The 285,327-nt window shown below is 53.3% G+C and overlaps 3 protein-coding genes across 4 annotated transcripts in view; 1 reads left to right on the top strand and 2 right to left on the bottom strand.

The window, feature by feature from the left end:
- Positions 1-6,384: 6,384 nt before the first annotated feature.
- Positions 6,385-119,713, bottom strand: GLT1D1 (glycosyltransferase 1 domain containing 1). 2 transcript variants are annotated; one of them, XM_047827361.1, is made up of 16 exons: positions 119,703-119,713; positions 106,282-106,287; positions 104,682-104,686; positions 98,265-98,518; positions 97,648-97,841; positions 75,178-75,326; positions 65,717-65,822; positions 61,778-61,829; positions 50,791-50,827; positions 48,715-48,771; positions 40,746-40,841; positions 39,272-39,321; positions 25,997-26,040; positions 25,343-25,463; positions 15,186-15,284; positions 6,385-6,792 (listed from the first exon to the last, which is right to left on the bottom strand). In XM_047827361.1, the coding sequence occupies exons 5-16, from the start codon at positions 97,677-97,679 to the stop codon at positions 6,631-6,633; spliced, it is 1,005 nt and encodes a 334-aa protein (XP_047683317.1). In that variant the 5' UTR covers positions 97,680-97,841; positions 98,265-98,518; positions 104,682-104,686; positions 106,282-106,287; positions 119,703-119,713; the 3' UTR covers positions 6,385-6,630. The 2 variants fall into 2 exon arrangements, with proteins under 2 accessions (XP_047683317.1, XP_047683316.1); XM_047827360.1 differs by lacking the exons at positions 97,648-97,841; positions 98,265-98,518; positions 104,682-104,686; positions 106,282-106,287; positions 119,703-119,713 and adding an exon at positions 88,162-88,303.
- On the top strand, positions 98,673-126,065 carry SLC15A4 (solute carrier family 15 member 4). The gene is made up of 8 exons (XM_047827359.1): positions 98,673-99,268; positions 105,492-105,787; positions 109,736-109,904; positions 110,277-110,354; positions 110,761-110,929; positions 118,922-119,077; positions 120,157-120,315; positions 125,102-126,065. The coding sequence occupies exons 1-8, from the start codon at positions 98,744-98,746 to the stop codon at positions 125,248-125,250; spliced, it is 1,701 nt and encodes a 566-aa protein (XP_047683315.1). The 5' UTR covers positions 98,673-98,743; the 3' UTR covers positions 125,251-126,065.
- A 59,222-nt stretch (positions 126,066-185,287) lies between these two features.
- The window catches only part of TMEM132C (transmembrane protein 132C), a 306,611-nt gene continuing 206,571 nt past the window's right edge, over positions 185,288-285,327 (bottom strand). The window contains exons 4-9 of the mRNA XM_047828810.1: positions 254,179-254,362; positions 214,720-214,863; positions 194,650-194,855; positions 192,989-193,262; positions 191,804-191,995; positions 185,288-186,610 (exon numbers count right to left, since the gene is read on the bottom strand). Of these exons, the coding sequence (XP_047684766.1) occupies positions 185,423-186,610; positions 191,804-191,995; positions 192,989-193,262; positions 194,650-194,855; positions 214,720-214,863; positions 254,179-254,362 (2,188 nt within the window). The 3' untranslated portion in view covers positions 185,288-185,422. The remainder of the gene's footprint in view (positions 186,611-191,803; positions 191,996-192,988; positions 193,263-194,649; positions 194,856-214,719; positions 214,864-254,178; positions 254,363-285,327) is intronic.

The following is a 285,327-nucleotide window of genomic DNA, read 5'->3' on the forward strand; positions in this document are numbered from 1 at the left end:
GCTTCTGACACTTGCCTGGGCCTTGCATTTTGGACATGAAAACCTTCCTCTCTCAAACACTCCTGCTGTGCGACTCGAACAGCTTCGTTTTCCAAGACTTGTTTTCTCCGTCAGGAAATTCAAAAGCCCCCTCAGAAACCGAAGGCCAAGGATGTGACTGTTTCTTCTCGAATCTGGCATGGATGTGAGCCCATCTCCGTCCCCAAACGTAATAAGCTCAGAACGGTCTTATCTGCACGAAGAATTACGCACGTGTGTGTGCATGCACAGATATACACACGTATCCATTAATACGCTGGTATGTTATTCTTCCATCAAAAAAAAAAATAGAAAAAAATTTGCGTGAAGGCAGAATGTCAGCTTATGAGGCTCTTCAAAGAATACTTGTTCCCAAACTACTTAAGAAACACTCTAGAAACAATCAAGTCTTATTGTATTTAAGTCCTATGGATCAGAATTCCATTTCCATATCACCAAAAAAAAAAAAAAAACCACTTCTTGTAACTAGGTACCTCGTTCAAAACATACGTGCTGATGTGAAAGCTGAGGGGAGGAAACCCCCTTGTAGGTTCTGTACCCGGGGGCCTGCAAACCAAGTCCCATGAACTGGAGAAAAAAGTTTATTCCTTGTGCATGTGGGGAAGGGAGGCTCACAGAAATGAACCGAATCCCCCCAAAGTGGTGGCCAGACCCGCAGACTTGGACGAAACCCATTTTAACAAGGGGCAATACATTTGTGGAGAAGGGTTTTGAGCTCGTAGGGCAGCAAAGTGTGGGAAGGAAGGTAAATACAGAGGGCAACTCACGGGAGATAAGGGTGGTTTAGTAAAGTTCCTTCAAGTGCACCAACTTGGTCCTGCCTTTGACCTGGGCTGAACCCTTGTCTGACCGCCATGCAAATGAGATTCCTCGGTGTCCAGCTGATGATGGCTGCATGGGATATGGAGACGGTCCCACGTCCCATCAGAGAGTGACAGGGAGAGACAGGCAGGGGGAGGAGGAGAGAGAGCCAGAACGAGGTCCCGGGGCTGTCGTGAGCACAGACTTACTGCGGAGAAGAGACTACTGAATGGGAAGTAAACCCCGCTGAGCAAAGAGACATTTCATCGGAAAGGACGCCCGAGGAGGACTCTGCCCGTGAGAGCAGCGGGCGTCTCGTGGGTTTGGGCACGTGGGCTTCTCTCTTATGGGAGGAGGCCCCCGAGGCTGGGAAGGATGGGGCTCGGAAGTGGCTCCGGGGAGACCCAGGGAGGGAAAGAGCCTGAACACAGGTTGACGAGCGGGCGTGTCGTTCGACTGGTCGGCGGGGAAAAGCCACTGGGCTGACCCCTGGTGAGACCAGCTGGGCCTTGGCAGGACCTGTGTCTGCAGGTGGGGTGTCCGTGAGTCCAGACGAGTCGTGTGGGGACAGGGTCCTGTGCGGTAAGTCTTTTCCAGAAGGTGCAAGTCGGGGGGCACCTCCCAACCTGCACTGTGTTCCAGGAGCTCGGGGGACGGTCACCGTTGCCGGCACGTGGGCATTCACGTTCACCCTCAGTGAGTGACACAAACGGGGTCACAAGACTGTTGACGTCGCAAACGCAGGTCCTTTGCAGTCACAGGTGTTTCTGTGCCCGCCAAGCCTCTGAACGCGTCTAGAGATCCGGGAACACGGGCCAGAGGCTCAAAGAGGGGAGGAAGCCTTCGAGGACGGGAGTCAGCAGCTCTCGAGACCCCGTAAGCCGTTTCTCTGGGCGTTTCTGAAATGCGAGAACCGGGCACGGAAAACCCACGTCAGAAAGCTCACTGCGTAGAACGCCCGGGCCCCTTGGCCTCCGGCTTCTTGCAGACGTCGGCTTGCTGGCCTTTCTGATCTGGGAAAATGCTGAGCGTCTTTCTACATTAGCAGCCAAAGGAGAAAATCCGTTTTAAGCGGAGCACGAGCCTTCTGAGGGCGGAGGCTTCGGGACGTGCGCGGTGAGCTCAGGGCCTCTGCCGAGAAAGGCTTCACTGCCCTCATTCTCCTCCCCAGGAACAAAGCCTTTGCGATTTAGCTGAATTGTGTACATTTTTGGAGAGACGTTTCTCCCAGCCTGGCTTTTTAAGGCCTATTTACGAGTCTGAAAGAAGTGGATTGTAAGATAATCTCTTCCGAATAGATCGTGGCCACAAAGATGAAGGCGTTCCTTTTATCTAACGCCCCCCTCCCCCCGCCCCCCGCCCCCCTGCACCTTATTTGTAATCGTTTCTACCAGAAGTCGCCTTGGAGTCTGAGATTCTCCGAGAAACTGCTCGGCCCCGCCGTCTCCATTCTGACAGACGGTTGGGGCCTCACTGGTCTGCAGGGTGTGTCCTCTCTGACTCTGACCCCAAGTCCTGCCTGTGGCTTGACCCCGCGACATCCCCACATCCGCGCCGGGGCCCCAGCACGGGGCCTGGCTCGCTGTTCCCGTAAATACTTCTCCACACGGCCAACAGGAAAACGGAGGGGCGCCGGGGTGGCACGTCGGTTGAGTGTCCAACTCCTGATTTTGGCTCAAGTCACCATCTCAACGACGTGAGTTGGAGCCCCGCGTTGGGCTCTGTGCTCACAGTGCAGAACCTGCTTGGGATTCGCTCTCTCCCCGCTCTCTCTCTCTGCCCCTCCCCTGCTCATACTCTCTCTCTCAAAATAAATAAACAAAAGAAACAGGATGAAATCACCCCCAGCGGCAAATGGGGAGGCTTCCCCACTTCCTGGGAGGGATTCAGTTCTCCATCTAAGATCTGGAACCCTCTGATGACCGGACATGCAGAGGTCGGCTTTCCCTAACCTCACACCGTGGGTTCTACAACTTGCCCGGACCAGGACTGAACGCACAGGGCGCTGCACTCCGGGGCTGTTCGTGCTGGTAACGTGACCACACAAGACTTTTCCTCTAAATGCTGCTTGTAGAGCCTAAACCCTAGGCAAGAAGGTCATTCGCTGTATCTTCTTTGTGACGTAAACTCTTCCTTTGGGCCAGACTGTGACTCACGGATCCCTTCAGGAAAGATTGCAATTTCCCAAGACCTTCTAACGTGAACGGTGACCTGCCTACGCGTCCAGGGCGATCACGAGAACGTTTAGAGTGGCTGGAATTACATATTCCCATTTAACCGTTTTATTGTGTCTTCCAGGGTGGTGTTTCACCCAAGACGGGTGAACCTCTTAGGAGATCCGGGTGAAAACCCGTGTGCTTTGACTCAGAGCCTTTAATTTAGGAGCTGCGGGGTGTGAGGCACTGATCGATACTCTGCACTAGCTGAGAGCTTGTATGCAAATGAGATCCTGGGGAGAAAAGGTGAGCTGTGTCTGGGTGGGTACATTAAAACCTCGTGGGAAAGAAACACTTCTCTTGGCATTAAAAAGTACCCCGCGAGTAGTACAAAGTGGGATGCCCGAGCGGCGCCTGGGTGGCTCAGTCGGTTAAGCGTCCGACTTCGGCTCAGGTCATGATCTCGTGGTTTGTGAGTTCGAGCCCCGCGTCGGGCTCTGTGCTGACAGCTGGGAGCCTGGAGCCTGCTTCCGATTCTGTGTCTCCCTCTCTCTCTCTCTGACCCTCCCCCGTTCATCCTCTGTCTCTCTCTGTCTCAAAAGCAAATAAATGTTAAAAATAAATTAAAAAAAAAAACAAAACAAAGTGGGATGCCCGAAGCAACGGCAGAGTCTGCCGCCAGGTTATCTCGTGGCCGCTGCACCTCAGACAGAACAGTCAGAGGAAGGAGAGGCACTGGGGACACGGGCCAGGTCCTGGGCCTTTTGTCGTGCTTGCCTTTTATTCTGGGGGAAGTACATCTCGGCCCTGCCCTTGGAGTTTCAATTCTACGTGTGTAAACAAATCATCTTAAACATGAGGCAAATGTAACCCATGTGCTTAATTCTGGATTCACTTCACAATACAAGGTCACGATCCAACCCCTTCCTAGAAGTTCGTTTTCAGCGAACTTCTGGTCCCTATTCAGATGGAGCATCGAAGACGGCAGGGGTCCCTGTCGGCGGCAGCCCGGATGGTTGAGAAGCTGCGGGCCTGGGAGCCTACACGCCCGAGAGCCGACGGCACTGGTCTGCCATGCGGCCCGGGCACCAGGAGTTTAAAAGCCAAGGCGCCGAACCACTGCTTCGACAAGTGGCCTGTCCCTGGGGCGCCTGGGTGGCTCAGTCAGTGAGGCGTCTGACTTCTGCTCCCGTCAGGATCTCACGGTTCAGCACTGTCAGTGTGGAGCCTGCTTGGGATTCTGTCTCCCTCTCCCTGTGTCCCTCCCCAATTTGTGCTCTCTCTCTCTCCCTCTCTCAAATAAGCAAACTTTAAAAAAAAAAAAAAGTGGCCTCTCCCATGAGGGCGGCTTGCCTGGGGGGCCCCCTGACCCTCCCAGGACTTTGGGTCAGGAAGGAGAAGTGAGGGTGGGGCGTGGGGAGAGGCAAGAAAAGAGGAACTCGGGGGTGGGAGCAAGACACGGACTGCGTCCTTCATCGGGGAAACGCGTAAGAGCTGCCCTCCCCACATGGCGGAAAGGTCGGGATCAACGCCAGGCAAGTCCCGCTACCAAGAGCCGCCCCCAGAGAGCCCACGTGGTCTGCGTCTGTAAGCCTTGAACGCCTGTGAGGAAGCTTTCAGATCAGAAGGGCCCCGAGGCCGGGAGCTCTTCCAGAACAGGGTGGAAGGGCAAAGGGGGTGTTCAACGGGAAGCCAGCAGCGCCAGCTGTCGCGGGACCAGAGGCCGCGAGGAGGCAGCGCCCCTCGGCTCCCTCACACGATGCCTCCTTAAAATGCAGTCCCCCCCCCGCCGCCGTATGTGAAGGCTGTCGTGTCTCAGCTCTACCTGGAGATTCAGTCCTGGCGTCACTCAAGCCTGTGCGTCAGCAGATTTGAAAACGATACACAAAACGTTTAAGCGTAAAGTTAACTGAGTATGAAACTAGAATCATCTGCCATGTTTGTGGAAAAGCACCGTTTTTCGTCTGCGCTTCGGCATTAAAACAGCGATGGTGTTTGAAACCCCTCTTGATGAGTGAGGTTCTGGAGCGTTGGCACCTCTTGGGTGGGGGCTGGAGGCGGCGGGGGGGGTGGGCGGGCGGCGCTTTCTCGCAGAGCGCCGCACACAACGTGAACACACGGCAGCCGTCTCCCTGAGCTGATGGTGGCGCACTTTATTCGTTCAGAAACACGCCCCTCCCCAAAGTGCGTCCAGCTTGGGAGCATGTTTATCTAGGGACGCAAACCGATGGCGTTCAGGTACGGCGTGATCAAGCATCTACTGCAGCATTCCAACAGGGAATGGGTTCAAGCTTCCGAACAACCAGAGTTTTGTAACCAGCAGCACCGCTGGGTGGCCCCTGAGCCATCGCGTGGCTCTCTCTAAGGGGCACTGCCACTTCCAGATTCAGGGCGAGCCGCCTCGGGCTCGGCAGGGTCACGAGAGCAAACCCCAGCCGTGAGGAGCGGCTGCCTTCCTGGCTCGGCTCTGAGCAAGGCGGACGGGGAGCGTGCAGACCCCGAACGTGTCCGTGCGTCCCGGATGGAGCCCCAGTCGAGGTGACTGCTTGCCCCCAGGTCTGCCGGCGTCCAGACCGACCAACGAAGCGCCACGTGCCGTGGGCTCCCGAGGCTGCTCTACCTTCTCAAGTCCCCACTGCTTTCTACCTCCCACCATGCGGGGGATCTCTCCACTCCCTTTGCTGCCACGGCACGTCCCCGGGAACGCGGTGACTCAAGACCCACCAGGGGCCGGTGTGGCCTCCAAAGGCGAGCAGGCACCGGTTCTGGGGACGCCGTGCTGCTGCGGCAGGGACATCACAGCAGTGACGGCTCCACTTGGCTAAACTCGCCACACTGGGTCTCCGAGGTGGGGTGTGGGGTAACGTCACCAGACGGCCGGTCCTGCCACGGGCTGGAAGCTTGTGACCCGCTGGGCCCCCACCCCTGGGTCCCTGACGCTGACCGCAACGACCCAGGCTCCATCTGGGGTTGCTGGAGTGTCTTCCAGGCTGTGAGCACCGTGTACCCCATCCCCTTGCTTCCGCTTTCCCAGGAGGAGCCTGCAGTGTGGACTGCCCGCTTTCCCAGGGCGCATGCCCTGCCTCTCAGCTATGGAACTGCTGAGCGAGCCGTGCTGCTGGGAGACTCACCCACAGCCCTGTGTCCTGGTGTCCCAAGGAGCAAACCTCCCCGAGCCGGGGGCCCCGTGCACGTACCTGCCAGGGCCCCTCTGTGCGGACGTGCGATTTTGCTTTTGCTTTTTGAACAACGACGGGTCCTAAGTCATCAGAAGACCCACAGGGAAGCGTCTGCACTGGGTGGTTTGCAAATGAGGCCCCGTGGTACCTGGGGTCCCACGGCAGCTAACGTGGTCTCCCCCATCCCCCACCCCCCACCCCCATGAGCCCAGGAGCTGCCGCGTCTCCATCAGGACCGATCTGTAAACACATCCGGGATATTATCTGGAAGCACAGACATCCGGATGCGGTTCTCCCTTATAACTGATGTTGTTTATCTAGGATTCCGATAAAACTGGTGTGACTTGTCCTGGGATGGACCCGGTGGCCCAGAGCTCTGTCTCTGGGTATCTGCCCGGGGCCGCGCATCTGGCGGCGGCCACAGGCGGGCGCGTGAGGGCACCAGGCGAGCGCCCTTAGTCCTGGATGCTTCCCTCGAGGGTCCTGATGAGGTTCTGATAGGTGCATCTCTCTGCCTGCCACGAGTGACGCGCTCTCACGTACTCCCTTCCGTTGGCCACGATTTCTCTCTCTAGTGTGGGGTCGCTGACCAGTCTCTTTGCCAGCTGCACAAACTCCTGCCGAGAGACGGGTGGGAGAGAGACAGGTGTAAGCAAACACACACACGTGCTGGGTGACCGTCCGGGGAAAGCTCGCGGAGCCACCAACCATGCCTCCCCCCCTCTCTTCCCTGGATTGCCGAGAGCTGCTGTTTCCTTCCTCTGCAATGACTCTTAGGTCCACTCTCTGGTCCCTCGCTCATGAGTGTCGGCTGAGAGGTGACCTGGGTCCTGCTCCAGGATCTGAGCCCCACACGCTGTCCGATGCTACCCCTGCCCCATCGGTTTCCCACTGTGCTGGGCCTTCTTTCCTCTCTCCCGGGCACAGAGCCTGTCTTCGGATGCTCTGCCGTGGGGGGCGAGTGCCAGGCTGCAGAGTCAGAGCTGGGCTCAAACCCTTCTGCAGGACCTAAGTGAGCTGTGTGCCTTTGGCCAAGCCAGTTAACTCTCTGAGTCTCACATTTACCCTCTCTTCAGGGTCAGTGGCACCAGATGGGTCAGCCCAACCCTGCCCCAGACTCCCCGGGTGAAGGAGGGAGAGGAGACCGAATGTCCTTGGTTTTCTGGCCTTTTCCTCCGTTAACTAACTGTACTATCTATTGACGTTATCTATTGGCACCCTCAGACAATCGTCACTAACGCAAGTGCGGTCCTGCTGACGGGTTTCGAATATCAAAGCCCTTCAAAACTGGAAAGAATTAGAATGATTAGTTTTCGGTTGTTCAACAGTATTCAGAGAGAGGAGGGTCACACGCATACGTGCTAATACTGCGTTTCAGCCAAGAGCCAAGTTCGGTGAGTCAGGAGGCCTGCGTGTACCCTCACACCCCACCTCCAGATGGGGACGCTTCCTAACCTCTCTGTGCCTGTGTTTCCTCATCTGTAACTGAGGGACAATGACAGCATCTGCTTCGTGACATGCTTATGGGATTGAACGAGTCAGTACAGAGGGCCCTGGGCACATGCTTGGCCATCACTGTCTCCAGGACTCCGGGGAGCCTGTGTAAACGCCAAGAAGACAGCCAGGACTCGGATTAACATACGATGCTTTGCTGTTTGAAAGGAATGTCCACATACTCTCAAAATTATTGTTAATTAAACGTTGAATGCTCTTTATAGCTAGCAATATAAACAGCGATATTTATGATAGAGTGGAATTATATTTTTATGTGTTATGTACATAGTTTTTAGTAAATGGGTGTTCTTTTATAATAAACACGTAACATATTTATTCTCACCTTATAGTAGAACAACATTCTTATAAAAATTATTCGAGAGGCTCGTGGCTTTGGCATATTATTTTACGACTCTGGTCATACCTTGGATTTATCTAACGCACGGACTTTATGATTTCTACAGAATGTGTGGCCGTTTGGCAGCAAAATCCTGAATGATGGGGCTTGGACGGATGGAATGTGACAAAGTGCACCGTCTCCTCTCAGCGCAGAAGACCAAACGGAACGCAGACTTAAATAAATTAGCACGAGAGACTCAGGTGGGGAGTCAGAAACACCGTGGCCATCACATAACAAAACCCTGGGTGAGTGGCCGGAGGTAAAGGGAGAGAAGTATCAGGGAGAAGCAAAGGGGAACCTGATGGTGGGTGGTCGGACTCCCTCCCGGGGGCTCTGGGACTATTTTCCTCTGGACTAAACCAGCTTCTGCATGACCGCCAAGGCCACACGCGGAGGGCACACCCACGGACCCTGAAGAACGCCGGTGGACAGAGGGCGGGGCACCTGCCGGGGCCGACTGCACACAAGGGCGTGGCCGCAACCCCCGTCCCCACGTACACCCTGCTCTATAGTACGACTCAGCCACCCCTCCCGCACACCAGGTGGGGGTGGGTCTCCAGCTCTTGAATCCCTGCTTGACCGGCGGGATGTGTCACGGGTGATGTGTCTGACCTCCACTCAAAGCCCCCGGGCATCTCCTGCTCGCATTCGGGCCCTGAGGTCGCCGCTTGGAGAAACCCGAGCTGGCCTGCCTGAGGACGACAGCACGTGGACAGAGATGCCCGCCAGGACCGGGGCGGAGGCATGCCTCACCAAACACGCCGGGCAGCGAGGCGGTGAGAGTTTCAGCAGAGCTCCTCGGAAACCAGCACAGGTCCCGAGGCATCGGCGGGCCGGCCAGAACGCCCTGGATTCTGCAGAGCTGTTGGCCGTAGAACTTGCCAGAAAACTGATCAGCTAGCTGACTCTCCCCCCATGGGGCAAATACTGGGGGCGGGGACGTTCATCAGGGGCTTCATGCAGAGTAACGGTCTACTCTTGCCGGCCGTTCAGAATGGTAAGTTAAAAGGTGTGAGAGGGACATCCGCTGAGACAGTTAAGAGGAAACAGAAATGTGGGGGCCCGGGGGGCTCAGTCGGTTAAGCGCCCGGCTCTTGGTTTCAGCTTAGGTCATGATCTCGCGGCTCGTGAGGTCAAGCCCCGCATCGGGCTCTGCGTTGTCAGCGGATTCTCTCTTTGCTGATTGGGATTTTCTCTCTCCCTCTCTCTCTGCACTACCCCTCTCCCCACTCTCTCTCTCAAAAATAAATGAGCTTTAAGAAAAGAAAAGAAAAGAAAAGAAAAGAAAAGAGAAAAAAGAAACAGAAGCCAGGTATGGGCATCCCACATCCCACCTTAGAGAGCTCAAAGACAGATCCAGATCCAGACAGGGTTCTAGGCCAGCGCTGGAAACTCGAGCGCCCACCCGAGCCACAGAAAATACAGGCCTGGACTGGAGGTCACATTCTCCATGCTCCTCAAGAGAGGCCCGGATTCCGGATGTTTACATAAAAGTTCTTCGCGATAAATACCAACAAGTAATGCAAAACGTGAAGCACGTGGCAAAGTAAGTGAGACGCAGGTGTGGCCCCGAGCCACCCCAGGGCCACAGGTGTGCAAACCAGGGCTCAGGTCACACGTTTCTAAAGTTAAGCACAAAAGTCAACGCGAAAGAGCGTGGTTTCGTTTTCCCAACGATTCAGCGAGCAGTTTGCCATTTTCTGATCCCCTTCCTCCCCGAGGAGTCTTCCGTGGCTGGTGGGAAACTCGCCACGGAGTCCGTCTGACCCGCCTTCTCTCCCGGTGGCACCCGCCAAGGTCCAGGGCATGGCGAGCCGGGGCAGTTTCACAGAACTGACGTTTAAAGCCCTGTTGGGACCCTTGTCACAACAACGTCCCCCTAACGCCACAGGGCAGGGGGGAAGCCTCCCTGGAAAGCAACGCCCTTGCAGCCGGAAAGCCGCACTGGTGCTTAACTAGATGGTCCTCAGGACTTCTACCCTCCAACCACCTTCTCTGAGCCATTTATCCTTATTCCTCCAAGAGAAGCTAGACCCGACCAGATAAAAGCCGAGCTTCGGGCTATTCAGCAACCCCCTCGCTCAGGCCACTTTGTAGGACGGCACCTGGCTCGTGCCCAACCGGTCACCCCACAGACGAGGCCCCCGAAGCCGGCCACGCCCCGGGACGAGGGACAGCGTGCCGGAGGCCTGGGCGCGTGTTCTGACCCCCCCGGGCTGCGTGGGACAGGCGGGGAAAGGGCAGCCCATGTGATCCACGTGGTGGGAAAGCTAACCCCCTCCTCGTTCTCTCCGGCTCCCGAGCAAGTCAAGGAGAGAGCCTCGGGGAGGTGCAAGCCTGTTCCCACTCTCGTCTCCGCGAGGATGGCTGGAGTCTGGCCCAGAGCCTCCAGCGGGGCTGGGACCGGCCGCAGATCAGCAGCAAACGGCAGCCGGCACCTGTCACGTGCCCTCTGCCGGGCAGCGGCTCATGATCAGAATCCGGGATTTGGGGGATTTAACGGTGGCGTTTGTGCCCTTTTCCATTTCCGCGCGCCCTGCGGTGGCTTCAGACGGCGCCCCGTACGCGACAAACCACAATTTCCGAATCAGAACGTCCAAACGGTCACCCTAAGCAGGATAAACAAAGCCACAAATAACTTCGCGTCGGCTCAGATACGACTTCGCTGCCAAGTCGGTTTTGGCACGAAGCTCACGGAAAATTAGATTGTTTTCCAAGCGCTTCTCTGGATTTCGGAATTGCAGAAAGGGACGGGGACCCTGCGCTGTTCTCACGGCTCCTTGCACAGACAGGGAGGCAGGAGCACAGAGAGGTCCAGGAACTGTGCTCAGGGTCACACAGTAAGAGGCAAAGTGGCCGAAGCCGGAATTACACTCAGACCCTTCAGCCTCCAGTCTCGGGAAGCAAAGAACCAGAATGGGAGAGAAGGCGTTGGGAGGAGAGGTGGCCGGGGGACGGTTCTGGGGGATGCACGGTGACCACAGCAGGGTCAGGAGCCTCACAGAGTGAGCCAGAAAGAGCAAAGCCCTCAAGAAATGCGTAAGGAGAGCGGCCATGAAGGTAGCCCGGCCGCACTTCGGGGACACGAGATACGAGGCTGGCTGCGGCGGGCTGTGGGAGGCAGGCCCGGGGGTCAGGGCAGAGCCCGGCCGAGGCCGCCTCCGGCCCCTGCAAAGCCTCCTGACCAGCGCTGTCCTGCTGAGTCCGTGCGTGGCCACCTCGGCCCACAAACCCATAGGGGAGGGTGACAGCCACTGCCCTCGTCCACACGGATGTCCACACACAGCCTCATTCATGGCAGTCATGCTCTCCTTCCCTCGGACCTCAGCCACCAGCCGTGCCTCCCGGGGGCGGTAGCTGAAGGCCACGCTTTCCGGGACCACCAGCTCCTGGAACGGCCCCAACAAAGCAGGAGCAAGTACTTGGCAAGGAACCCAGGCATCGGGTCGGCGTGCCCCGCCCCCCACCTGCTCTGCTGGACACACACCCGACCTTTGCTGTGCGGCGCCCCAGGGAGAAAAGGCGCCCTGTCTTTACATCCATGGGAGCGAGACTCCGTCCCGTGGCCGTGGACACAACAGCAGCTCACGACGTGTCACCAAACCAAGATGCGACAGAGTGGCCCGTCCACACGGGAAGGGGTGGGCCATGTGCGCACGTGTCCTGAGAAAGAGGAGGCTGTCTCCAAATGGCCAGTTGTGGCCACTTGTTAATTTTTATGCTGTCAACTTTCCTATAACAAATGTACCATGTAAACAATCACAGCCTAGCACCAGGACACGCAGACCGCGGGGACCCCACCAGATCTGTGCCCCCCACGTTCCTGAGTCCCAGGCACCCTACTCGTGAGTTCTCGTTCGTTCATGCTGTTCCCTGCGGCGCACTGCACTGCCTCCAGCTCTCCCGCGACGCACGCCCTCACGCACCCCAGATTCCGCGCTCGGGGCCCTGCCGACCCCCAGTGCCCTTCCCTGCAGGGAACCTCCCTCTTTCCAGACCGGCCTTGTCCACCGCAGGCAGGACCTGTGAGCGTGACAGGAGTCCATCCCTGTGAAGCACGGGGCCAGCCTCCCATCAGGGGTGGTGCCCCTCGTGCTGAGGGCCGTGAAAAGGACACACTGCCCTATCCTGCCACCACCTGCCTAGACCGTGAGCCCCAGGGGGCCTGGACCCTTTCTCTCCCAGCATTTGTCCCCAGGACTGAGCTCAGCGCCTGCCACACAGGAGGCTCAGTAAAAGTCCTCTGCCTCACACGCCTCATGCGTGAACCAGTTCACACGCCTTGTCGCACGGACACGGGGAGAACCCCCCACTCTTGTTCCTTCCCGCCCAAACCCCTCTTTCTGGCTCATGAGACCCTGCGGCCTGGAGGGCAAGACGCAGCCTCGGGCCTAGGAATGCGCCACCTGGGACACGACCTCGCTGGGAATGTCCATCTCTCCTTCCTGCAGAGACGGGGCCACCCTCGTCCGGAGCAGACATCAAGCCGGCGGCCTGCACGGCCAGTCTTCCCCTGCATGCTGGGACAGGCCCGTGCTGTGTTTAATGACTTAATGACTTTAAAAACCGAAATACCGAGATTTACAAATGGGCAAAAGCCAAGTACAATCTGGGATTTCCAGCCTGTCTTCAAACAGGACAACAACCGTGAGTCCAGCCGGGGGCCCGGGGTGGCTGGCACTCACTCCCCCCAGGGGGTGTGGTCTCCACTGCGTGCCCAGACATGAGGGCATCAGCCACCTGGCCCCGAGAGAGCCCCATTCACACCCGCTTCTGTTCTCTTCCCTCTCCCTGCTCCCGGCCACGCGCGTACGTCACGCGCCTCCTCCCCCGACCTCACTTCTGCTGTCCGGGCTGACCAGGTATGACCATGGCCCCTGCGCCGCCCTGATTGTTTACCTTCTGGGGCCAGACACGGGCACCACCAGGGGCTCCGGGAGAAGGCCTGCACACAGAGCTGGCTTGGCTCCGAACCCGATGGCGGGAAGACGTGAGCCCTCAGGGCTCAGCACGCGGTTGGCCCCCCTGGCCACGGGCAGGCTGGCTGTCACGGAGCGTGAAGACGGGGCCACGGGTGCACAGGGAAGGGGTCAGGGAGTGAGGGCCCTGATGGGGACCGTTGCCGAGTATGGGCTACGCTCTTGGGGGAAAGGTCACGTCTCTGCCCCTGCTGTTGTGTTAGTTTTAATAAAAGGTTCACAAAATGAGCCAGAGGATAGATACGGATGCCCCCCGAGAACCACTGAGGCCCTTCAGGCAAAACCTATGCGAAGCATGTCTTCTGCTTCGAAGGGTGGAAGGGTGGGCCAGCGGGGTATGGAGCCCATGAGCCAGGGGCCTCGTCAGGTTTCTGCATCCCATCCCCGGGGACCGAGGGCTAGTGCTGAACTAGCCAGGCAGCGGCCGGTCCCACTGGAGGCCCTCGGTTGATGTGACTATAACCAGAGGTGCTGGTTTATTTAAAACGCATGTTGCTTTGGAAGGAAGCTCCCACTCTGGGCTTGGGCGAGTCTGGTCCCAACCACAAAGAAGACAAACAACGCCGTGCGTGACAGCCGCGTCTAGCGCGGTTTTTAAAGTCTGTTAAAAAACACAGCCACCACCCCCCCCCCACCATGTGCAATCCAAATCATTTTTTAAAAACATCCTTTGTGAAAACCAACGTAGAGGTGTTGGAATCAAAGTAAGTCCTTGACTTAACTCTGTGAGTGCTGCGGTTCTGTGTCTGAGAGTCGGAACGCCAGTCACCGGCAGAAGTGACCTGACCTATGGCGGGGGGGGGGGGGCAGGGGGGCGGTTACTTGCTGATGTTAGAAGGTGTCCCCCACCGGAGGGACTCTCACTGGCAAAGTTACAGCGCTCTGAAATTGAGCTATAAAATAAGTAGACGTGGCCTTTGGGGACCTGGAAGTGAAAGCAGCTGCCAGGGTGCAGACGATGCCATCGGGCCGAAAAGCTTGGCTGCTGCTGATTTTGACAGATCCAGAAACCGTTGCTTGGAGAATCAGCGAGTGCCCACTCTAAAGGCTTCACAGGCTCGTACGGCTGTGGCTTGTGTTGCTGCCGAAAGGGAAGGCCCTGGTGCCGAGGGTAAGCCCCCGGCCCCCTTGGCTGGTGCACCTGCCCCCCGGGCGAGCCAACGCGCCAGTCAGCCGTGACGAGAGGTGACCCATCGTCATAGCCAGGGAAAGGGAGGGCCGCCTCGGATTAAACACCTGCCGCAGGGAAGTCTGAAGAACTGCATTCTCAAACAGGTGAATCGACTGTAATTTTTAAGCACACATCCGTGCATTTCTGAATAGAATATGTGCTTTAATAAAGACGCGGGGAAGTAGGACCTGATTTTTAAAGACCTGAAGAACAGAACTCGGGCCCGAGACTTCCTTTACGACCGCCTGACACAAGGCGCTGTCAGTGGTAGTGCCTCTCCTTCCGTGATGACAGGTCCAGGGCTCTGCCGCGGGCGTGAACACGCTCAGCCCTGCGTGTCCCCCCTCACACCTCCAGGCGGCAGGAGGTACAGTGAGCTGCACGTGTCCAGAGGACAAAACCGGGCTTGGAGACCCGGCCACATGCCTCGCACGCGGTCCCCGGGGCTTCGGGTGCAGGCAGACACTAGTACCCTGGAAACCTCAGCAGCTTGCGAACGGGAAACCCCTTCACACGCTTCCCGGACGTCCAGGCACACACATACGCGTGCCCCAGCCGTGCCCGCTCTCAGAGGCGCCGTCCACTTCCAAAATACTTCCAAAATACACGTGTGTGCGCGTGCATAGACGCAAGTCCCCGGCTTATCCTGTACATTGTTGTGAGGCATTACAGGTGATCGGATATACGGCGACCTCCTAGAAACCAGCAGGTATTCTAGAAATCGAAGGCCGTGCCCGCTTTGGAAGCGAGACAGCCAAGCATCTCATAGGTGACCTGACTTGCTCGAGGCCACGCCACCTGTTGGAGGCAGAATCAGACTGTTCTGGGCGGGGACACGCGCTGCACACAGGGCTCCCGCCGAGGGGGGGCAGGCGGGAGGGGGGCGCTGGGCGCTGGAGAAAAGATGGGAACCGCAGAACGACAGTCATTCTGATGAGCCGATCCCGGGGACCCCACCTCCCTTACCTGAGGGTCTGAGAACAACAGCCCTGTGACTTCATGCTTCACCACTGCCGCGTTCCCGGGGATGTTCCTGGCCAGCACGGGAACTTCCAGATCCATCGCCTGAGGACGTAAGAGAGAGAGGAGACAGGTGGGCAGTCGCGATCGGGAGCTTCTCCGGCGGCCTGAGCCAGTTTGTGGGGGGAGTAACTTCTATGGCCACCGGACCTCTGGCAGCTCATAGAAACACCGCTTGCCAGAGCGATGAGCCCATCGAAGCACGCCATTGTCAAAGTACGTGCTGAATTTTAGTTCTGGAAAGCTACGTACCGTGAGGCTCTGTCTGACACGGTTGCCACCGTGTCACAGAGAAACGCACTCTCTCCAACGCTCCCTGGACACCTGGGCAGTGCCAGCCTGCGGTACACATCTTTAATTACCCTCATCACTCCCCCGGCGGGTAATCTGCCCGCAGCACAAGCAGTGAGAACAGGAGGACTGCGCACGTCTCCTCGGCACGCACACAAGAGAAAGAAGGGGCGTGATTCATCATCCTGATTATTCACCAAGCAGCTTCTCCACCCCCCAGGGAATGGGGCCCGCACATGGCATCTGCAGCCCAGCAGGAGCTGGCATGGAGACCTCGGGCGGTGCCCGCGAGCACAGCAGGAAGACTTGGCCTCGCCCGCCCGGCAAGGAAGCACCTCTCTGGTTCTCTTCCTGCAGTTTTGGGGAGCTCGGCCTGCAAGGGTATCGGGAGAGGCCAGTTCTTCCGGGTCCATTCTGGCCTCCGACAGTGAGTATCCGCTGGCTACTGTCACCTGGGACTTTCGTGTGGGGGGTGCCGTCCGGCGGGTAAGAGGGACGCCCTTTGCGGCCTGGTGCCCACGGGCAGGACTGGCTTGCACCAACAGCAGACCGATAATCTGGCTCTCACTCCACAAAAGCACGTCGTGGGCACGCTGCCTCTGCCCGCGGCGTCTACTTCTGTGGAATCAAAGTTTGCTCACGAAGCGGTGATACTCCATTCTCAGAAACGTAAGTCTACCCAACCACAGCCGCTTCGTGCACCGCGGTGGGAAGGTCTGTGACACCAGAGCCTTCATAAGGCAGGGACGCCAGCAACACCCACCGAACACCAGAGCCCGGCGTCACACATAGTAAACGCTCAATAAATATTGTGGGGCCAATGCCCCAGGAGCATCCGCAGAGTGAATTCTCAGTTGCGTTGTTCACTGTGGCCATCTTAACCACCCGCTGTTGTCTCTGTGGGCATGCCTTGTTTGCTGGCTCTTCATCACCTACCCCTTCCAGGTCTACTTTGAGCTCAGGATCCAGGCCCTAGAGAATGCAGGAGCTGGAGACACCCTTCCTGTCGGCACTCCTCTGGGGCTACTTTGCTTCCACCATCGGGGAAAGCGGTAGAGGTTGACTTGTGGACGAGAGCCCCTGCTGAACTGCTCCTCCCCAGCCGCCCGGCTGCGTCCCCAACACAGTGATGGGTCCGTCTTTGTCAGTCTCTCTTGTTGGCGTTTCAAGCACACAGAAGGTCTCCAAGTCAGATTTTCCATTTTCCTTTTGTAGGGCCAAGACCAGGATCTTCAATGGTCATCACACTCGGGAACGAGGCACCTCGATGGCACCAGGGAAAAGTAACCTGAAATGGTCACGTCCCAACGCTAGGTCTCAAGTGCTTATGGATTCCTGGTTGGGCCCCTTGGGTTCTGACACATTGCAGGCATGGTCTGGCATCCTGGATGACGGCACGGGCTGGGGATCAAGAGGCCTTGGTCTTGAATTAACATCCCGGTCTTATTATCTTTGTTCCAGGAGAACACAGTGGGTGTCCCCATTGGAGTACAGCCCAGTTGCCTGGAGGGCTGGAGGAAAACTGACCGGGCTCCTGCCCCATACCACCCACCCCACAATGAGGCATTTGTGAAAGTTCCTATTGTTCAATCCAAGAACCGCCAAGGGAGCAAGTATACTGTCGAGGTCCTGGGAGTCTCCCTGGGTCTTGGCTGCATCGTTTGGGAAGAAGGGACTAAACTCTCCTCTCCACAGTGCATGAAAAATTCAGATGTCGTTTTGCGCAAACACCATTATGTGGTTTGTGGCATAAGCTGACTGGCACATCAACTACATCAGTTACGAGGTCGTAACATAATTATGGTGACTGAAGCTATGAGTCATATGGCTTGTCTCTCTGCTTGTCACACAGTGCAGGTCGCTAGCTCGTTAAACTCACGCAACACACTGTGATTTCGTTTCTAGACATTTGTCAACTAACTGCCGAATCCTCCGCACGGATGAGACCTTTGAGATTGTCTTGTTTCACCCACTGCCTCGTGTCAGGGCAGAGTTCAGAAAGAAGGTGAGCCACACGTCAGGGTGCATGGCGAGCCCCGTAGCGTGTTCCTCTGTCCCAGGCAGCCCCCACAGCACTTGCATACTCGAGCGGTACGTTCATCCCCCGACTTGGGTTGAGCACCGGAGTATTTGTGAGGAATCTGTGGCAGATACAGAGATTGAGAGGAGATATCTACAGAGGTAGATGTAGCACTAAAGAGACAAGGGTAGATGTGTAAAACCGGTGATCAGAGAGTCACAGGACCCCCCGATCCTGAGGGATGACAGAGTTCATATCCCTGTTTCACGCAAAAATGATCTTATGATCACCCCTCCTGTTGTGTAGACTCATTCGCATATCAACCCAGCCAGCGCTCATCGAGTGCCCACCCTACATGTAAGGCTGCACACCGCTGAGAGTTGTCCACTCATTTGATAAACATTTGTTATCAACCTGCAAATGGCAGGATGTGGGAGGCTTAGGTGACGGGACCAGCTGATGGAGGGGAGGTAACGAGGCGGTATTACACAGTAGAGGAGACTTACTGGACTCAAAAGGCCTGAAAAGACAACAACAACAACAACAACAAAGGAAGTAGGAGAAAGTCAATAATAGAAGTGTAATTAATGAAGTAGAAAGCAAAAACAAAGGAACTGATGTGGAGATTCATTGGGGGGAGAAAAGCCAATGAAACAAAGAAGTCACCAGCACCCTGATCGCCAGAAGAAAGGAGAAAGCAAATAAGACAGACCGAGGGGGGAAGTAACCATTGAAACAAAGAAGTTTAAAGTTCTAGGAGGATATTTATAGAAATCTTTGCAAATAAGTTTGAAAATCTAACTGAAATGGGTAGTTTCCAAGAAAAATGCATCTTACTGAATTAAACGTGGTAGAAGTAGAAAAGCTAAAACAGATCAATTTCTATAAAAGAAACAGAGAAGTCATCAAGGAAACCGTCTACAACAAAAGGATCATCTCAGACGGTGTCACAAGGGAATTGGACAAAATCATCAAGCTGCATAATCCTAGGGCTCCAGGAACTGTTCCAGATCACAGAGAGGAAAGAAACGTTCCAAATAGTTGTTATGAACCAAGCTCAACAATAATACCGAAGCATGAGACAGATGGCACAGGAAAGAAAGCCACAGGCCAATCTCACATATAAATCTCTCCATGGCGCAGTCGGTTAAGCGTCCGACTTCAGCTCAGGTCACGATCTCACGGTCTGTGAGTTCGAGCCCCGCGTCAGGATCTGGGCTGATGGCTCGGAGCCTGGAGCCTGTTTCCGATTCTGTGTCTCCCTCTCTCTCTGCCCCTCCCCCGTTCATGCTCTGTCTCTCTCTGTCCCAAAAATAAATAAACATTGAAAAAAAAATTTAAAAAAAAATCTCTCCATAAAATTCCTAAAGAGAAGAGTAGCAAACAGAATCCCGAAGCACATAAAAAAATGATGGAAACCAACCATTTCAGTCACTACATTAAATGTGAATGGACTAAACACTGCACTAAAAAGGAAGAAATTGTGAGGCTCCGTTAAAAACAGCAAGACTCAACTATATTTATTCACTGCCTACAAGAGATACGCTTTGGATTCAAAGACATAAAAGTGTGAAAGTAACAGGATGAGAAAATATACCCAGAAAACAGTAACCGTAAGAACTGCCCTGGCTGTATTAACACCAGATGAAATGGACTTTAGGGCAAGACCTGTTACTGGAGACAAAGAGGGACATTTCATAACGACAAAAGGATCGATACATCAGGACGACATAAAAATTACAGACGTGCACACACCTAAAGACAAGGCCCCACAACATGTGAAGCAAAAACTGACAGGATTGAAAGGAGAAATAGGCAATTTAATAATAATAATGGGATATCTCAATACCCCACTCTCAATAACCGATAGAGTAACCAGACAGACAACCATCAAGGAGACAGACGACCTGAACAGGACTAACCAAATTAACCTGACATTCTCAGTACAAGCCTCCAATGACTACAGAAGACACATTCTTCCCAAGCGCACATGGTTTTTTCCCTCCGGAACATACCATATGTTAAGTCAAAAGGAGTAAGACTCCATACATTCAAAATGACTGAAATCATAAAAAGTATGTTCTCTGATCACATTTTTGGGAACCAGAGTGTGGCTGTGGGAGAAGGGAATGTAAATATGGAGTGGAGGGGGGTAAGAAAGACCCTGCGTAACAGGATTTTAAACTTGAGGCTTAAACTTTTAAAGATAAAAAAAAATAATAATAATTTTCTTAAAGTAAAAGCTCTGAAGCTATTCTGACCGGGTCTGAATCCTGGTCCTTTTACGTATAGCTGACCCTTCAACAACAGGGTCCCACTTACATGTGGGCCCACTTACATGTGGATTTTTTTTTATAAATATGCTACGGGACTATAAACATATTTTCTCTTCCTTATGATTCTTAATTACATTTTCTTTCCTCTGGCTAACGTTATGGTAAGAATACAGCATACGAAATGTGTGTTCATTGGCTGTTTATGTTATTGGTAAGGCTTCCGGTCAACAGTAGGCTGTCAGTAGTTAAGTTCAGGGTCAGTCAGTAGGTATACGTGGATTTGTGATGTGTGGGGGTCAGCGCTGCCCCCCAACATGTTGCTCAAGGGTCAACTGTACTAATTGTCTGATCTTGAGCCAATGTCACGCTCTCTCACCTGTTCGCCTATTTCCTCTGATGTAAAATCAGGATGATAATAAAATCTCCTTCGTTAAGGGTGATGGGAGGTTTCAGTGATGGTACTGAAGAGCTTAGACTCATTTCTGGGCATAGTTATCATTGCAAGTAAGATTAAGGTTGCTGATGGTTTCTCTACCTGAATCAGTAAGATTCACACAGCAAAACTACATGTCCCAGAGCTCAAGACTGCATTCCAAACCCCCAAATCCCAAATAAATAACAGGTGCCCTTAGGAACCAGGGAGCTGGCAAGAAAGTAAATTATATTAAAGTTTGGAATAAAAATTATAGTATACACAAGCAAAAGAATAAACTTGGTCCCTTTTCTTAGACCATACATGAAAATTAACAAAATGAATCATCAACCCGATGGAAGAGCTAAACTCATAAAACTCCTAGGAGAAAATACAAGAGTAAATCTTTGAGACCTTGGATTAGGCAAGCAATCTTAGATATGACACCAAAAACACAAGCAACAGTAATAACAACAAACATAGATACATTGGACTTGATAAAAATTTTAAGTTTTTGAACTTCAAAGGAAACCATTAAGAAAATGAAAAGACAACCCATAGAATGGGAGAAAACATTTGTAAAGCATCTATCTGGTAAGGGACTTGTATCTATAATATATAAAGAACTCTTACAACTCAATAATGAGCGAAACAACCCGATTTAAAAATGGGCAAGAGAGGGGCGCCTGAGTGGCTCAGTTGGTTAAGTGTCCAACTTAGGTTCAGCTCATGATCTCGAGGTTCATGAGTTCAAGCCCGACATCAGGCTCTGTGCTGACAGTTCAGAGCCTGGAGCCTGCTTCTGATTCTGTGCCTCCCTCTCTCCCTCTGCCCCTCCCCCACTCATGCTCTCTCTCTCTCTCTCTCTCTCTCTCTCAAAAATGAACAAATGTTAAAAAAATTGTTTTAAAACATGGGCAAGAGTTTTGAGAAGGGATTTCTTCAAAGAAGATATAAATAGGACAACAAATGCCCGAAAAGATGCTCAATATCCTTCATCTATAGAGAATCACGGGTCAAGTGCACAACGTGCGACCACGTCACACAGCATAGGGCGGCTGTCGCCAACAAGACAGTAACACGTTGACGAGGGTGTGGAGGACCTGGATCTTCCCCAGGGCCTGATGGTGGGATATGAGATGACGCAGCCACTTTGGAAGACAGACTGGCTCCTCCTCGAAGGGACAGCAGCTCCACTCCTGGATGTAAACCCAAGAGAAGTGGAACCACGTGGTCAAGCAGATACTTCTGTACACAGGTGTCCACAGCGGCAGCATTCATAACGGCCAAAAAGTGCAAACCACCCAGACGTCCATCAGCCGGTACGTGGATCTGTACACGCGGTGTGTTCCTACCATGGTGCGTTTAGCAGTGAAAAGGAAGGAGCTACCCACACATCCTAGAACATGACATCGTGTCGGTGATGGAAGCAGGTCTCAAAAGCCCACGTGTTGTCGGATCCCTTTATAAGAAATGTCCGGAAGAGGCAAATCTGTGACACCAGAGAGCAGACCAGTGGTTGTCTCAGGCTGGGCTTGGTGTGGGGGCAGGGGATGCTGGGGAAACGGCGAGTGACTGATGATGTGTGCAATGTTTGGGGGGGAGGGGGGAGGCGATGAAAATTTCCTAAAGCTGCTAATGGCTCACAACTTGCGAATAGACTAAGAGCTACTGAATCTGCACACTTGGAATGAACTGATGCTTTAAATGAGTGAACTAATGTACACGCTCATTATGTGGATTATAGCTCAATAAAATTGTTGTATTAAAGAAGCATTTAAAAAAGACACAGTGTGAAATACCTCTCACTATATTCAAAGTGGGCCCCACAGTCCAGAACAAAAGCCCAGGATAACAATCTGTAAAACGCATGCCCAAATATCGTTTGTCAATAAATTTATTTGCACAGTAAGCGACTACTTTGTTGCTAACTTTTTACTGTTACTGTACTAAATCCGATAAAATGCTGTGTGTACGGCTGGTGATGTCACTGAACACAAATTAATGAGTTTTTCTTTATCTCGGAAACTTCTTCGTTTTCAGTCCGGTGATAAATGTTGTGGCTTTATCTTTCTTTAATGCCTTGTCCTGGCCGTACAAAAACAGCGCTTACTGGAGATTGCCTTGGTCGGGAACAGGTGAGGTCACAGGACAGGCATGTTCCCCAGTGTCGAGGAGCACACAGGATCGAGGTAGGATGCAGCTACACAGCCTGGTGGGGACACCTGTTTTCTGTAAAAGCCCCACCATCCCTCCCGGAAGGAAAGCAGCTTAGAATCAGGCAGAAGCAGGAATGCGTTTGGTTCTCGGTGCCCCACCAGTCGTCCTGCTGTGTCCCTCTTCCCCTGGATCCCGACGGGAGCAGCTCCCCACAATGCCTAGCGTCGAGGTCGGGCACCCCTCCCACCGCAGTGGTGGGCGAGGGCTAACACAGCACGGCAGCAGGGCGGCTTAAGCCATGCGGGATGTGCGGTCGCAATTCCGGAGGTGGGGAGTCTGAGATCAAGGTTCAGGGTCGGTTCCTTCCGAGGGCGTGGGAAGGATCTATCTGGTCCAGGCCTCCCTCCTTGGCTCTGAGATGCCATCTTCTCCCTGTCTCCGTGTGCACCTGTCTGTCCAGACGGCCTCTTCTCACGAGGACACCCGGCGTGGTGGCTTGGGCTCCACCCTAACCACTCATCTTCGTGTGACCACCTCTGTAGAGGCCCCATCTCCAGAAGAGACTGCATTCTGGGGGCTAGGACTCCGACACCCGAGCTCCTGCAGGGACACAGCTCAGCCACTAATCCTCACCACTGACCACCACTCGCTCCCTGACCACTGACCGCTGCCTCTCCTCCCACCCTGTCCCAATCATGCAGCCGCCTTTCTTGCCAAGCAGTGATTACTTTCCAAAAACCCTACCTTCATTTATGGGTTTCCTCCTTCCTATTTCCAGCTCCTTCTTTCTGCCCCAAACAAGGACATAAATTCTCTGTGCCAAGCATGGAGCTTGCTTGATATTCTCTCTCTCTCTCTCTCTCTCTCTCTCTCTCTCTCTCTCTCTCTGTCCCTCTCCCCCCTCATACTCTATCTCTCTCTTAAAAAAAAAAACCATTAGAATACAGCCTTCCTTCCCCCACCGGCATCAGAAACTTTGACCCACAGAGTGGTGTGTGTGTGTGTGTGTGTGTGTGTGTGTGTGTGTGTTCTGGGTTGGGGAGGAGGCCCTAAGTAGGAAGACTGGAGTAAGAGCATACTTTCTTATATTACTTCAGTTTGATTCCAGGGGACTTCAACTCCATAATGAGTCCAAACTTGAAACCACAAATTTGCCGTAGGAATATTCACCCTACTGCCCACACACCCAGCTAGGGCTTGATTTTTGGAGTTTCTTGGGAAGAGATGTGTTTTAGCAAATGAGATTTTTATTTGCTTCCATGGAAAACAAAACAAAACAGAACAAAGCTAATTCTGAGAGGTCGGAAGATCGCTTCCTTCAAAAGTGATAGGCATCCATTCTGTGATTCACCACTTTGCTTCTCTGAATGGCCACTAATGATGAGGACCCAGACCACTCCCCTAAAATCAGTTTCATTCGAAACCCTCAATCCAACAGTCACTTGGGGTTCTCAGGAGGCGCACAACAGCTACACAGGGGGCGGTCGGGTCCGCTCCCAGCTGCCTCGTGGAGACAGACGCTCATCATCCAGCTCGGATGGAGGTCCCGGCTGTGCCTGACGACAAGCGGGTTTCGGTCCGCGCTGGGCGCTCTGGGGGCGCCTGGGGCTGGCATCCAGGCACCCGTGTTCAGCTTCTACCCCTGTTCCTGATGCTGTTTGGGTTTAGCTTCTTTAAACAATCCCACGAGAAAATATTAGGCACCCACATCAGTTGTTCCTTAGTTTAGGGAGGATTATTCCTTTTCCTGCTTTAGTTACGAACCGTGTTCTGTGAGACACCGAATGGTACCTGTTGCCCGCAAGTTCGGTAAATTCGACTGGTGTCCGAGGGAAGAAATGGATCTTACGGACCACAAAAGACGGCAATGCTCCAGGTAGCCGTCGGAAGGAGAAAGCCACGTAGCGAGAAAGAAAACGAGAAACCCGGTCCACGGTCCTGGAGGCCCGATGGCCACCGTTTCCTTCTCCAAGCAGGGCTTATCCTGCCCTAGACCCTGGCCATGCCTACCGCGTGCAAGGCGCGTGCTCGGGGCCGTGAGAGCCAGGTATGTGCTGCAACTCGTGACGTGCTGTCAGGGCCACAGGCCAACGCAGGCCGCCCCCCGCTCAGCCCCCTCTGGAAAAGGGCTCCAGAGTGAGATGAAGTGGCAGCAAGGGGAAGGGAGGTCCTCTGGGCTGGACGCATGCTGGCCCCCCAAGAAACCGCCGAGATACCCTGGTGAGCCAGCCGGCCATTGCAGAGGCTCAAGCCGGAAGGTTCAAGGGCTTGGATGGAGCCCGTTCTCAGAAGCCACAGCCTGCCGCCCACCCCCCACAACATGTTGGGGCGGGGGGACACAGCATGTGCCCACTCCTGTTTCAGGACCCCCAAGTAGACAGGCTCCATTCCCACCCCCGCAGAACAGGTGAGTCTCTGTGCCTAGGACGCCGGATGCTGGGTGAGGGGATCCGCTCGGCCCGGCCCCTCCCCCTGCACCTGTAACCCCCCCTCCACGTCCCCGCCCCCACCCTGCCACAGGCCAAAGTCCGACCCGTCCTCATCCCGGGAATTCTGGGATTAGAGAGCGTACTGAAAAGGGGGAGAAGAAATCAAGAAACAGAAGGCTTCGTGCCACAATAACCACCCCCCCCAATCCCAGTTCCCGGCCCAGCCTCTTACAAGTCAGCGCCTTCCCATCACAGAGATTTAGCGGCTCAGAGAGGCCACTGAGTTTTGTCTTGTTTTGTAGCTGGCAAGGACAAACGGCCAAGAGACAGGAAATGGTGTTAAGTCCCGCGTAGAACTTAAAACCGGCTTCTGAAAATCCCAGGGAATGCTGTTTTGCTCCCTGCAGCTGTGAGAAGTGGGGACCTCGACTGACCAGGACGCCCCCTCCGCCCAGGAGAGCGGGAAGGAGGGGCCCTCTGCCGGCTCCTGTGCCGGGACTGGGGCTCGTGCCTACCTCCAGGATGGCCGCAGACATGCCCTCGGAGACTGAGCTGTTCACCACCGCGAAGCAGTTCTTGAGCGCTGCGTGTAGGTCCCCCTGGGGCATCTCTCGGATCAGCCGCACGCCCGCAGCCCTGAAACACGAGTGGAGACGTGCTTCTGTCCCTGCGAATCGTGTGGGGAGGGGGCGGGAAGGGGGACGGGCGACAGTTTCCACCTGCCACCCTCAGGTCGAGGACAGTGGGACAGAGACAGGACCCAAGTCACTGGACTCCTACTTAGTCCGGGTTGTTTCTTATGTGAGCAATTGTTGAAGTCTGTGTTTCTGTTTCCCCCAGGTCAACCGCGCTCTGGACAGTTCAGGTCTTTTCAGCTCTGGCCAGTGTGACCAGTGACGATTCTAAGTGTTCTTCATCCGCGTCTCCCTGAGCGAGCGAGGCTGGGCATCGCCACTACCGCGGGGATTTATTACGCTACCTGCACGGTGTCCTTCCTGTCGAGTGGGGGAGGGAGAGCACCTCGGACCTCCCGGGATCATCGGGACATTACAGGGGGTGATGCTCGGAAGGGCCGGGAACAGAGCCTGGGCACCGTGAGTCGGGGGCGGGGATGTACCAGCCTCCAGGTTTCCTGTCCTGCGAAATGCTTGTTCACGTCCCACACTTACCTCTTTACTCTGGCTCCCACTTCCCTTGTAAACACTGGGTCCACCTGAAAAGACACCAGGATACATTTTAGGAAGAGCCTCGGTCTCAAGAGAATTTCATGTCACGGCAACAGAGTCGGACTCAACAACTCAGGAAAGAGAAAACCAAGTCAAACGGGTTCTGCTCCTAGGTAATAGCGACGAGGGACAGAGTCGCACTGGGGACGAAGTTCAGAGAAACACACATGACCTCGTGTCTGCTGTTCAGCCTGTCACACAAAGCCTGGGGGAGCCCCGGGGACAGCCACCGACGGTGTCGAGCACAAGTCATCCACAGCCAGTGTGGTCTGCCGGCCACACAGCTGTCCCGTGAAGGTCTGGGGGAGTCACTGAGTGGTGGCTCTTGTCCTAAACCTTTCGGGCAGAATGAGTCGGAATCCTTAGCAGAACTAAGACAAAGGATCCAACAGAATTAACATTGTATTTTATTTCTAAAAAATAGTTTTTAATTTTATTTACTTATTTGAGAGAGAGAGGGAGGGAGAGAGAGGATCCCAAGCAGGCCCCACACTGTCAGCACAGAGCTGGATGTGGGGCTCAATCTCATGCCAGGAGATCACGACCTGAGCCGAAATCAAGAGTCAGACGCTTAACGGACTGAGCCACCCAGATGCCCCAAAGTTTTATTTTTGACAGGGCGTCTTCATGGAAACGCAAGTTTAAAGCCAAGGGCATGTCCATCGGCGGATGTGTGGATACACAAATAGGTCCACCCCCACAATGGAATATAACTCAGTCACACGAAGGGAAGAATCACGGACGCCTGTCACACCATGCGTGACCCTTAAAACAAGACATTCGGTGAAATCAGTGGTCACAAAGGGTCTCATACCATGTGACCCCATTTACATGGAACGTCTGGAATGCAGCGAATCCAAAGGGAGAGAAACCAGGTAAGCAGCTGCCAGGGACTGGTGGTGGGGGTGGAGACAATGCGGGGGGAGGGGTGGAGACACCGGGGAGTGGCCGCTAATAAGCATGGGGTTTCCAGCGCGGTGAGGAAAATGTTCCAGAATTAGGGAAGGGTGATGGTTGCATAACTATGTGAAGATACTAACAACCACTGCATCACATACTTTAAGATGGTGATTTTGATGGCCTATGAATTATATCTCAAGAAAAGGTGGGGCGGCAAGTGAAACTTTAGTCACAACCTCATGTCCTCGAGCCTGGAGTTTGCTCCCACTCCACATCTGGAGGCGTTCTGTCCCCAGGGAAAGGGCCCGGGCTTTGTCTGTTGTAGCCCTGCTGAGGGACGTGCTGAACTGACGTAGCCGTACTGTGTCGTCCCGGAAGAGAGGCTGCGTGGTTTTCAGCAAATGCATTCCCAGACGGGGAAGGGGCCAGGAAAAGAGGGGGTGCAGGCCAGCGGGGCTCAGATCCCCCCAGGCCCCTCAGAGCCCCCGGCCGCACCTGCATTCGTGCGCCTCTCCCGGCCTCAGTTTCCTCAGCCGTCGAGTGAGCATCGGAGCAGCACCTCAGGGTTGCAGGGAGGTCCAAAGGCGTCAGTGCAGGGCCATGACCATTAGGAACAGCAGAAGAAAGGGCTGAATGTCCTAGAAAGAGCTGCGGACGGCACCACGGCACCGGCAAGGCCTGTAAACATCGCCTCACAAGCACAGTGCCCGCGACGCTGCCTCACTTCTCAACGCGCAGGACTGACAGGTGCAGAGCCAGGTGCCAGGTGCCCGGTGCCCACAGGTTCGCACCCTCCCTGGCCCTCGGAGCCGAGGCCGTGACACCGTGGGTGCACGTGACCTCTTATCCATCGAGCTTACTCTCTAAGGGACCAGGAGAACATGAGGGGACACCCTGGGCGGGGGGCACGGCGTGTGTTCACCCAAGTGCAGACACAACCAGCAGACCACGGTTTGCCCTTGGCCCTTCCTCCCCTGGTGTCATCAACAACGAATACGCTTTTAAAATAGTTTGGGGAGCCTGGATGGCTCAGTCGGTTAAACGTCCGACTTCGGCTCAGGTCATGCTCTCACAGTTCGGTGGGTTCGAGCCCTGCGTCGGGCTCTGTGCTGACAGCTCGGAGCCTGGAGCCTGCTTCGGATTCTGAGTCTCCCTCTCTCTCTGTCCCTCCCCACCGCTCAGAAAATAAACAAACATGAAGAATAACAAATATGAAGTTTCTGCCAGTGTGACATGAAATTCTGAGCACGTCACCAAAGATACAGACAATGAGGGCATAAACACATTTTACTGATATGGTGCCTACTGGCTTGGCCCGTTACTCCCCGTGAGCTAGCAGCGAGGGCAGATTCAATTTCGAGTCTCATCCACGCTTTGCCAGCAGGTGTTAGGAATTACAAAACAAGCCAGTTTAATGAATATGACAATATCCCTGTACTTTATTATGCAAACGGAAGGGAAAAAAAAGTGTTGCTTTCCTTAAACTTTTTCTTTTCATTTCTTTTGGCCAGGAAGCACTGTGTGTGTGTGCGTGTGTGTGTGCGCGCGTGTGCATGTGTGTTGGACCCCAAATTCTTCAAACAACCGGCATGACTTGAGATGTATCCCACAAAGCTAACACAGCAAACGTGGATGCATAAGGAACACTGAGATTATTCCTAGAAAAAAAAAAAGTATTTTTAGGGTTTAACGTATTTGCATAGCGAACTTACAGGAACAGCACAGAGGACAGATGTACTTGGGTGTAGACACCTCAGTGAGGAGAGGGTATAAACGGGCGGAATCCACCGTGTGAGTACAATTCGGCAACACCTTTTGGTTGCCATCGACAAACAGTTTGCTGAGAAACCCCAAACGCTTGCATGATCCAGGAAAACTTAACAGGCTTGTGTATAATTGTTGTATAATCCGTTTGCTGAACTTTCTCGCTGGGGCACTTCGACCTGCCTTCATGCTTTAAATCTCCACTTTTAGATGAAAAATTCGCACACAAATGAAAAAGGAGAAGTTGCCAATGCCTGATTTCTGCCCCTGTTTTTCCACTCATGATCACATAGGTGGGTGCCTTTTGCCCCCCTGGGGGGGGAAATCTCTAATATTCGGGACCACTGATAACAAGAGGAGAGCTGTTGTTTTCAGAACGAGCAGTTTCCCGTTTTAGAGGATTCTTAAGCATGTCCTCCGTGTGTGCCGCGTGCTGGCCGTGTGTCCCTTGGCAAAGTCCCTACAGACTTTGCGGGGGTGTCACACAGGCCGGTGTCTTCCCCAAGGACAACGAGACAGGCCTCGGTCACCTCTTGATAACCAGCAACAGCCTCGCCCTGGACGCTCAGATGTGTTCAGGAGTCCCAAGCAATTTGTGCACAGGATGTTGGGAAGCGAAGTCCCTGCGTCACTTCCGGGAAGGACAGTTCTCCCTGAGCACCCCGTGCGGGCGGGCCCGGAAGGGTGAAGCTTCTTCAGCCCCCAGCAGAGGGCACACGCTTGCAGGTGCCACTCATTGGCAGGGCCCTCACCACCGGTCGGCTGGTCAACCCGCCGGCAGTAGGTTCTGCAGGAACCGTGGTCTAGGGGCCTCCTCACCTCCCCGCTTCCTCCCGCGGTGGAGCTCGGCCAGCCATCCGCTGGGCTGGGGGGTTAGAGACAGACGTGCGGAGGCTGCGAACACACCCCTGTTCCTAGATGGATCTTTGAAGAGCAAAAACTCATACTTACGGACGATTTGTTGTTTGCTATTGTCAGGAGTCAATATTTATTCGCCACGTACTCCGGGCCCAGCGTGGCTAAGTTCTAGGCCAAGTTCTACTAAGCTGCTCTTGCCGACAATGCTCTTGGTACCCCATTTTACACAAGAGGACAGCGACGCTCACAAGCTCCTGTGATTTAACCAGGACCACTGAGCTGCACAGGTGCTGGGCCAGGAGACTGAATTCTCAAAACTGTCCTCCACTGCCTCTCTGGTGTCTACTCATGGATTTGATCAAATAGTTCATAAAAAGCCAACGTGGATTACCTATTTATTTCCCCATGATTTACCACCTGTAGCTTTCTATTTCTAACCCCCCCATCCCCACCCCGGGATTATTGCCATTCTCACTACCAGGAATGCCACCCCTCCATCCCTAACACCTATTCAGCCCCAAGGCAAAGGCACAAGCCACTTCCCTGGGAGAACTTCCCCGATCATCTACACCGGAAGCAGTATCTCCTCCCCAACCTTCCTTCCAGCTGCTACCAAATGCAGGCCTGCCTGGTCTGGTACATGTCCGTCTTGTCCCCATATGCACATCCATTTCCCTCCGAGGCCAGGCCCGGGTTCTTTCGTACAGCTCTCTGCTTCATGATATTTGCTAAAAGCACGGCTTCCCTACCCTTTCCGTCTCTCTTTTCTGATGCTCTCTGTTGAAGTGATTTTAAATAATTGAATTGCATCACAACCCTAACATCTTTTCATGAAAAAGGAAACAGCCTAATGAAAACCTTCTTTTGGCTTTACATGTTGATTTTCAAATTCGTATTTTACGATAAGTTTTAGTTAGAGATCCCCCGTTGTTGTTTTTTTTTTTTAATTTTTTTTTTTCAACGTTTATTTATTTTTGGGACAGAGAGAGACAGAGCATGAACGGGTAGGGTCAGAGAGAGGGGGAGACACAGAATCGGAAGCAGGCTCCAGGCTCTGAGTGGTCAGCACAGAGCCCGACGCGGGGCTCGAACTCATGGACCGCGAGATCGTGACCTGGCTGAAGCCGGACGCTTAACCGACTGCGCCACCCAGGCGCCCCGAGATCCCCCGTTTTTAATTTTATTAGCATGCTCTGCCCTCATGATTAGCTATTAGGGAAAAGTAATTCATCGGGGAAAATTTTGGAAATCTGCTGAAATACCTAGCGTGTTAACTAAAATGTAGCTGAAGGTATGAACAATAACTTTCAAGTTGGAAATACAAACTGGATGAAAGTTTTCTGGATTTATCTTCCACATCAGTTCATTTTCAAATCTCCTAGTGAAGCCAAGTGGAACAAAACGCAAGATAAAGAAACAAAGAAGGGTAGATTTTTTTTCCAGGTAATGAAAGCACATGTTATGAAATTTTAAAAAGCAAAAGCATTTCAGGCATCAAAGAAAATTCTCATTTTCTCCTTCTCCGCTTATTTATTTCTGAGCAAAATATATTGTTTCAACTCCCAGGCTTAAGGAAAATAATCTTTGATATAAGAAGTAACCGTGGGAAGTCATTAAACTGCTGTGCTCAAACCCAGCATTCATACCACACTCCTTATCAAAGAGCCCAGGAAACGTACCCACTCAAGAGCTTGCCACACGCTTTGCAAAAATGGTTGAACTGAGAGATCAAGGAAGCTTTACTAGAAAACCAAGGCCAGACTCAAACCATCCTGCTGCTAAGGCAGGACCCTAGTGTGTCCACGCCGAAAGGAGACACTGGCATGGGGCAGTCTTTTTTCCCTCAACGTCGAACGATGCTGCCTGTGAACCAGGCACCGTACTAGAGCTCGACCGTCTGGTCCCCACAGCGGACGGTGAGGCAGGCAGCACTTTCTGGGTCGTACCCACCTCACAGATGGGGAATCTGAGGCCCCGAGCGCACCGATCATGAGCTGACTCCGGAGTCTGTGAATGTAGCCGCCGTACAGAACTTCCCGGTCCGCGACACAGACGATGCCCTTTGGTCCAAGGGCGTTAACTCACCCGCCAATGGTTAGCAGCAAATGTGTGATTCTGTAGATTCCGTATGGCACTGAGAGCCAGCTTTCTAGAATGTGCTTGCTAACAACTGCCACAAACATTAACATATGCGTGGCATCTACAGGATAAAACGTACACAACATCATTGATTTTTTTTCCAGCAACCTAAGAACACGCACGCCATTTTCTAAACAGATGCTAGAGTTGATAAATGCTCATCGAAAGGCAGAGCCATGATATTCCGAAGAGTGGTGTGGCACCTGCCCTCTGGGCTGGGCCGCGGGAAGAGGCAGGAGCCCACGTGAATGCCTGGCAGCCCCTGGCTCTCCTTTGCTGACACGCCCCCAGCCCCTAATTATCTGTGGGCTTCTGTCTGCATTGAACTACGTGCTCCATGAGGGCGGGGGGCACGTCTGCGCTATTCACTGGGACACGTCCACGTGCCCACAACACGGTGGCCCTCAGTAAGTATTTCTTGAAGGATTGCCTAGGGGAGTTAGGTTTTATACGTGTAAACATACGTGCACACACACACATACATACACACACATAAACACACACACACATATTGTCCATGAAAATGAGCGATGAAATAAATAAAAATAACCAAGTCTCCTCTTGACGCTTTGCCCATGAGCTCTGTCATACAGTGACACGTCTGTAAAGAATGACACAGCAAGGGACACACTGTAGCTTCACCAATAAGCACAATTGTCACTGCTCAGGGGCATTCTTTCCATTTCCCTAAAGGAAAAGCCCTGAATAAATGCTAGGGACCAAAGAGAGTGGCTGTATTATTCCCATCAATTGACCTATAAAAGTATTCATTTTTGGGGCGCCAGGGCGGCTCAGTCACTTAAGTGTCCGACTTTTTTTTTTTTAATTTTTTTTTCAACGTTTATTTATTTTTGGGACAGAGAGAGACAGAGCATGAACGGGGGAGGGGCAGAGAGAGAGGGAGACACAGAATCGGAAACAGGCTCCAGGCTCTGAGCCGTCAGCCCAGAGCCCGACGCGGGGCTCGAACTCCCGGACCGCGAGATCGTGACCTGGCTGAAGTCGGACGCGTAACCGACTGCGCCACCCAGGCGCCCCAAGTGTCCGACTTTGACTCAGGTCACAATCTCACGGTTCGTGAGTTCGAGCCCCGCATCGGGCTCTGTGCTGACAGCTCGGAGCCTGGAGCTGCTTTGGATTCTGTGTCTCCCTCTCTCTCTGCCCTTTCCCCTCTCACACTCTGTCTCTGTCTCTCCCTCTCTCTAAGATAAACATTAAAAAAATTTTCAAAATGGGGCACCTGGGTGTCTCAGTTAGGCACTCGACTTTGTCTCAGGTCATGATCTCACGGTCCGTGAGTTCGAGCCCCACGTTGGGCTCTGTACTGACAGCTCAGAGCCTGAATGAACCCTGCTTTGGACTCTGTGTCCCCCTCTCTCTCTGCCCCTCCCCTGCTCATGCTCTCTCTCTCTCTGTCTCTCAAAAATAAATAAATATTAAAAAATTTTTTTTAAGTATCCACTTGTGTCCAATCGTTAAAACAAACAGGGAAACCACACATGCCGCGAGCATCTGTTTTTTCTGTGACTCTTCAGCGTCCCCTCTTCTGCCAGAGTCTACCTTCCTTTGGGCTTTTCCTCGTCTCCTCCCCCTGGACATGGTTGCTCAAAGTAGAATCAACTGGGTGCCTGGTCCTCTTCTTACAAAAGGGTGGGACATAACCCAAGCTGGAACTCAGACCTTGAATAGAAGGATCCAGAGACTAAGAAGTGGATAGAGCTCATTTTTGTCCCCCTCTCCCGTGGGGCGCCTTGCATGGAATGTCCCTGGCTAAGACTCCCCTGGCCTCTGGAGCTTCCGGGCTCTTGCAGAAACCCAAGCCCGGTCTCCAGCCTCCCAACACTTCTCTTGGTGATTCTTACCATCTTCCAGTAAGTTGCATTTGCTGGAGTTGGTCTGACGCTTGCAGCCGAGGGGCACTGGCTGGGCAGCACTTTCTTCTGCCCTGGGGTCTCCCTGTGGCCGAGCTCCGTGCAGACAGGACGAGAGGGGCCACTGCTGCCCACACCTCACTAATTCCCTAATACCAGATGGCACACTGTTCGAGACACCTCGGCTAACCAAGTCAATGCACTTTTATGCTGAGAGGCCCTGCATAGGACCTGGAAAAGCCACAGCCCTCCCAAAGTGTGTACTTCGTACCTAAAGAATTTATTCAGCCTCTGAGCTTGGCGGTTAACAAAGGAGGGGACGGAGTGAGGAGGACCGGACTCACATCAGACGCCAAAAATAATGGTAATGTTCGGGGTGGTCGATCTCGCACGTGACACAGCCGTTGAAGCGTGGGTTTCGGTGTGTCCCGAGGTTTGACTCTGACCCACTTCTCGACTCCATTAACCCATTGATGTCGCAGCAAGGACTCAAATTCAAGTGCAAAGTTGGAGTGCCCTCCTCGTGCTCCCAAGTGATGTTGGGCTGAATCCTTGGCAGTGAAAGCTGACAGACGTTTGGAAATCTTGTAACGACGAAGGGAGAGCTGGTTTCCACGGAGCCATCAGGTCCCCGCAGAGCCAGGCCTGCATCTGGGGCCTTGGAGGGCGCATACGTTTAGCGGGACTCTCACTCACCCACGCCGGCCAACGTGGCCAAGTCGGTGATGTTCACACTTCAGATTGGGAAGCAAATCATGAAATCGATTTTGGGGTAAAAACAAGCTTTTTAAAAGTGACATGGAAGAGAGCAGCGAAGAGTGGGGTAGAGCAGTCTTTTAGAAAGGACCGGAGAACAGAACTGAATGAAGCCGTAGAAGCCTTTGTCTAGTAAAGCTGGTTTCCGGTGCATGTGCCCACGTGCGTGTGTGTGTTCCTACGTGTGTGTGCGTTTGCACACACGTGAGCAGGGCACCACGTTACCATGTGCTGGGTTGGTTCCTGCCCACGCCAGCCACATATGCACACACACATCTCAACTCTCTTTAGAATCATCTCCCCTGATAACTTGAAACTGACCATGCTAGAAGCTTCTATACCATGGAAATAGGCCAGTCGGGCTTCCAGGCAATAGGGCTCCCCTGTCCTGCTCCCCAGGAGAACTAGCTGTTGAGCACTTATCAGCATCCCCACCCCCCGTTTTGGTCACGAAGCAAACAAACAAGACGCTAGCCGCGTGAGTCACTGGAGGATCTGAGATGTGTGTCTCGATAGATCAGTTTTGTATTTTTTGTGGGACACAGGGAATCAAGAAGACAGGTTGTCTGCGCGAATCTGTGACTCATTGGTTCAACGCGGCCTTATTTAGAAGCTCAAGTTATTCTGTCTCCTCGGTGACACATCAAGGTTTTGTTGGTGACTTTCGTTGTCCCTTAGATTTGATAACGACATTTTATGAACAGGGATATGTTGCTGTGGCCTCAGTGTTGTGTCCCCACCCCCCAAATTCATACATCGAAATCCTGGCTCTCAAAGACAATGGTGTCAGGAGGTGAGGTCTTTGGGAGGTGAGTGGGTCGAGGCGGTGGAGCCCTCGGGAATAGGATCCGTCTTACCCAGAGGGATCAGGTCTCGCAAATGACCCCGGAAATCGTCCTTTTCCCCTTCCCTGACGTGAGGACACAGGGAGAAAGTGGCCGCACCTGAACCCGACCGTGCTGGCACCTTCCTCTCAGGCTTCCAGCCTCCACGACCGTGAGAAATACTTTTCTGTGGCTGGTTCGCCATCGCACCAGTGGGATTCTGTTGCAGCCGCCCAAAGGGACCAAGACACATACAACTGGCGAGACCCCATGCCTTCGCTTCTGCACGCAGGCCCTCTCCAGGGCGCGGCGCTGCGTTACCCCAAACGGACTCGGGCCTGGAAGATGTGGTCTCCCTCGGCGGTGCAGGAGGCGGGCGAACCCTAGCGGAGCTCCAGGTTGCCGTGCTGGCTCCTGCTTTTGCTGAGCAGCAAACGTGCACCCAGTGGATGTGCTTCCCCATTTCCTGGGGGGAAGGGCCTTGTGGAAACGGTGCTTTGGAATCCTGAGTCACTTATGGCCAGTGACTCTCAGGTCATATCCCTTCACCGAGGGTCCTGGGACCCCTCCTGAAGCGCCCCTTCCCGGGCTCCCCTCTCCCGTCGCCACTTTGGGTTCCGAGCTGCACGCAAGCAGAGGAGTGTGTGGGCTATCGGCGCACCAGACGGTCCTCAGGGCCCCGGTAGGTGGTCCAGTCGGTGGGGCCTCGTCTTGGGTCTGCATTCGTTAAGCAAGCCCCTGTCCTCAGGTGTCAGGGGCTTATCAGGCTAGCTTGGAAAGAGCGAGGAGGGGCCCCTGGAGCTTATGGAATCAAGAAGGCTTCTGGCGACATGCTCTCCAGCGTCACCGCGGCCCAGCTTCGCCTCACCGGGCTCCGCACCACCGCCGGGCCCCTCATCCTGGAACATCGGGTCCAATCAGCTCATCACGAGGCGGAGTCGTCACAGCCTTTGGCAAAGCCACTTGTCACCTCCTTCCAGGAGTTAAAGAAATAAAAAGAAACTACAAGGGGGCGAGTTGTAGGGCCTCTGTGCGTGTATGTGTGTGGACACATGGGTGTGTTTAGTTACTTCTCAGCACCCGCTTAAAAATAGACACTTCGCATGCCCATTTCCAGGCGGCCGTGTGGACCCGTGGCTCCTCTGGGGAGTCCAGAGAGGGCCTGCAGGTCTGGGCACAAAAACGTGCAGCTGAACCACTGTCCCCTCGGTGCCCCCCCTCTGCTGTCCGACCTCCTGCCCGAGCCCACAAGTTTCCCTGCACTGAAATTAGGGGGGAAGAGACACATTTCTGGACATGCACTGTTCTTTCAGAAGTAGGCAGGCAAAAGTTAGAGGAAAGGGATGTGTTCTGAAGGCAAATGGTAGAAAAGACATCTTTCCTCTGGGAAGTGAGAAATAGCGGTTGACTGTTCAGTACACACAACAAAATAATGGCCGTGTCTCTCCTGAAAGGCTTTGGATTGAGAAGCCTCAAGAACGTAGGGGCACTGCGTCCCTCACCTGGAGGAGACGGGGCTCGAGGGGAGGATCCCGGGGCGGGGGGGGGGGGTGCAGGAAAGGACCATGCCCCCCCTCCCCCCGCCACACACACACCAGCTCCTGTGTCTCCTGGTCACTACTTTCCTGGGAAGGGGTCTCTGTCATGCACTTGGTGCTTCACATGTGATTCCAAGAGGGCCACCTCCCGACAGGTTTCCTTCCAGGAAACACGGCACAGGAAGGGTCTGCTAGAGGAGTCGGGTCGTCTTCTGTTCAGGGCTGGCAAACGTTTCTGCTCACCAAGCCTTCTTCCCCATGTTTCTTCCACCCCGAACGTGAGCACTTTATAACAACTGTTCCCCCAACTTCGGCCACTTACGTGCATTTTCATAATTTGTCCTATCTGCATACCATCTGTACTGCTGCTGATTTAATACTTTTTTTGAAGCCAATTCCATTTATTTTTAAAGAAAGTGTTCATAGTTGGAAAGTCAGGATCATGCGCCATAAATAGAATGTAGCCATGAAAATGGAAACAGTGGAAAACAAAAGCCACATCGTTAAATTCTGTCTGAGCCTGAGGCCTTCTCTCTTGGTTAGCAAGGATTTTAGCATCAAACTAAAACTTTCTCTTCCAAATACACTCTTCAAACAGAAGGGTGGAAAGAGAATTAAAATAATCATCATAATAGGGGTGCCTGGGTGGCTCAGTTCCTTAAGCATCTGATTTGGGCTCAGGTCATGATCTTGTGGTTCATGAGTTCGAGCCCTGCATCAGGCTCTGTGCTGACAGCTCAGAGCCTGGAGCTGCTTCAGATTCTGTGTCTCCCTCTCTCTCTGCCCTTTCCCCACTCCCACTCTGTCTCTCTCTCTCTTTCAAAAATAAACATTAAAAAAATTTTTTTAGGGGCGCCTGGGTGGCTCAGTCAGTTGAGCGTCCGACTTCAGCTCAGGTCATGATCTCACAGTCCGTGAGTTCAAGCCCCGCGTCGGGCTCTGTGCCGACAGCTCGCAGCCTGGAGCCTGCTTCAGATTCTGTGTCTCCCTCTCTCTCTGCCCCTTCCCCACTCCCACTCTGTATCTCTCTCTCTTTCAAAAATAAACAAACATTAAAAAAAATTAACTTCAGGGGCACCTGGGTGGCTCAGTCGGTTGAGCATCCGACTTCAGCTCAGGTCATGATCTCGCAGCTTGTGGGTTCAGGCCCTGTGTCGGGCTCTGTGCTGACAGCTCGGAGCCTGAGGCCTGCTTTGGATTCTGTGTCTCCCTTTCTCTCTGCCCCTAACCCACTCGCGTTCTGTCTCTGCCTCTCTCAAAAATAAATAAACATGAAAAAAATTTAAAAAACATTTTTTTAAACCATAATAAACAACTCTGCCACTATGGGACTTACCATTAATTAGTCACTGGGTATAATCTTGTTGCCACTGACGGGCTGGCACTGAGCAGCCATATACGCACGTGTAACGTGCATATGCAGGTGCACCTATGAGTGTGAGTACATGTTCCACCAAACACGTGGAGGGATTACGGGGCCATTCATTTTCCATGTTGCAGATTCTAGCCCTTGATACATTTATTAGGTTAAGTAGCCTTTTTCCAGGTAGAGGGGTTGTTTTCCCAAAGTCCTCGAGACAAGTGTGTGTCCCTCACCACGTGCCTTGTGGGTCCCCAGGGAGCCAGAAAACCTACAGCGGGGACACCGCAAGACATATAGGACTCGGAGTTGTGTGGGAATCCACACTCAATCGGGTTCTCGGGGGCGCCCCCGTCGTATAAAGTGGGGGAACACGGCGAGGTCACAAGCTCAGCTAAACCCAGGATGGCAGACAGGACAAACGAAGTGGGTGATGCTGTTCCCAAGGCAGGTGCCGTCTGCTGCCCCCCGGAGGACAGGAGCTGCTCCTACAGTGTCACACCCCTGCCTGCTAGAAACACCAAGTGTGCTTCATTTTCCAAGCTGCTTGGAGGAAATCAAGGTTCGTTCTCAAGAGATGTGTCCCCCCAGAGTCTCCGAATTCTGAGCACTCAGACCTGCGTGTGGAACAGAGCAGCACCTGCTTGACCTGCGTCCCCGTCCAGGGGACAAGCGGATACCCCAGAGGCCCATGGAACGAGAGGCAGGGTCCCCCGGGGCCTTCCACCCGCCTGCACTCCCCGGACAACGGCTACGAGCATCTGCCCGGGCCGAGTGGCTTTCTCGTGCTTACAGACAGCCGTTTTCCAAGCCACTTGGCTCCTACATGTGAGTCGGCCAATTAATCTGCTGCTCGGCTGAAGAAATAGCTCTGTGTTGGTTTGTCGTGCAGTTTCGGGGGCTTTCGGGACCATGCGGGCCACACATAAGGCGTGCCTATGCACCGGCTTAGACTTTCTCTTCACGGGACTTTCTCCTTACGTGACTCCTCCGTGTTTCTGTACAGACCTAGCCTTTGTAGCAATAAACTAGCCGTAAAGATTTACAAAGCCTCATAATCTTGGTGTGGTTGTCATTTTTAAAAAGGCAGACTCTAGTTATTTAAAAAGGAAGAAATTTGGCTAGAAAAGGAACGTCGGCTACTTTTGGGAAATCCGTAGAAAGAAGAAAGCAGGGATGAGGGCCACGTGTATGGCGCATCAACTTACTTCAGGACCCACGATCACCATGTAAACATTAGGCTCTTCTCGATGCCATTCTTGGGAAGAAAAAGAGGAAAAAAATAACGTTAATGGTTTTATGTCACAGCTGAAAACATTATTAAGTTTAACATTAAGTTCGTGATAATATGAGTTATTTCATACTATTTGGCTCTCGTTCATACAGTCAACTTATATGTAAAATAAAACCCTGGATTGTGAGTAACTTGTTCTGCACGTGTTCCACAAAACGAGCAAACATTTCTAATAAATTTTAACTTGATAAGTGAGAGATGCCTTGCAATACGAGTCATACGTGATGTGCAATGTCACATGATCACAGCTGAGCCAATGGTTCTCTCTCTCTTTCTCTGCAGGATTGTGGGTGATTATCTCCCACACTCGGTCTCAGGCTGTGGTGTCTGGCAGAAATCAGTGATTTTTCAGAACTTTGGAAGGTGCCCGAAACTGGCACTGGTGTATTTTCTGTCACTTCAAAGCACCTGTGGACAGTCCTTTGTTTTTCCAGACAAGACTGAGCTTAGGAATGCTTTGCTTCATTCCAGGTCAGGCTGCCTGCGGATATAGACCCGTTCCTCTGCCACCTCATTGCCAGTTACATTAAATACAGAATATGACAAGAGTTTATTAATAAAGTCAACATCCGTGTGAGCATATATAATGGCCCCCATGCAGAAAAAGATTCCATGGAGCCAGTAGATAGCAGTGATTCCGTTAGTGATTGTGAAAGTCGTCCTACAAAATAACCCTCCACTCTCGTCTCCCTCACACCAGCCACAAAGGTTTTCAAAAGTAAGTTCAGGTTAATTTGTTTATTTTTCTCTATGCTTTGTATTTTCTTTATTATTTTGTGTTATATTACAGTATTGTAATCATTTTTATATGAATATGTTTGGGTTGTGTAACAAATCATCTGAGTGTCCATTATTTCTTATGGGGAAATTTGCTTTGATAGACAAGTGCTTCGGATTACAAGCATGTTTCTGGAACAAATTATGCTCACAAACCAAGGCTTTCCTGTATTTGAAATGTAAATGTTGAATACCTTATGCTTTTACGTAAAATGCTCCCTTTTGGAACGTTACGCACTGTCCAGATCTCCCACTGACTGGACCACCAGGAGTGATCACTGAGCAAACCAGCATGGAATTTGGGATGCACCAAAGCATTTAACTCAAGCTATGCAACAAAAGTCCAAATGCATCGTACAAACTGACGTGCGTAAAATATTTTTGGATTCATTTACATTATTCTTGCAATTATTCACTATTTTTGTTATTTCCTCAGACACCAAGGGCACCGGAGGTCACTATGCAGCATGGTTCCTTTTCTGGTTGTTTCAGAGTAACCATCGAGAAGCCGTTCTGCTCGTGTGGAAACACAGAGACAGCAAAACTCAAAACCCTAAAGACGGAAACGCAAAGGCCAGACCCCCAAACAGAGCTCCATAAACCAGATGTACCTGAGAACGCATCCACCAGATAGAGAGGGTCCTTCACTTGTCTCAGCCCACACACCAGGAGGAAGATGTGTAAATTATCAGCACTTTGGTTAATCCCTGCAACAGAGGAGTTGAGATGTTTTCAGAGAAGAGAGGGCAGCTTGATACCATGAGGGTAGAGCTCAGAAGCCACGGGGCCCTGACCTCTAACCTTCACACAACACGGCGGGGAATATTTTGTCCTGGTGGGAAAGCTGAGTGGAGCTCAGCCCAGTAAACACAACTCCTCTGTGCAGTGAGAAGGGGTAATTATTACAGAAATGTGGCCCTGGAAAATATCTGGAGACAATGCCAGTAAGATGCGGTTTTGTATAGTCATATGCTCTCGGGTCCGCATATGTACACATAGGTTCCCACACTGAACGCGGATGTGCCCACAAATCCATAATATAAAGGGGTTAGGTCTCAGCGTGGACCCTCTCCTGGAGAGCCGAAACCCGCTTCTTCACCCCTCTGCTCTGGGCTGGCTTGGTGACAGCATCGACCAGCAGAGCCCAGGGGAAGGACAGGGAGTGACTTCCGAGTCACAGCCGTGGGAGGCGCGTGCATCAGTCTCGTTTGCCCACTGGAGCATCACTACCTTCCGATCTGGCCTCCTCAATAACGAGGCTCTGCGGCCAGATGCCCCACCACCGCCGCTCGGGGAGGCCACACGCAGGACTGGTGGGCCTCAGCCCACTGAAAAGGGAAGATGAGCCCAGCCACAGGCAGGTGAAGCCGGCAGGTGCTGCTCCCCGGGCCTGGGCCGAGCTGCCAGCCGCTCGGTCATGAGAGACCAGCTGGTGTCTGAAGCCCCTTAATGTTGAGGTGCATTGATGTGGGGCTGCAGGTAAGTGACTCAGTAGAAATTACCCATATAATTAGTGCAAGCTGACCTATGACTTCATCATTTCCACACATATGACTGGACGTCAAATCACGAGGTGGGGGGGTTCTCATTCATGCATTTCATTTCCCCCATGACTTAATACAAAAAGTTTCAGTTACTCTGTGCTTTTGCGGACCTTGGACTGTAATATAATCGGGGTGACTGTGAGAAGACACAGTGATGCCACCTTCACACAATCACAAACGCTGGAGAATCACAACACTCGTGTGTGACCAAGTCTCAGGAAACTCTCTACCGAGAGGCTAAGGTTGGGATGTACCTCTGAGAAAACCCTTCAAAATACATCACAGTCTTTAAAGTAACTGTTGACAATTGCATTGACGTATGTTGCATTTGTAAAATATTTCCCCAATATCCTGAATACCCTGAGACTAAGCTTAGAAATACAAAGCTTAGGGGCACCTGGGTGGCTCAGTAGGTTAAGCGTCTGACTTTGGCTCAGATCATGTTCTCATGGTCTGTGAGTTCAAGCCCCACGTTGGCCTCTGCGTTGACAGCTCAGAGCCCGGAGCCTGCTTTGAATTCTCTGTCTCCCTCTCTCTCTGCCCCACCCCAACTCATGCTCTGTCTCTGACAAATGAATAAACCTTAAAAAATTAAAAAAAAAAATACAAAGTTTAGTATTTGTTTGACCAAAAGTTGAAGCTAGAAGCTATGTGCAGAATCTGAATTCAAGAGTGGAGGGGTTTGAGGCCAGGACACAAGCTCTTCCCTTTAATAAATAATGAAGTTGACAAATACCTTTAAGGATAGGAAGGTCAGGTGTGAGAAAGATAAATCACATCACTAGGCCAGAACCTCAATGAACACTGAAGCCAGAGAGTGAACGTGTGGTGAGGACAAAAATGACAAGTACCTTCATGGAAATTATTTATTAATTACAACAGAAAGGTAACAGCTGTACAAGGAGAAACTCAGGGGACACCCACTTAACTAGGGGAGGAAGCCTTAGCCCAGGGCACAAGGTATGTGCACTCACACACACACACACACACACACACACACACACATAAACATGCACTCAGTTTATATTTTTAAAAAATCCCCAGTGAGGGAGAAACTGATGTGATGTATCTCCACATGTGGCCCACTGGGCAGGGCGCGACATCACGGGCATCATCATCATGATGTACATGGAATATCTATTCAATTATAGGATAAGAAGAAGGAGAAGGAGAAGAAAAGGAGGGGGGAGGAGGGGGGGAGAGAAGGAGGAGGAGGAGGCGGGAGGAGGGGGAGGAAGAGGAGGAAGAGGAGGAGGAGGAGGAGAGAAGACAGAAGGAGCATGGAGTGCCCACCTGGGGGAAATCAGAGAACCTGTGTTACTGAACCGAGGAAAAGAACAATGGCCGAAGCAAACACGGCAAGATGGCGTCCAGAGACAGCAGCCAAAGCGGCAGTATTCTAAGGACTTATGTGACGTCTTGGTAGAAAGACTCCACTCTCTTCTGTATTTTTGCGGTGCGGCAAGCACAGATGTGGAAACCTGCTGTGTTCCTGTTTGGATGTGACCCACGTTAGCTACCCGGAACAGCAGGCTCGGGAGATGTGCTGGCCTTCTGCTCAGAGGTCCCACCTGCCCCCAACCCCAGATGCCTGGGGAGCCAGCCTTGAGAGAGAGCAACGCACGGTTTACAACGTTGATCTTCAAAATATTCCACGACTTATGGTAAGATATACGTACCGTACTGAGACCTCATACACTTGATACAGCTTGTATACGCACACAGTTCCAAACAATATTAGCCTTATTACATACAAGGAACTCTGACGGAAGTATTCCTTTCATCCCATTTCAAGTTTTAAATGTGCTGGCCCCCAACTCGCTCACTGATTTTGAGGGCCCCGACCCACCAGACCCTGGAGGGACACAGTGCTAACCTAATATTCTCTCGCCTCTCTCATCTCCTTCCCGGGTTGAGATTAAATGTCATGAGACTTTAGGAAACGAAGTTAGCCAACGGCAGGACAAAGGACTAAATGCTCTGCTTTATTCTAGGACTTCCAAGATTTTTAAAAATAAAATGCAGACGCAGCTTTTGGGTTTGAACAGCTTCTGTGCGCTTCTCACACACAACGGTAGCATTGTCAAAGACATAACGATAACAGCTGGAAAATCATGATCAAACAAGCATGTGCCGAAGCAGCACACAGAAGCACAGACTCCCCTCGTGTCCCTGGCCGGGGCTACGGGCACGTACGGTGGCCATTCTTAGATTTCAAAACAGAACTAAAAGAAATTGGCCCGTGGACATCTGGAGGTGATGCAGACGCCTCGGCAACGTTTTAGTGGATTTCATTTCTTCCTTTTAACTCCACACTTGGTTTTCTTCCCTTTGTTTTTCTATGAGCAACCACGTTTACCGTGACTCAAGGTCTGAACTCATCCCTCACAAATGCATGATTTACACGTCCGTCCTTCCGATGTTACCGTTTCCTGGAGAGTGGTATTTTTGTCTCCAAAACAGAGTGAGTCACTCTCGCGGTCTGGCACCGTATGGGCCCCGGCAGGCTAGGTGCCAGTCCCACTGCCCAGCCCCCCAGTGATTCGTCAGATGACTCCATGACACAAACCCAGTCCGCAGTGAGCCACGTTCTCTGCTGTCTTCTGTGTATTTTTCTCATGGGTTATTATAAGGAGAAAAGAATCCAACAACTTCAGTTGAGTGCATTAGACATGGTGAATGTTAGCCGAAAAATCTGATTTGGAGGCTGTGGATATATCGCGGGATCTGGTAACGTGAATTCTCCATATGAAACACAGGAAAATATTAGTATAGTTTACAAAAGGAGAGAGGCAGAAAATGAAATAAACAAATTAACAATAGAAATTGAGTAAAACGGGAAACAGAACACTGGGAAGGTACGGTCAAATTTAAGGTTTCATAGTTTTGGGGTTTGATGACCAACAAAGAATCACTAACTTTCGATGTGTCGGTCATTGCCATCGAGAAGCAAGAATCATCCATCACTGAACCATAACAATGTTTAAGATGTACCTGCAAATGCACAAACTCCAAGGTAACCAACCTGAGGTCTGTGCCTTTATTTCCTGATCAGGATAACTATTGTAAATATCATGTGAAAAAATTCTACTTTAGTCTTTTTTTTTTTACATTTATTTATTTTTAATAGAGAGAGACAGAGCACAAGTGGGGGAGGGGCAGAGAGAGAAGGAGACACAGAATCCGAAGCAGGCTCCAGGCTCTGAGCCATCAGCACAGAGCCCGACGCGGGGTTCAAACTCACAAACTAGGAGATCATGACCTGAGCCGAAGTCGGACGCTTAACCGACTGAGCTACCCAGGTGCCCTTCTGCTTTAGTCTTTATTTTTTCCTAGTTGATTTGTTGGAAAATGGAATCTGGTTAGCATAAAAGCAATGTTTTGCACTCAAAAGATTCAGTAATTTGAAACTTAGGACTTGGAGAGAGAACTGAGTATTTTTGGCAAAACCTGTGTCATACCGTGAGGAAGGATGCATCATCAAATCGACATCAGATACTGAGGAAACAGACCCTACACTTTGGTGACTAATCAAGTACCCCCTGTGGGTCTGGGCTGCTAACCAAGGCCCTTCTCCACCCCCTCCCCTCGATCGCAAGGTTACACAGTTCACAAGGATTCTGAGGGTGAGTATTTGATCACTAACAGTCTGTGTCCAATTCACCGTCTCTTCTGTCTTTGCTGTCTGAAGCTCAAAGCAGAAGTGACAAATCACCATCACGGGCTGTGGAGGCCAGGGTACGATCGAGGATGGGTGGGGAAGGCAGTCTCTCTCCAGAGTCACCTGCGACAAAGATAAACGGCTCCACAAATGAGATTGGACGCCTGGTCACCAAACCCGGAGACGCCGATGAATTCCGCATCCACCCTTGCGCCAAGATCCGACAGAGCCGGCTACCACGACCCCAGCGAGCTCGCCTCTGCCGTGTATCCTGGACACAGTTACAGCGTGTAGTTGTCCACGTTGAGACAGAGCCGCCAAGCGGGTCTCTGCGGGAAGGGCCGTCTTGAGGCGTCTTGAATGTCTCCCGGCTGTTCCGGTAATCACTCGGTAGGAAGACCGGTGAAACGATGAGCCATGAGACTCTGGGCTTGATGAGAAATCTCTCCCCCGTTGGGAATTATGACTCTTAGGCACACCACAACGGGCGTCCTGTGAGATATGGACGATGAAGTCACTGCACAAGAGGCGATTTCAAATGGGCGCACCGGTTCTGAATAATGGCCCACACCTGCTGGCGTGACAGAGCAGAGGGACAGCAAGGGTTCACTTGCGAGGCAGAGGACGGCCCTGCTGCTGGCCCTGAGGTTGATGGATGCACTTCAAAAACCGTTTCTGGGGCGCCTGGGTGGCTCAGTCGGTTGGGCGGCCGACTTCGGCTCAGGTCATGATCTCACAGTTTGTGGGTTCGAGCCCCACGTCGGGCTCTGTGCTGACAGCTCAGAGCCTGGAGCCTGTTTCAGATTCTGTGTCTCCCTCTCTCTGACCCTCCCCCGTTCATGCTCTGTCTCTCTCTGTCTCAAAAATAAGTAAACGTTAAAAAAAAAATTTTTAAAAACAAAAAAACACACACACACAAAAACCCGTTTCTAATAAAATGCTTGGAAATGTTCTTCTTCCAAGGGAACCTGACTCTGACGTTCGGTGTGGGGGGGGGTGTGGGCTTTTGTCTGCTGTGCTTGGAGCGAAAACCAGCTACGCAGATGCTGGCGGATGGGGCCTGGAGTCTTGTCTTTCCAGCCTCTTCTCCGAAGTTACCAGCGGGCTTGCAATGTCAGCTCCCCACCTACAGTCCCCTCGCACCGTTGACTCTCGGGAGAAGCAGTTCAGGTTAAAACAGAGGTGTTCCGAAACTTGACATTGCATTTGGTGACTCCATTCAGCTGTTCCCACATCTTGAGCAGAGCTACCGCGTTGGTCAGACTATAGGGGAGTGATGGTCCCCAATAGTATACACTTAGGGGCCTCATCTGTGGACAGAAAACTCTCTACATTTAAAGATGTTGTGCGACAAAGTTTTGTTTCAACATTGTGACTGCACTTGGATCGCACCATATACGGAAAATACAAAGTCTAGACTGTTACTTCCACCGCGTGTAGGGAAAATGGCGCCAAATGGCGCCCTCGCAGCATGGCTGACAGACATGCACATTTATGCTACCTTTCCAGGAGACGTTGCGCACAGGTATGAACGCTCTGATTAAGGGCATAACCTAACCCACAGCTTCTGTTTTTAGGTGTTCCAAAGACAACAACTTGGCAAATATACGAAGACTGAAATCCTAGCATCTCCGCCACTACATATCCAAAAGTTTAAGAAGGGACGGATCAAATAAGTTTACAGAATTCAAAATAACACTATAAAGGAATTGAAATTCATGATGTAATTAGAATTAATAAGTCAGTGCATAAGATTTCAGAATATAACGTCGAAACTCAATTGTGTTTTTACATATTAGCAACAAACAATTCAAAAGTAAAACTTAAAAAGCCTTTATAATAGCAACAAAGATAATAAAATCCCTAAGAATAATTTTTTTTTTTAAAAAAGGCATAAAGGCCTGTACAAATCATTATGAAGATAAATGAGACTTAGATAAGAGGACAGATATATCATGTTCATAGATTTTAAGACAAATTATTTTTAAGATGTCCATTCTCCCTAACTTGATCTATAGATTTTATAGAGACTGACAAGGTGTATTAAGTGTATATGGAAATGCAAAAAACCTAGGTTAGCCGACACAGAGCTGTCGACTCACACTACCTGATTTCTCGACATGCTATATAAACCAACAGCAGGAGACAACGTGATATCAGCATAAGGACAGACGTACATAGATCAACGGACACTGGTAGATGGAAAGCTGATTTTTAGCAAAGCATTTCGACGGAGAAAGAAAAATACTTTCAACGAATGAGACTACAACCACTTTCAGAAAGAAATGAATTTCCTCCCTATCTCACACCACACATGAAAATGAACTCCAGGGGCACCTGGGTGGCTCCGTCGGTTGAGTGTCCGACTTCGGCTCAGGTCATGATCTCACAGCTCATGAGTTCAAGCCCCACGTCGGGCTCTGTGCTGACAGCTCGGAGCCTGGAGCCTGCTTCGGATTCTGTGTCTCCCTCTCTCTCTACCCCTAACCCACTCACAATGTGTCTCTGTCTCTCTCAAAAATAAATAAACATTTAAAAAATTTTAAAACAACAACAACAACAACAAAAATTAACTTCAGATGGAAGGGCCTGGGTGGCTCAGTTCATTAAAAATTAATTTCAGATGAATTATGATCCTAATGAAAGAGCCAAAACACTAAAACACTTCCTCCTCTGGAGGAAAAGAAATAGGGGAAATATCTCTGTGAACTGTGAACAGGCAAAGGTTTCTTAGGGCTCAAACTGTGCTAATTAACCATTAAATAAAAATGGGTGAGCTAGGAGTAAATGAAAAGGTAAACCAGAGGAAATAGGAGAAAATATTCACATATATACATGTACCTTCTTTTTTTTTTTAGTTTACTTATTTTGAAAGAGAGCACGTGAGCAGAGGAGGGACAGAGAGAGAGAGAGAGAGAGAATCCCAAGCAGGCTTTGTGCTGTTGGCATAGTGTTGGATGTGGGACTTGATCTCATGAACGGTGAGATCATGACCTGAGCCAAAATCAAGAGTCGGACACTTAACCCACTGAGCCACCCAGGTGCCCCCGTATATACATGTATCTAATAGAAGATTTGAACCCAGAACAGATTTAAAAAATCCTCCTACAAACCCGTGCTTCCTCCTGCTCTCCCAAGGATGAGACCACTAATGACGTCTCCGGAAACGGAGAGAAGCCACGTTTGTCCTAATCCTGTCTGGCTCCCATTCCTGCTACCTCCTTCCCTTGTTCACCTAAAACTGTAGACTTCTTTGACCTGAGGAAGCCCCTTTCTTCGGGCCTCTTTTCCAAAGCCACGTGAGCATACCATGTACCCGACGCCAGTGACAAGATACACTCCAGTCAAACTCATGTAACAAGATTCATCTCTCACCTGACTGGCGAAGAAAGGTGTTCCAGTTAAAGGCAGAGTTTGGTCCTGTCACGATTCCTGGGAAGAGAAAGAAAGTTCATGATGATGAGAAGTAACCAGCTATTTTGTGCTGATGTTTACATAATGGTCTCACGCGTGGTTCTTACAAAGAACTCAACGTTCTGAGTGCTTCGTGAACACCTGTTCACCCCTCCAGCATGGGAGCCCACGGGTCCCCAACTAGAAAAGGTGCACCCCCTCAACCTCACCATCTGTTACTGGGCGGGACAGTCGCCAGGTCATGGAAAACGCGAGTCCCTAAAAAATGCATGCAGGTTACGGGCCTCTAAAACACAGCCCCCCTGTAGCAATTACCTCTTAATCTAAAATTCCTAATCTCAACCCTCTCCAAATCACACATCCTGTTATCTGTGTCATCACCTCGGATGGATTTAAGTTTAACATTCTCTGAGTTGCACATCTAAAGATGTAGAAAATTCAGAGGCAACGCTTAACAGCTTGTCTTGGTAATGGGGAAAATCTGACATTTTATGAAATGTAAGTTAAGTCATGTAACCCTGTCTGCGATGTACCTGTGAGACTGTCATCTGCCCTGAGCTATGCAGATTTACTCAGTTTTGTCCTACTTAATGAGCATGCACGCATGCCTGCCCTGGGCACAGGCGCCCACACACTCCTGGAAACCCTTAAAGCCTCGCCAGGCAGACTGACCCCTCCGGTTTATCCGGCTGGAAACTAAGGTTCACGGAGGTTCAAACGGTGTTCACAGCGACTCGGGGCGTAGGGGGTAGAGGCTGCGTCCAAACCCATGTGTGCTTCAAAGCCGTGTTTTCGTGGTGCACCCATGTGCTCCCCGGCTATAAATCAGACCACGACGGAGGAACAGGGAGGTGTTAGCCCCGCACCTGCCCTGACACTCACACGCCTTCTGTACATACTGAGTCACGGCATCTCCTTTTAAAGTGGGGGTTCCAAGAAAGGGTTTATTTGATAAGTCACTCTTCTGCTACAGATATCACCGAACCCCCTGGAGGATTTATACCGTGCGGCTGAGGTGGGATCTGGGGGCCCCGGGCCCCTCTGGGGCTCAGCACCTTGGAAAACTCCTCACGAAACTAGAACCCATGGCCTTGGCCGCAACACCTGTGCTGACCTAAGCTTGCAGCTACACGTTCTTTGGAACCGCTTCTTTCTGTGATTTCTGTTGTGTAAACAATAATACGGCGCTTTCAGGCGCCTGGGTGGCTCTGTGGGTTGAGCTTCTGACTCTTGATTTCGGCTCGCGTCACGATCCCACGGTATATGAGTTCGAGCCCCGTTGTCGGGCTCTGTGCTGACAGTGCGGAGCCTGCTTGGGATCCTCTCCCTCTGCCCCTCCCCTGCTCTCTCTCCCTCTCTCTCTCTTAAAATAAATAAATAAACATTAGAAAAAAATAAGACAGTGGTTTCCTCACTGTGTTTAGGAGATGCTGAGAGCTTCCTGAAAGGCTGGGATTGGGTGAGGGCAGGAAGCGGGGGGTGCACTTCCCCTCATCCCAACTAAAAGAGACACACTTGGGTCTCCTGTTGTAAACATGCCATCGAGAGCGCGCACCGTGCTTCTGCTGGTGGAAAGTGTTAACTGAACTGCATTTTAAATGACCCTTTTATAATGCTCTCATGTCTGTCCTTCATCTTCGTGTAAGGAAATACCAAGCATACCCATTCTGCTAATCATTATTAGGTAAGTGTTTGTATCCACAAACACTTCAGGACAGGTCTCTGAATGGACTCATGTTTTAAAAATACGTACATTTGGGGCGCCTGGGTGGCGCAGTCGGTTAAGCGTCCGACTTCCGCCAGGTCACGATCTCGCGGTCCGGGAGTTCACGATCTCGCGAGATCTCGCGTGATCTCGCGTGAGTTCGAGCCCCGCGTCGGGCTCTGGGCTGATGGCTCGGAGCCTGGAGCCTGTTTCCGATTCTGTGTCTCCCTCTCTCTCTGCCCCTCCCCCGTTCATGCTCTGTCTCTCTCTGTCCCAAAAATAAATAAACGTTGAAAAAAAAATTAAAAATACGTACATTTTAAAATTCTTACCTTGACTCTGGACATAGATCTTACCCCTAGCATGCGGCTTTTGAAAAGAGAGGAGAGAGAAAACAGAGTAAATCGGATAGCCCGTTACAAGTGTCTTTTAGAAGTAAAAGGAAGGGCAGTAAAAAAATCGCCTTGGACACATCACAAGGGATCATCCACACAGATGCTCACAGACTAGTTACTTTCTAAAAGCAGACTACCTTCTGCCTTTAATGGGGTTAGCCCATTAAAACACAGCATCTTCAAGGTCCGAAGCACAAAGAAAGAGGTCCCTTAAATGAGGCGCAGCGCGTTATCACAATTTTCCAGTTACGACGTTAGTAGAAAAGTTACTGAAGGTCAGACACAGAACAAGCCAGCGGCAGAGCCCGTGTGGTGTCTACCTTGTGCCCTAGTGGTTTGGGGACACATATCCTTGAATGGAAACAATACACTCCCCAACAGCCACCTGTGGAGAAGATCAGAGAAGGGGAGGAAAGGGAGAGAAGGGGGGAAGGGAGGGTCGTGAGGGGAGGGGAGAAGCACATCCAGTATGTTGAGAAACAGGAAAACAGGCATGGTGGGGGGGTGGGGGCAGATTCTTCAAGGCGTGGGAAGGACTGGTCTCCAGGACCCCGTAAGGACCCTCCCCGAGTGCCTCTCTGACTTGGACCAGGCGGCACTTTGCGTGACGGAGCACGTTTGTACCAAGATATAAACTTACTACTCCTGGCGGTGTTTTCTGGTGGACCTTCAGAAAACTACTAGAGGGGCGCCTGGGTGGCGCAGTCGGTTAAGCGTCCGACTTCAGCCAGGTCACGATCTCCGTGAGTTCGAGCCCCGCATCGGGCTCTGGGCTGATGGCTCAGAGCCTGGAGCCTGTTTCAGATTCTGTGTCTCCCTCTCTCTCTCTGCCCCTCCCCCGTTCATGCTCTGTGTCTCTCTGTCCCAAAAATAAATAAAAAAACGTTGAAAAAAAATTAAAAAAAAAAAAAAAAAAAAAAAAAAAAAAAAGAAAACTACTAGAGAGAAAAAGAATCCATTTCTTAAACTCATTTTGCATCGGTGGCTTAAATACTTTTAAAATCGAGTTTCGACACAAAGCGTGGAAGACTGTGGGGTCACATAGGCGCCAATGGCTGTTTAGAACGTGATGGGAAGGTAAGGTCTTTACCGGTTTGTCATGAGACCTACGCATCCCACCGGTGCATGAGGGGACCAGCCCAGCTCAGGAATGGTGTTCCCCCCACCTGAACGTGTGTGGATGGGTGCCGTCACCCCCAAGGTGACGTGGAGCCCATGCTGGTGCACATGGGTGCAGACCCACTTCCACCCACACCCTCAATCAGTTCTAGGTTTGGAAAACTAGCCGACGCCGAAGCGGTCCCACCAAGGAGGCCAGTGGACAGGGAGAAGGGGGTGACCCTGCCTTCCACCCGGTGGATGGGAAGGGGGTGGGAGGCACAGCATCCCGCCGTCTCCAGGGAGCTGAATGCAACTCGGTACACACACAGGAGACTTGGTGCTCTTTGCTTTGGTCCTGAGTGTTACGTTTTCTATCGAATCCTTAGAAGCACCCAAGACCTCAAAAGCCGGGACCATCCTCAATTCTCCATAAAGCAGGGAGGAACCCCCCTTTTAAAAAGCCCCTAAGCAGCGCCTGGGCGGCTCAGTCAGTTGAGTGTCCGGCTTCAGCTCAGGTCTTGATCTCACGGTTCGTGAGTTCGAGCCCCGCATCGGGCTCTGTGCTGACAGCTTGGAGCCTGGAGCCTGCTTCGGATTCTGTGTCTCCCTCTCTCTCTTTCTCCCCCTGCCCCCGACTCACACTCTATCTCTCTCTGCCCCCCTCAAAAAATAAACATTAAAAAATTTTTTAAATAAAATAAAATGCCCTTAAAATAATAAACCATTAAAAAAAGTTTAAAAAATTCTCCTCCCTACCAGTTAAAAAAAAAAAAAGTTAACTTTAATGGAAAAAAATGGCTACTAGCAACAATTTGAAATTAGAAATAGAAGTTCCGAGCCCTAAAATACTCCTTTTGTGTAATTATAATTTCACTGGAAGGCTGGAGAGACTTTTACTGGAGTATGGAGTTGCCTATGGGTGCCTTCGGCCAGCCCCAAGTCTAAAACCTTGGCTCGGAAAGCGAGGCTAACACACTGGCAAACACAGACCAGCCTGGCATTTGAACATTAACGTGAACACCAGCGTTTGACAGAAACAGATTCAATATAATTCTACATAGATTTGATTAATTGAGGGAAGGCAAAATAGGGTTTTTGCCTTGCCACTGTTTTCATTGGAAATACGCTCCATCTACTGTAGAAATGCATAGGCCCAAAATGCTGCCTTCAAGAAAATTCCATCTGACACAAACAAAAATTAATTAAACTGGTATCCAAACTCCCTAAGCAGAATGAATGGACTCTGTGTGGAAACTTCTGGATCTATCTGCTGGTCTTGGCATATATCTGAGCATTATTTCCCCTAAATCTACTAGACCATGAGAAAATAAGTATCAAGTCCTATATAGATGTTTAAAACATGTTATGAATGGTATTTTAAGATCTCATCCTAGCAAGTCGAGAAAATGCAGTTACTATATATATATATATATATATATATATATATATATACATGTGTGTGTGTAAAATCTGGACCTGGGTTATTTTTAATCTCTGTAATAAAAGAAATCTGGCAAAAGCCAACTGGCTTATATTGATTTTGAAAAACATTATATATATTAAAATGCTCTAAGTACAAATTAGCTTTCTTTTCTCAATATTTATTATTGTTTCTCTTGCTTTGAAGAGTCAAAATCCTTGTATATCACTTCCCTTGCAAGATTAGCTCATTGATGCAGGAAATGAAAAAGAAGACTGTGTGTGAGCGTGTGTGCGTGTAGGGGGTGGGGAAGTGTCTACGAGAAACCATTACTTAATTTGGCCCATTACTAGGTATAGAAAGCCAGTGTCCCGTCGGATAGGTACTTACAAATACACCTGACTTTCTAGCAGGTCCAAACGGTAACTGATGCCTTTTTATAATGGAATAACAGGCAGCGACAACAAACCCCCTGTTTTTTGATTTACATAACCTTCTGAAATCAAGCTCTCTGCAAGTAGAAACCACAGCAAGTATTATTTTTGAAATATACGCACAGGCTCTGTGACGAAATACTGATTTTTACTTTGAAATTACAACGTGACTTTTGACGATGGCTTCGTTAAAAGTGCTTTGCAGGGGCGCCTGGGTGGCGCAGTCGGTTAAGCGTCCGGCTTCAGCCAGGTCATGATCTTGCGGTCCGTGAGTTTGAGCCCCGCGTCGGGCTCTGGGCTGATGGCTCAGAGCCTGGAGCCTGTTCCCAATTCTGTGTCTCCCTCTCTCTCTGCCCCTCCCCCATTCATGCTCTGTCTCTCTCTGTCCCAAAAATAAATAAACGTTAAAAAAAAAAAAAAGTGCTTTGCAGAGAGTTACAAAACTCATGGCTCATAAGTGGAAAGCTTCAAAGTATACCTATGTTAAAAAAAATAAAAACAAAAACGCATAGGACTTGGGCTCTTTTCAGGGAACGTGGTTCTCTTCCTTTCTCCCTACGCTTTCCCTTGGAAATCAGTTTTTAAGCAAGGAAAGAAGATAGATGGGGCACAGCCTTTTCACTGAGCTCTTGCAACTGAACCAGACAAAGAGATTTTTCAAGAAAAGAAAGGATTCATGAATGGGGTGAGGAATATCTCTGAATGAAGACTGGATCGGGACCCAGTCCCATGGGATCCAAAGCTAACTGGCAGCACAGGAAACGCCAACAGGAAAACCTGAAGGAAGATGTCTTAAACAACAACAACAACAACAACAACAGCAGTTAAATCTATGGAGTAAACAGATTTACTGGGAATCGTTGATGTGATTCAAAAGCTTCCCCGGCCTTTCTGTTCCTTGGTGATTTGAGGAATTCTCAGCACTTCTGATCATTCCAGATGTCTGAGCCCCAGGTCATGATCGTGTAAAAGGTGCCGGTCGGGGCGGTCTACGCTCTGGAACTGATGAGTTTTCCATTCTTTGAGTTACATTAAAACTTTCCAATTCCCAGGGATCTCATTTGGGGAAGAAAAATGCAAAGAACATTTGCATTTCTATCGAGAAATCTCTGAGGAAAGCCAATCTTAATGGAAGTTATTAAAAACGATTAGCTTCCTAGGGTGTGATCAGTCCCTGGAGTTTCTGTTACAGGGTATTTGCAGGGAGGGCCACATACAAGTAGGGAGGGCGTCTAAGGATGAAACTGACGAGGGGAATGATTTTGAGTTTCCATGACAGTAGGAACCCTAACTGCATGGAGTCTGCATGGAGTCTGCATGGCTCCTGCGGCTGCCGGTGTGATTTTCAGAGATAATCAGGTACAGAGCAGTGGACCATGCGGGAAGAAGGGGAGAAAGCGTTCACAGGACAACATGCATTCAGTACATAGGTCAGCAATTAGTTCACACGCGGCTCATTCAGACGGGCGGGCACAAGGGAGCACCTCCATTGGCTTAGTGAGCTCACCTGTCCTGCCAGCTGCACAGGTGACAGCCCACGAAATCTGTCTTGCTTTCTGCATTGCAATTTCCAAAAGAATTTTGATGAGTATACGCACACACTAAAAGTAAAAGTACACTCTACGTATTGCCTATACCTAAACTGCTTCGAGAAAGTTATTTTTCTTTAATGAGTGCCGAGGCGAGCCACAGAAGGTAAGCCCCAGCAGGCAGTGACACACAGTCTCCAAACTAAAAAAAACCAAAAAACTCCAAAATGTCAAGACACCAGAAGGCTTAGCTCAGTGCTAACCTCGGCAGAGAGTCACATGGGCCATTTTGGTTATCATTGTGCTTTTTCGAATTCAATAACCACTTCAAGCAATATTTATTCAAACTCAAGATGTTTACAAAACAGCTTATAAATATTTGAATTTGGAGAAAGTCCTTTCAGCAGAGAACTTCTTAGAGAAAGTGGGTCAAGAGTGCAGTTGGAATTTTCTGTAAGCCTGTGGGGTTTTGGACCCAACGGAGACATATTAAACCCATGATCACTGCTTCCGTGGTGAGAAAAAACTTCCATTAAGATGTATAGCTAATTTTCCTTCCTTCCTTCCTTCTTTCTTTCTTTCTTTCTTTCTTTCTTTCTTTCTTTCTTTCTTTCTTCCTGTGAAACAGTCACACTTTCTGGTGAAAGTCTGGTGAATTTAGAGAAAGCATCCTTCACTTTTAAACCAAATTTGCATGCTGAAATGTATATCACATACAGTAATAAGAAACCAACATTCTGTATAGATTAGCTTTACGTTTCCATAAGGCACACATCAAAGTTAGAGATGGGTAGTGAATCAAATTCCTAAAAATGCCACATCAAGGTTATAATTTCACAAACCAACAGAGCAGCGTTTTCCCAAAACACAACCGGCGTTGAACCCGTGTGATAAATATTAACGACACAGCGTGCAGACCCGGTAAAGAGCCCGCTGGGAGTGTGCCCTTCACAAAGTAGGCACGTTGTCACGTTAAGGGTGATTTAAACAACACTAAAAAATAATAACGATGAGCCCAAACAAAGGCATTTCCAATTAAAAGAGATAAAATAAAATCATCTTTATTGAAATCCAATCCAACTAATCTGTGTAGTCAGCCAGAGATAGCTAGGGGACCATAAACAGCCTCCAAAGTAGTACCCTGGCTTTCCCAGAGGGCGGGAAGGGACCCGGGGCTAGCAAAATACACCCATTCTGGATACATTTCCGTTAAGATATCTCCCACTCCCCAATGCTGTGCGAGAGTGTGTCTTCGCAATCTTGAAAAAGCTCATCCCCCACTTGTATGTACAGGGCTGGGCTGACCAACCAGCCACCAGACACAGGAGACGAGGGCACCCTTGAACAAGGGCTGCTCTGAACGGAGATGTGCCCTAAGCGCATAAGGCGCGATGAGGTTTGAAGACAGTACAAAAACAAACCAGGAAAAAAGTGAACTATCTCATTCGTCATTTTAATATTGATGACATGCTGAAATAATAAGATTTTGGAGCTAGACGATGTACAATAAAGAACTTGGCCTTTGCATGTGACCTCTGGGAGATAATCTACATGATACATGATAGGAGTGTCTTTGTTTAGGGCAGGGCCAGTCACAACCAATGGGCTTAGGGTGGGGGCCGGCCATGCCACAAAGACCAACCGGGTCATTTAGGGTGGGAACTTGGAGTCAAGTGGCATCTGTCCCCTTTGAACACTGGATTCCTGCACATGAGCTGTCAACCACCCAAACCTACAGAATGAAGCTCCAATAAAAATGTTGGACCCTCAACTTGGGTAGCTCCCTGGGTGGCTAATGCTCCATGCACATTGTCTCAGGTCAATGACCAGGGGGTGGAATGATTGGACTCCACGGGGAAGAAGGCAATGGCACCTTGGCCCTACACGGCTCTTTGTTTGGGCCGATTTGAGCCTGATAAAGAGCAGCCACAAGAATAAACCACAACCACGAGCAGAAAGACGGTCAGTGAGTTCTGTGCAATCAGACGCAAACGCCACACATCTTTCTAATCTGAGACTATCGGAATTTGATTCTGGTTTCATAATAATTAGGTAGGATGCAGTAAACAACAACCCGAGTCGAGCCTGCTCCCGAAACGAAGGGACACAAAATTAAAAACAAAAGCTGGCAATTCAATAATGAAGAGTCGGACGTAATTACTCAAAAACCGTATCTCTGTTCAGAAGACCTAAGTAAAAAATCATCTGTCTACAAAAATCCATCTAAAATAATTATACAAACGCAGCTGAATAATGAAGCTTTACATTATTTATAGGTCTTTTTTTTTATCTGTAAAAACTGATCAGGTGAAGTATTGAGCGGAACTTTACTGAAAAATCATCCACCAAAAATAGCACAAAACACTGTATTAAAAACACAGGTTCATGTTCGAATTTAATAACTAACCCCCACCACTTTAAACTCTAAAACGAGATGCCTCCTTTCTTTAGTATCAGCTTTTATTACACGGTCTCTTACATCATCACCCCAGACTGAACATTTGCTTCCTGTTTGGTTTAAAAAACAAAACAAAACAAAACAAAACAAAACAAAACAAAACAAAACAAGCTTTGTTATGCTACTTGCAAGAGCCTCTTCTGAAAACAAAGACCACTGACCTGGGATTACAGTCCCTCTGGTGTGGCCACCTCCGTTTGAGAACGCGAGTGGTCTCAGGTGAGCTCCCAGACATAAGCTGGCCCTTCTACGGGCACCTCTGGGGCATCGTCACCCCTACTGCCACACCCACCCAGACCGTGGCGGCTCTGTGCATTCGGTGCGGTCCTTACCACGTAGGAAATCGGACCCACGTAAGAATAACTGTCCCACGCGTCAGTTATCACTGTGACACCAGTGACTCCCGGCTCTGTATCTCCAGCTGCGCCCTCTTCCCCGGGACAGCCTCACGCCGCGGCGACGCTCCGGATATTTACGACTGAGTCCCATATCTGTCTCAGATTCAGCGTGCCTGGGGCTCCCGTTTCGTTCTCCTTCCTTTCCGCATCCAAACTCCTTCAGTCGAGCTCGTCCAGAATTTGTTGATAAAAATCTTAAATCACGTTAATATTCTCGGGTCCCGCTTTATTCCTTCCTTACATGCTTCCCACGGTCTTCCCACACAAAAATTTGTCCAGAACGTGGTACGTAGGCTTAAAAAAAAATTATTATCAAAGTGCACTTGTAGATAAAATGGCATATATTTGCGGGTGAAATGGCGTGATTTTTTTTAATATTCCAGAAAATAAGTGTGTGCGTGTGTGTGCATGCATGTGTGTGAGAGTGCATGCGTGTGAGTGTGTGTGACTTTGTGCATGTGCGCGCGTGTGTATGTATGTGTGCGGGCACACGCATGTGTGTGTGAGTGTGTGTGCAAGCGGGAAGAATGACGGTAGATTAAGCAAGCACTGAAGGGTGTAAGCAGGTGGCAGGTAATGGGAGTTCACTCTTCTATTCCTGCTGCTTTTGCTTGTGTGTGGAAATTTCTACATTAAGAAGTTCTCAAGCAGGGTCCTTCCTTGGTAAATCCAATTCAACAAGCGTGTACTGCACAAGAGGAGGTGTGACCCCTCTGGGGACGCACTAGCGATCCATACTTTGTCCCCGTCCTCAGGGAGCTCACAACCACATAGGGTGAAGGAGAGGACCGGCGCTAAGTGCATCCTTCCTTGTGTCCATGTCCTTGAAGCCCCTCCCATTATGAGGCAGACTCTATCTCCACTCCTTGACTTGCTTTGGCCAAACATGAGGCAAGCATCAGGTTGAAAGGTTTCACACCGGTGCCTGCTCTCTCCTGCTGCGGAGCCTCGTGGGGGACAGCAGACCAGGGGGCGAGAGGCCTCAGTTGTCCCCACCATCCTAGCGAAGAACCCAGCCGTGTTAGCAAGGTGGCCACCCCAGACTACCCAGCCTGGCTGAGCTGACCCAGGCAACGCAAAGAATAAATAACAAGTGTTTGATCTAAGGCGCTATGTTTGGTGTGGCTTGTTACGTAACAAAAATTAATACGTACAGTAAGTGAACACATCTATACTTAGGGTCAACGGACAGAGGTGACATTGGAGATGGAGAAGCTTGGGGGGGTGGGGGGGGGAGGGCTACAGATTCACAGACCAGGAACATAGGCTTCAACAGGTAGAAGCTTCCTTTCCTGTCTGGCTTAACAGAAGACAGGCAGGGTCCGAGATCTGCTGCTCCGTTGGACCTGTTTGAAGATGCTGTTTGGACTCAGGTATGTGAAGAAATGTGAAGAAATTCAGCATCTCCCTGAGAGGTGGCTGGAAAGGGGGGGGCTTTCAGATCACTGCAAGCATTATTCTCAGATGCTTGCACCAAAACTCAACCAATGGGAATGTCCTAAAGGAACCCGAAATCGTATCATGCTCTGTTCCAGTAAAGTCCGTGGGTCCACCTTGCACTCTGGACGGCTACTTCACCTGTGCACGACTATGTCACACGCCACACCTCCGTCATCTGAAAAAGACCGGGTTCCCTGAGCAGTGTAGATCTTCCGAATGTTGAGGCATTTCGTGACACAACATCGAAACAAAAATCTCATGTGTTAACATGACCAGGAGAGTCTTGTGTTAACATGACCAGGGAAGCTGTCGACCGCGTGGTGGCTTTCCGAAATTCTGATTTTTTTTTTGCCCGACAGGGCAAATGTTATTGTGGGCAACAGATAATGCCAGCCGTCTTGCTTACCGTGACTGGCTCGAGCCACTCGTTTGGAAGAAAAATGTCTGACAAACGCCCAAGCCTGTCTGCCAATCATTCAAGTATCTGTTCCATTTGCGACTCAACCACACAAGCGCCTTTATCTCCAGATAAACACCATGCTTCACTCAGAAGGCAGCAGACAGCCTTAGGTAGACTCCCTGTGTCATTACACGGGACGTTAAAAAAACTTACATTCAAAGGTTGAGAGTTGATAAAATTAAACAATATTATTGGCTCAGCAAGGAAATCTTAAAGGGATTTCTTTTTTAAACTACAAGTGGGTGGTGTGAAAAATCAACTATTACTGGCTCCCACTGGTGGCCTTCACCGGGACTAAAGCGGTCAGCGGTGTTTCTCAACAATGATTTCGCAATGGTGAGAAGGGTACGCAGCGGCTTCCTGTTCTTACGCAAATAGGCTCCACTTTGTGGAGACCCTGAAAGAGTCCCGGGATCCCCCAGGGGGACGAGCATCACTTCAGAGGACCGGCGCGCCACGAGGACGCAGGTGGGCAAACTGGTGCAACATGGAACTCAGGGCCAGGAAGCTTGTCGATCTTCCTTCTGAGATGCTCAATGTATTAAATTGTGCCAGAAAAGGCCACCTCCAGTTCCTGCCCGGGAAGCGTTTGATGTGAAGAAAGAAGGTGTGCGCGCCCCGGCCGTGGGGGTGAGCGCACCCACGTGCCCACAGAGTCCAGAGCTTTTGGTGAGGGACCGGTCCTAGGAAAGACTGCCTCTGCCCTTGTCCCGACGCGGCAGCATACGAGCACCAAATCTTACAGAAATCCCATAAAGAAAGTGCCTAGCCTGTAAAATACTCCCAACAGGAATGATGCGGACAAATGCTAAGGGCTTAAGTGCTGGGCACAGCGGGTGAGCTGGTGACCGAGGCTCCCTGCAGGTCCCCCCGCCCCGAGAGCAGAGCCTTGTGCTTGTGGCTCGGGAGGCAAAGTGGCCTCTGGGTTGGCTCCTTCCATTGCCAGCCTGCTCTGCCAGGCCTTCCCGTGACTCCCCGCTGAGAACTCAGACTGCCACCAGCTCCTTCCCCTGCCGCCCCTCCCCCCAGCCATCGTGAATAAAGAAGTCAATAAGGGAATTAACTTGCAGAGCTACGAAAAGTCCTCTACGCTTTAAAGCTCTTTGGATAAATGGTCCAACCTTGGAAATTACATCTACCGCCTAAAAGACTGTTGCTCTGCGTGCACCTGAGTTGGCTGCAACATTTGCAGCACAGCCTGTAAATCACCCAGTCTGAGCGCACAAAAGGAAAACAGAAATGTAAAAAAAAAACAAAAAACAAAAAACCAGTGACGTCTTAAGAGTATCTATCTACACAGGGGCGTCTGGGTGGCTCAGTGGGTTGAGCGTCCGACTTCGGCTCAGGTCATGATCTCAGAGCTCGTGAGTTCAAGTCCTGCGTCGGGCTCTGTGCTGACAGCTCGGAGCCTGGAGCCTGCCTCGGATTCTGTGTCTCCCTCTCTCTCTGCCCCTAACCCACTCACATTCTATCTCTGTCTCTCTCAAAAATAAATAAACAAACAAAAAAAAGAGCATCTACACAAATAAAAAACACTGATATACGGGAAACATAATACACTGTTGTGGCCACAGTAAACATTGTCCATGGGAACATCGTCAGTTCGAATCAAAGTGCCTTCAGCGCCCGCCCCCCCCCAACCTCACCGGCACGGCCCAAATAACATCACAAAATAAATACATACCCACTGTGTTTGTGCCATTTCCTTCATTGACTCTGTGAAGGCGACGGCAAATCTAGTAAAAGTGAACAAAAATGAGGAAAACAATTAGGGCAGAATTCAATTAGCATGACCATGGAACAGCTCTTTGGGACCACTTGTCAGAGACAGCAAGGCGCTGAGTTTCAGGTGCTATCAATTTCTATCACGTGTGGTCAGAGGACATCAGGTTTCATCTCCACGCACATCGAAACAAGTTGGGTGTGCAAGGAATAAACAAATGAAGCTCAGAATTTCAATTTGTTGTTGTTGTTGTTGTTCCTGCCATGCAAGGTCAGGGAAGCTGGGAAAAAGCCGGAAAGCCAGAAGCGGGAGACCAGCAAAAGATCCAAGGACAGGCCGTCTAGCCCTGATAGCAGCACAGGAGGACGGTGCTAACGTCTTCAAAGTTTACTGAAGGCACGTGGTCACGGAATGTCCATGTCCACATTCACTGAGCAATGGTGTTTCCAGAAGTAGGGCTGGGTACACCCGGGATGAGCCAGGGGCATCTCAGGGGAGCCCCCTGCGTGAGAAATGGCTCAGGACTGGTGGGGCGTGTTGAAAGCATCCTCCGGGTGCTTTGCACAAAGTGAATCCCCTCATTTGGCAAGCAGGAACACCCCCGCCCCCCACGCCCCGTGAGAGTATCGCTCCGCGCTGGACGCCCCCAGCCCTGCACTCGGGCCCGGCACCCGCACACCGGCAAAAACACCCGCGGACTGAACAAACCAACCAGCCAACGGAGGTGAGTCCCGCCGTCCATCCCAACAGGAAGAGCAGGTGCGTGGGCCCGAGCGCAGAAGAGGGGGGTCGGGCACCCTCGCCCAGGGACTGTCCCCGCCCACCCCGCCCCATGCCCCCTTCTGCCGGGGCACCCCATTCGCTCAGGACCTAGGCGTCAAGGGGGTCAAGGCGTCAAGGGGGCAACGACAGCCTTGGGAAGGTTTGCATCAGACAGAGGACACGTGCTGGGGCGCCCGGGTGGCTCAGCCGGTTAAACATCCGACTTCGGCTCAGGTCATGGTCTCACGGTTCATGGGTTCGAGCCCCGTGTCGGGCCCTGTGCTGACAGCTGGGAGCCTGGAGCCTGCTTCGGATTCTGTGTCTCCCTCTCTCTCTGCCCCTCCCCTGCTCATGCCCTTTCTCTCTGTCTAAAATAAACAAACACGAAAAAAGAAAGAAAGAAAGAAAGAAAGAAAGAAAGAAAGAAAGAGAGAAAGAAAGCGGGCACGTGTAAACGTCTCCGGAGCCAGCAGGACCACCGACTGAGCTCCATCATTTCTGCGTCTTCTGGAGAGGCAGGTGACCCTTTCCTTCTCGGGGCTCCTCACTCACCACACAGACCCCTGCCCTGGGTTCACACCCAGCCACCCAGCAGATAACCACTAAGAGAGCTTCTGACCCCACGATCCTAAGAAAATAAATTTAAAATAACATTAATAAATACATATTTATTTATTTTATTCATTTATTTATTTTGAGGGGGGCAGACAGAGGGGGCAGAACGAGAGGAGAGAGAGAGAGAGAGAGAGAGAGAGAGAGAGAGAGAGAGAGAGAGTCCCAAACAGGCTCTATGCTCAGCATTGGAGCCTGACGTGGGGCTTGATCCCATGACCCTGGGATCATGACCTGAGCCAAAATCAAGAGTCAGATGCTCAACCGACTGAGCCACCAGGTGACCCGAAAATAATGCATTTCTTATGAAAACGAGAAAACTACTGCTTTCATCGCCATTTCAAAACATACTCACGTTGACCTGTGATTTTGCTCGTGGAAAACATCTTTAGTAACACTGTAGCTCAAAGACCCTTCGAAATTATTGATGCTGAACCCTCTGACCCACCATCCCATGGGCTTTAACCCATCACGTGCTACGTATTTCCTAGCGGCGAAACCATCTCTGAGGCAGTGTATCTCACATAAGCTCTTTTGCTCATTTGCTTGGCAACGTTAGGTTTCTCTACGGTGAGCCTGCACAATCCTTCACAAAACAATTTCCACAGGCCTCAAACCCCTTACTTAATTTAGTATTTACAAGTCCCAGATACTTACCACATTATAATACGACCCAAATAGCTGGTGCTGAAGTAATTTCAATATTATACCAGAGAGGAAAAAGGTTCCAAACATTGGAAAAGTTCAAAAGTAGACTTTGTAAGAAAAATACAACTACTTTAAAAGTATTTGATTAAAAACAAAACTCATTATAAAGCTACACAAGTTCAATATTTTACAGAGAAGTACGCCGTGTGCTGTCCGACGGGGAATCTAGGGTTCATCCGACTTCCCACGCACGGGCTTCAATCAATATCCCTCCCAGATGAAAATCAATGTGTTTTAATAACAACACAATGAATAATGCTAATGATAACACCACAAGATGAATTCATTCAATAATGTTTCTACCAAGCAGAATTATTTTCCTTCTGTAAGACCGTGCATGGCAAACTGCATGAATCAAAAGGTAATAGATTTTTAGGGCGTAAGAACAACATCAAGAAAACCTATAATGATAGATCACCTTTCAAGATAAACCCAAACTCTGTATACCTTTGTTTACTGTAACCCTCCTCTCTCTCTCCCTCCCTCTCTCCCCCTCTCTCCCTTTCCCTCACACACACAGGTGCACACACACACACACACACACACACACACACGCAGACAGTAAACTGTCTATTTGGACTTGGTTGTGTCCCCACATTCACGTCCAGGACGTTGTCAGGAGGAAGTGGGTCTGAAATGGACGAATACACCGCTGTAACCCCAGCTTTCAGGGGCAAGACTGACTCCCACCTTATAAAAAGGGGAGGGGGCTGCCTTAGGCTGCACCGTGGACCCTGGAGCGCTGTCTTTAAAGGGATCGGGAATGCTCCGGTGACATAAAGCTTCAAAGAGTTCTGGATTCCCTGACCGCGACTTCCCAGCTGGGAGAGGGGTAGAGACGGACCAGACATTTTGTGGTTGGCCATTTATTGGGGGCATGGGAGCAAACTAAATGTCCGTCGACACACAAGTGGACAAAGAAACTGTAGGGGCGCCTGGGTGACTCAGTCGGTTGGGCCTCTGACTCTTGGTTTGGCTCAGGTCATGATCTCACGGTTCATGAGTTTGAGCCTCACGTCGGACTCTGTGCTGGCAGTGCAGATCCTGCTTGGGATTGTCTCTCTCTCTCTCTCTCTGCCCTCCCTGCCTCTCTCTCTCTCAAAATAAACAAATAAACTGAAAAATTTTAAGTAGTATATGTTTCACCAAAAAAAAAAAAAAAATGTAGAGAGCACATACAGTGACCTATTATTCAGCCTTGAAAAAAGAGGAAATCCTGCCATCTTGTAAAAACACGGGTGAAGGCCATTGTGCTCTGCGAAGCAAGCCAGGCACGAAGGACACACACTGCATGGTCCCACTGACACGAGAGTCTAAAGGAGTCAGATGCAGACAAGCAGAGAGCAGGACAGTGGATGCCAGGGGCCGGGGGAGGGGGACACAGGAAGGTGTTCGTCAAAGGGCACCCCGCTGAGCAATCCCGCCGGTGACCCCTGTCCCGGACGGCTTCACATAGCTCAGAAACCCACGCGGCTCAGAGCCCTGCTCAGAACACTCCAGATCTGGGACCTGTGTGTGTTGTGCTACAGGACAGCAGGGCCCTGCCTTCCAGCCTGTTCTATGAAGCTTGGCCCAATATTAACCGTAGCGTATCCTCATGCCATGACTTGTTTACAGTGACTCTTTCTGGCAGAATTCAAACGTGCCAAAGTGAAAGAAAGAAAAGAAAGAAACGAAACGCAGACACTGGCTTTATTATGTGAAGATGGAAACTTCCCAAACTACTGCCTCCTGAGTCTTTGGGTTTCGATGCACCAGGCCCCAAAGGGTTAACCCCCCCTCCCCCCTCCCCGGCCGTGAAGTTCTCATAGGCATTACCTGGCTTCTTCCAGGACTTTCCCCATCACTTTCTTCTTCTCTCCATGGTTAACATCTTCATTTAAATCGGTTCCACCGAAGATGATTCCAAAGGGAATCCCGTGACCTGCAAAATTATGACGGTTAGTGAGGCAGAGCGTGGCTTTGCCAACAGCCCTCGCCAGCCCACCCCCAAGCAATGGACACCCGGGGACCACGTTTTGTTGTTTGTTTCATTTTATCCAGCTCGCCTGAGGAACAGAATAGGTATCCCTGTTATAAACATGACACGGGGATTGGTCATGTCAGACCACAGGTGCCAGGACTATTTTAAATCAATTAGCGTTAAATTTTAACAGGTGAAAACCAGTGCTGTGGCCCCCATCCATCAGAGCCGAGCTCATTGGAGACGGGCTCATCCGGCGTCTGTGACGGAGAAGGAGCAGTCCACGTGCAGCCAGGCTGGGGATCAGAGTAGCAGGTGCCGTGCTAGCGAGGGCCCAGGGAGACGTAGGGCGCCCCGGGGCCACCATGGCTCCAGGGAGCATGATGCGGGGCTGTTGTAGGAACCCGAGCCATCCGAGACCCTGCACATGTAAAGGAAGAGGGGGCCCGCCAGGGAGCAAGTCTGTTCGGAGTGAAGCACTCTGGGCTGCTGACAGGCTGAGTCAGGGGACGTTGGATGAGCTCAGACGTGTGAGGCATCGGGTGTGCACAGATCAAGCCACGTGACGTGCTTAGCAGAAGCGACTCCCCAGAGGGACTTGCAGAGTCGGCCAAAAATTGCAGGAGACACTGGCCGGCAAACCACCAAACAGACCAGCTCTAACCGGAGTGTTCCTACTGGGATTTCTCAAACCAGCCATCCCGCCCGAGATTCAGTGTGTCGGTCACGGGGGACTCGCCTTCCCTCTTCTTCGCCTGAGAGTTCTTTCTGTCAGTGCAAATTAGCACATTCCGTCTTTTTTCCTCTCTGGCAAGGTGGCCCTTTCCCTGCAATCTGACGGCTAAGGATTCAGCCTCTAGATACTCAGCCCAAGAATCGCACCCACGGGCACCACGAGGTGGCTGGGGAAAGCAAAGAAGGGAAGCAACTCAGACACATCAGTGAAGACCAGCCTTTAGCAAAAAAGAAAAAGAAGAAGAAGAAAAAAAGAAAAAAAGAGGGACGCCTGGGTGGCTCAGTCGGTGGGGCGTCCGACTTTGGCTCAGGTCATGATCTCGCGGTCCATGAGTTCGAGCCCCGCGTCGGGCTCTGTGCTGACAGCTCGCAGCCTGGAGTCCACTTAGGATTCCGTGTCTCCCTCTCTCTCTGCCCCTCCCCCACTCTCTGTTTCTCTCTCAAAAGTAAATAAACATTAAAAAAATTAAAAAGAAAAAGAAACAAGAGACGCATATGTTTTGTGTGTGTGTGTTTACACTGACACAAAAAGACTCAAAACAATCTACTGTCACATGAGAAAAATCAAGTGCAGACTGGCATATATATATATGTATATGTATCTACATATATACATACACATATACATATACATATATAAATACACATTTGTATATATGGATAAGTTCTGTGAAAGAATACACAAAATACTGGTTGTCATTGCCTCTGGACAAGGGACCCACAAGGCCACAGATCTGGGATGGGAGGGAAACTTACTTTTCACTCTAACATTTTATGTTGTCGGTGCTGTTTACCATGGACAGGTATGCCCTTTTCCAAAACCACAGATAGTTGTAGGAAACCACTCCCATTAGAGATAAGTCACTGCGTGCCATGGGTGTGGACGTGTGGGGATGCCGAGAAAGGGGGAATGGGTTTAGCATGTGGGACAGACACCAATCTTTGGGGATGGGAGGGAGGTATGAGGTGGGAAGAATAATGGGCCCCAAAGATGTCCATTCCTAATTCCTGGATCCTAAGAATGTTTCAGGGGAGAGGCAGGTTAAGCTATTTAGAAGTGAGGGGGCCAGTCAGCTAACCCTAAAATGCGAGACATTATCCTGGATTACCGAGGCAGGCCAGTGTAATCACGGGGGCCTTACAGGTGGAAGAGGCGGGCCAATGAGCTCCCAGGGCCGCCATGTGAGGAGGACCAGACTGGCCCTCACCGGCTCTTGGGATGGGAGTGCGTGTCCCTCCAGAAGGTGGAAAATAAGGAAACAGATTTGCCACCAAAGCCTCCAGAGAGAAACACAGCCCCCACCAACATCTTGCTTTTAGCCCCATGAGATCCCTTTCAGCTCTGTGACCTGGCGAGCTGGAGAACCATATATGTGTGTTGTATTGTGCCCCTGGGCTTGTGGCGAATTGTGACAGTGCCGACAGGGGGCGAATATGGATGGCATCCCCCTGACAAAAACTGCCACTTTGGGAGGGGAAAGAAAATCGCAGAGGAAGTCTCGTTCCTTGAAATCTCCAAAGACAGAACAGTGGACACCTGAAAGATATTACACCGAGTAATCACAGAAGCTGCTCGAAAGTTATGAGAACGTTCCGGAATGAAAATGATCAGCCCCGCTAGTTAATTAAGCCAACTGGCAAGCGCTCACATATATCAAACCTAATCTAGTAGGAAAAACATCAGACTTTAACACCAGACCACCCTGGCTCAGAATCCAGGTTCTCCACTTAGAAAACGCGTAACTGAGTGAGTCACTGAGTTTCTCTGAACCTCGGCCATCTCGTCTGTGAAATGGAGGTCACAATTGGCTGACGTACTCGGGAGATTAAATGGCTCCCTGCATAAGCCGTACGGGTACAGCATGGACTCCATGTGACACAGTATCAGTGTGCTTTACGCTGAAGAAGTTTCGAAATACATAAATCCGGAAGCTGTCTGAATTAAGTCAGCACCTGGGAGAATGGAATGTGGGATATTTCATTTACTTTTCTATCTTTTTCTCAACACTTGTTCTACGGTTAAGAAAACAAAGCAATGCACCCAAAATTCTAGAAGTCCTCTGCTATAGCATGATGTGTATAAATGTCTGCAAACTCCTACTGACCCTTCAAAACCTCCCTCAGCCATGCCCTTCTCACTAAAGTCTTCTCCAAGTTCCTCAGAAGTCACCCACCCCACTTGGATGCCAGGTGGGATTTGGGATTGATTTGTAGGTTGGAAATCAACCTACAACGTAAGGCTTTGGGATTGATTTGTAGGTTGGAAAATCCTGGAGAACAGGAATTGTGGCTTATTAGTTTTGTACCCCTTGCTCCTAATAGATACCTGCTAAAAGTTCAATCTTCCAACAGCACTTGTGGAAATGAGCTGAGCCTGAGAACTGGGATACAAACTATTTCCAAGTGCATTTACTCAGAGCCACCCAAGTGGTGGTCATATTTCACAGATCAGTGGCTCTGCTAGAAATGTCTCATTCCCAATAGTCTGCTGGGAAGAAACACCACAGGTTCCTGAACCCGGCTCCTTTATCAGCCACACAGCACCACCTGCTTCCTCACAAGGTTCAAGCCTGAGCAGATTCTCAACGAGAAATAGAGAAAGGGCGTCATCAAAACGCTTCTCATGCAGCTTCCTGCCAATGTCAGGTCGCCTGGGAAACTTGCTTGGTGCGCCATTTAGGGCATATGAAGGAGACCCCAGGGGGCGTCCTGCACAAGAGCAGGTTTCTATTATATTTTAGACAAGGGTAGCTGTGAAGTTCTGTTCCCATATACTTGAACGACTGGTGGGTATACACGTCAAAAGTCTTTCACAGACGTGTCCAGGAGGGAAGAACAAATACAATGTGTTACTTTGAAAGCTAATCTGGTCATCGGTCCGTCGCTTAAATAAAGCATTGAAATTCATATGTTTTTTTTTAATAACTGCATTGCACCCGGAATATAGCTGCAGTAAATATTCATACTGTTAATGTGCTTTTTCTCGTCCCTTGACTATTGGTCTTAGCAACCGTGATTACCTAATTATCCGCTCAGCAAATACTGGTTTTAAAGCGAAAAGTGAACTTCCATTTGTCCATGCCGTGAAGGTTTTATTTAGATATATTGACTGCGCCCAGACATACACAAGTGATGAGTGACGAGAGACTGTTGGGCAGTATGCATCGGCGGCAGCTGTAAAAATGCACATGCCTGGGAGGCTGCTGTGCCACTCTGAGAAAATCCTAGAGACGGGTCCCCAAGGTTCCTGCAGAGACCGGCTCATCACAACATCGTTCACAGTTGAGGGGAAAAACGGAAGTAAGACGTGGCCGCTCATAATCACACCGTTGAAGACCATTCAGTGACGGGGAAATGTCCCTGTTGTGTTGGTAGGTAAACCAGACTGTGGAACTGTCATAGGATCAGCTTTTATTATTTATTTGTTTATTTTATTTAAATTCAAGTTCGTTAACATACGATTTAGTCTTGGCTTCAGGAGCAGAACCCACTGATTCATCTGTTACCTACAACACCCAGTGCCCATCCCAAAAGTGCCCTCCTAATGCCCATCCCCCATCTAGCCCATCCCCCCCCCACCTCCCCTCCATAAACCCTCAGTTTGTTCTCTGTATTTGTCTCTTAGGGTTTGTCTCCCTCTCTGTTTTCATCTTATTTTTCCTTCCCTTCCCGTATGTTCATCTGTTGAGTTTCTCAAATTCCACGGATGAGTGAAGTCATATGATATCTTTCTCTGACTAATTTCGCTTCGCATAATACCCTCTAGTTCCATCCACGTTGTTGCAAATGGCAAGATTGCATTCTTTTTCATTGCCGAGTAGTATTCCATCGTGTATAAACCACATCTTCTTTATCCATTCATCAGTCAATGGACATTTCGGCTCTTTCCATGATTTGACTATTGTCGAAAGCGCTGCTATAAACATTGATCGTGGTTTTTAAAATACACAAATTGCAGAGAGAGGGAGACTGGACATTACCAGACATTTATAGCAATTTCCACAGTTCTTGGCACAGGCAACAATTCATGTTTTTTTTTTTAAAGAAGTTGCAAGTTTATGTTGCAAGAGTGTCTCTTGTTTTATAAACTTAATTTTGAAAAAAAATACAAAATAAATAAAAACAAACACATAGAACAGTGGTTATGTCTGGGTAGTGAAACTTGAAGTGCTGTATTTCCTTCTTTGTGTTTTTATGAAGTTTCCAAACCCTGCTTATATGTAATTTTAAAAAAGCAATAATTGCCATATATTTTATTTTTTTATTCAAAAATTTTTATGTTTTATTTATTTTTGGGAGAGAGAGAGAGAGAGAGATAGAGAGAGAGAGAGAGAGAGAGAGACATCGTGAGCAGGGGAGGGACAGAGAGAGAGGGAGACACAGAATCGGAAGCAGGCTCCAGGCTCTGAGCTGTCGGCATAGAGCCCGACGCGGGGCTCGAACTCACGAACTGAGTGAAGTCGGACACTTAACCGAGTGAGCCACCCTGGGGCCCCTAAATGCTATATATTTTAAAAGATAGTTTAATCTAACGAAGACTGTTTCAGAAACATAGCACGGAATGGAATCCTATGCAGCCAGGTACCAGCACGGGGCGGCGTCCGTGGCCCAGGGCACAGAGACAGCACAGGGTGGCCACGCGGTCCCGTGCAAGGAAACCCCCAGACACGGTAAGTGAAAGTCACCAGGTGCGTGGCGCCATCTCGACTTGCCGACAGCGGTTCTAATGCTTTCTGTGGTTTGCTGCTCAGAGGAGGGGCTGACTTTCAAAGAGATGACCCTCGGGAATAAATGAATAAATGGCGTGTAGCTACCATAAACACGGCAGCTGGGAATAAACACACGAAAGTCTAACTAAATCTACCAAGGGGGGCGCTGTTTCACTTCTCCACATTTGGGACCGCCAGCAGTAAGATCCCTTTCCCTTGTGCAAAGGGCTTCGGGAGGGTTTCATTCCTCCTACCAATCGTGAGAGTAAAGCACAGCCTTGGGCAACATTGTGCATTTCCTCCATTTATCTGAAGGAAAGGCCAAGCACGGTAAAATTGAGAACAACTGAAGTTTGCAGGGAAAAACCCAGGGCCGTGACCAGAGTGAGGGCGAATCGGTCCTCCCATCTGCTGGTTAAGCACGGACGGGAGTAGCCTTTCTAGAGGGCGACTTGTTGGTGTCCATCCAAGCGAAGAATACACAGTCCTCTGGCCGCTGGTTTATTCAGAGAATTCACACCACCAGTGTCCCCACAGAGTGAAGTGAAAAATGTGGTCAGAGCTGCTGTGGCGTGACTTGTGAGAGCGAGACCTGGAGAGACTTTTAATAAACACGATGCATCCTTCCAGAGGTATACCACACAGCCAGGAAAAAGAGCGAGGCAGAAGTAGCCCTACTGATCTGGAAAGGTCTCTGAGATGTGTCGTGCAGATGCTGAGTCACCCACTTGTGGACACAAAACACGCTCCATGCGTGTGTGTGCAGGACATTTAAAAAACAGACATAATTTTATAGACAATAATACAGCTGAAGGCCAACAGAATCACCTGCCTCAGGGCCTGAAGCCTTGTGAGTGCACAGCACCTACAACAGTCAGTGACAACCTCGTAAAGGTTCCCCAGGAGCTTGAAGAGCCGTGAACTTTATCTTGGCCTCCACGACGCAAGTCACACTGTTCCTTTTCCTATTTTGAGATCAACCACAGACTCTGTGTCCCGGGACACTTGCAACAGAATCCACCGTCGTAATACTTGTTCAGCAGAAAAGAGCCGTCTGGGAGAAATGCCCTCGGGAACATCTTCTCTGCTGGCAGAAAACAATTCATGCTGACGGTTCCAGGCAGGGTGGCAAAAATGCGGAAGCACAGGTGTATTCTCATAGGGTTAGAAGCTGAGACGTCCGTGTAGACATATTTGCTGCAATGACGGTAGGAGAAAATAACTGGCGACAACTCGCGTGCCCGCTGATTGAAGCCTGGTTACAATGTGGCTCGTGCCGCTGTGGAAAAACCTCCCAGAGGCGCTGTTAGATGGTGAAAAGCAAGATGCTCAGTATTTGTAGCACGCTCCCATTCATGCTTTTGTGGAGGAGATCATACAAATATGGGCACGGGCTTACGTGGCAGCCAGCCTCCAAGACAGCCTGGCGGTCACGCTCGGCGGGGCCCCTGCCCACCTTGAAGACCCGTGTAGCCAGCAGAGGCTATAGACCTCACACCATATGGCTTCGAAGACTGGCTCATAACAGAGAAACCAGCTTTCCCATGTGCCCTCTCTTGGAGAAGCTGACCGTCTTGAGGACACCCCAGAAACCTCGGCAGAGGCCCGCGTGGCGAGGGACTGAGGGCTCTTGTCAACAGCCGTGCGACGGTGCCACCTTGCAAATGAAATGGCTCACGCGGGACTGGTCAGGCCTCCAGATGACGCGGCCCCGGCCTTGGCATGTGGTAAGGAGTCTCGACTGCAGCCTTGCCAGAGCCCCTGAGACAGAATCCCCCGACGCAGCTGATTCTGGATTCCAGACCCACAGAAGCGATTCCGATAATACGTGTATCGCTGCATGCTGCTCACCTTTGGGGGTAGTTTGTTAGGTACTAACAGAGAACTGGTACAGGACTTCTAACACAGTTCCCGGAAAGCACACAAGAAAATGATAAGTAGTTGCCTCGGGGGATAAGAAATTCGACAGGTGGAATAAGAATTGGGAGAAAGGTTTGCTTTTTGTGCTGTATCATTCCGTGACGTTCGCACTACACCGAAGGGAGGTTTTAACACGTGCATGTAGCAGCTTCAATTTTATAGAGTATACTGGGTTTTTTTTTTAAATGTTTATTTATTTATTATGAGAGAGAGAGAGAGAGAGAGAGAGGGAGGGAGAGAATCCCAAGCAGGCTCTGCACCATCAGGGCAGAGCCCGACGGGGGGCCCGATCTTGCGAACCGTGAGATCAGGACCTGAGCCGAAATCAAGAGTTGGACACTTAACTGAGCCACCAGGAGCCCCTACAAAGAGTACATGGTAGAATGCGCCCAGGTAGGACATGAGCATCCAGACAGGACCCAGCTCCCTGCGGTGGGCACGGGAGGCAGGGGGGGAGAGCCCGAGAACAGGAAGTGACTTTGGACGCTGTGTTCAGAAGCAGGTCGTCACCGTTGGCCATGACACTTCCGAAACTCTCAGAAGCTTGGCGCGTTTTTCCGACTAAAGCTGCACTCCCGTGGATAATTGGGGCCCTCAAGTGACACACAAGCTCCCGAAATGTGTCACCGGTGCCATGTCAGTTAATTCACGTTTGGAAAAAGGCATGCGTTGTGTGGCTACGACGAAATGATCTGTTCTGCCTTCACTTGGCGGTCTCTGTGCTCTCGCTGACGTCAAGCTGGCCTCGTGAGTGTTAACAAGAAATATCCCAAACTGTAGCTACACCCAAAAGAGGGACTGTGTGCACGTGCTTTCAATGACCCCGGGAAGCAGCGTCTGAAGGTCCCGCGTGGAATGATCTCAGAGAGGGTACTGTTGTTCACCTTCACTATTTACCAATTAAGAGCTCGTACTCTGTGAAGCTACACTAAATACTATGCGGCTTTGGGCCAAGGAGAGAGAAATACATCATTTCTGTGCAGCGGTGAAGGTTTGTGCCCTGTCGGTGCCCGGACAGCTGGTAAGCTTTATTTCTGGGTATGTCTGTGAGGGAGTTTCTGGGTGGGATCAATCAGCATTCCAGTCTGATGCAAGCAGGTCCTACCCAATCTGCCGGAAGCCCAGATAGAACAAGAAGGAGGAGGAAGAGCAAATTCACTCTCTCTGTTGAGCTGAGACGGCCCTCTTCCTTCCCCTGTGCCCGGACATCCCAGTGCCTGGTTCTAGGGCTTTCAGGCTCAACCAGCCACTTACGCCAGCCGCCCCTCCGATTCTCAGACCTCCAGACTCAGACTGAAATGCAGTACTGGCTGTTCTGGTGTTTCCAGCCTGCCGACGGCAGACCATGAGACCTCGGGGCCTCCGCACTCACACAAGCCACTCGCCATGATAAATCTCGTCTTAAATGTGTCTCTCCACGTCCCCTGGGTCTTGTCTCTCTGGAGAGCCCTGCCTAACGCACCCGTAGAAAAGACAGCCCCAAAGCTTTGTTCGCTGCCCACTGGACATGAATAGCAAACTAATTCTGATGTTCTGCGTTACATCACCTATTTAACACCCAGTTCCTCGAATGGAATGGTATTTAAGTGGGCTTTAGGAGCTTAGTGTTGGATGCAGTTTTTCATGTGTGCCCATTCTGTGTTTGCAAAAGACGCGTATGTTTAACTTCTGAAAGTTATACTTTGAGTTACAAGATGTACATCGAAGGCGTTGAGGATAGTAGCTGTCAGTACAGCAGAAGACCTTCAACACCCATCGGTCCCCAACTGGCACGGTTATGTCATTTTAGAAGCTTACTCACAAAGAAGGCCAGAGCAGAAAGACGATTGTGTCCCTCCCAGTTTTGAACCGGATAAACAGGATAAGCCGTTTCAGCTGTTTAGTCTGGGGTTGTGCGTGCGTCTGGTTCTCATGGCTTTTGGTGTGTCAACTTTGACGAGAAAGACAGTTACCTTGCAGAAGTCTGCCTCCTCTGTACAGATGAAGGGCCAGTGCTGCCTCCAGGCTCTCGGCCTCGATGAGCTTGGCGATTTCGGACGAGCTTTCCAAGTCGGAGGCATCTTTCAGAATACACACGTGGCCTGCAGCCTCCAGGTGGTCCCTTTATCGACAAATACAAACAGAGGGAGAAAAAAAAAAGGAGGTAAAAGATAAATATACCCCAGGCGGCCGCTACGACTGAGATCTTGACTCCAAAGGTTATTTAAGTCAAAAAGTTAAGAAAACGTATTTTCTGAATTGTCCTGTAAGGGGCAATCCTCCCAAAATACAGGACAAGGCTCATAGCCACTGACGACAACCATTCACCCACCAGGGTCCGGTCCCTGGGACTGTGGTCAGGACCAAGGCCAGCGGATTGAAGGGCTAATTCAGGAAGTCTCCGCAGCCCTGAGACAAAAGACGCGCATTTTTCAGTGGCATTTGCTGTGCCAGAAAGCTCTGTGTTTTATGTCCTTGATTCCACTTTTTTCTCCTGTCCCTTAATTATGGATGATACCCAAAGTCAGCTTTTAGGCATCTAAAATTCAGCTATTTTTTTAAAGTTTCTTTATTTATTTATTTTGAGACAGAGAGAGAGAGAGAGAGAGAGAGAGAGAGAGAGAGCGCGCACAAGCAGGAGGTGGGCAGAGAGAGAGAGAGAGAGAGAGAGACAATCCCAAGCAGGCTCTGCACTGCCAGCACAGAGTCTGACGTGAGGCTCAGACTCATGAACCGTGAGATCATGACCTGAGCCAAACCAAGAGTCAGCTGCCCAACTGACTGAACCACCCAGGAGCCCCTAAAATTCAGTTCTTTTTTTTTTTTAAAAATTTTTTTTTTCAACGTTTTATTTATTTTTGGGACAGAGAGAGACAGAGCATGAACGGGGGAGGGGCAGAGAGAGAGGGAGACACAGAATCGGAAACAGGCTCCAGGCTCCGAGCCATCCGCCCAGAGCCCGACGCGGGGCTCGAACTCACGCGAGATCACGCGAGATCGTGACCTGGCTGAAGTCGGACGCTTAACCGACTGCGCCACCCAGGCGCCCCAAAATTCAGTTCTTAACAGAGACTTCAAAAGACATTTCATGGCCTTTCCATTCTACCTCAAAAATATCTTTCACACGTGTCTTTCTTCTCATCCTAGTTCAGTTCCTTGTAACATAAATCTAGAATATAAATCTGATTTTAAAAAAACTTTCTGAACGGCAACAGCATGAGCAAAATCAAAAGACAAACAGAAAACTGGAAAAAAACCCTACTTATAACACTTATAAAAGGAAAGAAGCGAATCTGCTTCATAAATAAAGAGCTCTCATAGATCAATAAGAAGAAAAAAAACAGGTAACAACTCGATACCAAAATAGGCATGGACCTAAATCGCAGGGCATAGAAACAGAAATTCAACTGGGGTTCTTAGATACAGGAAATGGTGGCCAACTTTAGTCGTCTTTTTAACAAAGAATATCTGTAAAGATCAAAAGTCTGCCTAAGGCTTTGTGAAATAAACACTCCTCTGAGCAGGTGAACTGGTACAGCCTCTTTGGTGGGCAACGAAGCAACAGCTAGCACATTTAAAATGCACACACTCGGTGACCCAACACCTCCACTTCCAGGAATTAATTCCAAAAACACACTTGGATGTGGGTGCAAACACACGCATCCATGAAGAGGCTCCTCGGCTGTGTTTCACCTACCGAAAAGCCTGGAAGTGACCTCAGTGTGCGGCAGAGGGGACCGGTTACATGATGGCACGCACAAGACAAGCTCTCCTGCCATTAAAGCTCCCCTGCCCTCGTGCAGTAGACCTCTGCAAAGCACAGTGGAACCCTTGAGCAACATGGGACTTTGGGGTGTCACTCCCACTCCACACAGTTGAAAATCCATGTATAACGTTGACTCCTCCAAAACTTCCCTGACAGCCTGTTGCTTGCTGGAAGTCTTACTAGCAACACACACACACATGTCGATTAACCCAGAACTTGTATGTTACGTGTAGGATATACCGTATTCTTACAATAAACTAGGGAAAAGAAGATGTTATTCAGAAAATCATAAAGAAGAGGAAATACAGTTACAGTCCTGTACTGTATTTGGGGAAAAAAAAAAAAACCCAACTCTGGATGTAAGTGGACCGGTGCAGTGCAAACCCCATGTTGTTCCAGAGTCAGCTCTACTTTGGAATCAACTGCCCGGATACATGGGATACGGGATCCGTGGTTAATGAAAAGAGCCGGAGGAAGAATACTTTGTATATATGTAGTGTGTGTGCCCAGAATATCTGTAGGGTGAGTGACAAATCGGGAGGATTGTGTCTCCAGAGGAGACACTGGATACTTTTACCACGGGTAGATACTATGTTTTACCATTGTTGCAGGCACGTGTGCATGAGTGCTTAGAATGAACCGACCCAGGTCTCTCTTGACTGAAACCCTCAAAGGGCTCAGGGTCACCAGCTCAGCTGTGAGAAGGGGGCCCGCATCTGTCTCGCCACCTGAATGAAATAACGGCTGAATGGGTCTCCGGGATGAAGTCCAAATGCCTTGGCCTAGCACACAGCGCCCTCAACAGCCTGTATGCCCTGCCAGTGCATGCCAGCCACACCCCCACCCCCCTACCCCCCCCCCCCCGCCCCCCGAGCTCCAGACCTGCCTTCCACCTGCAGGGCACCCGACGCAGCATGCATTCTACGTCCCCATGGCCACGACAGGCCATTTCCTGATGCCAGCTCTTCTCAGTGACATCCGACAGCCCCTGACCGCATTACACATCTGTCTCTCCATCACGCTGAGCCTCTCTCTCTCTTTCTCTCTCTCTCTCATGATCCTTCTGAGCCGCAGATAAGGGAGTCACGTTGCACGTCAGCTTTGATTACAAAGCCAGCCCGTAGGTGACGATCAAACACACTTAAAATTACACTCGAGCATCTTAAATCATCCAGAAGTCACTGTAGTACAAAGTTCAAGTCCAACAAAGCCTTTTTTCTGTTTGTTTTTACTGCAACAATAAAATGGCTTGTTATTTCTTCAGCTAAACACCGGATGAATTAATTGGCTTGCGTTTAGGAGCAATAGTGTAAGGAAAAGAACAAGGAAAAGAATAAAAGAACGAGGGAAGTAGAATCTTCAAGCAAAGTGGTCATCAAATGGCCAAGCTGTTTGCAATGTGGGAGCCACATGCAAACTAAGGAATTCTGCACAAACAGCAGGTTCATGCTTCTTGCTCCCGCCCACTCTGGGAATGATCATGGCTCTCCCCGTGTTCTCTTCTTGTGCTGTGATTAAATGCACAATGTTGCAGCTGTCACTGAGCAAATAAAGACAAACTGAGATCCTGACATGTAAGTTTGCTTAAGCTGTTGACCGTGCAACGCGAGTACCTCGATCTTACCGTTTCCGCCCTTAACGCTGATCAGTCATCGTCAGCCAGTAGCACCGCCCCTCCTCCCCTCGCCCCACCTCCACTCCTCTGGCAGAGCTGAGGGCCACCTGCGAGCAGAATCAGCTCACCTCAGCCTAAAAATGGGTACTACACAAAAATAAGAATGCAGTGTGCTTCTGAGCATGGGCGAATAACTGTCGTTCCATTTCCTTAAAGCTCTAAGAAAGAAGACACCAAAAACAAATGTGTTGATGAGTGGATGGGGCGCCTGGGTGGCGCCGTCAGTTAAGTGTCCGACTTCAGCTCAGGTCACGATCTCGCGGTCCGTGAGTTCGAGCCCCGCGTCGGGCTCTGGGCTGATGGCTCGGAGCCTGGAGCCTGTTTCCGATTCTGTGTCTCCCTCTCTCTCTGCCCCTCCCCCGTTCATGCTCTGTCTCTCTCTGTCCCCAAAATAAATAAACGTTGAAAAAATTTAAAAAAAAAACAAATGTGTTGATGAGTGGAAAAGAAATAGTTTGAATTCCACTTGGAGGATCCATTGCTGAGCCATTTCTGGCTTATGTGGAATTGATAGGATAGGACATATGGAATGGAGGTGGTTAGGTACAGATAATGGGTTGTTCTTGATCTATTAAACATATTTTTAAATGGCATTTTAACGCCAACTTCACAATCTTATAAATATTCCTACGTATATATATAATCTCCCTAATTCTCTATGCCTGAGAGTTTGCCCTTGTTTCTGGTTGGCTTTTGATGTCTTTAAATTGCTCTGTCCCGATTCCTTCTGTGAGTGATCATTTGGTTCAACTAAACTTGAACCTGAACTCGACTGAAGGCTTTTTGGAGAGAGAAAGCATCGCCAACAAATTAAGAGGTTTTAAGCATTTACTCGGCAGTTCTAGGAAGAGACGGAACTATGCACACACACCTGACTCCAGATTCGATGGGATCCTACCTGCTTCGACCTGCCTGAAAGCCATCCTCTTTAACTCAGTGGGTAGAGAAGCGTGATCATTTGTGTGTTGAACTTATGCAAATAAGGAGTGGGGGCACCTGGCCAGGCCCAGTGCTCCTCACAGGACACAGCACCACCTGGCCGGGCGGCCGCCTCAGTGGCAGCTCGGGGAGACACGGGGATGCGCTGTTTCTTGCGGGGGAAAGTCGGCTGGCTTGGGGCAGAACGGTGCTCTCTGCACAGCATTTCAAGAATTTGTGATGTGTCAAAGACATCGTGCTGGTCTTGGGATGAGGGCGCTCGTGGAGATGTGCGAAGGCCTTGCACGAGGGCTCAGGCCCTAGTCTTGGATGGCAAACCAGAGGAGACATTGCCCCAGGGAAACTTCGGTGGATTGCGTGAGCTGATAATACATTTGCAGGACAGGGTATTACTTGGAACAATATGCTGTCGGTGTGTTTTGTAAGCTGTAGAGTTATCTCCTTTTTGACTGGGATTCTAGTTGGAATCTGGTAGTCAAGAGGTTACTGTTGTGGAGCCAGTCGTTTTTGAAAGGGTGCAAAGTCCCATGAGAAAACAGGCAAAATGACCAGGTCAGGAAGGGCCTGCTGAGATTGGACTCGTGAGGTAAGTAAGTAAGTAAATAAATAAATGGGGTGGAAAACCACGAGATGTGATGAGCTAGCCTGAACAGAGATGTGCTAAGTGCCTGAATGGAGATATGCTAAGTGTCTGAATAGAGATGTGCTAAGTGTCCGAACAGAGATGTGCTAAGTGCCTCAATAGAGATATGCTAAGTGCTTGAATAGAGATGTGCTAAGTGTCTGAACAGAGATGTGCTAAGTGCCTGAATGGAGATATGCTAAGTGCCTGAACAGAGATGTGCTAAGTGCCCAAACAGATGCACTAAGTGCCTGAATAGGGATGATGAGGGAGCCTAAGGCAAGTTGAGGGCCAAGCAGGAGCTAACAACACCTTCCCCTCCCCCGCACCCCCCCTCCCCACCCACACAAGTGGGATGTGTGTGACATTCCTCAGGCACTGCTGGCTGCCCAAGAACACAGGAAAGGACAGAAAACAAATGGTTAAACTGACAGAGATCACAGGACCAGAGTCTCCATCAGTTTACAAATATCTTAGTAAATTACAAGAAAAGGGCAATCTTATCAATAGCCTCACGTCTGGGAACTCCCTACTGTCTTCAGGCTAATGCTTTGCTAGAGGGAAAACAGCCTTAGCTTGACCACAGCCAGGCCTCCAGTGATCTGTGGGTCTTCAGCAGATGGAAATCCCTTTAAGAAACTTCCTCTTGACTTCACCTCCCCCCCACTCCACAGTATATAAACTGTCACACTTACAAAGGCAGCTCTTTCTGCCCACGGGACCTGTCCCTGAGCTTTAATAAAATCATATTTTTGCACCAAGATGTCAAGAGTTCCTTCTTGGCCTTTGGCTCTGAACCACCCCCCCCCCCCAAAGGCTCCAAAACCCCATCAGAGATGTGTTAAGTGCCCGAATAGACATGCGCTAAATGCCCAAAGTGACGTGCTAAGTGCCTGAAGAGGTGTGTTAAGCACCTGAATAGAGATGAGCTAAGTGTAAAATACGTACACAGCTCATTAAAAATTTCTGGAGTGATGAAATGTTGACATGATCTTTTCACATGCTGAGTTCAAAGGAATACATTACAATTAATTTTATGCATTTCTTTTCGCTTTGTTTAATGTGGCCACTGGAACATGTAAAATGGCGCACTCATTCGCAGGGTTTCAGGGACCAGGGAGGCAGGTGTCCCAGTACTGCCCAATTTACCAGGAGAAAAAAGGTGTTTCAGTATCTGTGGAAAACTTTCTGATTTTGTATTTTTTTAGAGAGAAAGAGAGACAGAGTGTGGGCAGGGGAGGGGCAGAGGGAGAGAGGGAGACACAGCATCCCAAGCAGGCTCCAGGCTCCGAGCTGTCAGCACGGAGCCCGACGCGGGGCTCGAACTCACGAACCGCGAGATCATGACCTGAGCGGAAGTTGGCTGCTTAACTGACTGGGCCACCCAGGTGCCCCCGAATTTTCTGATTTTTAATGTTCCCAGAGGTATTTCTTGCTCCTCCAATGTGTTCAAAAGTTCCTGGGGGTCTGCTTTCCACTTTCCTTGATAAAAATCAGTGAAGCTTTCACACCCATACTGGTGGCCTCCACAGCAGAGGCATCCCATGTTCCCCCTCGTACAACCCCGAATGTCCCTGTCACCCACCTGAGTAGGGGGCACCCCACCCCAGGCCCAGGCGTGTTCTTGCTGGCTTGTGCCCATCGGAACATCCAGCTGCCCAAGCCCCCGCCCTGGACATGTAGCCCTGGGACCTGGGGGGGGACTTGTGGAGACTCAGACTCTCCTTCTTGCTGGGCTGGAAGTGGAGGGACCAGCAAGGAAAATCCAGCAGGAATGGGAAGTGGACCAAGGCAAGAGTGGACTCCTGTCCTTACTGTCCGAGCTGCAAAACCCAGCCTGAAGCCTGCCCCACCTCCAGACCCTTGACAGGATGAGCCGCTCAGTCCCCGGCCTTGTCCAGGCAGTTTGAGCTGGCTTTCAGTTACTTAAAGCTGGAAATCTCTGATGCCGCTACGGACAAGGAGCATAGAGCCTTTACCGTTCACGTTCACCTGCTTGCCACATCAAGCCCTGTGTGAAGCCATCCAGTCTCCGACCACAATCTTATCTTTCCCCCAGGCTCCTCAATAGCGAAAACCACAAAGACCTCTGACCTCACAGCCCCTCACCTCCAAGCCGCCCCGCCTCCCACTCCCGGCAAAGATTCCTTTTCCCATCATTTCAGTGATTTTCTTGTCAATACCTTGGCCTCTCCTCTCCCCTGGCCTTTTGTACCACACTCGGTGTATCCCGAAAGGCTCCAGCCACCCGCTTAGGCTTGGCCAGGGCTGCAGGGTGAGATGGGGTGGGAGGGCCGTGGCCCCGGGCGCCAGCTCCCAGCCCCCTTGCTCTTCATTGCAGGGACCCTTCGCAGCGCAGGGCACAGCTCCCCGCCATCCTCACTGGAGCGTGCCTCTCCCTTGGCTCCCCTGCGCTTTCCGCCCCGGAAGCCAGGGCCGCCTGGGTCCCAGCCTGGGTGTCTGCCTCTCGCGGCCTGGCTGGGACGTGTGTGTCCTGCCCTGGGCCAGGGGTGTTTCTGTGGTCTCGCAGCCCCTGGCGGGACGGCACACAGGATGTGCTCGCAGTGTGTACCCCCCGCAGTGCCTGGCCCCACTCTGCCATACACACAAGTCCACGGAACCAGCCCTGTCCTCTCCCAGCCCTTCCCATCGCTCTCAGACCCCTGCTCTCCCTCGTCCCCTCCCCCCCCCCCAACCCCGGTGGCCTCCGCAGCGGCCTGTGGTCCTGTGAGCACTCCGTTCTCACTTTTCCTTCCTCCCAAACGCTGGGCGGCCACCGTGGAACCCAGGACTACCACAGCGGGGAGGAGTCCGGATTGGGTCCACGCCACCCTGGGGACACTCCCTTCCTGCCAGCGCATCTCCATACAGGCTTCTGTTTGCCTCTGTTATCTACAGCGGTGCCCAGTCTTGCACACCCTGTTCGGGAAGGAGAAAGAGGAGAAGCCAGCGACAGCCTCCGTGCAAAGTCCAGCGCCCCGTGGGCGACACTCGAGCTCATTGGGACGCCGGCACGATCGTCCGTGGGTGTCGCTGAGCCTCAGAACGCCCTTCTCGGGCTGGAACAGCCTCAGCCTTGCCCTTCCCTGTGCCCTTGGGAGCCCTGCAGTCAAAGCTCCAGGCACGGCCCCCAGTGCCCCGACAAGAGCTTGGTTCACAGCGGGGGTCAGAAGTCCTTTCCTGGAAATGACCGGAGGGTACACACCTTGGGGCTTGTGGGCAGCTGGTCGCGGTCCAGCTGCTCGGACAGCCACCGCCGTTGGCAAGCAGCGGCCAGCACCACCCCTGGGAGCTGCCACGTCCTCCAGATTGTACTCATAGGACAGGCCCTGCCTTGCTTGGCCCTCGGCCATAACTTTGTCCGGCCTTGATCGAGAAGACTATTTCAAGGGTTCTGAGGACCAGCCTCCCACTTTTGAGACTATGGATCCCCCATGATTTCACGAAAACAACTGTGTGAAAAAAAAAAAAAAAAAATATATATATATATACACACATATATATCTTACATCCATTACTCACGCAATTTATTTCTCCACCACCAGTGAAATGAACTTTGTTCCCTAGGTTTCCGACCCTGTTTTTAACTTACCAGAGCACTCCTAATTGTGACCTTTTTTGTTAAGGGCTAATCTGAACCCATCCGCCTGATTTAGAGGCTTGTCAAGATTGTTGTCAGGTTCTTCTGGGAAACGTTTACAGCTTCAGGGGATTAGAGGTGGGTGGGGAAACCACAGGTCCCCTCTGCCCACCGCTCGGACAGCCAGACCAGCCAACCTTGCGGCTGAATCTGTGCCACAGTGGGGCCAGGGGCTGACTCCCTGACTACGTGTTCACACAGGGGCCCCCAGAACCCCTCCAGTAAGCCACAGACCCTCGACACTGGTAATTATTTCTGAGATGCTTTACGCTAATGAACAAATCTAACATTTGCAGTGCTTAGGAAACAACTCCAGATTAGGGTATTTAAAATGCTAATTAATAGCCGGCCCCGGAGTTAGAACACAGAATGAACTGGGGCGCCTCGGTGGCTGTGCTGGGCATCTGACTCTTGTTTTCAGCTCAGTTCATGATCCCAGCATCGTGGGATCGAGCCCCAATGGGCTCCACACTGAGCGTGAAGCCTGCTTGAGACTCTCTCTCTCTCTCTCTCTCTCTCTCTCTCTCTCTCTCTCCCGCCCCCCTCTTTCCCACTTGTTCTGTCTCTAAAGATAAATGAAATTTTTTGGGGTGCCTGGGTGGCTCAGTCGGTGAAGCATCTGACTTCGGCTCAGGTCACGATCTCACGGTCCGTGGGTTCGAGCCCCGCATCAGGCTCTGTGCTGACAGCACGGAGCCTGGAGCCTGCTTCGGGTTCTGTGTCTCCCTCTCTCTCTCTGCCCCTCCCCTGCTCGTGCTCTCTCAATAAATAAATAAATGTTAAAAATTTTTTTCTTTAAAGAACACAAGGTGAGCTCACATGCACAGCACACGGGGGGGTACCTGAAGGGCCACACAGACAGTAAGAGTGTCCCTGTCTAGTGACTGATCCCCAGACAAACTATTCCCCCCAAACAGCGTCTTCCAAGCTTGCACCTTCGAAAACTCTTCATCTGTCGGGACCCCATAAAATGGAGACCTCCTGTTGGCCTGGCCCACGTCCCAAACCTGAACCTCAGTAGCCAGGAAATGCATCACTTTCGAGGAGACCTAGCACACACCAGTCGGGCCCCTCTGACAGTGTTCAGCTGGCTCACGGGACCCAGGAGCCCTGACCTCCCAGCCGGCCAGGCCTGTCTCCGCCGTGCGGTTCTAAGGCTCCACAAAACCCGCTCTTGTCCATGATCCCTCGGGAAGTTCTCCCCTGCTTGTGAGACGGGGCGGCCCTGCTCCGTGCCTCGTTTTCCCCCGGATAAAGGGCACCAGACCTCTCACTCGATTATTCTAGCTTTGTCGTCGACACGCTCCACATTCCACAGCCAAGCCCTGTTTATTTTACTCCTGAAATGTGGCAAACCCACACTTAACCTCCTCTGCCCATCCTCATCCCCCCTCCAGAAGGCAGTCCGAAGGACCTTCTACAGCACGGAAGTCAGACAGCTTTTGGTGGCCTAATTCTGTTGGTGGCCCAAAACCGTAGGGCCGGTGTGACGGGGCCCCGCCTACCTCTCCAGCCTTATCCGCCCACCTCAGCCAGAGTGGGTTTTCTCTCAGCACTACTGACATTTGGGGCCGGATCATTCTCCACTGTGGGGACCACCCCGGGCATCGTAGGCTGTTCAGCAGCACCCTGGCCTCTACCCACTGGATGCCAGGGGTCTCTCACACCCAGTGTAACAACCAAAAAGGTCTCCAGACAATGCCCAATGCCCCCCGGGGGACAAAACTGCTCCTTCCTCCTCTGCACATCCTTCTGGCCCCTGATCCCACTAAGAATCACTCATCTAGCATATCGGGCATTGCTAAGGCCGCACAACTCGGATCTGAAGGGGATGCGCTCTCCCCCATGGTCCTGCCCGCTGCCCCTTTGCCTAGGACACCGTCCTCCCTGTACGTCCAGCCTTCCCCCCCTGGCCAGTTAGGGCCCATGGTATCATGAATCGCTCACATTTATGAAATGCGTACTGAGCACCAGGCCCTGTTGTAAATGCTGAAAATGTACGAACTCGCATTTAAACCTCCTAAGGAACCTATAAGGCAGGTCCTATCAGTAGCCCCTCTTTGTGGATAAGAACTCTGAGCAGCAAAGCTCAGGTGACCAGACCTACGTTGCACGTGCAAGTGAAGGCAGGAACCCCTCCCCAGAGTTTGTGTTTTCCACCGGTCTGTGTGTTTCCCCTAGCCTGGGATGGATCGCCCACCTCCCTGCTCTCGGGACACCTCACCTCTACCTGCCTATGGATGTACTCATGACAATTCAGCGTCCCTACTTACGGACAGGGGGTTAACTTACAACTACAAACGGATGCACCAGAAGGGGCCCCGTTTTTCTCTGTAAAGCTCCAATCTTATCTAACTCAGACCCCTCCTCTGCTAGACTGAAGGGAACCCCAATCTTACGCATTTGGGGGTCTCCCTCCCCCACTGTCCAGGGTCACTTGAGGGTCAGAGGGGTCTTTGGCTCTGGCTCCACAAGAACCTCTGTCATCATAGGGACCTCCGTCCCCTCCCCTTCCAGGACACCTGGCATTCTCCTCAAGGAACCTCCGTTTTTACACGACACAAGACGCCTTTGGCAACCTCTGATTTTTCTTTTTCTGCAATCCCTCCAGGGCGAAGGGCAGACAAAGCTGGCCCTGAACAGACCAAAGCACAAAGAACAATTGTTGTCATGCTTCATGAAGCACAGCTGGGAAGAGAGCAGAGTCACTCAGGGGCCCCGCGCCCCAGCTAAAGGCCAGCGGGCTCACTGGACATGCCTGCCTCCTTCTGCTAACGGCCCCCTGGCTGGGAGCGCCTGGGGGCCTTTGGAATCCTGAGGTTCACATGGACAGTTCACATCCAGAGCCAAACGGTAAAGAAAGACATGCTTTCTCTGGCTCCCTGTGGGACCTGGCCTCTCTCGCTGACACCCTTTCCCGGCACTCGCCCCCTGACTCGTGTCTTCCAGAGAGCCTGGCCTTCTTTCTGTCTCTCAGGCATGTCAAGCTGGCCTCGGGACCCGTGCTAGTGCTATTACCCGCCTCCCCAGCTGTCCTCCCAGATCTCAGGGACTGCCTCGCTCGGTCACAGAGGTCTCCGCTTAAATGTCACCATCTCAGAGAGCCTCCCCTAAGCCCACGGCACTAATCACCATCTGGAGCTGCCTCCTTTACTTCTCTTCACTCCCCTAGAGTCTCTCCCCTGCTGGCACGTGCTCCACGAGAGCAGAGGCCACCCTGCCCTCCTCACTGTGGGTGCCCATGAGTGAAGCAGGGTCACTGCCATCCGACGGCAGATAAACCCGAATGATGCCCATCCTCACCGCGAAATCCTAATCGCCAAGCTCAGAAAACTGATGTACCCTCTACCCCTCATGAGAGAGAGTCCTGCTGCTCTCCATCTTTAGAAGACCTGTACCATGTTTCAGTGGAAAGGGACGTTAAAGGGCGGGCTTTGCCCCGATGGCTCATTTTAATGATGGGGAAGCTGACCCGCAGAGGGGAAGTAAATTAAGAAATTTCATGAAGCAAGCCGGTTCAAAAAAAGAAGAAGTTTCCATTCAGCCCAGGCAGCAATCTGCGCCCGCCCCCCCCCCCCCCCGGGGAGGCTCACAGGCCAGTGAGGAGGAGAGAACAAGTCCCCAGGGAAACAAAGGACAAGATAATTGCAGAAGTGAGTGTGGAGCAGGTAAGCACCCTGGAAGAGGAAGATGCGCCCAGACAGCGCGGGGGTGGGGTGGGGGTGGGGCGCCGGGAGGCCCCCGCGGGCGGCAGGGCCCCGAGCAATGACGCCCCCGCTCCCCCCTCCCCCCCCCCCTCCCCCGGCGCCCACCCAACGAGGAGGGCAGGCCCGCACGTGTGCCGCGCCCTGGGCTGCAAACCCTCCCGAAGCCCGGGCTTCGGCGGACCCTCCTGCACCCAGGATTCCGCGCCAACGCCACTCCGGCCGCGAGGCCTCCCGGAGCATCCTGCCCAAAGGGCTCCCGTGCACAGAGCGGTCCCTGCCCCATCAGATAACGCTGCGCCTGTCACCGCGTGCGGCCCTGCGCTTCCTCGCTGCCTTCTGCCCACCGCAATGTAGGCGCCGCGCAGTCCCCAGACCTGGGCGCTCCGGGGACGCGGAAGCCAGGCACGCCGGGTCCCGCGTGGGGACCCCCCCACCCGGACCCCCCTCCCCCAGCGGCCCGTGGGGGCGGCGCGTGCCGCGGGCCCGGGAGCCGGGAGCCGCGGTCCAGGCCCCGCGCGCGCACAGGCCCCACGCGCGCCGAGCCCGTCCGTTTGCGCGCGCGGTCTGGGGGGGCCGGGGGCCCAGGATCGCCCCGCGCCGGCACCTACCGGACGCGCTCGGCCGTGACGGCGTTGCCCGTGTGCCGCCGCAACACGGCCAGGAACAGGAGCCGCATGCCGCCGCCGCCCGGCCATCGACCGCCCGCCGCCGCCGACCAGGCCCAGGGCGGGGGCGGGGCCGGGGACGCGGACCCGGACCCCGGGGGCGGGCGGTGGCGCTCGCTCGGTCGGTCCCGCCTGCCGCTCCCGAGGCCTCGCCCGCGCTCGCCGCCGGGCCGGTTCGGCGCTGGGGTCCCAGGCGCGCGCGGGGTGGGGGGGCGGGAGGGAGGGAGCGCGACACCGCTCCCGCGGGACCGGCACCCCGGGTTCCTCGGCCCCCCCCCCAGGGGAACCAGAAGAGACCACGGCTGGACTCTCAGGGGTTCAGGGGAAACCGTGGGTCCGCTCTTACAGGGACCAGGTGTGGCTGTAGGTCTGCTCCCTTGGGGACCAGCAGCAGAGCGGATCTGGGGTCCCCTCCCACAGGGACCAGGGTTGGTCACGCCCCCCACCTCCAGCCCCCTGGGACCAGGGGTAGTTGCCGGTTGCTCCCATGGGATGTATGAGGCGCTGGGTCTCTTTCCACAGGGGCCAGCAGCAGGGGTGACTGTAGATTCCCTCCCTCAGGAGCCAGAGGCGGCCACGGAAGGACTGCCATCCGCACCCGGGTGGCCAGCGTCTGCCTGATGGGTATCAGCACCAGGGATCTATGATGATGCTTGAGAAACCAGATAGGAAGCCATCATTTCCACAACTGACCAGATCTAAGAGGCAACCGACCCCTTTAGATGTGTTAAAGATAAATTGGGCTATATTGAGCTTTTCTCAGTTCATTTGAGCACAAGTTGATTCCAGTGGAGAAGTACTAAACTGGAAGAGGTTGGGGCGGGACAGGAGCTCCGGGAGAGACCTGAACACAGAAAATGCTGACGCAAAGCCAGATGGTTAATTGGCTACAGCCTGAAGCCTAGTTGGCTGTCTCCGATTGGTTGTTCTTACATTTCGATTCGGTAACCTTAACCTTGAGGCCTTTACAGGCTCCCTCCGGGCTTATTCACATCAGCACCAAGGCATCAGAGCCCTGTGGGTCTAGTGGCCTTTGTTTAATTTAACACACGGGGCTGGGGCTCTTCAGTTCACCATGGTGGCTGATGACTCACTTCAATTCCTTCATGATCTCCATTTCAATTCCTGTTTTAAGAAGAATCTGAAGCTTATTTCTTGGCTCCACAGTCACTAGGGACTCAGGTTTCTTTCTAACTCCAGCATCCCAGTGTTTGGCCTCTGTTCCCAGCAGGGCCACAAGGTGAAGCTTGAGTGCTGAAGCCCCACCCATCACATTCACATTCCAGGCAGCAGGGAGCAGGGGCAAAAGGGCACAGCAAAATGACACTTTTACTTTTAAGAGCTCCTCCTGGAGTGTCACCCAGCCCTGAGGCCTTTATCTTACTGTGTACCTGGCCACATCTTCTATCCAGGGCAGCTGGGAAACGTAGCGTGACTGCTGGGCACATCATCACCCTGAATCAAATGGCAGTCACTTAGCAATAACAGGTTCCAGGGGCTTGTATGTGGACAGATCTTTTCCAGGGCAAGGCACTCCACCCACTAACAGGCCCATATCAAAGATGATGGCTTGTGTGAACACCCTGACCGCCGTGCTGGGACCCTTCCCAATCCTCCTACCCCTGAGTCTGAGCTTAGTCACGGCTCCAACCTCCCCCTTGCTTGGGAAGGGGTAGGGTAGGCACCGAGTAGATGTTTGTTGAATTAAGTGAAATGATTGAATTTGCACTGCTGTGAAATTTTGTTCCCACGATGATGCATTCCTGATTTAAAAAAATTTTTTTTTAATGTTTATTTTTGAGACAGAGAGAGACAGAGCATGAGCAGGGAAGGGGCAGAGAGAGAGGGAGACACAGAATCGGAGGCAGGCTCCAGGCTCCGAGCTGTCAGCACAGAGCCCGATGCGGGCCTCGAAGTCACGGACCGCGAGATCGTGATCCGAGCCGAAGTCGGACGCTCAACCGACCGAGCCACCCAGGTGCCTCTCCTGATTTTCTAGTGGAAGTCAGTGCTGCTATAGGATTTGCTGGGATGAAATTCACCGTCGTTGGATTTTTCTGGCATACACCTGTTCTGTAGGGCAGGAGAGTCTGACAGATCTTTGGGGGCCCATTTCTTTGTTCGTTCATTGCTTCCGTGTGCCCATTTAGGAGACAAAGGAAGGACCGTAAACAGTATCATAGCTAATTAGTTCATTTTGGTGAAGTCTTTTGTGATTCTCCCAAGAAGGCAGTGAAAAGGGGTCAAAGGCAGAAGTGACATCACGGGATGACACAGAAATAATTAGTGGGGGGGGGGCACGACTAGAACAGAAAAGGTCGTAAGCATCTCTTATGCTTCTCCAGATGCTTCTAACACAAGGGTCTTAAAATATATGTAAAGCAAAATCTATTTTTTCTTTCATCATGGTGTTTGCTTAGACTATTTCTCCAGTTCACGGCACCAGGAAAAACGAAACTATGTTATTTGCCCCGTGTAAAAGTGATCGCATTTTCAGGGCGAGATACTGACTTTAGAAATGGCTCATGATAAAAATCAACCCTTGACATCTCTCTCTCTCTCTTTGCTTCATGACATTAACAAACGAGGTACGCTCCTTCTCTGTTTCTATCAGGTTCCAGTCTCTGCACCGTCTTTGTCCCCCCACCACAGTAGCGAGAACTCCAAATGTGGCGTGCGGGGTGGGGGGCGGGGATCTTCCTAAAAACAGAAGACACATGTACAACTGTGGTTTAAGTGCCCTGGTTAGGTTTCCTTTTTCTGGCTTTCCGGACAGCACTTGACATGATCAAATGCAAAAGAAAGCCGCAGGTCTAAAGTAACTGCTTTCTTCTAGTGTTGCTTGGCGAACTGGGGGGGGGGGGGGGGGGGGAATGGGGAGTCAACCAGAACCAGACGATCTTCCCTTCGAGCCTTCAGCAAAAAGCAAGCAGCCCTTTCTTCCCACTGCTGTTCTGAAGGTGGGGCGTGGTGGGTTCTTAACTCTGCAGCACAAGGAAGCTCATCCCCAAGATTCTCATCGTTGCCACGCGAGATGGTCCGCGTGAACGCACCGTTGCTGCTCTATGGCCCCATGGGTCTCGTAACACAAGAGACAAAGGTCCAATTCTGTGCACGTCAGAGGCTGATGAAAGGGAAGATATTTCACCTGCTGCTAGTAACAACCTGTTGTATGCTGAGAGCCGTATTTATTCTTTAAATTTTTTCATGTATTTGTATTAAACGCCCACATATGTTTAGCACATACAGATACACAAAACAGAACTTAAAAATCACACCGAATCCCACCGCCCTGAGGTAACCACTATGAGCACTTGGGTCTCAGGTTTCTCCAGAGTCTGTGAATCTAATCACGAAAACAGTCGCACCCCCCACCCCCCTGCGGCCGCCAGGGTCGCAGGCACTGGGCAGTTTACTCCCCCACCAGGCCTCCCCCCACCCTGAACGGTAGGCACTACTGTTCTCAGCCCTTTACAGATGAAGGAACGGAGACTCGAGAAGGTAGGATGTCTCCCAGAGTAGCAGACAGAACGGATGCCGCGGTCCCTTTGACTCGCTATACGGACACGGTATTTTGTTGACTTTCATCGCTTTGGTTTGTGCTTGTCATTGCGTTACAAAAAGTAAAAATGCTTTACACGGGTTGGGTTTTTGTTGTTGTTTTGTTGTTATTTGCTCTTTTTTACTTTTACTTCATAATCGCGGTAGGCACAGTGCTAACATGGCCCCAAGATTTCCAGCCTCCTGATGCGTGTCACCTTCCAGTTATTCAATCAAACGCCCAACCAGGTGGTGGGGTGAGGAGAATTTGTAGGTTAAGTTCCCAATCAGTCGCCCTTAAAATGGGGAGATTATGCGGGGCGAGTCTCATCCAGTAACTGTCCCTTTAAAGGTGCTGGGCATTTCCTGACGTCAACAAGGCTCTGGTGTGAGAGGGACGCGAGGTCGGGGAGATTCTCTGCTGCTGCCCTTGGGGCCCACGGCGGCCACGAGCACGGAGCAGAGGCAGGCCCTTGGGGCGGAGGCCACCCCCACGCCCCCACCTGACAGCTGGCAGGAAACTGGCACCTTTACCGCCCGCCTCAACGCACTAGATCCTGCCACGGCCACAGGAACCAGAAAGAGCTCCAGATGAGACCTCACTTCTGCTGTGCGAGACCCTGAGCTGAGAACCAGTCAGCCACGCCCAGGCTCCTGACTTGCACAAGCGTGGGCTGGTGGTGCTGACGTCGCTACGGTTGTGGTGATTTGTTTAGTAACAAGAGAAAACAAATACAGTGTGTCCTAAATGGTTTCCACCTCAGAACCCTGTATCCTTTGAGGAAGGACAGCATCCCAGGGTCCCCATGCGCTACAATCAATGCCTTCCTCCTGTACATCTTTGCTGCTCCCAATCCTGCTAATCTAGGCAACATTGCGACAAACGTTTTATAGCTAAGTCTCTGTGCATTCTAAATTCCTGGAAATGGCACTACGCACAGAGTGTCGGCGAATGTGGTTTTGAAATGAACACCCACTGCCCTCTAGAAACATTGCGCCAAATGTATCTCCCCATTGGCCATTTATGGGCACACACACTTCACTTCCCCCAAACTGCCTTTCAGTTCAAGTGACATGTCCCGTCTTTCTGCGTTTTTAAATTATTAGTGTTAACTTTTTTTCCCCTTTGAAGGGCATTTAAAAAAAAATGTGTGTGCATGTGTGTAATGTGTATGCGTGTGTAATGTGTGCGTGTGCAATGCTTGTGTAAGCCTGTGTAATGCATATGTGCATGTGTAAGGTGCATGCATGTGTGCCTATTGCTTGTATTATTAGCTGGAACTTTTCCATTGCAAGGGACAAAAGTCACACTTGCTTAATCAGAAAGAGAAATTATGGGGTCACAATTGCATGTCCAGGAAAAAACCTACTTTAAGCGATGGGCAGAACCTAGTCCCAGAAATGTCTTTCACGGCTTAGCCCGGATTAGACCAACTTGGGTCACTATCCCATCTTTGAGCCAATCACGTAGCTCAACAGAGTGGACAGGCTTAGGTCACATGACCGCACCCCGCCCAGGGGAGGCCAGTCCTGCCTGCACCACAGGGGGCACAGGTTAACCCAAGAAAGAAGGTGCTGTCCTCAGAATAGATGCTAAGCAGGGCCACGGGGCAGCCCGTCCTCCAGAACGCCCGGACACTCACTTTGCGCGTTTTATTTACTGGATGTTTACCCAATACATCCCATAAGACTCCCAAGAACTGGTAAAATGAAGACACTAAGTTTGTCATACGTATTTCAAGTACTTTTTAAGTTTGTTTGCTGTCAACAGCAATTACCCTCTTTTACGCAAGGAAGTTTTAAGTCTTTATGTAGTCAGATACTTAACAGTCTTCTGTTATGGCCTGTGGCTTTACTGTTAGGCTTAGGAAAACATTCTCTGCCCTAAGAGTTTCCGTTTGCCAACATTTTTAATTAATGCTTTTTCTTTTATTTCTCCATGACAATATTTTAACCATCTGGAATTGATGCTGGTTCGGAGTGTGAAAACTGTTTTTCCCACATGTAATAGTTGCTTATTCCGACAGAATTCATTGAACACTCCGTGCTTTTCTCCATGGGTTGGAAATGCCTTTATTACCATTTGCTGAATTATTTTATGCGTGTGTTTTGATGGTCTTTCCCGCGTGTTCCTCTGCACTGACCTTTTCTGCGATCCCTAATCTAAAAACCAAATAAATACACTTGGAGGTACCGATTACCTATTTTATGACTGCAATAGGGATTAAGACACTCGTGAGGAGTTCTAGAGTGGTGGTTACGACAGGGTGGTTAGGTGTGGTCCCACACCTGGCACGTCTTCAAAAGGGAGGAAGGGGAAGTTCCTGGTCTTTCACTTTCCCCCTCTCCTACCTTCCCTCTCTGCCGGTGAATGCCTGGCTGTTGCAGATGGCCCGGGGTTTTTTAAAGCACATGAGAACATAACCCCAAGAAGCAGAGGTCGTTACGCACAAGGGTCAGGCAAAACGAGTGCTTAAAAAAAGGCAAAGCCAACAAACCCGACTTCCTGGCCACGCCCTCTCCCCTCCCCGGTAGAAAGAAAACACGAGTCATTCCGAGGGCTGAATTACTTCACGCAGCGCAGGCAGGTGAGTTTGGCTTTGTTGTGGGCCAAAGAATGGAAGGCCTGACTCCACCCCGGGGGTTGACTGTGCCTCTACTGCTTATCTTTTCTGCTTCTGCCTAGATTCTCTGCAGCCAGACCGAACTGTTACAACAGGGACTCCCTGAAATAAACAGAACTTACGACAAGTCTGTCCCGGAGGAGAGTCCAAAGATTGACAGGATGGCCTGACTGTAACGTTGCGAACGCCTCCCACCACGGTCTGGTGCACAGAGACCAGCAGGGCCTGTCGTGGTCCCCAGGATGGAACCGGGGAGCAGAAAAGCAGAAGCATGGGCCGCAAGCGCTGACACTGAGCCGTCGCACCTTGCGGACTACGGTTGACTGGTGACGATGGACGGCACAGAACATCCGTGACGGCTGGCTGTGAACCGGCGTTTTGAGGAAGCCGAAACTGTGAGTAAACAGGTACGACTGTCTGGAAGCAAGGGGTGAGCCACGCAGAGATGAAATGAGCCGCAGAGATATGACGAAAAGGTCAGAGAGGTTCGACCGCCCCTGAAATGTGCTCAGTCTCTGATGGCTTCTGAATTCACTCCATCAGATCGCACCTCCTCCCAGGGGACAGGGCAGTGCTGGAGCAGGGAAGGGTCCCGTGTCTGACAGCCAGTGGTGCACCCCAGTCCACGCCCCCAGCGCCCTGGCAGTTAAGGCTCGCTTTCCCACAGGGCCCTTGAGGCGAAGAGGCTGTGACAAAGCTGTACTCTGTAAAATGACAGACGCCATACTTATCCCCCAGGCGCCAGCTGTGCGACTCAGGTCATTTACTCATTTATTTTCGGTTCAAAGGAGAGACTCACAGTCACTTCCAGGAACAGGCACGTATTACGAGTCTACTCCACACAGTGGTGAGCCGTCAACTTGTATCAATTATTTAGTGTTACAATCACTGGGGCTTAGCACAGGGGCTCAGAACGCATAGGCTGCAGGGGCCAGGCAGGAGCTCGAAGCACAAACTGGCCCAATGTGAGACGACAATCAGGTTGCCCTCTCCTTTTATGTTTTTTTTTTTTTTAATTTTTTTTTTTTTAACGTTTATTTATTTTTGAGAGAGAGAGAGACAGAGCATGAACGGGGGAGGGTCAGAGAGAGAGGAAGACACAGAATCTGAAACAGGCTCCAGGCTCTGAGCTGTCAGCACAGAGCCGGACGCGGGGCTCGAACCCACAGACTGTGAGATCATGACCTGAGCCGAAGTCGGACGCTCAACCGACTGAGCCACCCAGGCGCCCCCTCTCCTTTTATGTTCTTACTTTTTAACAGAATCATGACGGATGGGCCTTGGCTACAAGTAACAGAACACCCAGCACGTGGCCTAAACAGTGTACGATTTGTGATCTTTCACTACCTAACTTCTCCCTGATTCTCTACCGTGCTGTCCACATCCCCAGCTGGTTCGTCTCGGGAGTGTGAGACAGCTGCCAGCAGCAACGAGGGCCTCAGGCTTCCTAATCCATATCCCCCTTGGAAGAGCGTCTCTCTTGCAGGCCTGGTACAAGAGTCCTTTCTTTCAGCCTGACCGGGCCAATTTACGACATTTGTCCTCTGCTGGGCCCTGGGGGAACGTCGCGTCTCGACGGGGTAGAGTCTGGGTTTCAGAAGAGGCATGACAGACTAGCATTGGTTTTGACTAGTCGGATCCAGAAACAAAGATGAAGTTAGCTTCTCCTGAGCGACACGGTTAGCTGGTGGGGAGCGGGCTGGGGGAGGACAAATGGAGAACAGACAGCCAAGCGGAACCAGGATTCTGTTTGCAGGACAGGCGGGTGGGCGTGTTGGACAGGCAGTAACCGGTCGTGCCCGCTGCACATCCGTATGGGGCGGCACTGACTGACAGAACTTTCTGCAGTGGTGGGGTAATCCACACCATTCTGCTCACCACGGAAGCATCAAACACACGAGGCCGTTGGGTGCTTGAAGTGTGGCGGCTGTGATCGGAGAAGCTGCCAGAACTTCCTAAGGTTTAGGCCCAGACCCGGCCCAGGGACGCTCCGCCGTTCTCTCCACCGAAGCAAATCACGGGGCCGGGGCTGCGCGTGAAAAATCACTGCAAACAAACCGGAACGCTTCTTCCAGTTGGACTGTTTTGCAACCTCAAGATGTCAGAGACTGCAGTGCAGACCAGACCTCCCCAGGACCAGGAAGTGCCACACTTCCTCAGTGTGCATCCTGAACTCCAGCTCCTGCCCCCACTTTGTTCACTTAGCTTTACACTTCTCAGTGGAGACCATCCATTTGGGTTAGTCTGCTGTCATCCAAAATGGCACATCTGTATCGGGCGGAGTTTCACGAGAACTCATCTCGTGAACCGCGTCGAATGGCTTAATTTTTATCCCATGTTTACCCTGCACTTTGCCCGAGAGTGGCGATTGTATCAGTCTCTTGAACAAATACTTGAAGGTTCTGTCTCACGTACCAGCCAGAGGACGGAAGAAACACTGCACTGTACTAGGAATTAGGTAAAAGCCTCGTATGTAAGACTGAGCTCCACCGGGGCGTCTGGAGGGCTCAGCTGGTTGGGCGCCCGACTCTTGATTTCAGCTCAGGTCATGATCTCATGGTTTGTGGGCTCAAGCCCTGTGTCTGGCTCCACACTCTCAGTGCTTGGGATTCTCTCCCTCTCTCTCTCTTGCCCCTCCCGTGCTCTCTCTCTCAAAACAAATGAATAAACTTAAAAAAAAAAAATAAATAAGACTGAGCGCTACTGCCTACTACGTGTGTGATCCTGGAGAGGAATCTTAAGTGGTTTGCCTTTTAGTTAAATTTGGATACTAACATGCTGTAGAAATCACAGGGGTCTCAAAAAAGCAAACAAAAAACACCAGGAAAACAATGAATATAAAATATTATTTGGGCACCATTGAAACTTCAAACATGCATTCAATCATCCAATTCCATACATAGTTATCGTGGTGGGGGTTGTGGTAGATTCTAGAAATACAGTAACGGACAAACAAAATCACAGCCCTCCCTGGTTTGAAGACTGACATTAAATCGTTTTGCGAAATATGTAATCGTAAATTAAAAGAGTATTGTGAAAACAACACGCAGCGAGTACTCTAAAGACGTATGCAAAGGGATGCGACCTATTCTGGGAGGACCAGGAATGTGACAATGATTGAGAACAGTTAGCATTAATGGATTGGATGGGAAGGTCCTATACTGTCTTTCAATGATTCTCTCTTTAAAGGGTAGTAAGTATTTATCTCCTGCCTGCTGTGCCAGCACCAGCACTGTGGGAGGCATTTCTCAGCCAGATGACCTACCGGAAAGCCCACTCCCCAGGTAACGGTTCCATCCTTCTCTTGGCTGGCCTCAAAGAGGGAGGAAGGAAGAGGCAATGGTCTCACACGAACGGCCATCATCCAGCTGTGGGTCCCAATATCTCAAGCCATGCCGGGGCAGTTTCTGGAGGACGCTCTTCCCCTCCACCATATGCCAGTGGTCACTATTGCAGGTGCTGTGGGCGTGGTGAAGAATAAGACACATGAGATCCCTGCCACCATGGAACTTATACTTGTGGGGACCAGTACAAGCCAGGGAGGACAAAGAAATACAGGAGAAAAAACATGACAGGTGCTATGCAGAAACTAAAACAAGGCAATGGGATGGGGTGGGATGCACTTCAGATGGGATGGTGAAGAAATGCTTGCAAGGATGGACGCTTGAGCTGAGTGTTGAGGGAAAACGGGATGCCAGCCAACAGACAAGGAAGCAAACTCGGCGCCTGACTTGTGCTGGGGTAGCGCCTCTTCATGGGGAGATGTTTCCTGGGGGCCATCTGGGGACCGTCTGCACACAGGGTGCTTGCCACTCTGGGGGACGGGGGTGGAACCGGCCCCCGAAGGACAGCAGAGGCTAGGGGTGCCGCTCACCGACCTACCGTGCAGAGGCGGCCCCAATCGTCAGCGCTGCACCTGCACGGGAAGCCCGTGCCGGGGCAGGAAAGAGCCCGCAGGCAGGCGCCAGCTTTGCAAATCAGCCTGGAAGACCGGCAGAACCCGGAGCCGCCATATGGGGGTGTGTCTACGCTTTCTTAGGCGGAGGTCGGAGACCTCGGAGTGACAGGAACAATTCCGCTTTTAAAACCCCGTAGATGGCAACGCCCTGGGCCCGGGGCGCCACTCCCGGCAGAAGCTGATCCACTGCCCGGCCGGGCTTCCGGGCGGAACCGGAAGTCGCCAGCGGCGGCCAATGGGGGCGCCGAGGGGCGGGTCTCGCGAGAAGCCAGGTAGCGGCAGGGACCAATGGGGGCTTCGGGGGGCGGGCCGAGGCGCGGCTGGGTGGGTCTCGCGAGAAGGGCGGCGGCGGCGGCTGCACGGCAGCTGCTGCGCGTTGGCCGGGACGCGGGGCGGCGAGCGCATGGAGGGCTCGGGCGGCGAGCGGGCGCCGCTGCTGGGCGCGCGACGGGAGGCGTTCGAGGGCCGGCGCGCGGCGTGCGCGGCCGTGCTGCTGACGGAGCTGCTGGAGCGCGCCGCCTTCTACGGCGTCACGGCCAACCTGGTGCTGTTCCTGAACGGCGAGCCGTTCGGCTGGGAGGGCGCGCAGGCCAGCCAGGCGCTGCTGCTCTTCATGGGCCTCGCCTACCTGGTGTCGCCCTTCGGCGGCTGGCTGGCCGACGCGCAGCTCGGCCGCGCGCGCGCCATCCTGCTCAGCCTGGCGCTCTACCTGCTGGGCATGCTGGCCTTCCCGCTGCTGGCGGCGCCCGCCACGCGCCCCGCCTTCTGCGGGGCCCCGCGCCCCACGCGCGTCCGCAACTGCTCGGCGCCGCCCTGCCCGGACGCGCCCGCCCGCTACTGCGCGCCCGCCGCGCTGACCGCGCTGGCCCTCGTCGGCCTGGGCGTGGGCGCCGTCAAGGCCAACGTCACGCCCTTCGGCGCCGACCAGGTGAGCGCAGCGCGGGCGCGCCAGGTGCGCCCAGATGTGCGCCGGGGCTGGGCCGCGGGCAGCCTGGGCCCGAGGGACTGGCCGCGATGCGCCCTGGGGAGGGGTGAGCACTCCTAGGGGATGTCCAGGGGGCCCGCACGTGGAGCGGCCTTCCCTTCTGGGAAGGGGCCTCTTGGGAGTGATGGCCAGGTGGCTGTAGGTGGAAGTCACTTCCTTTCTGGGAGTGGAGTCTTGAAGGCTATCAAAGGTAGCAGCTGTCAGAAGAGCTTTAGGGGACAAGCCAACAACAGGTGCAAAGGGCCTGGGGCCAGCAAGAGAGGGGATGCCCTTGTTGCCCTAGCTGTTAAAATGACAGTCATGCTGCAACACTTAAATGAGATGTATTAAGTCAGCACATATTGTGCACACTCAGAATTAGGTAAGGTTGTATGCCACATACATTAAAAAAAAACAAAACCCAAAACAGAAGTGAGGAGAGAGGTGGTAAGAAGGGGCCAGGTCCTGGGAAGTTTTTAAAAGACTTTGAGGGGTGCTTTGCTGGCTCAGTTGGAGGAGTGTGACTCTTGATCTTGGGGTTGTGAGTTCAAGCCCCATGTTGGGAGCAGAGATTATTTAAATAAAACTAAAAGAAATAGAACACAGTAGGAAGCCATTGTGGGGTTTGAGTGAGGAAATAACATGATCGGATGTGTGTTTCTGAAAGGGGGGGCCTCTAGAGCAGGTGTGCCTGGCAGCTGTGACCTGACAGCCAAAGCTGGTCTATTTCCTTTTTTGGGAGGGCCCACCAGCTAAGAATAAGAACGGTTCTTAAGTTTTTAAGTGGGGGGGGAGGGGGGGGGAGAAAAGAGTGTTTTGCGACAAGTGAAAATTCTGTGACACTTAACATGTCAGTCTCCGTACAAAAAGCTTTATTGGAACAGCCCTACCTGTTGGCTGGTCACACAGTAGCTGTGGTGTGGCTGCTTTCACGATGCAGTCGCAAGATTGTGGAGTCGTAACAGAGACTGGAGGTCTCGTAAAACCTAAGATATTTACGCTCTGCCCCTTCCCAGAAAACGTTTGTGACGTCTGGAGTGCAGACTAGTGAGGGAAGTGGTGCCCACACGTGGACCAGGTAGAGACAGATGACGCTGGCCGGATTAGAGACGGGGATGTGGACTCAGGTGGGCAGAGTGGATTCAGGATAGGTCGAGGTGGAGTGGGCCGGAATTGCTGGCGGGTCATCTGTGAGCAACAGGAAAGACGACGCGTGGGTTTTTGTGCTGAATGACCATGTGATTTTTAGCGAGGGCTTGCTCTGCCCCAGGCCCTTATGCCAGGGAGTGTATGAGTCCATGTGACGCCGCCCCTGTTGTCATGTTCGTTTCACAGACGAGGAAACTGAGGCTGGGGAGGTTAAAAATCGTGTGCCCAGAGTCACACAGCCAGCACATGACTGAGCCAGGATGGGAGAGCCCGTCCTTTGAACCTGAGCTGTAAGCGTACCTGTGTCAGGCCACCCATTACAGGAAGGTGGCACCTTCTAATGATGTTGGGAATGACGGATGCCTGACGTCCTGAATGCTTCCTTCTCTGCCCCGTGAAACGTGCTTTGCGTACGTGAAGTCATTGACTCTCCTTTCCAGTAAGGAGGTGGATGGGCAAAGGATGGTTTCTTTTCGTCGTAGCAAGTGGTCAAGCCAGGGTCGTGGGCATTCTGCGGCAGAAACGCGGCAGAAGCGCAAAGCGTGCAGAGTTGGGTCTCGAGGCCCGGCTTGTGGCGTTGGGGCTTGGGGGCCGTCAGTGAAGGCACAGCATGGGCCGCACAGCCGCGTGATCCCCTGCCATGGCCCTCACTGTTCTTGTTACGCTGCCTGATCTGAGCCTCTTGACGATCTATATACTGGAGTTACCCGTCTTCCTAGAAACAGGCTGAGAACGTTTGGCCTGCGCAGAACCATAGCAAGGGAGTGGGAGCTGGGTTTGGGCCCAGGCTGTCTGACTTAAAAGTCAGTTCTTTCCAGTGGATAATAGACTAGCAATTAACATTCATAAGGAGTGAATGGTCTTGTAAAGGTTATTTAGAATGCATGACAAAGAAGGAACCCTCCATGCTTAATCACGTGGACATTAAAAAAAAAAAAAGTGCTCTCTTCGACCAGATGACTGGCCTAATCTCTTCAAATATGACCCTATGCTGAAAAGAATAGGACTGACCACTCTAGATTCAAGGACGTTACACTTGAGAACCAAATGCGATGTTTGTGTCATGATGGGATCCTCGGTGTGTTTTAAGCCATTTTGGGGGGCAGTTGGGGTACTTGGATTATAGACCACATATTAGATACAATCGCATTGACATTGTTTCTTTTTAATGTTTTTAACGTTTATTTTTGAGAGAGAGACAGAGTGCGAGTGAGGGAGGGAGGGGAGGCACAGAATCCGATGAGGGCTCTGAGCTGTCAGCGTGGAGCCCGAGGTGGGGGTCGAACTCGCAAACCATGAGATCACGACCTGAGCCGAAGTCGGACGCTTAACCGACTGAGCCACGCAGGTGCCCCGACGTTAAGTTTCTTAGTGCGATAATGGTCTGTGGTCATGTAGAAGAATGGCTTTATTTCTGGGTTCATGTGGGGTGAACTGCCACCCTGCTGCAACTTATTTTTAAATCATTCAGCCTGGGGAGTATGTCATTTACAGGTGCAGAAAAAGAGAACTAAGGATCTAAGTGAAGGGTACACAAAGCGTATGTTTTACTGTTCCTTCAGCTTTTCTGTAAGATTAAAACATTTCAGTAAAATGGTGAGGTGTCCTTGAACCAATGCACAGATAAGGTGGATGTGGTCCCTCCGTGCAATGGAATATCACCCAGCTGTGGAAATGATGCGCTGATGGGTGCTATGACGTGATGGATGTTGACAACACTGTGTCAAGTGAAGGACCCAGACGTGGGACGCGACGTGTCCTTTTTGTTCCATTTCTACGCAGATGCCCACAAAGGACAGACCAGGAAGACTCCCAGAACAGCGGTAGCTGGGGGCCAGTGGCGACAGGGTGGGAGGTGCCTGGAAAGGAACAGTGTCTTGGTGGCGTGATGGCATGTGGAATTGGATGGTGGCCGTGGTTGCTCAAGTGCGGGTAGGCCACCAACCACCGAGATGGACGTTTCCAAATGGGGAATTGTTTCGTATGCGGACTGTATCAGGAGGAAAGCGTTGCTGCTCTTCTGCCACAGGCTCGCTCCGTGCCGGGTGGAGGGAGGTCTGGGCGTGAAGCCGGTCGGTCGGGCTGCTCTCCAGGGTGGGTTGCTCGTCGCCTCCCGGCTCTTCTTGTGTCCAGGACGTCTGCTTGTGTTCTTAAGGTAATATAAGCTTCTCTATCACCGTCCCCTTCCCCTCCCACCCCCCAGCAGGGTCTCGAGGGAGCATTCTGAGCGAGAGATGAGTGGGGTCCGGCAGTGTAGCTTTGAGGGGCCTCTGCGGCCCTGAGACAGTGGATGGGCCACTGAGGACTCCGAGGCGATCCGTTTCGGTGGAAGTCCTGCCAGCCCCTTATTTCTCCCCAGTGTCTAACCTTTTTCAGAGGTCACAACCGTCCTTTCAAATAGTGAACTGAAAGAAGAAAAACTTACTGTACAGATAAAGAGAGGAAATGATACTTTTTTTTTTCCTGGAGGGGGAAAAAGTTGCAGTCTTGTGCATTTTAAGGAATTTTTCCAAATCTGCCAGCTGTTTGACTTACTGTACATGGTTCTGTTCTTTTGGCTGGACTTTTCTGAATTGACTGCCGTAGCTCCTTTGGACCGGTCACATGAGAAACTTGTTTACCCGCGGTGGGGAAGGGCATGAGCCCCGGAGCAGATGACGATGTGATGTGACTAGTGAGAAGCGGCTGGCTGTGGGCTTGCCAGCTCAGGGCACAGAAGCATGTGATTTGCAGCTTACAGGAGCCAGCTTCCCATTTGTGGGAAAAAAAAAAAACAAACAAAAAAAACCCACACTGGTATGTGGTTATTTAGGGCCTTAGTAACAGGCTTAGATTTCTAAAGTAACATTGGCTGGGGCGCCTGGGTGGCTCGGTTGGTTGGGCGTCCGACTTCAGCTCAGGTCACTTCAGCTCAGGTCCTGATCTCACAGCTTGTGAGCTCGAGCCCTCAGGTCCTGATCTCACGGCTTGTGAGCTCGAGCCCCGAGTCGGGCTCTGTGCTGACAGCTCAGAGCCTGGAGCCTGCTTTGGATTCTGTGTCTCTGTCTCTCTCTGCCCCTCCCCTGCTCAAGCTCTGTCTCCGTCTCTCCGAAAATAAATAAATAAATGTAAAAAAAAATTTTTTTTAAAGTAACATTGGTGAAGTACACTTGGAAGTTCGAACAGGTTCACTGCCAGGTTCATACAGGACGATGTGTGCGGTGCTGCCGTAGGTGACGAAAAGGGCCCGACGTGCTTGAACTGATTCGAACGCTGTCTGCATTAATTGCGTGGTTCTCTTCCCCCCTAGGCTGGCCGCCCCCCACCCCTACCACCCCTCATGCTATTTCTATCCTTCGTTGTGTTTTCTCTGTAACCATTTCTCTGCTTACAATTGGTGTTTCCTGCGGTCTGTGTCTGGGATAGGGTGGACACTCGTGTCCAGTTTACTGATACAGAAGAACTGTCTTGGAATACGAGAAATTCCCAGGATAAATCCTTCAGCCTGCGTTCATGCCGGCCTTTGGTCTAGGACCTCTGTCCGCTTCTGACGGGGGTGGGGGACAAGTTGAAGCTCCTGACAACGTGCGGGTTATTTAAAACTCAGATTTTCAGTTTGGGGTGGTGGTTCCCATGTAATTACTTGAAGCAAGTTTCTTGCCAGGACAGTAGGCGTCCTTAATCATTTCGGATTAGAATATGTTTTTTCTTTGCAGTCACAGATTTGGCTATTTCCTATCTGTACTTTAATCTTAAAGCATAGAGGTGAAAATATCACATCAGGTTATATGACTGCTACCAAGGTGCTTTTTTGTATCTGGTGCTTGGTGGTCTGGGCCCCCATTGAGAACCTTCTGTGTTCTTGGGTAGCGTGGCCTGCCCTGTGGAACAAACAGGGCAAAGGTCTGTTACTGGAACAGAAATTAGTCTTTTCATAACTTAAGGAGTTATGAAGCCCTAAAGGAGCCTTTCATAACTTTTCATAACTTAAGGAGGAGACAACAGAGGCTCCTAGGGCAGTCCTTGTATGCAATCCAGCATGAACCACAGCTAGGAAGCTTATTTAAAAATTGTGTGAGATGGGGCGCCTGGGTGGCTCAGTCGGTTAAGCGTCCGACTTTGGCTCAGGTCATAATCTCACGGCTTGTGAGTTCAGGCCCTGTGTTGGGCTCTGTGCTGACAGGTGAGAGCCTGGAGCCTGCTTCGGATTCTGTGTCTCCCTCTCTCTCTGACCCACCCCTGCTTGCACTCTGTCTTTCTCGGCCTCTCAAAAATGAATTAACGTTAAAAAATATTTAGAAAAGGTAATGAAAACTGTGTGAGATCACTGGCTGGTGTAGAGAAGGTGTCCGTGTGGATGTGGAAATCAAGGTAAGGTGGGAAGGTGTGAGGGGCCTGTCCCCATGTGGAACATCACCAGCACTGTGGGGCCCATTATGTGGTCTTCTCAGAGTGCAACCTGGGGCTCATGTCTGAGTTCAGGAGATGAGGGGTTCGTGAGCCCCCCAGGAGTCTCTCCCTTATCAGAATTTCCCGATTCCCTGGATTGCCTTCCTAATCTGAAAACAGCATGTAGTTTTAGGTTCAGTCTGGGATTTCCTTTTTGCCCCAGATTTACCAAGGTGTGGAGTTGTACAACGGTGGTTCTAAAACTTACCTGTGAATACAGGTCGCCTGGAAAAATGTTTAAAATGCCAATTCCTGGGCCCCAACCCCTGAGATGGTGACTGGGTGGGTCTGGAATGCGAGTCTTGTGAATGGGCACTTGTAGGGAGCATTCCAGTGTTTCCCGAGCAGGTGGTCCCAGCCAGTACTTTGAGAAACTCTCTTGGATTTCTTGGATTTCAGCATGATTAAGAGAAGCACCCCCAGAAAGTGCAGTAATTAAAGTTACAGGGTGCTCCTTTGTCAGGCACCCCGAATGTATCTGTGGGCACCGTTTGGTGGGGCTGCGTTTCTTATAAGCTGCCACAGTGACAGTGACCGTGGTCACTTACACAGGTTTCTCTTCCTTGATGATGATCACGTTTTAAAGTCTGTTTCCTCCCCATTGTTTTAGGTTAAAGACCGAGGTCCAGAAGCCACAAGAAGATTTTTTAATTGGTTTTATTGGAGCATTAATCTGGGAGCGATCATTTCGCTGGGAGGCATTGCCTACATTCAGCAGAACGTGGGCTTCGTGACCGGCTACCTCATCCCAGCGGTCTGCATCGGGGTGGCTTTCCTGGTCTTCCTCTGTGGCCAGAGCGTCTTCATCACCAAGCCGCCCGATGGCAGTGCCTTCACGCATGTGTTCAGGATACTGGTGTATTCGTGCCGTCCCCAGAAGCGGATCGGAGAGCACGGTCACAGTGGGTGAGTGCCGGCTGAGACACGACGCTCCCAGCGCTGTGGATACAATACTGGTTTGTGTCTGACGCACATTACCGTGTGCAGGGCTCTGGGCTGGCGGCTTCAGTGTCTCACGCGCACGCGAGGACGTTGTAAGGCGCTGCCGTCTCCATTTTTTTTTAACGTTTATTCTCTTGTTTTTATTTTTGTAACGTTTATTCATTTTTGAGAGTCAGAGACAGAGCGCAAGCAGGGGAGGGGCACAGAGAGAGAGGGAGACACAGAATCCAAAGCAGGCTCCGGGCTCCGAGCTGTCAGCGCAGAGCCCGACGCGGGCCTCGATCTCCCAGACTGCGAGATCATGACCTGAGCCTAAGTCGGATGCTTAACCGACTGAGCCACCCAGGCGCCCCTGCCGTCTCCATCTTCCAGGCAGACCGGCAGCCTGATTCCGGGACTCATGCTTTTAGTGTTTAACTTCCACCCTGAGTTTCCTGTCACCACTGGTTCGGATGGACCTCTTACTTGTGTAAAAGTGACAGAGATAGACATTGGCAGAGAGTAGAGAAAAGACGTTCTACGTACTCCCTATGTTTCCCTTTTGGCTTTAAAAAGCTTTGAAATTCATTTGAATGAAACATCCAGCAATCGCTAACTTGTATTGTACTTCCGAAACAGTAAGCTGTTGTGCCTGTCTTCTGAACCGGCTGCTGAGTGGGTCAGTGTGGGCCCCGTCATCCACTGGTCCCTGCGGCCGCTCTGGGACAGGACGACACAAGAGCGGAATTTTGCGAGGCAGTAGGGGAGATGCATCGTCCCCTCTGCATGGGACTTCCCGATTTTAGTGCTGAAAGTCCCACGTCCTGGGGAAGTCCCGGGCAAGCTGGGACAGATGGTGGGTCACCCTCGATGCGTGTTAGCACAGAAAAGTCCGGAACTTAGCCCAAGAAGAGAGCTCAGCAGTTTCGGGGTTTATTATTCAAGCGTGATCTGCCCGCAGTACAGTGTACCCCTCATACTGTGTGGTTCTGGAGTTAGGACGGCCTCATTCGACATAGGACCTAGAATATTTGTCACCCCTAAAAGTCTCCGGGACCCTTGGTAGTGGACCCCCTCAAGGAGAATTCTGATAGGCACTCCTGATGGGTGGGCGGGCGGTCCCTGAGCCTGAGCCAGAGGCCGACCCCTCAGCCACACAGGGCTTTGTGCGGCACACTCCTTGCTGGGTGGCACTGAACTCTGGAAGGTTCCGTGCGCCAACCCCCACACCCACCTTCTCGTGGCTGGTGCCCTGAGCCATACGAACGTGTGGTATTTTGTCGCATGCGGTGGGTTTGAAGCTGTTCCAAAATAGCTCTCGTGGCCCTGCCCCTCCGCCCGGGGCTGCCGTGGCCCCTCAGCTCTCCCCGCCCGTCCTGGGATTCTGACGGGTCCGTGCGGCGCCCAGACCCCTAATTCCTGACCGCAGATGGTGGCAGTGCCGTCTTCCTGGTGCTGTGTGTCGGCCTTGCCTTCATCAGGCGCAAGCAGGGGCTCTCATCCCACACGTTCGGTCCTTGGGTTGAGTACTCGTGAGCAGACCCATCCTCTTGAAGGCTTGGGGTGTCGGTGCATGTGGTACCTGGTAGACATTCCTGCAGGAGGACGTCACGGCCTCGTGGACGTTCTGGGGTGTCCTGCACAAATGGCATGATGAGAAAGGTCTGGACTCTTACTTCAGAATCGGATTTCCCTGTGGGTTCGGTTTTGGGCGACTGGCACAGTTAAGGTCGAAAGGACTGTCTGGCAGAGAAGCTGGTGGACCCGACAGTTCTCAAGTTATGTTCTCCTGACGCACGGGTCCGGGCTCTGTGACCTTGGCCAGGCTAATGACCTTGCCACGCCCGCATTCCCTCTTCGTACAGGGGACAGGGGCTCATCTTGCAGGGTCATCGTGGAGCCTGAGAAGCTGGTGTGTGCATGGCTGTTAGCGTGGCCCGGCCCGTGCTGAGAGCCCGGTTACCGTGAACTGCGTGGTCGGGAGGGGGATGAGCAGCCTCACCTGGGGTTTTGCCGAGGTGCTGATCTGCTCTGGCGGCTCCAGGTTCTTTTTGATCTGGGCTGGTCTGTGTTTTGGAGATGACCCCACGTCGATGTCACGTGAGAAGATTGATGTGTATGTGCTCGTCAGGCTGAGTGGGGATAGTTCTAATCCTTTTCTGAGACGCACACCTTGGGTTGAGAATCTGAGAGTCACTAGACCCTCTTCCTGGGAGAACGCACCTGCGCGCACACAGCAGCCTCTGCAGACAGTTCTGGGGGAGCACCGGCCTCGTGACGCTGGGGCCCTTTCTGGGTTCTGTCTGTGTTCCCGGGCATTCGTGTCTGTGGCTTCCTGTCGGACCCTCGTGTGTTGCACAATAACACGCTAACAACATGCGTGAGTTAGGGACAGCGTTAGGTGCATTTGACTTAGCGGTATTCAGAACAGTTGGTAATGCAAGTTGTGTGACCAGTAACATGGGAATATGATTCGATGTATAAAAATGGGTTTGTCCTTCGACACTGACAGGATTTTAGAGAAACACATGGGTAGATGATGTGGTAAGTCACCGACCGTGTCTGTAATAGGTACCTAGGACTGGACGTCTTCTGGCCAAAAAATAAAATTGGAGAAGCTTAGTGAATATTTTCAAAAGAGAGTCTGATACTATCTTGGGAATTTAGCATTTCTCCCTGAGCGTGGTTTTCCCGATTCTTTTCCCTACTAGATAAGCTGCGTGCGGCTCGGGTGCCATCTCTGTGACCCTGGCTCCCAGCTAGAATGGACCCAGACATGCAGGCGCTCAGTAAATGTTTGTTGAACGGAACCTACCTTTCCTGTCCAAAACGTAGCTAAAATATTAAGTTAGTTTTCAGTTTTTTGCCCCCCCCCTTGAACGTTCAGGTTAAGAAATGTCAATGTTATAAAAAAAACAATCATGAGACAAAAATGATTTAAAATAGTGGTAACTTAAGTTGGATAGTTTAAGCTACAAAGCAGACAACTAGAAAGCCGTTTATATCCGAGTTGCAGAATTGGAAGATAATTAATTATGTCCTAGTGTTTCTGGCTTTAGAAAGTAGTTGGCCGACAAAACAAATTTTTCTGTTTCACCCCTAAGGACCTAGGAGCATCCATATCCGCTGGAGAGTTTGAGAGCTGCCCGCTGGGACCTGCCCATCTTCTGACTAGTGACAGTGGCCTAGAGTAAGCGGGCGAGCTCTGTTGCTAGTGCCCAAGCCAGGACCCAAAGGCCTGAGCGTGAGGGTGATGCCTGTGGCCAGAGAGTGGACGGGTGGCGTCCTGGCCCCCGGCTTTGTCACCACAGCAGGGGGTCCTTACCCTTCCGGCCCGGCTGCCTCCTCTGCAGTGGGGCCAGCAGGAGCGTCTTGGTGGTCGTGGCTCGTGGTCAAGGTTATCGGGCAGGCGCTCAGTGCCCCCTGCTGCCACGTGACCTTGCCGTGTTACCGTCACGCCCCCAGCCTCCCCCCCCCCCCCCCCCTCGGAACAGATCCCTTCCTCACGGCCGCGTCGGTGGCTGCGGTTAAGTAAACGGCTTTGTTAACAACCTCAGTATTATGGTCGCGAGGTCTTCGCGTTTGAAAAGCAGCGCGATTCAGAATCCACACCATCCCGCGCAGCTTTTTTTCCTAAACGCTGGTGCAGCGACGTAGCTGGGGTGGCAGCCGGAGCAGAGGGAGCCGTGGGCCCTCCTTGTTGTGGGTGAGCGGAGCTGGAGGCCAGACGAGACCCGGTGCCCACCGCGGCCGCCCCCGTGCGGTGCGGCCGCTGGTGTAGGAACCGCGTCCGGCATGAGTCAGTAAGCGAGGGTCTGAAGGAAGCCTCATCGGTGCAGCCAGCTGCCTCCCTGCCTCCAGACTGAAATTGTTGCCAGACAGCCCATTTCCGGGGGTGGAAGAAAACTAACTCCTTCATTTTGTCTCCCAAAGTGAAGGCGTTGGAGCCCTTCAGCACCCTTCTAAACACAGTCTGTTTGATTCATGTAAGAGGTCTCGCGGAGGGCCGTTTACGGAAGACACGGTGGACGACGTGAAGGCCCTTGTGAAGATCGTCCCCGTCTTCTTGGCTTTGATACCCTACTGGACCGTGTACTTCCAAGTGAGTGCCGCCAGGGGCCCCCCCTCCCCCGGCCCGTCCCTGAAGCTCCCGGGTGCCTCGGTGGCCCTCCTGCGCGTCTCCGGGGTCTTGGCGTCCCACTGTCGGTGCCGGAGTCCCTTCCGCCTGGTTCAGGGTCGTGAAAACCCTTCGACAAGAGGAGCCAGGAGCGGCTGCACTCCTTGTTTTCCAGGCCCCCCTTTGAGTCTCATTTCTCTGTTCCTTCTTTCTCGAAGTTCTCTGCACGCGACGTGCGTGGGGACCAAATAACCGGGCTGTTTGCAAACTGAGCGTTGCGCGTCTGCTCCCAGAGCGGGGTGGGGGCGGGCGCGTGCTCGAGCCTTCGCACACCAACCGTACTGCTTTCTCACCCAGATGCAGACAACGTATGTTCTGCAGAGTCTTCACCTGAAGATTCCGGCAATTTCCAGCCTCACGGCCACTCCTCACACGGTGAGAACAACGGGGGCGATGTGGAAATTGTCTCCCTGGAGCTCGTGTGACACACGGGGTCCTCCTGCAGGCCCTTGCGGGAACCAGGAGCATTCTTGCTGGAAGCGGCTTCTGCTCATTTTAGAGACGGGTCTTGGTCAGCTGAGTCGCTTACTGATTGTTGTTGACTAACGTCACTGAACCAGCATCCTCACCGCACTTGCCTCCCTTAAAGCACAGAAGCGCAGACGCAGAGGCATTTAGAAAGAGGTCTTTTTCAGTTCTAGTGTCTTGAACCTGGACTTTTTCCTTAGGCAGTTCCACTTGGTAGGAGTGGATTGTTCTGGAAAGACAGTTGTCCCCGTTGGACATTAGTTATGTGGTTGCGTGTTCCTCCCAAGAACTAACCTTGTCTGTGTGTTTCCAGTTCCCGGCGGCCTGGCTGACCATGTTCGACGCGGTTCTCATCCTGCTGTTAATTCCCTTGAAGGATAAACTGGTTGATCCCATTCTGCGAAGAAATGGCCTACTCCCATCATCCCTAAAAAGGATTGCCGTTGGAATGTTCTTTGTGATGTGCTCTGCTTTCGCTGCAGGTGAGATGGCGTATGTGTCTCGTTCGGAGAGCCCGAAACCGGCTTCGGCAGCCGTGGGTGACTCCAAGCACGGTGACCGGCCCCCGGTCCTGCCGCGTGTGCACCAGAAAACAGAACATTGTGAACGTGGGTGGTGGTGGTTTTCTAGTTTCCGTTATGTGACGTGTAAGATGTTCTTCCCGCGGCTCCGCCATTTTCCTTCTAGAGCCAAAACCACGTACTCTGGAAGGTGACTTTTGGCTTGGATCAAAGGAGACTTGTTGTCTTCCTGCTGATTGAGATTTTGGACAACTGTCGATTGCCGAATGGATGAATGTTGATGTAATTCTCAAAGATGGGGATTCTCAACCCTTAGTTCTTAACGTTAGGTCCACTAGTCGGCTTCAGTCTGCCCCGGACCCTTTGCGTTTTTATGTAAAATTGTGCATTTCATGACAAGAAAGGTTTTATCAAACACAGGTTCGTGACCAGCCTGCACCCCCTAGAAAGAAACGGTTGAGAGCTGATGCCTCAAGTATCCCAGCCCTGAGGGGGGAGTTTTCCGTTGGGGCCTCCCTCGTGTTTTCGTGATTCTTCTCTTCTGAACCGTAGATTGGAATATCTTCTGCTGATGAAACTGAGGTATCACTGACTTCCTCAACTTGCTCTGGAGTTCTTCCTTCATCAATATTTGAAAATTATGGAATCGTAAGATAGCGTAGTTACATAACGAGAACAGAAAAGCTGATGTTCTTGAACCAACTATATATCACCCAGTGTTATGAGGAATTTAACGTGAAGCCCTGCCGAGACGGAATTTAATATTCTCCGGCAGTGTTTTCTAGCAGCCTCCCTGCACTGTCCCCAGAGTGAACATATTGATATAGTACTTAATAGATTTAAAGAAATGAGTCCCTAGGCTTAAGAGATCTATATTGCAGCGACCGGGACATTTTAGAAGACAATTACGTTTTCTCTTGATCAAATAGATAATTAAAGTGAGGTTGTGTCTGAATGAAGTTTTTACTGTGTGCTTTCTTTATAATTCTGTTTCCCTTCCAGTCCTGGGGCACATAGGGAAATAAGCAAAAGCAAATAAAAACTAAATTACAGTGGGGCTCTAATTGCAGGTCTCATTGAGCAGGATCAGAGATCGTTGGGGCCGTCTGGAGGAACAGAGCCGCCTGGAGTTGGTGTCTGTGTGTCCCGCCTCCCCTGAGCACCTGCTGTGGGCTCAGCTTTGGCCTGGGCAGCTCCCCTCTGTCCCTGCATCGGGGAGCCCTCTCTGTACCATGGCCACGCTGGTCACGTGCTGGGGAAGGCAGCTTGTTCTGTCCCTCTGGGCAGCGCAGTGTCCTCGGTTTTCATTTCCTAGCAGATTCTAAATTCGGGCTCCTTTAATACCGTCTTATGCTTTGGTCTGATTTCCGGCTGGACAGCTTCTGGGGGGCACCCTGAGAACCGGGGAGGGCATTCCGGTGGTCTCTGTACGTGTCCGTGTGGGAGGCAGCAGGCAGACGGTGACCGCTGAGAGTGCCTGGTCGGCCTGGCGGTTCCGCCCGTCACCAGCGCCAGTGGGGCGGACAGGCCGTGCCCTGAGTGGCTGCTCGCGCCCTGCGGGCGCTCGTGTGGCCAAACGGCCCTGAGACTCCGCGTAGGAATTGATTTCTCAGAAATGGAACACACCCGCTGTGCTTGTTCTTAATAGGCTTGAAAAGGCTTTCTTCTGTGCTTGGTGGCCAGATATTGGGGAGGGGCCTCGATGTCACTGGTTCAGAGGTTTTAAATGTCTTGTGCTTGAATCCAGCAGTTTATTAACTGCATCGTAAACAGGGGCCCGAGCTTCACACAGCGTCACTGCCAGCTCTGGCGAGTATTACTTAATTGGAACATTAATACGTTTTGAGTAGAGACCTGAAACTATCATAGCAAGCCAAAATTTCAATCGAAAGGAAACTGTTTTGCCTTTGAACTTACTACCTTCTCCCGTAACCAATCAATAGCTTCCATTTAGTACCATGCCTGCTGGTAATAGTGTTTTCTTTAGTGTCCCTGAGATGAGAAGAATCAGGCAGGCCCGAGGGGTTTTCTCAAGTGTGCATAAGAAAAAAGGAAGTGTGTTCGTTGGTTAGATTTCCTTTTCTTCTTAAAAATTGTGTGTGTGTTCTTAAATTACTGAAGCGATACGTGCTCACGGGAAGAGAGGAAATCTTGGAAGCATAGACAAGAAAATAAAAATCAGCTGTAATTTCCCTAGAGAGCCTCTCTCCTGGGATCGTGTGAACTGGCCTGATCTCCTTTGTGTGTCTGTGCACATGCACCTCCTTTGTGTTTTTGCAAACATGAAATCCTGTTGTGCAAGCTGATTTGAGCCTGATGAGAAAACAGAAGCGTCAGAAAAACCACAGAGTATAATAAAAGCTGTGCATGTTACATGTAAGGAGAAAACCCCCAAAATACAGATGAGCCGTTACACACGCACGTGCACACACACACACACACACACACACACACACACACACACACATTTAAGGACACATCATTCCACCGCCTAAGGAAATCTGCAATTACCACTTTGCAGGTGCCTGGGCAAAATTATCTGTGTGCCGTGTGGTAGGCGTGTTTCGTTTCCTTTGTCACGCGCTTTACAAAGCCCTGAAGTATCATGAAGATCCTCCCGTGTCCGACGCTCACGTACAGTTCTCTAGTGTTGGGTGTCAGGGCTCTTGTTTTCACTGCCATGGTCACCGCTACGGTGCAATTTCTTTCCTTTCCAAATACTCAGAAGCGTAATCATGGCACCCTTTGAAGGCTTTTGATAACCTGACAGAATTCTCTTCCGGGAAGGTGGTGAGTGGCTCTGCCATTGTCCCGGGCTGGTGGTGCCCTCCATCCGCCTGCCGGCCCCTCTGTCCCTCGTGACTGTGTCGTGGGACTCTGTCCCGCGGGTGTGGGCAGGGGTCCTTGCGCAGACTTCAGGGCCCGAGAGCATCCTGAAATTGGGGCAGAACCAGCTGAGAGCCTTTTTTGGGTTATAGCTTTCATTAGTTAAGAACCCCTGGTCCACAGCGGGTCTTTAGAAATTAGTGTCACATAGTCAATCTGTGGTCATTACAGACACACAGAGGAAGCAGGGGCGACCTCAGTGCATCCAGAACCTCACCATTCAGTGACCACCACGTCATGTCTTCCTAGAACTTTTTCTGTTACAGGTAAATTGTGGGTTTTTTTTGTTTTTTGTTTTTTTTTAATAAATAGAAACGAAACGAACCAGCCACATTTATAATCTACTCTCCTTGTTTACTCTACACATACCGTTTTTCTGTGGCGGCTACACACTTAAGTTATGGCTTTTAACAACTACGTGATATTCCGTTGTTGAATGTCCTGTCGTTTTTTAAGCCAGCCTCTCTTGCTGCACACGCTGGCGGATTCCAGTCTGTGCGCACACACCTGTCCATCCACGTGCCTGCTCGTGGCTCGCTGCCTGCTCCGTTCCATCAGCACCCCTGTCCATACTGAGCACCTTTTCTGGAAGTCTCTTACCTGAAGGGCTTAAACACGCTATGTCTTCACTTCAGTGCGTATGGTGGCGGTGGTGGTGATTTTCCCCCAAATAACCCGCCCCGATATTTGTGTGCCGTGTATGCTCTGTGGCGTTTTCTACTGGGCTCTTCCTGTTCATCCTGATGTGGAAATCCAGACTCTCATTTTAGGCATATTCTTTCCAATTGAATCATTTTCCGTTAACTTTATTTATGGTATCTTGCAGGTTTCTTTTTTTATTATTATTATTTTTGAGAGAGACAGAGACAGAGAGCAAGCAGGGCCTCGAGGAGCAGAGAGAGAGGGAGACCCAGAATCTGAAGCAGGCTCCAGGCTCCCAGCTGTGAGCGCAGAGCCCGACGCGGGGCCCGAACTCATGAACCGCGAGATCACGACCTGAGAAAAGTCGGACACTCGACCGACCTAACCCCCCAGGCACCCCGGAGTCTTGCAGTTTTAAACACGTCTTCCCTTTAGGTCCTGTTAGGCTTGTTCCTCGCTGCACGAGGTATTTCCGCTTGCTCACACGGAGGTTTTTTAAATCCTGAGTTTCAGTGAATTCTTCTCAAATGGTCACGTGTTGCCTTCAGATCACATGGTTTCTTCTCCTGCCTTCGCGGTGACCCTCCCTCCCTGTGTCTGTTGGGCGGTGTTGGCTGGGCTTCCTGCCAGGCTGGTAGGGGGCGTCCGCTGGGCAGCTCAGTGGGAAGCTTAGAACTTGAGTTTGAGGTACACACTCACGATGATGCCAAATTTGTAAGCTGTGTTTCACGTTTACTGAGTATCGTTGGCAGGAATGAAAGTTGGCTTTTCCTCAGGTACCATGTTTTGGTTTCCAAGAGGGTTACGTGTGTGCCCCCCGCCCCCACGCCCTGGGATGTTCACGTTTTTTATTTCTGTTAACTTCCTGATGTTCGTTCCTGCATTTCTGAAACACCTGTGTGTTGAGAGGGTGGGAGGGTGCTGGCCTTGACTGCTTGGAGTCTGCTGTCCTGTTGATGCCCGCTCGCCCCCACCGCGGTTGACCTTGCCTGGCCTCCCGGAAGCACCCCTAGGCCCTGTGCGCAGGAGAATATTTCCACAGGGACGGTGATCGTCTCCTCCTTGGGAGTCCAGGTCTTTGCCTGGAGAATCCTGTGAGCCCCTCACTCTGAGGAGATGTGGGGTGACTTTTTCACCTCTTCTCAGTTTTGTGCAGGTTGTGTTTTCTCCGCAATCCCTTAAGCTTTTTTTTTCTCTAATGTCCCGAGTAAGCTGTTCATTTTACTGAGTTCTAGGCTGGAGGTAAATATAGTCTTCTAAATAAGCCTGCTGGGCCTCCTTCCTCATTTACAGTTTCGTGTATTCTGTGCTCTTTCTTCTTCAAATTAGGTTGGCCAGAACTGTATGTGTTTTATATTGTTCCGTAGACACATCTCTTGAATTTATCAATTTCGCTTTCTCCGTGTTTTCTAATAACAGAGAACAATTAAGGGACGCATTTCTATTACCTCGAGTTTGTTCTGTTTCTCTCTCTTGTGTGTTAGATCCTTCACTTACTTTCACTCACTCTTTCCTGTTTAACAGTGAAACCTGCGGAATGGTATGAATTTGCCTGTTGCTGCTGCTTTGTCAGGTTTCCTGTGCTTGGATTTGTTGTAATGTCTGTTGTTTCCTAAGGGTGTGGAAATGGGACTGTATTTCCTGTATGACCCAAGAGTAATTTCAGAGAATTGTTCCCCTGGTATTGATGTTTAACCGTAGCTTAAGGATGCCTACTTTTATTGTGGATTTGGGAGAGATCATGGCTTTATGACTCCTGCACTGGGGACTTCGGGCCCTCCTCTCTTGTCCTGGTAGCACTTCTAAGACGTCTGTAGGGTGCTGAATACGATTGTTCCTCTGCTGTGCCATCAGCTGTGTTCATCAGATGCTTTAGAGCAGGGGCCCTAAACTCAGTGCCTTCAAGGGGCCTGGGGCCACACGGATGAGCGTGCGGTCCCGGAATGCGGTAGTCTGTGCATCCTGCCCACACCCTCCCTGAAACTCTGTGTGGGCCTCCCGCACTGCCGCCCGAGCACTGACCTTTGTGGCCCCTCCGTTCAGTGAGTCCTGAGCTGTGTGTCATGTCGATGGTGCCCAGGCCTTGCCTGCGGGTCTCCGGATTGCAGCCCTTGCCCCACACGAAGCCTTACTTTTTGTCTACTCGTTGTGTCAGGGACCTGGAGGGGTGTGTGTCTGTCTGGTCGTCCCTGTGTTTCGAGCTGATGATGCTGTTCTCGCTCTTCTCCAGGGGTTGACTGCGTCACCAAGGGAGGATGGCCCTTTGGTAGCGAGGCAGAGCACGCGGGGCCCCTGAGACCTGGGCACGGGGGGCGGGGGGGGGGGGCACCAGACTTAGCGCTGCTCGTGGTTAAAGAGCTTGGAGGGGATTCTGTCCAGTTCTGTGAATCACAGATGCCATTGTGTCTGTGAAGCCGCAAGAACAGGGCTGCCCGTTGGCTCAAGGAACACGCCGTAAATGGCGCCCATTTGTTACTCCAGGTGTGTGTTTCTCAAATCTTTCTTCTGCCGTGTTGTTGGGCGTCCCCTCTCCCCTCACTCCTGCCTGCCGGCTGTGTCGTGGCTGGTCCTTCCCCTCACCCTGGGAAGTGGCCCTCATCCGGCCCCTGCCGCGGCTGCTCGTCTGGACCTGTGCAGAGTCACGTCCTTCACTGAAGAGTTTGCCACGCTGGCTGTTCCAGCGCGTTCCTTCCCGTTAGGTCTGTGCTTCCTCGTTATTTCCCACTGTTAACACTGATGACGGCCTGTGCCCAGGCCTCTGTCGTTGGTGGAGCCCCCCAGCCTCCACTGGCAGCGTCCTCTTGTCTGCTGTGGGGTTGGCCCCACGGCCCCCACAGGAGCACCCTCATCTGTTTTCTCATGTCCCCTCCCGGGCCTGTCACCTGGGTCCCCCTGGCCACTGCCCCTTGTCCCGGCTTCCTCTCCCGCAGTCTGTGTCTTGTCCGTGTTGTCTTGCTGAGACCACAGAGGTCTTGTCCCACGGCGCGTCACATCTCTCCTCTGATGTCCCTGCTGGTGTCCCTGCCCCCCGACGCTCAGGCACACACGTCCCCTTAACTGTGCGGCCTTCCCTGTGAAGAAGAGAGTTTTTTCCCGCTTCAGTTTTCACCCCCAGGACTGGTTGGAAGGGTCCTTCCCTACAGACCCAGCTGCACGCTGGTGTCCCGTGCCGTGACCTGGCAGTCTGAGGGGAGCCTCGGCCAACCCACAGGAAGCGGGTCACACTCTGTCCCGTGGTTGGAAGATGCTCCAGCCGGGCTAACACTGCTGCCCGCAGCCCTGCTGCAGGACAGCTGTCACTTGTGGATAAGGCACCGCACGCCTCAGATGCCCTGTCCCCAGCAGGCGGGAGCACTAGCCAGACGGCTCTGCACCTGCATGTCCCGTGAGAGGACGTGGTGTGGGGGCTGGGGTCCCCTGGACACGCGGCCAGGGAAGGGACGCAGGTGTCTCTGATGGCAGTGAGCCGGAGGCGTCCCCTTCCCTTGCTCCTTCCCCGCGTTCTCTCTCTGGACGTTTCACTGGACACATAGCTTGGGGACAGCTTCCAGAATGTGTCTTCCACCCCCTCACTGGTAGCCTGGACCCTCCCCACTCTCTGGTTTTAAATACGTACGCGTTGGCATGCTTTTCAAAGCCTAGGGTCCATGATTTTATTCACAGAGTTCTTTAGAAACAAAAGTGGTGGCCTCTTCCACCTAAGAACTTGGTGCTACGGCTGGTCTTTGTAAGCCTCGCTCCGTGTGTGTGTGTGTGTGTGTGTGTGTGTGTGTGTGCACGTGCGCGCGCGCGTGTGCATGCATGCGTGTTACAGCGAGTGGCTGTCTGTACTCCTGCTTGTTTTCCAGTGTCTCTTTGTTGCACTTGACTAAAGACCAGTAGCTGAGCGGGGTCACGGGGCGGCTGAAGGCGGTCTGCTCGCTGGGGTCACAAGGAACCTGGCGTCACTGTCAGTAGCAGGTTGCAGGAGTAACGATGATAAGTCAGCACAGCAGCCCGAGTCGGGTACCAGGACGAGGAAACGTCTCCAGCCTCACTGCCTTCTGACAAGCGGACGCATTCTTACTCTGTCACAGCGCTATTTAGCGTGGCTTGGCTCCTCCTGTTAGAAACAGAAGGGGTACAGGTGAGCCATCTGGACGTTTGAGGATTAAACCCCACGTGTTGAGTCTCCTGTGTGAGGCGCTGTGAAAAGCCCACATGAGTCGTGTATGGTTCGATCAGTGTTTGAGTAACTAGGAAGCTGGGAGCCGGGAGGTTCTCTAGATTGGGGACCTCCGGGGAAAGCTGTGTTCCTGGGCCTTGCTCCTTCATGTGATTTTCAAAATAATCAATAATCGTAACAGACCTGTAGTTTTTTAGTTTAATTGCAAATGTTAACGAATAGAGGTTCTATTAACCTACTTATTTCCTACTTAATTCCAGGAATTTTGGAAAGCAAAAGGCTGGACCTTGTTAAAGAGAAAACCATTAATCAGACCATCGGAAGAGTCGTGTATTACGCTGCCGACCTGCCCATATGGTGGCAGGTCCCACAGTACGTGCTGATTGGCGTCAGTGAGATCTTTGCAAGTATAGCAGGTGAGGCTTCTCTGAGGTCGGGGTTGGGGTCTGGTTTGAAGGCAGGAGGGCGTGTCCCTGTGTTGGGGGGGTGACGCGGGGACAGCAGATTGCCTCTGTATCTCCTGGCAACAGTTAGGGTTCAGAATGTGAGTTGGTAAGTACGGTAATCCTGTAGAAGTGAGGTTCTCCTTCCTTCCTGGGTATAAAAGCAGGCTTCCCAAAGACATTCCCATGCATTTGTCCCCTGCTGTGGGGAAGGAGGAAGTCCCGGGTCGGGCACTTCCTGAGCACAGCTCTGCGGTTACCCTGCGGCCCCCAGGCCCCCGGCCGTGGGCAGCTGCCAGAGCTCTGGGTGTCTGGGTGTGCTGGGTCGGCTTCGTGAAGGAGGCAAACCTGATTGCTAAACGTGTCTGCATGAGCCTCTCTTGTCCTGGGAGTGAGGTTCTGCGGGGTGTGGACGAGTGTGTTGTGTGCAGGCCTGTGTCCGGCTTCTGGGAGGGAGGGGGAGGGTGAGAAAATTATCGACAGAGCTGGGTGTGTTGTCGGGGGATGTGGGCGGTGGTTCCCCCTCCTCACCTCTCAGCAACTCCCTCAGAATTGGCTCATGATCTGTGAAAGATATAAATCAAACCGTTGTCTACACTGCACATCTCCACGTCTAGTTATTATAAAAACCGGAATTTATAGATGTCTCTGTTGAAACTATTTTAAGATATATTGCCGTTAAGATAGAAGTCTTAACACAGAATCCCATTTTAGTGTACATACGTTGTTTTCAGACCCCTCTCGGTTGAAAATCTAGAAGTTTGATTCTTTAACCTCTTTCTTTCCATACGGATCCGTCCCGAAATCCAAGCACTGAGAAGTCAGAGGTTACCTTCAGTTTGAAAGCAAGGACTTGACATTTTGCCCCGTGACTGGAAGGACTGTCATGGTGAAGAGAAGGGGCCCCTGACCTCTTGACCTTGTGTTAACTACGGTCCTCAGAGTAGGGCAGGGAGCTGAGTCCCCACGTGGGGCCCGTGCTCACCCTGCCGTTTGAGGCAGGGCACCGTCGGCCCGCGCCTCTCACAGAAGCAACCCCCTTGTTTTTACAGGTCTAGAGTTTGCCTACTCGGCGGCCCCCAAGTCCATGCAGAGCGCCATCATGGGCTTCTTCTTCTTCTTCTCTGGCGTCGGCTCGTTCGTGGGCTCTGGACTGTTGGAGCTGGTGTCCATCAAAGCCATTGGCTGGATGAGCAACCACACAGACTTCGGTGAGGGCCCCGCTGGCGGTTTGAAAACGGCCACTGGCAGAACCCGGTGCTTACGCGACAGGAGGCCAGGCGTCTGAGCGCCAAGGTCACGTTAGGGGAGGTGGGCTGCCCCAGGGGCGGCCGTGTGCAGTTCCTGGATTGGCGTGAGCCGCCCTCCCCCCCGCAAACACCTGATCTCCTTCATCCTGACCAGTTTCCTGAGGCCCCTGTGAGCGTCTGTCTGCCCCAGGGGCCAGTCTCTGGGGCTGCTGCCTTCCGGAGACGTCTTGGACCCCCTTGTGGACCACAGTCTTCATGAGGCAGATAAACACTCTAGCACATAATTCCCTTTATTGAATCTTGGTTTGTATTTTCCTTTCTTTTCCTGACAGTAGCTTTACATTTTCTGATATTAAAAAAACAGGTAGGTAAATAGTTGTTTTTCTTTCCTTGTGACCTGTCATAATGGGATTTTACAGCTCACACCAGTAGGTGGCATCTTGGGTGCTAAACAGAGTCACTCAGAAAAGACCAGAGTTTTGCTGTTTCCAGATTTATGGTGGCTTTTAAATGGACGCAGGAGATGAAGGAAGTTTCTTTCTTTTTATGTTACCGTTTTGCTTCTGAAAACAACTTTATTACTTCATTACATTCTTATGTAATCTTGCAGCATTAACTCAGGTCAGCCCTCTTAGCCACCTTCAGGTCTTAAATCCCCTTAAAACTCTGAGGAAAGCGTGGGGACTTTTCCAGAAATTACAGAATTCCAAAAGCCCTGCGCTGAGTTAAATTCCCATCCTAAGGGGTGAGTGTAGGCCTGTGGAGTCCCAATGTGACGTCCAGAAACCTAGGCCGTCAGTGTGGGCCCTGGGGTGTGGGCTGCAGTGCATTCCAGCTGCTGGAGCGTCTCCATGGCAGGCACAGACCTGGTCGTCCTGAAGAGAGCGGGCAGGTCTAGGACTTGGTTTCTGCACACGGGGCCCCTGGAGGGACAGCAGGTGCACACGGCATCCGAGAAATCTCATGGGTCCTGGTGACCGTGATCTGTTCTTGTGCACGCAGGACAGCCCTCCTTCAGAGAGAGCCCTGCTGCAGAGACCGGGTCTCTGTGATTCCTCAATGTGGATTCTATGTCTTTCTCTTAGTTTTCAGCATATCCTGAAGGATTGATTGGTTTTGGTCAATCTCATTGCTTCCCAGAGATTTGATCCCTTCTGGGCTAATTTAGTATTTAGTCACTAATTGAGTATCTCAGACTTGGTTCACCCCTTATTTCTGACAGGGTCGCTTCCAGCCCTGCCCTGCGAGGCTCGTCTCCAGTCCTCGCACATGGCACACGCACAGGCTTGGACCGGGTCTTGTCTGTTGGTGTTGTTTTCAGAGCGTGTAGCCTGGGACGGCCCCACGCCGCTCCCCGCTCCTTACTGCCACGCCAGTGAGGAGAGTTTTGGTGAGCTGTGCTTGCGGCCCCCGCAGCCCGGGTGGCGAGGCAAGGCGAGGTGAGGCCGCGGATGTAGGAACTGTGCAGTGGTCCAGGCAGCTCCCTCTCTGCTCCCTCCCACCTGGGGATTTGGGCAGAGAATGGGACACGTAGCCGCCCTCCAAAATCAAACCTGGTTTTAATAGCCCAGGTGTAATCCTGGGCTCCGTCCGTGCTGTTCCTGGCTCTCTGTTGTTCCACTCCTTCCCTTCAGCTTCTGTGTTCAGGCTGCTGCTGAAGCAGCATTAGGGCTGGCTTAGTGTGTCATGATCGGCCCACGAAGTGGCTTCCCCTGCAGTCACAGGACTGCGGTGTGAAGGGAGAGCCCCCCCCCCCCTTCCCTACCTGTCCCACGGGCGTGCTTGGTTTTCATCCTCATCGGGCCCAGAGTGATTCATACGGCGAGGTGCATCAGTCTGAAGTGCACAGTTTGAGACGTTTTCCACCCAGATCAGAATGCAGGACGTTTCGGGAGGCTTCCCTGCGGCCAGCCCACTCCCCACCCCGCTAGGTGTGGAGCGCTGTGATGTCCGGCACCGTGGACCCACTTTGTTCTGTGCTCTGCTGTGGCCGCTCCCTTCCACGCTCTTGTGTGTGGATCCTCCCATGGCTGGTTCTTTATTATTTGAGGAGTAGCCGGGGGAAGAGTCTGTCCAGTTCACTGACCTGTTCTCTCCTGCTGGGTGCTAGCGAGGTTTCCAGTTGGAGGCTGTCGTGAGTCAAATGCTGGTTCTCACACATGTGTCTGGGGCATGTGTAAGGTCAGTTCTCCGTGGCCCAAGCGTCTGTCCTCCCAAGTACAACCTCCCAGAGTTTGTCTGTATGAGCATCGTCCTGCAGTCGGTAAAGAGGCCCAAGAAAGCACGGGGCGATTGCTTCTACGGGGTGACGCCATCTCTGAACGCCCTCTGTCACCCCCACAGGCCCACCTGCCAGGGAACACAGCGTATAGTCCCTGGGCGTGCCCGCTCTAAGCTTCAAAGTTGTAAATGGCTCTTCACTTTGGGGAGATTCGCGTTTCAAAATCGGCCTGCAGAGTGACGTCACCGGTGTCCTGACAACGACCTCGTCTCTTAGCGCTGAATGCTGACACCACGGTGGTGGCCACAGACCCTGGGCTCCGCCAAGGGCGTGCGGCTCTCTCCCAGTGCCCGAATGGAGCCCGGCCCGCCGTGAGGGCTCAAGCGCTGTTCTCGCCTGTCCGCTGAGAGGTGGCCTGCCGAAGCTCAGGTGTCCCCACATCCCTTCCCAAACCAGCCCACATGCGAGATCACGGTCTCCCGCAGCCTGTGTGCACGAGAGTTCTCTAGAAGTGTGTGAGCACACGTACAAACGTACATTCGATGTATTGTTAGCTGCGTTTATCGATACAGGCTTCCAGAAACGTTGGTGCAGATGAGCATGTTTTCAGACAGAGGGATGTACTAGGATAACCAGCTTCACAAAGCCCTTCAGAGGAACAAAGCCCCCGTTTCGCAAGAAGTCAGAGCTGCTGTGGGACCAAGTGCAGTGTTTGCTCATCTGTCGAGAGTTGTGTCAGGGAGCGTTTTCAGTAGGTGACAGAAGGCGGAAGGGGTGGGACGCCTTTGGGCCGTGGTGACAGGGTCGGTCCATGTAGGGAGCCCAGGGCAACGTGTTGTGCGTGGATGTTTGTGTAGAAACGTCGCTGTATGTTGTCCACGCGTCCTTCCTGCTTCTCCGTGCTGAGCGGTTGGGTCAGCGTTGCTTTAAACACTCGCTTCTCCCGTGGAGAGACCGCCAGTCCGTGGGGTGGATGGTCCTGGACCCACCTGGAGACTGAGGGCAGGATGGTGGCAGACGGGTGGGCTGGGCACTGTGTCAGGGCCGTTACCTGCTCGTTTCCTCCAAATGACGACGCTGCCCGTGAGGTCTTGTGGGCCCCCTCCTGCAGATGAGGAAACAGCCCAGATTGTCAGGCCATTTGGATTTGACCTTTGTTGGTTGAGCTCCACGGTCTGCGGCTGGAACCTCTTCCGCCTCCTCGGGATTTATTGGGAACTAAAGGGAATATTGCATGGGAAATGCTGCGCTTAGTGCTTGGGGCCGAGTTGAGCATTTGGTATGTTAGGTACGGGGTCAAGTTCGCTCCTGTATCACCTTGAGGATGCTGAGACCTGCACATTTGCGGGAAGACATTTAAAGACACGCTTCTGTCTTCCTATGGTACGTAGAGTGTATGTCACCGTGCACTCTGGCTTGTGAAGGGCACACGCGCTCTGGAGTGAGTTCGGTGTCCCTGAGCTACCGAACCATGTGGTAAATCCTGAGCCCTAACTGGCCGCGGCGTCCAGGCTGCGTTCTGGTGTTGTGTGCGGTGTTGAGAAACGTCCAGATTCCAGACCCGAGTTGCAGGGAACACCACCCGCAGGACTCCGCATGGAGATGGTCTCTCTTTAGTCGCCTTCCTGCTGTTCCGCAGGACGGCGGCTCCGCGCTAGGCCAGCCGTTGGCAGGGGGACACGGCCACGGACCTTGAGGGGCAAGTGCTGCAGGAAAAGACTGGAAGACAACACCGTGTGGTCACGTATCTGCTTCCGGGGGCAGGGACGCAGCGGGGTGCGGCCTCGTATCTGCTTCGGGTCGGGGGAGGGGTGTGGGCAGGGACGCAGGGGGTCCTTTGTTCACTTCCCTGCTTTTTCCGGGCGGGGGCAACTCGAAGTAAACAAAGACTTTCTCTGCTGCGTCCAGTCGGCACTCCCGTCGCTCGCCTTGTCGCACGCTTCTCTTCGGCCCACCGCCCGGATTCCCCTGGGGGTGTGGACAGAAACAGGTCGTGTCGCTGCAGCCCCCTGGTCCTCCTCCTTTGTCCTCCGGGGTGAGACGTTTGAGGAGCAGGGGTCACGCCAGGGACCCCCCCACCCCACCCGTGGTGGAGACACACAGCCAGCTTCAGAGCGCTGTGTATCTTGAGTTTCGGAGACACGGGGCTCTTTGACTTTTAGCCGCTTATTTCTTTTTTTATTAAAAAAAATTTTTTTTTTTAACGTTTATTTATTTTTGAGACAGAGAGAGAGCATGAACAGGGGAGGGGCAGAGAGAGAGGGAGACACAGAATCTGAAACAGGCTCCAGGCTCTGAGCGGTCAGCACAGAGCCCGACGCGGGGCTCGAACTCACAGACCGTGAGATCATGACCTGAGCCGAAGTCGGACGCTTAACCGACCGAGCCACCCAGGCGCCCCGTAGCCGCTTATTTCTTAACAGCTGCAGGTGAAAATCACCCTGACCTTGCTCGGGACCGAAGGTGATAGATGAAACCTTCGGAAGTACCCAAGCGCAGCTCACACGCCTCTCTCGTCTTCCCCAGGGAACATTAACGGCTGCCATCTGAACTATTACTTCTTCCTCCTGGCTGCTATCCAGGGAGCCACCCTCCTGCTGTTCCTCGTCGTGTCTGTGAGGTACGACCGTCAGCGGTCCCGGGCCATCGGTGCGCCCGCCGGCAGGAGGACCTGACGGCCCCGAGGCCGCGTGCACAGGACGGAGGGGGGCCGTGCACCGCGCCGGCCGGACCTGGGGACTCGTGGTCGCGGTGCAGGGGCGGCCCCTTCTTCCCTTCCCTTCTCCCAGATGAGCTGGGTAAGTGCCTTTCTGTGGTTTCCCTCCGGGGGCAGAAGCCGAGCCCCGTGGACGGGGACCCGCGGCGGAGCCGACCAGGGCCCAAGACCGCGTGTCTGGTCCGTGTCCTGGCACTGGGAGCAGACGCTGTGGCCTCCTGCCCGCAGACCGTATCCTCTCGCTTTGCTTCCTCGTGCTTGAGAAGCGTCCGCTCAACCTTGAACGGGAGGGCTTTTCGGGAGACAAGAACGTGGGCAGGTGCCGCAAGGACTTGGTGTGAAGGTCACGTCCGCGGTTTTGCTCGTAAGCCGCCGAGCTCGCCAGTGCCGGGTTCTTCCGTGGCAAATGTGTTTTATCCGCGGCTTCAGAAACTTACTTTTAAACCGTTGATGATGGTTTTCTCACGAAAGAACGTGCGTCGAGAAACATCGAAGGCCATGTGACCCGTCTCAGGCGAGCAGGTGCCCTGAGGGGGTGTGAACCTTGCGTCGTCTGTCCTGACGTGTCATCCCATTCTGGGCGCCGTCGAGGGCGAAGACTGGTCACCAAGACGGTCGGGGAGCCTCACTCCGAGCGGAACTCGAGATTCAAGGCCGCCGGCAGTGTTAAATGTCCCGAGCGTGCTTGAACCGTTGGGCGGTCTGTGTCGTTGTGTAACGTGGCTGTGAGGGTTCTAATTTTGTTAAATAAACTACTCTTTCTTTGTTGCTGTACCTCTGGCATAACCTTATTATAAAAAGCCCCCAAACGTGGGACCCAGTAACTACTTCTTTGCGTGGTTTGTGCACGGCCTTCGCTTACTCGCATCGGAGGCCACGGGGATTCGTACACTGTCGTCTCCTGAGTCACGAGGTGACAAGTCACAGTAAAATACCCGTTCCCGCCACAGCTCTTTGATTCTTCCAAGATAGCGTCTCCTAATCCTGCTCTGCATATTCGGAGAAATATGCAGATTGCAGATTCAGGGAAAACAAAACACAAAACCCCCTCACTGTTTTAATGGGTTTTGTGGGTTTTTCTTTTTGTTTTGCTTTGTTTTTTTAAGACAAAGTATAGAAAAACTACAGGAACATAGAAAATTCTCTGACTCATGGGAGTTCAGGCAGGTTGAAGACAGGTGACTGTTTCTCAGTGGACTGATGTTGTCAGTTTGGGTTGAAAACCACTGTTCTCGGAAATCGTTTCCACTAGGGGCGCCTAGGGGTTAAGCGTCTGACTTCAGCTCAGGTCGTGATCTCGCGAACCTCATGATCCCACGGTTGAGGAGATCGAGGCCTGCGTCGGGCTCCACGCTCACAGCACCCAGCCTGCTTGGGGTCCCCTCTCTGCCCCCCCCCCCACTTGCACTGCTTGTTCTCTCTCAAAATAAACAGACATGAGTAAAAAAAGAAACCGTTTCCACCAGAGATGTAACGTACATCTTCAGGATACACGGAGAACCACTAACCCCGCTGTCAACAGCACGTGTTCTCCATAAGGACTTGGCGAGGAAAGGGAGAAGGGGAGTCAGGCGATGGGGACTTGCCATCCCCCGACTTGAGCGTGCCGCAGAGCTCTCGCCCCGGGCGTTTGGAGGCAGAAACGAAGGACCGGGGCCTCCCGTCCCCCCTCATCTGTCCAGGCATCATCCAGGAAGGTCTCCCAAGTTCCTGGGCGGACTGACAGAGGAATCTTCTAGTCTTTCAGCTGAATACAGGAAGACGATGAGCGGGTTGGGTTCACCCTGTGGCGCTAAGCAGTAATCAAGTAAATATACAAAACCCGTGTGCTGTCGTGGGAGGTTTCTAGAACCCTGTCCACCCTGAAGACTCTTACGTGGCTTTAGCTTGTGTGTCGGCCTCGGAGAGCAAACATTCGTGTTCCCTTTGGGGATGCTCCTCTGGCTTCCTCTTCATTGTAGGTGGACAGGACGAGGCCCTTCTGTATGGCATCCCGGGCAGATTCATGACACACAGCTTTCCCACACGAGCTTGTGGGAACAACCTCGTTCTGGTTTCATACGGACCTGCCGGGCTTGTCTATGCTGTCCCTCCGTCTGGCTGTTTCTCTGGGGGCTGGGGGGCTCCCGCTGGGGCGTCCTGACCAGGACCTCCCTTGTCGGTAGGTGGGGAAGGCGTTCCACTCTGTATGTGACACCACCCGGGCCTGCAGGAAGCCGCCATGGCTCCCGGGTTCTCGGTGAGACAGCGTGGATGCTCCTCGGAGCTACCGGATCGTTCCATGTGGCGCAGGACGAGCCCATCTCATTAAAGAGGAACGGACTCCTGTCATGATCCGGAATCGCCGTGTGCCCCTGAGTGATTCACTGTTATTGAAACAGGCCGAGTATGTTATGGGCACTTTGAGTCGAATGACGTCATGTGAGTAGACGCTTAAAAACGTGCATCGTATCAGCTCGCTCTTTCGGAAACCGGGCCTAGTTTGGGAGGAAATGATGTATAAATAGTGTCTGGTTGAAACAGAGCATATAACAAATGGAAAGCACAAAATAGAAGGCAAAGGAGGAAAGCAGTCACGTTGACAAAAGGCCGCATAACTGGAGAGTCAGCATTTACTAATCTCCGAATTGGCCTCAAGAGCAGCTCCGTGGTGCTGGGGGGGTTTACGTCTGTCTGCCTCGTCCTAACTAGCTCCACACGGAGGTGAGACCCGGGTCACAGGCTCGGGGGGTGGGGGGGACCTGGCGGGACCCCATTTTTTTCTCCTCTGCCGTGTGGGTTTTCCAGAGGCCTTGGGACCCAGCAAAACACTTCAGGTAAGGAGCAGAGGAGGCCGCGGACCGTGTGGGGTTTGTGAGGAAGGCACGATTGGCCCCTCGACCTGCAGGACCCCTGCGGTCAGGGCTGAGTGGGGACAGGCGTCTGGGACCCGTTGCTGGAACAGCCTCCCCCTCCCTGCCTGCCCCCCAGGCCCAGTCCGAGCTGAGCCCGGCACTTGTTCTTGAAAATAGGTCAGTATCTCAGTCCTTAGTAACTTCTGCGGAGCACAAGCCTGGAGACGTCCCTAGACACTTCTGAAAGGGCTTTCTGCCTGACCGATGACCCCGTGTGGGGGCTGGAGATCGGTGTTTGGAGTCATCCAGGGGTAGGTGAGGCTTGACGCCTGAGTTTGTGAGTGTCCTGGTGAAGGGATCTGACCCCACCACTCCCAGGCCCCAAGGTCAGGGGGGTGCAGGTGGAGGTGTGCTTCCCAGAGGGAGAGACTGTGTGTGCCCGGGCCCCTGCCTAGTGACGTGGCCGCCTTCTGGAGAGCGGTGAGCTCGGCCACGGAGCACTGGGCATGCAGGTGCACTAGGTGCCCACTTGCCTGGAAGGGACCCAGAGGAGAGGGCTGGTAGCAAGGGCTGTGGGGCCAGGTTGGCCCTCAGTTCTGTCCTTCCTCCCTCCCTCCCTTTTGTCCCTTCCCTCCTCCTTCCCTCCCTTCCCTCCTCCCTCCCTTCCCTCCTCCCTTCCTTCCTCCCTTCCCTCCTCCCTTCCCTCCTCCCTTCCCTCCTTCCCTCCCTTCCTTCCTCCCTCCCTCCCTTCGCTCCTCCCTCCCTCCCTTCCCGAAGGGTTAAGGCGGGAATGTTTTGAGCACCTCCCATATGGTGGGGTGCAAGCCTGCCAAGAGGGGTCCCGGTATGTGGGGGGGCACCTCCTGTGTGTCCCCACTCTGAGCGAAAGCCTAAGGCAGAAAGGCGTGATGTACCCCACACGTGTGCATGACAGAGCCAGACCCTCGTGGTAGGTCCACCTCTTGGGACCTGTCCTGGTGGAGAAAGAAACAGCCACAGCCTCGGGTGAATGGTGTCCCCCCAGAAGTCAGGTCCACCCAGAACCTGTGAACGTGACCTTTTTGCAAATCGGGTCTTTGCAGGTGGTCTCAAGTGAAGAAGCCACTGTGGAGGAGGGTGGGCCTCCCACCCAGTGCAGCTGGACGCTGGGCTCGGGCTCGTGGGAGGGGGCCGCGCCACGACAGGCAGAGACGGGACTTACGCGTGCACGGGCCCCCGAGGGGCTCGCTCTCGCTCCCGGACTGAGAGAGGAGGCGTTTCTGTTGTTGCCGACGCGGCCCCGGGAAATGGGTGCAGAGTCGTGTTGTCTGACGGCCCCACAGCCTGGACATCCCGACAGGTCCCCAGGGGCTGCATTTCCTTCTGGAGGCTCTGGGGATGGTTCTCTTGCCTTCTCCAGCTCCAGGCGGCCGGCCGTCTGTCTGCGCCCTCGGCCGGGCCCTCCGTCCGTCTGCCCGGCGGGCCATGGAGCATCCCCTGGCTGCTGTTTCTGCCCCCTCCTCCCGCTTGTAAGGGTTCTCGGGATCACAGCGGCCCATGACGTCCCCTCTAGAGGCGGCTGGTTCGTGGCCGTGTGGCCGTGTTCACAGGCTCCAGCTGCTCGCACGTGGGCATCTTTGGGGGCCACGGTGGCTGGCCGGCAAGCCACATTCCAGAAGGTCAAAGCCTCGAGGCTCCGGCGTGTCGTCACAGGCGAAGTTCACAAGGCGTCAGAGTCCCTTGCGCGCGCGCGCTCCAATGCTAGAGGCAATTCCCCCACATCCAGTGGCGCTAATAGCCCACAAAATGAGAGATTTCTCGACAGATCCAGGCATGAATTTGTATTCTTCACATTACTGCATAAATTCCCTTGGAGCAAACGTGGACACGAGCAAACTCGCGGTGGTTTTCAGAAACCGAATTAGGAAGAGTGCAGTTGCTCCCGTATCAACCCCACCCCGTCAGGTCGTCCGGAGGCCGCGCACAGCTCACGGGCCGGAAAACGAGTCTGCTCACGCCCACCTGTTTCCTTCTCCGTTTTGGTCCAGGACTTTGAATTTTTCTACGTCCTCAACACGAAAGTGGTATGTTCCCGAAGTGAAGAAAATTACAGCCGCCATTTGTATCAGCTGAAGGTGAAGCAGTTACTCTGCCATCACGGCGTCTTAAACAGACCTTTGTTACCTGCGCGGCTCCGACTGGAATGCCATCCCTGCCCGGCAGGAGGCCCATCTTCGAGGCTGCTCATCGTGCGCGCACCGCGAGTTAAAGTCCACCAGGGGAATCGGGCAGAGGAGCTGTGGGGCCGTCACTGAACGACACGTCGGAAGCAGAAACGTGCTGGTGGCAGAGCCTGTGCCTCCACACCGCCTCCCTGGGGGGCTGAACCCACAGCCGGAGCCAGGCTCGCCCGGAGGACAAGGAAGCGAGGCAGGCACCAGAGGCTGCTTGTGAATAATAAGGTGCACTCCTCAGTGTTAGATTTATTTGGGGGGAGGGGGCAGAGGGGCTTCACATTTTCACAATTCGTATTTCCACATTTTTATTAGCATGCAAGCAGGGGGGAAGGGCAGAGAGAGAATCCCAAGCAGGCTCCTCACTGTCGGCGTGGAGCCCGACACGGGGCTCGATCTCATGACCCTGGGGTCACCACTTGAGCCTAAGAGTCGGAAGCTCAACCAACTGAGCCCCCCGGGCGCCCCAGATGTTTTTTGTTTTGTTTTTGGTTTTATTGAGATGTCTCATCATCACGACGTACCTGTTAGACGTCCGACGGTGGTATTTGCCACGTAGACCCTTGAGTGTTGACAAGGCCCCTTCTGCCTGAAACCATAAACTACTGAGCTCCTTGGACCCGGTGGGCCCCCATCCTGGGCTGCCAGGACCTTCCAGCCCCCTGTACGCTTCCTTGAATTACGGGGTCGGCAGGGCCGCACCTGCCGACTTGCATCTTTGACGCCTGTCGCACTGTTTGCAGGTGTGGTTATCACTGGGGTGGCTGGGAACCGCGGTGAAATAACCGCGTCATGGGAGCCATTCTCGTCTCCAGTCAAACTGGGGCCAGCCTGCGTGGGCTCCCCTCGTTGCCTCTCTTGCTCACAGTCTCCTGGATTCCCCGATGGTGCCATCGGTGTCCAGTCTGGCAGAATGTCACCCCCGAGGCTAACATTCAGATCGGCACTGCTGTAGACAGATAATGCCCACCCACCACCCCCAAAGACGTCCACCTCCCAGTCCCCGGGACCTGGGAGTATGTTCCCTTACACGGCAAAGCAGACTTTGCAGGTGTGGTTAAGTTGAGGATTTTGAGACTGAGAGATTATCTTGGGTTACCTGGGGAGACTTGGAATCACAGGGGTCCTTCCGAATGAAGGAAGGAGGCAGGACATTCAGAGTCAGTAGGGAGGACGGAAGTGGAGGGCAGAATCATGTCATTGCTGGCTTGGAAGATGGGGCGAGGGGCCACGAGCCCCATGCTCTGCAAGAATCCCGGCCCCGCTGTTCGTATCTGCCTGCTCTCTCGGTCCATGGGTTAGAACCTGCACGGCACTCCAGCAAAATCTTCTGACTGCTTCGACTCATTGCAAATGGGTGTTTTATCTAAATAAACCTTAATTCACCAGAATGCACAGCCCTACTGCTTGCTACGTGAGTCATTTGTGAATCCTGGAGTTGGAGGGGACAGACACCCTTCAGGCATGATCACAGAAGCCTCCAAGTGGATTTATGCTTGCCGTTTTTAATTTTGGACTCAAACCAAGCCAGTAGGACTCCGAGGACTTCTTGCTTACTGCTCTTCAGAGCTCAGATGTTTCAAAGACATAAACCAAACCGCGGAGTTCAGCAGTTTGCCAACATCCTGGACACCATATTACATGCAGGTTGTCTTTCACAGTGAGTTGTGATGCCTTTGGAAACAGGAGAGTCAGAGGAGACTTGGCCCATGCTGTGGACCACACGTCACATGCATCTGTCACTCCTGTCAGTCATCCATTCAACAAATGCCCCTGAGCCACCTGGATCTATTTGGGGGGTGCAGCTGCGAACAGAACAAAGTCCCGGCTCTTCTGGAGCTGATGTTTTATTGAGGGAGATGCACAGCGAACGTGTAAGCGAGCGATAACGCTTCTGGAAGTGTAAGGTCTGTGGTGAAGACAGTATAAGGTGGCAGCGTAGCGTGGTCCCCTGCGGTGAAGCAGTTAATGCAGGGAGAGCCACTTACCCACCGTGTAGACCAGAGGGACCCCTGCCCCTTCCAGTCAAGCCAGTAAGCCCATTAGTATCTGCCAGTTCTTGTTTGTCCTGCCATCTAGTGGCTGAAAGCGGAACTACAGTTTATTTTCAGAAACCACTAAGAGTTTTTGAAAGCCTCCACTAGGAAAAACCATGTTGTTTAAGGCTACAAACTGGGAACTAGCAGATAAATCCTGGAGAGATGGCGAGCAGCGTAGGGATTATAGTCAACCATGCTGTATTATAAACTTCAAAGTTGGTGAGAGACCGGACCCTAATTGTTCCCTCCACACAAAAGAACTGATACTTAGGTGAGGTGATGAGGTGTGAGCTGATCCTACAGGGCGATCACGCTGCTGTCTGTACCTGTGTCGAATCCACACGTTGTGCACCTTAAACTCGCAACGTTACCTGCCAGTCGCAGCTCAGTTTTTAAAAAGTAAAGGAATCCGTGCGGTGACGAAAAATACAGTTGGAATCCATCAAAATGTTTGTGTGGGACGTAGTCACTGGAGTCGTTTTTCCCAAACCTCGTAGGTTCAGAGTCGACAAAATTATCTCGAGCCACTCGCAGCGTAGTAGGGTTAAGATAAGGCGCATTTGTTCTTGGCTTTAACGCACGGGACGCACACGGGATCCTTCCCTGTAACCTGGGCTGCTACATTCTCCCGTTGCCAGTGAGGTCTGGGACAAGTGTATAGTTTTTTTTGCTTTTGTTTTCTTTTAGCACAAGAGGGATTGACAGATTGTGGATTTTTTACGAGTTTATTTCTTTTGAAAGAGTGTGTGAGCAGGGGAGGGGCAGAGAGAGGAGAGGCAGAATCCCAAGCAGGTTCCACGCCGTCCGCACAGAGCCCCACAGGGGACTCGAACTCATGAACCCGTGAGATCACGGGCTGAGCCAAAACCAAGAGCTGGAAGCCTCAGTGACCGAGCCACCCAGGCGCTCCCCCCTGCCCCCCCTCCCACCCCCCACACACTCTTTAAAGTTGATTGTGCGTTTTCTTTTGTGACACACCAAAGATCCAGTGCTGGTCCTGGGCCACCGCGTCTGTCTGGGGGAGAGCCCCTGGTGCGATCTGAGAGCAGGAGTGGGGCGGGTGTGAGAGGGGGAAGAGCAGGTGAGAGAGAAGGTTCTGAGTCGGTGGCTGCCAGCACAGGCACCTGGCCCTGGATTCTGCGGGGCCTTCGGAGGAATCTTGTGAAATGCATCTCAGGACTGTCTGCTGGGGCGAAGGGGGACAGTCCATCCATCTGTCCTGTCCCCCACTGCCAAGCGTGGTGTCACTCCCTGACTGCTCCTGGGCTGCCCACGGGTGAGTGCTGAACGGGTCCCCAGGCGTCCCACCCACCCTGGGGAGTCAGGAAACACCCGGGGCAGAAGCCAGGGGCTCCCTGGCCTGCCCTGTGTGCCAAGTGGGTTGAAGGGAGAAGCGTCCGGTCCACTGAGCCCATACCACCCAGCCTGGGGGGTTTGCAGAAAGACCTCGCAGCGGGGAGCTTCCCACATCGACAAGAAAAGACCCGTCCGCTCACAGGCCCCCGAGTAGACGAACCCCTCTCATCCGTGCCTTAACTCCTCCCAAGATGGAAAATGCCCGGCAACAAGGGGGCGTTTCCTGGAGCATCACGTCTAGGTGTCCTCTCCTCTGTCAACTACAAAACATCTCCTTTAAGGGCAGAGGTTCTTGAAGGACGCTGTTTCCTCCTGCAGGTCTGGGAGCCGGCATATCCGATCATGGAGGTGGCCATCTCTGAGGGTTGCAGTGGGTCTAGGTCCTGAGCCTACGTGAGGCTCAGCTGGAGTATTTTAAAACATTCACCCAGTAGATCGGTTTTTGGGTGCTTTGCAACAAATGATTGCAGACTCTGTGGGTTAAAACATGGAATTCATGGGGCGCCTGGGTGGCTCAGTGGGTTAAGCCTCCGACTTCAGCTCAGGTCACGATCTCACAGTTCGTGAGTTCGAGCCCTGCGTCGGCCTCTGTGCTGACAGCTCAGAGCCTGGAGCCTGCTGCGGATTCTGTGTCTCCCTCTCTCTCTCTGCCCCTCCCCAACTTGTGCTCTCTCTGTCTCTCAAAAATAAATAAACGTTAAAAAAAACGAAAGAGTAGGGGCGCCTGGGTGGCTCAGTCGGTTAAATGCCCGACTTCGGCTCAGGTCGTGATCTGGTGGTTCGTGAGTTCGAGCCCTGCGTCGGGCTCTGGGCTGACAGCTCAGAGCCTGGAGCCTGCTGCGGATTCTGTGTCTCCCTCTCTCTCTGCCCCTCCCCTACTTGGGCTCACTCTCTCAAAAACTGAATAAATGTTAAAAAAAAAAAAAATTAAAAACAGGTGGAACTCATTTTCTCACTGTTCTGAAGGCCAGAGGTGTGGGCAGGGGTCATGTCCCTTCTGAACACTGTAGGGGAAGATGCTCCCTGCCTTTTCCAGCACCTGGGGGCTCTGGCGTTCTTGGCTTGTGAGCAAATCACTCCCATCTCTGCCACAGTCTTCCTATGCCCCCCCCCCCCCGCCACCTCGTATGTCTCTGTGTGTTCTTTCCAGTCTGTGATAAGGACACTTTCGCTGGGCTTAGGGCCCGCCCCAATCCCGTATGAGCTCAACCCCATCCTCGCCCCAATTACATCTGCAGTGGCCCTGCTTCCAAACGAGGTCACGTTCTGAGGTTCTAGGTGGTGTGAATTTGGGGGCTACCCCTGTCAAACCACTGCCCCCAACGTTGGAAAATCAGGAGATTCTACATTAAAGAAACCTAAACTCTGAGGACATCGTCAGAAAATAGGTCAAGACGGGATTCAGGTCCCTGGGGCATAAGCGGGAGCTGCCTCCCTTGGAAGGGTGTCTTTCTGATTTGTCACGGTTCCTGCCTCTCCGCGGAGACATGCGGGCGCCTTCTGCCAGGCTGGGTAAATGCATTTATGTCACCTGCCTGGGCCAGGCACGGTCTGAGCTTCTGGCCCTTGATGTGAGAGAATCGATACCAGAAAGTGCTGAATAAGCAGCTGGTCCATTATGGCCATTCCGAGTGAAACAAAAGCACCTTTTCTGGAAAAGTCCATCAGCATGAAAAATAGACCATCTGTGCCACTGTCTTCAGAACCTTCAAACAGAGGGTCACAGGGTAGAACGTAACACCTGGGTGAGTTTCTCTGTCTCGGGCCGGGAATTCACATTACAGCGATTTTTATCACTCCAATGAGGTACAGCCATTGTGTCTCACACTCATTAGCCCAAATTGGCTCTTCCTTTCTGGAGGGACGCTCACCCAAGAGGCAGACTCCTCAGTCTTCCTTTCTTGTCCTCGGTGAGAAGGAATCTGACATGCTACAAAGGTACCAAACTGGAGAATTATGTTGCTGTCATAAAGCTGTGAGCGACAGACTTCGTTGGTTTAAAGAAGCAAAAAGCCCAGACATGGATTTCAGGTACGGCTGAATCCAGCAACTGACATGTTGTCACAATTCAGACTCTCTCCATCTTTCAGATCTGGTTTTATCTGTGTTGGCTGCACTCTCAGACCATCTTTTCCCACAGGGTTGCAGGAGCCCTTGGTCCCCATTCGCCCTACCAGCTGTGCGTCCTGTGAAAATAGGGTTTCTCTTTTGCAAAAGGTCCATCGCAAGTCTTAGAGTCAATCTCACGGGCCAATCAGCAGGATTACAGACGCATGCTCGTTACCAAAGCACCCGTTGCCCAGGACTGGTCACATGCCACCGTGGAGAGGGGTGGGAATCCACTCTCCCGAACCACACGGATAAAGCCCGGGGGAGTGTGGCTTCCCGAAGGAAAGCCCAGGAGACTCCCTACAGGGAGGGGAAACGCATCTACGTAAACGAGCAGATGCATGTTACGGATTCTCTGCCCGTTTCGCTTTCTGAGCCGTCGGCCTCCCTGCACTCTGAAATCGGTTTTTGCTCACAGATAAGCCTGCCTGGGTCGCTCTTACTTCCCAAGTAAGGTCTCCAAGACTTGGAGCTGCCCTCCAACTCACGAGTTGTCAGAACTGAGACCTTTTTATTAAAACGCCAGGCAGGGTGCTGGGCTCCACACCGGGGTTCTGCCCTGGGAGCCGTCAGCTATCAGCCGGGTGCACCTCCGTGTAGGTTTTGGGGGCCTCTCCTTTGCCAGGGGACTGGCTTGGTGGTGGCCTCGGAACTGAGAGCTTCGTCCTACAGAAACGGTGACAAAATCCACGGGTCAAGCCTGCAAACCACAGCAGTGGGGTCACCCAGCAGTGGGGGCTACACGCTAGGGTGTGTGCCTGGCCCAGTAGGGGACAACTGCACCGCGGCCCTGGAGATGGCGAGGCGGTCCTGGAAGGGGGCCCCGAGCCAAGCTGTGCCCCACGGGGCTCCCGAGTCATATTCGGTCGGGCACCGTGGCAAGGTTGCTGTTCCCAGTGTGGCTCCCCAGGGCTGTTCTTTAAAAAAAAATTTTTTTAAATGTTTTTATTTTTGAGAGAGAGAGAGAAAGAGCATGAGCAGGGGAGGGGCAGAGAGAGGGAGACACAGAACCCGAGGCAGGCTCCAGGCTCTGAGCTGTCAGCACAGAGCCCGATGTGGGGCTCGAACTCACGAACCGTGAGATCATGACCTGAGCCGAAGTCCGACGTCCCCAGGGCTGTTCTGACAGAGTGGCATAAACCGGGGGCTCGAGACAGCAGAAACTCATCGTCTCACAGTCCCGGGGGCCGGAAGTCTAGGATCAAGTGTGGGCGGGGCTGTGCACCCTCTGAAGCGACCAGGGGAGGATCCTTCCTTGCCTCCTCCTGCTTCGGCTGCCGTCACTTGATGTGGAGACGGATCACTGCGGCCTCTGCCCCGTGGCTGTGTGGCTGTCTCCCCCCCGTGTCTGCGTCGTCCTTTCTGCCGTCGGGCCCCGGGGCCCACCTGCTCCAGCAGCACTTCCCCATCTGCACGATCCCGCCTGCAAAGGCCCCGTTTCCACATCCGTTCACACGCACACGTCCCGGGGGCTCGGCTCCGGGTCTTCGGACGTGTCTTCTTGGTGCACACAGCTCATCTCACCACACCAAGTGTTACATGCCTGCCATTTTTCTGGAAACGGTCTCTCTCTTCCCACCTCCACGAGCGCGAGCACCGAGTGCTGCTTGGGAGGAACCGAGAGCAGACCCCCCCCAGGGTCCCATCCCGCCGAGGAAGGAGGCGCGTCGCTTTGCTCAGTGTGCCCGTGGCCTGTGCCTCTGCCTCGTGGGGCAGTCGGGGAAATGAAGCAAGAGAGCGTGTGCGCACGACCTGGAACACGGGGCAGGGCAGCCGGGCGTGTCCTCACATCATTCGTTTGAAAAGAAAACGGTGTCGTTGCCTCAAGTGGACAACCACAGTCGGGCGCTAACGAGGAAAGATAATTGGCAAGTTAAGTGCCACAGAAGCAGCTACACACAGTCACCCCCCCACCCCCAGTGGCCGGGGCCTTCGAACATGGCAGCTGGCCAGAGTTGGAGTGGTGTTAACGCCATGGCGGCACCTGCTCACACTTTCCCCTTGACCTCCAGGGAGAACGGAAGGGGACGACGTTCTCGTCTGGATTGTCCGGGTCAGTGCTGGCTGCCTCGTGCCGTCGCGTGCGGCCTCAGCTCACGCCCCCCCACCCCCGCACCCCCAGCACCGGATTCCCGCCTCGTCCAGCCTCCAGCACCTGGAGTTGTTGTGAGGGGGAGAGGGGTGCTGTCTGTGAGGCTCATCCCGGGGGGGAGCGAGGACGCCTGGCCCCAGCCGAGCCAGGCCAGCAGGCCCACATGCCAGGCCCCACTCAGCCGTCTCCCCGGAGACCAGAGACCCTTGAGCCGCTGCAGGAAGAAACAGTCCTCACTCTCCGTGCAGCGGGCGGCTGTGTGTGGTCCCCAGTCCCCAGCAGCAGCCCTCCCGTCAGCTGTCGGGGTCCGTAAAATAAAGCCCCCCTTTGTCTTCAGATCCTGCATCGAGAGTGGGACCTGCCAAGGGAAAGCTTCGGGGCTGTCTCTTTTCTGTCTCTCTCACACACACACACACACACATGCACGAATGGAGATGTCAGTGCACGCACAAAAATGCAGACACATGCACACACACTCATGCACACCACCCTCCCCAAGGGGCAGCTTTATCCTCTGGCTCCTGCCCACCTCTGCACATGCCACACCTGGAGCCCGGGCGGGAGAGGACGTGAAGCTCACTCTTTAATCGGATCGGAGGGATTAAAGACGAGAGGGGCCAGGTGCCCGTTTCGTCCACAATTCTCTCTCTCTTTCTGAGCTCCTAAGCATTGCATGCACATTCCGTTCTCCGTGGAAGGCCCCTCCTTTTCAAATGAAATGATACAAAATTCCATGTTAAAAAGTAAAGCAGGGCCGCCTGGGTGGCCCCATCAGTGGAGCATCTGACTCTCGATTTTGGCTCAGGTCACAATCCCACGGTGGTGGGATCGAGCCCCACGTCAGGCTCTGCACCAAGCATGGAGCCTGCTTGGGACTCTCTCTCTCCCTCTGCCCCTCTCCCCTGCTCGTGCTCAATCTCGCTCTCTCTCTCTGTGTCAAAAAACCCCCCAAGAACAACGACAACAAACAACAAACCAGCAGTGCAACAAAGCACAGCTATCGTATAAAGAATTGGACCGGCCCCCACGTGCTACCTAGTTTTCCTTCTTTTCTTCGTTATTTCACTACATGTGCACATGGCCCTGAACACTGTGTTTTGCTCTTGTATGGCCCGACACGTGGCCGGGGGGGACTGGACGCAGGTGGTCCCGGACGATGGCTTCGGGGTTTCAGAGTGAGATTCTGCCGTGCTGATGCACTCGGCTGCCGTCCGTTCATTATCCCCTCCGCGTAGCAGCGATCTCTTCCGTGGCTGGAGCAGAGCTGTTTTCTCCGGTTTCTGACTGGCGGCACACGAGTCAGCCCAGTAGTTTTTGCGGTAGCGAACGGGGCTGCATGTGGAGAGGCTGGGACACGTCCCCCACACGTGTGTCTCCCAGGATGGGGCCCGCGGGCTTTCCTCTCTGGCTCATCTGACGGGCACCTGCTCGGCCTCTAGGCCTGCACCCACAGCGGCCTGTTCTGAGCGGTGTTCAGATTGCGTCTCTCCCTGCGCCCCCCTTGCCCCCCCCCCCACCGTGGGCTGCAGCAGAGACATCAGCGGGGGCATTAAGACCCCCAGATTTACATGCACGAGAGCACAAAACTTGAGCATGAAGTGTGGACCACACTACTGAAGTTCAAGGCCCACGCTGCCTCTGTAGACCGCGCCGTGAACAAGGGATGGGGTGCCTGTTGGCTCAGCCTGTCTCTCCCCTGGGGCTCAGAATAAGGACCGACAGCTCCCCGGGGGGCGTACTTCCGGGGTCAGGCAGGGGCACAGCCAGCGTCGTGTGGAGACTACGTTCCCCTCGAAGGGACGCCTTAGCGAGGGCGGGGATGTGAGAGAGGAGAAGGAGTCCCCACGACCACCTCGATTCTGCTCCCAGGGGTGGCCGGCCGGCCCCCTGGAGCCGTCGGTTATTCAAGACCCAGAGGAGCCCAGGTGGGCAGAGGCTGCGGGGAGGGACGAGCCCAGGAGGTGGGGGTGTGTTTGCATCCTGCAGCATCTGGAATGTACCTCGCAGGGAGGGAGGAGGGGGGAGCTGGGTGGCTTTGAGCAGGGCAGTGATGTGATCTGAGGTTTTCAAGGATCGCCGTGTTTGCTGGATACAGAAGAGACACAGGGTGAGGCGTGGGGCCCTTGGAGAGACAGGAGCACGAGGCTTCCCGCCCTGCTGCGCCCCCAGGGCACCTCACCCCCAGCGCTCAGGGCACCCACTCTGCATTTGGGCCTCGAAGGACGACAGCATTTCAATCACAGGATGTCTGAGGGGAAAAGACAGAAATGGTGCGTCACTGGCTGAGGCAACACCACTAGCAAAAAATCCCAGAAGGTGAAAAGAGCGGAAGAAACTCGTCCCATGAACCAGGGAAGCGTGCCCACGAGGAGGGACCCTTCTGCCCAGGCCTCCTCCTTCTGAGCCGGAAATCTCCATCCCTTTGCTCAAGAAGGATGGCCCGTCTCGTAGCATCTGAGCCAAGACATCCTTCGAGAGTGAGGGTTTTAAAAACGATTAATACGGGGCGCCTGGGTGGCGCAGTCGGTTAAGCGTCCGACTTCAGCCAGGTCACGATCTCGCGGTCCGTGAGTTCGAGCCCCGCGTCGGGCTCTGGGCTGATGGCTCAGAGCCTGGAGCCTGTTTCCGATTCTGTGCCTCCCTCTCTCTCTGCCCCTCCCCCGTTCATGCTCTGTCTCTCTCTGTCCCAAAAATAAATAAACGTTGAAAAAACGATTAATACTCTGCGCTTTAAATAATCCCTTTATGGACTGACAAATCGGTGTCATTATGTCGGCAGATCTGTGAGATGTATTCAGAAACTATTTTCAAAACGATAGTGTTTTCTAAAACGTGAACATCATCTGTGTGTGTTACAGGAAAAAAAAGTTCCATTCTTCATATTAATTAAAAATAGTTTGTTACTGCATCTTATATACATATTTTATGTGAACTCAGAAATAACAAAGCAGGCTAATTGCTTTTGGTGGGTGTATTAGGGTTCTCTAGAGAAACAGAACCATTAGCATATGTGGGATTAAAAGGGGCGCCTGGGTGTCTCAGTCAGTTGAGCATCTGACTGCTGATTTCAGCTCAGGTCACGATCCCAGGGTTGTGGGATCGAGCCCCCTGTCGGGCCCTGTGCTGGGTGAGGCAAGGAGCCTCCTTGGGATTCTCTGTCTCTCTCTGCCTCCCTCTCTGCCCCTCCCCTGCTCACGCTATCTCTTTAAAATAATAATTTAAAAAATAACATAAAACAGGGGCGCCTGGGTGGCTTAGTCGGTTAAGCGTCCTACTTGGGCCCAGGATTCTGTGCCTCCCTCTCTCTCTGCCCCTCCCCTGCTCGTGCTCTGTCTTTCTCTCTCTCTCTCTCTCTCAAAAAATAAACATTAAAACAGGTTTTTAGAAATAATGTAAAACAGGGTAATTATTTCCGGTAGATGGATTAGAGTTCTCCAGAGAAACAGAATCAATAGTGTATTTGTAGTATATATAACATATATATATGTAAACAAAATACAGATGTATATATATGTACGCATGTACATAAGTATATGTTTTCATTTATGTGTGTGTATTTATAATATATATACATATTTATGCATATATGTATATGTAATATATATACATATTTATACATAAGCATATATGTAATCTATGTGAAACATATATAAAGAAACATATTGTGAGGAATTGTCCCGCATAATTAAGGGCACTGAGAAGTCCCACAATCTGCCACCTTGTCACCCGCAAGCTGGGGGCACAGGAAAGCCAGGGGTACGGTTTCAGTGCATGTCAGGAGGCCCGGTGGTGTATATAAACCCCGATCTGGGGGCAGGAGAGGACAGGCGGGTCTAGCTCCGCAGCCAGGCAGAGAGAGAGAGGCAGACAGAGAGGGAGAAAACTCTCCCTCCTCTACCTTTTTGGTCTCTTCAAGGCCCTCAGTGGATTGGGTGAGGCCCACCCACATTGGGGAAGGCCGTCTGCGTGCCTCAGCCTACCAATTCAAAGGTCAGTCCCTTGCAGAAACACCCAGCAGTCACGTTGAGCCAGGTGTCTGGGAAGTTAGGTTGACCGTGAGATGACATCGTGGTGCGTAGGTGCTCTGGCATATCTGTCTCTAATACTATGCCATGGTTATTATCCTGAAGAATACGTTTTTGGTTTTTTTTCCCAGTAAAATCTATCTAGGTTTAGAACCAGTGTGGCCACATAAAACACATTTTTATTAGGTCTTAAAATACTGAAATTAATAACAGAATATTCAGCCCAGATATTTTCACAGGCAGCGTCCTTTTGGCCTCCGTTCAAGACCTTTCTTTGACATATTTTTCCAACACAAAGCCTATCAAATAATTGACCCCTACTTCAGGTTCCTTTTAATATTTTACCGAATCCAGATCTTGGGAAATTTCAGGCTCTCTCAATTTTGGTCCATTCTGACACAGAATATAGATTTATCTAATTAAATAGCTGAGCTCTATCAAGACCTCTCCCAGGTCAGGGTGTCTCAGAGCACCAGCCTTGCCTGTTGTTTCTGCACCCTCACTATTTAGGTTTTTCTGTTCCTCCCCTACTTCTGTGGGGCAGCCTTCAACGGCTTCCTGCTCTCCAGCCTTTTTCCCCCCGCAATGATTATAACTTGCTAAAAGTTTTAAAAGCTGAGGTTTGTGGTCCGTTATTTGAATGCTCTGATTGAAGAGTTCTGTGTGATGTTGGACAGAAGGCAACCTGAGTCTCAAGTTTTCAGCAAATTGTTCAGCAGGATTGCAGGACACGTGGGGGGGATTGACAAAGCTGGCCTCCAGAGACTCAGACATTGTTTGTTTGTTTTTTATTTAATGTTTACTTATTATTGAGAGAGAGAGACAGACAGACAGCACGAGCACAGGAGGGTCAGAGAGAGAGGGAGACAGAATCCGAAGCAGGCTCCAGGCTCCGAGCTGTCAGCACAGAGCCTGACGTGGGGCTCGAACTCACAAACCATGAGATCACGAGCTGAGCCGAAGTCGGACGCTTAACCGACTGAGCCACCCAGGCACCCCATAGAAATAGATCTAGATTTTTACAACTGGAGTTTTATATGAGTTATCTAGCACTGCCTTAAAAAATTACCCCAAACTCATTCATTTAAAACCACAAACATTTATTACATCCTGGCTTCCATGGGTCAGGAATCCAGTCAGAGCTTTGCTGGGTCCTTCCCCAAGGTTGCCATTGACCGGGATGGCCGTCACGTCAAGGTTTGTGGGGATCCGGGGGTGTGCAGTCCTAAGCCGACTCGTGTGGCTCTTGGCGGCTTCGGGTTGTCACCGGCTGTTGACTGGAAACTTGGGTTTCTTGCCACATGGCTTCTCCGTAGGGTGCTCACAACATGGCGGCTTGCCCCTCCCAGACGGAGCAACTGGGAAGAGAGGGAGTGAGAGCCTGTGCAAAGCAGAAGGCAAAGGTGGTGCTATCTCTTCACTTCTGCTACATTCTGTTAGATTCCCCAAGGGCACAAGGACGAGGTGGAGACGACCCTCGGGGCCCACCCTAAAAGACCAGCTGCCTCAGCCTCTGTCTGGGTAGGAGATTGTACCGCGATTGGGCAACTTACGCATGGTGTGGGGTCCCTCGGGGGCTCAGTAGGTTGAGTATCCAACTTCTGCTCAGGGCATGATCTCACGGTTTGTGGGTTCGAGCCCTGCATCGGGCTCTGTGCTGACAGCTCGGAGACTGGAGCCCGCTTCGGATTCTGTGTCTCCCTCTCTCTGCCCCTCCCCCGCTTGTGTGCTCCCCGAAATAAAAATAAATATCAAAAAAATATGCATGTGTATGCACCGAAATCCAAGAAAGTAAGTTCTGCCCAGGAGGCTTCCTGACTTCATAAACACTGTGGCTCCTCTGTCCTGATTTTGTCCCACCCAGCGTTTACATTCCTGCCACTACTACGAAAACAACCCTATCGTCTCCAGTGTCGAACTTCTCACCGAATTTTCAGTAACACTCCCGATTGTATCAGACCGACCCTCATCTTCTGCTGAGCCAGCTTTCAAAACCTTTGCTGTCATTCCAGTCATCGGATGAAAACAAATGAGCCCTTATTGTAATCACCGATGTTTCATTGGAAGCCTTGAGTAGACACTTATCATTAATCTGGTTGAGAAGTCCGTCCTCTGCTACCAGAGCCGACACCTTCCCCGTCACTATTTGGGCACGTGCCAGAAAGTAAGGAATCAGCAATGAGCAGATTAATAGAACAGCAACTGCTTGATCGAACAGAAAAGCCATGCTTCCCGGGGAAATGTAAATGCACCTACTTCAGCTGTGTGCGTGAAACCCTCATCTTGGGAAGAGAGCGCTGCAATACTTGTTAACTGTTCAAACTCCTTTATCGTGCGAAATGTTTCCAAAAAAAATTTTTTTTTTTTTAAATGAATGCTGTCATTTTTTTTTTTTTAATTTTTTTTTTCAACATTTATTTATTTTTGGGACAGAGAGAGACAGAACATGAACGGGGGAGGGGCAGAGAGAGAGGGAGACACAGAATCGGAAACAGGCTCCAGGCTCCGAGCCATGAGCCCAGAGCCCGACGCGGGGCTCGAACTCACGGACCGCGAGATCGTGACCTGGCTGAAGTCGGATGCTTAACCGACTGCGCCACCCAGGCGCCCCCCAAAAAAATTTTTTTAATGTTCATTCTTGAGAGAGAGAGAGAGAGAGAGAGAGACAGAGCATGAGCAGGGGAGGGACAGAGAGAGAGGGAGACACAGAATCCGAAGCAGGCTCCAGGCTCTGAGTCATCAGCCCAGAGCCCGACGCGGGGCTCGAACTCATGGACCGCGAGATCGTGACCTGGCTGAAGTCGGACGCCCAACCGACTGCGCCACCCAGGTGCCCCACATGTATTTATTTTTGAGAAAGAGAGACAAAGCGTGAGCGGGGGAGAGGCAGCGAAAGAGACACAGAATCGGAAGCAGGCTCCAGGCTCCGAGCGGTCAGCACGGAGCCCGACGCGGGGCCCGAACCCACAAACTGCGAGATCGTGACCTGAGCCGAAGTCGGCCGCTCCGCTGACCAACTGAGCCACCGGGCACCCCAAGTATACTGTTCTCAAATCAAAACCCCATGTGTTCCAAACCCAGCTGCAATAGTCAATTATTTCATGGTTACTCTTGTGTCCCTCGCACCCCCACGTACTTCCTTCCTACATGTGTTGTTGTTGGTTTTTTTTGTAGCGAATCCTAGGCGCTGTATATATCATGTTCCAATAGATAATGCGTAATATTATCTGTTACGTATCTCTGAGAGATCAGTGCTGTACAAACCCCACCAGACCATTACGCACCTAAAATAACTCACCGTAGTGCCATCATGTCACCAGGGGCCCGGGAGCTCTTCAGATTCTCAGTGGATTCCTAAGTGTTTGATGAACTTACTCGTCTCTACACTTTGTTTCGGTCAGGCTGCAAATCAGCTTTGCATCGCAACTCAGCGATCCGCCGCCCCTCGTGGACCCTCCAGATCCCGCCTCTGGGGCTCCTTCCCTTCAGGTGCCACAGGACCTGGACTCGCCCGAGCTGCGCTAATTCGGGGCTCCGTGGCGCATTTGGGGGCTGCGGACCCTGACCCTTTCCACCCTTGCAGCTCAGCCTCTAAGGGCTCCTTCCTCCGAGGGTCGGCCGGGGGCCTCCCAGCTCCCCGCACCCTCCCAGCGCCGCGTGTTAGAGCAAGAGCCACCATCTTTCCATCGGGGGGCTTGTGTCAGAGTCCTGAGGCTCACAGGGATGTGGTCCACTGAGACCACATGCTTATCCTTGAATCAAGCGCTGCTTACGGTTGGCTTACGTGTGGATGCCCTGCCCTGCGAAGCACCGGGCCGAGCCCGAGAGGTGGGTTCCCACACGAGACAGCACCTTTTCCTGGAAGATGGAGACAGAGTTCACAAAGAGCAAGGCAGAAATATCTACTGTCCTTGGGGACCAGACCTTTGTCTTCACCCTCTTGTCAGACGAGAAACACAGAGCATCTAGTGAGGGCTGGGTCCAGGGGGCCCCCCTCTGCTCCCGCCCCTGTCCCGCCCCAGGGCAGTGGGGTCCTTGTTGCTGGGGTATGTTTGTTCTGTGTAGGTGTTTAAATACTGACTCTGTCTGGAAGCAGCCGACTCTGGAGCAGCCTTTGGAATTATTTTCAGTCCCTTCAGATGAAGGCGGCCCCTGCACAGACACAGAGAGGGCAGAGGTACTCTGGCTGATGGGCCTCTGTCAGGTAGACTCCGGGGCCGGAACAGCAAGGCTGGGGTGCAGGGGGTTGCCAGGGCCCCTTCCCTTCCCTTCCCTTCCCTTCCCTTCCCTTCCCTCCCCTCCCCTCCCCTCCCCTCCCCCCTCCCCTCCCCTTCCCCCTCCTCCCCTTCGGCAGGGTTCTCCCTTCACTTCTCCCCTTTTATGAGATGACTCAGCCCCGCGGTCACGCTTGGTGACAGGGGAGCAGAAGGCGCAGCCTCTTTCCGTGTCCGCGTAGCAAATTTAAGATGGCGGCAAATACTTTGGGACCTGCGTCGAGAGGCGGGCTCTGCTCCCCTCACCGTGGATCTTGGCTGGGCCGTGTTTGCTTTGGCCAAAGGTGTACAGAACATCCCTTCTGATGTAAAGAATGGAACAGGCAGCTTCCGTTGGTCTCATCAGAGCCCCAGGCCACCGTGTACAGAAGGCCAACCGCTTTGGGGTCCCCGTGTTGTAAGGAAGACTAGTCTGTCTGAGCTGTGCCTTGAAATACTGATCCCCCCTCAACACACACACACACGAGGTGCAATAGTAACACGTTGTCTGGAGCCACTGAGATTAGGGGTCATTTGTTACGCAGCCATAGGTGACTGAGACACCGAGGAGGAGAGAATACAGGCAGCAGTGAGTGTTGCTACCCTCTTCCCACGTCACCCGTCTTCCGCCTTGGATGGAGCACCCACGTAAGAGCCATGGCAAGAAGTGGCACCCACAGTCAGCAGCCCCGGGAAGAGACAGGGAGGCTGAGTGGTTCCCTGCCCCAGTTACAAGCTGTAAATCCTCTCCATGCCTGACTTCGAGCTACCAACGTGGCATCAGTGGATACAGATCTGAGAAGAAAGGTGCACGTTAGGCTCTCACGAGCCCACGAGCCAGCTCCGTACCGCCTTCCTCTGAATCAGAAGCTTCCAGAAAATAGGGGTCACGTTGTGTTCAAAACTCAGGGGTTCAGACGTTTTGGTTTGGTAAAATGTTTGTCGATCTGAGGAGCTCCCAGTTTCCTGTGGACACTCCCGGGATACAACAGGGAAATGGCGCAAACAGGAAGTTCTCTGCTTAGAGAACTATCTTCCTGTCACCCTGTGAGTCACAGACAAAATGCTCTTAGTGGCCTGTACGATGTGCCCCCGTTACCTCTCTGGCTCCATCCGAGCCCTGACTTGGCTTTCTCCAGCCAGCCTGGCCTCCTGGCAATCCCTGTAACATCCAGGCACGATCCCGCCTCAGGGCCTTTGCACTTGCTGCTTGCCACAGCTCCTTCTGGGCAGAATGCTCCACCTCCAGATGTACACGACTTTCTCCCTTTCCTCAAGGTTTTGCTAAAGGGGTACCTTCTCAGGAAGACTTTCCCTACGGCGCTATATTTAAAGTCGCCACCTCTCCATCCCTGACCTAGGAGCTTCTGCTGTCCTCCTCCCCTGACTTATTTTTCTCCCTATCGCCTACCACCTTTGAACACGCTGCCTGATACAAGTCACATGATTTTCTATTTTGTTCGCCAACGGTACCTTCCTACGGCTTGGATCTGAGTGTGGGCCTGAGAATACGAATTGCGACCAGGCGGGTTTCCTGCCTGTTCTCTTGAGTCCAGTCCTCAGATGGGCTCCCCGGGGCCGCGCACTCAGCCCTCCAGCAGTGGGAGGGCGCCCCTGGGGAGGGCGAGGGCGAGCAGTGGGAAGAAGGGAAGGCTGGATTCTCCCCTCCGGTTACCTTCCGGAGTTAGACACCCTTCCATCGGGAGCCCAGGAAGAGACTCAGAAAGACGAGACGATAGGCCATTCTTCAAATGCGAACTGGTTTGCGTTTGACCCCCGGAAAGGAAATATTGAAAAGGAAACCAAAAACCAGAGGCATTTCTTTCTTTTCCCCTGAGATCTCCTTCTTCGTGGGACCCTGCTCGTGCATGCCTAGCGACCCAGACACCCTGGGGACCCAGACACCGGTGCCCGCGCCCTGCCCCCAGCTGAGTGAAGTCACAGGCAGCCGACGTCCGTCCATCTCTGGCTCTTCCAAAGAGGGCACGTTGCCAGTGCAGCGGTGCCTTGTAGACTTTCCACACCGGGGAGACGGAGAAGCGTGGAGGCTTATTTACCGGGGGCCACGCCGTGCCCGAGGAGCGAGGCCGGGAACGTTCTCTCCATCACCCAGCGGCGGTGGCGGTTCAGGGGCTGGCCCGGGTCAGCGGAACGCACGTGGGGTCACTGCTCTTTGGTGGATTCGGGGTGAGGGCCAGCAGCCCCCGGGGTGCCTGTTGAAGGCAACTTGGATGGTGTCGGTCTGGAGACAGGTGCTCAGAGGCCAGCACAAGGAGGGGGTTAGAGCAGGCTTAGCTTTTAGCCTGAGAGCCACCTGTGAACCCCAGTTTCTCTCCTGAGCCCCGTTCAGAATTTCACGGAAGACCTGATGTGAAGCAACCCCTTCCCCTCCTCCCTCCTCCCTCCCTCCCTCCCTCCCTCTCTTCCCCCCTTCATCCCGCCCTCCCTGCCTCTTCCTTCTTCCCAAGTAATGTCTGCCCCCATCCCTGCGGCCAGCGGCTGTGTTTCCCTCTGCTCCTCGTTGCCCACAACTGCTGCTCGGTGCAGAGCAAACAGCACATGAACCCGCTGGCGGGAGTGGAGGTGAGATTTCCCGCCAGGCGTGGGCAGGAGGCTGAGGGCCTGTGAGCTGCTCGAGGTGGCCACCCTGTCGCCCCGGAGGCTCGGGAAGCTGGGGAGGGTTTGGGAAGCCCCAGAGGGAGATCAGGCAGCGGTGAGGAGGACGATGCCCAGAAGGGCTGATGCAGGGTTCAGAGCGCTGACCCTGTGTCAGCTCGGTCCTCGGGGCGGTGCCGGGGGAAGAGGCAGCTTTGCTAAAGGGATGAGGCTCGGTTTCTAACGGAGCAGGTTCCATTAACCACCAGAGAGAGAGAGAGAGAGAGAGGTCTTTGTTACCCCCGGTTTCTAGGGCATGCACTGCAGGCCTAGCCACGGATCTGTCGGGTGCTCACCCTCTCTGTGTTTTTAAAAACGTAACCTGTGTTGAGGTGTAACGTTCAATGTCATGGGACAGCTGCGTTCGCCTGTGCAAGCATGCCGCATCTTGTTTTCTGGGGTCACCGAAGGAGGGCTCACGTCACAAGCCGGCACGTCACGGCCTCCACCCCAGCGACGGGGAACGCAGGTCCGGAGAAGCGAGGGGCTCACCTCTGGGACGTTCGGCCGATTGCAAGAGCGAGGGTTGAAACTCACTTTCACCAGGGTCTCCACTCCCCTCCTGTCCGTTCTGATCACCCCCCACTCAGCACCCTGGGACGCAGGGTTGGCTGAACACACGGCAGCTGACAGAATGAGGAGACCAGGGTCGTGGGTACTCACGGCTGGGTCGGGGGGGCGCCAGGCGCGTGTGGCCCGCGGGGGCTGGGAAGGGGACTGTGAACTTGCAGGGGCTGCGGGTCGGGGTGGGGGGGGCGGGCGCCTGGCTCCCTGAGGCTGCGATCCGCCTGCTTGAACCATCCCGCACTGGTGGACAGCTAACCCCGCTGCTGGGCGTGAGCAGGCGCCCCGTCCCCCGTCGTCTGCCCTGGGGGCCTTATCTGTGGGAACAGAGCCGGGGAGGAGCTTTGGCTGAGGATGTTCGAGGCCCTCCTGGTTCGCCCCACCTGCTGAGGCAGCAGCACGCAGGACCCAGCTCACTTTCAGGCCTTCCGCCAAAGCGTGCCGTCCCCTTGCCACTGACCCGTGGCCTGCTGTCTCCCGCGGAATACGCAGCCGCGTCCCCTTCCCTGGCGAGGACACTGCCCCAGTTGTCGTGTGCACCGTTTTGCACACTGACGCGCACTGGGTCGTCCGTGACCCCGCGTCTGGTGTCTTGTGTAATTCTTACGACACCCGGGTGGGACAGGTCTTTCTGGCTGACACAGTTTACGGCAGAGGAAACTGAGTCTCAGGGAGTTTGAACGGCTCCCCGTGGACCCAGCCGGCAGGGGGCAGTGGGGGCCTGGAGGGCAGGTGCCTCAACGGTCACCCAGGCCCTGGCCCGCCCCTCCCCCGCCGCTGCACCTCTCCCTCCGCATCCACAGTCCCATCCTCTGCCACGTTCGCAGACCGAATCCCAAACATCCTTGAAATTGAGATGTTGCCATTCAAGTCGGACTCCCTGTATCGGCTGCACGCTGGGGACTGGCCAACCAAGTCTGGCCAAAGTGAGAGGGGACTGAAGTCATCGCTCAAGCTCGAACTGAGCCTCAGCCTCGCCCGGGGATCGTCCGACCGTGTTCCCCCTGGTCCCAGTGTCCGTTTCGAAGAACTTTGCACCCGAGCCCAGCCCGACATCAGGTGGCGTCGCGACAGGCCACGCCACGCCGTCCCCGCCCGGATGGTCGGCCTCACTCAGGTCCGCACGCCCGGTGTCAGGTGCACGGTGGGGCTTTGAAGGGCAGCAGGGGACGTGCCCACAACCCATCGTTGCTTAGCCCGTGGAACATCGACAACCAGACACCGATCTGCTCTCTGCCACCGGTTAACCCCCCAACTCCTCAGATCAAGCCTGTGAGGTGGCTCCATTTATCAGACACGTCTTCAGATGGAGAAACCAAGGCACAGGGTCCAGCGCCCCTTCCTCACCGCAGCCCTGCTCACGGCCGTGAGATTTCTCTGTACCTTCAGTGAAAGAGGGCAGTTTCCTTCCTCGAATAATTACACCGCCATCCCATATCCAATTCCCTTGATTACCGTAACAAGAACACTTTTCTTCCTTGCCTCAGAGGAATCCTCAGTGCCTTGGCTTGCCGACGAATCACCTGGCCGGCCACAGCTTCTGAGAACTGCAGCCTGGGGTCCTCCCCCCACCCCATAATTATTTCCCTGATACGACATGATCCCTAATTACCTCTCCATCGACTTCTCTCCCCGGGGGCTTGGTCGCTGCTAAGGTTAAGCTCAAGGCTGATGGGAAATTCAATCTGATTCCCACATTCCGCGGCCCTGCTGAGAACGCTAATAGGTAAGAAAGTGTCACTGTTTGGGAACTTACGTTAAACAGCGGAGACGTTCTGGACACCTGACCAAAGTGGCGAAATGCCGAACACGGACAAACACCTGAAAATGCTGGGCGGCAAGAGTGGTCGGAGGTCACGAGTCCGAGAGGAAGGGTGAAGGGTTTTTCAGACTTTTCAGCAGGACCCACCACCGAATGGCTCTGCCAGGACGTTTTCTCCGACACGCATCTTACCCTTAGGGTGGCGGCTCAGCTCCTACGTGTCCGCGGTGGGTGTCGCCAGAGCCTCCTGGACCCGGGCACCTGCCTGCCTCTTGTGCGGAAGGAACCTGTCATTTCCGGGCCGGTGCTCACCCCCCAGCCCAAACCAGTCGTGAGAGGCCCATTCTGCTCAGCAGAGATTGGTCTGGGAATGAGAATACAAAACCATTCCAGCCAGAGGAAGGTCGGGTGGGACTAGTCGGAGGCATTAGAAAATGCTCCTGCTTTTTAAAAAAAGACGCAGGGACGCCTGGATGGCTCAGTCAGTTGAACGTTTGACTCTTGATTTAGCTCAGGTCATTGTCCCACAGTCCTGGGATCAAGCCTCACACCAGGCTCCATGCTGAGCCTGAGCCTGCTGGTGGTTCTCTCTCTCTCTCTCTCTCTCTCTCTCTCTCTCTTCTCTCTCTGCCCCTTCCCTGCATGTGCTCTCTCTCTCCCACTCTCTAAAGTCAAATAGGAGATGCACAGTGATGAGCCCTTCCTCCCTTCACCTGTCATGTCCCTCAGTGATACCCGGAAACGTGGCTGCCATCTTGAAACCCCGGAGCGAGATTTCTGAGGGAAGATCCACGCTCTGAATGGCAGCGGGAAGACAGAGAGAACCTGGTTCCTCGTGGGCGCTGGTGACCATGTGAGTCGAGAACCTGTGAACTTCCCAACCTCAGGACTTCTGTCGCAGGAAGGAAGACACTTATCTGTTGTTGAAGCCCTTTGGAGGTGGGTAATCCTGGAGGAACCCCAAATGTGGACCCCCCTGCTGGAGGGGACTCCCTCCTTTGAACTGTCTCAGCGTGCCATGACCCAGTTTCGACACGCTGGAAGGTGATGTTTACGTGTCTCGTTTGTTTTGCTCAGCTGAGTACCCCCTGAAAGCAGCTGCCTTAGGATCCACCTCCCCCCGTCTCCAGTCCCAAGGAGCAGCCCTGGGTGTAGACATCACAGAGCACACTTCATTGTAAGGACGATCTGACCGTTTCTGTTACCATGGCTGCATCATTTAGTACCACAAAACTGAGGGGCGTCGAACAGCCCTTGGGATGCTCACAGGTTTCATGGGTCAGGAGCTTGGACAGATCATCTCTGCTGCATGGGGTCTGGAGTCTCAGCTGGAAACGTCACAGTCGGGCTGCAGTCCTCTGAAGGGTCATTCACCTAGGAGCCTGAAGGTTAATGCTGGCTGTTGGCGGTGTTCCACTCATGTGGTCTCTTCATGAAATATCTTCGTGTGGTCTCTTCGTGTGGGTCTATCCATGTGGTCCATCCATGTGGACCAGTTTCGGTTACCTGACAGCATAATGAAACAGCTGTCTTCTTCCACAGTGAGCATTGCCCAAAGAGAGTGCCAGGCACGAACTACATTCTTTTTAAGACCTACGTTTGCAAGTCACATGACATCCCTTCTGCCATATGCTGTTGGTGGAGCAGTCACGGCATCCCAAGATTCAAGAGGAGGGAACTTAGTCCACCTTTCAGAAAAAGGAGCATCTTCCCCCTTATGAAAAGATCAGGTGGGATACGGAGGCTGGGTGTTTATTTGGGACAGTATGCCTTGCCACATGGGTTGGTCAGGCCCATGAATCCTAATGAGGGCATTCAGCTCCAGTGAATGCACTTCGGGGTCTAGCACAGGCCCGGAACCTGTATTTACAGTTTGCCAAATGCTTTCCCTCACTTTATTTCAAATGGGATGATCACCTCCCTTCTCTTTTGAAGACATGCCAAGGACCTGAGAGGGGTTGAGGAGTCCTCTGAAGGTCACAGCAAAACAGAGAAGACAGTCCAAGCACTCAGCTACAGAACTGGTCTGATAAACGGTAGCTGCCCCATACAGTGTCACGTTAGGTGGCTGTGAAATGGAATGAACTTTAGGGCCACCTGGGTGGCTCAGTGGGTTAAGCACCCGACTTCAGCTCAGGTCATGATCTTACGGTTTGTGGGTTTGAGCCCCACATCGGGCTCTGTGCTGACAGCTCAGATCCTGGAGCCTGCTTCAGACTCTGTGTCTCCTTCTCTCTCTGCCCCTCTCCCACTCACACTCTGTCTCTCAAAAAATCAGTGAACGTTAAACAACAGTTTAAATGGAGTGAACTTTATGTTCAAAAATGAAAGGATCGTCAACCTATAGATTAATTTATTTAAAAAGTGATGTATAAGAAAATAGTAGCTACACTCACGGAGACGATGGAATTATAATTGGGTGGGGAGCACCTGGAAGGCTTCTGGGTTGGATGGTACAGGTGGTGCTTATGAGAGTGTTCCTCTGGTGATAACTTACTAATTGTCGATAAACACGGTGCTTGTGTAAGTTATAATTTAATAATAAACACTGTATTAATTGTTTCTTCAACTTTCTGGACTTGTGTTGTATTTAATTTAAAAACATTTAAACTAAAAACAAAAACAAAAAACACCACAACACTCTGGCATCCCTCAAGAAGTGAGAGAGAAGGACCGCGTGACCCGCCATTCCCCTCCTAGGAATACACCCAAGAGAATGGGAAACACGTGTTCAAACAAAAACTGGTACACAGATACTCACGACTGCTCTATACGCAACAGCCGAAAGGAGAAAACAGCCCAAGTGTCCCTCAGTGGGTAAATAAAGTATGACCTGCCCCTGGCCTGGAATAGTCTTCAGCCGTTAACGAGGAGTGGAACAGACACGTATGGATAAACCTGGAAAGTCTGGTGCCGATGAAGCGTGCCACATGCAAATGGCCACACCGTGCGATTCCACTGATCTGAAATGTCCAGAGCAGAGCAGGTGAATCCACAGGGGCAGAAGCAGACTGAGTGGTGGCCAGGGGCTGGGGGAGGGGACAGTGGGGAGCGACTGCCAACGGGCACAGGGTTCCTTTCTTGGGGGGGATGAGACTGTTCTGGAACTAGATGGAGGTGATGGTTTCACAACAGTGTGAATGTAGCAAATGGCACCAAGTTGTACACATTAACGGATGAATTCTACGTGAATTTCACCTCAGCGTCAACAGAAGGCAGTGTTTCGAGGGCCCTCTCATGGTAGGAAGCGATAATGATGCATGCGGGGGACGGTCACGGGCTCTCACTAACGGCACCATGACGCTGGGTGGCTTTGTCTCCCAGACCCACAGCTCTGTGGGGAGGACGAACAGGTGCCTTCTGTGTGGGCCCCTTGAGTGCCGACCAGTGAGAACCACTGCCGTCCTGATCCCTCTGTTCTCACGGATGACAGTGGCGAGCTCAGGGTCCCTGGCCTGCAACAGTCCGCAAGGAAGGCAGGGAGGCAGCAGAATTCATGTTATTTGTCAGGATCTAGGTCTTTGATCTCATGTGATCGTCTCCTTTAAAGGATGTCTAACACAATCCACGGGGGGGGGGGGGGGGGGGGGGGGGGGGGGGTAGGGACCCAGCACTGGAAATCACGGTTCTCCATGACAGACCCCCGGTGCAATGCCACCTGACGACAGACTACAGGGATCTGTTGTCAGTGACATCTGGGAACATGTGGTCAGCTACGGAAAGCACGTGTGCACGTCTGTGTGTGTGCCTATGTGTCCACATGGGTCCACGTGTGTCTATACGTGTCTGTATACACACATGTGTGATTCTCTGTCCATATATGCATTGTGTGTATTATGTGTGGGGCCACAAATGTGAGTTTTATGTGTCTGTCTCTTTGTGTGTGCTTACATGTGTGTATATGTATCCGTGTGCACATGAGTTCATGTGTGTGTCTGTGTGTGTATGTGCACGTGTATGTCCACATGTGTAGGGACCATGACCGTGAGGTTTGTGGGTGTATATGTGTGTGTGTGTGCACAGATCAACTGACTTGCACCCTTGGGGACAAAACCTCAGCAAACTCTCATTTTTTGGGATATCTAAGCTCTTCCTAGTTCTTGGTGGGAGAGTAGCCTCAAAGCCTCACTTGTAGGTAATTAAATGACCTCGCAGAGACCTGACAAGTCCTTCGTTGTCCTTGACCAGCGGGACAAAACCCATCTGTTTGAAATATTAACAACATCTTTTTGTCATCTCAAACCAAACTGCCTTATAATAAAAAATAAAATTACTTTATTGTATGCGGACCTCCAGTTACTCACTTTCATTGCTCAAAAATTTTTATATGCTTCTAACATATGGAAAGTGGGCATCAATGGCCCATAATCCTTTAAAATGAGAAACTGTATATTTTCTTGCCTATGATAAAAAGGCCCGTCTCTGTGAGGACAGTGGAGCGTGTTGGCGGCTGTCCTGTGGTTAGCACGCTGAAGGTCACGCGCCGCGGGCAAAGAGACATGCTGTCCTGTGATGTGAGCTGAGGCTGGATGGGCGAGGCCTGCACGGCAGAGGAGTCCTCCTCCCCGGCCATTGTCTCTTGCATCCCCGGTTCCTGGGCAGGTTCTGGGGGGCCATGTCCTTTCTCTGTGGTGCGTTGTGAGAAGTCTATTTTTGAAAATAATAATGGAATAGCACAGGGTGTTAGTTCCCGGGGCCACAGTGGAGCTGCAGTTCTGGAGGCGACACATCCAAAACCCAGGTGACAGCAGGGTTTGCGTCCATCTCTTGGGCCGTGGACACATCACTGCACCCCTGCTCCCACAGCCACATGCTGTCCTCCTGTGTCTGAATCTCCCTCTTACCAGGACATCAGTCACTGGGTGAGTGACCCACCCTCCCCATCCAGCGTGGCCTCATCTCGATGAGATTAGATCCTGTTTCCAAGAAACTACGTTCTGAGGTTCCAGGTGCACAAGAATTTAGGCGGGAGGTGGGAGCAGTGTTCATCCCAGGATGCACGATGGGAATTCTGTAGATGGCGCATGAGGCAAAAATCACGCAAGGTCGCCATGAGCCTTAAAAGCCCGTTGGGAAATAGGCAGACAAGTCGTGTGCAGGTTGGTGCTTAAGAAGGAAGAAACTTTTCCTGAGACGCCCAGAAGACTCCCCTTAATCGTCATTGCCCGGAGCTGTGTCCCGTGTCCCCCTCCCACCCTCAACCTGGATGAGTTTTTGGCACAAGGAACAGGATTGCTGTGGTGAGCCCAGAACAGTCGTGACTCATCCCGAGACTGGGCACAGCATCACTTGTACAAAGTCGGTGTAGCAAAAAGCAGGGATATCTGCTGACAGGGGACCAGACGTCCGCCACCGAGGGAACACGCGCTTCGCCAGACGCTGCTCAATCGCTCTCCAAACTATGTGCCCGGGTCTGTGCTCCTGGGTAGACTGTTCCCAACAGTGGCCGCAGTTCTCTGCCATCCGGCATCCGTGCCCCTCGCAACGTGAGTTTGCCCCTCCTCCATCCGGGGGGGGGGTCTGCACCTCTCAAATGTGGATACCCCCTCAGCGGGTTGTTGCCGAGCGATGAAAAGGACAAGGCACCGACGTGCGCTAGAACACAAAACAATCTTGGAAACAGGGCGCCAAGTGAGAGAAGCCCGCACACAAGGCCACGTACGGCTGGATTCTGCCTGTGTGATGTGCCCAGATAAGTAAATCCACAGAGACAGAAAGGGGATTAGTGGATGCCGGGGGGTTGCGGGGGGCAGGGGGAGGCAGAGGGGTGAAGTGTTTCTTTTGGCAGTAATAAGGATGTGCTAAAACAGGTTGTCGTGGCGGTGGGGTAACAGCGGACGTACTAGAAGCCGTTGGAATGTACACTTCAACGAGCGAACTGGACGGCGTATGAATTCTGTCTTGGCAGGACCATTAAAAGCGAGTCTACGCTTTTGATTCAGTGCTCTTTTTGTAACGTGTCTTGGCCCAGAGGGGAGGCTGTGTCCGGTCCAAGGCCTCCAGCGGCCTCAGACGTGGCACGGGCGCATCGTGAGCAAGCACAGCCCAGCCTGGTGGAAGATGGCACGTGGTCCAGTCGCCCCCTTGCCCCGGCCCACAGCGAGCCAATCAGCCAATGTGTGAGTGAGGCCGTCCCAGATCACCAGCCCTCAGCCACCTCTCCAGCTGACCACGGACCCACGAGCCATCAAGACCAGCCAAACCCCCGGCTGATGCATAAACTCGGAATCCATAACAAGCAGTCGTTAAGTTGCAGCTTCTTGGGGCGACGTTACTCAACAATGACATACGGCCGCCATGATAATTTTCCTTTAACAAGGCTCTATTGAGAGATCATTCACACTTAACTGTGAGTCCCCTTGTCAAAGTGTACGAGTCGGTGGCATTTATCCACAGAGTGGCACTTCCATCCGTGCGGTTGATTTTAGAACATTTCATCATTGAAGGAAGAAGCTTGGCATCCGCTAGCAGTGGCCCTGCCCCCACCCCAAAACCCCCTCCCCATCCTCTGGTGTCCACTCGTCTATGCTGTGTCTCTATGGGTTTGCTTTTCCTGGACATTTCCTATAAATGGAATCCTTCAGTATGTGGCCTTTTGTGACCGGCTTCTTTCCGTTGGCACAGCGGTTTCAAGGTTCATCCACATCGTTATCGTGGCGTCCTGACTTTTCATTAAAAGGCCTCCTTATCTGCTTCCTTACGAACTTTCTCCAGTAAAATGTAAGATCTGTGACCTCAGGGAGTTTGCTTACGCTCATGAACCGCGGCCTCTCCGCTGCCTAGGACTGAGCTGTACACGCAGAACGCCCCTGGAAAGAACGCGTGGGTTAACGGGGAGATCAAGAAACACGGTGAGGGGCTATTGAAAGAGCCTGAACAGGCTCTGCGTTACAAGCTGGTCGCGCCCGGGCGTGTCTCAGGGTGCCCCTGTCACGTGGCGGCCGAGTGAGGGCCACCTCCGGGGGCCACCGCTGCCGGTTCCACTAAACCCAGGTGCCCGCTGCCTCCTCCCCAAGCCTCACACATTGTGGTTCCAAAGCAACGCTCTTGCCGTGGTTGAGTAACGACCACGAAACCTTCCTTCCTTCGCTTCTGGCAACATTGACAAATTGACAGGGGAGGGCGAGGGAAATCTTACCTGGTAATGAGAGTTGTTTTGCCTCGGGTGCAAAGTGTTCCCCCCGCTGTCCTCCTTTCTCCCCCCACCCCCGCTCCCCGGGGAGGAGGGCGCTAATGGGGTGACGGGCACGGGGCTTTTCCAGATCCACCTGCACACTTACCTTAATGCCCCGGCCCCCGGTGGGGACGAGTGACAAGGTTATTTGGACCTGCCTCATCGTAAACCTTGACAGCGTCTTTCATTTAAAGAAAAAACAAATGTCCTTCATTTTTGAAGCTCGCTGTTGGCACTGGGGGGCCGAGCCTGCAAGCTGTTTCTGCGGCCGCCATCTCCATTCTCTCCCGTGTGATGGAACAAGGCTTTATTGGCATCGCTCTATCAAGCGGGGGAAGAGGAAGCGATCCAGCTGCAAATTACCTGGATAAAACCCTTGTCGCAAGACGTAATCATGTCTGAACCAACATCGGGGCCCCCGGGGCTGGTGTCGCCTGGTGGAAGATCGGGACTCCTCCCAGCTCTCCGCAGACCTGTGAAGGTCGGAGAATGTTCATCTGTTGAGGGATGGACACGTGGGGGAGAGTGATAATTGTCAGATCTCTGGAGACCCATTTGGCGTTCCAGCACTGACGCCTCACCTGTGCCGTGACTTGCCCAATGGACTCGTAAGGGGCACACCTGACTCATGCCTCCAACAAGGCTGCCAGGGGCCAGGACAAAAGGATGTGTCACAAAGGAGAAAGATGGTCGCCTGGCATTTGGGTGAATAGAATCCTACTCAGGACCGACCTCCATGCGGGGGACGAAGGGCAGGGGACTAGTAGATGGACCGAGAGCCGCAGGCGTGTGATGTGTTCTGAACCTCACAGGCGCTCGGCCAGGACACTCGGATGCGGAACCCAGGCCAACCGAGAGAGGGGCTCCTCCTGGCAATGCTGGGGGGGCTCTGTCTGCCTCCCCGCTAAGACATGGCACCAGAATCTGTCAATAGACAGCACACTGGTCACAGTGGACTTTGTTCGACTGATTCAGATGGGTGGGACTCTTGATATGTTTTTGATTGAGGAGATTCGTGTTATTTAATATGTGGCTGGTCATTTAGACTTTATTAGTATTTTAATGTTGCCCTACTCCAATCCACATTACTTACAACCCAAATTCTGAGTGCTCTTAATGTGACCCTGGGGGCTGTGGAGCCCCGATGGAGACGGGCCAGCTGAGTTCCAGAACCTTCCATCATTGCATGCCAGGCAGCCGCCATCTTCACACCGAGTTCCGGAAAGCGTGTCGAACAGTAGCTTTATGTGTCAGTGGGCAGAACTAACGAAGGGCCCCCAGACAGCGGGTGAGTGTGATTTCTGGGTGTCTCTGGAAGAGATCAGCCCTTGACCCTGTGGACCAGGAAGATCACTGCCCACCATGCGGGCAGGTGCCACGTGGCCCCCTGGTGGCCTGGGTAAAACAAAAAACAGAGCGATTGTCAATTCCCTCTCTGCGTGAGCTGAGTCTCAGGCCCCAGCCGTCAGGGAGGGGCTCCCACACCAGCCTCCTGGCTCTCTGGCCTCCTCGTCACACGACATCACACGTCCGGCTCCCCCTGGCCCCCAGCCACAGGTGGGAGATCTCGGGGCCTCTCAGGATCCGTTATCACCTGCGCCAGCTCCCGTAACGCAACTCTTATCTCTCTCCGTTTATCCTGTTGGCTCTGTTTCCCTGGAGAACCCAGACTAGTAACAACATCCACGGAGCAGTCCTTTGTTTGTTTTTTAAACCGCATTTCTCCATTTCATGACGCAAAGGCAAAATACGTTTCAAACCTTTCAGATGACTGCTCTCCCCCATCCTCTGAATCAAGAAGCTTTGTTGTTCACACCTCTCATCTTCCATTTCGTGAGAATCCCGCTGTTTCCAGCCCGGCCCCCGTGTGTCATCAGAATGATGGAAAGCAGTGTGGAGATGTGGAGGTCATAGGGTCCTGGGGCTCGGGACAGGGCCGCGGCCCAGACAGACCCGTGTTCATCAATTTGAGGCACAGATGAGCTCCCCAAGCAGGAGAGCACAGTCGTGGAAAAGAGAAGGGAGCCCAGGACCGAGCCCACGCTACCTGGGTCTGCTCTCGCGTTGTCCTGTGTCACTCCCCCGTCCTGCCCCCCTCAGACCCTGCACAGCCCTGTGTCCCTCCTTCCTACATTTATTTATTTTGCCCTCATTGTCCTTGGAACAGTCTTTTCCCATTTAGGGAATGTGTTAGTTTCTCATCGCTGCTGTAACGAATCACCACAAATGTGCAAGTGGCTTAAAACAACACACACTCATTATATTACAGCTCTGTGCGCCAGAAGTCTGAAAGTCACGTTCCTTCGAGAGGCCCCAGGTAGGATCCTCCTCTTGGCTTTTCCGGCCTCCCCAGGCAGCTGGTGTTCCTTGGCCCCCAGGATAATCCAGGATAATCTCTTCACCTGAAGGACCTCGCTCCCATCTGCAAATATTCTTTTGCTGCGAAGGCAACAGATTCTCACGTCCCCGAGTCTCAGACGAGGATGTTGCTCGTCGGCCCATCTCGGAGACATTCTCCCAATGGGAGCCTCACGTTCCCATTTAAGAAGGCAGATGGCAAGTCCCCAACACCCTCCACCTCCTGTCTTGTTGCAAGGATGCCGCTTCTCAGGGAGGAACCGCAGCCTCTCGGGAGGGCAGGCAGCACCCGGACTTGAGCGGATGACGGGGCAGGCGAGCGGCTCGGGTTGGTGCAGTTACAGGGCTGCTGAAGTAGACAGCCAGACCCGAGGGAGCAGAGCGTGTAGCATTCACGATACAGGAGCCCACGCCAGCGCCAGGGTCAGCGTGCCCCACCCCCTGCACCAGGCCCCGTGAGGCTGCTGGGTACACACACACTGGGAGGCACCACCACCAGGAAGCACAGCGGCCAGGACCCAGGGCCTGCGTGGGGGGCCAGCAAACAGTCCCTCCATGGGCGCCTGACCTTCTCTGTTGCCTACATGGTTAGCTACTGAGACTGCTCAGTATTGGCACGATAATTGGCAGATAATTGGCACGATAGGCGAGGACACGCAGAGATGCTCCAGGACCTGGGCAGTGCCTCTTCCAACACAGCGGAGGCCCCATCCGACTCAGTGAGATTCCCCTGGATGTGACTTGAGTTCCAAGGTGAGCAATGAGAGGAAACTTGGCCTCACAGCGGCCACGTTCGTCCGCCCTGGTGGCTGAAGCCAGGGTTAGCGGTTTGTTGGGAGAGGCCCTTCTCTTGGAGACGTAGGGCAAGTTCCTGGGGCAGGCGTGGACTCGCCGAGGGGAGCCGACGCTCGCACCTGCTCCAGGGACCTTCTCTGGGGCCCCCAGCAACAACAGAGCCGGTTTCTACAGCTGGCTGCGTCTCCTGTGGGATGCCGGACGTGGTTCCTGGAAACTTAGCTTCCATACGTGTCCTCCAGTCCTGGCAGAGATTCTGTGAGCTCCCAACGGCCTTGAAAGGAGCCTTTTTGAGCTCAGTCATTAGAGTCAGCTTCTGATAATTATGACTAAGAAACTTGATCTTCATGAAAGGTGTTCTTAAAACATGATTTCTGGCCGCTGGACTGTTCTCTCCTGTTTGTTGGCTGTTGTGTGGCACTACAGGGGCTGAGCTCTCTGGGACCCTGGGGTTTACACGTGTGTGTGTGTGTGTGTGTGTGTGTGGTGTAAATTCAGCAAAGGAATACTAAAGTTAGCCAAATCGTATACCATTTTGATGCAAACACAGTATGAAACATGTCTCAACGTCCTGCAGGTTCAGTGAATGAAAACATCTTCCCAACGACGCTCACCTCCCTGGACTCTCCAAAATGCACCATTTCCTCCACTAACTTTTCTACACCGATGACTTCAGAGGCGTAAAGGGGGCTTGGAGAGGAGAACGTCGTTAACATTTTCTGCCTCTGAACCAGGAAAAGCCAGCCTTCAACTGCTATTGATTTACTTTCTGTTCGGAGAAGTTATTTGCTCTGATGAAGGCGGAAAACATGGCTTCATAAGCTGTTTCCACGCAGCCCTGGGTGAGTCCACTTGACCGGCCTGACAACATCCCAGAGCTGTCCGCCTAAAAACCCCGTATGTTTATATAATATCCCAGATCTTGTTATCTTTTCCAAGCACCTTGGCTAGCTTAGGGGGTGGGGGCGAGAGAAGGGAAGTGAAAAGAGAGATGTGCAGTTTTCTTAAAGACAAGATGTCGAAACCACACAAGTACGCACCAGGGCAAGAAGAAACGACAAAGTAAACACTCAGTTGTGTTCGGCAACCCCTGGATCCTTTCTTAGATCCACGGCTCTTTGTTAGCACCTGTGTGTGGCGTTCCAGTGCCAGAGGGGCTGAGGTGCACACGTCTGCCCTCCACATGCTGGTTGGGCAGGGAGGAAGAGAGCAGAGTCCTTCGTGAACCAGCCAGGGCTCATGGGGAAGGACCGTCCGCACATCCAATAGGCACTGATTCTCTGAGTGCTGAGTCGTTTGGTGAAGCCGTGCTGCCTTGTCTCTTCTCGGTCCTGCACCCAACCCCCTTCTTTGGGTAACAAAACCATACAATTTGGGGGCGCAGTGAGACCGCTTTCAGTCTCTTGAGTTTTCCTTGACTCTGGAGGTAGGCATTGGACCCAGGCAACCAGAGCACCTAATGCCTGTAGACACAATGGTGGCTTGATAAAGGGCCATGTAATGCAATGGTCTAAAGAGATCCAATTATGAGTATTTTGTCTCAACGGTTAGCAAAAAGAATGGTTCTTTTCACTAAAGACACCGAGAAGTCACCAAGCAAGACTGATGCTCCTGATGGCCATCTTCCTGGCTGCCTGGGCATGCAGTTAACTCAGAGAAGGGCAGAACTGAGAGCACAAAAGTGACAATCCCCGAGGACCTCATAGGAGCACCTGGATCCAGCTTTGCCTGAAAGCCTCCTGGACTTTTAATGTCAGCCCTCCACACCCGTCCCTTTTTTCCTTATACAGTTTTGAGTTAGATTTCTTACTGCTTGGAACCAGAGGAGTGTGCCTCCTACAGAAATCATGTAAGAGTTTTCATTCTCTCTTTCCCCTCCCTTCTCTCCCTTTCTGTCTTTTTTTTTTTTACTCTGTATTCCCCAACATTCTTTTTTTCTTTAAATTTTAGTTATCATACAGTGAAATATGGGTTTCAAAAGTAGAATTCAGTGACTCATCACTTACATACGACACCCAGTGCTCATCACAAGTGTCCTCCTTAATGCCCATCCCCCACCCACCTTCATCTATCAACCCTCCCCAGTTGTTCTCTATAGTTAAGAGTCTCTTGTGGTTTCTTTCCCTCTCTTCTCTTACCTTCCCCTCCCCTGCGTTCATCTGTTTTGTTTCTTAAACTCCACATATGAGTGAAGTCATATGGTATTTGTCTTTCTCGGACTGACTTCCTGCGCTTAGCAAAACATATTCTAGGTCCATCCGCGTCATTGCAAATGGCTTTTTGTTGTTGTTGTTGAGAGAGAGAGAGAGAGTGTGTGTGTGCAAATGAATGAGGGGCAGAGAGAGAATCCCAGGAAGGGTAGAGAGGGGAAGGAGAGAGAGGGAGAGAGGGAGGAGTGAGGATCACCTGAAGTAGGGCTCACGTTTTACCCGAAGCGGGGCTCGAGCTCACGAACCGTGAAATCATGACCTGAGCCCAAGTCGGATGCTTAACTACTGAGCCACCGGGTACCCTGTCCTGTTTTCCTCTCACGTTTTCAGATTCTGTTGTTTTTACCTGTTTCCCCTTCCAGCTGGCTTTCCAGCTCTCTGCTGGGGCCAGCACAGTGCTCCCTTTGAGGCCACAATGAACGAATCAGACACTGACACTGCATAAGAGCATCGACGTGCAGAGATACCTGGAGCTGAGCCTGGGCTTTGCTGTTCCAGGTCCAAGGCTGCTTCAGAGCCAAATTAGGCTTCATTTTTCAAGCCCAGACTCCTCTCTTTCAAAAGCTGGTTTTCCACACGTGGGGGTATGGACTGAGGGGCTCTGCAAGGCTTGGGAATGTTTAACATTGCAAATTCCCCAAGGTTTAATATTTGCCTTCGAGTTTGTGCTTCTAAGGGGGGGGGGGGGGAATATCATAGTTTCCAGTCTTTCTGTTCCAGGATTCTTGCAAAACGGAATTATCAGTATATGGTCCCGAAGCCTGCACTTCTGAGCGAACAGATTCGATTGTTTTTCCGGGCTTCTGTGCAATTCACGTCCCGCTGAAACAAAGACTCCGCTTGTAATCTCGTCCGCCTTTCACAGAAGAAAACCCCTGATGAAGCCCACAGACGTGGCGGCCTTCCTCCGGGCGCCTGCTGGACGACACACAGCTCGTTTTCTCTTTCCCAGAGGAAGAGGAAGAAGGAGAGTGTCAACCCTCCATTGGGGGAGGGGGACGCGTCTATGAACATGGCCATGAACTTGCTCCAAAGAAAAGCCCCAATCTCACGTTGAACTTGACATTTCAGGTGGGGCTGGTGGGGGGGCGGTTGGAGCTTTGGTTACGGAAGGAGCAGCTTCAGAATAATTAGCACACATTAAAATTTTTTACAAAATAAAAACGTGGACGTCGCAGATGACAAGAACTGGGAGTCTGGGCCACAGAGCCTGAAAGGGGTTTCCATGGTAACCCCACTTTGCCAGAGCTAACCGCAGACACCACAGACTGGAGGCTCGCTCTTTAGAATTAGACCCACCACCCGGACCGAAACCCTGCTTCTGTGCTGTGCTCCAGACTCAGTCGTCTGTAATTCACGCGTTTTCAAACGTGCCTTCAGCAAGCGCCATTCGTAGCCCCTCAGAACGGGGTACGATCGGCCGACGTTTCTATCAAAGAGGCTGGAAAAGGCAGCTTGAGAGGGTTCACGGACCGTCTTTCGTCCCTGCTCCCCGTCAGGATCAGAGAGATGGAATGTGGCTGTCCAAAGGCCCGTATTGGCTGGATGCTAATTGGCCTCATCCCCAGCATTCGTGACACCCCAAACTAAGAGCATGAATGGAGGCCCACGTGCCGTGTGCAAATGCATAAAAGCCACCAATCGGGCTGCCTCTGCAACGAAATGCCTTCTACCCCTTGGCTTTGACTCTGTGCCTCCACATCAGCCCAGACGGCCGGGCTTGACTTGAAAACCCGTTGACCCCTTGGAGGTGCATAGAGTTCTGGAGTTTCCCCAGGACAGGGAAAGCAGCTTCTGGTGCCTGGCCCCAGGTCCTCCCTCCCCGCGTCTTTCTCCCACACTTGCATGCACGGGGACACCTGTCCTACAGAAGCAGGCCTTGCTCAGATCCCCGACACCAGCTGCCCCAGGCACCTCTCTGGGCCAGGGCTGGGCACGCAGACCTCATGGTCCCCCCTTAGAAGGTTAGCCTCACGGTAGGGGCCCTTGCTGGCCTAGAAGTGGGCCTGGGGCCGTTGTGCAAGACATTCTGGGGTCCAGATACCTGGAGTACGCTCAGAAAGGAGGCCCAGAACTCCTGGTGGGCACATCCCATTGGCCTCTGTACTGATTTCCTAGGCTGCTGTAACAAAGTCCCCAACTGGGCAGATCCAATCAAAGAAATTCATTTTCTCAGAGTTCTGGGGCTGGAAGTCCAAGGCCAGGGGGCTGGCGGGTGTTTCTTCTGAGGCCCCTCTCCTTGGCTTCAGATGGCCTCCTTCTCAGGGGGCCACCTCTTTGTACGTGCCCACCCCTGGTGTCCCCGTGTGTCCACATTTCCTCTCCTCATAAGGCCACCAGTCAGGTAGGATTAGGGCCCCCCTCCAAGAGCCTCATTTTAACTTAGTCACCTTTGTAAAGCCCTTATGTCCAAATACGGTCACGGAGTGAGAACATCAGCGTGAGTTTTGGGGGACACAGGTCAGCCCCTAACAGCCCCTTTCCCCAGGAGGGATGTGAGTCTGTAACAGCGTGCAGAGCAGGGCCCTCTGAAGTGAGACCACCGGCCGTGCCCAGATGTAAGGACTTCCTAACACTGTCATTTGCCCACCACTAAAGCTACTGGTCTGGGCTCCCTGCTCTTGGGGACCACTCTTCACAGATGGATCACTTAGATGGCATTCTTCGATCCCTTTTTCCCACGGAACATGACAACCTCTGCCCATCACACCAGTTCAGCGACGAGCTTTGCTCTGTATAAACCACAAAGCTTTCTTCCTAGGTCCCCAGGTGGGACCATGGCCGGAGCACGATGGCGTTTTGCCAATAGTAACAGGCCGCCCGTCCATTTGAACGCAGTCAGCTCATAGAAAAGTCACCGAGTCTATTGTCAGATTAACTGTTTTCAGAACCCCGGAAAGGAAAAATAATATCAGCGGTGATATTGATGGCAAAAGCAGATTTTCAGCCGTTTCCAAAAGAGTGTGGTTTCTTCATTCGGATGGAGAAGCTTCTCTTGACTGATCACACGATTCAGAATATACAGTTTGGGCCGAGGGCGTGCTGAACCGAGGTGGATTTTCCTCCTCTCGGGGGAATGCCGAGTTTGATTGTTTGCTAAAATGGGAACATTAGCAAAGAGCCAAATTTCCTTTCGTAGCCTCCCGGCAAAGCAAGGATCGCAGACACACGCCTGACACGTCAGTCCTGCCAGCCAGGCACCCTTGTCTAACAGATCCCTCCTCATTGTCTCCCCCAGTCTTTCCTCCCAAGAACACAGTCAAGAGGACAGAAACTGCTGAACTCAGATCCTCAAAGGCACGTACAGGCCTCTGCTGGAGGCTGCCGATCCAGCTCAGCACAGTAAAAAAGAACACACGAGTTCATCAGGACACCTGCCTGTAATATCGCTCTCTGTGGGGCACTTCCAAAGAGCAAGCACTGGGCTCCCTCGCCTGCGTTAAGTGAGAAAGTCTCCCCAGGGGTGCGGGAGGTGGGCTTCGCTCCCATTTTGCAGCTGAGCAAACTGAGGACAAAAGTCACCGGGGACTTTGCAGATGGCCGCCCAGCTAGGAAAAGCTGAGCAGGTCCGGCTGGTCTGGCTTTTCAAGTGGACCCTTCAGCGGCTCTCGGCGTAGTCCCAGAGATGTGCCAGCAAAATGCTGTCAATTTTGAACCATGCTCGTCGTCCCCCAGAGGACACCCCACGTTCTTTAGTCCTCTCTTTCCTAGTCTCCTCAGCCTCAAGCACTAACGACTCACTTTCTGTCTCGGTGGTTTTTACCTCTTGTGGAAATTTCACATCGGTGGACTTGTACGGGGTGGGTCCCTTAGCGTCTGGCGTCTTTCAGTTAGCACGTTTTCAAGGCTCACGCGCATATTTGTAGGAATTTTCAGAATCGGGTTCCTTTTTATGGCCGAGTAATAACCCGCCGTGTGGTTATACTGCGTTTTGTTCATCCGTGCACCCACAGATGCACATCCGGGTTGTTTCCACCTTTTGGCTGTTGTGAGTGGCGCTGATACTCATGTGCGAGTTTCTGTGTGATGCCTGTTTTCATTCCCTCCTTTATTATTTTTTTAATTATTATTTTTTTTTTGAGAGTGAGAGCGCACAAGCAAGGGAGGGGCAGAGAGAGAGGGAGACACAGACTGTGAAACAGGCTCCAGGCTCTGAGCCGTCAGCACAGAGCCCAACGGGGGGCTCAAACCCCCGAACTGTGAGATCATGACCTAAGCCGAAGTCGGAGGCTCAACCGAATGAGCCATCCAGGCACCCCCCACTTTTTTAAAACTCACTTTACTGAGACATGATTAACATGTAAAAAGCTGTAAATAATTAACATATACAAGTTTTCACTTACATGTGGAGCTTGAGAAACTTAACAGAAGACCATGGGGGAGGGGAGGGGAAAAATAGTTACAAACAGAGAGGGAGGGAGGCAAACCATAAGAGACTCTTGGATACTGAGAACAAACTGATGAGGGGGTGGGGGAGAGGGGGAAATGGGGGATGGGCATTGAGGAGGGCACTTGTGGGGATGAGCACTGGGTGTTGTATGTAAGCGATGACCCACGGGAATCTACTCCCAAAACCAAGAGCACGTTGTACACACTGTATGTTAGCTAACTTGGCAATAAATTATATTAAAATACATACATATATATATATATACACACACACACAAGTTGATGAGTTTGGAGGTAAGGATACACCTGTGAAATCAGCATCACCATCGAGGTCCTGGACACATCCATCACCTCCCAAAGTTTCCTCCCACCACCATTGCTACTGGTATTACTTTTTGTGGCAAAAACACTTAACACCAGATGTCCCCTCTTAGAAAATTTTATTTTCAGGCACCTGGGTGGCTGAGTCAGTTAAGTGTCCAACTGGATTTCAGCTCAGGTCATGATCTCACGGATTGTGTGATCAAGCCCCCGAGTCGGGCTCTGTGCTGACAGCGTGGAGCCTGCTTGGGATTCTCTCTCTCCTTCTCTCTCTGCCCCTTCCTCTCTCTCTCTCTCTCTCTCTCTCTCTCTCTCAACATAAACTTAAAAGAAAAAGAAAAACTTATTTTCAATATTGTTCGCTACAGGCATGATGCCGAATAGATCTCCAGATCTTATCCTGTATCACTGACGCTTTGTACCCCTTGACCGTGACCCCCAGTTCCCATGCCCAGCCCCTGAAAATCACCTTTCTACTCTGCTTCCATAAGTTTGACTACTTTAGATTATACATGTAAGTGGGATCATTACAGGATTTGTCTTTCTGCGTCTGGCTTATTTCACTTCGTAGAATGCCGTCCAGTTCCATCCATGTTGTTGTAAATGATCAGATTTCCTCCTTTTTAAAAGCTAAATCATAATTTAGGATATGCACATACCACATTCTTAAAGTTCATTTATCCGTCCATGGACGTTGTGATTATCTAAACGTCTTGCCCATTGTAAGGCTGCAGTGAACTTGGGGGTGCAGACGTCTCTTCACATGGTGATTTCATTTTCTTTGATTGAATATCCAGAAGTGCAATTGCTGGGTCGTAGGGAAATTCTCTTTTTAATTTTTTGAGGAAGCTCCACACTGTTTGCCAGAGCGGCTGCACCAATTTGCATTCCCACAAACAGTGCTCGAGGGTTCCCGTTTCTCCACATCCTCATCAACATTTGTTACCGATGGTCTTTTTTGATGATAGTCCTCCTAACAGGTGTGAGGCGATAGCTCATTTTTTTAAAGAAACGTGCCTTTCCCTGACGCTTAGTGACGTCGAACACCTTTTCGTGCACCTGGTGGCCATTTCTTTGTCTTCTTTGGAGAAAGGTCTATTCAGGCCTTCTGCAGGTCAGTATCTGGATAGCCCAATGTCGTTTATCCCAAGACCATCTTTTCCCCATTATTTTGTCTTAACGCTCTTGTCAGAGAGTAGTTGACTAAATAAATACGTGTGAGTTGAGAACACCTGTTTTCAGTTCTTTTGAGCGTATGCCCAGGAGTGGAATCTGAGCTGGGGCCTGACCCAGGTCTGGCTGGCTTCTGAGTCTGTGTTTATAGCCAACAACCTTGCTGACACAGCACCAACCGGAAACTAATAGATGATCTGGGGATTAAAACATGCAGAAGAGCAATTAGCCAGAAGCCTTGTTCCTTTGCACCCACCCCAACCATCTTCTCGTCTTCCTCCCTGAGGTGATGATTGTTAACCATTTCTCCTGTGAGCCATCGGTGACTATCTCCACAATCCTCATTTGTATCCCCACAATTTCGTGTTTTACCAACATGAGACGTTCTCCGGAAGCTCCCGGCTATTTGAGATGCCGCTTTGCCTAATATTGTGGCACCCTTCCCACCTTCTTCCTTAAGTTGTTGATGGCCACGCAACTATTTTTAATTCTTCAGTTGGTTATATTTGTAGCTTTAAATAACATACGGCAATCTCCACGTCCTGATACAACCACATGGAATTTTCCATTGTCGTGTCGCCATGACCAGATGGCAATTTGTTTCCCATGTCTTTTGGCCTCCTTCTGTTGGCTAAACCTTTGTTTCATGGCACAGGGTTCAGAAACATTTACTCTTTGGCAACCCTAATTAAATAATAGCTCCTTTGACTGTAAGTTGATTTTAAAAGTTGAAAATGAACACAAAATGAGTACACAATTGTGCAAATTGAGATTTTCATTTCACCATCAGAGAGACTCCTAGAATATAATTTTCCATCCTTCATCTTCAATAAAATGGCTCCTATGCCCTCAGCCAAATGACAGGTGCTTAGTCTCAGCCCCAAAAAAACAGGTTCTCTCCATGCATCTTCCACCAGGAACCAGGAAATCCTTTTTGCTCAACCCAGAGCCGTGTTTTTCTTGTACGACTTATTGTTTTCCAGATTTCTCTAACCAGCTTCCCGCTTTCTCAAAGAGAAGAAATACACGTCTTCCTAATGTCGCTAAGATCTTCCATCTCCTGAAATGCAGCCCTCCATTTTTCTTCCTGAAGAAAGAGGACAATGTCTCCAGTGAGACATTGACTTCGGGCTTAGTTTGAGTTGATGCCCTCCTATGCCAGCTGAAGATACTACTGTTTTCTTGTCGGGGGATGCCCGCGTCACTTCTGCGGCTTCTTGGGTCCCCACCCTCTATTGGGTTACCATCATTGTCCCCCACAGGTCGCTTCTGCAGACACGGGCAGGGCTTGGGGCTTTGCATATGTGCCAATGGCCTCACTCATCCAGGCATAGGCTCAAATGTCGACGTCCAAGGTAATTTCCACGTAGACTTTCCAAGTAATCATCCTACATTTTTGTGGCTTTGAGCATTGCTGCTGAAACGTTTGCTGCAAGCCTGGTTCTTAATTCATTTACAGATATTTTTTCTCTCTTGGAGCTTCTGGGCTTTTCTTTTTTATCTATGAAGCTCTTAAATCTCCAAGCATGTCTTAGATGTGGGTGTTTTAAAAATGTGCTGTGTCTACATGAGGCGAACTCTCTTATTCTAAGGATTCATATCTCTCTATTATGCTGGAAACTTTTCTTTTATTATTTCTCTGATATTTTTCTTCCCTCCGTTGTTTGGAGTGTCTCTTGAGCAAGATCTTCCTGGTTGCTGACTCCCTCGGTATCCTATAAAAATTCTTCTAGTCATTCTTCACCTGTAGTTCCAGAAATGCTATTTTTAAATTTCCAAGAGCACTTTTTTGGGGGGGGTCATTATTGTTTTCTGATGGCTTCTTCACCATATTCTTGGGTTTTTTTTAATGTTTATTTTTGAGAGAGAGAGACAGACAGAGACAGAGCATGAGCAGGGAGGGGCAGAGAGAGAGGGAGACCACAGAATCCAAAGCAGGCTCCAGGCTCTGAGCTGTCAGCACGGAGCCCGACACGGGGCTCGAACCCACGAACCGTGAGATCGTGACCTGAGCCGAAGTCGGACACCTAACCGACTGAGCCAGCCAGGCGCCCCTTCGCCATACTCTTGTGTTCTGGGCATGGCCACTCTGACAACGATGACGAGGCATCCTTGATGCAGGGGTCCTTAATGAGGGCCCTTCCGTCTCTGAAATACTTCTGTTTCCTGCAGATCTTCTTCCTTTACTGTTTGTTTCTCTCTGGTGATCCATTCCTATTTTGAGGCAGGCCATCCGCATTTGCAGAATTTCCTAGTTGCCCTGCAGATGGTTTCTAACATTTAAACCCCCGCCAGCCTGCATGGTTACGTTGCTTCTGCCCCACCCCGTGCCCCGACTTGGATCAGTAAAACAGTCGCAGTTGTGGCCGCTTTGGAGCCTATCACAGATGATAGACTGTTTCCGTTTGCGGTCATCTGGCCATTTTGTAGATGCTTATTGATTCTTTATATTTCTTCTTCCGCCAGTTGGCACCTGGTCAGTACATGAAGAAGGCATCGAAGTAGGGAAGAGGGGGTTGAGAAGCCAAGGGAAGGAGAAATTCTCCTCTCGGGCATCTCTGAGCCCTCATTCAATCCCATCCCTTCTCTGCCTCCCCAAGTCTGAATTGTCTGCGGTCTCCCTTTTCCTTCCCCTCGGTGATAAGGAACAACCCAGGGGAGGAGTTGCTCTGTTCGCCCGGGAAGGGAGACGCAGTCGTCAGGCCCCACAATGACTTCCACGGAGCAGTAGAAGGTGCGCGGCTACCGAGAAAAGCAACCTTTTGACAGCTGCTCGCATTTCTCTCCTCTGGTCTATTCTTGCCATCGCATCAGGAATTTCTACCTTTTTCACTAAATTGCCCCAAATGAAGAGAATCTGCCAAGCCGCAGAGGCACCTTTCTGGACGTTATAAAGCGAGCTCTGCAGACGTGCAGGCGCGGGTTGAATCAGACAGAAAGCGCTCGTTATTCGGGCGTGCTTAGAGCATTCAGACCCGGGTGCTCGGATTGCGGTCCCAGCAAATGCGACGTGACTGCAGACGCCCGGGGCCCTGCAAACTCCCCCGAGGGAAGGCAGATTGACGAGGGAAAAACCAGCAGAAGTTTATGAACGCGTGCGTCGCAAATACACTCCGGAGAACTCAGTGATGAGCCGCTCAAAGGGGTGGGTCGAACGCGCTGTAAGGCATCTTAACCAAAGGACAGTAACCTTGTGTAGAAGTGACAAGACGCAGGGCGGGGCCGTGTGCTTCCAGGGGCACGTGCTGGGCCGAAAATACATGGCAGAAAGCAACCGCAGGGGAGGGTCGCTGTGTGCGTTGTGGGGTTTCCCCTGGCGCCCCGTCCGGGCGGGTCCGTGGCACGTGCGTGGCAGCACGGGCGTGAGCGGCAGTGTGCACACGCGTGTTCGTTCCAACCCCTGGACACACAGAACTACGTCCCAGAGCCTGTGGGGGGAATGTTCTAGAACACAGAGCCATCAGCCTCCCCGACCACCTCTCGCCACCGTCCAGAGCTGCGAGGGGCCCCGCTCATCAGTCACTCCAGAAGTAGGGGAGCCCTTCCGAAAGTCTGTCTTTAACCCAACAGAGAAAACCGAGCCAGGCCACGGCGCTGTGTGTCCACGTACAGTGGGAAGGGCCACAGGAGGGAGGCCGGCAGCGGAGATGGGCACCGTCGCGGGTTCAGCCCCCTCTCTGGCCGGCTCCTCGGTTCTGAGGAGTTCTCAGCACACAAGGCCCCGCAGAGGGCCGGCCCGAGGACCTGGCGGGCCTCCAGGGGGCACAAAGGCACGGCCCGCGGGTGTGGACACCACCCGCTTTGCTGCCTCTGTGCTCGACGTGGCAGAAATGTCTGCGCCTGGCTGTCTCCCCCTCTCTGCCCGACTCAGGAGAGCAGAGGAAACCCACGACGAGCCCGGGCTTACGGAACATCCTCCGGGCACCCCACGCTGAGCGTGCTTCACGTGAGGGGCCGGGGGTGCGGTGCTTGGGGTGGACACCAGCCCCGGGCCACCCCGTGTGCGTCCCAGGGCCAAACGGCGTGTGGCCGTCACTGCCCGGCGTGGCCTCCTGCTAACTCCCTTTTCTCACTGGCAAAGCAGTGGCTGTAATAACACGTGCACTTACACAGCTTGGTTGCGGGGAGCAGATGAGCTCACGTTGAGCCCGGACGCAGTGCGTCGTTAGAGCTGTGTCCTCTCTCTGGTCAGCGTCTGAGCACCCTGTGGCTGCGAACAACCCACGCCTACCCTCTTCCGGGCCTGGAGTCCTGACTGCAGGGCGTGGGCAGGACTGCGTCCCTTCTGGGGACTTTAGGGGACGATCCGCGTCCTGCCTGTACCGTCTTCTCTGCCTCTGACGTCCTGTGTCCCTCGTCCCCTAGTCGGGTCCTCATAACACCGTGCAAGGAGGCACATTCACAGCCTCCGGGAACTATGATGTAGACACCTCTGGAGGGTTATTCTGCAGACCGATGGAGGTAGACAGAACTATGATGATTACACCTGTGCTGTTGTTATGTCTCCCTTAAACATAACAGGGAAGGTTCATTTGGACCGTGTCCTGACGGACGTTGCTACTCACAGTCAAACACAATGGTGGGGTTTCAGAGCCGGTACAGAATGGTCCTTTCTTTCGGGGTTGATGTGTGCATTCTAACCCATTCTTTTTTTTTTTTTTTAAGTTTATTTATTTATTTGGGGAGAGAGAGCACAAGCAGGGGAAGGACAGAGCGAGGGAGAGAGAGAATCCCAAGCAGGCTCCATGCTGTCAGCTCAGAACCTGATGCAAGGCTCGAACCCACGAACCGCGAGATCATGACCTGAGCCGAAACCAAGAGGCAGACGCTTAACCGACTGAGCCACCCAGGCGCGCTGCCCCCCCACCAATTCTAACCCATTCTGACCCAATCAGGGTTTTTACCAGATCTGTTTGATTCTTGAATCCTTGCCCTAACCACTGTGTGGGAGAAGGGACTTAAAAATTTTTTTTTTAATGTTTATTTATTTTTGAGAGAGAGAGACACAGGGAGACAGAGCATGAGCGGGACAGGGGCAGAGAGAGAGGGGAAGACACAGAATCCGAAGCAGGATCCAGGCTCTGAGCTGTCAGCACGGCGCCTGATGCGGGGCTCGAATACATGAACCGTGAGATCATGACCTGAGCCGAAGTCGGACACTCAACCGACGGAGCCACCCAGGCGCCCCGCAAGGAAGGGATTCTTAAGGTCATGTAAATGTTGAACAGAAAAAAATTAACAGGGCCAACGGCTCAGCTGGACTAGTTCTCACTTTGCCTTTTGCTTGTTCATACAGCAGAGGTTTCTGGGTGTCGTGCTGAGAGCATAAAAGCACCTGTGCATCCACAGGCCAGAATCCGTCCCGTCCTTCTATGTGTCCCCTCCCCCCCGTGTACTTTGCTCGGTAAACCGATGCGTGCCTGCATGTTGTGCTCAGAGTAAATCACATTTAACGCACAGCGTGGGCACTTACTTCTTAAAGACTCCTCTGATGGGTCCTTTTGCAAGAAGGCAAAGCTTTGGGGATGGTGACCAGTCCGTGTCATGTTAAAAAATTACCTGTAGCAAATACAAATTTTAATACTCAAACTGGAAGTCTGTGAGACACGTATCTTGGTTTTTATTCAATAAATTTAATTTCTGTTAGGGCAGATAGCCCTAAACACCTACATCAAAGAGCTCCCTTACACTCAAAGTGGTTTGATCACCGTGGGTTTGATGCACACAGAAGGAGCACAGGTGTGGGGTGGTTTGGGACAGGCTTATGAGGTCTCCTCCAGGCCCCACGATGGGTGGGAACCCTAGAATGATCCCGTGGATTCTAGAGCAGCCCGGCTGGGGCCAAGTCCTGGAGGGGCCCAGCAGCTGCCTGTGTGGATGGACGGCTCACCCAGATGGGGTCCTCCCCTCACCCCTTCCTATAATTTCCTGGCACAAGTTAAGCCTTTTGGAGCTTAGGTGTATCCCTAGGGAGCAAGGGGGGAGGGATATGAATTGCTTGAAATTAGATTCTCATTCCTAAAGGTAAAAGACTTCATAAGAACAATTTATTTCAGTCATGGCAAAAAGTGATATATATATTTTTTTACAGAACTGAGCTTTGTGGCCTAAAAGACATTCCACTGGAAATAAGTTTTCTTATCTTGAGGTTGTTTAGATTGCAAGCCCGTTTACTTTTACTATATTAAGTCATTTATTTATTGTTTAGGTCATTTGTGAAGGCACAAAAGATTCTGGAACCTTCCGTGTCTGCCTGAGGCCATGAGCGTCCTCGCTATAAACAACAAGACTAGTCATTTAGAGTAGAAATGAGAAACATCCTCTTACTCACGACTTGTGAACTTTGACTCTGGGTGATACCAATTGTTCCCCTTCGTGGAATTGATTGCCTTTATCGGAAGGCGCCCGATACTGGTTTGAACACGGCTGCGCACTGGGGTCATCTCAGTCGCCAGATCTTTATAAATTGTGGGGTCTGCTGCACTTTGCATCTCTCTTCTTGGCTGGGAAACCATGCCGGGCTGCCCTGGAACGAGGACTTCCTTTACACCAGGCAATGAGACCGAAGGGAACGTGGGGAGAGAGACTACTTCCTACTGATTTGCACACACCAGTGCACTGTGGGCCGGTGGCCGTTCACCCTGCTTCACGCGGAACCGGCCTCCTGGGCCACAGCGCTCCACACAGGCGTTTCTACCCACGTCATTTGTTGGAGCTTTATTTGCTTCCACCATTCGATCATGACCTTAGCTAGTAGACGAACCGTCAGCCAGTTGCACAAGTCCCAGCCTTCCTCTTAACCCCACGTGCGACCTTAGCAAGTCCCCACGGACGTCTGTCTCGGGTGGGGCTCCTGCAGGAGCAGAACGTAGGACAAAGATCTGGGCACAGGGGACTAAAGTTGCATGTTCCGGCTTGAGTAACGTTCCTCCGAAGTTCGTGTCCTCCCAGAACCCCACACTGTGACCTTTATTTGGAAAGTGGATCTTTGCAGATGTGATTACTGTAATGGGGGATTAGGGTGAGCCCCGAATCCAATGACTGGGGTCCTGTATTAGGGCAGAGGCACAGGGACACACAGAGACCAGACAATGTGAAGACTGAGACAGAGATTGGGATGAATTGGGATGAGACAGCCGCAAGTTAGGGAAAGCCCGGAGCTGCCGGAAGCTGGAAGGGGCAAAGAGAGACTTTCCCGGAGCCTCCGGAGCGAGCGTGGTCCACCTGACACGTCTGGCCCTCTGAACAGTGAATCAATTTCTGTCCCCCTCCCCCACGCCAGCATCGTTACCATACGGTGCTGCATTAGTTCCAGGTGACAATATAGCGATTCAGAAATTGTCTGCAGTGCTCGTGGCAAGTGCCTCCTCAATGTCCCTCCCCTATTTCGCCCACCCCCCACCCACCTCCCCTCCGGTAACCATCAGTGTGCTCTCTGTAGTGAAGAGTCTGCTTTCGGTCTCTTTTCCTTCCCTGGATTGTTTTGTTGCCTAAATCCCACGTATGAGGGAAATCCTATGGTATTTGTCTTTCTCTGACTTGTTTCACTTATCATTATACTCTCGAGCTCCATCCATGTCGTTGCAAATGGCAAGATTTCATTCTTCTGATGGCTGAGTAATATTCCATTGTGCGCACACACACACACACACACACCCCTTCTTTACCCATTCATCTACTGATGGACGCTTGGGCTTGGGCTGCTCCCATAATGTGGCTCTTGTAGATAACGTGACTATAAACATGGGTGCATGTATCCCTTTGGATTCGTGTTTTTGTATTCTTTGGGTAAATACAATAAATTCTTCGGGCAATTGCTGGATTGTAGGGTAGTTCTATTTTTCACTCTTTGACATGCGCACGACTTGCCACGCTTCGTGACGTAAAACGTTCCTGCCTTGCCTGGTTTCCAGGTACCAGTGAGATGTCCCTGAGCGAGGATTTGGGAAGAGCGTCCCACAATCAGATTTTGTGAGCCAGGGTGAACTGGCTGCGGGGCATCCCCGGATGGGGCTCAACACACCTCCGAGTCACCCCCCGCCCCGCCAGGCACACGTCCCGCATGACGGAGCGCCCCGGCACTCGGCGGCTTGCAACGCAGACGTTTATGGCCTCGCGGTGCCTGTGGGCGAAGGCTCTGCGAACAGGACAGCCGGCGGCTCTGGCTGGGGGTCTCCTGATGCTGTGGAGGTTCTGCCAGGCCTCTGTCATCTGAAGGCTTGACTGGGGCAGGGGCCCTGCCTCCCCTACTCGTCACAGCAGGGGAGTTGCTGGAGTGTTCCTACCACGAGGCCGCTGCCGTCCCGCAGGATGAGTGACCCAGAGAGGAAACCGCAGTGCTTTTGGGAACACGATAGCCTTTTGTGTGCGCCGTTCCTCAACCACACCAGCTGTCTGCAGTGCGGGAGGGGGCCACGCCGGATGTGAGCTCCAAGGCGCCTTGGACCCCCTCCCTCTGGCTCCCGATGGGCCCTGGCGGGGGGCTGCTTACCAGGACGGCAGCTCCCTGGCTGTTCCGAATCCTGCGGTCTGGGTCGGTCGAGCCGCACCAGGAGGGCTGGGAACATGAGGGTCGGGGAGTGCGGGCAGGCACTGACAAGGTCTGCTGCGTCCACTCTGCAGAACGCATGCCCGCCTCCTTCTATCTCCCCGGCCACCGCCTCCGGCGAAGGCCCGCAATCTTTCACCAGGACGGTCACAAAATGCCTCGTGATCCGGCGCCCTTCCCAAAGCTCTCTTCTCACGGGGGCAAGGCCCAGGCCTCAGATTCAGGGAATCTGAGGCTGGCAGCCTGCAGTGGCCTCCCCCTCCCCCCCTGCTCACTGCACTTCCCGCCTTCCCCCCTGCCGTCTCCGTGGCCCTCACCGCCTTCCAGCCACCCTGGTGATGTCTGGTTCTCCGAGGCAACCTCGGCCGGCTCTGGCTGCAGGGCCTTTGCACCTACCCTCGTTGAACTGCAAACCATTATCCAGACGTAACCTTGTGTCGTGACCTGCCAAACGGTCCCTTTCCACGAACGGCACCTGATTATTCTTCGCCCCATCGGCTTATGTCCTTTGTGGTGCCATTTAGTTGCAATCTGATATCATCTCGTCGATTTTGTTCATGTTTGTGTTATCTGCCTCCCCCCCCCGCCGCCACCCCGCCCTCGTGAGAATACGGGTTCCATGTGGATAGGGACCCCGGTGCTCCTGTCTGTGGTCATATTCCCAGTACGGAGCCTCTGAGACTCAGCCACAGCCAGTCTCTGCACGTATTAGCTGACGGGACGGTGAATGTACTTCATCCCCTGTCGGGGCCCCGGTCTCCGTCCTGTGCCGTCTAACCCCGTCCCGTCACATGTAGCGTGACGGCTCTCTCTTTCCGTGGCTGACACCGTGCTCCGAAGGCACGACACACTCAGTCCTCACAGATGAAACGGCCCCAGCCCTCCGACCGTGCCCTCACTCGGAGGACAGAGAAAATCAGAGAAAATGTAAATCTTGACCCCGAACTTAACCCACGTTTTTAAGATCAATGAAATTTCACAGTCTGGTTATTCCTTTCCACCCAGATGCCCTTTTTGACAGAAAAAAAAAAAAAAAAAGGCTTTCAGACATTTTTGGCCAGTAGAATATAAATTGGAAAAAAATGTCCCAATTTGCTTCATTCTGTGAAACATTATCTAATGTTCTCCCTGAAAGAGAAACCAAACAGGGTGATCTGGCTTTACTTTTACTCCTCTGCTCTATTTCATTAACCTGGCTCCATCCGAGTTTTCCGATGAGCACCTACATCTCAAAGAAGTGCTAAGTCAGAGCCCTTGGGTTTTCCTTTTGTTTATTTGTTTGGTTGTAGGAGTCAGCGAGCCTCCTGTCCAAACACTTAGGAAACCCACCCAACACAGCCGTTTTCCAGCTGGACGTTTCAAGATGCGAAAACCTCGGCATCTGGTCGAAGGTTTGACTGTCCTGGGCCTCAGTGAAGAAGAACTCGGCCTGAATGCCCATTTGGACAGCTGCCCTGTGTCCTGTGCACTTGGCCTGTGTCCCCAGCAGCGCCGAGAGGGGGGAAAGTGACTTCCACAGATGTGAGCCGGGCTCCAGCGCGGGGCCAGGCCCAGCTCTCCCCGCCTGCGTGGGGCCGGGGAGGTCAGCTAGCACCTGGAATGCGCCCCATGCATTGGGCCAAGCCGCGTGTCCGCAGATGGCTTCCCTGAGTTTCGTGGCCACCACGGTGCCCCCATCAGAGGCATTCCTGGGGTCCACCTCTGTGCCCCTCTTACCGGGCTCCCTTCCCTGCAAGCCCTTTTCTCAGGCCTCTGGGCAGCTCCGCGCTGCCTCCGTAGTCCTGGATGTAATTTTTGTCTGTCCAGCCCAGTGAGCCTGCTCTGAGCTCTGGCTGTGCCATTTTGTTCAGGCTCTGAGCTAAGCCCCCAAGAGGAAGCGTGGTGGCGGGCGGGGGCTCACTCCGTAGCCTCCCCACCTCCCTGGGGTCTTTGCCCTCTGACGCCCACGCCCGGGAGGCTCTCTGGAGCCTCGAAACGGCTGCTTTTTGGACTTGACACCGGTTGTGCTGTTATTCTGTACGGGACAGGCTGTCTGATGGAGCCCACCGGCCCCGGGCCATGCAAGGCGAGGCTGGCTCTCGCCGCGACCGCTTTCGTGTCTTCCCACAGCGCCCCTTGTGCCTCTGGGGGCAGAGCGTGGCCCGCGGCCTCCTCCCGGAAGGTGCAGTCCGAATGTCTCGCCTGGCAAGCAGGGGGCACTCTGGCTCAAGCGAGTGGGCTCGGCCTCTCCTCCAGGCGGAAGCTTCTCGGCCAGCAAAGATGGGCTTGATTTCAGTCTCGGGGCTCCCCGTCCCCCTGGCGGGGCCCCGCCTGCACCTCACAGCCTGTGCCTCCACACGTGACTTTCGTGACCATACGTCTTCCGTCGAGGGCCACAGAACCGTCCCTGTTCATGATGCTTAAAATCAGTGTTTGCACTTTGACCTCAACTCTGGAGGAAAGAAGAAATCTGAGAGCAAAAACCTGGAAGGTCACTGCCGAAGCACCAGCACAGGCAAATTGTTGTTTTCACAAACACTTTGCTCATGCGCTGCGTTTAAAATGAAAAAAAAAAAAAAAATTAATTTAAGTCACATCTGTAATGGTACATTTTCTTTTAGAAAAAACATTAAAAATTTTGTTAGATGCTTATTTATTTTTGAGAGATAGACAGAGCTCGAGCAGGGGAAGGACAGAGAGAGAGGGAGACACAGAATCCGCAGCAGGCTCCAGGCTCTGAGCTGTCAGCACAGAGCCCGATGCAGGGCTTGAACTCACGGACTGCAAGATCATGACCTGAGCCGAAGTCGGACGCTCAACTGACTGAGCCACCCAGGCACCCCTGAGGACATTATTTTTATTGTATTTATTTATTATTATTGTTTTTTTGAGAGAGAGACAGAGCATGAGCGGGGTAAAGGGGCAGAGAGAGAGGGAGACGCAGAATCCGAAGCAGGCTCCAGGCTCTGAGCTGTCAGCACTGAGCCCGATGCGGGGCTCGAACACACGAACTGTGAGATCCTGACCTGAGCCGAAGTCGGACGCTCAACCGACCGAGCCACCCAGGCGCCCCAGTTTTACTCCATTTTTAATGCTAGAAACTTTATGCACAGCTTGCCTTAGTGTAGTAATTAGGACCACAATCTTTGGGATACAGGCATGGGCTTGAGGCCCGGTCTGGCTATGTCCTGGGCGTGACCTTGGGCAGGATGCTCAGAGCCTGCTTCCTCGTCTGTGACACGGAGCCAATGCACCTGCCTCGGAAGGTGGCCAGGGAGTGAGTAAGGCAAGTTCAACCCTGGGCCTGGCTGACACTTGTTCAACGGAGTGGCTCTTCTCTATCATCGTACTTATGGCTAATGTTAAAAAGCATTAATGTTAACAGTGTCGATGCGTTATTGCTAATATTAATAAAGATTCATGCTAATGCCTGCAAATATTCGGTATCTATTTCACACGAGAAAGAGCAGATTCGTGTTTGGAGAGGCCGTGCGGGTCCGGCTGGGGCACACAGCCGCGAACAGAGCAGTGGGGTGCACGCCGCCCATCGCGCACCAAGCCCGCTGTTGCACCCACCGCTCTGGGCTCTAGCTGCCCCCTTCCCTGCCTCCTCCCCGCCCCGGCTGCAAGCGTCTCCTTTATTCCACCTTCTGCGTGCTGCCCAGGGCCAGGCACACAGCGGGTGTTCGGTCGGTGTCCGCTAAGTGAATAACGAGACCAGCAACCAGGAGACAGGCCACTCTCGCTCTACTGGATCGTTGTAACAGGAGGAGTTACAGCTGTCTCTCTGAACAGTCCCAGTGCTGTGGTGACCCCCTCCCCAGACTCAGACGCACGTCATTGTAAAGAAGATGGTGCCTTCTAGGAGAAGGTCCCTGCACAGCTCACCTGGGGCCTTCTTTGCAGAAGGAGCTGGCACGCACCCTCGGGAATAAATCAGAGGTTGTGGGTCTGCAGACTTGTTCAGGGCCTTCACAGGCTCACATGTCAAGAGGGAGGCAGGCGGGCGGGCTTGGAGGGTGGGTGCGGCATCGGTGCTCAGAATAAAAGAGAATAGGGGATCCTGACGCCCGATCCGATGTGTTTTAGGGTCTCACAGTTTGTTAACGTACCGTTTATTCAGTGTACGTACGCACGAGGGAGACCTCGCCCTCTGATCCCACCCAGGACACACGAGGAAGGGAGGGGCTCCGGCCCCAAGTTGGAGGTTGGGACGTGCGCTCCCGTGTCACAAACCCCAGTCAGGGGAGGGCGGGACTGACGTGTTGTCTGCTTCCATAGCCCAGGGCGGCCGACCAATCCCAGCCTCCCCAGAGACGCTGCATGGGACACGGGTCTTCAGGTTTCCTTTCCTAATTTATCCCTTAATTGCAATATACTTGACATTCAACATGGTGTGAGCTTCAGGTGCACACTGTGTTAATTTGGAAAATAAAAAGGGTCTCCCCATTTTAAAACACAGGTCGGTCCCAGGGGAAACGGGACCAGGCGGTCACCCCGACCTGGCCTCTTGGCTGTCCACCAACGACAGCGGGGGTGTTCCCTGAGCCTCCTGCCCAGGGAGGAAGACCTCAGCGGCCCTCCTGTCTCACGGGCTCAGAACTGGCGCAGCTCAGCTCACCGGAGTGGACCGCGTGAGTTATGTGCCCAGGGCCAGCGTCCGAGGCTTGTTGCGGGAGCGCACGGGTGGGGCGTGGCTGGGTCTGATCGCTTTCCAAGCGCGGGGCGGAGACGAAGCACCCAGCATTAGAGAGCCAACCACAGCCCTCCTTCCCCTTATCTGGAGCCTTCACCTTCTAAAGAAATGTATGCGCTAGCCAGGGAGGGAGCTGGATTTAGGAGTGGACACCAGAGCTCTTGAAGTCCGTGCTTTCCCACTGCACTGTCCAGAGGTGCTGCGGGGGCACCGAGATCTCCTGGTGCCTTGATTAGGAAACCTCACCGTCGCATTAACCCCATCGGCTCCCCACAAGAAGGAGGGTCCTGCTCAGGGAATGGTCAGAATTCTCCCACAAGGAGAGAGACGCCAGCACCTCTGGGCAAGTCCGGTGGTTTCCTGGAGCCGGGGGTTTTCAAGGAATGGGAAGTGATTGGAACAGGTATGGAGTTTCTTTTCAGGATGATGGAAATTTTCGACAGTCGGGGTGGCAATGGAGGCACAACTCTCTGGATAAACAACAAAAACCCCCCCACTGTATCGTACGCCGTAAATGGGTTAAGTCTATGGCACGTGAATTGCGTCTTAATGAAGCTGTTACTAAAAAAAAAAAAAAAAAAAAAAAAAAAATCCCGCCACTTTATCTTCTACCAAAACATTCTCTACCCCCAGCTAACCAACGGCGACCACAGTCCCACTGAGACCTCAAACACCACCCACAAAAACAGTCCCGATAAAAGAAACCCCTTTCCCCCCGGATGGGGCTCCCACCCTTTCCACCCAGCGTCAAGGTGTTCCCCTACCTGGTGTGGCTCTCAGACCCGCCCCATCCGCGTTGCCCTGGAACTTGTCAGGAATGCGTGTTTCTGGAGCCCCCTCAGCAGCCTGTAGTTTATGAGCCCTCCTGGCGGCTGTGGGCACGCGCAGCATGAGAGCCGCTGGTGGGGGTGACGGCCGACGAGGGGGTCCCGGGAAGCCCTCTGCAGCAGTCACGGGACCCACGTATGTGCTGTCTTCCCTCGAGCCCAGCGGACAGGTGGTTTCTTCAGCAAGCTGTACATTCGGCGGGAGAGGCACTAGGAGTTAACTGAAGAAAGAAACACCCCACAAGGTACTGACTTGTCCAGGCATGGAAAGCATTTTAATGACAACTGGCATCACAGGTATAAATAAATATCTCCCTTCCGTCTGTAATATGTGCTAGAAATAGCCTTTTGAAAAGGTCACGAGGCTCCAAGGACCCTTTCTTAGCTACTGATTTTAGTAATTAAAAAAATAAAAACAACGAGCCTCACGGGTGAGCGGTGCCTGCCCAGAGCAGACCCCGGGGCCTGGCAGTCACCGAGGGGCTCGTTCAGGACACCGTGCTCTCTCGGCCACACACAGTTGACTTTGGATCAGTGCGTCTTTGCAAATGTGCTGCTTACACAATCAGGCTGTTAAAAACCACAGTTGGCTGACCATCTAACACAGATTTTTATCGTCTCCGTCCACGCTGGCATGTTCCGCCCAACAGAGTCAGAGGGACGACTCAAAAACCCTCCCAGAGTTTTTATCCTGGCTCGTTTCTCAGCGTCAGAGGGTCTCGTGACAGATGTCCCGCACGAGGAGGCACAGACTTCTCTTGGGTGCGATCTCTCCCTCGTGGATCTGACCAGACCTCCCCTGAGTGGGGAGCCACTGGGTGCTGGGCTCTGTGAGCTCCGCGCGGCTGGCTGGGTCCCCTTGGACCGGCCTTGGGCAGCGTTCCGCCCACGGGCTGTGGCCTGGGGGGTGGGTGTGGTGGAGGGCAAGGTCAAGATCCAGGGGACGCCTCCCCAACCCTTTGATTTTTAAACCCCAGCAAATATCAACAAGGCTGGAGGGGTACAGAAGAGCATCAGACTTACCACTTAAAGGAGGGATAAATGGAGACTATTTCTAAGAATTCATCTAATGTATACGAATATAACGTATGTTTAAATCAGGAAAAATATACCGTTTGGTCCTTGGAAATAAACATTAAATACAAATCAGATGGCAACATAGGACACAGAAAACTTGTTGGAAGGAGGGAAGGCAATGTGGGAGAAGATTATCCAGGAAAGATCGAAAACCCCCAGACTCATCATCCCAGGGCACCCAGGGCTGGGATGGTCTCTTCCCAGAGACGGCCGTCCTCGGAAGGGGGGACACTGAACTAAAACAGAAATGGGGCCTCAGCAGGACCTCGTTGTAGATTTTGCTACTTTATTAGAAATATAAATAAAGAGATGATTCCTTCTGTCTTTTTATTTGTCTTTTTGCATTTTTTTAACAAATAATTTTTGGTAGCTTGTCTGGGTTATGTTTCAACTCGTAAAATCACCTTCCTAACGTGGCCCTTGTGCGGTTCAGGGTCTCGGTCAGCGACCCACCCAGAGCTGGCTCCGCTGACTCTCGAAACTCCGCCATCATCGACTGCTACAGAATCCTTGCTACAAAAGACACGCGGCCCCTCGCGGAGGCTCCGGGACTCGCACAGCCTGACGGCGGGGGTGCGTCCCCCGCTCCACGCCGGGCCCTCCCGGATCCCACCCGACGCCGGAGCCAGACCCACTCCGAGCCCCGCGAGGGGCGGGGTGCAGAGCCGCCGGCCGGAGGGGCCTACGCCTGTTCCTTGAACTTCTCCAGGTAGTTTCTGAGCTCCTCGGGGGCGCCCGCGGCCACGTCCTGGCATACCCACTTGATGTCCTCGCCCCCGCCACCGAGGATGGAGTTCACGCCGGGGCAGCCGTTGTCTGGCGGGATGGTGGTGAAGGTGGTGAACTTCACCTTCTTCCTCTTGGAGGTGGGCGAGTGCAGGGGCTCGGGCTTCGGGTCCCTGGCCTGCCTGCCCCCCGAGTCCGGCCCGTGCCCCCGGCCCTGCGCGTGCTGCCGGGCTCCCCCGTTGAGCAACAGACAGCTGCTCTCCTCGCTGCCGCCCGGCCCGCGGTCCAGGACGGTCGTGTGCTCGTCCTGCGGCGGGGACCCCTCGCCCGCGTGCTCCAGGAGCTCGGCCTCGTTGCCCAGCCACACCCAGTCGTGCGAGTGGGTGACGGAGGCCTGGCCTTCCGGGGGCACCTCCTTGTGCCGGTACTTGAGGGCGAACGTGGCGCAGTTGATGAGGAAGACGAGGATGGCCAGGCAGAAGACGCCCAGCAGGGCATACATGCCGATCTCCAGGTCGCTCAGGCCCCTCGCGGTCTGCAGCAGGTCGCTGGCCCCCAGCCCGCCCCCCGCGCGGGGCAGGTCCACCCGGGCCGGGAAGTTGGTGAAGTCCAGGGGGATGTTCTGCAGCTGGCCCTCTCCGGACGGCCTGCCCGCGTCCGGCCGGCTGCCCTTCGCCACCCTGTTGTCCAGCAGCGGCCGGGCCGTCGTGCCGCCTCTGCGGGGGGCGCCTTCCTCGCGCTCCACGGAGGAGCCGCCGGGCGGGGGCCCCTCGGGCTCCTGAACCTTCTGCCGGCGGTCACTGGCGTGGTTCTTGATCTCGCCCTCGTCGCCGCCCCCGCCGGGACCGGAGTCGGCGTCGTTCTGGCCAAACTTGACCCTGACGCTGCCCACGCCCACGGCCAGGACGCTCTTGCGCTTGGACTTCTGGCAGGCCTCTGCGATGGTCATGTCCACTCGGACCAGCGGCCCCTGGCCTTCCCCCTCGGCCATCACAACCGGCCACCTGGGAGAGCGGGCCTGGGGGACGGACACGACGGCCTCGTCCAGGGAGGTGGCGGTCAGGCTGAAGTCCCTGGTGTCGTAGATGTCGAGGGGCGTCACCGAGCCGTCGCTGAGCTGAAGCCACGTGCTGACCACGGCTTCCTGCAAGGAGAGAGGCTGTTAGGAGGCCGCAGCGTGAGGCCTGCGGATGCTTCTCCTCTTAGGAACCTGCCCGCCGGCCTAGAACAGAACCCGAAGGAATCAGGAGCTGGACTCAAATCCAGACCCGGTGGCCGATGAATCTGGGGAGAAAACATTCGGGTTTTACATCAGGATCAGAAAATCGCTGTAAGTTAAGTAAGAACACAGAGGCAGGGACAGCTCCAGCCTAACCCTTGCTGGGGAGGGCCACCGGGAAGCCTCGCGGAGAAGGCCCCACGGCTTTACTCGCAGACTCCACGTGGAGTCTGCAGGTTCCCTACAACTGGCTCTGATGCTCCCACCTCCTCTGAGGAGGGTCCAGCCTTGAGATGTCTGGGTGGCCCATGGTAATCTCCCTACCTCGGGATCCCTACTCACACCTGCAGAGTCTGTCTGGCCGCACAAGGTGACGCGTTCCCAGGAGCCGGGAGCTGGGCCGGGGGCCCGTCCTTGGCACACCGATGTTCCAGCCACCAAAATGGGAGTGGCGGCTGTGCGTCCCGGGAACCCGCCACTGTTGTGTCCTCCGAGGACGGACTCACTTTCTCTTACTGTCACCTCTTCTCCTGCTGCAGGTGAGGAGGCGGGATCATGGACAGCATGGCGGGCTCAGGGAAGTGGCAAAATGGGGGGTTGGAGCCCGGAGGTCCGTCCGGCGTCCCACCACCACGGCCACTCACCACGATGATTTTGATGTGTCTGGAATTCTTCCGTGTTTTCTAAGACCAGGCATTTAGGGACATGGGTTAGAAGCCCATGCCACACACGGCGGAGCCTCGGAGAGGGCGCCCGGAGCCGGACGGAGAAAAACACACGGGGCTGTGAGCGGTGGCACGCGGGGACAGGTCGTGTGTACAGGTGGGGGTGTGCTTGCCTGTGTAGGGGAGCTGGGGGTGGGGCGGGGAGGCCAGGAGGAGAGGGGCAGGCCCCCGGCCACCACCGAGGCGGGGCTGACCTTCCCGGGACAGTCTGCCGCAAGTGCTGGAGGAGAATCAAGGAGCAGAGTGGGGGAGGGAAGAGTTAACGCCACCCCAGGGGTCTGTTACAGGTAAAGGATCCTGTGTCCTCTCTGGTCCTGGCTTCTGGGCATGACAACCGAGGGCCGAGAATTTGACATGAGTTGTGAGTTAAACACGTGGATGCACTATTTGTCTTGGCCCCTCCCCCCTTTTTTTCCTCCAAACAATCTGCTTTCCCCAGCTGAGAGTGTGAACCCCCCCACCCCAGGGTCTGAGATGGACGTCTGCTTGGCCTGGATACTTTCTAGCCCTCTTTTCCACCTGGGACTGGAACACCAGCTTCCCTTTGGAGAACCGAGTCCTCCCCGCTCAGGGCGCGAGCACACGCGGGGCACGCGGGGCAGGGGCGGGATGGGGGTGGGGCTGGCCCCGCCCCCGCTAGGCATGTGACCCAGCTCTGGCCAATCGGAGCATCCCACCACCCCGTTCACAGGGATTGGCTCAGGAAGGGGCTCAGGATGGAAAGCAGGATCCCCAGGAGGGGATCCCTGGGCTTCGGCGGGAACCAGAGATGGGAAGCTTGCAGCCTCCGGGGCTGCTCAGTTGGGGTGCAAGTCTGCGGTGATAGTGGCCGGCTTGTAGCCGCTTAGGGGGGCTCCGCTGGAACAGGAGGCCCACGCAGGGGGAAGAAGAGTTAAGAAATGGAGAGAGAGACTCTCTGAAGAGCGTGTTCCAACCACAAAGTAGACTGGCTGAGGATCAACCACTTAAAAGCCGGGTGGGAATATACAAAACATCATGAAAATTCCCAGGCACCAGAAAGGAAGAGGGAACGCGTACCAGAGGGGTCCATACAGATAGCTGTTACCGAGGTGGGCTGGAGGGGGGACGGGTGTCAGAGCTGCTCAGAAGGCCTGCCAGCCAGTGGCAGGGATGCTCATGCCCACCTAGGGACTGTCCTCTGGGGATGGGACCCCTTGCGTAAAAGCAGGGCTATCGAGACCGGGCGGGGGGCGATGAGAAAGTCCTACCCACCCGGGCCAGAAACAGCCACGATGCCTGCTTGTGCTCTGAGCACTGCCCGGAAAATGTGCCCCCTGGAAATCAAAAGCCCACGGCGTCCCCACACCTGGGTGTGGGGTCTGAAGGTGCACGACCTATATGGTGCCCGGCCGCCGACAGCAAGACGCGCTTGGGGCTGGGCCCGTGCAAATGCAGGCCTGCAAAGACTTCCTGTCGGGAGCGAAGGGAAGAGGCCACAGCCTGAGGCGCTTCTGATTAAAAAAAAAAAAAAAAAAAAAAAAAAAAAAAATTACAGTCCCGAGGAGGGAGGGCTCTACCGTGAGAGGGAATCATAAAAAACGCAGGTCGATCAGCAGGGAGGGCAAGGGTTTTGGATAATGGAACAACCGAAATAAAGTAAACCAGCAGCAACGACAAAATGGCCCATGAAATAAAACGGTTCAAGGGACAAGGAACGCAGTAGACACCACGTTGAGAGGAAGGCTGAGGGGGAAAAAAAAACAAAAACAAAAAACAGGGAGGCGTGGAGAGGACTTCGTGAGAGAATGCTCCAGCTGAAATTACCCGAAGGCTAGTTTGCAAAGCAGATTAGACACGTATGGGGGAAGAGAGTCCGTGTCCAGGGCGTCAGAGCCAAGGAATTTACCCAAAACACAATCACAGGGATCAAAAGAGACGGAACACACCAAAAAAGGCAAGAGGAAGGAAAGGAAGGGCAGTACAAGGGCCACCGACAGTTTCCGGTGAGACGTTCCGGACGGAACGAATGTGGAGAAGGCAGACGGGGACATCAGGATCCACGGAACGAGTGGCTGGAATATTCTCTAGCATTCAGGACAGCTGGATCTAGCTTGGCCTGAAGACAAATCCCCAGGCATGAACTGATAAATACCGGTGTCTGCTTGGAGCCAGCCTGGGTCTGGGCTCTGTCTCCACTAACCGGAAGCCCAGGCCAACACCCGCTGCTTGAGACGAGTGCCCGAAATCTCAGGACGGCATGGCGGTCACTGGTGGCACCTGCCCACTCCCCCTCTCGGTATCTGCCCGCCCAGCGGTCAGTTCTGCAAGACTGTTTTGTCTGAGGGCGTTCTCCGACCTCTGGAAGCCACGTGGCCATGTCTGTAGCCAGAAGTGCCAGGGAATTAACACCCCCCCAAAGCAGCCCTCAACAATGACTGATAGGAGATGTGACACACAGCCCAGCTCCCTGGCCCCTGGTCAACACTGGCTGGTGGTTTCCCCAGAAGACTCGGGCTCCAGTAGTCCACGGCGGCGGCCGCGGGTGGGGAGCGCGCTCTGCTATCTTCTATCCCTTGTAGCCCTTCCCGACTCCCATACTGGGGCTCCCTCCAGCACTCAAATTAAACACTTGATCTCGAATCCTCATGGCAGGCTCAGCTTCTGGGCGATCGAAACTAAGGCAGGCAATATGGCTCAGGAGTTTTGCTTCCCACCCCTGTCCCCTCTGTCCGCATCAATGGCAAGTCCCACCATCCGACAGACCCCCCTTCTAACTGGTAAATCGAATGCATTAAGGCCAGGGGATTTCCCGTTTCACCCTTCTGTCCTGGCTTTCCTCCGAACAGATGAGGCACAGGCAAAGTATATACGATTGCCCTCGTATTGACGGGTGTAAAAATCTTTCCCACGTTGTATTTCAGGGCTGAAATGTCAAGAACAAGGTGCCGGCCTTCCACGCGCCGAGGGTTGGGATAAACACACTGTTCACACGGTCTGTGAGTTCATCTTGGTTGACTTTCCATCCTGAACTAATTTTTCTTCACACACTCTAGACGGGGAAAGAACTTCACCTAAAACCAGCCCCCTGAGTGGCAGACAGTCTGGATGAAGCCTTCAGAACCCCGCGGGCTTGCCGAAACCCATCTGAGTCGGTGCTGCTGTGTGATTGAGGGTTAAGTCAGGTGATTAGCTGGTTCCAGTGAGGTTGGACCCCAGGACGTGCCCAGGAGAGGTGCATTTCCCCAAAGATGAGAAATTCTGAATGACTTAAAACAACACAGGCCCAGGAATGATTTAAAGCTCCATCCTTTCCAGAGTCATGTCTGCAAATCAAATGAACTGCATCCATAAATCCCCCCGGAGTCCGTGCGGGGACCTCCAATTACCATCAGCCGATGAAGACAGATGGGACACACCGGATGGGGGTCAGGGCCCCTGCCCCCAAGCCAGGAAGGTTGCGAGGCCAATCATGCCCTAATTAATTACCCATTCTCAGCAAATAGCTCCATGTTCTCTGCCTTGTCTCCCCACTTTGCTCCGCTCCCCTCAATTTGCTCCTTAGAGAGGAGAAAACACCTCGCCCCCAGGAGAGAAGCCATCAATGGGGGCCTGACTTGGATGTGAACGTATTCCAGGACCCTCCTGCTGACACCCTGGGGCAAAGTCAGCTAGCAGCCGCACACTTTCTGGAATGACCCGCCCTGATCTTTGGAACCCGGGAACATAATGAGATGCCACTCCTGTGATGATGCTGTGCTGTGTGGTGCAGCTGACCTTGAGATAGGGAGACCTGCCTGGATTATCTGGCTGAGCCCGGTGTAGACACGTGAGCCTTTCACAGCAAAGAGGTTTCTCTAGCAGGCAGCAGAGGGGAGGTTAGAGGTCTAAGGCATAAAAGGACTCCATGCATGTTGCTGGTTTTGAAGACAGTGGGGGTGTGGGAAGTGACAAGGAACACGGGTGGCCTTAGGGAGCCGAGAGGGGTCCCCGGGAACAGCCACCAAAGACACAGACACCTGCCACAGAAGTGCAGAGACAGGAACGAGCGTGGAGGCCGATTATTCCCCAGGACACGCCAAGAAGGGCCCCGCCAGCTCACTCTGCTGTCGGCCTGTGGTGCCCTGAGCCTGGAACCCAGCTGAGCCCGCCCCGGCCCCCGACGCACCGAGCTGAGCTAATAAGCGGGCCTTGTTGTAAACCACCAAGTCTGTGGAACCAGATTTGCGCACTGGGCATCACCCGTCTGGTTCATCACAGAGCCCACGACCGGAATGACGTAGCCCTGTGGCTTTTCACAGCCTCCCCATCACTGCATTCTGGACTGTGGTTCAGCGACTCTGCTCCGTTCCTCCCTCCCCCCGCCCCTTTCGCAGAGTCAGGCACGGCAAGCGCCCTGCTCCTCTTGAACTCCGGCTTCTAGAACCATCCCTACCTGCTTGGGAGTCCGAAGCAGCTCCTGAGCTGTGGCCACAGCCGTGATGGCCTTGCTGTCCTCCGTGCTGGGGTGGAGGGTGACGGACAGCCCAGCCACCAGCTGGATGGCCAAGTCCGTCACTGACACTTTGTCATCTAACACGGTGACCGTTTTCTCTGCCAGGATGGAGTCTGACAGCGGGGACAATACCTGTAGGATGGACAGGACAGAAGATTCCCAGATGCTGGGAGCTTCCCCGGCAACACTTCCTTCTTGCCCCAGGCCTGGGTCCAGAGTACGGGGTGAAGGAGCCTCCCACCTTCTTCCCTAGAGATACACCAGCCCACGCCAGGCCTTTGCAAGAATCAGATAAAGCCACCCTTCCCCCACGACACTTTAGCTCTGTGGGGAGAGGACAACAAATGTTAAAATCCATTCTGTTTTTAAAGGGAAGGGACCCCTCCCATTGCGATGAGGGACTCTTGTACCCTGCACAACTTGGTTAACTGTGCACGGCAATCAATCCTGCTGACGAGGCTCAGGAAGAGTCGCACACGCGTTGACTTTGTGCAACCTGAATCACGTTCTAAATGAACTATGGAAGTAACTGTGGGGGAACTGAATTATAGTCTCCTCTCCCCCCCCCCCCAACAAAGTACAGTCAGGAAGGTAGAAGTTGAGGGATTTGGGAAAAGGCCCACCACTCCCTGTCATATGTGTTTCCTTGAAGAAAAAGGGTAGTAGGACTTCGAAGAGAGGTTTGCTGGATGGATCCGTGGCAGAATGACTAAATGCTTTATGGGAAGGCGGGAGGCACCTTCCCCCCGGCCACGAGCGTGAGCAGCATGCAGGGGAGGGGAGGAGGCTTCTGAGAGGTGTAGGAGATGTCAGGTGTGGACAGCGGGATGAAGGGTTGGCAGACAGGGGCAGGACGGGGAGGGCTGGCAGGTGTTGGGAACGGAGCACACAGCAGTTGGGAGAGGGGACATGTGAGGTGCTAAGGGGCTGTGACCACCGCCTTCCCAGCTGTGCTCGTGAGGAGACTGGCCCCCCCCCCCGGGCTGGTCCTAGCTCAGCTTCTGGGGTCCCGGGGATGCCATCCTGGGGGCCAGGAATTGGGCACAATGACCCACCCTTCTTGGGAGCCTCCCCCAGAGCCCGGCACGGTGCTCAGGGCAGAAATGCCCAGCTCTGGCTTCCTACCTGGATGGTGGTCATCCCGACCTCCCGCCCGACCAGGACCCTGCTGTCCTGCAGTGTGGCCACGTGAGGTTCCTCCAGATTCATGAAGTCTGCGACCAGGTGGGTGATGTCCACCTGCCAGTCGGGGCTGAGCAGGTGGCTGGGCTGGGCCCACGGGCCGGCGCCCTCGGCCACGAACTGGGTGAGGACCCGCACCGTGGCATGCTGGTACTTCAGGGCACAGCCCCGGCCCCGCCGCTCCTCGTCGTCTTCATCCTCGCTCTCCCGTGTGGGCCTTGGGGGAACGAGAAGCTCTCAGGTCCCAGGAATGGATTCAGACGCTCTGGAGGCACAGGCCAGACAGGCAGGTGCCTGCCCCAGCCTCCATGGGACAACATCCCAGGCGGGGGCCTCAGGACCCCACGGGAGTGCTGTTTCCATCACAGGCAGCACAGAGGGTCGGACATCCCTCTCCTGAAGGCATTTATTGACAAACGGCTTACGGGCTAATATTTACGAAGTCTACGCTGTCCAGTAAATGAGTAGCTGGTAGCTATGTGTGCCTACTTACCCTTCAATTTAAATGAATAATGAGATGAATCAAAAATGTAAATTTCTTAGGCACACTAGCTATATATACCAAGCGCTCCCTAACCACATGTGCTAGCGGCCGCCATATTGGATAGCGTGGTTCTAGAACATTCCGCCACGGCAGCAGGTTCTATTGGGCAGAGCTGTATTACTCTCTTGAGATGTGACCTTCTAGGCTCCACACGTATGGACTCTTAATCTCATAACACGAGTGTTATTATTATGTTCTGGGGAGGGAGGTTAGGGACCCTGCCCAAGCTCACAGAGCTAGAAAGTGGTGGCTAGGCTCAGGTCTGCCCTCCCCAGGGGCACGGGGCACGCTCATTCTCTAGGTCACTCATGACCACTAGACAGTCTGAAGGATTGCCCGGATTCACCACCGCCCTCTGCAGTTGGGGAAGATTCTTTCAAGTTCTCCCTGCAGAGAGGGATGTTGCCTCTTACGGGCCCAAGGGGCTCGTGCTGAGTGTACGTTCGCTCAAGCACTCCTTGCCCCTTAACATGAGGACCAGGTGCCTGGAAGATTCTGGAAAACAGCCCTGAGCATTCAGGATGGGTGACCCCAGCTCCTACGTATGACAATCCAGAGTCACATAGAACAAAGAGCCTTTTTTTTTTTTTTTAAAGAGCAAACAGTGACACCATAGCCCAATATACATGCAATGAAATGTCATGCAGTAATTCGATGCACACAGAGCTTATCAAGCTTCTGGATATTCACCAAGCACAGAAAAAGGAGTCACTTTCGCTTAGAGAAAATAACCCCCAATTCAGATTTCCCCAGGGTGCTGAGGGGCTAGAAAGATCTATCATTTCTGTCGCTTCATTCTGGGGGAGCCTGTTTCAGGAGGGTCTGGGAGAGGTCCAAGTGTAGAGTGCACACGGCCTGGGGGTGATACGGATCCTGCCGCTTCCCAGCCTCCTTCCCGGCTGGTTATCCTGGGCCTCGGGTGGGCTGGAGAAAATGTAATCACAGCATTTTACCGGCGTCTACCACGTGCCGGGCCCTGTACTGGCTCTGTCGGTGGTGTGGTCAGTAAATAAAACCATTGTTATCACGCCTCTGGTTAATCTCTGCATCCTGGGCTCACCTCTTACTGGCCACAATGGGGACCCTCCAGCCTTTAATCTGGCTCAGCTCGGTGTCAGAGACCTCGATCTGCAGGGGCAGGCGGGGCACCCACACGGTGATGTGCAGGGGGGCACTCAGGTGCTGGTAGGTGAAGTTCACCACCGCGTCCACCTTGCCCTTTATCTCTTTGCCGTTGACAAAGACGTAATCACAGCCGTCAGATACCTACGAAGACAGAAGGGGATGGAAAAGTCACCGGCCCTGGAGACCACTCTGCTTCCATGTGTCCTTTTTTTCCTTTTCACACAGCATACATGCTTAATTTGGGTTCCTCCCAATGCGGTGCCTGAGACAAGGATTCAGTGCATTCGGTTTACTTGGGAGATGGCCCCCAGTGGGGGCCAGCGGGCAGAGTGAGGGAGACAGAGAAAGAGAAAGAGTCCATAGGAAGGCACATTTTTACTTTTTTTTGCTGTGGATCAGTTTCTCTGGAACCTCATGTAAGCCTACAAAATTGCCCACCTGAAGGATAAGAGGCAGGAACGTTATCTCCCAGCTCCTCTCTCTCACTGCCCGTGTGTTAACTGCCCTGCACGTCCAGGCTGAGACACAGGTGCATGGCGTCTGAGAAGGCCCCGGGATAGAAAACAGTAGGAGCTCGAGGTGGAAGGTGGTACCACCCCCACGTGAGCTGGAACCTGCACAGATCCGCAGTTGAGACCGAACTCTGAGTGGGGCCCAGAGGTGATGTCTGCTCATAAAATGAGCCATACCCACATGTCACCCCAACTAGCCCCCCAGAGCTGCAGGGTTTGTACTGCCTTCCTCTCCAGCCTGACTCACTCTGCCCCCCTCCCATCACAGCCCCAACAGTCTCTGAGACCCCCGGGCCTTTGCATGCGGGGCTTCCTTGGCCCGCCCTTCCTTCCCTACTGGCCTGGCCAGGCACCTCTCCGACCCCCTGGGATGGTTTATGCATTTGTATTATAATTGCTTATCCTGTGAATGGCAGCATTGCCATTTCAAGGTATGTTCCCTCCCCGTGTAGTCCTTCCTTGCTTTTCCAGTTCCTACCACATCATTGCCTCAGGAGAGAGACAAGATAGAGCACAAAGCAAAATAAACACATAGAAAATAAAATAAAAGTCTGCAAGCATTAAGGCAGTGTGTTCCAAAGTCTAAACCCTTAGGGAGATGAATCTATATACAGCCCCATGGACGCTCGGGGGTGGGGGGCGGGGAAGAAACAGCAGGCAGATGCCTGTGGTGTTCCCTGGAAGCGGGCTGGAGAAGTGCCATGGACAGGGGAGGGACCGTATCCTAGGTAACTCTGACATTGGATGCCCCTAGGGACTGTAAGCAGGACACGTGAAGACTAGAAGCCCCCTCTCCCAAGACCTGGGCAATAACAGTCACATCTCCGGGAAATTAGTCTGGGACTATGTTCTGTAGCCTTAATGAATTGAAAATTGAGAATAGAAATCAAGTTGGGTTTTTAAGAAATGACATGGCTGTCTTGCATATTCAAGTTTATAAGATATGATTTATACTGGCCCCACGTGTCCAGATCAACCACCAAACCGTGAGATACTTGAAGGAAAGAAGTACATCTTTTTTAAATCTTTGATGTCTTGGTTCTTCACACCAGATGCTCAAGAAGCAGGAACTTGGCAGAGTGGACACTGAAAGGACCAATGTATGTATGTGCATTTGGTTGGTGTATGAATGGGTGGATGGGTGAGTGGATGGATAGGTGGGTGGATGAATGGATGGATGGATGGATGGATAGGTGGGTGGATGAATGGATGGATGAATAATGAATGGATGGATGGATGGATGGATGGATAGGTGGGTGGATGAATGGATGGATGGATGGATGGATGGATAGGTGGGTGGATGAATGGATGGATGAATTATGGATGGATGGATGGATAGATGGATGGATGAATGGATGGATGGATAGGTGGGTGGATGAATGGATGGATGAATTATGAATGGATGGATGGATGGATAGGTGGGTGGATGAATGGATGGATGGATGGATGGATAGGTGGGTGGATGAATGGATGGATGAATAATGAATGGATGGATGGATGGATGGATAGGTGGGTGGATGAATGGATGGATGGATGGATGGATAGGTGGGTGGATGAATGGATGGATGAATTATGGATGGATGGATGGATAGATGGATGGATGGATGGATGGATAGGTGGGTGGATGAATGGATGGATGAATTATGAATGGATGGATGGATGGATGGATGGATAGGTGGGTGGATGAATGGATGTGTGTGTGTGTGTGTGTGTGTGTGTGTGTGTGTATGTATGTATACATATATTCAGGTGGATGGATAGATGGATGGGTTGATGGAAAGCTGGGTGGATGAAGGAACTGAACCCTTTCTTCATGGGGATGCCTGCTTCAAGACAACCAAAGAAGGATCTTAGGGTGAGGGGAGATGTGGTCGGAGAATGAGATACAATGGAGCCAAAAAGCAGTGGAAACACAAGAAGTTTACTTGAAAGCTTCCAGAAAGGTCTCAAGCAGTGTTTCCTAACTTTTTTGGGGTCACTGACTCCTTTGAGAACACAAGTCAAGCTCACTCTTGCCATGGAAATGCATATACCTACAGTTTTGCATAACATTCCAGAGTTAATGAAGTCACACATGGACTCCTCACATAGCACTTAACATACTAAGCTGTAATTGCCAATTTGCTTATCTGTCTCCTGTCGGGACTGTGCACTCTAGAAAAAGCAGCGTCTCCTTCGGCGGGGCGTGGGGGGGGTGGTGGTGGTGGTCTGTGGACCCAGTTAAATCACATCGCTGCTGAGCAATGAACTTGCACGATCACCCCTCTTTCCCCAGCCTCTGGGAACTACGGATGGCTACCCTGGGCCCAATTTTCATCCCCAGCTCTCACTTCTGTTTGGAAGGGCAGCTGGTGAGGGCTGGGCTGAGAGAGTTTCCTCCATCTGCTGGGGACAGTGGCAGGAGCAGCTGGGAAGGAAACACACGGATGGGTCTTCTCACTCATGGTCAAGAGTGGTTTAAAAATGTTTACCTACTGATTAAGGGTGGAAACCAATTTCAGTTGCCGTCCCAGACTCGCCATTAGCATGTAAACACCGTCCTGGATCCGGGCAGCCATTAGCATAATAGCCAAGCAAGAGTTATATCAGTAATCACTTCTTTAATCAATGTTGTAATTTACAGACCATTGACTTTCTTCATTTATTACCTTCCTGAGCTCTGGTGGGAGGGAACGCGGCTGCTCCAGAATATATAAATAATTAAGAGGAACGCCAAGGGTATCGAGTCGTGGTGCATGATAGAGCCATTGTCACTGCTAATCCTGCAGGTGTCATAAATGTCTGGGGAAGTCTCGGGATGCATTCATCATCTCCTAAGTGGCTACAAGTGAGAACCACAATATCGCAAAATGAGCCAGCTTAGCTGCCAAAAAAAAAAAAAGGAACCTAAAACCCAAAGGAATCTTTTCAGTCCCTTGGCTTCGTTTGACACTCTTTTTCATCTTTCATGGTGGATGGGCCTCCCGCTGAGAAAGCTGCCCGCTGGCCTCCGCTCACTCTGACCTTTAAAGTATCCAGTTTGAACACATCACGGCCACTGAACTGGCCACTGATGTCTGCTCTTGGCACCCGGAGGGGCCAGCATGGGTCTGGTTGAGCAGCACATGGTCAATTGGCATCTTCTGTTGTCATTTGGGCCTTGGCAACTTCCCGGTGACGCCACCTTTCCGTTGGGAGCCACTTGGGGACCACTTTCCACGGGGAGAGTAAAGCCATCTGCTGGTCACATTGGCGTCCAATGCGACTGTTGTCTGAGAAAGTAGCCAAGCAGGTTCTCAAACTTGAGCGTCAAGAGGGTGGGTCAACACACAGACTGTTGGACCCACCCCCAGAGTCTCACATCCCGGTGGGGCCCCCACCTCTGCGTCTCTATCAAGGTCCTGGGTGATGCTGACGTTCCAAATCTGGGGACCACGCATGGAGACTCACTCCTTCAAATAGCGCGATTGGCCTTCTTCCATTTCCACGGCATCTTCTATCTCCTGTCTTGGTCCATTCGGGCTGCGGTAAGGGAATACCATGGGCTGGGGGTCAAGAACAGACACAGCTTCTCACACTTCTGGAGGCTGGAAGCCCCAGAGGATGTGTCTGGTGAGAATCGGTCCTGTCTCATCGCCGTGTGCTCACGTGGCGGAAGGGTTGAGAGAGGGCTCCGGGGTCTCTCGTGTAAGGTCACGGATTCCACCCACGAGGGCTCCACTCTCATGACTCAGTCCCCTCCCTAAAGTCCCACGTTGTCATACCATCACATTGCAGGTTAGGGTCTCAACCTAGGAACTGGAGTGGGGGGACCCAGACATCCAGTCTAGAACACCTTCCTTTCATTACTGTAATAATGTAGTTAAACCACCTAGGTGCTAACGACTCCCAGCATCCTGCCTGCAGAACCCAATGGCTTATTCAACATCTCCATTTGGATCTCTAATTAGCATCTCAAACTTAATATGTTTAGAAATCAAACTCCTGGCATAGTGTTGTGGATTTTTTTTTTTTTTTCCGTTTAGGAGCCTGGGGGCTGGACACAGAAATTAAGCACAGATACAAAAAAATCAGATTTACATTCCCTATACGTGTAAGGGAGTACATTCCCTGAGTATACGTGTGTACTTTGCTGTGTTCACATAAAATACTGCACGGTCTTGTGCGGTAGCTATGCCTTGTTTTACATCTGCGACGTGCTTTCCTCACGTGGGTCCCTTCTGGAGCTACGGGCAGCAGTCGTGATCCCATTTTGTAGATGAGAAAGCGGGGGCTCGCCGAGGTTGTGGCTCGGCCGCAGTGGGGCGGTGGCGTGAAGGCTAGGGTCTGCGAGCACGGAGGCTGCAGGATTCGGCAGACGTCTTTGACTGTGTTGCCTTCGCGGGCGGCATCCCAAGATTTCGGCCTTGGAAGTCACCCTTCGTGCCCTGTGGGTCTTGGGTCATCTCCGTTCCTGCTGGCGGGTGGGCAGGGACAGGAAGGGGCTGAGAGGCCACCGGCCAGCGAGCCTGAGAGGGATCACGTCTACATACTCTTCACGAGTGGCCCGGCCCTTAGTCTCTTGGCCCGTCCCCAGTGAACCTGCCTGCACGGGCTGGATGGGTCCAAACCCGGGCAGGGAACGGATGCTACACGCAGCCCAGAGGACAGCATGACAAGGGGACTCCTTACAAAGGTGTAGACGGGACGCCAGGAGACCAGCAGGTGATGGTGCAGCAGGCGAGATACAGGGATGGAGGGGGTTCAGGAGCACCCTCCAAAATCCGCGCCCACTCGGGACCTCAGAATGAACCTGGTTTGGAAATAGGGTCTCTGCAGATGTCATCTGAAATGAGGTCATTACCAGCTTGGGGCGTGGGCCACGGAGGACTGGAGTCTGCGGACGCAAGCACTCGGAGGTGATGTGGGGACACAGGGAGACGCGGAGAGATGCGGCCACGAGCCGAGGAGCAGCTAGGACCACAGCCACCGGGAGCTGGGAGACCCGGACCCCCGGGCCCCTCAGAGGGAGCGGGGCCCTGCCCACACCCTGCTTTCAGCCTTCCGGCCTCCAGGACCGTGGGAGAACAGTATTGTTCTCGGCACCCCAGCCGTGGTCATTTGCCACGGCAGCCCCAGGACACTGGTGCATGTGGCCACCACCGGAAAGGCCAGGGGAGGAGCAGGTGTCAGAGCACAGCATGGGCACTGCCCCATCAGAGGCGCCTGCCTCTGGGAGCGGGGACCTTGGTGGACGAGGCAGCCGTGGTCAGCCTGTAAGCTTGCTGGAAGGGGCCCAGAGGGATGAGAGTAGAGACCGCTCTCCCCGCTCCACCCCTGTCTGCTGGAGCCTCCCTCTGCCCCAGTGTGCGGGGAACCGGGGGCCTGGTATAGACCCCACAGAGGCTGGCCTCCCGGAGCAGGAGGAGAGGTTAGAGGATCTGAAGAGACCAGCAGGCATTTCCAACACAGAGAGCTCTTCTCCACTTGGAAGTTACTGTCTTCATGTGGGGCTCACGTGTACAACTGAGTGTGAATCACAGAACCCTTTTAACTCTGGACAAATCCTTAGAGAGGTACAGGCCCTTCCCTGATGCACCCCTGCCATCCGTCCCACGCATTGTCTGTGCATCTTCGTTTGTTTCCTGCGCCCCGGCTGGCCCTTCCACACCCCATCAGCCTAGTGGTTCTCAGCTAGGGGCCAGCGGGTCCCCCAGGGGACATCTGATGGTCCCTGGGGATCTTTCTGGTTGTCACAACCAGGGGAGGGCTTGTCCCAGCTGGAAGGTGTGCACTTGGCCTCTAATGGTTGAAGCCAGAGGTGCTGCTGGACATCCTGCACCGCACAGGATGGCCCCCAACAAAGGATCAGCAGACCCCAAGCGTCAGCAGCGCTGAGTGGAGAGGCGCTGCCTTACTCAGACGCAAACTTCCCGGACGCACACACCCCGTTTCTCTGACATTGTACTTCGGATTGCAACTCCCCCAAGCCCCTTCCTTGCTTTATTTTTCTCTTTTATCATTTATTGCCCTCCCTTACACCAGATGTTTTACCTATTTATTGTGGTTATTACTTGTCCTCTCTCCCTAGAACACAAACTCTAGGATGACGAAGCTTTCTGACTGTTTTGTTCAGGGTCGTATCCCTAGTGCCTAAAATAGTACCTGGTGCTCAGGTATGGGGCTCACCACACACTCCCTACCCTAGCGGCCACTCAGGGTTGCCAGCTCCCCCCACCCCTCCACTGCACACAGGCACACACACAGGTGCACACACACAGAGGTGCACACATAGGTGCACACACACACAGGCATACACGCAGGTGCACATACACATGCACACACAGATGCACACATGCACAGGTACACGCATGCACAGGAACACACATAGGTGCCACACAGATGCACACACACACAGGTGCACACACGCACAGGAACGCACACAGGTGCATGCATGCACAGGAACACACACAGGTACACGCACGTACAGGAAAACACACAGGTGCATGCACAGGTGCACACATGCACAGGAACACACAGGTGCACACACAGGTGCACACATACACAGGAACGCACACAGGTACACACACGTACAGGAACACACACAGGTACATGCACACACAGGAACACACACAGGTGCACACACGCACAGGAACACACAGGTACACGCACAGGTGCACACATGCACAGGTGCACACATAGGTGCACGCACACCCAGGAACACACCCAGGTGCACACATGCACAGGTGCACACACGCACAGGAACGCACACAGGTGCATGCACGCACAGGAACACACACAGGTACACGCACGTACAGGAAAACACACAGGTGCATGCACAGGTGCACACATGCACAGGAACACACAGGTGCACACACAGGTGCACACATACACAGGAACACACACAGGTACACACACGTACAGGAACACACACAGGTACACGCACACACAGGAACACACACAGGTGCACACACGCACAGGAACACACAGGTACACGCACAGGTGCACACATGCACAGGTGCACACATAGGTGCACGCATACCCAGGAACACACCCAGGTGCACACACGCACAGGAACACACCCAGGTGCACACATGCACAGGTGCACACATGCACAGGAACGCACACAGGTACACACACGTACAGGAACACACACAGGTACACGCACACACAGGAACACACACAGGTGCACACACACACAGGAACACACAGGTACACGCACAGGTGCACACATGCACAGGTGCACACATAGGTGCACGCATACCCAGGAACACACCCAGGTGCACACATGCACAGGTGCACACACGCACAGGAACACACCCAGGTGCACACACGCACAGGTGCACACATGCACAGGTGCACACACACACACAGGAACACACAGGTGCACACACACACAGGAACACACAGGTGCACACACGTACAGGAACACACACAGGTACGTGCACGTAAAGGAAAACACACAGGTGCATGCACAGGTGCAAACATAGGTGCAGTCACACCCAGGAACACACCCAGGTGCACACACACACAGGTGCACACATACACAGGAACACACACAGGTACATGCACAGGTGCACACACGCAGAGGAACACACACAGGTGCACACACACAGGAACACACAGGTGCACACACGTACAGGAAAACACACAGGTGCATGCACAGGTGCACACACGCACAGGAACACACACAGGTGCATGCACACACAGGAACACACACAGGTACATGCACAGGTGCACACACGCACAGGAACACACACAGGTGCACACACACAGGAACACACAGGTGCACACACATACATGCACAGGTGCACACACGCACAGGTGCACACATAGGTGCACGCACACCCAGGAACACACCCAGATGCACACAAGCACAGGTGCACACATAGGTGCACACAAGGAGGTGGGCTTTCACTGGTAATTGCGTGCTCTGTCACAGCGTTTGCTCTGTGGCCAGCATTTGCTGAGTGCTTATGCTAAGCTCTTACACTAAGCTCACTCAGTACAGGCTCACATGGATGATCTCACTGAAGCCTTGCTGTGAACACACGAGGGAGCTACTCTATCTTCTTAATCATATCCATACTGCAAGTGAGGAAAGGAAGGCACAGAGAGGTGATGCAACTCGCCCAACATCACACAGCAGGTAGTCCGGGAGCCAGGCAGACCCCGGAGCTCTGCTCTCAACCCCGATGCCCACGGCTCGGTGGTGATGAGGCTGTTCGGTCTTGATTCTTCCCTCTTTCCTACTGTGCGTGGATTCCCCTTCCCGCTGATGGTGGACCCGGCCACGTGACTGGCTTTGGCCAGGAGCATGTGAGCAGAAGTGACAGTCGACCGGTCCCAGCCCAGGCCTTAGAGCTGCCGCGTGTTTCGGGCAGTCTTTGTGCACTTTGCCACGAGGCGCTTCCCCAGACGTAGCTGCTACCTCAGACTCATCTGGAACGAGCCCCATGGGGCCCATGTTAGCCCCCCCCCCCCGCAGGGAGGAGCCGCCCAGTTGAGCCCGCAGACCACCAGATGACCTGTAAACGCGTGAGCGAGAATAAGGGTCACTCCTTCAACAGGTGAATGCTGGGGTCATCGGTTACACAGCACAGCGGCCCGAGTTATTCTGTGGAGAGCTCGGGTGCCGCTGCACCTGCCTGGAACTCTCGGGGACCTCCATGTTCCGTCCTGTCTTGTCCCCACTCCCGGCAGCCCCGTCTTATCCTTTTGGGTCTCATCCCCAGGCAGCTGAGAGGCTGCTGAAGGGCTGTGAGGAGAAGACTGGGGGAGCCCTGCTTCCGGGTTTAGGAAGGGCGCAGTGGTTTCCGGAAGCCTCCACGGAGCGCCTCTCTTCCTGGACTGGAGGTGTTGGTGCACCCAGCCTTGGGGATTAGGGCCCCTCTGCTTTCCCCGTGTCTGCTCTCCCACACACCTTGCGGCCCATCTGGCATCGGGGCGCAGTCGCCCCTCCCCCCCACCGCGCGAAGTGGCACATTTCAGGAAGACGAGGAGAGGGGACCGGCAGGGGCTGGCGCTGGCCAGCATTTCTGAGGCGAGGCCTGCACACCTCCCTTCCTTCCCCTTCCTGCCCCTTGCTGTGGTTGCCAAACGGGATTCCCACGGCCGCAGAAATCCGTGCAGCGATAAACCGCACTTCACCCAGCCGACAGGGCGGAGAGCTGCCAAGACATGGAAACGGCACACGGTCTTGGCTCGGGAATCCTGTGTCCGTGCAGGTGGCTATGCTGGGCCAGGCCTGGCCGGGGTGGGGGAGGCCGGGCGGGGAGGCGGAGAAGGCGGCCAGGAGGGGAGGCTGGGAAGGGAGGTTGGGAGGGGAGGCCAGAAAAGGAAGCGGGGAAGGGAGACAGAGAGGGGAGGCTTGGAAAGGAGGCCAGAGGGGGAGGGTAGGAAGGGAAGCCAGGAGAAGGGGCTGGGAAGGGAGGCCAAGAAGGGAGGTTGGGGAAGGAGGCTAGGATGGGAGGCTGGGAAGGGAGGCCGGGAAGAGACACCGGGGGGCCAGGCCGTGACGCTGGCCAGGGCACTCGGGCTCAGGGAGCGAAGGGGACCCCGCACTCCTCCCGTGCCCCTGCTCTGCTCCAGGCACGTTCGCAGGTGCTGGACACGGGAAGAGGGAGGCAAGAGACTCCTCTCAGGAATCTCAGGAAGTTACATTTCGTGCACACGTTATGGCCACAGATGAGAACAAGCAAACAAAGAACTAACCGCAGGTGGCACACACCGAGAGCATGATGACCTAAGGACCCGCTAAGGACGGAGAACACGCACAGGAAGACCTCTCGGGAGGTGACGTTTAGACAGAGTCCTGCCTGGCGGAAGGTGGAAGCCCTGGACACCTGGGGGAAGAAGGTCCCAGGAGGAGAGGGCCGATGAGAAGAGCTAGCACGTATTAAGTGCCTTCTGTATGCCAGATTCTGCTCCGAACGCACATGTGCTTTTGTCCCCACACAAGCCACCTTACAGGTGAGGAGCCTGGGGCACAGAGAGGCTGAGCCGCTTGTCCAAGGTCACACAGCCAGTAGCACTCGGATTTGCATGTGAAAGCAGTTGTCTGGCTCCAGAAACGCTCTTTTCTGTTTTTTGATGATCTCTGCCAATGTAATCGGTGAAAAGTTACCTTCACTCTTCCACTTTTGAATTAAAAAGAACAATGGCTATAAAGACACTTCCTGAGGTCTGAGATGACATGGTCCCCCCTCCGTGAGGTCTCCGTTCCAAGGCGCTCACAGGCAGGAGACTTAGTACACTCGATTCTTTTCCTTGTCTTTTGAGAAGTTGCTCTCACGTACTCAAGCACGATAACTCGTGTGATTTTAGATATTTTTAATGTTTATTTGAGAGAGAGAGAGAGAGAGAGAGAGAGAGAGAGAGAGCATTGGGGAGGGGCAGAGAGAGAGGCAGACACAGAATCCGAAGCAGGATCCAGGCTCCGAGCTGTAAGCACAGAGCCCGACTCGGGGCTCGAACCCACAGACTGTGAGATCATGACCTGAGCTGAAATCAAGAGTCGGCGGCTTAACCAACTGAGCCCCCAGGCGCCCCTAACTCGTGTGATTTTAAGAGCAGAGCTGAATGTTTGTCAGCTTGGCACATTAGGACTAACATAGTGTTTCCTGAAGGAAGAAGCCTTCTTTGATTTTCTTTGAGACGCTACTGAGGTATTTTGGCCGCATCAAAGTCCTAGGTATTTGAGACGGACGCCTTGACGTTCTGATATTTGTACGCACCATGAAGAGATCGCCGTGGTCCAGCTAAACACTGCACCTGCCTCGGACACAGTGTCCATCACACGTGTGGACCCGTGTGTGCCGAGAAGGTTTAATTTGCTAAGGTTTAGTTTGCTAAGAGATCTCTATCCTCTTAGCAAACGGGCAATCTGTGGAGGGTTGGGCAGATGGTGATGTCACCTGCGACCCAAAAATCCTGGGATGCGGGACCCGAGGCGCGGAGCAGTCCCGTGATGACAGGAGGTCACACAGCTTCTCTTCGAGCCCCCAGGCCTGGAGGAGCTGCCCGGGGACGGAAGCAGCAGCCGTCGCCGGAACTCCGTGCTGTCACCTCTGTCACTGGGAGGGAGGAGCAGAGGGTTTAATCACGGGGTGGGGGACCCAGGCAGCCAGGATGGAAACAATCCAGCCACACGATGGATGGGGAATCCGGGGAGGGGTGGCCGTGACCACACCTGTGTCCCCTCTGGGAGCTCGGGGGCCAGATGAAGCTGGAAGGCCAGTGTGTCCGAGTTTCAAGCGAGTCACCTGCCAGGTGTTCTCATCTGGTCCTCATTTCTTCTTCTGAGTTGGGATCAGCTCGTTTAAGCCTTCTGCACACCAAGTGTCCATTTCCTGGACGATTATCCAGGGGCTTTCACAGGCAAAGGCAGGGCCGTATCCCCCTGGGAGAGCTCGGCGCACAGGCCTGCCGGAAGATTCCAGAGAATTCAGACTCCACTGCCCCCGCTTCTTGTTCTCTGGCTCCGTCAGGGCAGATCAGTGCTTTGGCTGATGTCACCAAGAAAAATTAAGGAAGCAAAACCACCCCTGGGCCGGGCTGGAAAGGCCTTTTCTAACCCTGGCCAAATTAAGAAATGGAAGGACAGTCCCAGGGCACGGAAAGGTTGGATGGCGAGGAGTAAGGGGATGGGAGGGGAGGGAACCCTCTCTAGGCACCTGTTCTTGTCCTCAGCCCCTGTTTCATTAGGGGATGGTCCCCTCCTGCTGGTCCCATCTGGAGGTTCGGATGAAGCCCCGCCTCCAGCCTCAAGAGGAGGGTCATGTGACCACGTCCTAATCCAAGCAGAGCCTTACATCCTTCTGGTCCCAGCTCCTGGCTGCAGGGTTGAGCACATGAGCTACGCTGGTGCACACAGAGGGGATCTCAGGAGCTTTTCAGGCTGGGCCGAAGGCATTTGCTCATTTCTGCTGAAATTCTACATGTGAAAACAGGGTTTTGTAGCCATTTGCAGCCATCCTGACCTAGAACAACTTGTCCGAGAATTCAGCCGGCACAAAGGATACTGAGCCAAGAGACAGAGACGTAAAAATGCTGAGCCCCTGGATCCAGCCACTCCTGAAGCCAGGGATCTCTTCCTGTTCGGATAGAGGAGCCAACAATTTCCCTTTTCGGCCTAATTCAGTTTGGGTGACGTTGTCTGTGAACGAAAATCATGGTCTCGGATACGAGGGGCAGAGCCGTGCCGGGCATCACCCATGGGCACACACCGCATCTTTCCACCGCATCCCAGCAAGGAGGACACGATGAGGCACCACTAAAAAGGCACGACGGTCATGGGCTGACACTGCCCGACATTATTAATCCTCTAAGGGCAGCGCTTCATGGGAGGAAGAGGGAGCAAACAGGAGTAACCTAGGTTCCAGCTCACACACCGGGGACGTCCGTTATTTTTGCTGCCCCGACATCTACTTGTTTCATTTTCGGCAAGAGTTTCATAAATATTCTCAGGGGAGCCTCCGCTGATCCACACGCTCGGTCCCTGTGCTTGGGTAGGTCTCGACCTCAGTGACAGGACGTCGCTGGATTTTTGACCAAGCCGAGGTAGCAGCTGATCTCCACTGCACTTGAACCTGGGAGGCTGAGGACCTCCGGGCTCCGGGGCCCGCCATATGGGGGCTCAGGATGACACCTGCACAAGCCGAGACAGAGCTCAGAGATGCAGAGACCGGCATCTGCCCCCGAACCTCCGTGCACGAGACAGTTTCTCCCCTGACTTACGAAGCCGATTTGAGAGTCTGAGTCACTCAACAAGCACATCGCCCTTGATGAAGTCATGGTGGACCACTGGGCAGGCTTCAGTGCTGCCTGAGACCAAATCCCTGTTTTCAGACTGATTTCAGCAGAGAGGCCACAGAGGGAGAGGACGTTTCGTACCTGGCAGAGGAAGCCAGCACGGGAGAGCTGCTACCCAGACCCAACCCTCCCGAGGCAAGCCAGCCACGTGGCTCCGACCCGGACTTCTGTCCCCCACGCTTCACGGAGCTGGCCAGAAACGTCCCATCAGTGCAAAGGCCGCTCCCTCCCAGCTGCAGGATTCCTGGCGCTTTGAAACCCCTGTGGCTCGTTAGGCAAACGCGGACGGAGCCTCCCTGGACTCCACTAAAATCTAACTCGCAAATAAACGACCTTACCTTTTGCAAACGTCTTTTATTAGAACAGGCTCTTCTTTGCAGCGTCAGACGGAGGCTCGGAGCCACCTGACCTCCACCGGCCAGTCCCGGGCACCTACTTCTGTCCATCACGCCCTCGTAGGAGTGAGTGCACGGCACGACTCCTACCAGTCGAAGGCTCCGGGTTGGTGTGACGTTGGGAACGTCCCATATGGGTGCCATCCAGCAGGAGACGCTGGCCACGTGTCACCCGCACAACTGGGCAGCTGCCAATTCCACTTTACTAGATCTAACCAACATAAATAGCCACACATGGTGCGCAGAGGCCGTGTTGCACCGTGCAGCTTGAGGCAAATCTTCACATCTGGCCGGGAGACACGCCTCAGACCGCGTGCGCCGGGCCGGGGATCAGGCAGACCTGCGTTGCAATCTTGGATCTGCCGTCTTCTGGCTGTGTGGCCTTGGGCAAGTCGCTTGGCCTCTCTGGGCCTCAGCCTCCTTATCTGTAAAATGAACTTATCATAGCGTTGACCCCAGCGTTGCCGGAGAGATCTCTCTGAAATCCAAATCAGGGTATCCTGCAGCATCCTGCTTCTCTTAGAAGGAAACTAGATTCTGATGGTAAAACCCGAAGGTCCTGGATGGTCCGGGGCCATCGACATCGGGGCCCGGATGATTCTTTGGGATCTGGACCCTTCGCAGCACCCTTGGACTTCAGCCACCAGACTCCAGTAGCCCCTCTGTCTGAGTCACTACCATCCCAAAGGTCTCCGAACGTCGCCCCGTGTCCCCTGGGGGGCCCTGGGTCTGCCCTGGATGCAGGAGATGCTACCACGAACACACCATCCACCCGCTCTGCCTGCACAAGTGTGTTAAAACTCTGTCTCGCGGTTTTGCAGCGGACAGAACCGGAGCTGGAGGAAGAGGCCGGCAGTGGGCGTGCACCTGACCCACCCTGGGGACGTGGGCAGCAAGGGCCCCTGCGTTCCAGAAACTTCCTCGCGGTCCTTGGTTTGCTTTCACCCAGAACCCAGTGGCTCTTGGGGCTGAAGATGCTTCTCCCAGAGCCCTTGGGTGCGAGGAGCACGGTGGGGAGCACTCTTCCCCCCACGGAAACCCTGCCCACGTTCCCCTGGGCGAGGGGCGCCCCCCCAGGGCCTCGCAGACCAACGACTTCGGGCTGCTGCTAAGAGCCCAGCTCCCCATGGACTCAGCTCATGGAACCAACAGCACATGCGAGAGGACGTTTCGGGCCCCCAGGAGCAGCAACCACGGGAAACTGAGGCCTCCGCCCCAGCAGGGTCGTCCTGCACGTACGGGAGCCATCACAGGCACTCGTCACCGGGAGAGCTGGGCAGCTGGCCGCCCACACGCATCCCCTTTAGCTCTGCACCAGGGCCAGCAGCCGGGCCGGGCCCTGGAGGTCGGCCCTGGAAATCCAGTAAAGGGACTTTTGCTAACGATGCCTGGAATCTCGGCATTGCCAGCCTGTTGTGGGCGGGGCCTCGCCACCTGTGACCCCAGGAGCCCCCGGGGAAGGCACAGGAGGGCAGCAGCAGGCCGGGGTGGGGGTTACTCAGGAGGCACAGGGTGGGGTGCCCCGGTGTCTCGTCCTAAGGATGAGGGGGTACGCGGACGGCGTAGTGCAAGTGGGGGGACAGGGTTACAGTGGGCACTGACAGTTGTCGTCTCCCTGCCAAGTGGCCCAGATGTGTCCTTTTCAGATGCGCTCCATCCAGAGCGTCCCTCGCCCCGGGCGCTCTCCAGCCCCGCCCCCCGTGTGCCTCGTCATCACCTGTCATTCTTACCAGAAGGGGACCTAGACACCAGCGTGTGATTCAACCACGCCGTTAAGAGACCACCACCTTGAGAACCGCGAGCAAGATGCCTCTGCAGAGCGTCCTATGCCCTACCCTCGGCTACAGGACACGGCCTTATGCTGGAGGTGCTGACATGTGCACGAATGTGGGCAAAAGCACTCTGTGGGTGCAGGGAGCCGGGGGGGCTTGTCCACGGCACGCCGTCTCCTCCGCTATTGCCCGACAGCAAATCCCTGACCCGCTTGGGACACTGGTCTTCCTCCCCCGCCAAGGAAACCCGCACAGACGCTCGTGGATGTCCCACGGCCTCCCGCCCTCACAGTCTGACGCCTGCAAACCCACACGCTGAGCACACAGCACACCGGACCCCTCGGCTCCTGTGGTGCCTCCGTTCCCGAACCCCCACCAGCCGGGGCTCTCGGGAGGCATCGCAGGGCGCGAGAAGAGGGCAGACACAACGGTGTGAATGCTACGTGTTCTGTGTGTTCGAGCTATGTGTGTGATCCCTCCATCATGGAGAAAGGCTGGCTGGCAGGTGTGTGTGTGTGTGTGTGTGTGTGTGTGTGTGTGTGTGTGTGTGTAGCTTTGCCAGTTAAAAAACTGCGGCTAAAAAACATTTGACGTGATCCCATCTTTTAAAAAATTGTCTCTGTACGTGCGGCTATACCTAGATGTGTCAAGAGACGTGTAAGAAATGATCACCGAACTGTTTTAATAAGAGACCACATATTGTAGGATTCCATTTATGTGAAATGTCCAAAAAAAGGCAAATCTGTAGAGACAGAAAGTAGATTAGCGGTTGCCCAGGGCTACGGGTGGGAATGGGATTAACGGTAAATGGGGTGACAAAAATATTCTAAAACTGGGTCACAGTGATGGTTGCCCAACCCAGTAAGTTTACTTAAATATCGTTGGGCTGCACACTTGAAATAGGTGGAAATTCTGATTTTCTTAAGCCATACTCTGCACACCACACAGATGATACCTGTAGGCGCTCTGTCTGCAGCCCCTGACCGACCGCACAGGGCTCTCGAGGGGACTGCCCGAGCCAACCGGGGTCAGAGTCCAGTCCTTTCCACGGGTTGGACACTAGGTCAAGTCTTCAGTGGATTAATAAAACCTGGTAGTCCTTACAACGGCCTTTTGAATCACGCACCGTGACTGTCCCCACTTTCCGAAGGAGACCTGGAGGCGGACGGAACGTGTGAGCTGCCCAAGACCGCGGAGCCCGGAAAGGCAAAGCAAGAACGTTTTGGAAGAAACTCCCCACGGCACCCTTGAACTTCCGGCACCCTCCAAAGCCTCGGCTGCCGTTGTCTGAATGGTCTTGTCACGGATGTTCGTCTCGCGAACCGCCCCGGTGCTCCCTTGTCGAGCAGAGGGCGGGCATGCTTGTGGCAAAACAGAACAGGGACGCCGTCTCTCTCCGGGGCGGGGGAGGCGAGCAGGCTTTCTGCCCCTGTCCGCCTGGCCCTGCTCGGACAGAACCCCACAGACCGGGCGGCTCACGTGGGAGACTCTGTCCCTCACGGTTCCGGAGGCTGGACGTCCCCCATCAAGGTGCCAGCACGGACCGGCTCTGCGGCCCAGCCCTCCTCCTGGCTTGCCAACAGCCGCCCTCTCGCTGTGACCTCACGCCGCCGTCTATGAGCGACCTCTCGTGGCTTCCTCTGTTCCCGAGAACACCAATCCCACCACAGGGGCCCGACCCTCATGACCTCATCCAAACCTAATCACCCCCGAAGGTGCTACCTCCTCACGCCATCACAGGGTGGGGGATGAAGGGTTCAACGTATGAATTTGGGGGGGGACACCAACGTTCAGCCCATAATGTGCCTTTTATAAAGGACTCAGGTCCCCTAAGCCCAGGGCTCCTTACAGCCTACGTATGCAGGTATCCCGGCATGGCCCGTGGCATGACCCTGTGGGGAGAGGCGCTCAGGCATCTGGTGCGGGAAGGCGCGAACTCCCTGGATGCCCTACGTCCCTGACCAGGAGTCGCGTCTTCTGCTCGCAAACTGCACAGGCTGGCTCGTCGGAGGCGCGGCGTGGATCTCGGAGTCTCTAGTCCTTTATGGAACTCAGGGCCATCCCAATCTAGCCCTGCACACACCTGCTGCAGGGGAGACACTGACTACACGTCCCCTGCCCCGTGTCCTCTCCGTGGAACCCCGCGCTGTGACAGACCAGCTCTGCGAGTATCGCCGACCCCGCCAGACCCCAAACCACCGGCCGAATCGGGGCCCTGGGGACTGAGTTTGAGTGCAGGATGTCACGTGGCTTTGTCAACAGCCAGGGGCAGCCTGCTCCAAATTCATTCCAGGGGCAATTTCTGGTTCGAATACATTTGTTTCTCTGAAGACGCTGATTATGTTTCTGGAAATACTGGTAATGGGCTCCATGAGAAACTCCTAGAAGAGCAGCTAAGGATGATTCTACCCACAACTGCGGTAAAACTTGGTTCTGGGATTTCTCAGGCTGACAGATGGCCTTCTTATCCATCTAGAAGAGTCCTCGGGGGTCCTGGCTCTTTACAAAACACTTTTTAAATTTATTTATTTTTGAGAGAGACAGGGACAGTGCGAATGAGGGAGAGGCAGAGAGAGAGAGAAAATCCCAAGCAGGTTCTGTATGGTCATCGCATCATGACCTGAGGCCAAACCAAGAGTCGGATGCTTAACCGACTGAGCCACCCAGGTGTCCCAGAGGTCCTGGCTCTTTTTTTTTTTTTTACATTAAATACAATTTACTGTCAAATTGGTTTCCATACAACACCCAGTGCTCATCCCGACAGGTGCCCTCCCCAGTGCCCATCACAGATCAGTAATGAAAACCAATGGCCACCAGGGATCCGGTACGTGATGGGGGCCGGGGCAGGGAGGGCTCCAGCTCCAACCAAGAGACTCCTCCCCACCTCGGCCTCACCAACAAAGTGGGGGTGATTCGGCCACAAGGAAGTGGGGTGACTGTTCAGCCAGAAACAGAGCACGGTTCTCAGTGGAAGAAATTTTACCCACCAGGGGACATTTTGCAATGACTGGAGACATTTTTGGTTTTCACCATTCAGGGCGTGTGCTAGGCATGTATGTATTGGGGTAGGAGGCAGGAATCCGTCTCACAGGACAGCCCCCTAACAAAGAATTATCTGGCACAAAACACCAGCATAGTGCCGACGTTGCAAAATCCTGCCCCGGGTTCGGATCTTAGCGGTCCAACGGGGAAGCCGCTCGCCATGGTGGCCAGGAAGCCCTGACGTGGAAAAGTAACAGACATGCGCTCTCCGTAGATTCGGAGCGACTGGGCCCCACCGAGTACGAAACAGCGTGTTCATGATTTTTATATAGATCACATGTTGAGATGATAATGTTTTTAATATAATGGCTTAAACACAGACATCTAAAAAATTACCTTCACCTGCTCTCCCTTTCGTGAACGTGACGGAGAATTTTAAACGACATGTGTGGCCCACATTTGTGCTCATGTTGAACAGTATGGTTTAGAACTTCATCCCCGCCCCTCCTGCCACCGGCTTTTTGGGTGTGTGGCTTTGGGGCTGCCCTTAGCCCACAGATCACTTTTGGGGGAATTGGGGAAAAGCCTCTCTTCCTTGAGATGTCGGAGATTACATCTTTTGTAATCCCAGAGACATACCTACAAGAAAACATAAAGACCCAATGCATCTGGGAGAAAGATCTGGAGATCTCTCTCATCTGGAGAAAGACCAGAAGCTTCATTTCTGGCTTGGAAAAGCCCTTATGCTGTCTTATCCCTGGAGCCAGCGCTGTGAGTACATTATCCCAGCAAATGTGGTGGGAAAGACCAAGAATTCGGGTCGTTCCCTCACGAAACTTAAACTCCACAGCAGGGGTTGCTCTAGGCAAACTTTTCCTTGGCGTGGGCAAAGTAACAAATATTTTAGAGTTGCGGGCCAGATGGTCTCGGTCACAACTGCCTGTCGCTCCTGTGGTCGTGCCAAAGCCACCGCAGACGGTACAGAGATAGATTGGAGCGGTCGTGTCCCAATAAAACTTTATTTATACAATGATCAGGGGGCTGGAGTTGACTCCCGGTTCATGGTCTGCCCAACAGAACAGAGGTTTGGACAGCTGCCTGGGCCAGACTCACATTGCAGATGTATTTTATTTTTTTGCCCGTTAAAAAAAAGTTACAACTGGTGGCCAACACTGAAAAACGGGCGACTTTTACATAAATCCCAAATTTGCGAACACGTGACTTGTACATACAGCGCAAATTTGCGGCTTCTCTGGAAGGAATGGCGATACTGATCTCCCGTTTACTGGGGACCACATCAGCAGGCGCCGAACTCCGGATGCCCAGCTAGTGTGGGGCGCGTCCGTCTGCCCTGACCACTTCACCTGCCGTGTCACCAGCTCGGTTATTGGAAGTATCTGGGGTTTGAGCCACGCGCCAAAGCAGACCACACTCCAAACTGGGTTTGGAGCTGGAAGGGTGGTTGTGTGATTGGACTTCATACTTCCTGGTGCCGACCCCTCTTTGTGAATGAGGTGTGCCCCAACAGTTCCCATCATTTCAACCCAGGTGACTGATCAGCGGGGGTGCTTACCTTGAGGACATCCTCGTCCGTGGACTGGCACTCCACCAGCTCTGAGACATCCGTCACGGCACTGTTCTCCTCCACAGAGACCACCCTGATGGGCAGGGCTACGGTCTTTCCTGTGAGTATGGCGGTGTTGAGAATCTCAGTGTCCTGTCAGAAGAACCAGACGGAGCTGGGTCAAGGGGGCTGATACGCTCAGCGCTCTTGGACACAAGCGGGAAGTTCCCCAGGTATCTGCCAGGCTGTGTTTGTTTGCACAAGACACCATAGCACTGACTTTGGGATTTGGGGCAAAAAAGGCCATTCTTTGGAAGAACTTTCCAAGAACATTACAATTTCGTTTATTTACGGCCACCTTCTTGGTTTCCAGCTACCAAAGTCGAAAATTATTAATTCTCCTTTCGTAGAGAGAGAGTAGAAGTTATGTACCAGTTAGGTTCTGGTTGTAGGCAACAGAAATGGAATCAGGTGAGTCCTTCCCACCCAGAGGCCCGCCCTGTTCTAACCTCTGGAACCAGTGAGTCTTTTCCCTTACATGGTATTAGGGGACTTTGCGGTTGTGGTCAAGTCAAGGATCTTAAGAAGGGCAGACTATCCTGGATTATCTGGGGGCAGGACCCAATGGAATCATAAGTCCTTATAAGAGGGTCAGAGGAAGAGGAGTGAGGCGGGCACAGAGGGAGAGGTCAGAGTGATGTCCTCATGACCCAAGAGCCGTGGATGGTTTCTAGTTTCTGGAAAAAGACAGGCCCTCCCCTAAGTCCTCCAGAGGGAACACAGCCCTGCTGACACCTTGAATTCAGCTCCATTAAGGCTCATTTCTGACTCCTGGTGTCCAGGACTGTACTATAAGGACGTGCTGTTAATTTGATATGGCAACAGGAGGCTAATGCAGGTTCTTAGCCGTCGGGTCCTGGGCCACTCCCAGGGTTAACGGAGAAGCTGAAAGGGGCCTTGGAAAGGCAGGGCCCGGATCAGCTTGCGGGACACTGAAAGCCAGGAAGGGACAGGATCTCCAGAGTGGAGTGCAGTGAATGGCTTCGGCCATTTGTCTCCTGAGTCACTCCGTAGATGATCTATCTAAATTCCCTGGGTGTGGGGTGGGGGGAGTCCGGTCGGGTTAAATGGCCATCCCTTATCCCGGGGAGGATGGCTCCCCTTTGATTCACAAGCCTACCAAGACGGAGTCCAACAGGAGAAAGGCCACCATCAGAAGAAGAAGGAAGAGGTTCCTCCCGGCAAAGAGCAATGGCGGGTGTTCTGCTACGACACCGGTGAGCCAGGTCACTTTTTAAAAAAAATTTTTTTTTTCCAACGTTTTTTATTTATTTTGGGACAGAGAGAGACAGAGCATGAACGGGGGAGGGGCAGAGAGAGAGGGAGACACAGAATCGGAAACAGGCTCCAGGCTCCGAGCCATCAGCCCAGAGCCTGACGCGGGGCTCGAACTCACGGGCCGCGAGATCGTGACCTGGCTGAAGTCGGACGCTCAACCGACTGCGCCACCCAGGCGCCCCTGAGCCAGGTCACTTTTAACCCCCGGTGGCCACGGTCACTACACCTTGGTGAGGGGCACCAGACCGCTGGGATCTTTCTGCAGACTTTTATGCAGACCACAGGCTCTTCCTGTCCTGCCCTGGAGAGCCGACTCCATCGCAGCTATGGGGACCTCGGTTCATCGTGTCCTTCCTGGCTTCATGCAAAATGATTAGCGTCACATGTAGTGATTTTCAAAGTGATAAAGAAAGCGCCTTCTCTTTTGAGTCTGTGGGCACTACGGGCTCGCACTTTCGTAATGCTTCCCTACCTCTATTAACACCTTTTCCCTCTGGGCCAACTTCTCTCGAAGTCCCTCTCCAGAAGCACTGCCCCACTTTGAAGTGGGAGTTGGAAGGAAAGAGATTTTTCTCGCTTCTTTCTCCAGGGAAGCAACTGACACAGAAATGACCTTTTGCATTAGACGGGAGCACAGCTGGAAGAGTCATCAGTTCTAAGTGGAGCCCCAGCCTCTCTCTGATGCTTGTGCCCAGAAGCCAGCCCTTAAATAAGCCTCTGCCGTGTCTTCTCCTGGGTCCGCAGGATTCCTGGGAGCTGGGGCCGCGATCTGGCGGCTCGCCCACCGGCTATTACGGATGCTAAGAATACCGCGGAAATTCCCCAAGTCCATTTTCAGGTTCATTACAGGTAATGTGCTCAGAGTTCAGACTTTACATTTTCTCTCTCAGAATGGTCTTTGGCTAATGGCTTCATTAAGACAGCAAACTCCCTCGTGGATTAATTGTGATTAGCTTCCTAACGGTCACTGCAGGTGCGCACGCACACGCACATGCCCACGATCCTCTCCCCGACGCGTCCCATCCCTGGACTGAATCACAGCAAGAGTCAGACTGGATGGACATTGGATGTGTCTCTCCAGCCAATGGCATAAACCACGGGAGCAGAGAGTTACCCGTCACTGGGGTTCCAAATGGGGCAGGAAGCGTCAGGTGTCAGGGACTCAGACTGAGTCCAGGGTCCCTATTTGAATTGTGGCCAGGGAGGCAGCACAGGCCGGGGGGCCCAGCTGGAGACGTGTCGGGGTGTAGGTCACTCGCCGAGTGTCTTCTGGGGGTCCCTCCAGACCCACTCTGCCCTGCAGAGGGTCCCACGAGGCTGACTCATGTGCACAAAGCTACAGACCCCTTGCCTTCTGGCCTCTGGCCACCTCGGACACACCATGAAACTGTGCTTCCTGAAGCACAGGGCCTGTGTGGCTGCTGGGAGCTGTGTGACGAATCTGGCCAGTCAGTTGTGACTGGCACGGCGTGTGTCACTCCTGGACTAGAGCGATTCCCCGCCTTCACGGAGGGACGGGCCCTCCGTTCCTGAGGCAGAGCGGCCAGAATTACTCAGACGGTAGCTGCTTCACCGGCCCGAGGCTCTGAATGACGGTGAGAACCGGGGCTGTTTGTTACTGCCGCTCGCCCTACTGCCGCCTGACTGATACAGGGGGAGAATGAAGGCTTCACCTGCTTCAACGGCAGAGGAATGCCCTGCGGTGATGAGTTCACTTTTGAACATTTTTATTTCCGGTACGTGGTTAGTGTTCCTACAGACGCTTAGCAAGCATTTAAGGGCATGTTTCGACACTGATTTTTTTCATCCGTGCCCTCCCTTGATGCACTGGATGCTCATTTCAGCCCTCCAGTTTAGACGTGGGATTTCTTGAGGTCAGGGTCTGTGTGTGCTGTGGACCGAATGGTGCCCCCCCTGACCCTAAATCCATGTCGAAGCCCTCATCCTCAGCATGACTATTTCAAGACACGAGGTATCTTTGAGGAGGTAATTAAGGTTACCTGGGGTCCCACGGATGACCCCGATCCAATAGGTCCATAAGAACAGGAAGGGACACCAGGGACACGGGCATTTGCGAACCAAGGAGAGAGCTCGGGAGAAGCCAAAGCTGCTGACAGCTTGATCTCGGACTTCCAGGCTCCGGAACCTTCGCAAAGGTTCTGCTGATTAAGCCCCAGCCCCTGGTATTTTGTTCCGGCAGCCCTAGAAGACGGCCCCGTACCGTAACACAGCCCTGACGCTACGTTGCAAAGCAGGGCAAGGATGTGTCCTTCATCGTGACCCAAGAGGGGTCTGTGCCGTCACAAAGAAAGGCACAGTCACTGTCGGTAGGCAAACAGGCACGCGGTTGTGAGTGGTGGCCAGTATTCGTGAGTCTCGGGCCCTGGGCGGGGGGAGACAGGTGTGGGGAAACACGTCACAGGGTGTGTCCCAGCGTCTGGGGCTGAGCCCTGGCTGTCTCCCCAAGGTGGGCCCGGGCACCTCCAAGGTGGGAAGTGAAAACTCCCGCACCAGCCTCCGGTCCCTGCGAACGAGCAGTTTTCAGACTGGACTGTCCTCTCCTGCCTCCCCAGACTGTGGGATTGCAGGAAACAACGGGAACATCGTAGAAGCAGGGAGGACGGAGAGACCCGGGCGTGGCGGGACACGGGTCTGGCGGGAGAGGCCTTCTTCTGGCCCCGCGGACCCGGGGAGGGGGCCGGGCCGGGATGGAGGGAAGCTGTCCTGGGGCCGAAACGTGCCTGTGTGTGTGCCTGTGTGTGCGTGTGCGTGCATCTGTGTGCACGTCTGTGGTACGCACGTGTGCGTGATACGTGTGCACGTGTGCACGTGTGAGGTATGCAGGTGCGTCTGCCCACACGCGTGCACGCGTGTTGCGTGCGTGCACACGTGTGTAATGACACAGCTCCCCATGCTGTATACGTGGCTGGTCGTCCTCCCAAAGCCCTGTCCGGTCCGGGCTGATTCACTGCTTGGACGAGATGCTGAGGACACTATCTCAGCGCATCCGACTGGGTCTCGCTCAGAACCCACCCCCCACGCCAGGCCCCGGCCCCAGCGGAGCACCTCCCGGGGCAGGGCTGGCTGGGAACACGTGCGGCCCCGTGGCCCCGAGAGCCGTGCCCTGCCCAGCGCCACAGAAGGCAGTGCGTCCCCGCCCGCGGGCCGCAGCAGCCGGGAGAGGAGCTCGCTGTCCCTTGCACGGCCTCCCCAGCTCCACGCGGGCACGGCCCCCACCTGGCGGCTCTCTGAGCTACGGAGCTTCCCCCCTCCCGGTGCTGCTTTCTCCCTCCCTCCACCTGCTTCCACTGTAGGCTGGAAACAGCGCTTTCTGCTGAGAAGAATCCAGAAAGTCAGGCACTTTAAATCGCTGTCGTTTCAAATTTGACAACAAGCCCGAGGCTTCACAGAAAACATGTGTCGTCGTTTTGAGCTGCCCTCAAAAATGTAAATTGGTTTAGCCGTTTTCTGCATTGGTGCAAATCAGATTTTTAGTTTTTAAATGAAGAGAGGGCACAGAACTACTCCGGAGCGTGTCCCACGGGCCGAAGGGTGTGCAGTGACCCCCGCGATGTGGGACGAGCGAGCCCCCGGGGGCTCTCGGGAAGGAAAAGCAGGACGTGTGCGTGTGGCCCGTCCGTGCACGGGAGGCATTCAGGCCCGGAAAGCAGTGCCAAGCTATCCGAGATGCTGAGCCACACGGAAGGCCACGCGGCGCCTGGTTCCGACCACGTAACGTGTCCGGAACAGCAGATCCACGCAGACGGAGAGCGGGTGGTGGTCGTACGACCCTGTGAATATACTGAGAACCACTCACTTGCAGGCTCGGAGCGGAGCCTTTGTGGACGTGAACTGCTTCTCGGGACAGAAGCTGGCCGGCGTGTGTGGGAGCAGGGCCGGTGCCCCGGGAAGGCCACGGCCTGACTCGGCCCCCCAAGCCACCCTCAGAGTCTGTTCACCCTCGGAGAAACACGTGTGCAGCTCTGAGGCCGGACGCCTGGCCTTCTAAACCAACCGCGGGGGTTCAAACCTCACCAGGGTCCGAGGACAGGAGCCTTTGCATCTAGAACATTCCCGACAGTGCAAAAACGACCTCTCTCAAGGCGGGCCATTAAGAGGCCTCATTAATAAAAACACCAGGTCACATCTGGGGAGCTCTTGGGACACCCCGGGTGTTACTGAACACTGCCATCCCTCCCCCAACCCATGAAGCAGGTGGTCCCCACAGATGGGGAAACTGAGGCCCAGAGCTGATAAACAGTGGCGTGTTCAGGTGAGCAGCACGAAGGTGGCCTCGCCAGGTTTGAACACGTGTCCCCGGGGCTGAGACATCTTGTTTGGACGGCGTAAGGACCTGGGACAGAACGGCCCCTGTCCCGATTCTGCCCCTTTTCCTGCTTTACTTAAATCCTTCACCGACCCATTTCTTGGCTGTGAACTTGGGGGATATTCAGCATCATTGTGAAGATTTCATCCGATGGCGTTTACGAGCCTCCCGCCAGGGCTCGGGCAGCGTGACGGCGGGTGTGTGGGTCAGGCCACCAGCCCACGGAGGAAAGCCCACGCCCCTGTCCCACGTGTGTGGGGGGTGGGAGACAGAAACCAGGATGAGCAGGCAGCGAGCATCCACACACACAAAATCCAGAGCAGCAGGATGCTATCACCTTCTGTGGCCGTTTCAGATCTTCTTTCTCTTGTAAAAGAGGGAAAACGGGGCTCATAACTTTGAAAGCTCCTCGTCATTTGCTCCCATCCGGTCTCCCGATTTCCCTCCCCAGAGGCGCCTGCCATCTGGGACTTGTACACCTTTCCAGTTTGCGATTCTAGACTTTTCTCACGTTCCCGCCCAAGTACAGGACCCGTGGCCTCGTTCCCTCCATTTACGTTTTGTACAAACATGCATTTTAGACGGTTTAGACCGACATAGCTTCCTGGACTTTCATCCACTTGCTCATTTGTTCTTTTGCTCACGGTTATGTCTTCCTGACCGCTCACGTCCACACGGCCGAACCACACTCCACGCTGAGATCCACATCCACGTGCTGATCCGGCTCTGTCTTAAAGAGACCTAGGTGTCCATCGCATGCCTTTTCCATAGTTGACTTTTCTGCTCGCCCACTGATGGCAGTTCGGGATGTCTCCAACTCTGCCAGTACAAAGGACTCTCTTTCCTTCTGCCCACGTGTTGGAGACTCTCCAGCACCTCCTGGTGCCCGTGGAATTGCGGGGCTGAGTGGCACACATGTTTCCTCTTTGATCCTCTCTGCGTGCTCATGCTCTCATCTAAACTCTAGGCAACGGCAGGTGAAGTGCCTTTTCCTGAAATTCTTGCCAACACCTGGGTGATTACGTGTCAACCCGGCCAGGTGACAGCCCCCAATTATTCCATCAGACACTAAGTTGGGCACTACCATGTAGGTATTGGGTAGGTGCGATGAATGCTCATAATCAGCTGACTTTCAGGAAAGCAGATGATCCTAGATGATCTGGGTGGGCCTGGTTTAATCAGTCGAAGGCCTTTAGATGCAAAGTTGAGGCTTCCTGAGGAAGAAATTCTGCCTGAGGAATGCACACTGCATTGACCCTTTAGAACATGGGTCAGTTGGGCGAGCCTGGCTGTGACTGGACAGGTGGCCTTGGCGTCTAGAGAAGCCACTGGTTAGAGATCTTTCCCGTTTCTATCCAAACCCTTTGTGAACATCCAGTGACTCTTAAATCCAGGCTTCCTTCTCTCCGCCTGTGGCCAGAGGGGCGTCCACGAGCTGCTCTCAAATCCGTGCGTCCCCCCATCTGGCTTTGACGGAGAAGAGGGAGAAGCAGCAGAAGCGAACCCTCCACCCTCCCGGGTGCAGACAGAGCCCGGCGTGTCCCGCTGGGGTCTCCTCTGATTGCAGGCTGAGAGCTTCACATTCTCCCTGAAGAAGGCAGCTCAGGGTGAACTGCACACACAGGAAGGTCTACAATTGGCTGATTCACCGTCGAGGCAGAGATAGGTGACAACCGGGTGCTGCTTCTTAGAACTAATTCTTAAAACTTTAGTTAGTTAAGTAAAATATTGGCAGGAAGGCAAGGTGTCTATGACAACCTTGCAAATAACCTCTCGTAGTTCGTTAGACTTTTGCAGGCTGCAAGATCCAGGGGCCAAATCCTGCCCATGGGGTGTTTTTACACAGACTCAAGAGCCAAGAAGGATTTCGTTACTTGTCAAGGCTTTAAGAAAAGAATATACAAGGGGCACCTGGATGACTCTGCTGGTTAAGGATCCGACTTCGGCTAAGGTCATGATCTCGCAGTTTGTGAGTTCGAGCCCCACATCGGGCTCTATGCTGACGGCTCGGAGCCTGGAGCCTGCTTCGGATTCTGTGTCTCCCTCTCACTGCCCCTCCCCCTCTCACGCTCTGTCTCCCTCCGTCTTTCAAAAAACAAATAAACGTTAAAAAATTAAAAAAAAAAGTATACACAATAGACACCGTGTGCATCCCTACAAAGCATAAAATACTATCTAGTCCTTTACAGAAAACTCTGCTGGTCCCTGGGAGAGAAGATCATTTTCCTAAAATGACGGGGCTCTCAGTGCATCCCGTGGGGGTGTCTCCTGTATTTGGGGGGTTCAAGTCATGCTGTTCTGCTGGGCCGATGGGGTCAGCGTCCCTGTGGCAACCTGCCTTGCGTGCAGGAGTCCTGAACCCTCTGGACCCACAAGAAGCATTGGACCCCTTAAAGCAGACGGACGCGTGTTACACAGGAAGAGACATTTGAATTGTGGCTTTTAAGTGGTTCGTAATCTACGGTAGTGATTATTTCCACCGTATCTGTCTCCCTGCCCACGGTTTTAGCTCTAGGGGAGGAAGGATACAGATACCTGAGTGATAATAAGATCCGACTACAACCGGCCCTTCCAGATGTCAGGGTGGTAGGTAACATCGCAAAAAGACAGAGGAGCAGGAAAGCCAACGGTGTCCTCCTCCAGGTGCAGTGGGTCAGCAAAACAGGCCCCGGGGCTGGCAGAGAGCCGCTGGGGACAGCTGGCTCGTGCAGCGGGCTCTGGGAGGGTCAAAGGTCCAGGTTTGGAAATCAAGAAGAGTCCAGCTGCCAGCACTGGGGGGGCTGAGACCCTCACTGCTTCGGTGAGTGCAAACTCAAGAGCACCCAGCTTGCCGTTTGCCCGCTCGCCGTGTGGGGTTTCGGATCCTGCCTCCTCCTTTGTGCTTCTCCCTCATCTGTGGAATGGGAGGACCCCACTTCCCTCCAGGGCTCCTCTGAGAACCTGAGAGTGGACACCAGCCCCTCAGCGGCTCAGTGCTCAGCACAAAGGTGCCCATCCCACGAACGCCTGCCCCATCCGGGAAACAGGGTCCAAGAGCCTTGACCCTGGGTTTCAACATCCTGGGTCCCGGGACCAGCCCGTGCACTCTTGGCTGCAAGATGGTGTGCGTTCGACTATGACTGATTTGGGAGCTGAATTAGTGTTGCTTGCAAGTTGATGGAGCACCTCTTTAATTAAACCTCCAGTTCGATCAGGACAGACCAGCAGCAGGAGCCCCAGGACCCATTCCCCAGGGTGCGAACGGGTTTGCTATTGGCTTCAGACCCCTGAAGCTGAACCTGGGGGTGTGAGCGAGCGGGAGCCCGCTGGTGCCGATCACTCAGCGGATTTGGGTCTGGGACTGACCCTCCAAGGACTGATCGACCCCCCCGCCCCCGCCTTTCCCGAAGTAAAGAAAAAAATCTTCCCTCCAGATGGGTCTGTCCGAGAGGTCTGTCTGGCGGGATAGTTATTTTGAGAGATTTTGTGTAGTTGAGACATTTGGGCAGGCAAACCCTCCCCAAATTCCCAAGACAGCAGAGGGTTCACAGGTATTGACAAAGGGTCTTGGCCAAAATCAGGAGGGAGAAGGGGGCTCCCCCTCCGCCGAGCCCTCTGGAGCAGAAAGTTCCCTCTCCTGGGTGAGAGGGGTCTTTGGATTCTGAGGGAGGCAGCAAGTGCCTGGTTCCCGGCTGGCCCCTCTGGGGAGCGGCAAGAGAGGTGGCTGTCTGGTGAGCCTCTGTGTCAGCACGAAAGGCCTCTGAATCCCAGAAGTGACCAGAACAAGGCGACGGCTAGAAAAATATATTGATTCGGTTTGGATGAAATAGCGACGAATGGTATTGTAGCAAAAAGGGGCTGTGTGCCCTCAGTACCCACTCTTCTCAAAGCTGGTGCCCAGACCAGCAGCCGTGACACCACCCGGACACCGTAGAAAGGCAGATTCTTGGGCCTCACCCTGAACATCCTTAATCAGAAACTCTGGGGGTGGAGCCCATTGGCTGGTGTTTAACCATCTCTCCAGGTGATCCTTAAGCTGCTCAAGGCTTGAGAAATGTTCTAGTCCAAATGTAAGTAGAAATATTATGCAGGACCTTGGGAAATGTGCTTAATGGGAACTGGAGTCTGTTCCTTTTTTCCTTTTTAGGCTGCCTGGAATACAGACACAATGGCTGGAGCGTGAGCAGCCTTTCTGGACCATGAGACAAACTCGGAAATGGAGGCCACTCACTGAACGTGGCGGGGTAGAGAGACAGGAGAAGCCTAAATCTCTCATACCTGAGGAGTGGCCCTGGACTGACTTATGTATGTGAGATAAACTTCCTTTGTGTTTCGACTATTGGTTCCGAGAGTTTTCTGTTAAACTCAGGCAAACCTAAGACTAACTCATGTAGGTATTTCTTTCTGTGCTTGAGATGGTGCACAAAGACTGCTGTTTGCGCTGATGGCAGGTGACATTTCGTGTCTCCTAACCAGGAGAAGGCAAGTCCTCGGGCAGGGTGCTGGCTGCTGGCTCTCGTGTTGGAAACGGTGGTCACGCCATTATTCACCGGGGAGCCAGGCAAGAGAGAAGGCCTCAAGCAGAGACTGACAATTCCCCCTAATTTGCAACAGCCAAAAACAAAACAAAAAAATGACTCCAGAAGAGCACTTCATTTTCCCAATTCGAGGCCTCCTACTTAAAAATGATGCATGGGCTGCCTGAGCAACCAATTGGTAGGCTCATTAGCGAAGGTGCTTGAAATGACGATTTTGGATTCAGGGCCGAAGAATCCAGAAAAGTGCCGTCAGATTAACAAACTTCGTTAGGTACGGCCAGCTATTTCCATGGTCCCGTGATTAAGAATATTTTATGTCTGCACACAGATGGTGCAGGGGCAGCCTCACAAAATTCCAGCCGCTGATGTGATTTTCCCTCCACACAGGCGAGTGCAGACACCCAGCGCTGACGCCTGGCTCGGCCTAACAAAATCTCTCTCATCAGGGAGGGAAGGGGAACCTTATTACCGGAACGGCAGGCCAGACCGGACCTGCCCTCTGACCACCCTGCCTCCTCCCTGCCTGTGTCCTGATGAACCCGTCCCCCAGAGTTCCGCATCATGTTTTGGCAAAATTGATTTTGAAAACGCTTGGGGAGATGCCGACGGGGAACTCGCAGCTGATGGGGACTTGGAAAAGAATATTGCTGTACTTTCCTCCTCGTGGCCACTCTGGGGCCTTCTAGAAGCAGCCAGGGCCACGAGGGGAGGGGCAGGGAGGGGGGCGCGAGCACACTTCCCCAGAAGGGCTTCTCCTCCAGACTCCGCAGGGAGCGGGAGGGATGATGGGTCCATCCACCTGTGGCTGTATGAAGTCATACGTCCTCCTCGGTCACTTCCGCCTGTCTTCACCCAGCAGTGCCTTCCAGAAATCTTAGCACGGTGGACCGAGCAGGGTTCACGTCTGACAGCAGGAAGGGTCTCAGTCCACACTCCAGAGCACGGTACAGAGGGCACGCTGGGGCTGAGCGGGAATAGCCAGCTCTCATGTCCCAGGGCCTCGCCACAAATTCTCGGACAGGCCCCTACGTACTGGGCGCCTGCAGGGGTCAGGCAGCAAGCGTTCACCGCAGTGATAACAATCGTCATCGTGGGAATCTTCCGGGGATGCTGCAAAGTGTCACACACTGGGTGGCCCGGAGTGTGTCCTCTTAAAGAGTCTGGGGCTCCAGGGAGGGACCTGCCTCGCCTCCTCCAACCCCCCCTGCCCCGGAGACACAATGCTCCCCACCTCTGCTTCGGTGGCCACAAGGCCCCTCCCTGTGCGTGTCTGTGTCCAGAGTTCCCTTTTCTCCCGAGGACACCGGCCACCGTGGATCACGGCCCGCCCTAACGTCCTCAGCTTGAGTTGACGACACGAACACAGACCCACGTGCACATAAGGTCACGTTCCTAGGTGTTGAGGGTTAGGACTTGCGCATCTTTTCAGGGGCACCATTAAACCCACAGGACGCCTTTCCATCCTCTGCAGAGCACTTTCGTGTGGATTCCTGACACATGCCATTTCAACAGGGCAGAGTAGAAAGGGTAGATGTTACCACAGTGGGGGAAACTGAGGCCCACGGGACTGACATTCGAACCTCCCGTCTCCTGACAGCCAAGCCCTCCTCCGTGAGCTCCTTCCTCGATGCAAACAGCCCCTCTGCCAGCATCAGAGGCAAAAATGCCAACCGCGCTGTGGCCACCTCGTGGTTTTGAGTCTTGCCAAGTACTTCATGCTGTTCCAGGCATCTTTGCGTGTCCCGATTCGCTGACTCGTCTGGACCACCCGGGGAGGCAGGTACTCTGATTCTCCCCACCCCACAGGGTAGGAAACGGGGCCGCAGCCCACGCCCCGGGCCACCACGGCCTCTGACAGCAGCATCCCTAAAAACGCCTTGAATCGACGCTGAAAAAGCAAATGTGAACGTCAAACCTGTCGGGAAAGCGCCTTAAAAACCCCCAGCTTTGTGGAGATGTAACTCAGACACCACACGGCTCGCGTGGAGCAGACGGGCCGCCCCTGCATTTACCTCCACAGCGTTTCCATCACCCCAAAACAAACCCCAGGTGCGCTGCCTGTAGCTCCCCGACCTCCCCCCTCCCAGCCCTGCGTCCACGGATTTGCCTCCGCTGGACTCCCCCAAAGGGGGACTGGCTCCCTTTGATCCTCCCCACGTGGGATCGTACAGCACATGGTCTTCTGGGGGCTTCTCTCACCGACCCCGTCGTCAGCTTGTCGAGGGTCGTCCCGTCACCATGCCCGTCGGCACCTTATTCCCTTTCCTGCCGCTAGCTTCCCGCCGCGTGGACAGAAGGCAGTATCTGTGCATCCGTTCGTCCACCGGCGGGCGTCGGGGTGGCCGTGTGACCACTTGGGGCTGCTCTGCTGGGAACAAGCTTTTGTGGGACCAGGGTCTGCACTTCTCTGCCACGTGTGCCTGGGGTGGGGGTCGCAGGGCTCCTTCTGAGAACCAGCATCTCCCTGCACTCCACGCCGGCATGAAGAATCTTCCTCTGACCCCTCTGCACGGACCAAGTTTGCACAACCCGGAGGACGCAGGGAGCCCCCCTCCTCCCGGAACCCTTCCCTTAACGCTGGTCAGCCCACGTCTCTGGCCTCTGGCCAACGGGAGGTGACTTGGGGGAGGGGGTCATTTTGGGAAGGGACTGGGGCACAGGACCGAGGCTGGGAGGACAGATGCTGAGTCCCGGTGGGGGGCTCATCCCAGGGCGCCCCGCTCCCTGCACTGGCGAGGCACGCGGGCGACAGCTCCCTCTCTCTCCTGTGAATGCGGCTTCTTGTGACTCAGAACGCCGTGTCCCCAGCCCAAACGTTCCTGGACGGTGGGCCATTAATTACAGCGTCCGCCTAGTGGCTGCCTTTCCAGCTGCATTTTAATAAGCGACCCCTCCTCGCTGACCCTTTGTCCACACAGGGGCCCTTTGTTGGAGCCCGCGTCCCTTCCGAGTTTTGCAGCACGGATCAATGGGGTGTTGTGCCGCTAACCCCTCCCACTTCCCATCTCGGGGGGACAGGAAAGGGTCCTTGCATGTGACGTGCGCAGTCTGCTCCTGGCACGCACCCCACCCCGCGGCCAACAAGGGCCCCCTTTGATGTGCGGGGAGGACGGTGCTGACCTCAGGCATTATCCAACCTATGTGGCGGGCCGTGTTTCAGCACCGTCTACTCTGCACAGCACACAGGGGGAGCCCCGTGAACCTGAATGAGATCACGTCCCCTCTCCGCTCAAGCCTCCTCCTGCTTCCCTCCCCCCTCGGAGTGAGAACCAAAGCCCCCAGGGAGAGATGTGGACCCCGCGGGCCTCCTTGCTCCCCTCTCCTCCTCCTCTCCCCTCGACGTGCCTCCCAGCCACCGCGGCTCCGCTGGGCCTCGACCGCGACCCAGTCTTCGCCTGCTCTGTTCCTTCTGCCTGGAATGCTTTTCCCCGCAGACATCCACATGGCTCTATCCTTGCCCCCCACCCCCACCCCGGGTCTCTGTTCAAATGCTACCGCCCCACCTGCATTCCCTTGCTGGGCTCCCCAGGGACCTGGTCACCGTGAGACACGATGTGTTTCGCTTTTCCTCTGGGGCGACGTCTGTCTCTCAGAGAGCTCAGAAAGCCTCGGGACTGTTTTGTCCTTGGCTCTGTCCCCAGGCCGGGCACAGGGCCGCTCATGGGCTGTGCTCACAAATGCACGGAGAACAGATGAGAAAGAAATTGTCTGCATGCCTTGCTAGCCCGAGGTTCTAAAAGCATTTGGGGAACAGAACTGGAAGGCTTTTGAAGGTGGCCTTGAAGGAGGCTTGGCCTGTTTTGCTCAGGAGCCAAATCCAGACCCTGGAAGGGGTCTCGCCTGACCACACCAGCCTTGGAAATGAGGCCAGGACCTTGGGTCTGGCACAGAGGCCGCCGTCCAGGAACGATGGAGCCACCGGCGCGGCTCAGGGCCATGAACCAGAACGTCCCTCCCTGCGGCAGCCTTGACTTGGGCGGCAGGAGCCCTGGGAGCTCTTAGGGAAAAAGAAAGGGGTGACAAGCCCATGTGTGTTTGGTTGGGACGCGCCCGACGGGAAGGGGGCGGGTTGCCAGAAGCCAGGGCGCGCTCCTGGGAAGCCAGGGGTAACGTGTTTCTCACACCCCGTCTGGTGGATGGAAGCTGACATCCGCATGGATCCCGGTGAAATTCCGCTGGGTCACTCGGGTGCAGCCGGTGTCCCGGGTGACTGGTCAGTGCGATGCCTCTGCCCGTCCTGATTGGTTGGAGCCCGTGCCATTCCAGAAGGTGAAGGGTGGGGACATCATCACCCCTGTCGGCAGTCGGGAAACGCAGGGTAACGAGCCAGGCTCTGCACCTGCCCGTGGCCGCGATGACACCCGCATCTCCTGCGGGAAGTGGTCCAGCAACTGGCTTTTGATGAGACTGTCACACAGGTCCTCATGGGTCTTCCCGGGGAGGCACAGAGGGTCACAGCGCCCTCCTGAAATGGCCCGCCAGGGTCCGGGTGTGTGGGTTTGCAGCGTGGAGGGCTGTGCTAAGCGCATCGGTCACCAAGGCCAACAAGATGTGTTCCCCGTGTGTTCGCCAGCCGTTACCTCAGGAGGAGCAGACTCCCAACAGTAAACCACTTCACAGATCAATCCTGGGGACTCGAGACTTGTCTCAAGCAGTAGCTGAGCAAGTCCGCCCCCCTCCCCGAGGACACGTGCTAACGGCTCCGCGGGCTGGCAGCAACAGACCGATAATTCTGGGCTGCGCCACTACCGGGGGCCCACCCCCCACCTCATTTACTTCCAATTCATTCACGGCGCACACGGGGACGCAGACGTCCAACTTGACTTATCCATCAATTTGCTTCCAATGCAAGATGGAGATCCCATCCCAAAACGCTCACTCAAAACAAGAAAACAATTCAATTTAGGAAGGCGCGCGTCTCCAGAAGGTCCCGGGCTGCAAACTGAGTTATTAAATGGGACTGTCCGTTGGGAGGGCGGGTGGAAAATGAGGCGCCAACTTCCCGGAGAAATGTCACATTTTTGCAACCTGGCCAAGAAAGGAGGCAGGTGGGGAAGACGCGCTTTCTTTCTCCAAAGCTGGAGTCCCTGTTTTCAGTACGTTTGCACCGTGAAAGTACGTACAAACGCTACTTGCCACAGAGCAAGGGTGTTTCGCAGGCCGGTCCTGGGGACGGAGCACTGCCACACCTCGTTTCCCTGGCCTTCTCCGGGGTCAGAGGCCCTGGCAGGACCGAAAGTCCGCTCCTTCAGCAGGCTGCCGCATGGATGCAGGTCAGCAAAGTCCAGAAACCTGCATGTGGGCACCAGATCCGTTCCCCTGGAGCTGTGGGCACAGGGGCCTCGCTTGTCCTGCCCAGATCTGTCACAGCCCCCACGGGTCCTACTTGGCCAGAATCACGGATGGGAAGCCGAACATTTGCACACAAGTAACGGTGATGCCCCCTCCTAGCGGAGCACACAGCGGCCCGGCCAGCGCGGCCGGCTCACGCGATCCCGAACCGTGGGAGCAAACGCGCCCCGGAGCGCACCAGGACCCCCGTGGACTGGCGTGTGCGCCCCCGCTCCTGGTGACGGCTCCAGGGCCCTCGCGAGGTGAAACACCCATGCTGCGAAATCGAATCGTCCTCGCCTGCACCGCTCGATGGCGCTTAGGGACTTGACATCGTGAGGAATGAGGGGCACATTCCCGTTTCGGCAACTCTCCCATCGCCCTTCGGTTCCCGCGCCCCACGTGCGATTAACTTCTGCTCCCGCCTCAGGCCCCAGGCCCCAGGCCCCAGGCACACACTGATCGGGTTTCTGTCTCTACAGGGTTGCCTTTTCTCGAAACCTCACACACTCAGAGACTCCTACGACACACGTAGTATTTTGATGCTCGGCTTCCTGGAGCCTGTTATTCGGCGCCCTGGGGGCTTTCTCCCTGCTGCCGCCACATACATTCTGGTGTCCGCCCTCCTTTCCGCTGAGTCCCACGTCTCCAACCGAGGGACCTCCGGGCCGGCTGCAGTTTCTGGCAATCGCCAAACATGTTGTCATCAAACCTGCCCACCGTCTCCTTTCGGATGGGCGTTTTCACTTGTCCAGGTTCCCAGCAATAGAATCGCAGGACGTTTAACGGCGAGTGGAGACTCAGCGCCCTCGAGAGAGGCGAAGACGGCCGCCCGCGGCTGGCCGGGCGTTTCCATCCCACACGCGCGCACGTTTCTCTGCGTGATGCCAGTGGGATGCTGGGGTGACAATGCCAGTTTCCCTGTATCCACGCCGGCACCCGGTTTCACCCCTCTTCTCCGTTTTGGCCGTTCTAGTGAGCACGGTGCGGAATTTCGTCGGGCTTTAGATCGCGTTTCCCAACGCCCGGTCATACTGAGTATTTGAATTCTCCTAACTCTTCAGATTAAAACGAATTACTATGGCCTTGGTTCCAACCCATACGATCACTGCCCCACCATGATCATCTTTGATCTTTATGTTAACAGAGTGTGGGGGGAAAAAAACCCCAGATAATAGGACAGCAAGGAGGCATGTTGGCTCGTCTCTCTCACACACACACAAAGAAAAATATGAAGAAAATAAAAATGGTAATTGGAGGCATCCTAATGGCTCAAACGTAACTGTCACGTTTTCTGTGGCCAGCCATTTAACCTCATTACCAACCCATATATAATTAGAAGTATTTCACAGATGCACCAGCCCAAGTTTCCTGGTAATACTGGGATTTCACAGAGATACGTGGCCCTTGTCTATCCCGCAAAGTCAGTGTCTGAGTAATGAGATTTCCAGGGCACCACGTGCAGGCTCGGGCTGCTGGCTGGCTGGGTGGTCCCTCTGCCCCCCGGGGGAGCAGGCTCCTCACTGGGGTTTCACGGCCTCCTCCTTAATTGTTAACGAGCGTGTCTGCTGAGGAGTCTGGGAGAGTCCCCTGGAACGTGAGGTCCACATCAAAAGGGTCCACCCAGACAGCAGCAGCCAAGAGGCTCCCTCACCGCCCCAGGCAGATCTCTCAGACGCATGCAGACCTCTTACAAATTAGGAGAGAGATTTTCCAGTCTCCTCTGCCTCAGCCCAGCTTTGCAGATTTAATTTTGAGACGCATAAGCAGTAATCTGGTCGTAAAAGCCCTTGTCCCACGCGGAGTTCCTGACATATTAGATAAATAAAAGCCTGGGGGGAGAACAGAGAATCCGGCCTCTCTCTTTCAAGTGGTTAAGGGGAACAGAACGGCTTTTCTGGCAAATTCAAAGAAGGAGGCTTCTCCGAAGGGTCAGGGAGACAGGATCACAGTACTAAGGACAGGAGTGGCCTTTGACGATGGAGGGCTCACTGCTCACCGTAAAGTGCTCACCGGAACCCCTCCCAGGTCCCTGCTGTTCCAGCTGGGGCTGTGGAGCCGGTTAACGGCACAAGCCACCCCCTTCAAACCCACCTCTGCCACTTAGCAGCTGTGTGTCCTTGGCACATTTCCTTAACCTCTCTGTGCCCCAGCTTCCTCCTCTTTAAGAAGGAGATACTAGCTTCCCTCGGTTGCCTTGTCTTGGCTTCCCGATGCCGCTGCTGTAACAAATCACCACACACCGGGGGCTTTCGACGGCAGAAAAATATTCGCTCACAGCTCCGGGGGCCAGAAGCCCGACATCCAGGTGTCAGTGCGGCCGCGTCCCTGGCGTTTCTTGGCGTGTGTCTGCATCACCGAGCCTCTTCCCCCGGCTTCACACGGGCTTCATCTCTCTGTGGCTCTGTGCCTTCTCCTTTCTCGTCTGTGATAAGGACATCCTCATGGATTGAGGGCCACCCACACCCACCATGAGCTCATCTTGTCCCTTAATCCAATCAGCAGAGACCCTATTTCCGAACAAGTTCACATCCGTAGCTGCCAGGGGTTAGGACGTGGAGGAATCTCTCTTGGGGACGCAATCCAGCCGAGTGCAAACATCGTAGGGATGGATGCTCAGAGAACACGTCTGCAGTCGTTGGCAGATTGTGATTATTACCGACGGGGACGCCGCTGTGGACCAGCAAGTACATGATGGTGGTGTATTCACGCGGGGACGAGGGCACGGGCAGAGGGGACCAGTTGCGTGAGAGGGGCCCGCGTGCCAGCCGGGAATGCGGGAGAGAGGCCACTGGTGCCAGTGAGGTCTACACGTCCCGGGGTCGGGACACCGCCCATTTCTAGAGTCTGCGTTTCCAACGGGGACTGTTTCAAGCCTCCCCCAGAGAGCCTTCTGTCTGTTTCTTGTCACCCTTTCAGCCTTACCTCAGAGAGGCACCGTGTTTGCACTTGGAAGTGACCCAGGCTACAGGACTCTTGAAAACAACCACACGGCTTTCGGAGATACAGGTCACACGCCTTGCCACTCAGGATCCGATGGTGTCCAGCAGATTCCCAGGCTGGTGCAGCCATCTCCGCAGTGAACGTTAGAACATTTCTACCACCCCGCAAGAAACCCGGTGTCCCCTGTTGCCTCCTAGCCCCTCCCAGCCCCGAGCAGCCACCAAGTCCCTGTTGGCCTCTGTGGATTTACCTCTTCTGGCATTTCACGTCCACGGAATTACACAATACGTGGTCTTTCGTGACTTCGTGACTTTCATGGCCGCTTTCACCCAGTATCATGCTTTCGAGGGCCATCGTGGTACAGCAGGTGTCAGCACATCATTCCTTTTTGTTGCTGAATGACTGTGGCACTCTTGGGTGGCCAAGCAGGCCTCAGGAACTAGAATGGCCAAGTGCTTCCCATGTGCCCAGGGCCGTGCAGTTTGCATGCATCATCCCAACTAAAACCCCCAGAGAGGCCGGGCAGGGCAGCAAATGGGTAAAGCGGCCGGGGTAGAAAACACTGCGAACCTTGGGTCGTGCTGACCTACAGGCCACCCTGATGGCCGCCTCCCAAGAAAGGGGGCCGTGGGTTTCAAATCTTCCGATTCTTTCACGAGACGTCAGGAGTCCAGATTTATTTGTGGGAAACCTCCCCATTACTATCCATGGATGACAAATAAAATTCATCTCCGGGTCGGATTCAGACAAAGGACATCTTCCAGTTAACAATCTCTGCATGTAAAGTAACAAAATGGCCTTAAGATAATTACAGAGGACCATACTCATCCCGTGTGTAACCCCAAAGTCAATTTGGGAGGAAGAGTGAGTAACTCATCCTGGTTTGCCCGGACTCTCTTAAAGTTTTTTTTTTTTTAATTTTTAAACATTTTTTCATTTTTGAGAGACAGAGAGAGACAGAGGATGAGTGGGGGAGGAGCAGAGAGAGAGGGAGACACAGAATCCGAAGCAGGCTCCAGGCTCCCAGCTGTCAGCACAGAGCCCGACGCAGGGCTCGAACCCACAGACTGGGAGATCATGACCTGAGCCGAAGTCGGATGCTTAACCAGCTGAGCCACCCAGGCGCCCCTGGACTCTCTACGTTTTAAAACTGGAAGTTCTACATCCTGGGAACCTCGTCAGTCCCAGGCAAACTGGAATGGTGGGTCAGGATATTGATAGGCCGCAGTCTAGGCTTATGGGTGCCTCTGTCTGGGACATTGTGGCTCTCACCCTTGGGGAACTGCTCTGAGTGAATTTAGGAGAAAAAGGAAGGAAAGAGGTCAATCTCTTCAATTTATTTACACAACCACTTGGATCAAAGATACTATTCTCTTTCCTCATTCATCGGATCTGACTTCTGACTGTTTTCAAAGACGACCTCATCACTATTACCGTGAGCATCATCACCACCATCACCATCATTATCACCATCATCACCATCATCAGCACCCATCTCCTCTTCCGCATCCTTTCACTGCCCACAGTTCCCACGATAAGCTGTGGTGGTGACGAGGAGGGCCCTGGGGCTGGGTTTGAGCCAGACCCTATCTGCACCGCTTCCCCGGGCATGTTAGCTGTGCCCACAGGCCTCAGTGCCTCACCCACACAATGAAGACAATGCCGGTTTAGCCACTGTTGGAGCTGCTGTTATGAGGATTAAATGAGATGATGAATGAGAAGCAGTTAGCCCAGTACCAGCGCCCTGTGAATGCTAATTATCAGTATCACGGGAGTGAACCTCAATGTGATTCAGCAGATTTTGATCTCGCACGTTCGCCACACCAGGGCAGCTCTGATTTCTGGAGGTTTTTGCTAGTCCTTGTCTCTGACTCTCCCAGATTAGGCTCCCCAGGACGACACAGCCACACTGTCAGGCGGGTCTTGGTGATGACCGCCTGGAAGGAGGACTTCCCGTGACTGACACTGAAAACGTAAAAACGACCACAAACGGGAAAGCATTTTATAAACTGTGGAGAGCAGATGTCAGGGAAGGGGACTGCGTGCGATTCAGTGTTTAGGCTTCAGCCACTCCCAGAACCAAGAAAGGCATCTGGGGCCATGTTTTACCCCAATCTCTTTACAGGACTGAGCACCAAATACCCAGAATCGGGCCTCCCAAGTGGAACTGGAAGCTTCCGGAGGTTCCGCAGGAAATAAAGGCACTCTTAGGTCTCCCATGGTGTCCCTCCACAGGAAACTCATTTTATAAATAATCTCAATTAAAAGCAGTCCCAAAGTTGTGGGTGACATTTTCATTTGCTGACTCTGGAAGTCCCAGAGTCCCTACCTAGACGCAGAAGCCTGAAGAGAAATCAGGTCACACGGAAAGGCAAATAGTCACAGTCAGCTTGGCTAAGCCCTGTTTCAGGAAAAAAAAACAAAACAAAACATGCCTACACCAATAACAAAGCAGAAGAACCAGACATGAAGGAATTGATCCCATGTGCAACTGCTCCAAAAACAATTAGATACCCAGGAATAAACCTAACTAAAGATGTAAAAGATCTGTACTCCGAAAACTGTAGAAAACTTATGAAAGAAATTAAATAGGACACGAAGAAATGGAAAAGCATTCCATGCTCATGCATTGGAAGAGCAAACATTGTTAAAATGCCTATGTTACCCCAAACAATATACACATTTAATGCAATCCCCATCAAAATGACACCAGCATTCTTCACAGAGCTAGAACAAACAATCCTAAAATTTGTATGAAACCAGAAAAGAGCCTGAATAGCCAAAGCAATCCTGGAAAAGAAAACCGAAGGAGGAGGCATCACAATCCCGGACTTCAAGCTATACTACAAAGCTGTCATCATCAAGACAGTATGGTACTGGCACAAGAAGAGACACTCCGATCAATGGAACAGAATAGAGGACCCAGAAATGGACCCACAAACGTATGGCCAACTCATCTCTGACAAAGCGGGAAGGAACGTCCAATGGAATAAAGACAGTCTCTTCAGCAAGTGGTGCTGGGAAACCTGGACAGCGACAGGCAGAAGAATGAACCCGGACCACTTTCTCACACCAGACACAAAAATAAACTCAACATGGATGAAAGACCTCAAAGTAAGACAGGAAGCCATCAACATCCTCGAGGAGAAAGCAGGCAAAAACCTCTTTGATCTTGGCCGCAGCAACTTCTTACTCAACACATCTCCAGAGGCAAGGGAAACAAAAGCAAAAATGAACTACTGGGACCTCATCAAAATAAAAAGCTGCACAGGAAGGAAACAGTCAGCAAAACTAAAAGGCAACCGACAGAATGGGAGAAGATATTTGCAAATGACATATCGGATAAAGGGTTAGTATCCAAAACCTATAGAGAACTTATCAAACTCAACACCCAAACCCCAAATAATCCAGTGAAGAACCTGGCAAAAGACAGGAATAAACACTTCACCAAGGAAGACATCCAGATGGCCAAGCGACACGTGAAAAAATGCTCAACGTCACTCATCATCTGGGAAATACAAATCAAAACCACAACGAGATATCACTTCACACCTGTCAGAATGGTTAACATCAACAACTCAGGCAACAACAGATGTTGGCGAGGATGCGGAGGAAGAGGATCTCTTGTGCATCGTTGGTGGGATGCCAGCTGGTGCAGCCACTCTGGAAAACAGTACGGGGGTTCCTCAAAAAATTAAAAGTAGAACTACTCTACGACCCAGCAATTACACTACTAGGTATTTATGCAAAGGATAGAAAAATATAGATGTAAAGGGGCACGTGCACCCTGATATTTATAGCAGCACTGTCAACAACAGCCCAACTGGAAAGAGCCCAAATGTCCACTGACTGATGAATGGGTAAAGAAGATGTGAGATATATATATATATATATATATATATATATATATATATATATATGTATGTTACGGAATATTACTCAGCCATCAAAAAGAAGGAAATCTGGCCACTTGCAACAACATGAATTAAACTAGAGAGCATTATGCTAAGTGAGATGTCAGTCAGGGAAAGACAAATGTCATACGATTTCACTCAGGTGGAATTTAAAAAACAAAACTGATGAACATATCTGCGAAGGGGGGAAGAGGAGAGAGAAGCAAACCACAAGAGACTCTTAGCGATAGAGAATAAACTAAGTGTTGATGGAGGGAGGTGGATGGGAGATGGGCTGGACGGGTGATGGGGTCCTAATGAGGGCACTTATTGGGATGAGCACTGGGTGTCGTATATAAGTGATGAATCACTGAGTTCTACTCCGGAAACCACTATCGCACGGTATGTTAACTGACTAGAATTTAAATAAACATTTGAAAAGAAAAATAAAGAATTCCCCGTAGCTGGGGTTCACCTGGTCTCCCAGCTTCCCAAGGGTCACAGGGAAGAACGAGGTCAAACAGTCTGAGGTCTACACCCCACGTCTGCAACTTACAAGCTGTGTGATCTTGGGTGAGTGGCCTCACCTCTCTGAGCCTCACCGTTCCCATCTGTGAAGTGGGAGGGATCACGCCTGCCTTACGGAGCTCCTGCCGTGACTTAAAGAGAGGCTGTACGTAACAGGCTGAGTGCGTGGGAAGCATTCACGGTGCCAGGTACACCCGCTATAGAGGAACGCAGAACGTCCGAAGGCTTTCTAGTAACACTTTGGGAGGATCAAGCAAAGGAGGGCGACAGGACCTCAAAAAATTAAAGAAAAAGAAAAAGAAACTTCCAGAGGCTCCAGCAATCCCAGCTCCGGGTATACGTCCGAAATAATCGAAGTCAGGGTTTCAAAGAGATACCTGCACCCCACGTTCACAGCAGCATTATTGACCATGGTCAAGGCATGGAGACAACCCAAGCGTCCGTCGACAGACAGACGGGTAAGGACACGTGTGTACAGAGGGTGGAACAGTCTCCCGCCTTAAAAGGGAAGGAAATCCCACCGTTTGCAAGAACGTGGGTGAAGCTGGAGGTCATGATGCGCAGGGAGGTAAGGATGCTCCTCACACGAGGAGTCTGACATAGTCACCGTCACGGGAGCCGCGAGGAGGACGATGGTCACCAGGGGGAGGGGGCAGATGCTGTTCCGCGGGTGGAAAGTCAGGGTCACCGGGATGAGTACCTTCCAGAGACGTGCCGGCCAACCCTGTGCCCCGTGGTTACCCAGGTGGCTTCCTCTTTGTTCGGAGGGTTGATCTTATGTTAAGGGTTCTCACGACAAAGGAAACCTAAACCACAAAGTCAGACCCAAGGAAGCTTTGGGAGGCGTCGGAGACGTTTGTTACCTTGACCGGGGAGGTGGCTCCCCGGGTGTGCACATGTGCTCAAACCCGTGCAATTTCATACACTGGACAGGTACCGTTGGGTTTTTATTTGCACGTCAATTACACCTCTACAGAGCTGGGTTTTTGTTTCTGTTTTTGTTTTTTTTTAAGGCAGATGCGAGGGATCCTGAGCAACCCGAGGGCACAACGAAGCGAGAGAGCTTGGCTTCCCGGGACAAGTGGGCGCACAGAGCTGCGCTGGGAGGTCGGCCAGCGCAGGGCTGTGCGGGTCCCTCCTGCCCTGAGTGCTTGGTGTGCAGGACTTAGTCCTCTTGTCCTCAGCTTTGGCCCTCCCCACGATGCAAGGGCAAAGGGAAAAGAAGGAGGGAGGCAAGAAGGAGGCAGGGCGGGATCGTGTGCTGTGGGAACAGCCCGGCTCGGTCAGCACAGCTGCTCAGATGCTCTTTCTTGGTTCAGAAACGGAAACGAGGCTCTTCTCAAGTCCTGTCCCAACCGTGAGAAGTTCTGCTTCCCCGCAGGCTGCTTTTGGTTCACGGAGACCTGTGTCAGGGGCTCGTGCGCCCTGGCGGCAGGTCGCCCCCCAGAAGGGAAAACGGAAACTCTTTTGGAAGGCAAGCGAACGCTTTTCAATAAAATAAATGAATGTGCTGATTTTGACCTTTTTAGACTCCATGGCAAAAGCCAGATGAAGGCAAGAAAAAAAAGTCTCATTTCATCTAGCTGTTCTTATATGAATTTATAAAGCAAAATACCAAGATTAATTCTCATTCAAATCTGTACCCACCTAAGGTTCTCGAAAATGAAATTCCATTAACAATTCTCTTTCATTTTTACTTCAAGAATCTTCCGTCTGCACGGACTCTGGCTTTGGTGATTTCTGGCACTTGAGCACAGCGGGGCTTCTGGAAGCATTCTGAAAACTTGTTTTGGGTTTTTTTTCCCCCCTCTCCTATTATAGGACACAATGCAGTATCTGAGAAGGTGTATTTTTTACAGTCTCTTAATATTACGCAGGCGTGTATCTGAGATAATATTCACATTTGTAAGTGCATTTTACATTTGATTCCAGGGAGTGACTTAACGTACTTGCTCCAAGTAACTTGATCACTTACTGTTTCTGTGGGTGATATACACACCCACGCCAGCCCAGCATTTATCAACAGGCACGGAGACTGCTTGTAGCTACAACCACCCGGCGGCACTGGGACTTGGAAAAGGAATTATATACTGTTCACATACTTGTTTTCTAATAAATCCTGCCTTTTTGAGGCCCCTTCAGAGAGAAAGGAAGTAAAAGGGAAACCATGAATTTTGAGCCACTAATGATAGTCACTTTAGACACTGGCAAAAGAAAAAACCAAAAACCAAACAACAACAACAACAACAACAAAAACAGAAATCAAGGTCCTTGTTTGGTGCTAGAGTCTAAAAGAAGAGGAAAGACAAAACCAAAGGAATATTAGGTAGATGGCATCTCTTCCACTATAACTAAGGAAAGTGGCTTTTACTTGGTCTGCTGGTTAAGTTCAGTCGGGGCTGCCAAGTACAGTTGGGCAGGTTTTTCACTGCACAACGGCTCTGCGTTCAGACTGCAGATAGAGTAAATCTTCTGACAGAGGGGGAAGTCAAGTGCCTTATGGAAGGGCACCTCTTTCTAACGCGCATAAAGACGCTGCTTGGGCCAGTGGTCCGGACCTTCCCTCCGGACATCACGGATTAGAAGCAGCAACACACAGATACTTTCACGGCGGTCTCCCCTAAGACAGAGAAGACTGGTTTCTAAATCCAGCCCAGCCTCTTTACTTTTCGATGTCATTACTGAAGGGCATGTTGATTCATGTAGCATGTAAGTTGGAGCCTTGATTATCTTGCTCACTCCTTAAACTCCAAGTCCGGAACACCCACCTGGCTGGCACATTACGGGCATCCCGCGAATGCTCGTTCAGTGAATAAATGAACTGATGGGTCGCTCTGGACCCGAAGCTACGACTGTGGTTAGTTTGACACCTGCCCTTGGCTGTGTCCCCCCACGACCTTCCTCCCAAGGTAATTCATCACTAATAACCATTAATTAATAATCAATCACTACTCAATCCTTCCAGTTCCCCTCCTCAGCCCGAGAGCTCTCAAACATTTTGGTCTCAGGATCCCTTGATGGCCTTAAAAATTATTGAGGACCCTCAGAGGTCTGGTCTACGTGCATGATGCCTATTGGTACTTATTGTATATTCGAAACCACAACTGGAAACCTGGCAATCCAAGACCACAAGAGCACACATCCCGCCAGCCGTGAGGGGAGGCCATCGCCCCGCATCCCTGGGCTCTGACGAGAGAAAGGCAGTGAACAAGGCACGTCACCCGCCAGCATTGTGGGAAGTCCGTCTCCGCACTGGCCCCCGGATCCTTGTCTCCTGGCCTTCGTCGCCCTGACTGACGTCCCACACGGAATCAGAGACTGTTGTGTACCCAGGACACAGAAGAACCCGTGTGTGACCCCTGAGGCTGTCACGGTTCCTGCCGTGGTTCCCGGGGGGACGCAGCTGCTGGCCATGGGGCCACTCAGGCAGCGCTGTGGGGGTGTGCCGCCTCGCAGGGGGACCCCAGCCCTTCAGACGATGTAGCCCCGGCCAGTATCTGGCTGTGACCCTCCCCCTCCCCCGAAAGAGACCCCGAGTCAGAACCCCCCTCGGTCTGGGAGCTGGTCCGGGATTCTTGCCCTTTATTGCTAATTGAAGCCACTACATCTTGGCCTGACTGGTCACACATCAATAGGGAGCTTGTATTATGAAAGGGCCTTGGGGACCCCCGGGGGTTTCCACACCACCTCTGATAACCACAGCACGAAGGCGTGCAGAATTTAGGGAGATGTAGTCCACATGCATCTGAGCACAAGTGGAGTAGTACACTAGACGACCTGGGCCGCGCAATGTGGCCCGATGTCCAGGAGGCTAGGCTGCCCCTGTTCACCCGGCTGCTCGACTGTGCACGCACGCCCGGGGGACAGCAGGTCCTTGCCGCTTCCCTCGGGGGCTCCTGGAGGCAAGAGGGCTCTTCCCACTCCGTCATCTGCCCCCTTTCCCGGTCTCGGGTCTTGTACGCACCCGGGAATTAAGGGCACAATTCCACCAGATGCGTTGGGGCAGAAATTCACATGATGTTAATGAACTCGGAGGAGGTACTTCAGAAGAACATTAATAAAGTCTGTATGGATCAGACAACAGGAATTTGCTCCTGTGTAGTAAACAAGACATCTTCCTATGAGTGTGGAGAGCAGAAGCTAATTAATTAATACTACTGTTAATATCGCTGCTCATGAATAATAATGGCCAACACTGAAGGAGCACTTAATTCGCGTCAGACACTCTCCTAAGGGGTGTGCATCTATTAGCTGATTTAATCCTCACTACAATGCTATGCAGTGGGCACCATCATTATGTCCTTGTTACAGGCAAGGGAATGGAGGCCCAGAGAGGGTAAGCGACTTGCCTAAGGGCACACAGTGCACAAACTAGTGCATCTGAGATTCAAAGCTAGGTATTTGCCACCATCTATGTTGTCGTCAGTCTCTCCCTATCCCTTATCCCCTATTTTGTCATCATAACATCCGGCAAGAGGTAGTTGGGACAGAGTTTAGGCCAAGAGGCTGGGTCTGTGGCTGTGAAAGCCAGATGCTCAGTTGAGGCTGGGCTCGCCCTGCCGCTGTGTTCTTATCCTGTGGACGCGAGTGAATCACAAACCAAGCAGCAAGCCAACCCTGCCCGTGGGGTCTGTAAAGCCAGGGTGATGGGTACCTGTGGGGTTTTGTCTGCTGAGCCCCTGCAGGCAATTTCCCATACCCCCTCCAATCCTTTGTGGTTCCTTTTGGGCCTGGCCTCCTTCTGGGGTACTATAATCGACTTAACTCTCTCTTTGGAGTAAGGCAGTTGAGTTTGGTTCTTGCTACCTGCTCCCAAATTGTGCTGATAAAATATAAGGCATTAAAAGATCTTCTATTATGCTTGATTTTTTTTTGTTTTTTGTTTTCTTTAACATATCAGATCACAGACAATATGGGGAAAAAAGGAGCCGTACCACTGGTGGGTCCCACAGGAATGCTGCTGAAAAAGCCGACAGACGAACAAGGATGACAAGAGATAAACTCACAGCAGGGCTGGGGTGGAATCTGGACCGACATTGACATTTTCCACTTGGCCACCTTCATTACCGTTACTATGTCGCTGTTCCGCAGCCCTTAGACATGTGTGGCTATTTACATCGATTAATTAAAATTAGGTGAAGATGGGGCGCCTGGGTGGCACAGTCGGTTAAGCGTCCGACTTCCGCCAGGTCACGATCTCGCGGTCCGGGAGTTCACGATCTCGCGAGATCTCGAGTGATCTCGCGTGAGTGCGAGCCCCGCGTCAGGCTCTGGGCTGATGGCTCGGAGCCTGGAGCCTGCTTCCGATTCTGTGTCTCCCTCTCTCTCTCTGCCCCTCCCCCATTCATGCTCTGTCTCTCTCTGTCTCAAAAATAAATAAACGTTAAAAAAATAAAATAAAATTAGGCGAAGTTAAAAATTAATCTCCTCTGTGGCTCCCGCCAGTTTTAAGTGTCCAATGACCTCACGTAGCTCGTGACGTACTGAATGGTGCGGACAGGGAACACTGTTCCAGAAAGTTCCACTACAGAACAACGGCTTAGAAGTTTCGAACAGGAATCTTCCTTCCTATTTCTTTCCTTCCTGTAGCTGGAGTTATATGATGCTTAGGAACATGGAGAAGCTATAACTTTATTATACCTCATGAATTCCATGCAGGTATCTGTGGACCACCCCCCAGGGGCTGAGCCCCATTCTAGAAGCTGGAGACACAGCGAGAGGACTGGAGACAGGGAGATGGACAGTAAACGGGTCAACAGATACAGACGTAACATCACGTCCGCCGGTGACGGGGGCTGCAACGAGAAAAGCCATCGGGAACAGGGCGGCTGTCCTTGATTCCGGAAGTGCATCCGAATCACCTACAGAGTGTTTAGACGCAGGTGCCTGACTCGAATGACGCTGGTATAATTAATTTGGGGGTGTGGCCAGGAAGCACCCCCTCCACCCCACCCCCACCCCAGGGGATTGGACCCGGTGGTTCAGGCACCGATCCCTGATCCAGGGCAGTTGTCTGAAGGTGTGGCCGGTGGCATCCACGTAACCGGGAGCCGGTCAGAGGCGCAGATTCTTGGGCCCCACCACGGAGCTGCCGAAGCAGACACGCCCTGTTTTAACAAGCCCTCCCGACGACGCTGACCACACACAGGTTTGAGAACCACGGGAAGGACCAGTCCACTGTCCTCTCTTCGTCCGCAACTGGCTGCTTGATCCGCAGGATTACTAACAAAAGCTGAACGAAGGACCCTGCGTGGCAGGTGAACTCTACCGTCATTTGAAAACGGAAGGGAGAGTGCCGTCACATAGGGCCAACCGCACGTGGTGTTTGTGAGGTGGATGGAAATGCCCCCCGAGAGTCCCTCACGTCCACGAAGACACGTGTCCTCTGTCTTTTGCCTCCAAAACATTTCCTTGTCCCTCCTGTGTGGCAATGACTCGAACTGAGTTATGCGTTCATTCACAGAGCAGTGCTCGAACACGTTTCAGATGCTGACATAATTACGGGGCCGGAGGATAAAGGCTGGCAGTTACGGAATGCGAGCCTTGGCACCACGAATCACGCACCAGACAGGAAGAATAATGCGGATTTAGGCCGCAGCGGGGCTGCAGGGGCTGGTGGCCAAATGATGGAGAAGAAAACAGTTCCTTCACCTCAAGGGGCTTACTCTAGGGGCCGGGAAGACAGACGTGGGCATTCATTCATGTATTCACTCAGTGGCAGCTCCTTATTAAGCACCTACTGTGTGCTGGGCATAGTTGGATACGGTAGTGATGGAGCGACGCCTGCTCTCACGGTGCTGACGTTGCAGCGGGGAAATTCAGACAGCGAACATCTGAATAAGTTACGGGAGCTGCACCGAGCTACGAAGGAAAAACAAGGTGGCCAGGGCACAGAGTGACTGAGCTGTGGCTTCAGGTAAGGTAACTGAGGTTGGCTAGGGAAGTGGGGACCTGCCTAATGTGAGGGAAAACACAGTATGGAATCTGGGGAGAGGCTCCAGGCACAGGAAACAGCCAGTGCAAAGGCCCCGGGGCTGGGGTGCGGAGGAAAGGGAGGCAGTGGTCGTTAGATCAGAGAGTAGCCATGGGCCACGCGCTGAGGGTCGTCTAGGTCCTGGTGGGGCCCATGGCACCAGCCAGGATCCAGCACTCCCTGGATGTGGAGGCCTGACTCCTTGGCTGGTGGGCGGCAGGACTTGGGACAGCAGACGGGTAGTGCGGTGGGAACGTGTCCGAACCACCCCAGGTTGGAGGCACGGGAACAGGAGAAGCAGGCACACAGGGGCTCCCAAAGTGAACGTCCAGGATACCGTCTGGGATGCCAGCACACAAGGACAGCACTGTCACCGTGTTCCTTTAGTTCTCTGCTGTTGCCCAGCCTGGCACTGAGCTGGCCTGCGGTGACGAAACACATCCACGGCACGAATGGTCACAGGTAAGGGGCTCGGGCTAAGAAATAGAGGTAAAATCCCAGCTGCCCCCCAGTCAACATTCCGGGCTGGGAGAGGGTGGGGGGGGGGCAGGCATCATATAAATACCAGCATGAGAAGAAGGAGTCTCAGTGATTTTATCAGACACAAAACTGAGACACGGTGCCTCGAGAGCGAGGGGCAGCAGTGGGTGCTGTCAGGGGCAGGAGGTCGGAAGAGACCCTCACGCAGTGGGGTTTGAGCGGAGTCTGCAGTGGCCAGAAGGAGCCTTCCTGGAGGGGACACGTTAAGGACAGAGATGCCCAGTGGGACAGGTGCAGCAGCCTCGACAACAATGCCCATGCACAGTGGGTGCTTAATAAGGAGAGGTTTGTGGTGGGGTTTCCCTTCTCCCCCAAGGGCTGGGTGATGGAGGGGCGGGACTTCCTTTGTCCCCCCCAACCCAGGGCTGGGTGATGGAGGGGCGGGACTTCCCTTGTCCCCCCAACCCAGGGCTGGGTGATGGAGGGGCGGGACTTCCCTTGTCCCTGGATGCGTGATGGAGGGGCGGGACTTCCCTTCTCCCCTCAGGGTTGAGTGATGGAGGGGCGGGACTTCCCTTCTCCCCGCAGGGCTGGGTGATGGAGGGGCTCAGGTGAAGATCTACTTCCTTGGGGCAACAATTCTTAGCCTGTTTTGGGTCACAGGCAACTCTGGCTGGCTGGTGAGGTCTAAGAAGCCCCTCTCAGAATACATTTTTAAATGCATAAAATAACACAGGCTTACGAGGGAAACTAATTTCAGATCTACTAATCCTGGTCCTTCTGCATTACCGCACTAAGTAATAAGATCTAGCATTGGGTGTAAAAAATGACCATAATTTCAGACTAGCAGAGTATGAATGATATTTCAAGATCTCTGTGTCCGCTGAACCTTGATGGAAATCTGTGTAACGAGTTCGGTGGTGCCTGTGAGGACCGTGGGGGCTTGTGATCTGCGTTCACATGGGAGGGAACACTGAGCTCTGGGCAGACTCGCAACACCAAGGTGCAGATGCCCGAATCTCCTCGAGGGCCCCCAGGGGACGCTGGGTCTTCTGTAGGGTCGCCTCCCCCCAGGCCTGATTTTCCGCCACTCCAGCGGCAGGGCTGGGGCTCAGCCCCCAGGGGAGAGGGGCCAGGTAAGGGTGCTAAATGCATTCAGAACATTCCTAGGGCTCCAGGGCTGGTCTTTTCCCCTTTTTACAGGCGACGGAACAGAGCCACAGAGGGGCCAAGCTACCTGTCCGAGGGCACACAGCCCCTCACAGGAGGTGCTGGGATTCACGCCCACACAGCTGGCTCCTGAGGCGGAGCCCCCAAGTCCTGTTCAGAGTTTCTCTGAACTCAGAGAAAAGATTAAAGGTGTGGTACCAGGGGTGTGGAGGGTGACCGTCCTGGGCGCCTCTCCCGGAACCAGGGCTCCTGCTGCCCTATCAGGCTTCCTGCTGATGTTCATGTTGGGAGGACAGATGACTTTTCTGTTCTCTTTTCGTTTCTTCCTTGTTTCTACGTTCTCCACCTCCGTCTCCTATCCCCAGCGACCTTACATAATCGTTAATGTGAGAACACACAGGTTTTGCTAAGTAAAGAGAGAAAGATAATGGGAGGTATAAACTTGGACGAGGCCCGAACATCCCTCCATGGCACCCCTTCCCTTACTTCTGGGGAAACCCGGCCCGGCTGCTGGCGACCTTGGTGTGAACGCCAACGCTGACTATTGCCACGGTCTGAGCACTTCTTCTGTGCCAGGTGGTGGGCAAGGGGTCACTCATCGGATAATGCATCGGCCACCCTGAAAACATTCCTACCAAGGCCAGGCAGCCTCGGATGAGTCACAGATTTCCTCTTTAGACAGAGCCCGGTGCCAGGCGGTTGGAAGGAGGGGTGTTTCTAAATTGAATTCCACAGTAAATCTCCAGCTGTGACAAGGAAATACTTATTCTGCCCATATAGTTATTTTTCGACCCAGCAAACGTTTTCCAATTGCCCGAGAGCACTGAAGCCATCCTTAACACCCTCTCCAGGGAGTCACAATGTAAAATTTCCAAGTTGGAAGAGGGGCATGAATATCAAGGATAGGATGTTTCTGGAAAACAATAAAACATTATTTATCTATTGTCTCTTTTAAAAATAATATTCTGCAATCCCCGTCAAAGGAGATGTCTCTCGGTTCTTTGAAATGCCTGCTGTTGCCTTCTCGAACCCAGAGGATATTGCCAACACACTTCCCCACGGACCCCGACGCAGAGCGAAGTCATTCATCACTTGTAGATTGACAGGCGGGTCCAAGCGCATCTCTGCGACGCCACCTGCCTGTTAATGCCCATCCCATTGCCCACACCGGGTTCTCTGGACTCAGCAAGGGAAAGGACGTGGAAAAGCCACCGCAGGAGGCTGCCGGCTGGACAAATCCAACCGTGGGGCTCAGGGATCCCGGCAGATCCCTTCACCCTGTACCTTCTGTGTTAATTCTGTACGAAGCAAGGATGAAAGACAGACGACCCTTCGGTGGTCAGGACCACTTCCTGGCCGTGTCTGCTTTTGCGGATGACCCTGCTGTGCTCCCTGGGAAGAGCTGGAGGGAGCCCGGAGCCTGCCGCCCTCGGGGTCCCGGCTGGAACTGGAAGGCCCACTCAAAGGGGCGGGTTGCAGCGTGTGCGGTGAGGGGCTCCCCACAGAGTCACGGGCAGGAGCGAAGGAAGTAGCCAGGGATGGAGAAGCTGGGAGCTGTTAGGAGCCCCACATCCAGGGGCAAGGGAAGGCAGCCAGTTCTGGGAGCCCAGAGGGAAGGCAGCCAGTTCTGGGAGCCCAGAGGGAGGAGAGCCAGGGAAAACAGATTCCCCTGCAGGACAGGAGCTGTGGACAGAGACGACCACGCCCTGGCGGGTTTGTAGCAAGATGGGGAGGGGACCAGGTAGACTGGAAAGAATTTAGGATGTCGACACAGCTTCTCAGGGTCACGGTTCAGCCCGCCACAGGAGCCTCTGTCTCTCTCTGCTCTGTCCGGTCTCCCGTGGTGCCTCCCACTGGCTGAACGCCACCAGAAGCCAGAGGTCCGGGGGTACTGGGGGCGGCAGTCCACAGAGGCAGAGCAGAGCACAAGGGCAAGCCACTGCCGACGTTCCCCCCCCCCCCCCCCGGCAATCCTGTCCTGCCACACGCTTGGCCAGGGGCTCCCGGGACCTCTCAGACCCGAATGAATCTCCGTGACGCCCCGGAGAGGTGAGGATTAAGATCATCATTCTGCAGACATGAGAACAAGTAGAAATCTCTCCTTTAAACAGCCCTGGCCATAGCCACTTGATTTCCAATTTGATTTTATGCGGAGATTCTAGGAATCTTGAAAGCTTGACATAAGGAAAAAAACAACAACACCTGAGTTCCCACCATGTTTCAGGAGTCAAGGAAAATGATCTCATTTCAGGTCTGCAGAGGCCAAAAGCCTGTTCAAAATTCGGGGTGAATCTTTCCAGGAAACTCAGGCTGGGACTAAGCCGGTCAGTCCGGGAGCAGAGGGCCTATACCTGCCCACATTAGGGGCTCCTGCCTTCTCCAGACTAGGCATGGGATTTAGTCTTTTATTTTGGAATCAACGCCAGGGAAAATAGAAACAGCATAGCTGTTCCACTCCCCTTCCCTGCGTTCCCTGTCTTCACAGCAGTGCCTTATGGTTACCTGGTCCTGTCCTAGGAGATACCGACCTGTGTGCTGTCTGCCCCACCCCCACCCCACCCCTGGGGGCCAGACCTGTCGGTTCACTGCCTGTTTCCCGGGACCCGTCACGGTGAACATCCACAGTGGCCTTCACATCATGAGGGCTTGGCGTGAGCTTGAACGGATTCCGCTGCTCCTTTATCCTCAAAAAGAGACCACCACCCCTCTACCCCCGCCGGCTTACAGCAGGGCCAAGGGACAGTGTGGCTTTGGAGGTCCTGCCTCGACGGCTCCCTCTGCAGGAGAGCTGAGACACAGCCTCGCGTTCACCTCACGGACTCCCTGGGAGCCGGATGGAACCTGCAGGTGAGAGGGACCCAAGGCTCCTGAAGAATCACCACATTCCCAGCTCCCTCCCTGGATTTCGGAGGGCGCGTGAGAAGGCCTGGTTTTAAGGTGAGCACCGTGCCCCCTGAGGCCCACTGCCCACCCGGTGATCCTCTGTCTTAGGTTTCTGACGGTTTTTCTTCAGAATGAGCGACAATGGGGACAATTTACTTATTTCCCAGACCTGACCAGTCGGCTCGCTAACAGGTAACATAAGGATTTGCTTCCTAGTTACTTTTTGAAAAAACAGAACAAAACCAAAACACAGCATTTCTCATCTAGAAAAAAAAAAAAAAAGGAAAAACCTTGCGGGGGATGACGTCACACGAGCACCTGAACACGGGCCGGCGGTCTGTGCCCCGCGCACAGATGTGGGGCCATCAGAGATCGTTTGGGTGAAGCCAGTTTGAATTCACTCACAGTTACTCGCCAACAAACGGATTCTGGGTATGACATCAGTAGTCATGCCATCTACCAAAACGCGACAACCCCAATAATCACATCACGCTCCAAAGAGGGCTTTCTTGTTCCTTGGAAAGTGGGACAAAATAACATCTCCTATCCTTATCGTGATTTTGCTTTTCACCATATCTGGATGCCTTCTCTGTTTCTTGTAAATGGTTTTAAGTGGATTTATTTTGAGAGGGAGAGAGAGAGAGAGAGAGAGAGAGAGAGCGAGCACAAGGCAGGGAAGGGGCAGAGGCAGAGGGAGCGAGAGAATCCCAAGCACAGAAGCTGATGTGGGGCTCGATCTCACGAACTGTGAAGTCATGACCTGAGCTGAGATCAAGAGTCGGAGGCTTAACCCACTGAGCCACCCAGGCGCCCCTGAATGCCTTCTCTGTTTAAACTAGGTAGGACAGGAGCCAGGCTCTTACACCCTAGAACTGGTGGTGATAATCCGTGTCATAAGCCTGCAAACTTTCTCCCTGAGGGGCCAGATGGAAAGTATTTCAGGGTTTGCTGGCCGAGAGGCAAAATGGAGTGTACTAAAACGCTCCTTACATAACTATTTAAAATGTAGCTATTTGGAAACACACAAACCATCCCCAGCTTGTACGGTATACAAGAAACAGGCAGCGGATTGACTCTGGCCCACGGGCTATACATTGTTGATGCCTATTCTTGGACACGCAAAGTCAGGAGCAATCAGTCTCCGACCTCAACGTATTAACGGGTCCTGGGGGTAGATGATACCTTCTGTGGTGAGGATCTGCTCTTTGTGTCTGTCTGCTCCCCCTTTCCCAGGGGCAGCCAGAGTTTCCCATCATGCACCATGCCCACCCGCTCTCAGTCTGACTCCACACCTGCTCCGGGAAGACAAGTCCCCCAGACCCCTCCAATCAGAGCATCACGCCCTTTGGCTCCAGTGACTGGCTTCAGGTTGGTCGCGCGACCCGAGCTGAGCCAATCCGTTCTAATCAGAGCCAGTGCCGGGAGATTTGCTTGAGTGTTGGCACCGAGGCGTCTTTTGCTCTCCTCCTGCTGGACCCGATGCCATGAAAATGTCAGCGTGGCACCGCCCAGCACAGCCTCCTGCAAGTGACTCTAACCGGGAGGGACACAAGAGGAAAGCAGAAGGGAAACCATCTTCCCCGATGACAGATTTCGCTCAACTCGATCGTCAGCACTCAACGTCTGGTCCGCCAGACCAGCAGCACTGGCACGACTCAGGACCTTGTGAAAGTACCCAACTCAGACCTCCTGAATGAGAATCTGCCTCCACGAAGAGTCTCCAGGTGATCTGAGCGCACACGAGTGAGAACGCTTTCCTAGACGTTTACCTTCCATGAGCCATGCTTGGGTTGAGTTGGGTGGGGTGGGGAGGGTGTGTAACCCAAAGAGCTCTGATCTGTTTCCTGGAGTCCATCGTGGGATTCAGCGCGTTCGCTTACCAGCTCTCACCGACGCGCCCTGGTAACAGTAATGTGAGAGTAATGGCGTTTGAAGTCCGAGAGAGACTCGTCTCCAACCGTGGCTGCACCACGGAATCTTCCGGTGGTGCTTGGTCCCACCTCCAGGGATCCGCACTCAATTTGTCAGGGTGGCGCCCCAACTGCACCAATTTCTAAACCTCCTGGGTGGTTCACCCGTTCAGCCAGCATTTAGAAATGACCCTCTCGGGTCTCCTTCAGCAGAGGTCGGATGCTTTTTTTCCAGAAAGGGCTGGCAGTACGGGCGCTGTGGACCACTCAGCACCTGCCCCAACTACTCACTTCTTCCTGTGACCAGCGGAAGGGGTCAGGGATGGACGGGTGTGGCTGCGTCCCCAACAATCTGTACTTAGAGAAGCGAGCACAGGCTGGGTTTGGCCCTGGGGTTGTAGTCTGTGGGTTCCCTGTGCACAGAGTGGCTTCACTGCTTGGGAAAGGCACCTCAGCCTCCTCGCCCGTCAGATATTAGGAGGGGCCGCGTGTGCTGTTTGCTGCCCGGTGTCCATTCTCGTGTTTTCTAGTGAAATGATCCGGAAACCGCTCTGCTCTCAAACTCATGTGGTTTGTGTGGTTGACCCGCATCTTGGTTTGGGTCTTCCCAGAAGGATTCCATTGCAAGTGGTTTATTGGGAGGGGCAGGCAAACTCAGCCAGGGGGTGGGGAAGTGAGACAGAGCAGGGCACTCGGGACCACAGCGCGAGGTGTCTGGCCAGAACCGCCGGGCGGGGGAAGGCCCCATGCCGAGCTGCGTTGACCCACGGGAGGGCCCAGGGCGCTGGAATAAGTCCGTGCCAACTCCCGTTTGTCGCGGGGGAGAGGGCTCCTTGGATGGGGACATGCAAACTCCTCGGTGCGTCTGTCCTGCCGCGCAGGCGGGAAGGACGGCTTTGCAGGCGAGACAGAACTCTCAGGTGATAACGTGCCAGTGCGTGAGGAGGTGGGCGGGGCGAGGGCGGGAGGGGACGTCCACGGCATCTGTTCCAGGCGACGCTCACTCTGGGCACGTAGCGTCCCTGCCACGGCGACCGCCTCGGGCAGACAGCAGGACCCCACAGGAGCAGTCCTGGCAACGAGACCTTGGTCGCGCTTTCTGGAAATGAGCTGGCTGATCTTCCTGGGCTCGAGGCTTGAACCATTTGGCGAGAGTATAGGCTGCCACGCTGCCACCGTGCGTAGACTCAGGGAAGCCAAGAGGCAGAGAAACGGAGTCCCGGAGACAGAGTTGGGTCTGATCGGGCGGACCCGAGGCCAGGACGGATCCTGGATTCTGAGTCACACGGGCCGGCAGATTCTCCCTGTGCTTAAGCCAACTGGGTAGCATTTGGTCACATGTAACCCAAAGAATCCTAATTGATGGATTTCCCAACTTGGTGTCAGTGAAGCCTGCTCACCCCAAAGCTGAACAGAAATTGCTTTTGCAATATCTGCGCCAGGCTCCGTGTGAGGGAGGGAGAATTCAGCAAAGACAGTGGAAACTGAACCACGCGCCTCTGGAACGCCATCCTCTTGGACCTCCTGGCAAAGCATCCCTACGTGGAGCAAAGCCGAGCTCAGGGATGGCCCTGGACAAAGTCCCAGCGTGCTAGGTGAGAGACCTCGGAGCCAAAGTGCCATCTACCTTCTCACTGTTTTCTCTCCCGGGCTCATTTCCAGCAGCCACAGGGTCGAGCCAGAAGTCGCGGCACGGGTTCGCACTGTGACCCACGCAGGTCAATGACGTGTTGACCTGCCCCGCAATGGTGCTCACCCAGCCCTCTGGAAACCTTATGGGGCCACGGGACTCCCTGTGACCAGCCGCGTGGGTGTGGAAAGTCCCACGTCATTTCCATGCCATCGCTTAGAGAAGCTCGCATGTGACTTTCCACACGTCCGTTCCTCTGTCCCAGAGACCGTGAAGGCCACATGTTCCTGATGTCATAGCTACAAGATGGTGATGCCCCTGAGACATGGCCGGAACAGAGCCCCCTACCATTTGATCCATGAAACATAAGCAAGAATAACTTGTGTTGTGCTGAGCACCTGAGTTTCTGAGGTTGTTTGTGGCGGTAGTCTTGCCTCGCTTATCCGACTAACATACAGAGGGGCCTGACGCTTCCTTATAAACAAGAAGCAGAGGGGCGCCTGGGTGGCTCAGTCGATTAAGCATCTGACTCTTAATTTTGGCTCAGGTCATGCTCACGGCTGTGAGTTCAAGTCCCACGTCGGGATCTGCACTGACATTGTGGACCCTGCTTAGGATTCTCTTCCTCCCTCTCTCTCTGCCCCTCCCCTGTTCTCTCTCTCTCTATCTCTCAAAATAAATAAACATTAAAAAATTTGTTTAAAAGGAGCCTCTTGCACTGTTGGTGGGAATGCAAACTGGCGCAGCCGCTCTGGAGAACAGTGTGGAGGTCCCTCAAAACATGAAACGTAGAACCACCCTACGATGCAGCAAGTGCACTCTAGGTATTTATCCAAAGAACACCAAAATGCTGATTCAAACGGGCGCTGCACCCCTAACAGGTCCCTGGTCACTGTGTCAAATTATGGAAGGAGCCCAAATGAACGGATGACAAATAGATTAAGAAGATGTGGTGTATATACACAGTGGAATACTACTGAGCGATGAAAAGGAATGAAATCTTGCCATTTGCAACAACGTGGATGGTTGCTAAATGGAATAAGTCCGGCAGAGAAAGACAACTATCAGATGACTTCACTCACAGGTGGAATTTGAGAAACACAACAGATGAACACGGGGGGACGGGAAGGAAAAATAAGATAAAAACAGGGAGGGAGGCAAACCCTAAGAGAGTCTTAAATACAGAGAACAAACTGAGGGTTTATGGAGGGGGAGCGGGCTGGATGGGGGATGGGCACTGGGTTCTGCTCCTGAAGCCAAGACTACAACGTATTTATGGGAACACGACAAAAGGAGCAGAAGATAACAAGAAAAACAAGCAGCCCAAATGGAGGGAAATCAAGCACATGGCGAACCGGGATGGGGCTGCAGCGAGCGTGGTGAGGGTCGCAGGACAGTAACCTGGGCTGAGAGAGGCCAGGCTGATGGTACGGCCCCTCCTCAAGGCACAGGGACGTGCCAGTGCCCTGGAGCCTCTGGAGGCAGCGCGCGTCCTGGGACAGAGGGGAGGCCCCCCCCCCCCGGGGCGCAGGCGAGGTCCCTTACCGTGGCCAGGGGGACGATGGCCGCCAGGTCCTTCTGGCTGATGAAGATCTCGGACACGGCCGTGTCGGTGGTCGCCGTCCGTGGGTACTCCACCTGCCAGGTGATGGGCTGCGTCCCCGAGAGGCTGCTGAAGCTGGCTATTTCGAAGTTCATCTGCACGACCTCGCTGAACGAGCTGCTGCTTCTGGAAGGGAGGGAGCAAAGGAGATAAATGGCTTTTAGCTGACCGTGTTCCGTGCGAGGGCCCTTTTCTCTCCTTCGGGCTGCAACTCGCATCTAAGGAGAGAGCAGACACCTGCCGGGGACGGTGCGGGCACGACCTCCACGTCAGGGCCATGGCGGCTGGGACGGAGGGAGCGGCCCTCACAAGGGAGGAACCGGGCAGAGTCTGGAGTGCTGGGTGTTCACAGGTGTCTGGGCCGGTTTGTACCAGCTCCTCAGACAAGCGGCGAATCCCGTGGCCTTATCCCTGCAGAAGGAGCCTGGGGAACTCTGGACTAAAGAGACTCCCTTTGAGCTGAGTTTGGCGGGTGAGCCCGTCGTGGCAGGTGGCTCGCTCACCACCGTTGACCCGCCCTGGCGTCTCCTCCTGTCCTGTAGGGGCCGACAATCACAGCAGGGCCCTCGGCGTCTGGGTGCAGGGCTGAGGGGGCTGGGGATGCAGGCGGGGGGGGGGGGGCCATGACGACGCGGCAGCTCGGAGGACGTGAGCAGTTCCGGGCAGGGGCGGGGGCACCTCCCGCGAACAGCCCTCGGTCACTGTGCCGGCCGGCTGGTGCCAGGTTTCCACGCAGCTGCTGCTTTTCTCCACCGGTGTCCTCCCGGCTGCCTCGCTGGCTCATCGCGGCAGCTCTCCTGGAGACCGCGTGACCTGCCTCGCACACCCTGACACGGCCTCTTGTGCCTCGACGGAGGGGCCCGTAGCTAGCGGGACTCTGGTTCCCCACGAGGCGTCCCGCTCAACACCCTGAATCCGAGGTGAGCCCAGACACGTGTCTCGTTAGCAAGCTTGCCCCAGCGGGTGTGACCGTCCAAACTTCTCGTTTTTTTCAGACACCGCGGCGAAGGCCCCCGAAGGGGGAATCGGCTTGCTCACGACCCCGCAGAGTCAGAGCGAAGGTGGCATCTCTGGACCCCTGAACCTGTGCTCTCCACGGCAGCCGGAGGTCAAGTGTGGGGTCACGAGGCACCCAGCGAGTGAGTTTCTCCAGTGAGGGGGTCGGCAGACCGCGGCCCGTGAGTCGAATCCAGGCTGCCGCCCGTCTGCGTGAACCGTTTCGCTGGAACGCGGCCCTGGGTGGGCTTTGCGTGTCGCCTCCGCCGCTTTTGCGCTGCAGGAGCAGGGGCGAGTAGCGGAGTGAGGCTGTGGAAAGCCTGCAGAGCCTCGAGTATTTATCACCTACACCAGCCCTTGTTGCGGGAGGTCAGAGAAAGGGAACCGGGAGAGCTCTCTGGAGCTGCCGAATCGACAGAATCGCCATTGGTGGAAATGGGCAGGAAGGAGGCTTTCCAGGCACGCAGCGGAGTCTGCAGGGCAGGATGCTGGTGAGCCGGAAAGCCGGGCAGCGGAGGGCCTGCAGTGCCCGCTTGCCCCCGTGCTGTGCTCCGGAACGTGGGGGGCCGGGCAGCCGACGGCAGTTATCGCAGGCTGGCGTCCCCCGCGTTTCCGAGGGAATCGAGGGGAACTTTCCATGGCACGTCGAGAGGGAAACAGGTCTGCTTACCAACTGCACCCCAGGGCTGCCCCAGTGGCTCAGTCAGTTAAGCGTCTGATTCTTGATCTCGGCTCAGGTCACGATCTCACAGTTCATGAGTTCAAGCCCTGCACCGGGCTCTGTGCTGATGGTGCAGAGCCCGCTTGTCATTCTCTCTTCTCTCTCTCTCTCTCTCAAAATAAATTAATAAACTTAAAAAGAACAACAACCCTGTACCCCCCAAACAGAGGCCGGTACCACTATGACGAGTTGCTAAGAGAAACCCTTCCCTTTGCTGGGGTGATAAGGACACACCCACCCGATCTTTGGGGGGCTTGCTCAGCAGCCAGAAGGCTAATTCTCCAGCCCATCACCCTCAGCCCTGTTCGGCAGCTGGGGGAGGAGGTGACGGGGAGGTGGCCGCACTGACCAAAGCCCCCCGGGACTCGGGAATCTGCCTCGTGCTCTCCGCGCGGGAAGTGGTACCAAGGAAACCACGGTTTATGGGATGCTGGATACCCTCGTGGGAGGGAACACAAATCCGTTGTCTGGTGCATCCGCCCATGAGCTGTGCAATCTCAAGAACGGACGACTTGGCCTTGGAAAATGAGGAAGAAGTGTCCGGAGTCTGGAATGTTTCCAAACTAAGAGAGTCACACTTGGTCCGGCAGCTAAGCCTGCAGGGACCTGAGCCTGCTCGACTCGGCCCCCAGAAATCCTTCCCACCTGCTCTGGCCCAGTCTGTCTCTTCCCTGGGCGACAGGCGGGGCTTTATGTCAGGGGGTCAACTGTGCTCTGTTAGCAAGAACCCTCGCACGGGCACCTCCTTCCTCGGCAGAGCTGGGTACGGGCTGAGTACGCTGGAGACGTCCAGCGGTTGCTTGATAGACTCTGCTCAGTCTATCTTCCTTGGTCACGGATGAGACAAAAGCCCCAAGACCCTGCTGTGGCCCCACTGGGATGTGCTAGAGTCTGCGACGTGCCTCAACCCGTGCCCATCTTCATTTTCTTAGAAAACTCTATTTTGAGCATCACAGCAGCCGACCCCACCTACTGAGACTAAGCGCCGTCATCTAGACGACTGAAATGACAGCCTTCCCCTTCTCCAGGTAGGACACTGGAATGCGGAAGGGGCAGCTCAACTCAACCCGAGCTGCGTCCTCTTCCGCTGCAATTGTGCGAAAGGGGGTCTCAGTGCCGGACAAGAGAAAAGAGACGCGGAGTTTGCCTTTGCGACTTTGAAAGATATCGTGTTATATGGTTTTTGCAGGCGACAGGTGACTTTCCTGAGGTATTCTCAAGGTAACGTAAGAATAAAGACAACAAGCGGCAACTGGGTGGCTCAGTCGGTTAAGCGTCCGACTTCAGCTCGGGTCACGATCTCACGGTTCGTGGGTTCGAGCCCCGCGTCGGGCTCTGTGCTGACAGCTCGGAGTCCGGAGCCTGCTTCCGATTCTGTGTCTCCTTCTCGCTCTGCCCCACCCCCACTTGCGCTCTGTCTCTTAAAAATAAATAAGTATTTTTAAAAATCAAAAAAAAAAAAAAAAGACAACAAGCCACCGTGTATGAAATGTTCCCTGCGTACCAGGCACTGGACCAGGTCCCATGCATATATTATTTCAAATCCCAATAAAATCCCTTTCAGAGGTAATTGTGGTTCCTATTTTGCACAAATGCCAGAGCAGAGCACTTTCTCGGGTCCCTGCACCCAGGAGGCGTTTTGCACTATGTGGTGCTCAACCAGGGGTGGAAGGCAGTGCCTGGCCAGGTGCCCATCGGGAACCTGCCACAGCCCCCCACTCGTGCTGACTCTTGGTTTCAAGATGGAAAAACAATTAGGAGTCACAGTGTGGGGGAAACTCCAGCTTTCCCCGGAGCTGTGCAGAATCCCGGGTCAGAGTGGCATCAGGGTGGTGCTGGGGGCAGAAGGTTGACACAGTTTTGCAGGGGGCTGGAGACCTCAGGCCGAGAGGAGCAAGAAGCTGGCCCGTGTCGGCAGGGATCTCGGGAACAGATGCGACAGAATAGGCCAGGCAAGCCCGGCCTGACAGTGAGATACACCCCAGGGAGGCTCGGGATGAAACATTCTGACTCCAGACGAGGAATTCCTTTGGGAAGAAAGAATCGACTCCTTCGTCGGTTCTCCTGGACTTCTGTGGGACTGTGCTTCTTCCTACCCTCCCTCACCCCACACGGCTTTTACCTGCTTCGTCCCTAAAATCTACATAATGTGACATACCCACAGTAAAGTGAGTTGAGCCACAGTTTGAAACGTGAGACTTTAGGGGCGCTTAGGGGAGAAAGCCACATGGTGCCTGTGGTCCGGCTCTGCTCATCTGAATGGATACGTGGCCTCCTCGCTCCCACCAACCGCCGCCTTGTGGATCATGAAGCGTTTTTTTTTTTTTTCTGGAGTTTTTCTATAAAATGTCTGAATTTTAAAATATAAGAACCTCAACCTTTTAGCCGTGATGCCGCTCAAATCTGCATCTCTGCTGGCTGTCAGTTTGCGGTCTCTGGCTCAGGAAGGTGGTATCCCTGTCTTCTGGAGGCAGCACTGCAAAGAAGGGCCATGCTCGTTGGACGATGGGGCCCTGAAGACAATGCAGGGGGATGGTTTCCAAACTGTGGTCCCAGGACCCTTAGCATACCAAGGGGCAGTGACAGCGGTGGCCGTGGGACTGGAGTTGGTCCTTAACGTCACCCCTGCAGCACCAAAAGCAACTCCACCCCTACGTGTTATAATATTGGGCCTCCAAGAAGTACTTATTTAAAGGATGGAGAAGAAAACAAGGCACGAGGGAAGGAAGAGAAGGGAGGGAGGAGGGAACCAGGGGGGTGGGGCCAAGACTGTCACGCGAGACTCTGCCAAGGAAACACAGCAAGCGTTACGATCGAGCGCGCTGTGGGTCCTGAGTTCAAATCCTGGTTCCACCAGCTCGGTACCTTTGGGCAACTCGGCCTCCTTTTCCCTGTTTGCAAACTGGAGATGCGACTTGTTCCCATTTCACAGAGTTGGTGTGAGAATAAGGAAATGAGCCAACGGGTGTCACGCACTTAGAATGCTTTCGCACTAGCGAACATCAGCAAACGTTAACTGTTCTTGTTTTTAGCACAACTTGGCACTGTGTTTGTGCTCAGTGACTTGAGGTTTGACTGCCTAAAGCCACCATTAAAACATGCCCCTCAGGGCTGGTCCAGGAGTCCCTGAGAACAAGCCACAGTAGAGACATAATTCTCCACCATTCATTGCCATCTGGGATTTATTCGGATTTGTGTTTACTCCATAGCTGTCCCCGTCAGACACGACACCACGGTATCACAACTTCCGCTGGCAGATGGAGACCAAGAAAGGAAGAAATCTGTGTGTGGTTTTGTCCGTCGTCAGTGCCCTCCTGCCGTCTCTGAGCTGATGGAAATCTTTGCTAAGCTTTTGCCTTGAAGGGCCCAAGAGCCCTGCATGTCTGCCCATCTGGGGCCAGTGGTACTGTTGGAGTAATAAAGAGAAGAATTTAAACACTTAAGTGACTCCAGAGGGTGCCTAAGAACCACCACTTGCTAAATCAATAGTGTAGATTTATTGCAGTAACTCTTGAAAGAAATTTTCAAAATTGGCTTAAAAAAAGCTCTTACTCAAAAACAAATAAATTCCCCCAATAGTCATAATCAAGTTTGGACCTGTGGAAACCCAATTTACCAAACCTTTTAGCGACTGAACTCTATCTCGTAAGAAAATGGAGTCTGGGGGGTGTGTTATGGCCCCATCAGGACTCCCCTTCTCCACTATCGGGTGTACAGGATTTCAACAGCCACTGGTGACAGAAAGAAATGAGGCTAACAAAATGAAGAAATCAACCTTAGAATAGGGAAGCCAGTCCAGGAGAACAGAGTCATTCAGTCCGGGCTTTTATTTTATGCATTCTGCTTCATGCGAATTTCATGAAGGCAAAGGACACCCGCTTCCCTTCCAGGAAGACTTTATTAGATAGTTCATTGACCCCAATGTCAACACAGATGCCTAAGGGACCTCCAAGAGCTCTCCATGGTGCTGAAGGAATCACGTCAGGATATGAGTTGCAAGGAACAGAAGTCACCTTGGGTTGACTGGCAAAGAAAAGGAAACTTACCAAATGCCTCAAAATTACGAAAAAGTGTGGAGAGAGAGACATGGAGAGTAGGCGGGAGCAAAGGAAACTTAAAAGACCAGAGCCTGGGACAAAACCAGTTGTTCTGTCATCAAAACCGATGGTGCCACAACTAATTTTCTACTGTCCTGGATTGTTTTTGCATCAGAAGCCCACGCTCAAAGGGCTGAGTGGAGAAATCCGAATGGCTAAGATAACACACCCTAAAAGATACCAGGGCAGCGAGGAAGGATCTTTCGTCCTTGCTGTCTGCAATTAGCACATAGGGAAAGATGCATGTTAACAGTGCATGACAGACAGGGGAAGAAAAGCCAGGAAGGTTGCTCTGTTCCCAAGCACCTTTGAACTAGATTAGGAGTTTGGATTTAAAGAAGAAACATTCACCTTCTCTCTCTGTCAGCCCCCAAAGCCTGAAATGTTATAGGAGCGGATACATGTATGAAGGGGTGAGGAAAGTGAGTTCTCTACTGCGAGCGTTCTCCTGCAAATCCCATTGGTACCGATGACAGTGCTTCAGAGGAGAATCGCAGCCCTCATGAAAACAATCCGAGCCTTCTCGTCCTATAAAGCAGGGCTTTCAGACTCAGCTGCATGTTAGAATCACCTGCAGAGAGTAAGGGAAAAATGATTGATACCTGGGTCTACCCTGGACCAACGGAATCAGAATCTCAAGAGGTGACACTCAGACACTAGGATTTTTAATGCTCAGGTGATTTTAATGTGCGGCCACGGCATCAGCAATTACAGCTACCCACAAAAAGTTTCTCTCTCTGTGACTTCCAAGCACTTCACTTGTAAATTATTATTACTTTTTTGCTTCCCGGTGTCTATGTAGCAATTGTACTGGGTAGGTGTTACGACCACGGGCTCTGAAATCAGACACGCAGGTTTGATTTCTGACTTTGCTCCTCAGTGGGATTGGGAACGATCCCGGGTGAGTTACTTAACCCTTCAGTTCTCAGCCTTGGTGGCAATCTTGAATGACTTGGTGGAGGAGGTTTAAAAAATTCTGATGTCTGAGTCCCACCTCTGGGATCTTACCTTCACCGGTCTGGAGTGAAACCGGGCATTCTTAGGGACTCTGCAGATGATTCTAATACGCAGCAAGGTGTGAGAACCGCTAATTTCACCTCTGTAAGAACTGGCTTCTTGATTTGTGCTAAGCCAACCTCACGAGGCTACTGCAGGGAAAAATGGTATATAGCACGCGTGTAGAGCTTAGAACACACAATCGCAACTATGTTACCACTATAATATTTCTGCTGTTCAGTAACCTAGAAGGACTTGCAAACCTTTGTCCTCTTGGGGCCACAAGACCTGGGATTTGCTGAAGGCAGCAGGTGGGGAGAAAACAGGACCATACCCAAGCCCCCCAGGTCCTGACCCAACGTCCCCCCACGGGGTGTCAGATTCACGTCCACTCTGCCCCTGGATCTGGCTGGAGCACATCCTGTCACTTATTTTCCTTGCTACAGCATGACGGGTGAGTGTGAGCCCAGGCTTTGGAGGCAAAGCCTTGGATATGAATCCCACACTTAGCCTGGGGTTACTATGCGTATCACTCATGTGTCAGTTTCCTCATCTCTGAAATGGGGCTATACACTCTGGTCTTGCAGGGTATTGTGCATATTCAGGCAGATAAATGTGCAAGCTTAACCACCCTGGGAGCCTGGCACACAGCTGTGTAAATCTTGGCAACTAATCCAATTAGTGAAATAAACTGGGGTCTGCGAGAGGGATACGGGTAAGCTGAACGAAACTGTGGGCCAAGGAGAACCCTTGATAGGTGAGGAGAAAGCAGGAAGGTGCCCAGTTCCTCTCGATCCCTGTGGGATCCTCCCCCGACTCCCATCGGCTCCAGGGATCTCTGGGCCACACAATGGCACAATTGTGGAATGCTTTCTGGCTAGCTTTTATTTTCCATGCACGCTGCAGTTTCCCGAACCTAACACGCCAGGAATGTATGCTATATTAATTGGCAAGCAGCTGAAATTTTAGCTAAATTGGGTCACACTTCAAGAAATACAGCTGCCAAGAGGACCTCGGAGGTCTGGGTGGGAGAGGCATGGACCCGTACGACATTCTTAGGGTTCTGCAGCACCATGGTGGGTTTCCTGGTGCCGCCATGGTGGTCCCTACCCCCAGGGGAAAGCACTGGTTCCATCCCGTCAGATCCAGTTGGGTCGTGGGGATGCCCAGATGCAAGACCGCATGGAGACAGAGAGGCCCAGCCATCCTAGGTCCAAGGGCTCTATATGAGAGTCTAGGGAAAAACAACAGAGGAATTGCCCATGGGTGTCCTATTTATTATGACAAATTAGAGTTGTTTGAAGATAACGAACTTGGGACAGTTTGTTACACAGCAACAGAGAGGGGATGTGGGCCCTGACAGCTCTTTCGAGACCTTAGGTTATCCTCTGTGCTTTCCCAGCGGGATATGGCAGAGGTTGAACACAATCAGCTTGGGGTGCAAGAAGCAGGGAGGAGGAGGAGTCCACCCCACTGCCTGGCCCCCAAAGGCCCTGAGTGGCGCAGGGGAGCGGCAGAATTTTCACCGAGTTCCAGGGAAGGTACTGAAGTCCACTGACAGAACAGAGGCGGACCCCAACCTGGCCTCAGTCTCCCGCAGAGGGGCACCTGGGGTGCTCTCAGAGGTCAGGTAGAAGCCTGGAAACCTCATGAACATCAGCATCAAACAATGACCACGCCCAGCACAGGGTGGCATCCCTGTGGATGAAGCCAGAAGAGGGAACATCTATGTGAAGACCCAATTCCATAGTCCACAGTCACCCGACTCTTCCCACTGGGCTAATATTGAAGAAAGTCAGACCAAGCTTGACAAACTGCCGGGCTGTGTTTGAATGTGAGATGCCTCAGCAAGCTTGGAATCAACCAGATTAATTTTTCTGCTACGGAGCAGCAGGGGGGCTTAAGGCGCAAGGACAGATGAAGGAAGAGAGTTGTATACATTGTTTCGCACACTAGAGGTTGCAGATTGTGGAATATGGTGTAACAAACGTTCACTGACTGACAATTCTGAGCCTCTCCTCGGGATTAGCAATCGGGAAGTAACTTTCATCCTCCATATCTTAATAATTCAGTGTGTCTCTCTCTCCCTACACTGTTCCTTATCTACCATTTTCTTCCCGGATTTTTCTATTTTGGCCTCCTTAGTATTACTCAAAGACACCAAGCTTCTTTCTACCTCAGTGCCTTTGCACTTGCTTGCCCCAGACGTCTTGATGGCTCACCCACCGCTGCATTCGCCCTATTATGCACGGCTCACTCAGCCACTTTATCTGTATCGCCACACGACACATTAGACATTTAGATGCATTTGGTCATTTACCATCTGCCTCCCTCTTCTCAACGCTCACTGTTCTATCCTCATGATACATCACAGCGCTGACCATAGGAGGTGCTCAGTAAATATTTGTTGAATGAATAATGAATGAGTGATGGCTCCAGGAGCCAAGTGCGCTGATATTCACACTTTTCTTTCCTTCCACTGGTCAGGTTAATATTAATTTCGACTCTAGGAAGGAGGAAGAGCCTCTGCTTGGTGGAGACAGGGGGGCAGACGCATCCTTTGAAGCTATCAGCCTTCCCAGAAGCATTGAACTCCTTCCAAGAGCGAAGCCAAAAGCAGAGCCCATTGGAGACCTTCCAGGAAAGACACGCTCCAAGGTCCACTACTAAAACTTCGTATTTTCCAAATATCACAGAAGACAGTTGGAGCTGCTCCAAAGCTTGCTATTGAATTTTATGCCTGCTGAGCTCCACTAAATACATAATGAGAGGCTGAATTAACTATGCAAAAGTATAATTTACAGTTAATGTTTGTAATTGATGAGTTGAGGGTCTCAGTGGCACAGTGAGAACTGTTCGAACTCGAGGAACCGGAGGAGACGGGGGATGTTTTTGCAAAATGGCAGGCGTGCTCCGCTCAGCACCGAGCCGTCCGCCCATCGAACGCTCGCCAAACATCTGCTTTTTGGGCCAGCCACCGTCCTCCCACGCCGCGGACGCGGAGTGAAGGCACCGCGTCCACAGCGGGTCACGGGCCTCCACAGGAGCTCCCCCAAGCCCGGTATCAGTTCCCCAAATATTAGGCTAAAGACACAGGGAGGAGACCGACCAGAGAGAATGCAGATGCCACACCTCGTGGGGCCTCTCTGCTCTCGTCCCTGGTCATTTTCCGAGCAGGCAGGTCGCACCGGAGTGGAGAAAGGAGTCTAATTGTTGCGCTCCCACTTCCCTTTTTACTGGGGGGGGGGGTCCACAGTACCCCCACTCAGGGAAAAGCTACACAAACAATCCCTGCCCACTTATCTAATATCCTCAGACCCAGCTGTGTGATAGAATCACTTAGTGAGCTTTTACAAAACACCAAGGCTTTTATTCATTGCATTTTAAATTTTTTGTTTAAATTCAAGTTAGCTAACATACGGTGCAGTATTGGCTTCAGGAGTAGAACCCACTGATTCATCACTTACATGTGACCCCCAGGGCTCATCCCGACAAGTGTCCTCAGTGCCCACCCCCGCCCCCCACCTCCTCATCCCCAGGAACTCTCAGTTTGTTCTCTGCATTGAAGAGTCTCTTATGGTTTGCCTCCTGCTGTTTTTATCTTATTTTTCCTTCCCTTCCCCTGTGTTCATGAGTTCCTCAAGTTCCACATACGAGTGATAGCATGTGATACCTGTCTTTCTCTGACTGACTCATTTCGCCCAGCATAACACCCTCCAGTTCCATCCACGCAGTTGCAAATGGCAAGATTTCATTCTTTTTGTTCGCCGAGTAATACTCCATTGTAGATATACTCCACATCTTCTTTATCTGTTCATCCATCGATGGACCTTTGGGCTCTTTCCATACTTTGGCTATTGTTGATAGTGCTGCTATAAACATATAAACATTGGGGTGCATGTGTCCCTTTGCAACAGCAGACCTGTGTCCCTTGGATAAATGCCTAGTAGTGCCATTGCTGGGTCGTAGGGCAGTTCTATTTGTAACTTTTTGAGGGACCTCCACACCGTTTTCCAGAGCGGCTGCACCAGTTCGCATGCCCACCAACAGTGCGGGAGGGCTCCCGTTTCCCCACATCCTCGCCAACATCTGTTGTTTGCTGAGTGGTTGACATCAGCCACTCTGATGTGGACCGGGAGAAGAAATATTGCTGAAATGTCGATACTACCCAAAGCAATCTACATGTTCAAAAAACCCCAGTGCCTTTTAAAAAACACCTCCTGGGGCGCCTGGGTGGCTCAGTCGGTTGAGCGTCCGACTTCGGCTCAGGTCATGATCTCACGGTTCGTGGGTTCGAGCCCCGCTTCGGGCTCTGTGCTGACAGCTCGGAGCCTGGAGCCTGTTTCTGATTCTGTGTCTCCCTCTCTCTCTGCCCCTCCCCTGCTCATGCTCTGTCTTTCTCTGTCTCAGAAATAAATAAACATCAAAAAATAAAAAAAATTAATAAAAACCCGTGGCTTTCATAAAATGCCAGGTCAATGTTTTATGTTAAAAAACAAATTGAGAAGGCATCACATTGGGTGCACCTGCTCAGGGGTCAGCTCTTCGCACTCAGCCCCCAGTCGGTTTCCAGGAGGGTCTGAGGAGGAAGGGTCTGGGGTTTGAGACGGCAGGACAGATAGGGCAAGGCCTGGACAGACAGCAGAGCATCTAGGGAAGGACGTGGGGTGTTGCTGGAAGAGGGAAGGGTTGGCTTCCCGTTTGGGGAAGATGCCTCGGGTCTCAGGGAGCAGAGTGGGCAGCTCGGGGCCGAAGGATGTGGCCGGATGGGGAGGGGGAGAGACCCCCTTAGTGCTCGTGATGGAGGGGACGCGGGACATAAGGCAGTGAGGAGTCGACCAGACTCAGCGACAGGAGCTCCTTTCTGTAACCATCTTCCTTGGACGCTTGTGTGTGGGTTGACAAAAAGGAACACTCGGCCTGATGCCAAGAGCTCCAGCCACTAAAGTAACGGCTGCTGTCCCCTTGCGGCCTGTGCCTCCGTGCACCCACTCCTCCGTGTCCTCGCGCCAGCTCCGTCACCCAGGCCCTCGTCCTCTTTCTCCGGACCGTTGTGGTTGCCTGTTCCCCCAGATGCCTCTCTTGTCTGCTCCGGGGTCAGAGGGGCCTTTCTGTAAAACGCAACTCAGAGGGCCACGCGCATCCTTAAAGTCCCTCTGGCTTCCTTCCACGGTGACCATACAACCTGGGGTCCCTGCCTGGACGCGTCCCCTCCCTCCCATCTCACGTGCTGCCCCCTCCCCCTTGGTCACCGTGCTCCGGCCGCACCCGGACTCTCTCTGCTCCGCAGCCGTGGCGAGCCCACGCCCACCTCTGTGTCTGCTGTTCCCTCCGGCTGCTCTTTGCGTGGCCGCGCGTGGCTCCGTCTTGTCACTTAGCAAGAAGCCAGCGCCTCCCAACACGTCCGGCTCCAAGAGACGCTCCCGCTACCCACGCTCCAGGAGAAACATCCCCAGCTAGGTTTTCACTCCCGCGCTGGCCACTGCTGGGGAGATTCTTTGGCCCTCCGTTGCTCATTTTCTGTCTTCCTCACCAACATGCAAGCTGTCTGAGATGAGAAACGTGGTCTGTCTCAGTCTCTGCCGTACCCCCGAGGCCGGGGATGGTTCCTGGGGATGCTGGCGGAGGTGAGCATGTCTCCATTAGGGGAATGAGTGGGTCTGCTCCTCTGCTCTACCCCCAGCCCCGTCACTCCTGGGTGACCTCGCCCGTTAGGTCAGCCAGCCATCCTGTAAACCTCCCTGTTCTTTCCTTGCAGCGCCTTCTGGAAGCATTCCAGAAGGGCACATCCGACAGGCTGAGCTCACTCGGGGAAGCGCAAGTAAGCAGGACTTCTGGAGGCGGGCTGTTGGGCCGCAGAGCGAGCCGTCCCTCAAGGATCTGCCCTCGTCGTTGGCTCGCCAGGGAAAAGAGATGCTGCTTCGGAACACAGGGGCGGCCCAGCTTCCCTTGCAGACCCCCTTCTCTGGGTTCCAGAGGCCTTTCCGCATCCCGGGGACAGGCACGGGGCCAAGCCTCCCTCTCAATCGACCAGTCTGCACCGGTCGGCACACCCAGCTCAGGAAGAGCTTTTATAAAGTGCCTCGACAGCGTCCCTAATAGAACTAGACGGGCTGCAGAGAAGTGCCTCCATCACAGAGAGAGAGGTCCTCTGTCACGCCAGTGGCTGCGGGTCCGCGGGAGACAACAAAGCATTTCACTAAGTCAGGGTTGACAGGTGGATGCCAGCAGGAAGAGCTCGCGAGTGGGGACGGGGAAGTGTAGCGGGGCCGTCCTGCCGTGTGTGTGAGGGGGGTGTGTGGGGGGTGCAGATTCTTCACGCTGAGCCCCCCGTCGCCCCAGGACGCACGTGAGAGGCAGCCCAGTGTGACAGGCCAACTGGGGAAGGGATCCAGAAAAGGCCCGTAACCCTGACGTCGTGGGTATTTCTTGCTTCTGAGCCTCCCGGCGTCCAGCCAGTTTGTACGACTGAACAGCATGGAATCGTCCTGCCCCTCGGACACTGAGCTGCGAAGGGAGATTCATTTCCGGTGGTAATTGGCCCCCACCTTAAAGACCGCAAGGTGAAGCGGCTGCTCTTGTCCTGCCCCGTGGCCGGGCCGGGTGGGTGCACCCTTCTGGGACGTCGCCGACACGTGTGGCCAAGAAGGGAGACACGAGGAACGGCCCAGTCAGCTCATTACTCCGGCCGCCGCTGGCTGGTCTTTCTGGCTCAAGGTCCCTGCTACGCCTTGTTCTGTATTTCACTGGTTCTGTCCTTTCCCAAGTCCGCGTTCTGCCTCTCAGGGTCCTGTGACCTCCTGCGGCTTTAGCTACCCAGATTCGGTTTCTGTAGCTTTGCAGCCACCGGCCATGAGCAGCACCCCCGGGTCACCCTGGCCTCTGCCTGGGCCTCAGTCTCCCCTTTAGTAGGAGGCTGTGGTCCAAGGACCAGGTGTCCCCGCACTTGAAGCTCTGCGCACAGTGGGGCTTATCCCACACCAGACGTCAGCGATTTGGGGAAGCCAGAGCCTGGAGACGATGGGGCTTTGGAAGACGCCCCTGCCTCCCTCCCGTTATTGGGGAGCCGCGTCTGATGGTTCCTTGTGTTCCAACACCAGGATGGTCTGGCTTGAAAGGCGGGCTGATGCCCTGAGCAAATGTCTCCCCTGTGAGCCGTCACCAGAAACAGCAAGAGAACCAGACATCGGGGGGGGGGGGGGGGTGGAATGCAGCAGATGGAAAGTGAACGGAGGGCCAAAACGGCGTTCCCCCACTTTGCTCTCGGGGGAGCCGTGTTTTCTCTCAGCGTGGCCGACCCCTCCGACCCACCGTAAGAAGGGAACGCGTGCTGGTGAGCGGCTCTCTCCCTCCTCGGACGTGAGGGACGGACCCGCCGCCGAAGCCGCTGTCCCTGGAGCAGCCGCCACGGAGAGCTCGGGGGGGGGGGGGGGATGTGTCGAATCAAAGGCACCGAAGCCGTGCCTGTTTAGCGGAGGCAGCCCAAGGGGGCCCACAATTTGGAAAACACCGTTCTTGGGTGTCTGGAAGCCGTGCGCGAAGACAGAGTAAAGATGCAGAAATGAACCGTGTCCTTCGAGAAATCAGTTTAAAGGCTGCAATTTCGTCTCAGAATAAACTCCGTTTAGGTGGACTCCCTGGACGGAGGGCTGCGGGGAATTGACTAATACTGTGTTCGCACCAGTGATGGAAACATCATCCTCGCTGCAAAACGGTTTCAATCCCAGAGCCCTCGCGTGCCCAAGTGTCGGGGAGCCAGCTCGACAGCTTGCTCTGGCTCATTTTCTGCGGGTCTCGGCCCGGCCGGGGAGGGCCGGGGGCTCCGAGCTCCCCCAGGCACGGGCTGGGAGGTCTCCAGCCACCTCTCCGCTTGCAGGGCGCCCCGTGCACGCCTTCACCGCAGAGCCACCGAGCCACGGCACCGGGTTTCGGGGGGCCCAGGGACCTGGTGGTGCCGGAACAGAGACCCTGTTTCTGCGGGAGGTTTCCTTCTGGCGCAGGTGCGGTGGGGGCCGGCCGCGAGGGTGGGGAGGCCGGCAGCACTGGAGCCAGGCCCGGAGGGGACGCCTCAGCGGCCAGGAGGAGGAAGGAAACGTGCCCGAGGCCGCCCGGGTAGGTGAACGGTAAAAAGAAGTACCGTGTGCCCCAAAGCGCCTTCCGCTCAGCGTGCGGTGAGGGACCCCGCGCTGAGCCGGGCACCCAGGCCCCGAGGCGGTCACGGTGGCAAGGAACAGGTGGCACTTTCGTGGCCCCGGCCGTGTGCCTGGCTCCGCTCCACACATTTCACGGGACCACGTAGGATTCAGAAGACTCCTCGAGGTGAGCAGTGCCATTATCCCCGCTTTCCAGATGGGGAAACTGAGGCGTGGAACGTCAGGCGCCTGGCCCAAGGCCGCGCTGGTAACGGGGAGATGAGACACTGATCCAGGCCGTCCCGTGTTCGGGCGTCAGGCAGCCACTCGGAGCCTCGGGGAGTCCATGCCGAGCGGAACCCCTGCTGCCTGGGTGTCGGGCGATGATTCTGGCATTTCTGTGTCCCCTGAGCCGGCCTTTCCTGCTGTGCAAACCGCCCTAGGCACCGGAGGCTGCTTTCCTGTCCAGGAGAGTGGAGACGGCGTCGTGCTGCAGGGCAAGGCCTGGACAGGTGTGCCCGCTGCCCTTGTAAGTTTGGGGTGTCCTTGTAAGCCCAGCATGTCTCGGAGACCCCCCCGTGGCCCCCACCCCACCCAGGGCTGTTCTGTGTCACCACCGCTGGCTTGGCCCCAATACCAGACAGCGGGGGCTTATGAGCAACAGAAATGTCTGCGGGGAAAAGCATTCCAGGCAGAAGGAACAGAGCAGGCGAAGACTGGGTCACGGTCGAGGCCCAGCGGAGCCGCGGTGGCTGGGAGGCACGTCGAGGGGAGAGGAGGAGGAGAGGGGAGCAAGGAGGCCCGCGGGGTCCACATCTCTCCCTGGGGGCTTTGGTTCTCACTCCGAGGGGGGAGGGAAGCAGGAGGAGGCTTGAGCGGAGAGGGGACGTGATCTCATTCAGGTTCACGGGGCTCCCCCTGTGTGCTGTGCAGAGTAGACGGTGCTGAAACACGGCCCCGCCACATAGGTTGGATAATGCCTGAGGTCAGCACCGTCCTCCCCGCACATCAAAGGGGGCCCTTGTTGGCCGCGAGTCCAAGATCAAGGCGCCCGCAGATTCCGTGGTGAGGCCCCTTTCCTGCCCCCACGGCGGAGACAGGGTGAGGGAGTGCTGGGCCCCCATCGCCTGGTCCCCAAGCTCCCGCCTCCTAACCATCACCTGAGGGGTTAGGTTGCAACATCTGAACTGGGGGGGACACCGCATTCAGTCCACAGCCCCCAGCCACTGCAGCCTGGGACCCGGTGGTGGGACGGGGACACTGTTGAGTGCACGGAGCTCCTGCCGCTGGCCGTACTGAGTAATAAATGGTCTAAATCTCTCTGTATCCGTTGTTTCTTTGCCAGGTGAATTTATGGAAGCCTGGCAAGCAAACCTTAGGAACCGCTTGCCCATTTCACATTCAGCCTCCTGAATTAATGCTAAAAGCAGGCAATAAATAATCATGTGAACATATGACTATAAACTGCTAAAATACTATAATGAGGAGGTACCTAGGGAGCTTACGGAGTGGGGTGGGAGATGTGGGGAGAGGCAGGGAAGGTCAAGAAAATCTGGGCAGTGAGTAGAGCCTTGCTAAAGCAAAGCTAGCAGAAGGGGCAGCATGTGCAAAGGCCCTGAGGTACACAGGACAGAGTGAGGGCATGTGCAGATGGAGGTCTGGACAGAGGGATACAAGCTGTCGTAAGGTCTGACTTTGATCCTGAGGGCCCAGGGAGGCCCCCTCGAGGTTGGGAACAGGGGAGTTGCCAGGAGATGGTTGATGGGTGGGTCCTCACGCTCTGCTAAGTCCTGCTTTTTTTGTGTGTCTCTTGCCTTTGTGTCTCGCATCAGGAGAGCTGCCTGTGTTTGCTGTCTGGCTGGGGAGTCCACTAGGCCCTCTCCACATGGGGAACCAGCATGAAAATCCAGGGCCATCGTGGAGCACCACACACACTGGCACCTCTGTCTGCCGTCCAGTTCCGGCAGCTCGGACAGGCAGTGGCAGCCCGGAGCCCTTCCCCAAAGGTCCTCGTAAAATCAGTGCGAACCTGGTCCCGCAGGAGATAGACTCGTAAGTTTGCAGACACGACCCCTGATGCTCTCTTCACCCCCCTTCACACACCAGGCCAGGGCTCGGGTTCCTGCAGCCCAAGGTGACTTTCAAAGCTCCAATCACTCGTCAATAAATTGGAAGCTAGATCGAGAAACACACACACACGCGTATATTGGAAGGGGATCTTACGGCCACCCACTGCTTAGGGCTTGAAATTTATTTCTTGAGACTCTAGACCCTGGACCGTGTCTTCCCCTTTGCGGTGGGATCCACGAAGGTGTGCCCCTCACAGGGTCTTTGCTTACCTGGGGGAAGCGAGCCAACACGCATCACCTGCTTCGATCAGACTCTGACCCAGGTGAGTGCCCTTCCAGTGCCGGATGCCGTTGTGGTGATCTTTATTCCTGTCACCCTTCAGTGCAGGCCTCCGAACGCCAAATTCGGGACACCCACCACACGCGTCACCTTTGACCAAAGCCAAACACGGTTCGTTCCATTGTTTACTTTGTGTTTTCCCCACGAATGGTCTCACCTTTTTCTTAAACCTGCATTTATTTGACGGGAGACCGAGTTGGGAGCGGGGTCTGCTCGCCAGGATGAAATAAAGCAGGCAAATGCACTCACTAGACGCTGAGCCCTCAGGCCGCACAGCGACCCGGCTCATCGGACGGACTCACAGGGGACCAGGGACGTGAGATCGCTTTCGGTGTCCGTGATCTGGGCGACCCGATGTCACCGTGTGCGCGGTCCGACTCAAGTTGTCCTATATGTTACTCTGCGGATCATCAGGTGTATTTGTCTACCGATGCCACTGCTGGCGACACCCGCTGTGAATGCCCGCGTCAAGAGGGAACGTTCTCGGAAGCAGGCTGCACAAGAAACCGCCTCCACTGCCCTTCCAACAGGCCAGCCTGCCTGCCGCACCGGGCTTTCCTTACAATTTGGTTATCATGTGCCTTCAGACCGGCTAAGAAACATCCCCCTTCTGCTTCACCTCGCTTACTGTTTAACATTTGCCACGATTTTCTTTCCATGCAAGCCATGATTGTTTCTCTTGAGAAGAAAGAAGAAGAAGAAGAAGAAGAAAAGGAAGATGCGGGGTGGGGAGAAGCCTCTCCCGTCAGTAAGGACTGTTTACGTAAAGGGACCGCAGCTCGGTGGGTCCATTCGCTTATGCAATGGTGGAACACGGAGCCGGATCGCAGTTCATTCTGTAGCTGATAATCCTTTTTTAACCACAACAGAGCCAAATTCTGGTCTTGCAAACTAGGTCAGCGATTGCTAAGTATATACTGCTAAATATATCTTTATAATATCCAGGCTATATCTATATAAACACAATATATCCATGTAAGTATATAATATAAATTCCCTACCAGCAGGCGTTATCTATTTAGGCTTTATTTGGCTACTGTATTTATTAACCATTTGTTGATGCCTCAGAAAGATACTTTTAAACTTAGCACACACACAGGGTAACAAAAAAAAATATCACACACTAGGAAAAGGGATAGGTTGAGATGGAGTTTCACTTGCATCCCTGACTGAGTCTTAATTTCTCACATCCTTCACATGGCGTAGCTTTCCAGAGACGAGCTGTCCATTTACAAGGACATATTTAATTTTTAATTGCGGTAAAATGCACATAACATAAAACTTAACCATCTTGCTCATTTTTTAAGCGCGCAGCTCGGGGGGGTTCAGTACGTTCACGCTGTTGTGCCCCCACAGCCACCTGTATCCCCAGGACTTGTGTCATCTTGGCAAATGACACTGCCTGGAGCCCTAGCCCATCCCTGACCCCAGCCCCTGGTGCCTCCCACTCCACTTTCTGTCCGTGACTCTGACGACTCTAGGGACCCCTGGAGGAACCCTACGGTGTTTGTCGTCTTGCGTCTGAGTTCTCTCACTCAGCATCGTGTCCTCCGGGGTCATCCACCGAAACGGGTCCCGCTGCAGTGTCCTTTTTTTTTTTGAACCTCAAGTGTTCATATTCCACACACACAGTTCGGTGCCTTGCTTTTCCCACTTAGCGGTATTTCTTAGAGAACTTTCCAGATCAGCAGGTACAGATATAACTCATTTTAAATGGCTGTGTAATATTCCATGGAATGGAGCTGCCAGAATTTATTGGACCAGTCGTTTCCAGCCCATTTCAGACAACGCGCGGATGCGTGAACGAACATAGGACAGGATGCCTCCCTCCGGTCATGGGTTTGGGGCATTCACGATTGCATATTGTGGGCATCTAGGCCGGCCCCAGGACAGGTTTTGCCAGAGAGAACGTGGCAGAAGTGATGTGGGAGTACAGGACCCAGACCCGAGCCTTAAGAAGAGCTGATGTGCACACACACACAGTCACAATAATAATGACAGCGAGGGAGGAAACTTTGGGATGTTACAGGTCTGTGTGTGCCCTTGGCAGGGGTGATGGTTTCACGAGTGACTACTTACCCCCAAACGTGCCGAGTTGTGTACGTTACAAACGTGCGGATTTTCCCGTGTCAGTCAAACCTCAGGAAAGTGGTTTAGAAACGAAAGGGGGAGACACAGAGGTTTGGGGAAAGCCGGCCTCTGGGTCCCCTGAGGCCGCCGTGGGGAAAAGGCAAGTCCCAACAGCAGCCGTGTGCGCGAGGCCGTCACAGACACGGCGGGCGCAGGGCACACGGTCCCTCCTGAGGCTCCTCCAGATCACAGGCAAGGCCTGAGGTACAGAAGGACGGGAAGAACACGACCGTCGGGGCTGCCTGTGACTCAGCAATAATCAGCTTCACAAATCATTCAGAACAGAGTGGGATTCGTACAAAGGCTGAAAACAAACACTTACTGCCGGAATGCGCTAAGGACAAAGCGTGTATCGAAAGCACCACGGTTCGAGATGCATCACTAACTTCGGCAGTGGGTAGGATTCCAGGAGGGCTTCATGGAGGAGGTGAGCAGTGCTCTGGGCATTGAGCCATAGTTTGACTTTTAAGCTCCGGAAAGTTGCTCGTGAACGGATAACGGTGTGTGCTCCTTCTTCCAGAATCAAACCAAGGTCAGGGGGCTTTCTCTGAATCATGGCGGGGGTGGGGGCAGAGCGGGCAGCTGAGAACCACGACGAGGTCAGATTTACTGACCACACTGACGTGTCCTTCTCAGCTCATCAGTGGTTCACCTTCCCCTTGGAGCTGGGAATCAAGAAAGATGTTTGAGCAGGACCAGCGTTCACCCCTCCACAGCACGCTCGGAACGCGCAGAACGCAAGGCGCAGGGAACTTTTTGTTTCTGCCGGGTCTTCCTCTGGGCTTCTTCTCCTAAGGCTGCCAGACCCCAGCCAAGCCATTCAGCTTAGACACCTCCTCCATCCACCTTTTCTGTGTCAGAAGCCGAACAGTGGACGGGTGACACTTCAATACTGTGTTTCCTACACCCGCAGTGTGAGAGAGCAACCACTCCTCATCTGTTAGGCGGGCTGCACATACCTTCGACTTCTTTATACGCCTGTCTGCCCAACAGAGCCCTGTGGTCACTGCCTCCTGGGGCCGTACCGCTCCCATCCTTGCCCCTTGGTTCTCTGACTCCCGTTGGCCACACAGCAGGCTGCGTGCTTGCCGAGCAGGACGGAGTCACAGAGTTGAGGCCACGTGCTTGGGTCCCCTCAGCTCACTTCGCCCCTTCTCTCCACCTTTCCTCAGTGGCATACAACCATCCGCGACACGTCACCTCCAATTCGTCTCTTTGGGGGAAATGTGAGTAAGACATCTGCTTTCTCCATTTCCTCATAACTTTGTCCTTTATGACTTGGCACCACTGGGATCCCCCCAAAGCAGAGCCCCCTCGAGCTGGCGCAGGGAAAAGACAAAAAGAGAAGTCGGGAAAATCGACATCAGCTGCCTGGCCCCGAAATACACTCCAGCTGGGTGTCCAATGTGTCTAATGTCCTGGCTGGTCACTCTACTGGCGAACTTTGCGTTTCTGGAGACTGGGGAAAAGGTTCCGATTCAAGGAGCCTGGGATTTTCTTTCCCGACCGCCCCGGTGAGAGTCAGCCCCCTTCAAAGGAAAGTCAAGGTGAGCTCTGAAATATCGCTGAACCCACCGATGCAACGTGCCCTTTGCAAACGCAGTGAAGAGGGTGCCCTCTCTCGCTGATGGAAGCGGGAGTCTGCAAGGGGCCTCATCGCCCACATATGCTGCACGTTTGTTCAAGGACCGGCTGGATGTTGCAAATCTCCACTGGGATTTGCAATTTAAACACTTCTTTTGTTACAGCATGGTTTAGAAAGAGAGAACACAAATTCTGGTAACGGGGACTCCAAGAGCACCCAGCCCGCGCTGGCCCGTGTCCACACTGTTCCTTTGCAGTGGTTTTCTATCGCCCCCGCCCCCTCCTGACTACACTTCGCCCTGACGCTCCAGAGCCCTGCTAAGGTTTCTCCCATTAACTTGACTTCCCTTCACTTCTTAAGAGGACCCTCAGCTTCCGGACAGCGAAGGGTGTTTGGGGCAAACCAGCGGTCCTCAGCCAGGGCTCAGTTTGCCCCCGCACCCAGGGAACCCTTGGCGATCTCTGGAGACATTTTTGGTGGAGGCAGTTGGGGCGGGGAAGTGCTATCAGCATCCGGTGGGTAGAGGCCAGGGGTGTCTCCAACAGAATTCAGAAATCTAAGCTTTCAGGCAGAACGTACTGGTTTAAAAGCCTCCGTATGGAATTGATAAGACGTCCAGTGTCCCAGCCTGGACGCAGAGCTCGGACTCCTTCTCACCAGGCTCCCATAAAGGGAGACGGATCTTGGCCGGGACTTTCACGTGGGTGATTGTTTTCATCTTTGTATCAGCTCTCCGGAGCACTGCTCCATTCTGCTGATGAGAGAGCTGAGGCTTGTGGGCAGTCGTCATGGGAAGGGGGGATTTCAAGGCGGGTTTTGAACCCTTGTCTGCAGGCACCTCCTCTCGCTGCTTGGAAGGCGCTGCCTCGTGCTCTTTGTCTGGCCTTCCTTTTCCTCTTCCACCTAAATCTAAGCTGCATATCCAGGCCTGGACCGGTTACAATTCCTCCAGGAAGTCTTCCCTGACTGTACCCAGGCATCCTCACTGCCCCCTTGGATTCACTCAGCCCAGTGGATCGGGACAGTCATCCTGGTTGATTTGGGTGAGAACCACGCAGTCTTACCTCCCCGCCCACTGAGCCCTTTGAAGGCAGGGGCTCTGGCTCCTCTCCCACCTGCCCTGCACGGAGGACGGCACAGAGCAAACAGTGAACGCACCGTTGCTCTGAGTGGGCTCTCTGGGTGTACCCGTGGGGCAGCGGTTCTGCCCAACAACACTTTTGGGAAGCAAGAAGCTTCCTTGCTGCAGGACTTATCAGAGCCTTGCCACGTAATGGGCCCTGGGACGCGCCAAGAAAGGGTGATGTAAATGGCACAATTATCCGAACGTATGTGACTAGAAAACCAGGGGTCAAAGGGTTTGTTTGGAGCAGTGAGTCACGCAAGAGGGCTTTTCATGTCCTCCCTGCCCCAGCAAATCTGCACAAAGTGGCAGTTTTCGAACAAATTTTAGAGCGAGGTGTTGGTAGGATGGTGGATGTGCACTGAATGGAAGCCATCTGGGGGGAAATGCCGTATCAGCAAGGGCCAGTCTGTTCACGGCGTGAGCGGAGCTGGGACACTAGGTGGAGATGTGCAGGGAAGGCGGGTGGGGAGTGGGGAGGATTTCTTCACGTGCACCTGCTCTGCAGCCGGCCAGTGGGCAGACCCAGCGAGCCCCTCCACCTCGGCCACTCCTGACCTTCCAAGATGGCGCCACTCGCCCCCTCCATTGGGGGACTCATTTTTCTTTGGTAGCGTTCATTTGTTTGGGGCACTGGCATTCTACTGAAGAGACTTTGGGAAATTGATTTCATTTTTGGAAGGTGGAGTGAGATAGCTAATCCCCTAAAGATAAAAATCCCCAGTCACTTCTATTTGGAGTAATGCTTTTTACGCTTGGTTTTTGCTTTTGTTTTTTTTTTCTTTCCTAATTACAAGTGTCTTTATTACTTTCAAAAAAAACCCACAAAAAACCTTACAATTTCGCATCCACGGGGATGCTTAATAGAAGAAAAGGGTCTACTTGGGAAATAATTCGCATCTGATAATCAGATAAGAGGTAGACTTGGAAGGTAGGAATGACTTTGGATGAGTGGGGAAGAGAAAGGGTATTCTTGGTGGGGGGGGGGCGCTGGGATGAGCACAGTCATGAGTGAGAGGAAGGGAGGCCGGTCAGAAGGGAGAGGGGGGTGGGCTAAGGGAAGGGTAGGTATTCGTGTTCATCTGTTGGCTGTGGTCGAGTGATGGGGGCCTGGAATGCCAGGGCAAGACCCCTCCCCCGTCTGATCACCCGACAGTTCCCACAGTGGGGTGTGCATACAGCAGGTGGCACTCGGGGTGACCGTAAGTGGGACCGTCCAGGGTTGGGAGGTGGGAGATACCCAGCTGGCCTGGCTTGGAGGCATGACCTACATTCTAATTTCAAATGCATCCTTCTGTTCATATAAAAGAGAGGGATTAAGCCGAAAGCTCTCTTGGGGCATCGGCAAGCAGGAGGGCAGGCTTTTAGCATCACAAGACTCCGCTGGAATGAAGGGACGCGGGCTCCAGACCGAGCATTTAACTGCATTTACTTATGGCGAACGATACTGGGGTTTTCATAGCCAGTAATGACATGAAGTTTCCCCTTGACACAAATTTATTTAAGTAGCAAAAAGGATGAGTCGACTTTAGTATGAAACACTGGCTCAATAATAATTGTACTTATGATCTGTGGCTACGGCAAGAATCGGGAGTGGCATTTAGGGACATGTGCCACAGACACCCGGAGTCACCACGGGGTCGTCTGAGGTCGGCCGTGGGGAGGGTGGGATTTCAAGGCTTCTGACGAAGCAGGAGAGCGGGGCCCGGAGTTCAGGGCACTGCATCGCTGGAAGAAGGGGGGCTCATCCCACACCCTAGGGGAAGTCGAGGCAACGGCTCTCTTTGTAACCCCAAGATGTAACCTCATAAAACTTTTGAAGGATCAAGGGCCGCTTCAGGAGGGAAAGGCCAGGGTGGAGGGCTGAGTTAGTAAGAGAAGAGCCCAGAGGCACGGCCCAATCCGTCTGCGGGCTGGTTAGTTTACGGGAGGGGTGTTTCCGAGGCTCGGGACCAGACGCTCACCCAAGGTCTCGGTGGGCTATTTCACACAAGTACAGCCGCGGGTCCAACGATGCCTGGGAAGGAAGAACACCGCCCAGGGAGGCGTGTCCCCGGTGCCCCCATCCCGCATTGGGCCAGGGCCACAACCTCGGGGTAGAAATGGCAGTGCTCCCTCCTCTCCATCTGCTGGCGTCCTCCCCAACGCGAAAAGACGTAGGAAAGAAAGGGATCAGGACCACAGGTCCATAGGGACGACGGATAAAGGTGTGGTTGAGCCACACAACGGAGTATCGCTCAGCCACGGGAAAGCCTGATGCTTGTGACAACACGGCGGACATCGTGCCGGGGGACAGAAGTCAGACAAAGACTGACTTGTATGGGACTGACTTTCACTTATGTGAGATGCAAAAAAAAAATCGACATTGTAGAAACAGCATAGCACGGTGGTTGCCAGGGGCTGGGCAGGGGTGGGGGGTGGTGGTCCAGGTCTAAGAGGGGTTCGTCCTGAGGGGGTCCCGCACACAGTGGGCACAGTCAACAATATCGTGTTGTGTACTTGAAAGTTGTTGAGAGGGTAAACCTTAAGTGTCCTCGCCAAAAAAACAAAACAAAACAAAACAAAACAAAACAAAACACCAAAAACCTGGCTGCATCAACTACTTTACAATGGATGAAATCATCACACCGTCCACTTAAAAATATGTACAATTTCGGGGTGCCCAGGGGGCTCAGCCGGTTGAGCATCCGACTTCGGCTCAGGTCACGATCTCACGGTTCATGGGTTCGAGCCCCACGTCGGGCTCTGTGCTGACAGCTCAGAGCCTGGAGCTTCCTTCTGATTCTATCTCCCTCTCTCTCTCTGCCCCTCCCCTGCTTACACTCTGCCTCTCTCTTAAAAGGAAATAAACATTTAAAGAATGTGTACAATTTTATTTACCAATTATATTCAGTAAGGCTTGTCTGAAAAGTGCACGGACCCATGTGGGCTATCTGTACGGTGAAATATTACTCACCGATGAGAAGGCACAAGGCACTGATCCAGCCACCAACCTTGACAACGTGACGCTAAGCAAAGAAAACTGGTCCCAAAGGCTACGTACTGTAGGATTCCATGTATATGGAAGGTCCAGAATAGGCAAATCCCTGGGGACAAAGCAGGTTAGGGGGTCCCAAGGGCCGTGGGGGTGGAGAAGGAAGGTCCAGTCACTGTTCATGGGTATGAGGGCTACTTGTGGGGTGACAAAAATGTTCCAGAACTAGTAGTGATGCCTGAGCAAGCCTCAATACACTAAAGTCCACGAGACTCTACACTCTTAAAGGGCGAATTTTATGGTATGCGACTTACATCTCAATAAAAGACTGTATGATAAACAAAAGCAGGAGAGAGTTGATTTTTAAAGCACCTTTTAAGGGTTCTGGACAGGATTCTCTGAGCACAATAAAGAGCCTATTTGCCACCAACACCATCTTGAACAAAAAAAGCACAGACCCAGGGATCGGACGACTGGCCTTCAAAACCCTGCAGCCCATTAAGCTGCATGCTCATGGGCAGAGTTGCTTGGCATCCTGCTGCCCTTCCTCATGGGTGAAATGGGGACCATTGCCGAGGACCCACACGGCGATGTAGAGACTCGAGGTGCGTATTAGCAAAGGTTCCAGCTAATGGCACACAAACACGCCGACCGACTGTTACTGATAACGACTGACCGCTAAGTGCCACTCGTCTCTCTGCCCAACCTACGGATGCAAAGGTGAATCTCCTGTCGGGGGAGGGACTCAGAGGTAGGAGCCTTTGAACAAAGAGACCACGCCCACGGATGGGCTGCCTTAATGAGCCCAGCGCAGAGGACTGCGCCCTACAGATGGGACCACCCTCTCCTTATTCAGTGGAGCCCCCCTCTTTGCACAAATGATCTTGAAGACTTCAGCACGGAGTGCTTGGACCCCACCCTCCCAGATCCAGCATGCAGCTGGATCCGACCAGCAGATCTCATGCCGACCATGAGTTATCTCGAAGGTGCATCACATGCCAGGAAAGGGAGAGTTCCGCCTCCGGTAAGTTGGTGGCCACCATGTTGCAGGGAGATATTGCAAAAGACTGACGTGGACCAAAATGCTACTGGCTTCCTTCGATGCAAAATTACGCATTGCTTAGGACACATAGGACATGTCTTTCCCATTATCGGGTCCTACGGTACCTGTGTCTTTCATGATCTCTGAGCTATTTTTAAAAAAATTTTTTTTAACATTTATTTTTGAGACAGAGAGAGACAGAGCATGAACGGGGGAGGGGCAGAGAGAGAGAGGGAGACACAGAATCGGAAGCAGGCTCCAGGCTCTGAGCCATCAGCCCAGAGCCTGACGTGGGGCCGGAACTCATGGACCGCGAGATCGTGACCTGAGCTGAAGTCGGACGTTCAACCGACTGGGCCCCCCAGGCGCCCCATCTCTGAGCTATTTTACAATTCTGTAAACTGCAGGTAAACGGTAGCCCTGTGAATGATTCTCGCCAACAGGCACACAAATAAATTACGCGCAGTGGAGGGACAGTCGATTTCTCTCCCCACCCTAGTGGAAAAAGTCAGCTTTCACCCCTTACACATTTACTTTATGGTCTATACATGTCTCTGCCTCACGAATGCTTCTTTGAACAGTTGTAACATGACACATGTTCCCTTCATTAATCATTGCTTAGCTAAAATCTTTCACACATTCATTTTATGTTTGCCATTTTTCTGGGGGGGGGCAGGTGGGCAAGGATTATCCTGTAACAATGTGAAAACTGGTAAAAGTTAGTTATTAATCCATAATCTTGCAGCCAAGAAAGTCAGAGACAGCGCGGGGCTCTCACTGCTCCAAATAGGGACAAAGCGAGGAAGCGTGTGTGCTTGAAGGGAGGCGTGTAAGGTAACTAGAGAGGGAAACTCCCTAGGTGTCCGTCCTTTCCACCCGTGACGTCTGCCACGGTCCACTGTTTACCCACTGACCCCTCAGGAGAGGGGCTGCAAACACAGTTGTCTTCAGGGACGAGTCACACAACGCACGTGGCTGGGCTTGAGATAACGAAATTGGTAAAGACAGCTGAAACACGTGTTCTCTGCCTCAGCTGGACAGACCCAGTGTCAGAGGGACGCAAGCTACTCGGGACGGCCACTGTCGTCTGGTGTTTGCTCAGGGCATCTGCTAAAGCATCCGGGAGGGTGGCGCATGCACAGAAAAATGATGGAAAACACTGGATTCTGGAAGGAGGTCTGCTCGAGACTCATTCATCAGAGAAGTTCTTCCCCGACACGTACGTCGAGATTTGTGAGGGTCCGTGGGTGTTGCCAGCGAGGTTCTTTATTTGCAAAGGAAACTGACAACAGAAAGCCCGTCCCAAGTGGCTGAGCTCCAGTGTGACTGTGGGGTGTGCGTGTACATGTGAGTGCGTGTGTGTGCATGGGTGTGTATTGTGCACGGGTGTCCACACGCATGGGTGTGTGTATGGGCATGTGTGTGCACGTGTGCACATGGATCAGTGTGTGCACACGTTTGGGTGTGTGTGCATGAGTGTGCACGTGTGCATGAGTGGGTATGCATGTTTATATACGTGTGTGTGTGCATGTGTGTGCACGTGGATGAGTGCGTGTGCGTGCGTGTGCACGTGTGTGTGCATGCCTGCGTGTCCTCGTCCTGGCATTTTCCTTCTCGTACCCGTCCTCTCCTCTTTGGGGCTAAGGGGCTTTCCGACAGGAAAAGAGCCCCAGCTGTACTCGCTCTGGCTTACGTGTTTTTTCATACTTTTGCCTAATATGGCCAGGGTTTCACCCTTCAACTCTGCCTTCCCTTCTCATGGTAACAGCATGAGAATAAAAAAGCATGAACACCGGTCGAAAGAGAACGTGGTGGAGAAAGAAAGAATCCAGGGGCTCAGAGGGCAGCAGTGACTTCAACACATCTGAAGTTAGTCTTTGATTTTATTTAACTTTTTTTTTTTTTTTTTTTGGTCTTTCATGATTTTGGCAAAAGACGGCAGGCAATCAAGGTTCTATTTGAAGCAGCTGTGTAAGCAATCTTCGTTTTAAGCGGAGACAATGGAAAATTAATCTCAGCCCGGCGTAACTAAGTTTTCATAGAAACAGTGAAAGCCCCTTGAATATTATCACCCTCCACAGATGTTTGCTGACTGCCCTGATTCGCCAAATGACCACAAGTGGCGTCCAGAGAGCGGGCTCTGTCTGGGTGTCACCTGGGTAATAAAAAGCCGGTGGCATAAACGGAAAACGTAAACCCTGCTTCTTGTTCTCTTCCGTTGACTCCGTGGGTGGAAAATTCTCCGGCCTGTCCTTGTCACATGCAATCTTCAGAAACCTGTAAACACGTGCTTGCACACCTGTGTGAAGGTCAGCGGAAGCACTTTCTCTGCCCCTGTAAGAGGGGTCATTGGTGCCTCTAACACCCGTCTCTGTGAGTCAGGTGGGGTCCACACCGTACTGGGAGCTGAGTTTTGCTGCGGAAAAGAGGCTGTGGCCAGGCCCCGAGGCCTCTGGATGCACGTGTCTGTCATGAATGTGTGACCCGCTTGTCCTGACTGGTGACATCATGAATGGTCCCCACTCTCCTCTCTGGCCTTGGCACGGTCCCCGCGTCTGTCCCTCGGCCGGGAATGCCCTCGCTCACGGAGCCAGGGGGGCTCACTCTCAGATTCTTTCAGGCGTCAGATGTGACCTCTTCCAAGGGGACCCGGCTCACTGGCCCAGCCATGCTCTGCCTCAGTATCCCTCATTGTGCCCACCTCCTTCTGGCAGTACGTACTGACTATCCTCTGCGTCCCCTTCTTGTCCCCCTCCTCTGTCCTCCCACCAGAGAGAAAGGTCTCTGTCTCCCCGTGCACGCAGCCTAGGGGGGTGAGGGCCTGGCACAGAGAAGCATCTGGATGCATGTGTGACAAATGGACGCACGAAGCCGGGGACGGCAGCACGCTGCACAAAATAACGCCCCGCAGCAATTCCTTTTGGGTTTCACCTTGACCGTGTTTTCTCGGGGCAAACTGAGTCCGTTTCCAGAGAGGTGGGCAATCTCACAGCTGGTATGAGTGCTGGGGGGCTGCGGGCAGGCTGGGAGGCGCCCCCCAGCGAGGGTCCAGAGGCACAAGGCATCTGGTTCATGGATTAACCAGACCCTTGCCTTGACCTCATTTCCCTGCCTTCCTCGTCTCCCCGCCAGTATCGCCAGAGGCGGCCGGGCCGAGGTCTTGTTCTGGGCTTCCCCACCGCACCCACTTGGGGAGTCTCCTGATCTCTGTGTCTCGGGGCCCTGTGTGTAGACCACACATAGTAATAACCGCAGCTCCCTGGTAGGGGATGTGGAGATTTTAAAGGAGCGAGTATGAGGTACTTAGGGCAGGGGCGCCTGGGGGTGGGGGGGCTCAGTCGGTTGAGCGTCTGACTTCGGCTCAGGTCGTGATCTCACGGTTTGTGGGTTTGAGCCCCGCCTCCGGCTCCGTGCTGACAGCTCGGAGCCCGGAACCCGCTTCGGATTCTGGGTCTCCCTCTCTCTCTGCCCCTCCCCTGTTCACGCTCTGTCTCTCTCAGCCTCAAAAATAATAAACATTTAAAAAAAAAAAGGCGCTCAGAGCAATGCTGTGTGTGTGTGCAGCACTCACAAAGTACGTGCGATTGTTACTTGTTGGGAATTCAATGTTGGCTTCCTAGATTGGGCGGAATATCCTAAACCACAGAAAGCCCCTTGCGGAACAGGGTGTGAGCATAAATAATAAAGCTGTTGGGCAGAAGCCAGAAGCCACGCACATCGATGGTTTGTTTTTCTTCAATTACATACCCTTCGGCGCCTTCCTCACTGGAGTCCGCTGCCTGCCACGAACGGTTAGACTAAAGGTCTCCATCTCGAAGGGCTCTGCTCCACAAAAGGCATTGGGTCTGTTTTGGCAAGGGACTCACTCTCCTTCTGAACTCTCAGGCACGGCGGGAGGCGCAGGGCGGGAATGTCTTTGCCCCTGGTCTCCGCCTCGGGAAGGCTGTGTGATGGATGTTGGTCCCTGTTTCTTTTAACTTGGGATTCGTCCCCTCCCTGCCTCTCGGTCCGGGTGACGCACATGTGGTCCCGAGGCGTGGCACATGATTGGCAGAGCTAATCCAATGGTGCCATGCTCCGTTCAGACAGGAGGCTTAGTATGGGACCAAAGTGGCAGGAGGACCCCGGAGCTTTGGCCTGGCCCCGGGAACAGGGCTTCTCTCTGCCCTGGCAGACCTGGGAGGTCACAAGGCCGCAGCTGACGTGGCCAATGCATGCCGGGAGGATGGCCCCGGTGACGGGAAGCACGGATGAACCCATACCTTCAAATGGAGGGTGCCATTTTCAGCTGACGGCAATCTGAAGCCAAGCGCCCTTGTGCGGATTCAAGTTTACTCCCTGGGGTTTGAGCTCTCTTTTTTTCTTTTTCTCAATTCCGTTCGGGTTGGCTCTTCTTTCTTTTGAACCAAGAGAACATTCTGGATAAAGACGGCTCTGGGGGGACCATTCCCCGAAGGAGGCACGGAAAGGCCTTAGGACACGAGCCATGCTTGAGCCTCCCTGAGAAGACTTGGAACCAGGACCGGGTGCCTTCCAGAGGGTCAAGGAACTGGGTTTACTCTTCAAAATGGCGCACCTGTCTGGGATATGCGCCCCCACGCTAACTGTTGACCTGGCAACCCCGGGAATGCCTAACGCATGCCAGGCACTGTTCTCATAAGCTGTTTCATTTAACCCTCCAAACACCTGCAGGAAGGAGATGCTATTAGGGTGTCACCCCTGTTTTGCAGATGAGAAAACAGAGGCACACAAGTCTGATAAGTGCCAAAGTTCCCTGAGTCAGTCTGAGCGTCAGGACGCTGGCCGTCTTGTTTCTGAGTCTGAGCTCCGAGCCCGTCCTGCTGTATCACGGGCAGGATCGGGGGATGTAGCTCTTTGTTGAGCTA

This window comes from Prionailurus viverrinus, chromosome D3, assembly GCF_022837055.1.
Source record: "Prionailurus viverrinus isolate Anna chromosome D3, UM_Priviv_1.0, whole genome shotgun sequence".
NCBI classification, from domain to species: Eukaryota; Metazoa; Chordata; class Mammalia; order Carnivora; family Felidae; genus Prionailurus; species Prionailurus viverrinus.

What these genes read in the sequence shown, in the direction of transcription:
- SLC15A4 (XM_047827359.1), top strand. Translation starts at nt 98,744, where the DNA reads ATGGAGGGCTCGGGCGGCGAGCGGGCGCCGCTGCTGGGCGCGCGACGG. An exon ending in GGAGAGCACGGTCACAGTGG is followed by an intron (nt 105,788 to 109,735) that starts GTGAGTGCCGGC and finishes TGTCTCCCAAAG; the next exon opens with TGAAGGCGTTGGAGCCCTTC. An exon ending in GAGCAACCACACAGACTTCG is followed by an intron (nt 120,316 to 125,101) that starts GTGAGGGCCCCG and finishes CGTCTTCCCCAG; the next exon opens with GGAACATTAACGGCTGCCAT.
- GLT1D1 (XM_047827360.1), bottom strand. Translation starts at nt 88,229, where the DNA reads ATGCGGCTCCTGTTCCTGGCCGTGTTGCGGCGGCACACGGGCAACGCC. An exon ending in GTCACGGCCGAGCGCGTCCG is followed by an intron (nt 75,327 to 88,161) that starts GTAGGTGCCGGC and finishes TTGTCGATAAAG; the next exon opens with GGACCACCTGGAGGCTGCAG. An exon ending in TCTGGTGGATGCGTTCTCAG is followed by an intron (nt 39,322 to 40,745) that starts GTACATCTGGTT and finishes TTTCTTCCCAAG; the next exon opens with AATGGCATCGAGAAGAGCCT.